The 288,358-nt window shown below is 41.9% G+C and overlaps 3 protein-coding genes and 1 non-coding gene across 10 annotated transcripts in view; 1 reads left to right on the top strand and 3 right to left on the bottom strand.

The window, feature by feature from the left end:
• The first annotated feature begins 13,049 nt into the window (after positions 1-13,049).
• Positions 13,050-100,586, top strand: rell1 (RELT like 1). Of its 7 annotated transcripts, none has more exons than XM_080188988.1 (8): positions 13,050-13,114; positions 43,757-43,963; positions 50,009-50,080; positions 53,431-53,476; positions 74,121-74,351; positions 76,626-76,782; positions 78,761-78,828; positions 96,912-100,586. In XM_080188988.1, exons 1-8 carry the CDS (start codon positions 13,093-13,095, stop codon positions 97,096-97,098), a joined length of 990 nt encoding a protein of 329 aa, XP_080045114.1. In that variant the 5' UTR covers positions 13,050-13,092; the 3' UTR covers positions 97,099-100,586. The 7 variants fall into 7 exon arrangements, with proteins under 7 accessions (XP_080045114.1, XP_080045124.1, XP_080045145.1 ...); XM_080188998.1 differs by having other exon boundaries at positions 96,933-100,586; XM_080189019.1 differs by having other exon boundaries at positions 76,626-76,815; positions 78,783-78,828; positions 96,933-97,024.
• Positions 29,578-29,776, bottom strand: LOC145350987 (U2 spliceosomal RNA). The gene has a single exon (XR_013888288.1). It is a non-coding gene; the product is annotated as a U2 spliceosomal RNA (small nuclear RNA).
• Positions 100,587-105,241: 4,655 nt separating the features above from the next.
• On the bottom strand, positions 105,242-132,229 carry LOC145343132 (uncharacterized). Its single transcript, XM_080189072.1, has 3 exons — positions 131,893-132,229; positions 113,670-113,736; positions 105,242-107,507 (listed from the first exon to the last, which is right to left on the bottom strand). The coding sequence occupies exons 2-3, from the start codon at positions 113,699-113,701 to the stop codon at positions 106,667-106,669; spliced, it is 873 nt and encodes a 290-aa protein (XP_080045198.1). The 5' UTR covers positions 113,702-113,736; positions 131,893-132,229; the 3' UTR covers positions 105,242-106,666.
• A 48,729-nt stretch (positions 132,230-180,958) lies between these two features.
• Positions 180,959-288,358, bottom strand: part of nwd2 (NACHT and WD repeat domain containing 2) — a 124,775-nt gene continuing 17,375 nt past the window's right edge. The window contains exons 2-7 of the mRNA XM_080189059.1: positions 240,469-240,557; positions 229,681-229,797; positions 216,365-216,568; positions 196,988-197,135; positions 192,230-192,819; positions 180,959-185,503 (exon numbers count right to left, since the gene is read on the bottom strand). Of these exons, the coding sequence (XP_080045185.1) occupies positions 181,565-185,503; positions 192,230-192,819; positions 196,988-197,135; positions 216,365-216,568; positions 229,681-229,797; positions 240,469-240,557 (5,087 nt within the window). The 3' untranslated portion in view covers positions 180,959-181,564. The remainder of the gene's footprint in view (positions 185,504-192,229; positions 192,820-196,987; positions 197,136-216,364; positions 216,569-229,680; positions 229,798-240,468; positions 240,558-288,358) is intronic.

Consider the following 288,358-nt stretch of genomic DNA (forward strand, 5'->3'; position numbering starts at 1 on the left):
ATTCCTCTTAGAGGGAAGGGCAATGCTGGCAGAAGTCGGGAACTCTAGATGACTCGGGATATTGAGGCCCTGGTCAAGAAGACAAAAGAGGCACATGACATGCATAGACAGCTGGGATTAAGAGAATCTCTTGAAGAGTATAGGGGGTGAAGGAGTAGAGTTAAGAGAGAAATGAGGTGGGCAAAAAGGGGACACAAAATTGTTTTGGCAGATAAGGCAAAGGAGAATCCAAAGAGCTTCTACAAATACATAAGGAGCAAAAGAGTGACAAGGGAAAGAGTAGGACCTCAAGGATCAACAAGGTCACCTATGTGCGGATCCACAAGAGATGGGTGAGATCCTAAATGAATATTTCTTATCAGTATCTATGGTTGAGAAAAGCATGGATGTTAGGGAACTTGGGGAAATAAATAGTGATGTCCTGAGGAGTATACACATTACAGAGAAGGTGCTGGAAGCCTTAAAGCGTATCAAGGTAGATAAATCCCCAAGACCTGATGAAGTATATCCCAGGATGTTGTGGGATGTTAGGGAGGAAATTGCGGTCCCCTAGCTGAAATATTTGAATCATCAATAGTCACGGCTGAGATGCCTGAAGATGGAGAGTGCAAATGTTGTGTCTTATTTAAAAAGGGCTGAAGGGAAAAGCCTGGGAACTACAGGCCAGTCAGCCTCACATCTGTGGTGGGTAAATTGTTGGAAGGGATTTTGAGAGACAGGGTCTACAGGCATTTAGAGATGCAAGGTCAGTATGGCTTTGTGAGTGGAAAATCATGTCTCACAAATTTGATTGAGTTTCTTGAAGGGGTAACAAAGAAGGCAGATGAGGGCAGTTGATGTTATCTACATGGACTTCAGCAAGGCCTTTGACAAGGTAAGTTGTTGCATAGAGGTAAATTTCACAGGATCCAGGGTGAGGAATCTAAATGGATACAAAATTGGCTTCTTGACAGAAGCCAGAGAGTGGTTGTGAAGAGTTGCTTTTCAAACTGGAAGCCTGTGACCAGCGGTGTGCTACAGGGATCAGTGCTGGGCCCACTGTTATTTGTCATTTATATTAATGATTTGGAAGAGAGTATAGGGGTGCATGGATAGTAAGTTTGCAGATGACACTAAAGTTGGTGGCATACTGGACAGTGAAGAAAGTTATCGCCAATTGCAACAGGATCTGATCAATTGGGCCAGTGGGCTAATGAACGGCAGCTGGAGTTTAATTTAGATAAATGTGAGGTGATGCATTTTGGTAGATTGAACCAGGGCAGGACTTACTCAGTCAATGGTAGGACGTTGGGGAGAGTTACAGAACAAAGAGATCTAGGGGTACATGTTCATACTCCTTGAAAGTGGAGTCACAGGTGGACAGAGTGGTGAAGATAGCATTCGGCATGCTTGGCTTCATTGGTCAGAACACTGAATACAGGAGTTGCGATATCTTGTTGAAAGTGTACAAGACATTGGTAAGGCCACACTTGGAATACTGAGTACAGTTCTGGTCACCCAATTATTGAAAGAATATTATTAAACTAGAAAAAGCGCAGAAAAGATTTACTAGGATGCTACCAGGACTTGATGGATTGAGTTATAAGGAGAGGCTGAATAGACTGGGACTTTTCTCTCTGCAGCGTAGTAAGGGTGACCTTATAGAGCTCTATGAAATAATGAGGGGCACAGACAAGGTAGATAGTCAATATCTTTTCCCAAAGGTAGAGGAGTCTAAAACTAGAGGGTATAGGTTTAAGGTGAGAGGCGAGAGATACAAGTGTCCAGAGGGATAATTTTTTCACACAGAGCGTGGTGAGTTCTGGAACAAGCTGCCAGAGGCAGTAGTAGACAGGGATACAATGCTGTCTTTTAAAAAGCATTTAGATAGTTACATGGGCACGATGGGTATAGAGGGATATGGGCCAAATGTGAGCAATTGGGATTAGCTTTGGGGTTTTAAAAAAATAAGGGTATCATGGACAAAGGGCCTGTTTCTATGCTGTAAACCTCTATGACTCTCTGAGTAGTTGCTGAATAAATATTTTAGGTTGTGAATTGCTTATTTCACAACTTTCACAAATCTACTGTTTGGGGAAGATGAAGCCACCATGGTTAGAAAAAGCATCAAGTCATCATTAACTAGATAAAGGTTTGACACCTTATATGCTAGCTGCAAGATATTCCTTAGAACCCTACATATTTAATATAAGAATTCCTAAAATATTGGGCAATGTGGTCAATTTTACGGTATTTTCTCTTTCTTGGATAGTACTTTGATACAAAGTATAAAAGTTTGTTAGGTGTTAAGTATTTGATACTTTGTTAAGTATCTAAGTTTGTTAGGTGTGTTCAGGAGGGTTTCCTGACACAGCGCGTGGATAAGCCTATGAGAGGAGAGGCTGTACTTGACCTGGTGCTGGCTAATGAACCAGGCCAGGTGTTGGATCTCTCAGTGGGAGAGCATCTCGGGAATGGAGATCATAATTCTATCTCCTTCATGATAGCATTGGAAAGAGATAGGATCAGGCAGGCTAGGAAGGTGTTTATCTGGGGTAAGGGGAAATATGTAGGCAGATAATTGGAGGAGTAAACTGGAAGGAGGTGTTCTTGGAGAAAAGTACTGAAGGAAGGTGGTGGATTTTTAAGGAATGTTTGACTGGAGCTCTGCACGACAATGTTCCGATGAGACAAGGAGGTTTTGGTAGGTCGCGGGAACCGTGGTGCACGAAGGTTGTGATGAACCTAGTCAGGGAGAAAAGAAAGGCGTACAAAAGGTGCAGAGAGCTAGGAGATGTTAAGGATCTAGAGGAGTATAAGGCTTGTAGAAAGGAGCTTAAAAAGGAAATTAGGAGAGCCAGAAGGGGTTGTGAGAAGGCCTTGGCAGGTAAGATTAAGGGGAATCCCAAGGCATTCTACAAATATGTGAAGAGTAAAAGGGTGAGAAAAGAAGGGATAGGACCGATAAAAGGTGAAGGGGGAAAAGTCTGTGTGGAACCGGAAGAGATGGCAAAGGTGCTTAATGAGTAGTTTGCCTTGGTAATCACGATGGAAAGTGATCTGGGAGGTTGTACTACAGGTTTGCGGCAGACTGAAAAGATTGAGTATGTGGACATTAAGAAAGAGGATGTGTTGGAACTTTTAAATTCTATCAAGATAGATAAGTCGCTGGGACCGGATGGGATGTACCCCAGGTTACTGTGGGAGGTGAGGGAAGTGATTGCAGAGCCCCTGACGATGATCTTTGCATCATCGATGGAGATGGGAGAGGTTCCGGAGGATTGGAGGATTGCAGATGTGGTTCCTATTTTCAAGAAAGGGAACAGGGATAGTCTGGGAAATTACCAACCGGTGAGTCTGACCTCAGTGGTTGGTAAGTTGATGGAGGGGATTCTGAGGGACAACATTTATGAGCATTTAGAGAAGTTTAGAATGATCAGAAATAGTCAGCACGGCTTTGTCAAGGGCAGGTCGTGCCTTCCGAGCCTAGTTGAGCTCTTTGAAAATGTGACTGAACACATTGACGAAGGAAGGGCAGTGGACGTGGTTTACATGGACTTCAGCAAGGTGTTTGATAAGGTCTCCCATGCAAGAATTTTTGAGAAGGTGAGAGGGCATGGTATCCAAGGGGCTTTGGCCTTGTGGATCCAGAACTGGCTTGCCTGCAGAAGGCAGAGAGTGGTTGTGGATGGGTCTTTTTCTGCATGGAGGTCGGTCACCCGTGGAGTGCCCCAGGGCACTCTAGGACCCTTGCTGTTTGTCATTTTCATAAATGACCTGGAAGAGGAAGTGGAGGGATGGTTTAGTAAGTTCGCTGACAACATGAAGGTTGGTAGTGTTGTGGATAGTCTGGAGGGATGTCAGAAGTTGCAGCGTGACATAGATAGGATGCAAGACTGGGTGGAAAAGTGGCAGATGGACTTCAATACGGATAAATGTATAGTGGTCCATTTTGGCAGGACCAATGGGACGAAGGAGTACAATATCAAGTCTTAGCAGTGTTGAAGAGCAGAAGGATCTTGGGGTCCAGGTCCATAGGACTCTTAAATCAGTCTCGCAGATGGAGGGTGTGGTCAAGAAGGCGTATGGTGTACTGGCCTTCATTAGTCAAGGGATTGAGTTTAGGAGTCGGGAGGTAATGCTGCAAATTTATAAGACCCTTGTCAGACCCCACTTGGAGTACTGTGTGCAGTTCTGGTCGCCTCATTACAGGAAGGATGTGGAAGTTATTGAGAGGGTGCAGAGGAGATTTACAAGGATGTTGCCTGGATTGGGAGGCATGCCTTATGAAGATAGTTGAGGGAGCTAGGTCTCTTCTCCCTGGAGAGACAAAGGTTGAGAGGCGACCTGATAGAGGTTTATAAAATGTTGAGAGGAATAGATAGGGTGGATTCTCGGAGGCTATTTCCCAGGGCTGAAATGGTCGCTATGAGAGGACACAGGTTTAAAGTGCTGGGAAGCAAGTACAGAGGAGATGTTAGGGGTAAGTTTTTCACTCAGAGGGTGGTGAGTGAGTGGAATCGGCTGCCGTCGGTGGTGGTAGAGGCGAACTCACTGGAGTCTTTTAAAAGACTTCTGGATGAGTATATGGGATTTAATGGGATTGGGAGTTACAGGTAATTCTATGGCTTGGTAGGTATGGATGTGATCGGTGCAACTTGTGGGCCGAAGGGCCTGTTTGTGCTGTAGTGTTCTATGTTCTAAAGCTAGGAATTTGAGGGCTTGGTTTTACCTAGTTACTTATGCCTCAATGGTACTTTTGCTGTTTGCCTAGAGATTATTTAATCGATCATATTTAGCAAATTAAATATTTGATTATTCACTTACCAGTTAGTGGCAATTTAACCAAATCTAATTTTTGCACCTGAAATGTTACATTTTGACCTTTGTGCTTTGGAAGTGACCCATTTTAAGTCACAATGCCTGAAAGTGCATTCTAGAATTAAGTGAATTCTACGGAGTAATACCCGGCATAAATGCATAAAGAAAAAGTGAAAAAATCTTTGGACTGCGGGTAGAAACCAAAGCACCTCGAGGAAACCTTTGCAGACAAGGGGAGGATGTGTAATCTCCAACCAAACCGTCATCTAAGGCCAGAAGCATACCCAGGTCCCTGGTGCTGTGGGGCAGCAGTGCAAGTCGCTTTTGCAGTGCCGACACTAGGGAACATAGGAATTCTGACAACCAATTTATGCACAGCAGAATACTACATGCTGCTGTTAAGAACCCCACTAATTTTAAATGTGAGGGTACACCAAAACCCAAAAGGGTAATTTGCAACACTCGTTATTAGTGGTGTATATTTTCTATTAATGAGACAAGATATGCAAATCAGTGAGGAACAGTCCAGTCATTTTGTGATAATTAATAAAGAATATTGATTAACTTAAAAGAAAAACATATGACAAGGACTATAATACACTACAATAGTACACTTACCTATACTGATGATTATACACACACAATATTACATTAAGTTACCTCTTTATTCCCAACGACCTACATTTCCTGAAATCTGAGATGTCACTTGTTCCCAATCAACATCCAGTATAATATATTTCTGTGAGCTAAATCTAGCAGATAATTACCACACAGGTTCTTTGTCCACATTTGGGGAAAATCATCTTCTGTTTCAGTGAAAAGAAAATCTTGTCTGTTTGAGTTTAGGATCTGCCCATTTAGCAATAACTTGTTTTCGGTAAAATGTTTCTGTAGCTCGGTATGGCTGTGGTCGGAGCTGCTACCTATATCTTTCTCCAACTATTGTGTGATGGATATATCATTCTTCCCCTTTGATGTTAATCACCTTGTGGTCCTGACTTTTAGCGTGCAAGTGTCAATTTCCTTATATATCCACTTTGAAGTTACCTTGTCCACACTCCATTGTTTTCCCCTAATCATATTGGTAAACATTTGCTTTTCTCACTTGCATGCTAATTTGCATATCAAAATACCTTACCAACTCCCCTTTTTTATCCCAATTACATTTTTTAATCTTAATTTTCCCCAGTTCTTAACACTGCAATGAAATAAATGACCAGATAATCCGTTTAGGTATTGATTGAGAGATAATGTTGGCCAAAAATAACCACAACAACCTGAAGCACCTTTGACATAGGAAAACATCTTAGTACTTCACAAGAGTGTTATCAAAACAAATTTGATAATAAGTCACATGAGATCTTAAGTCAAGTAATCAAACGTTTGGTCAAAGAAGTAGGTTTCAAGGAACATTAGAAAGGAGGAAAGTGAGTGAGAGGTGGGAGAGGTTGAAAGTAGAATTCCACATCTTAATAGAAATACAGCTAGCCACACAGCTACAAATGGTGGAGTAATTGAAATCAAGTATGATTAAATGCCAAAATTAGAGGATTGTAGAGATTGCTGAGGATTGTATGGTTGGGGGACAATATAGAGATAGGAAGGAACAAGACCATGGAGAGACTTTCAAATTCAAGGCTCAACCAATGGGCTCAACCAAGGCTCAACCAATGAAGCCAATGGGCTTCAGTGAGCATGGGGTAATAGATGGTGAGATTTCAGACATGGATAGGATGTTGCCATCAGAATTGCTGAGTATTTATTAATCAATGAAGTCCAAAGATGCACAGGTTAGGTGGATTGGCCATGCTAAATTGCCCCTTGGTGTCTCAAGATGTGTCGGTGAGGGGATTAGATGGGTGAATAATGGAGTTACAGTGATAGGGCCGGAGTGAAATGTTCTTTTGGAGAGTCAGTGCAGACTTGGTGGGCTGAATGGCTTCCTTCTGCATTGTAGTGATTCTGTGATTCCATGAATTTGTTCTTAATCTTTTTTCTTAAAGATATTGCTTAATTATGGTTCCAAAGACACCTGCTGCTTCTTCCCCACCATCTGTGATCATCACCCATTGTGAGAGCTGGCTTTTTGCTGCATGGTTGCATCAGAGTTGAGCTCAGCTGATGTTCACATGTGTGGAGAAATGCTTTTGTTATTTTACGTTTTTAGATTTACTTTGATTCCCCAGTATATGGCACAATTTGAAAAAAGGATCCTAATTAAATATAGATTGAGTGTAGAGAAGATGTTGTGCCTATGGAGGCATATGCAACTAGGGCCCATAAATATGATGGTCACTAATAAACTCAGTAGTCAATTTAGGAGAAACATTTTTACTCGGAATGGTGAGCAAAAGGAATTCACTTGTGTTCAACAGCTTGAATGGTTAATATGAAAGCATTAATTCATTTAAAGGGAACAGATAGATACTGGAGAGGTAAGAGGCTGGATAGTAAAGCTTTGAGTTTGGGAAACTTAAATGACTGGGTTAACAGTTCCTGCTGATTTTTAACAGCAAGGTGTTTTTTGTTTCAACTTCTCAATCTTAGCCAGGCTGTGAGGCATACAGTGCTTCAGAACCAGACAGCACTGAGGAGTAGAGCACTGGCAGGGAAGTTTGAGATCTAGGGGTGGGAGGGGAGACATTTTAGGAATCATGCTAAAGATTGCATTGGAAACAATGTATAACTAAGCTAAATATATATTTGTTTGTTAAAAAAGTTGGAACATGGCTTTAGCTTAATTTAGAATACTTAGTGAGCTTGGTACCTGGAAGTGTGGAGGTCCTGTTTGTACACATATAGCTTTAATGAAATTTTACAACCCTTGAAATGAAGAGATTGATGACAAAGGGTTAATAGTTTAGTGAATTTACAAATAAAACTGTGCCCAATGACAGGAGTATAGGGATAGGCAAAGACTGATGGGCAAGGTAGTTGTCTTTTCTAATCTGGAACAAGTCCTATTTCCCTATCGGTGAACAGTAATGAGATAGAGAATCTGGTGAACTGGTGCAACAACAATAATTTCTCCCTTAATGTCAACAAAATGAAAGAGATTGTCATTAACTTCAGGAAGCATAAAGGAGAACATGTCCCTGTCTACATCACTGGGGATGAAGTACAAAGGGTAAAGAGCTTCAAGTTTTTAGGTGTCCAGATCACCAACAACCTGTCCTAGTCCCAGATGTGAACACTACAGTTAAGAAAGCCCACTGATGCCTCTAGTTTCTCAGAAGACTAAGGAAATTTGGCATGTCAGCAACAACTCTCATCAACTTTTACAGATGCACCATAGAAAGCATTCTTTCCAGTTGTATCATAGCTTGGTATGATTCCTGCTCTGCCTAAGACTGCAAGGAACTACCAAAGGTAGTGAATGTAGCCTAATCCATTACGCAAACCAGCCTCTCATAATTGACTCTGTCTACAATTTCCACTGCCTCAGCAAAGCAGCCAGCATAATTAAGGACCCTATGCACCCCGGACATTCTCTCTCCCACCTTCTTCCATTGGGAAAAAGATACAAAAGACTGAGGTCACGTACCCACTGGCTCAAGAACACTTCTTCCCTGCTGCTGTCAGACTTCTAAATGGACTTACCTTGCATTAAGTTGATCTTTCTCTACCCCCTAGCTACGACTGTAACACTACATTCTGCACTCTCTCGTTTCCTTCTCTAGGTACAGTATGCTTTTTAATTAAAATTAAAAGCTGATGCGTTCAAAGTGGCTAAAAATAGTGGGCGATTAGAAGATTAGGAAAGATTTAAAAATCAACAAAGAGTGACTAAGACGGTGATAAAGAAAGGAAAGATAGAGTATGAAGCTAAACTAGCTCTAAATATAAAAAATGATAGTAAAAGTTTTTACAAATATATAAAGAAGAGACTGGCTAGAGTGAATGTTGGACCCTTGGAAGATGAGACGGAGGATTTAGCGGTGGGCGATGAGGAAATGGCTGAGGCTTTAAATAAGTTTTTTTGCCTTGGTCTTCATGGAGGAGGACACGAATAGTTTGCTGGATATTAAAGATAGAAGGATGGTAGGAGATGAGGGCCTTAATGCAATTACTGTCACTAGAGATAGTGCTTGATAGACTAACGGGACTGAAGGTAGACAAGTCCCTGGTTCCGGATGGAATGCATCCCAGGGTTCTGAAAGGAATGGCAGAGGTGACAGCGGATGCCTTAGTAATTATTTATCAAAATTCGCTGGACTCTGGGGAAGTGCCGGAAGATTGGAAAACGGCTAATGTTACACCGCTGTTTAAAAAAGGTAGCAGACAAAAGGCAGGGAATTATAGGCCGGTTAGTTTAACGTCTGTAGTTGGAAAAATTCTAGAATCCGTCATCAAAGAAGAAATAGCGAGGCACCTAGAAAAGAATGGTTTGATCGAGCAGACACAGCACGGATACGTTAAGGGGAAGTCGTGTTTAATGAATTTATTGGATTTCTATGAGGATGTGACTAGTGCGGTAGACAGAGGGGGTCTGGTGGATGTGGTGTTTTTAGATTTTCAAAAGGCGTTTGATAAGGTGCCTCACAAAAGGTTGCTGCAGAAGGTTAGGGTGCATGGAGTTGGGGGTAAGGTGTTAGAGTGGATAGAGGATTGGTTGTTTAATAGGAAGCAGAGAGTTGGTATCAATGGGCGCTATTCTGGTTGGCGGTTGGTGACCAGTGGAGTGCCACAGGGATCGGTGCTGGGGCCTCAACTATTTACCATATACATAGATGACCTGGAGGAGGGTGCTGACTGTAGAGTGACGAAATTTGCTGATGACACGAAGATGAGTGGAAAAGCAAATTGCGTGGAGGGTGTGGAAAGTCTGCAGAGAGATCTGGATAGGCTGAGCGAGTGGGCGAAGACCTGGCAGATGGAGTATAATGTTAGCAAGTGCAAGGTTATTCACTTTGGCAGAAATAATAGTAGGAGGGATTATTATTTAAAAGGCGAAAAGCTGCATCATGCTACGGTGCAGAGGGACTTGGGGGCCCTTGTGCACGAATCGCAAAAACCCAGTCTGCAGGTGCAGCAGGTGATCAAGAAGGCGAATGGAATGTTGGCCTTTATAGCGAGGGGGATAGAATATAAAAGCAGGGAAGTCTTGCTGCAACTGTGCAGGATACTGGTGTGGCCGCAGCTGGAGTACTGTGCGCAGTTTCGGTCGCCGCACTTGCGGAAGGATATTTTGGCCTTGGAGGGAGTGCAGAGGAGGTTCACTAAGCTGATACCGAAGATGAGGGGGTTAGCCTATGAAGAGAGACGAAATAGACTGGGTCTGTACTCGTTGGAGTTTAGAAGGCTGAGGGGGGGGTCCTATAGAGACATATAAGATAATGAAGGGGATAGATAGGGTAGAGGTAGAGAGATTCTTCCCACTTAGAAAGGATAGCAGGACGAGAGGGCACAGCCTCAAGATAAGGGGGGGGGGGCAGTTTAGATCAGAGTTGAGGAGGAGCTTCTTCACTCAAAGGATGGTGAATCTGTGGAATTCTTTGCCCATTGAAATGGTGGAGGCTACCTCGCTGAATATATTTAAGTCACGGGTAGATAGGTTTCTGATAGACAGGGGAATTAAGGGTTATGGGGAGAAAGCGGGAAAGTGGAACTGATCCACTTATGGCGGGGCAGGCTCGAAGGGCTAGATGGCCTACTCCTGCTCCTATTTCTTATCTTCTTATGTCTGCATAGCGTGCAATAAAAAGTACTTTTTACCACATGTTAATACATGTGACAATAATAAATCAAATCAAAATCAAATCTATCACACCGTGTGTGTCTCAGTTAATGCTTCAACTTTAAAAATTCTCATGTTTGTTTTCAAACTTGACTTATTATTGTCACTTGTACTGGTACACAGTGAAAAGTATTGTTTCTTGCACTCTACACTTGGGGAAATAAATAGTGATGTCATGAGGAGAAGGAATATTATAGAGAAGGAAGTGATGGAAGTCTTAAAGCACATCAAGCTAGATAAATCCCTGGGACCTGATGAAGTGTATCCCAGGACATTGTGGCAGGCTAGGGAGAAAACTCGGGTTCCCTAGCCAAGATATTTGAATCGTTGATAGTCATGGATGAGGTGCATGAAGATTGGAGAGTGACAAATGTTTTGCCTTTGTTTAAAAAGGGCTGCAGGGAAAAGCCTGAGAACTACAGCCCAGCGAGCCTCACATCTGTGGTGGGTAAATTGTTGGAAGGTATTTTGAGAGATGGGATCCACAGGCATTTATAGATGTAAAGACTGATTAGGGACAGTCAGCATGGCTTTGTGAGTAAAAACTCATGTCTCACAAATTTGATTGAGTTTTTTGAAGGGGTAACCAAGAAGGCAGATGAGAGCCGTGCAGTTGATATTGTCTGCATGGATTTTAGCAAGGCCTTTGACAAGGTACTGCATAGTAGGTTGTTGAATAAAGTTAAATCTCACGGGATCCCGGGTGAGGTATCTAAATGGATATAAAATTGGCTTCTTCACAGAAGCCAGAGGGTGGTTGTAGAGAGTTGTTTTTCAAACTGGAAGCCTGTGACCAGCGGTGTACCTTAGGGAGCAGTGCTGGGTCCACTGTTATTTATTTTAATGATTTGGATGAGAATACAGGAAGCATGTTTAGTAAGTTTGCAGATGACACTAAAGTTGGTGGCACAGTGGACAGTGAAGAAAGTTATCTCCAACTTCAACGGGATCTTGATCAATCGGGCCAGTGGGCTGACGAATGGCAGATGGAGTTTAATTTAGACAGATGCGAGGTGATGCATTTTGGTATATTGAACCAGGGCAGTACTTGCTCAGTCAATGGTAGGCCACTGGGAAGAGTTACAGAACAAAGAGATCTAGGGATACATGTTCACAGCTCCTTGAAAGTGGAGTCACAGGTGGACAAAGGGTGAAGAAGGCATTCAGCATGCTTGGTTTCATTGGTCAGAACATTGAATACAGGAGTTGGAATGTCTTGTTGAAGTTGTACAAGACATTGGTAAGGCCACACTCGGAGTACTGTGTGCAATTCTGGTCACCCTATTATAGAAAGGATAATATTAAACTGGAAAAAGTGCAGAAAAGATTTACTAGGATCCTATCAGGACTTGATGAATTGAGTTATAAGGGGGAGGTAGTGGAAACAGATACAGTAGTGACTTTTAAGGGGCGTCTTGACAAGTACACAAATAGGATGGAAATAGAGGGATATGGTCCCTGGAAGGGTAGGGGGTTTTAGTTAAGTCGGGCAGCATGGTCGGTGTAAGCTTGAAGGACCAAAGGGCCTGTTCCTGTGCTGTAATTTTCTTTGTTCTTTGAGAGGCTGGATAGACTGGGACTTTTTCCTCTCGTGCATAGGAGCCTTAGGGGAGATTTTATAGAGGACTATAAAATAATGAGGATCATTGATCAGCTAGATAGTCAATACCTTTTCTCAAAGTTAGGGGAGTCTAAGGCTAGAGGGCATAGGTTTAAGGTGAGAGGGGAGAGATACAAAAGGGTCCAGAGGAGCAATTTTTTCATACAAAGGGTGGTGAGTGTCTGGAACAAGCTGCCAGAGGTAGTAGTAGAGACATTTAGATAGTTACACAAGTACAATGAATATAGAGGGATATGGGCTAAATGCGGACAACTGGGATTAGTTTACGGGTTTCAAAAAAGGGGTGACATGGACAAGTTGGGCCAAAGGGCCTGTTTCTATGCTGTAAACCTCTACGACTTTATACAGACAAAGCATATCATTCACAGAATACGTAGAGGAGAAAGGAGATGGCACTGGAGTGTGTTGACTTCTTGTGAGTTATGCCAGCATACCCCCTTTTACTCTTCTTCTATGCTTTTAAAACTCTACTCTATTAAGCTCTCTAACAATGCTCTTCAATCTCTTAAATATTTGGCAATACCCTAACTATGACTGTAACACTACATTCTGCATTCTCTTTTCCTTCTTTATGAACGGTATGCTTTGTATAGTGCAAAAAACAACACTTGTCACTGTATATTAATACAAGTCAAAATATAGTGTTACAGTCACCGTTAGGGTGCGGAGAAAAATCAACCTAATAAAATGTATGAATATCTGCATAGTCTTATGTACAATTCCCGCCAGCACTCCAAAGATATCAACTTCTAATTCCGGTTTCTTGTGCATTCCTAACTTTAATTGACATTTCAGATTGTAAGACTGCCTCCATTTCCCAGTTGCTGATCAGGACAGCTGTCAGCGTGGGGGCGTGGCCAGCTGGAGGGCGCGAGGCGGGGCGGTTGGAGTTTGGAAGGCGAGGGGCTCGTGCAGCCGCGGGGGGAGAGAGAGGATGGCGGCGCCTTCGGAGTTGGGTGAGTGGAGCTGGAGGGGGGAGGGCGTCAATGGAGGGCTCACCTCCCTGGACTGGGGAAGGATCGGGGAGGGTCAGTGCCCAGTCTGCTTTATCCGTCCACTTTAAATTAGTTGCTGCAGGAGTGGTCGGGACGATGCAGGGAGTCCAGTCTGCTGGCAGGATGTTTGGGTGCGACCGAGACCTCTGGCTGTGTGTGTGTGTCCGTGTTGGAAGCGCCTTTGCCGGTAGTGGGTTCGACCAGCTGTGACATGTCCACCGCCAGTGGTGATTAATCCCGAGAGAGCTGCCAAGCGCAAACCCTTTAACTCCAAGCGAAGGGAGGGGAACACCGCAGATTGCTACAAGATTTGATTTTATTCCAGACTTGCCCTTTGGTCCAGCTTCCCAAAAGTAAAACACTTTTTAATAGTACTAATTCTATCGAAACTTTATTACTGATCACCGATCTGGTGTGGAGGAGTAAGGGGATTAGAAACAGAAATGTTAACTTCTTATGAGTACGAGAGAGTATTCTTAGTACAATGCGGATATACATGTGCCGGCAAAGTATATAGTGGGGAAATTTTACTTGCATTCCGTCTAAGTTAAAGGGGAGTGAGTAGTAGGCAAACTGAAAGTTTCTAAATAGGATCATTTTTGTTTACCAAAAAATCTAGCAAACTACTAGGAAAGATAGTAGATGTTCAGATTAATTTTCTGCTTCTGAACATTAAAAAGCTTGTCAAGTTTCCTGGTTGTTGTAAGTTAGCCATTGTCCTTTGTTTGGAATGGGATTTATGGATGTCTGATAGTTTGGCTGTAATGTTCCTTATCTTTCTGCCCTGTAATCCCTACAGTGCAGAAAGATACCTTTGGCCCATCAAGTCTGCACTGACAACAACCCCACCCAGGCCCTGTCCCTGTAACTCCACATATTTACCTGTTTAAACCCCCTGACATTAAGGGACAATTTAGCATGGCCAATCAATACAATGACTGCCAACACTTGCACTTCTGTGAAAATTTAATTAGTTCCACTGAATCTGTAAATTTTTAAAATGGGCAACAGACAAATGTCTGAACCAGGATTTTTAGCTCTGCACATATGTGGATATTCAGGTTAGCTGATTTTATTTTTTGTGTCCAGTCAGTTCCATGCATTATGATCTATACAAAAACATTAAACAGCCATCACTCTGCAGAGCCATTTATCCCTCCCATATGGTTGTCATGCCAATGCATGCCACCTCATGGACCCGTTTCTCTTATCTGTGTTATCCAACATAAGCCCCTCTTTGAAGTCCCATGGCCCTTTATAGCCCCTATGCCAACTTAGTGTCAACTCATGCAGACCCAAGCCCTGCAACAAACACCCTTTGCCCTTGCACTTACAATGCCAACTTAGTATCTGGCATGGACAGATCATTAGACCTATGTTGAGATGAGTTTTTTTAAACGAGTGTCTTTTGAAGGACTCACTATTTCAAAAAAAAACCTCATGCACGGATAAAACTAATTTACAATATTTGAACTCCTTTAATCCCTTATAAAAACAAGCATAGGAATTTACAAAGCCGCTTTCATGCGTCTGTTACCACTTGGAGTTGTCAGTCAAACTTCACTGTAATAATTAAGGCTGTGAAATCAGTCATGCAGCACTAATCTATTAAATATAATCCTGAGGCTTGTGTCAGCAGGCAGAGTGAAATAACACTTTTTTAAAAAAACATTGCAGAATACATAAAGGGCAGGAGTTTTAAATACTTTAACAGTTTTTATCAGTTCTAGTGAGCTTGATGGTTGCAATGAGGTTATGCATTTTCTAAAACCTGCTTAAAAATCTCTCCTAACCATGTCCCAGGGGTTTATCCAAAAGGGTATCTCACTTCTCCACTGTTAGCTGATGAAAATCAACATTACTGGAGGCAGCCACTGTTTTGTGTGTGCAACTTAGTGCCTGCCCCAATCATCACCCATCCCCAACCCCATGTAAATGGTAGTGCTGCTTTTTGGCATGAGTCTTTCAATTCTGATCATCCACAGTCATTTGCACAATGGTGTGACTATCCTAATTTATGTAACTGTAGAAGGAATTCTACAGTGCTAGATTTCATAGAATCAGAGTTCCTGCAGTGTAGGAGGCAGCCGTTCGGCCCACTGAGTGTACGCTGACAACTCCCACCACCACCACCTGTCTTCTCTCTCTTCTTCTTCCCCCCCCAATATTTAACCTGTTGATTTCCCCTGACACAAAGAGTGAATTTTGCATGGCCAAACCTACACATCTTTGAAGTGTGGGAGGAAACTGGAGCACCTGGAGGAAACCCATGCAGACACTGGAAGAAGGTGCAAACTCCACACAGACAGTGACTCAAGGCCAGAATCGAACCCGGGTCCCTGGTGCTGTGTGGCAGCAGTGCTAACAACCACTGTGCCACCGTGCCTTAAAATTTGATATGTACTTCGAAAATAAAAATGCAAGATGAATTTCTAGTTATTGATCTGATTTAGAAATTTTGTGCAACACTGTCTTGCTAGGGCATTGTAAACAGAACATGTACCGTTACAAGCTGAAACAGAGCCATGTAGGGGATTTTTGAAATCTTGCTAATTTTATATCTTTATTGCCTGTTGATGCCTATTTAAGCTTTATAATTAAAGTTGGTGCAAAATTGCTAGCTTAGTACAACCATCAATCTTTCAATTAGAATAGGTAATAACTGCACAACTGGAATAAAAACAAAGCTCTGTAAATCACAAGTCATTTGTAAATGTGAAGAGAAAAGGCAGGTTGTGACATTTTAAAATTGGAATGAAGTATGCCTTAAAGGCTTCATACTCAATGTGGGTAATTTCCTTTTGGATCGTAAGTACTGACTATTCTGTATTAGTTACACATCTTTGTTTTTATTTCCGTTTACTACCAATATCCATGTCTTCTTTCAAGCAAAGTACTCCTGCCTGGTCAGCTGTGATTTTGCCAAGTAGATTGATTGCATTTCACTTGCATATTTATTCATCTCTAATCACACTTCATATAATAGTGCCAACTTGATCCATACTAGAGTCAGGTGAATTAGACGTATACCAGACTAAATATGAAAATTAACTCTATGAATAAAATCTGAATTTGGGTGCCCATTAATACTAGCCACTTGTATGCTTAGTTTTATGATGGTCAGTTAATCTTTGCCCTTTGCTTTAGTTATTGTGGGGAAGGACATGACTAGGAGCTAGAGAGAATTCATTCAATAGGGAATTCAGAAGAAACTTCTTGCTTAGAGTGGTGAGAATGTGAAACTTGCTACAATAGGGAGTATTGAAGCAAATATTACAAATGCATTAAAAGGAAACCTAGACCAGGTTAGTCAAGTCTGGTTTGAAAAAAAAGGACACTTCACTGTGTAGGTGCTACTGAAGCCTTGGTTTTGGCGGGGGGAAGGGGCTGGTGTGGGCTGTTGAGATTGTGGGGAGGGGGGCATGGGAGATTAAATGATAAAAAGACTGTCGGGTCAAGTTTATAAAAATGTTTAAAGGAGCTGCAAATGTGAAAAGCAGAATTACTAACATTACCTGTCCAGAAAAAAGGCAAAGGTTATGTTTTGAAATTGATGAACTCATTATTGAGTTGAGATTAATGTTCATTACATTCTATTGTATTGACTCCACCTCATTTCCTCACTTCCCACTTCTTAGAACTCTATTCTGTTACTCCAGTTTCTTTGTCTCGGGTGACAACGTCACCTTCTCTAAACATTTTTGATGTATCTAACTTCTTCCTGCTGTTATAATCCAAGTCAGAGATTGAGTAGATTGGGCCTATACTCGTTGGAGTTTAGAAGGCTGAGGGGGAATCTTATAGAAACTTACAAGATAATGAAGGGGCTAGATAGGGTGGAGGTAGAGAGATTCTTTCCACTTAAAAAGGAAACCAGAACTAGTGGGAACCGCCCCAAAATAAGGTGGGGGGGGGGGGGGATGCAGTTTAGAACAGAGTTGAGGAACATCTTTTCTCAGAGGCTGGTGAATCTTGAATTCTCTGCCCATTGAAGTGGTGGAGGCTACCTTGTTGAATATATTCAAAGTCACAGGTAGATAGATTTCTGATCGATTAAGGGAATTAAGGGTTATGGGGAGCAGGCGGGTAAATGGAACTGATACACCAGATCAGCCATGATCTTATTGAATGGCGAGGCAGACTCGAAGGGCTAGATGGCCTACTATTTCTCTTATTATTATTATTATTATTATTATTATTATTATTATTATTATGTTATTACTATTATTATACTTCCTCCTGTTTCTTATGTTCTTATGTTGATCTTCTTCGATGGATACACTGGCTCCCGGCACAGTTCTGGTTATCATAACCTGGCAGCAGACTTTTAGGCATTAGACAACAGACGATTACAATTGAAATGAATGTGACCAATCCATGTAATAAATAGGATTTCCAGGACCCCACTAACAGCCATTCTAGCCAGTTACTTCCTTTCTTGGGTCCCTGTCTGAAGCTATCAAATTGTCCCCTGATGTTATTGATGACTTGTGTAATGTTATAAGACTTGTCCATGACATGGGTTATGCATTTATTGCCTAAAATTGTACACACTCCCTCTTGTTGTACTAATTGGTAGTCTACTACATGTTGTGTTTGTTGTGCATATAATCTCAGTTCAGCCATTTCTTGGTTAACAGCCTCCAGTGTTTTTGAAATGCTGTTCCCCAGGACTGGTAGTCCACAAACAATATGTGTCCTAAGGCTTCAAGAAACTCATATCACTGTGAGGATGCCATTGTGCCCGGGGCTTCCCAGTCAGTGCAGAATTCTTTGCTGATAGCCCGGGTTACTATTCCCCTCTGTATGTGCCCCTTCTGAGGGCATGGAACAGTTTCCTATTGTTCCTACTGCAAAACGGTTGGGAGGTTTGGTGTTTCTGTCACGTAAGTACCATTGAAGAGGAACGCATATCCGTTCTTAGCCTGGTAACATTTAGTGTCTTGATTGAGTTTGTTCATATTGCCAGTTGTTCTGTTTACTTGACTCCCCATTTGATCTCACCACTTGCTAAGTGTCAAATGGGTATGTCCATTTGGCTGAGCTTACATGAGTTCCATTGCACTGTTCACAAATGAGCTGTCTTCCTGCAGTTATATTCAGACGTCTGTTCCTCAAGAGTGCAAGTAATCTGTCCCTTATTAACCCGACAATGTTGATGGACACACTGCATCTGCACGCAAGAATCATTCTTGGGGATCAAGGCATAGGCACACCCCCATCCCTGCCCCGTAAAACTAAGTGGATAGCTTGCAGTATCTGAACAAGCTTTTCCTCCCACCTGTGGGAACCCCCTGCACACAGGAACTGTGGAGTTTACAAGTCCCACATATCTCCCTTGTATACCTATTTTATATTTGCTAATATGTCCCTTACATGGTGCATCTGATGTATCTACAGTCATGTAGATGACTATAAGTCATGAGGGGTCCACCCAGGGGTGGCTACAAATAGGCATCTACTGATTGTGCTAATGGGTAACATACAGTTTGATTCACGTATAAATGTATGTGAGCCTTATAAAATAGATGATCCTCTAATCCAGTCAAATTTTACAGTTATGACAACGCAAACTAACAGTTACATATGCGATTACATACATATTTGCAATGATCAAATGTCAAACCTAACACTATAATTTATATAATATCCAAAAGTTATACTATCTATTGACCTGCACGCATCGGTTGTTCTTGCTTGCAGTCTTTGCCTGTGTTGAGGAAAGCAGTTCTGTTAGTTCACTCGTTCATTCATTTCTTTGTATAATTTCAGCTGTGTCCAATGTTTCTATATACCTTTCCCTCTTATGTCAATACAGGCACAGGTGTCTCCACTAATTTTAACTTCATATGGCCCATTCCATTTTGGTGCAAACCCTGGTTTGTCAGGTAATGTTTTTACTAGGACGCGCCTTCCCTCTGGGACGTCAGGGAGCATTTTAAGCTGTCTCTCTGCGTCCCTTTGTTCCTGATTACTACTTGACAGTTTGCGTATCTCTTTGAGTTGGGTGCTTAGTTCCAAAACATATTTTCTGATTTTATCTTTTAGTGGACCTACATTGGTCCCGCCTTTTATGATGCTTTCTGGTAATTGCATCGCCCGTCCTGTTGTTAGTTCATAAGGGTTAGTCTGGTTGTACGGTTTGTGGTAGCTCTGATTAGACCAGATTATGAAGCCTCTTCTCTTTGCCTATTCCTACTCTATCAAAGTACAAAGCCAGGACAGTAAAACTTGAAAGGTTACAGATTCAGACCTAAGAAATGACAAGTCACATTAACCCTTAGAATACTGAACACTGAAGTAAAACTTAATTATAAGATCTTGCTCTTCGCATAATAATTTAAAGAAATATTCCCTAGCTCTGTACAATTCTTGATTAAACCCCCAGTACTTAAATTTGAAGTGGACCACATTTACCAGCGTCAAGGAGAGGGACAGCACACATTCAGCACTCAGAAGACGCGAGAGAGACCGACCGATGACCGCACCCCCCCCCCCCCCCCCCCAGCTCTAATCTTTATACGATGTACTCTTACATTATATGTAATTTGATCATTTGTTTGCGTGCAAGCACCACATTACAGTACTTCACAAAATGTCATTACCCTGCCCACAAAGAAGTGCTTTCAAATGCTTAGCACCAACATTTAGCTATTACAAACTATGGCAAAGAATGGTTAAATGCTTGGAATAAATGGCCCTTTCATGGAGGAAAACAGGAATTGTGTTTCTAGCAATACACAATATATAGTATAAAATTGGTTAAAGGCTTTTCAGGATTTGACTATATTCTTGAGTCTGTATGGCAGTGCTATACTGTAATCAAGTGGCAGTTGTATCACATACCACTTTACACATCATAGCCGTGATATCCAAGCCCTTTTCATTTAAGTTGTTTCTATTCTTAAGCTGAGTTCCAGATTAAAACCCCTGCATTTTAGAAAAATAACAGGTGCCGAATCAAAATCAAAGTAGGTACAATACATACTGGTTAATCAATTAGAAACATTTTGGTTTGATTTGTTTTTAAACTGGCTAGACTTTAAGCTTTACAATGTTTTTATATTTGACAAACCTTGAACAATAGATGGCACATGAAATTCCAACGGCATTACATGATTTTAACCAGTTACAGAATACTAAACTATCAGACATTCGCATATCAATATATTCTGCAGACCTTAATACTGTATCTCACTGACTTAATATACTTTAAACTGGCATATAGACAGTATATTTACCTCATTCTTTTGTTCCTGCTTTTCTACCCTTCCACAAAATTACTTATTTTCTTCTCCTAATTTCTCAACTAACTCTCATAATTTCTACTTCAAAGGAAGGAGCACATGGTTCCCTCCAAGGTTTAAATCCTTTCTTAAAATTTTAATTTACTTTCCAATTTTTATTTAAACTCTGTATCAAACCCACTGTTGTAAAATCACAATTAGGGGAGGAACATTAAAACATTCAAGCAAACAACAACAAAAAATCCACGCAATCGCTCTGGTAAACACACAACGACACACATGGAAGCTTCCAACATTCATTCCACAGCTCTTCTCCTTTTATTCAAACTTAACATTTTGTGACAGCAACCACCTACATTCGACAAGCAACCAGACTACACAAACACACAAATACAAAAACTAAGATCTCTCCTCTCCAGTTGTGCCATGAGCCAATCCTACCAATTCATTGTAATCTTGGGACATAATCATTCCCATTTTTAGGATAGTTTGGTGAGCAGTAGAGAGCCCACCCTTAAAAGCCTGGGTGAACGCTCGATCCCCATGACTTGGGTTTCCCTTTCCTGAGCACTCTTGATATACCTGCAACAATCGTTCCCTGTATTCAGAAGCTCCTTCTCCTTTTAACTGTTTTAACATAAGAACATAAGAAATAGGAGCAGGAGTAGGCCATCTGGCCCTTCGAGCCTGCCCCGCCATTCAATAAGATCATGGCTGATCTGTCGTGGCTCAGTTCCACATTCCCATCCTCTCCCCATAACCCTTAATCCCCTCTCTTATCAAAAACCCATCAACCCGCGTCTTAAAAATACTTAGCGAGGTAGCCTCCACCACTTCAACAGGCAGAGAATTCCAGAGATTCACCACCCTTTGAATGAAGAAGTTCCTCCTCAACTCTGTTCTAAACCGCGCCCCCTTTATCTTGAGGCTGTGCCCCCTAGTCCTACTGTCCTTTCTGAGCGGGAAGAGCCTCTCCACCTCTATCCTATCCATCCCATTCATCATCTTATACGTCTCAATGAGATCTCCTCTCATTCTTCTAAACTCTAACGAGTACAAGCCTAGTCTATCCAGCCTCTCCTCATAGCTCAACCCCCTCAACTCCGGCATCAGCCTAGTAAACCTCCTCTGCACTCCCTCCAAGGCCAAAATATCCTTGCGTAAGTACGGCGCCAAAACTGCACACAGTACTCCAGCTACGGCCTCACCAATGCCCTATACAGCCGCAGTAAGACCTCCCTACTTTTATATTCAATCCCCCTCGCTATGAAGGCCAGCATCCCATTAGCCTTCCTGACCACCTGCTGCACCTGCAAGCTGGGTTTTTGTGACTCATGCACAAGGACCCCGAGGTCCCTCTGCACCGTCGCCTGCTGCAGTTTTTCTCCACGTAAGTAATAATCCTTCCTACCATTATTCCTACCAAAGTGGACCACCTCGCACTTGCCAACATTAAATTCCATTTGCCATTTTCTGGCCCATTCGCCCAGCTTATCTAGATCCTTCTGCAGACTCTCCACACCCTCCGCGCAATTTGCCTTTCCACCAATCTTGGTGTCATCAGCAAATTTCGACACCATACACTCGGTTCCCTCCTCCAGATCATCTATATAAATGGTAAATAGCTGAGGCCCCAGCACCGACCCCGGGGCACTCCACTAGTCACCAACCGCCAATCCGAATAGCACCCATTGACCCCCACTCTCTGCCTCCTATTTGACGACCAGTCCTCTATCCACGCTAACACCCTACCCCCAACTCCATGCCCCCTGACCTTCTGCAATCACCTCTTGTGAGGTACCTTGTCAAACGCCTTCTGACAATCAAGAAAGACCACATCCACTGGCTCTCCTCTATCCACCAGCCTAGACGCATCCTCATAGAACTCCAGTAAATTTGTCAGACACGACTTCCCCTTAACGAAACCGTGCTGCGTCTGCTCTATCAAGCAATTCCCCTCAAGATGCCTCGCTATTTCCTCCTTGATGACGGATTCTAACATTTTACCTACAACAGACGTTAAACTAACCGGCCTATAATTCCCCGCATTTTGCCTGGCACCCTTCTTAAACAACGGCGTAACATTAGCCGCTTTCCAATCTTCCGGCACTTCCCCGGAATCCAGCGACGTCTGGAAAATAACCACCAAGGCATCCACTATCACCTCCGCCATTTCTTTCAGAACCCTCGGATGCATTCCATCCGGTCCTGGGGACTTGTCCACAATCAGCCCCTCCAGTCTGTCGAGCACCGCCTCTCTAGTAACAGTAATGTCATTGAGACCCTCCAGTCCTACCACCTTGCCATCGCTAACACCCGGCAAATTATTCACGTCCTCCTCCGTGAAGACCGAAACAAAAAAGTTATTCAAGACCTCAGCCATTTCCCCATCCCCTACCACTAAGTCCCCCTTCTCGTCCTCTAAGGGTCCAACGCTCACCCTAGCCAGCCTCTTCCTTTTTATAAAACCTCTTGCTATCCTTTTTTATATTAAGCGCTAGCCCAGCTTCATAGTTTCTCCTACCCTTCTTTATCAATTTCTTTGTCAATCTTTGTTGACATTTAAACCTCTCCCAATCCTCTTCTCGCCCACTACTCTTAGCTACTCTAAACGCCTCCGCTTTTAATTTAATGCTTTCCTTCACCTCCTTCATTATCCACGGCTTATTACCTCTCCTCCTACGGTCCTTTTTGACCATCGGAATAAATTTCTGCTGAGCACCAAGAAAGATCTCCTTAAAAATCCTCCACTGCTCCTCAGCAGACCTACCTTCCAACGCGCTCCCCCAGTCCACATTCGCCAATTCCTCTCTCATCCTACCGTACTTCCCTCTGTTGTGGTTATTCTGCTCCAGTTAATGGGGGCATTCCCTAATACCCTCTGAATCTCTGCTTTAAACTGGGTGAAGGGTGCCTGTTGGGCATCTATCTCCGATGTTAGGGTGACTACATGTGCCCACTGTCCCCCTCTATAATCCTGTGCTGGAGGAGCAGTGGGTGGGTCCACCTTCTACCTGCCTCCACTTATCTGCTGGATAGGCTGCCCTGACCAGCTGGTGTGTCTCAGGTGTAATTGGTGCCTTATCCAGATTGTGTTTAATTCTTCCCAGAATTTAGTGTTTGTGCTTCTAGGTTGTAATTTACCCAGGAAATCTATTATCTACTGTCTCTCACCAGGGGTGAAGGGTTTATAATTTGCCTTTGGCTGCGCATCTGTTCCTCCTCGGGTCACTGGCGCAAAGTTGAGTTCTAGCGCTTCCCATTCCTCTGGAGGAGCGGTTGAGCCCTGCTGTGTGTACTCATAAGGAGTTAAAGGAACAGTTTCCCTTCTCCATTGCTTCTCTTCTAATACTTGGTTTTGTTTCTCCAGTTTCCTCACTTGGGATTCTAACTCTTTTTAATCTTTGTTTTATCTTCACTCCACTTCTTAGTAGAGGCAACTACTTGCTCAATTAGACCAGCTAACTGATATGTTAACATTATTCCTGTCTTCTTTGTCTTGTTTCTCTTTTCTTTATCTACCCACTTTCTCTGCTGTAAGGTCTGAGAACCATCCCAGCCATCCTTTTGCATTCTCTTTATTAACTGTTTATTAACTGTTTTAATCTGTCAAGTAAATTTTAACGAAGGAACCTGCAGATTCCCTTTTTAACTTCGTTATCTGCCATTTCGCAGATTTCACTACCCCGGCCATGATTACTCCCTATAAAGTGTGCTCCCTACCGTAGGGATTTCACTACTCTAGCACCATGTTTTACTGTCGTTTGTGTTTCAGTTTATACTCATGGTGTCCACTGTTACCACCTCGGTACTGTGCTTCTCCACCGGAGTCTGGTTTAGGTCAGAGTTGGTCAAGCTCCTTTTCTGCCCTGCTTTCACAACATTGACAGTACAGTTCCTAACTTCACAAACTTTCATGCAATCAGACGGCAACTTGCATTTGTTCACCAATACAGAATTTGATGTTAACTGACCTTTGCCACTTGTGCTTCACAATCCTAAGTGCCCTTGGTGTCTCTTTCTCTACAATAACTGACTATAGCATGGGGGGTTCATGGTCTAAGGTGAGGTTCAGAGACAGGCACTACCTTGTCCTCTTGTTGGTCAGCACAAGTCACAGTTACCTATCACTATCAGCAGTTAGTACTTATCACTATACCATATACAATAATACTGATTACTACACATGCCCCTTAAGTTTACCCCGTGCAAACTGTATTCTTGACCTTGTCCGACTGTCTCAGATTCAGTGATCCCTACCTTGGTTCCGATCGTGGCCAATCGATCTCACCAGTAATAGGATCCTGCCGACTACGCTAATTGTTGTGGAAAATTACCACTTCGGAGTCAGACTGGGGGTGCAACAATACAGTTTATTTAACAAAGCTTTGTGGAGAAAAGGCACTGACACTCTGCAGTGCCGGGCAGCTACCTTCTCTCAATGATATAATAGGAGCGGTCCATCTTTATAACTTTTGCACAATAGATGGACCGGACATCATTAATACATCGTTGTAATCAAATAGGTGAACGATCGTTTAACACATCGTTATAGACAGACACAGACACGAGTATTTCAATATCGCATTGTTCCATGAATGGATACATTTCCTCCTTATCAATGACTGAGTTTTGCTCTATTCATACAGTAATTGGCTTTCCTGCAGTTATGTATTCCTGTTCCCGCTTGTGGCTAATCTCCCTAACAGATCCCATTGTCCCAGGACTATTTTTATCTTTTAAGGCGCCTGTCTTCCTACAGTATTTGTTCCCTGTATGTTTAATTCAAATAACTTTCTGTCCTGTATGTTTAAATTTGCAAGTAGCTGTTTGCATTAAAAGTCAGTGCCTGCTTAATGTCTTGAAGGGTTAACTTCATGTGCCGGGCAGCTATTTTTATGCCAGGTATCTTCTTTATGGTTTTTTCCCACCACAAGGTTGATTGGCCATGCTAAAAATTGCCCTTAGTGTCCTGAGATGCGTAGGTTAGAGGGATTCGTGGGTAAATATGTAGGGATATGGGGGTAGAGCCTGGGTGGGATTGTGATTGGTGCGGACTCGAGGGCCGAATGACCTCTTTTTGTACAGTAGGGGTTCGATAATTTCTGTGATGATTTCGAAGAACGTTGTTCCAACACACACATGTCTACAGTCATGCGTCCCGTTCTAGGCTTAGCACAGAAAGTAAGTATGCTCACGTTTGCTGGATCTTGCAGCTTTGTAACACCTGCTATGAATTCGTCCTTTGGATATGGAATTGAAGCACTGACTTCCCTGTCCCTGTCCAAGGTAGAGATGGTGCCAGTGCTTGCCTCTAACTTCTATCTAGCAAGTTACTGACGACAAGATTTTCGCTCCAGAGAGCCAAGACACTGCTTCCAGTCTGCAGCCCAAATGGCTTCTGCCAAACAAAGTGAAGACCTTTTGATTTTCTCCTGTAAAGAGGAAAAAACTATTCAAAGGTACCACCTGACCTATCGATCAGTCACAAATCAACAATTCCCAAAAGGGTCATAATACTCCAAGACACAATATTAGGCCCAGATTAAAAATAAACAAAGGGCCACTACATGGCTTTAGCAACAATAAAAGGACATTGGCTCAACTTGGTGCAAAATCAAAAAAGGCCAGGCTTGTTCAAAACCTGCAGACAACGTGATTAAAATAGATTTCTTAAAGGCACAGTAGTGTTACACCACATAGACACCATGGTTGGTAGGATCATTGTATACCTCAGCTCCCTCTTTTTGCTGCCAGGCTTAATCCATACTTTTGAAAATATAATTTTAAAAAAAAGCTTTCTTCCCTTTATGAACTTTAAAAGCACAACTGAAAAAATCTCTTATAAAAGCCAGGATAAACTTCTACTTTCTTTCATTTATTTTCACTTTGAAAATTGCTCAAACCAGAGAAAAATAAAATGGCAATTTCCAGAACTATCAAGACAAGTTATGTAGGGTGTTAAAAGGAACCTCTTGTTCCTACAGTTCTTGTATGTATGTTAATCAGAAGTTTCTTGACATTTATTTTCAAAATAATAAAAGACCTAAGATCAAACTTCGATATCTTCAAGCATTATAAGAACTAGTGGCAGGAGTAGGCCATCTGGCCTCTTGGGCCTGCTCTGCCATACAATAAGATCATGGCTGATCTTTTCGTGGACTCAACTCCATTTACCCATCTGCTCACCATTTCTTCACTCTTCAAAAATTTATCTATCCTTGCCTCAAAAACATTCAATAAGGTAGCCTCAATGCTTCACTGGTCAGGGAATTCCACAGATTCATCCCCCTTTGGGTGAAGAAGTTCCTCCTCAACTCAGTCCTAAATCTGCTTCTCCTTACTTTGAGGCCATGCCCCCTAGTTCTAGTTTCACCCACCAGTGGAAACAACTTTCCTGCTTCTATTTTATCTATTACCTTCATAGTCTTATATGTTTATAAGATCTCCCCTAATTCTTCTGAATTTCAGTGAGTATAGCCAGTCTACTCAGTCTCTCCTCATAAACCAATCCTCTCAACTCTGGAATCAACCCAGTGGATCTCCTCTGCACCCTTCACCAGTGTCAGTATATCCTTTCTCAAGTAAGGAGACCAAAACTGGACACAGTACTCACCAGAACCTTATACGGCTGCAACATTGCTGTTTTTAAACTTCATCCCTCTAGCAATGAAAGACAAAATTCCATTTGCTGCCTTAATTACCTGCTGCACCTGCAAACCAACTCCTTGTGATTCATGCACAAGACACCCAGGTCCCTCTGCACAGCAGCATGCTGCTATTTTTTAACCATTTAAATAATAGTCCATTTTGTTGTCATTGCTATCAAAATGGGTGACCTTACATTTAACAATGTTGTACTCCATCTGCTAGACCCTTGCCCACTCACTTAGACTATCTGTATCCCTTTGCACACTTTGCTGTGCCACACATTTAAATGTCATCTGCAAATTTTGGTACACTACACTTGGTCCCCCAATTCCAAATCATCTATGTAAATTATAAACAATAGCAGTCCCAACACTGATCCCTGAGGCACACCGCTGGTCACTGATCGCCAACCAGAAAAACATCCATTTACCCCCCACTGTTTGCTTTCTGTTAGTTAAGTTGTTAAATTTATAATTTAGCTGTTGGGGCAAATTCATTAGATATGTTCAAAAGGGAGCTGGATGTGACCCTTGAGGCTAAACGGATCAAGAAGTATGGAGAGAGAGGAGTGGGTAACTGAAAGTGCATGACCAGCTATGATATTGAATGGTGGTGCATGCTTGAAGAGCCGAATGGTCTAATCCTGCACCTATTTTCCATGTTAATAAAAGCAACTCTGACAAGTTTGGCAAAAATAATCTCAAAGCATTTCCCTTCTATTTGTCCTAAATAGAAGTTGGATGAAATTTGGACATTTCACTGGTTCTCAAATACTTAACAGTGTAAGTATGATTTTACAGTCTATCTAATCCACAATTATTTTCTTAAAATAAGCAATATTTTCTAAATTTTTTGTGTGTTTTGTGATGGGCAAATAATTTTTCTTAGTATTTGGACTATTAAGTTAGATTGAAATTAAGGACTTGGAAAGAGCCACGATCTTAGGATGGCCCAAAGTGTTCTTTAGCCAGTTACTACTTTCGCGGTAGTAACAAAGTATATTGCCAATTTTTGTACAGCAAAAAGCAATAACAAAATAGTTACCAGATAACTTATTTTACTGTTGTTTGTCGAGGAATAAATATTGACCATGAGATTGGGGAAAATTTCACTGACAAGTGCAATGAATTTTATTTTATATTCACCAGAGAGGGTGGATAGGGCCACAATTTAACAAGCCATTTAAAAAGCAGCAGCTTGGTATTATGTTCAAGGCAAGTCTTTAGAGTTAACTTTAACTTTAAAGACTAACCTTTTGACCCAGATATGTGTATGCTGCTGAGGTTAACTAGACTAAGGACTTCATTACAGGATATGAATCCAGTCAAGGAAATTGAAAACAATAGTGTGTTACCAACAGTGTCAAAGCTGGAACATCTTCCAAATGGGATGAAACATAAAGCCTTTCTGAGAAGTGTTTATCTTTCTTCCACTTGCTATTCTTTGCTCCGTGGGCCATGCTTTATTATAGTATCCTTAGAAGCACAGAAGAAATACAGCACAGGAAGTGACCATTTGACCCATCTTGTCCATGACAGCCTGAGAACACCCAGGTGTCCTACCTAATCCCACTTTGTAGCTTACAGTAGTTAAGGTGCAGATCCAGGTACTTTGAGTTGAGGTTTGTGGCTCCATCACAAACTCGGGCAGTGAATTCCGAACACCTACCACCCTTTGAATAGAAAAACGTTCTTCCTCATGTCACCTCTACACCTACTGACACTTACCTTGAACCTATGTCCTCTGGTTCTAGAATTCTCCACCAAAGAAAACAATTATATCCTGTCTATCTTTTCTCCTCATAATTTTGTACACTTCTATCAAGTCACCCCTCAGCCTTCTTTGTTTCAAGGAAATTAAACCCAACCAATCCAATCTGTCCTCATAACCACAGTTTCCAACCCTGGCAACATTCTTGTAAACCTTCTCTCCAGAGCAATTTATGTTTTTTCTGTAATATGGTGGCCAGAACTGCACAGACTACTCCAGTTCTGGCCTCACTAGTGTTTTGTATAATTTCAACATTATATCCTTACTTTTATATTCAATCCTCTGCCGGTGTATTCCATATGTCCCAACTGAATCCTGTGGAACACCACTTGAAACAACTTTCCGTTCACAAGCATTCATCGACCATTATCCTGTTTCCTGTTACCAAGCCAACTTTTGATCTGGTTTGCCACGTTACTCTCTATCCCATGGGTTTTATGTTTTTGACTATGTAGGACCGTATCAAACTCCTTGCTAAATTCCATGTATATAAGATCCACAACTTTCTTCATCAACCCTTCTTGTTGCTTCATAAAGAATTCAATCATGTTTTTGAGGCAAGATCTTCCTTTAACAAGTCCATGCGGGTCATCTCTGACAAGCTCATGTCTTTCGAAGTGACAGTTAATCCTATCCATTCCAACCTTTCTTTTGTTTTTATTCCAATTCAATCAAATTAAGTCCAATTCAGAGTCTCAAGTTGAGGCATTCCCGATCCAAGCCGACTAGACAGGGCTCTCACCTCCTGTCTTGGGCTTGATCTACATGATCCAAACTGATTGGAGTAGGCATAGCTCTTCCTCCAAGGCTTGATCTCATTTGCATCTTAGCCAAAAGGCTGAGATGCTGCTTTTAAAAATTGCTTCAAATGAAGCTAAAATGTAACCTAATGAGTTCAATCAAGTACAGCATTTCGATACTACACTAGATCTTAGCCAAAAGGCAGAGAAGCGATTAATTTGCCCGCCACTGAAGTTAGACTAACTGGCCTATAATTGTTTGGCATTTCCTTTCATCTTTTTAAACAGTGGAATTACATTTGCATTTCTCTAGTCCTCCACTACATCCCTTGTATCTAGTGAGGCAAATCATCCTCAGAGCATCTGCTATCTCCTCCTGAACCACCTTCAGCGTCAAAAACAATAGATGTGCTACTGAAGACTTATCAACTTTCAAGGATTCCAACCCTTCAAGTACTTCCTCTCCCTTTATGTTTATCCTGAAGAATCATAAAATCCCTACAGTATGAAAAGGCTACTTGGCACATCCAGTCTGCACCGACTCTTAATATTAATTTATCCAAGCCCCTGCCCCTTCCCCTTCCCCTTCCCTATCCCTGTAATCCCACACATTTCCCATGGCTAATCCATCTAATTTACACATAGTGGGACACTAAGGGACAAGTTAGCATGGCCAATTCATCTAACCTGCGCATCTTTGGACATCTCTGAAATTGAAAAGAGACACTTAAGTACCCTGCCTGCCCCTCACTACAGATGCAGTGGGAGTTGTGCTGGATCGAATGTCCAAGTAGCTGATTGAAAGCTGAAGAAAGGTTTCTGGCATCTGTTGTGTGGTAAATGGCAGTTGCAGTTCTGTCCCTGTTGAGGCAAAATTCAGACCATTATCTCAGACAGCTTTATTTCCCTCTCATCATTGGTCTTCAGTTCCTGCAAGTAGTTATTCTGATTTGACCAGGTCAATTAAAATTACGTAGGAATTTTGCTTAATTATATATTTATAAATTACAATCCAGCACTCCCTGCCAAAATCACAAATTTTATTTTTAACACAAGCACTGAAATGGATGAAAGTAGTCTCTTTATTGAAGGTGGATCCTTATAGTAATCCAATGTTGGTGTTTGTCAAATTATTAAGTAAATAAGTATGATTTTGTATTTAATCTTGCAAGACTTGATGTTGACTCGTGTCTAAATGTTCCCATTTTCCAGGCTTCGTCTAGCAGCCAGTATAATATTCTGGTATTTGCTTTGAGAAATGGTGCTGACAAAATAAGCTGCACTTTGTTCAAGAACAATGCAGTTGGCACCAAAGCAAACACGAGAGGCACAGGCCATCATTTTCAGCTGTTGTCAAGTTAAGTGCTCAGTTGGTCTTGGAACAAATTTGTAATTCGTTTTAAGAATGAAAGCAATACATAAGATAGCGATCTGAATTTTGTGGTTAGCAGCAACTGAATTTGGCATTCACCACAATTGCAGATGTCGACAGACTTTTTGTAGTCTTTTAAACAACAACTTCATCTCCTTGCATGGATTTCAATATGGAGTCTAGGCTTTTTGGCTGAGATCAGGTGTAATGTCAGCTCTTGTCATATAGGATCTAGTATCTGTTTTGTGGGAATATGAATTGGATTTGATTTGAATTAGTTTTTGGAGCAAGCAAGGAGATGGATTAGGGGCATCCCCTGTCCACTCTGTGCATTGACATTGTAGCACTGAGGAAGGAATAAAATTGTTTTTTAAAAAATTAATATTGAGTCTGAGAGATAGCAGTAGGACAAAGCTTGTGAAGATGTGTGGTAGATCAGGTTTTCATAATCTCTGCATTTCCTTATTAACTGTGTATGTGCAGATGCTGAAAATTTCTGTTACTGTTAACTCCTAATTTTTGCTATTCTGTGACTTCCAGTGAGTATGTAACTTGCAAGTCTTGTAGTGCTTAATTCAGCAGGTTTAGGTGAAATAGGGATTCTGATCCAGATGTAAAGTTCTGGGCCCTGTTTTGCTCTGTGGTCATATTGTTGTAATATACCTTTATGCGATAGGAAGTGTGTCAGGTAATCATAGAACAGAATCCCTACAATGCAGAAGGAGGCCTTTTGGTCCATTGAGTCTGCATCGACAGCTATCCTGGCCACCCTATGTATTTACCCTTCTAATCTCCCTGACACTAAGGGGCAATTTAGCATGGCCAATCAACTTAACTTGCACATCTTTGGACTGTGGGAGGAAACCAGAGTACCCAGAAGAAACCAATGCAGGTACTGGGCGAACGTACAAACGTCACACAGACAGCCACCCGAGGCCAGAATTGAACTTGGATCCCTGGTGCTGTGAGGCAGTAGTGCTTGCCACTATGCCACCCTCAGTTAAGTTTCCAGTCAAGTTTCACTTTTGCTTTTAAACAGAGTACAACACAGACAACTTGATGTGTCTTAAACTTAAATCCATTAATATTTGTTCATGTGGCTAGATTTAATAAATTAACCCACAGCATGTTTACCCAATCCCTTGCTTGGGGTTGGTGCCTTTATATCATTATAATACACGCAAGTGTGAAGGTTTTCCTAAATTGTCCTGTTCGCTATCTTGATTTTGTTCCATGAGGCCTGGCAATCTTCCAGTCATTCATTTAATCATGTGATAAGGATTAATTGTTAGTGGACTTCTCGCACTTTTGGTACAGCTACGCTGAGTTAGCTTCAGGACTGAGTCTGCACCAGATTTTGAATTTTGCCAACTTTCAGGTTGTGCAATTTTGTCAGTGGGGGTTCTCACCAGTATTGATCGGGTAGGGATAAGGCTGCCGTGGATTGCTATTTTACCAAAGGCTTAAAAGGAAAATTATAATTGGACAGACCTTTTCTCCATCAGCACAAGCAGCTCCTCTATCTCTGCTCCCGGCCTTATTACTAGATTTTCTTTCCCCGCCCCCATTCTGTTTCTGTTCTTTCTTTCTGCTCTTTTTCATAAGCTTTCCAGAAGATGTCAAAATTCCACAATTCAAAGCACTGGCCTTGTTAAAATGAATATTGTTCCAGAGTTCTCTCCCTCCCTCTCTTACTGCTCTTCTGATTACAGATTCGGTCTCTGAAGGAGCAGCAAGAGAGGAACCTGTGATTGATTGAAGACTTTGAGCTCCCAGCTCGGAGAGACAAAACCTGAGATTGCTGGAGCAACTCCTCACAGATTCTGTCTCTCACGCTTGCTTACTGCTCCAATCAAACTTTGGATTGCTTTCCTGCTCCCAAGGACACCCAGTTTGACTTTGGAGGAACCGTACTGGGGTGACCTTCCTGAATTTTCTGCTCCCGTTTGATTCTTTGCAGTCAATTTTTGACTTTTTGTGGATTAATTTGCCCACTGTTTGTTTATTTGAATCTGTAACATATAAGTTTTCAGTCATAAGATTCAAAATTCATATATGATTCAGAGTTTGCAACATCGTATTATCAATATCTAATTTATTTAGTCAGATTATTCAAACCTGTGCAAAAACCAAGTGATTCCTTCATCGTCTGGTGGAATTTCATTATAATTTGAATTTTCATATTCAATCAGTTGTCCTATCACTTGCATTGAAAACATCCAGCACTAAATGAGTCTACTTCTTTTATTTATTCTCATCCTCTGACAAAAAAGTGTGCTTGTGTCCCTGCATATAGTAATTGGTAATGGAGCTGATAATACCAGTGGCTACACAGTAGCAGTTGTGGTAAATAAGTAGGGGGCAGAAACTTGTATCTGAGATCTATCCATTAAACTCTGTTGCCAAAACTTTCTTTTTCTTTTAATATAAATCTTTGCGATCGTTTGCAGTTTGCATTTGCCCTGATGAGTGTTATGTTAATTGATGACAAATATTTCTTTTAATCAGTTCGTCACTACCTTCTGGAACAAATTTGTCAAGTACATAAGAATATTAAAAACTAGGAGTAGGAGAAGGCCATCTGGCCTTTTGAGCTCCCTCTGCCATTCAATAAGATCATGGCTGATCTTTCTGTGGACTCAGCTTGATTTACCTGCCCGTTCATCGTAACCCTTAATTCCTTTACTGTTCAAAAATGTATTTATCCTTGCCTTACAAGCATTCAATGAGGTAACCTCAATTGCTTCACTGGGCAGAGAATTCCACAGGTTCACAACCCTTTGTGAAGAAATTCCTCCTCAACTCCTAAATCTGCTTCCCCTTATTTTGAGGCTATGCCCTCTGGTTCTGGTTTCACCTGCCAGTGGAAACAACTTCCCTGTTTCGATCTTATCTATTCCATTCATAATCTTGTATGTTTCTATAAGATCTCCCCTCATTCTTCTGAATTCCAATGTGTATAGCCCCAGTCTATTTGGTCTGTCCTCATAAGCCAACCCTCTCAACCCTGGAATCAACCTAGTGAATCTCCATCGCAACCCCTCCAGTGCCAGTGCATCCTTTCTCTAGTAACAAGGTGTCTGGAAGTATGGAGGTGTTGAGCTGCTTTAAAAAGGAACTTCATATGATCCCAAGAGGATGACGTTTCCAATTAATAGTCATTTCTTTTTGGCAGCATTGGTCTCCTGAAATGTTGCTTGATTGCCTTAGGAAATCTAAGAGAAATTTCCAAGTGTTCCTTCTAAACTGACTTTTTTCTCCTTTTTCATCTCCTGCGATAGGGCCAATAAGAGGGCATGTGAATAACATGTGATGATATGATTGACTTGTTGGCATAGTTTGATTGGGATTTTGTAGTCTCTTTTTCACTAGATTTGGCATATTTGTCCTTGATAATCCCAGGTAATTACTAGAGTTAATGAGCAAGCATTTGAGGAATTGTGGCCCATTTCTCACCATCCAGGCTGTAATTTGGATTTTTCTGCCTGATACTAAGCCACCATAATCCTCACTTCTGTGTAATGTTTACTTTTTGAAATAATAGGAATGTGTGGAGTTATGGAAATTGTTGAGTGTCTCATCAGACCATATCAATGGTTTGAGCGGTTCTGACTTGTGCTCCTTTGATCATTGAGGCCTAAATCCACAGGGAATCACACAAAGCCGGGCGGCCCGGTAGCACAGTGGTTAGCACTGCTGCTTCACAGCTCCAGGGACCTGGGTTCGATTCCTGGCTCAGGTCACTGCCTGTGTGGAGTTTGCGCATTCTTCTCATGTCTGTGTGGGTTTCCTCTGGGTGCTCTGGTTTCCTCCCACAGTCCAAAGGTGTGCGGGTTAGGTTGATTGGCCATGCTAAAATTGCCCCTTAGTGTCCTGAGATGCATAGGTTAGAGAGATTAGCGGGTAAAATATGCATGGATATGGAGGTAGGGCCTGGGTGGGATTGTGTTCGGTGCAGACTCGATGGGCCGAAGGGCTTCTTTCTGCACTGTAGGGTTCTATGATTCTATAAAGCCAAAACTTTCAGCTGTGAACTTCAATGCACACAATTAAGTACATGAGAAATATAACTGCAAATAATAATTGAGCTACAAATTCAGGCAGTCTGAAACTTGAGGTGGGGCTGAGTTGCGTTGGGGGAGGGAGAGAAAATGAGGGACAGTGTGCTTTATCCAAAATTGAAGTTTAATTTGGTGGATGTGGTCAGCCGGTTGTATTGTTTTCAAAATCAAAAATGCCCTAAAGATAGCAATGAATATAAAGTAGTTGTGCGATGTTAGATTGCATGATTCACATGCAGTTGGCTAACAAATAAATATGGTATACGGTATTAAATTTCAGTCTCAACAATGAGCATGGATCAGCCTAACATAGTGATAGGCAATGTAGGCTAATGAGTGATCTGCATGTGTGGCCCTCTTTCATTTCAGTGGGCTGCAAATCAGGCATGTTTACAAACTATGACCCCTGACTAAGATTGAATACATTTTATACACTGAATATTTCATTACAAGTTATGGAAAATGCTTAAATCATTCATATATTAATAGAACTGTCATCAACTTCAAGTTGTAAAAACAAATATTTATACTTGATTGGATGCAGAGGGAGTGCATGGCTCTCATGGTCAATGTTTGTGCTATCAGCATGCACCTCACTTCATTTCCCCTTGTTTTACATGCGCATCGCTTTAGTCATATCAGGAGGGAACAAGTTCCTTGGATGGAAACCAGCAGAATGCAGCAACTCTGTGCATGGGCAACAGTCAACAAAGTGTCTCAGCCCATTCTCAGAACCTGATGGGCTACATGTGGCCTCTGGACCACAGGTTGCCCACCACTGACCTAACGTTTACCACTTTCAAGAGAAAAGATTGCAAATATGATTTTTTTTTTAAAAAATGCATCCTAAACATTTCTATTCTGTTCATTAACAACAATGCTTTTTAGAAAATGAATTGTTTGGTCTGGGCATGCACCTCTTTGACACCACTTAAAATGGCAGAAGGTTGAGTCACTTTTTTTTGTAAACAGCATGAAACCGCTAAAGATGACATTACTTTGCTGTTAAGATGTTTAGTAAGTAGACTGTGATTTGCTGCGGTAATGTTGATTCTTTTATAAGTCAATTTACTTAATTATGTTGTTTATATTTGACACCTTAGATTTGTCTACATGTTTTCATATCCCACATTTCTCATCTGATTACAACAGGAAGTGCAAGTGATACATATGATGATGGCTGTTTTTACTTAGTTATTTTTAATGAATGAAAATATACATGTAGCTTATTTGAGACCTCATTAGTTTGCATTGTGCATTTGGAATGTGAAATTCCCAGAAGGATTTAACCTGGCGTTTTAATACTATTTACTCTATAAAATCTAATTTATAAGTTGAATGCCACATTAATGTTGCTATTTGCCTAAGACTATTGAGTACTGCTGAAAAAACAGACATGCTGTCAAAACTTTTCATCTTGCGCTTATCAGGACAGATTCACAAGAATACAAATTCTAAAGGGAACAACAATTTGTATTGCATGAGAAGAGGGATTGATTGACAAATGGATTGCAGTTGGTGGAGAGATTGCCATAGAGTATGCACCAGGGCACAGTGAACTGCCAAGCTTTTGTTTAAATTCATATCAGGTAGGTCAACTGTAGTCAAGGCAATGCCATGGAGAATTGGGCTGTTTACAGACACTTTGTTTGCAAAGGACAGATTCATGTGTGTCAATATATATGTACCTCCTGATGTGCATAAATGAGCCACAGTGTGAATCGACTGATAGTCATAAATTGTTGTCAAATATGGAACTTGCTATTCCCTGTTTCCCCATGTCCCTGCCTCTACCAGAGTCCACTTTCCAACCATCAGCAACTTCTGGTCATATGAATTGTTGTTCCCTTTAGATTTGATATCGATGCAAATCTGTCCTGGTGAATGCAAGATGAAAGGCTTTGACAAGCTCTCTTTCCAGCAAGAGTGACTACATGACTTGAGTTTAATTACTTTCTTTAGAGTAAATGAAAAGAATTGCATGTAAGACTAAAATCAAATGTACTTTCAATGACTAAACAGTGAAGGGATTGGTTTTGATCAAAGTGAAATCCAATTTATAAAGATGCATGCTACTTAACACTCACCTTTTGTGTTCTGCCAATGTTACTTTTAAAGTAAAAAAAGACACTTGGGCTCTTTCTAATACAAATTAAACTTGGACCCTTTGGACCATGTGTGCAAAGTGTCAAGAATAGTGAGCCACAAGGTGAACATCAAATCCTGTCATGGTTGGGGAGTAAAGACAATGTGGTTAAATGGGAGGAAAATGTAAGGCAGATTTAGGATATTCATAAGACCAGAGTAAAGTTAATGGAATTATCTGTAGTGCATGATGAATTGACATGAGTCTGAATGCTGCTGAGCATGCAATGGGCTCTGCACAAAAAGCAGAGCAATAAAGTAGGTAAATGCTGAAGTAGTTTTTTAAAATCTCTATCTGTTGCCTAAGCTAGCACAAATAAAGCTGTTTGGAACAAAACATACCCTCCCATCTAAACCAAACTGTTTGTCAAAATAGATTTCAAAGCACAAGAATGGCTTTACAAAATCCTCATTCCAGCAGTTCACATACCTTCAAGACCCCCAAGAGCTGTCCATTTAATCCATTTACTGCAATGGGAGTTGAAACCATAAGTGCAAATAATTTGCACAAACCCTTGGACAAATAATATTTGGCTTAATTGCTTACAGACGCCAGACCACAAGTATAGATAATTGCCAAGTTGGTGATCAATATTTCCATCATCTGAGTGGGGCTCTGTTTAATGCATGTCAACATAAGCAGCTAAGTCATCCCTTTTGATGCCAGCATCTGCATCAGATCATGCACCAGAGATATAGCCAGCATAAAAGAATCCTTATGGAATCTAGTTAATCAATTTTAAACTAATAACAACACTGATGTAACAAGTAACTTCCTTATTTATTTTTCAAAGAAATACCATAGAATCTTTTACACCCGCTTGAGCGGGCAGACAGGGACTTGGCTTAACGTCTCACTTGAAAGAAGGCATCTTCGAATGTGCAGCACTGCACTCCAATATCAGTGTGGATTTTGTGCTGAAGTCTTGGAGTGGAACTTGAACCCACAACCATTTGACTCCAAGTCACTGTCAGCTGTAAAGTACCTTCAAGATGAGCAAAATATTAGCGCTGAAACCACTAACAGAATCAGAAATGGCTTGTAAACTAACTTGTTTTTATAGAAAGTAAGAATGCTGCAAAGTTGTGCCTAATTTGAAGTACTTCACCACCACCTTTCTTTGTTCTGCGGTTGTTGGAGGCTGCTCACTTTGGCTCCATGGTATTGCTGTAGAAGTTCTCGTAGTATCCTAGGCCCAAACATCTTCACCTGCTGTGTCAATTACCTTCCTTCATAGGATCAGATATAAGGGAATATATTGTTTAGTGCCATTGTCTGCTCCTTGGATAATGAGCAGTCCGTGTTCACATGCAGCAAAACCTGGACAACATCCAAGCTTGGGGTGATCAGTGACAAGTAGCAGTTGTGCCATATTGGTGCCAAATAATGGCTATCTTCAACAAGAGATATCTAATGATCTTGATAGGTTAACTGCATTTACATTGCTGATTTTTTTTTCCCACAATGAAGATCCTGGGATTACTGTTGAATGGTTTTAAGATTGAACTGCATCATCCACATAAATACTGTGACTACGAGAACAAGTTAAAGGCTAGAAATTCTGCAGTGAATTAGAATCATAGTATCCCTACAGTGCAGAAAAAGACCATTTAGCCCATCAAGTCTGCACCAACATTCTGTCTAGGGTTGAATGCGGGGTCCCTGGTGCTGTGAGGCAGCAGTGCTATCCACTGTGCCACTGTGCAGTCCCAGCATATTACTCGTCTAATGTCATGCCATCTGCAAAATGCATATGGAATATTCCCCACTTGCAGGATGAGTGCAGCTCGAACAACATACTGTTCAAAGTACCCCATTTGATTGACACCTCCATTTACCACCTTAAATATTTACTCCAGCACATCGTTGCAGCACTGTGTACGAAATCACTGCAGTAATGAATGCTCTTTTGACAGCACTTTCCAAACCGATGATCTGTGCAACCTAGAACGGCAGGGGCAATAGGTGCATGCGAATATCACTACCTGCAAGTCCCCATTCAAGTCATACATCATCCTGACTTACAAATATGTCACTGCTTATATCAGCTTTCACTTGGTTAAAATTCAGAAACTCACTCCCTAACAACACTATGGTTATACCAATGTCATGTGGACTGCAGCTGCTCGTGAAGACAGTTCTTAAAGGCAGTTGGGGATGAGCAATAAAAGTGACCTTGCCAATGATGTCCATCTCTTGTAAGTGAATGGAAGAAAAACTAAAGTTCGTTGAGCTTCATCACTGGCTATCAAAGTCTAGAAAACTCCCTTAGATCTTGCTACCGTAAAATTAACTACATTTTACTAGCCTCAAGAGAAAATGGGCCATAACTTCCTTGCTTCCTCTCCAGCATCACATTTGGGGCTACCTCAAAGAGGCACTGGGGAATCCATCTTGGAAGTTTCCTTGTAAGGGTTTAGCTGGCAGTTGTCCAGAAGGGTCAACTTTCTCCAGACATTTTTGCTGGGCTGAGAACCACTCAACAAAGTGATTTAAGTTGTGAATCTGGGACGCTTTTGCTAGTTTTATACTTCTAATTACTCTGAGTTAGAAAAAAAAATTTCTCTCTTCAGAGTAACTATTTTAAACATCCAGACCCAGGCAGGTCAAACAAGTAGTAATCATAGAATTCCTACAGCTCAGAAGGAAATGACTTGGCCCATTTGAGTCTGCACTGACTCTTGACAGAGCATCTTACCCATGCCTTGCCTGTAACCCCATGTATTTAGTCGCTAATTCCCCAAATGTACACATTTTGGGACAATTTAGCATGGCCGATCAAACTAACCCATGGACCTTTGGACTGTGGGAGGGAACCGCAGCACCCGGAGGAGACCCATGCAGACCATGGGAGAACATGTAAATTCACAGTCAGTTGAAGCCAGAACTCTGACGCTGTGAGGCACTAATCACGAATCACTGCCACTGTGCTGCTGTTAAGAAGGCAAATGGCATTTTGGCCTTTATTGCAAAGGGGTTGAAGTTTAAAAAGAGTGAGGTTTTGTAGCAATTGTACAGGGTGTTGGTAAGACATCATCTGGAATACTACATAGAGTTTTGATTCCCTTTCCTTAAAAAAAAGATATAGTAATATTGGAGTCAGTCCAAAGGAGATTCACCAGGCTAATTTCTGGGATGAGTGTTGTCCTGTCAAGAGAGACTAAATAGTTTGGGTCAGTATTCTTTGGAGTTTATAAGAGTGAGGGATGAACTTATTCAAAAATATAAGATCCTGAGGGAGCTTGACAGAATAGATAGTAAATATTTTCACTAGTGGGAGAGTCTCAAACAAGGGGACGTAGTGACAAGATAAGGGACTGGTCATTTAAAACTGAGGTGCTTAGAAATTTATTTTCGGAGAGGGTGGTGAAGCTCTGGAATTCTCTTCCCCAAGGTGCGGTGGAGGTTGGATCATTAAAAGTAATTAAAGTAGAGGTGGATAAATATTTGATAAAGGAATAGAGGGCTTGGGCAAATGGCACAGAAAAGAAGTTGGTGCCAGCATAGATCAGCATATTGAATGGCAGGGCAGGATTGAAGGACTGGGTGGGCCTACTCCTCTTTCTTGTGTTCTTGTGATGCTGAATTGTCCCAAGTGAGACGGGTTAAGCTGAACATTTTTATATAGAATTTTGAGTTTGTATGTGGAGTGGGGGGCTGGCGCGGCAGGGTAAAAGTGACAAAATAAATACATTGGTATTGTATCTCTTGTTGCTGGAAAGTTTGTATTGCAGTATGGAACATTTTGAAATGCAAGTTATTTAGAAATCTACCCAAATGTAGCAACCATTGGCACCAGAAATACGGCCTCCTGCAATCAAAAGTAAGATGAATGGTCAGTTTATTTTTTTTCTGAGGATGTTGGCAAGATAATTAGAATAATTTCTGTTTTTCTTTGAGTAATACTGTGAAATCTTCAGTGTCCACATGAATAGGCAGGCAGGGACTGACAGAATATTGAATAATACACAGCACTGTTTGCCTAGGATCAAGGAAGAGTGGTGTCAAGTGAACTAGTCTTCCAGAGCCAGAACATTCTGATTTGCTTCCAGTTGCTGTATTCTCATGTTTATGCTCTTTTTCTCTGCCCATTCCTTACAATATCTTTACTTTTAAAATTCTTGTCCTTGTTTATCTCCTCCTCCTCTCTCTCATGACTATGACTACTATCCCTGCAGTCACATCCAGTCCCATAGCCCTCCCCAAGATATCTACACACCTGTAGTCCTTGGGAAACCTTTGGGTGCTAAGGTACAATCAGGTGCCATTTTTGATTATTAAAAGTAAACACAGTTGTGTGTAAAAAGTGCATAAACTTACTGGAGTGATCAAGGGATTTAACTCTAACATAATTTAATTTTTTAACAAGTGTAGATTTTGAAAACATTTCACTCTATTGAGCTAAGCCTGAGAGTTACCATTGCAGGAATTCTGCTGCATGACTGATTTTATCATCTAACATTATCACAGTGGATTGTCTGTTAAGTGAACAGTTCAATTGGGAGTTCCAAATGGTTATAGAGTAAATATTTATTTTTCAAAGTGATTAGTTGAAAGAATTTCCATGTGTTGAATACTTAACTTTTTTATTTAAAATAGTGATGTCATCAATAGGCGCGCAATTGTATTTCATGCCAGTAAGGCTCCTGAAGTTTGCCCATGGTGGGTACCCAGGTTAGTTGGCATGGAGTAGTTAAGAGCAAAGATGGTGGAGGCATGGGCTAGTATGAGTTAGTAATAAGTTGATATTGTGGCTTTAAAGAACCTTGGGGGTTATGAGTTGACATAAGAGGGTATGAGGTGTATTGGAATGGGCATAGGGTAGCGTTGGACTTTATGAGAAAAGTGAGTGAGGGATGAGGGCTGGGGGTTTTATTTGTGTTTTTAAAAGAAAATTTTGTTACACTCAACAAGTGCTAGAGTGTAGAGACAAATCTTGCAGCTAGCATGCCTCCATATCTGACAGCCTCTACTCATTTTGGGTGTAGGAAGCCAATTTCTAATGCACCCTCACCCCTCGGAATGATCATTCCAACTTTGTGGCCTTGTTTTCCCAGGTTGGATTGGCACAGCTGGGAAATGTCACTGCTCCTGTTCCAAAAGTGAAAATCCAATTGATAGGTGCATCATTAAAAGCAGTTACCAGATTTGAACCTTGTTCTGCATCATTAATTGATGTATTCTGGATGGGTGGTTTGGTGTTGGTTATTTCAGTTGGGCTAAATTCTGAAGTCAGGGATTATAGACAAAGCACTTCAACAAATTTGAGCTGATTGAAGGCAGCATAGTTTACCTGTCACACACTGTCAATTTGAACTTCTTCAATGATGTTGCAAACATAGTGGATAAGAAAGAATCTGAAATTTTATGTCAGATGACTTCCAGTAGGTGATCAATTACAAGTTCTGTGCAAGGTTTATTAGCAAAAATGAAAATGTATGGGGTTGGAGTCAACCTTGTGACATTAGTTGGGAAATTTAGTTGTTGGAGGTCGGAATAAAGGGTATGTATACATTGGGTGCTGGCATGTGCAGAATGTAACGTGACATTTAGCAAGGAACTGCAGTGAGAGCTCAGCTTTTCATTATGTATTTATAACGATTCAAATGAAGGAGAGATAAATATCGAAGTTTTATGAATGTGCTGAATTGGCAAGCACGGTAGGTAGTGCAGATGGGAATAGGATGTTGCAAAAAGAACACAGATTCTGTGGGAAAGAATTGTTAATTGGAGTACATGTAGGGAAACATGAAGTTATCAACTTTGGATTCAAGGAAGACTAATTGGAGTATTTCTAAATGATGGTAAACCAGGAACAATAGAGAGTGAAGATATTCTGTTTTGGGTTTCTAACCTCTTAAAAGTTATTTTCCCGTTGTAGCAGGTACAGTGCAGACTCACCAAAGTTAAGAGTTAAATTATGAGAATTGTTTGTGCATACGCTTGTTGTAGTGAGAGATTAGCTAATCAAAGTGTTTAGAATGATACAAGAATTGAATGCAGTAGATATAATGAAATCATTTCTTGAGGGAATTTGAAATAAATATGGTCAATCTTCAAATCAGAGCAAGTCATTCAGGATTGGATTGTGGAATCTCTTGATCCATTTCATAGCAATAGAAATCTGGAACTTTTCTTTATTCCCCCTTGCTTTGGATCATGGAACGTTTGATGCTTTGAGTCCTTGGATCACTAGTTTTAATTTCAAATACTGAGGAATGTGGGGTAAATGGGTTTATCCATTAGAGGAGCAGGCTGTAGAGGCTGATTTGCCTATCGCTGGTCTTAAGTATTAACCTAACTCTCTTGAATAGTATCTAGTGGCCCTAACTAGAAAAATGCCTATATCATATTATTAAGTGAGAGCAGCATGATGTTTGGCTGGATCTTCTCTCCTTCCTGTGGCTGAACTGCTTTCAGCACTGGCTGATAATACAGTGGCATGAGAAATGGCCATTTGGAAGAGTACTTGATACCTGCAGAAGCATATCCAGTCCAACTTGGCAAAAAAAAATTGTAGAAGAGAAGAAATTGGGATAGAAAAGAGGAAAATACCAAAATAATTAAACATGCATTTTACTGATACCTGACGCTCTCATTTTTTGTTTTTTCACAGAATCCCATGCCTTCAGTACAGGGCTGAATCAAACTAAAACGAGTAACGCACATCCAGAGTACATCGCATTTGTATTGGTACCTGTCTTTTTTCTCACAGGACTTCTAGGAATATTGATTTGCCGTATTCTGGCAAAAAAAGGTTATCGATGCACAACAGACGCAGAATCAGAATGTGAAGAGAAGGAGGTTGCTGAGGCAGAGATGGGTAAGAGAATCAATTAATGAAGTGACAGCTGAAACAATTTGGACTCTTGTATTGGTGATTAATGGACATTTCATGAAACACTTAATATCTTGTAAGAGATGTGAAGATTATTTCCTTCATCATCTAAATATCATGTTTAGATAGCAACTTGAAGACTGACTCTGGGATGTTCAAATTCTGCACTACCAAACAACTATTCTAATTTTTGTTTTGACTTTATCTACTTTCTAGTTGGATCTTAAATCTCATCATATGGTAGTCACTACTCCAAACTATTTGATTACTCATAACCATGTCTAACAATACCTCTGCCCTTATATGTCTACAAAGCTACCTCTTTGATGTAAAGTCCTTCACACATTTTTGGAATTTCTATTTCCTTATTTACTCATTTTATCCAAATTAATAAGCACAAGCACTAACCATAGTACCTATTTACCTTTCTAACCTAACTGCCTAGAAAGTTAGGCAGAAGGCTAAAGTGCAGGACCTCAAAGATGGTAATTTCTGGACCAGTACTGATGCTACATGCTAGTGAGACTAGGAACAGAAAGATTAGGCAGATAAATGCATGGCTTGAAAGCTGGGGCAGGGATTTAGATTTTTGGATCATTAGGATTGCTTCTGCGGTAGGGCTGACCTGTTCAAGAGGGACAGGTTACACCTGAACTGGAGGCAGGGGGGCTAACATTCTGGCAGGGAGATTTGCTAGAGCCAATCGGGAGGATTTAAACTAGTTTGGTGGTGGGGGGGGGCGGGTTGATGGGAGGGGGATCCAAAGCAGTAGGGAGACAGAAGAGAAGGTTGAGGACAGCACAGAAATTAGAGAGCACATTAAGTGGTAAAGGCAGTGTCAGTGATCCTAATACCAGACAGATCAGACAAAAGCAAGACAAAGCAAGGGAAGTTCAGATTAAACTGCATTTATTTCAATGCAAGAGGCCTGATGGACAAGGCAGATGAACTTGGGGCATGGATGGATATGTGGGGCTGGGATATTATAGCAATTGCTGAAACATGGCTAAGGGAAGGACAGGACCGGCAGCTCAATGTTCCATGGTACAGATGCTATAGGGAAAAAAAGCACAGGAGGTAAGAGAGGAGGGGGAGTTGCACTTGTGATTAGGGAAAACATCACAGCCGTACTGTGAAGGGATATATCTGAGGGTTCGGTCACTGAGTCTATATAGGAGAACTGAGAAATAAGAAGGAGGAAATCATTTTGATAGGGTTGTACTGTAGGCCCCCAAATAGTCGGTGGGAAATTGAAGAGCAAATATGTTAGGAGATTACAGATGGCTCCAAGAAAAATAGGGTGGTAATAGGGGATTTTAATTTTCCCAACATTGACTGGGCCAGCCATAGTTGTAGAGTGTTGGATGGAGAGAAATTTGTCGAGTGTATTCAGGAGGAATTTTGCATTCGGTATGTGGATGGCCTGACGAGAGAGGGGACAAAACTTGACCTCCTCTTGGAAAATAAGGAAGGGCAAGTGACAAGTGTTAGTGAGGGATCACTTTGGGACCAGTGACCATAATTCTGTTGGTTTTCGGATAGCTATGGAAAATGATTGGTCTTTCCCAAAAGGTAAAATTCTAAATTGGAGCAAGGCCAATTTTGATGGTATCAAGCAGGAACTTTCAAAAGTTAATTGGCGGAGTCTGTGGGAAGGCAAAGGGACATGTGGTAAGTGGGAGGCTTTCAAAAGTGTGTTAACCAGGGTTCAGGGTAAATACATTCCTCTTAGAGTGAAGGGCAAGGCTGGTAGAAGTAGGGAACTATTGATGACTCGGACTGTTGAGGCCCTAGTCAAGAAGGAGGAGGAGGAACGTGACATGCATAGGCAGCTGGGATCAAGTGAACTCCTTGAAGAGTATATGGGGTGTGGGAGTACAGTTAGGAGAGAAATCAGGAGGACAAAAAGGGACACAAGATTGTTTTGGCACATAAGGCTAAAGAGAATCCAAAGAGCTTCTATAAATAAAGGGCAAAAGAGTGACAAGGAAGAGAGTAGGGCCTCTTAATGATCAACAAGGTTATTTGTGGGTGAGATCCTAAATGAATATTTCTCATCAGGATTTACTGTTCAGAAAAACATGGATGTGAGGGAACTTGGGGAAATAAATAGTGATGTCTTGAGGAGTATACATGTTACAGAAAAGGTGGTGCTGGAAGTCTTAAAGTGCGTCAAGATCGATAAATCCCCAGACCTGATGATGTATCCCAAGGCATTGTGGGAGGCTGGGGGGAAATTGCAGGTCCCCTAGCCAAGGTATTTGAATCATCGATAGTCATGGGTGGGATGCCTGAAGGTTGGAGGGTGGCAAATGTTGTGCCTTTGTTTAAAAAGGGCTGCAGGGAAAAGCCTGGGGACTACAGGCCAGGTGAGCCTCACATCTGTGGTGAGTAAGTTGTTGGAAGGTATCATGTCAAAGGTCTTGCTGAAGTCCACGTAGACAACATTCACTGCCCTACCCTCATCAGTCGTCGTCGTCATCACTTCCTCAAACTCGATCAAGTTAGTGAGACGCGACTTCCCTTTCACAGAACCATGTTGCGTCTTGCTAATCGTCCGATTGTTTCCAAGTGGGAATAAATTCTGTTTTCGGAGGTCCTCTCCAATAATTTCCCTAGCACTGAAGTAAGGCTCATCGGCCTGTAATTACCTGGATTATTCTCGCTACTCTTCGTAAACAAAGGAACAACATTGGCTATTCTCCAATCCTCTGGGACCACTCCTGTAAAGTAAGAAGCCTCGCAACAAGTTGCATTCCAACCATTTAGTTTCCTACCACTGACCATGATCGCATTCCAGCCGTTACCTTGTAAATTGAGTTTGTGTCTTTATGTGCCATGTTTATGAACACAAGTCTTCACTCACCTGATGAAGGAGCTTGAGACTTCGAAAGCTAGTGCTGCCAAATAAACCTGTTGGATGTTAACCTGGTGTTGTAAGACTTCTTACTGTGCTTACCCCAGTCCAACACGGGCATTTCCACATCATGACCTCCCCTGTAGCCAGTGCGGATACACATACTTTTCTCAAAGCTGCAGGAATTTCTTTCCTTGCCTTTCTCAGTACTCTGGGGTATATCCCATCATGCCCTGGCGACTTGTCTATCTTAATGTTTCTCAAGAACTCCAATACTACCTCCTTTTTGATCTCAACCTGACTCAAACTATCTACACACCCTTTCCCAGAGTCGTCATCCATCAAGTCATTCTCTTTGGTGAAGACTGACGCAAAATACTCATTCAATACCTCGCTCATTTCCTCTGGCTCCAAGGATAGATTCCCTTCCCTATCCTTGAGTGGGCCAACCTTCTCACTGGCTACCTTCTTGCTCTTTACATAATGTATAAATTTCCTTAATCCTGCTGGCCAATGTTTTTCGTGACCCCTTTTAGCTCTCCTTACTCCTTGCTTAAGTTTCTTTCCACATAGTGGATGCCTTGGTGGTTATTTTCCAGATGTCGCTGGATTCCGGGGAAGTGCCGGAAGATTGGAAAGTGGCTAATGTTACGCCGTTGTTTAAGAAGGGTGCCAGGCAAAAGGCAGGGAATTATAGGCCGGTTAGTTTAACGTCTGTTGTAGGTAAAATGTTAGAATCCGTCATCAAGGAGGAAATAGCGAGGCATCTTGAGGGGAATTGCTTGATAGAGCAGACGCAGCACGGTTTCATTAAGGGGAAGTCGTGTCTCACAAATTTGCTGGAGTTCTATGAGGATGTGTCTAGGGCGGTGGATAGAGGAGAGCCGGTGGATGTGGTCTTTCTTGATTTTCAGAAGGCATTTGACAAGGTACCTCAAGAGATTATTGCAGAAGGTTAGGGGACATGGAGTTGGGGGTAGGGTGTTAGCGTGGATGGAGGACTGGTTGTCAAATAGGAGGCAGAGAGTGGGGGTCAATGGGTGCTATTCGGATTGGTGGTTGGTGACTAGTGGAGTGCCCCAGGGGTCGGTGCTGGGGCCTCAGCTATTTACCATTTATATAGATGATCTGGAGGAGGGAACCAAGTGTATGGTGTTGAAATTTGCTGATGACACCAAGATTGGGGAACGGCAAATTGCGCGGAGGGTGTGGAGAGTCTACAGAAGCATCTAGATAGGCTGGGCGAATGGGCCAGGAACTGGCAAATGGAATTTAATGTTGGCAAGTGCGAGGTGGTCCACTTTGGTAGGAATAATGGTAGGAAGGATTATTACTTGCGTGGAGAAAAACTGCAGCAGGCGACGGTGCAGAGGGACCTCGGGGTCCTTGTGCATGAGTCGCAAAAACCCAGCTTGCAGGTGCAGCAGGTGGTCAGGAAGGCGAATGGGATGCTGGCCTTCATAGCGAGGGGGATTGAATATAAAAGTAGGGAGGTCTTGCTGCGGCTGTATAGGGCATTGGTGAGGCCACAGCTGGAGTACTGTGTGCAGTTTTGGGTGCTGTACTTGCGCAAGGATATTTTGGCCTTGGAGGAAGTGCAGAGGAGGTTTACTAGGCTGATGCCGGAGTGGAGGGGGTTGAGCTATGAGGAGAGGCTGAATAAACTAGGCTTGTACTCGTTAGAGTTTAGAAGAATGAGGGGAGATCTCATTGAGACATATAAGATGATGAATGGGATGGATAGGATAGAGGTGGAGAGGCTCTTCCCGCTCAAAGGACAGTAGGACTAGGGGGCACAGCCTCAAGATAGAGGGGGGGCGGTTTAGAACGGAGTTGAGGAAGAATTTCTTCACTCAAAGGGTGGTGAATCTCTGGAATTCTCTGCCCGTTGAAGTGGTGGAGGCTGCCTCGCTAAATATTTTTAAGACGCGGGTTGATGGGTTTTTGATGAGAGGGGATTAAGGGTTATGGGGAGAGGGCGGGAATGTGGAGCTGAGCCACGACAGATCAGCCATGATCTTATTGAATGGGGCAGGCTCGAAGGGCCAGATGGCCTACTCCTGCTCCTATTTCTTATGTTCTTATCTTCCTTGTAATCCACTCTTGCTTTGTTGTGCCTAGCCTTGACAAATGCTTTCTTTTTCTCTTTGACTAGGCTCACAATATCTTTCGTTATCCAAGGTTCCCAAAACTTGCCATATATATCCTTCATCCTTACAGGAATATGCCAGTCCTGAATCACTATCAACTTGTATTTGAAAGCCTCCCACACGCCAGATGTTGATTGCCCTCAAACATCTGCCCCAATCTATATTCAGTTCCTGCCTAATATTGTTGTAATTAGCCCTCCCCCAATTTAGCACCTTAACTTGAGGGACTGCATTTATTTTTATCCAACAGTACCTTAAAGCTTACTGAATTATGCTCACTGTTCCCAAACTGCTCCCCTACTGAGACATTGACAACCTGGCGGGGCTCATAGAGTTCATTTAAAACATATGTGGACGCAGCGAGCCACGAGGACGAACTCCCATTTATATCTCATAGCATGTCCAAAAATCATTTTTTCAGCTTATTTTCAGATGAAGCTGTTCATTTATGTTGTCCACTGGATGGTATGTGTTTTGTTGCTGCCCCCACTCATACTTGTCAAGGATGACAGTGCAAAAATCAGAATATCATATTGGATTAGGATGGAGTTTAGATAAAAACTGAGCTAGTTGAGGTGAGGTAGAAAGGAAATTGATGCACAGGCTGGAATAAGTGTGATGGTTCCAGAGCAACATCTTCAAAAATCTATAGGGTGAACATTATGGCCAGAACTTTCTAGTTGTTCATGCTAGCAGAATCTTCTGTTCTGGTGGCACACACCAGCCGTGAATTTCACGGTGGCAAGGGGCGCATTTAATGCGAAACCCTGTTGACAATGGCAGGACCAGAAGATCCTACCACTGAGAAATACACTGGGTTGTCTGATAGATTCTGCCCTATATATCAGACTAATTATACAAGCATTTTTGGATATTAAATATAATGAAATTAACCCATTTGTCAGATTTGATGCAACTTCTCAGACGCTGCTGGCCTAAGTGTAAATTTAATTGTGATGCCCAACTCTGGTGATCATAGTATTTTACCGTACTTATCTTTATTTTTTGTACATTGTTTCTTAGATTTCCATGACAGTGGTGAGTGCAATGTTGATACAGTTGGACAAATGGTGCACTATATTATGAAAAATCCAGGTAATGCTTCATAAGATTGCAGTTTAGTTGGAACATGTTAACAGGAGCAAACCATTACAATTCAGTGAGATCATGCCTTATCTGTGACCTAACTCCATATACCTTGATACCTTTGGTTAGCAGAAATCTCAGATTCACAATGAACAATTTACCTAACTGCTGCCTAGGGAAGAGCATGTATGAGATGTTGATTCCAAACTTCAATATTCAAAAGAACTTTTTAAAATTTATCTGTCAAAGGATCTGGTTGTTACTGGCAAGGTTAGCATTTGCTGACCATGATCTGAGCAGTTTCCTAGGCCATTTCAAAGAGCCATGCTTTGTGGCCTCCAGTCACGTGTAGACTAGACCACGTAAGATACGTTCACATGAGTGAGCCATATGGATTTTCTCACAATCGATGATCATTTCATGGTCACCATTACTGGGACTAGTTTTTCAGTTCCAGATTTTATGCATTGAATTTAAATTTTATTAGCTGCCATGCTGAGATTTGTCCCCAGAGCCTGGGCCCCTGGATTTCTAGACCAGTGACCAGACCTTTGTGCCACCAGTCCCAATTATAGTCACAATGGTTCGGTTGTCAGCAGTCTTGCCTCTTGAGTTATATAGCTCTAGTTTCAAGTCCTATTCTAAGGCTTCAGCACAAATATCAAAGCTGACACCAGTGCAGTACTGAGGGAGTATTGTCAGAGGTGCTGTTATTTGGATGAGATATTAACTCAAGCACCCACTTATCTGCATGGCTCAATGTAAAGATCCCATAGCACTATTTCAAAGAAGAGCAGAGGACGAATGTCCTGGCCAACAGTCATCCCTTAGTCAACAGCATCGAAACGGATTATCTGGTCATTATTTTGCTATTTGCGAGATTTGGCTGTGCACAAATTGAATTATTTCCTATATTGTAACAATGACTATGCTCAAAGTCTCGTTGTTATTTAAAAGTGCTATATAAATGCAAGTCTTTTTCTCTATAGATTGTGTCCGTTAGTCTAAACTCAACCAAAGGAAATGGGGTCGATAGGAAAAGCTATCTGTTCCTCTTACTATCTTGAAAAATTTGATCAAGTATTCCTCATAATTTTCTAAATTTCAGGGAGTACAATTCTAGTTCATAGACTGAATCTTGGCATTTGATATTATTCCAATAAATCTATGTTGCATTACTTTTAAGGACAAAGCCTTTCTAAAGTGATAAGCTTGTGGAATGCAATTCTATACTGAACAGGACTTTGTGTAGCTCAGGTGTAACTTCTATCTTCTTGTATTCTAGTGATCTTGGTGTAAAGGCCAGCATTTCATTAGTTTTTTTGATCATTTTCTGTATCCTATACATGATGTGTTAAACAACTATGTACGTGGATCTCCACTGTTTCTAGTTTTTCACCATTTAGAAAATCATCTGATTTATCTGTTTATAAGACCTATCACATGGCTGCCTTGAAATCCTTTTCCCAGAACTTTGCCCATTCACTTAATCTATTAATGCCTCTTCTGTAGATAAAAAATATAAAATTACACTGCTAGCAAAGCTGCCTATCTTTGTGTTATTGGCAGCTTACATGTGTGACTTCCTACTTCATCATCTAAGCTGTTAATTAACATGATGAGTTTTGAAGTGCCATTCATGTATTTAGGCACTGATAGGTGGAGCAGACTCCAAATGTGATTTACTTGCAATAAATCAAACTTATCAGATGCCTAGAATTTTGGAAATGGCTTCTTGGAGTTGAATCATAGAATTCCTACAGTGCAGAAAGAGGCCATTTAACCTATGAGTCTGCAATGTAGACAACAATGCCCACCCAAGCCGTGTCCTCATAACCCATGTATTTATCCTGCTTGTCTCCCTGACACTAAGGGGCAATTTAGTAATGGTTTTGTGCCTAGATGGACTGAATGGCATATCTAATCTGTAGCCATCTTGTAAATGAATGCATAGGAAGGGTGTTGATCTGTATCAAGTGGAGGCATATGGTGCTGGTAGAGATAGCGTCTTGTCTTTGATTCTTCAGGGTTAAATGTTAATTAAGCAAACAAAAGAGGATCAAAATCCTGCAGTATTTGAAAATGAAGGTGGAATTCTTATTAGTTTCTCTATTCTACCCAAGTACATTTTAATTAAATAATCCTAATTTTACATTTGAACTTGGGATATTTTAATGTAATCCCATTTTGCCCATTGTCCATGCCCCTAATAATACATTTGTTTTCTGACCAAACAAGGAATGTAATCTCCTGACACATCATGACACCAACTTCCAAATGTTAGCTGTAGTTATGAGCATCAGAGCGTCATGGTGATTAGTATCAGAAGATGTTTATTTGCTGTTTGTTGTACATTTCTTATTTTTTTTGAATTTCTGTATTACAAATAATAATGGCCCAGATTTTACGGTCAACGATGAAGGGACCTCACAGCTGGGCACAAAAATTTGGCAAATACTAAAAAGTTGATTATCCCACCTCTGAAAAGGCAGCAATAAGAATGCTGGCCGAGCCAGCAATACCCATGAGCCATGAAAAGAATTTTAAAAAAAGCTGATCATCTCAGAATTAGGGAACGCAGATTTAAGATTTTGAACGAGAGATGTGAGAAAGAACTATTTCAATCAGTGTGGTAATGATCTGTATTCTGCTGCCTACAAGGATGTAAAAATGTAGATGATCAATGACTTCAAATGGAAATTGATTTTTGAGAGAGATCAAGCTGCAAGGCTCAGGAATAGAAAGGGAGTTAAATCTTGACTGGATTGCTCTGTAGATAGTCAGCATGTGCTCGTTGAGCCAAGTGCTCTCCTGCATTGGCTCTAAAAAGCCGACATTCACATCAAGTCACTGGTTATATATGACTGCATCTGCGATTTTGCAACAGTACACCATGTATTACTTACAGCACCTTTCAGGTTTGCATGTTCAATTGCACCTGTGCTGAGACCCTTCAGTTTTCTTGGTAATAGATGCAAGAACATATAATTTTACTGTTACAACCCCAAATTCAAGGCTATTAAATTCATGCAAATTATATTTTGAGCCAGCAGACACTTAATTTATTTACTACCTTGTTGTCATTGCAAGTTTGGTATTGAACTTATTTAAAGTAAATCGCTTATTATGTATTTCTCTATATGTTGCTGCCTTTTTATCTTATTAATCTTTCATGTAATATTTATTTATTAGGAATTTTTTTAATGTTGACGTTCAATTTATAATATTGATAGCATAGAGTGTAGATTAAATGAAAAACTGTCGACAATAATTAGGTCTGAATTGTAAGGCATTTTACAATTTCAAATATCCACAATTCAGTTTGGAACTAACATTTTTTTTTTCCCCCCTCTTTGCAGCTAATGCTGAAGCATTACATGCTATGTTAGACCAGGGTGCAGAAAGGTAAGATTATCTTTGAGGATTTATTAATAATGCTTGTTCAAATTTCAAAAATGTTTGAGATAATTATATACTAAAAGAAATTCTGACACTGTTGCAAAGTTGTTTAATGGATCGTACTTAGTTTGAAAATACCTCAGAAACCAAATTCTTTCTCAAAACTTAGAAATCTAGACAGTTAGCAATAATCTCTAGAATGTAAAGATGTTGGTGGAAACAGATATTGGGCATGTAACAATAAAACTGTGCCAGTACAATGGTAAGTAACTTGCAAGAGGAAATGGTACCCCGTCCAAGAAACGGAAAGCAAACTCTCCATTTATAATAACTTTTTCAATCTGTGATTATTTCATTTGATTCCCTCCATAGGATTGTATTACTGAAACGTTTAATGTTGTCTGAGTCCTACTGGTTTCAGCATTTGCTTAGAGATTTCTGCATCATTGCTGCTGTTTGGACATTTTGTCCTCATGAAAGGAGATTGTTCAACTAAAGCTTTTGCCTAACATTTTGGAGGAAAATGAGTTTGGAAATAACTCAACATAAATGCTGCAGCAAATTCAAATCTATGAATATCCACTGGACTAATACTGTGCTGACCACCTCCGTCTACCTTCTTTTCCATAAGTAGAACTGGAGCGAGCAGGAGACCTGGTTCTATTGTCTTTATCCAGATAAAACGAATGTTATTTATTATAATTTCTAATCACTTCCTAGAATATCCTTCCCCTTTGAACATCTGGTTATTCATTATTATATGCAGAGTACATATTCTTGTGGGGAAAGAAATTCCAAATACATTTGACCTTCATTGGGAGGTGTTGACTTGATGTTTTTTCTTAACCTTTTGAGCAATGTTTTGAAAAATAATCTATATTTAGATTTTATATGCACTAAACCAACTTTAAAATTTCATACATCCATGTGTTGGAGTAGGATGTGAAACATATTTCTCCTGAAGTGAGAAGTGGTCATGCCCAGGTGGGTAGATGGCTGACGCTATGGTTTCCCAAGGACTCCAAGAACCCAATTTAAAATTTTATTCTGAGCAATCCTTTGTAACTCTATTTTGTCAGTAAATTCTAGTGAGTTTAGCCTCTTAAACATCTGGAAAGAAACCTGATGCTACTTCCTTCTCTATTGAGTCTGTAGATCTGTACTTTTTCCCTTGTTCTCTTGCTCATGGCAAGAATATTTTCATCCTGGCAACTGGATGTTTGGTCACCATTTTGCATAATGTTTTGATTTTCATTCTTGGATTTTGGGGATCGGTTGCCATGTACCACTATTTTCAAATTTCAACACAGCATTTTTTTTGCCCCAAACTAAATAAATTAGCAAGCGCCTCTTACTTTTTCAACACTGGAAAAGCTGCTGATAACATTTTGATACACATACTAGAAATGGAAACCAATACAAAACCATATCAAGTCCATCAGCACTTAAACAACTGATGCTGTTGATTGTTAGTTCTCTTTTGACATACAAGCACATCTGTGCAATTTCAGCGAATACTTATTAAGTTCAGATTCTGTTCTGTCCATATATAAGGAAAAGTGAGTTTTTGTTTTCTCTTGCAATTACTGGTTCTATGATGCAATATTTTACACTCTATACCATTGTTGTTGGGATTTTACTGCCACATTTAATGTTGTCTGAGTCCTGCTGGTTTCAGCATTTGCTTCGAGATTTCTGCATCATTGCTGCTGTTTGAACGTTTTGTCCTCATGAAAGATTGTTCTTCAACTAAAGCTTTTGCCTAACACTTTGGAGGAAAATGAGTTTGAGTTTGCTGAATGTGGAATGTGAAGACCTTCTGCTTAACTTTTGGACTTACTCATTGTGAAATTTGAAGGGATTTTATCTTTTTGTTGTGATCAAGTCTGTTACTTGTAATCTGTTCTGTTCCTCCTGAATATGTGTGTAGGGAAACAAATCTACTCTTAGGTAAAAACACATTGTGATCCTTAGCAATCCTACTATTGCAGCCTGTTTAAATCCTGTGGTTAGCTACATTTGAATGAAACAAATATTTATCTCTGAATCAGTATAAGCATCTAAAATGTAGGAACAGCTGAGCATCCTCCCACTCAACCCTTCCTCTCTTAATTGATTAACCAGTTGCTACTTTAATTGCATAATTGCCAGTTAAAATAAGAGAGTCAAGGAAACCATAGTCTGATGTCCAGTGTCGGGAAAGTACTCGTGATGCCCTGCAAGAATAAATGAAGAACGATGTGAGAGAAATGAGTCAGCATGGCTTTATTTGTGTTAAAATTATTCATTCATATGGATATCGCTGGCAAGGCCAGAAATTATTGCTCATTTTTAATTGTACTTCAGAGAGTGATCCTGGATTTGGGAGATGCTGTCAAGTCATCTTGGCAAGTTGCACAATACATCATGTAGTTGGTTTACACTCCTATCCGTTACAGTGATGATGGAGGGAGTGGATGTTTGCGGTGATGAATGTGTTGCCAGTTTATCCAACTCCTTGGTTCTAAAACCTCATGACTATTATTGCTGCCCAACTCATTCAGTCAGTGGTGAGTATTTCATCACACTCCTGACTTGTGATGGTGACAATCCTTTGGGATTCGGGAGCTGAGTCACTCATCTCAGAATTACAAACTATGAATTTGAATGAATATTTTATGAATGCATAAAAAATATTTATTTATTTATTTTTATGCATTCATGGGATGTGTGTGTCACTGGCAAGGCCTTTACTTATTGCCCAACTCTAATTAAACTGGAAAGTATTTTGAATTGCTGGAGACTGCAGGGGGGAAAATACTCCAACAGTGCTGTTAGGTAACAGATTTCAAGTTTGTGCCCAATCAAAATTAACCTGTGGTAGTATATTTCCAAATCAGGGTGGTGTTTGACTTGAACTGGAATTTGCAGGTTATGCCCAAAGATGTGCGTGTTAGGTAGATAGGCCATACTAAATTGTCTCTTTGTGTCGGGGGAACTAGCTAGGGTAAATGTGTGGGATTATAAGGATAGGACCTGGGTGAGATTGTGGTCGGTGTAGACACAATGGGCCGAATAGCCTCCTTCTGCACGATGATTCTGTGATCTCTGTGGCTCTTGTTCAGAACTGATGGCTCTGACATCCAACATTATGAAGTGCTTTGAAAGGCTAGTTGTGGCACGAATCAACTCCAGCCTCCCAGACTACTTGAATCCACATCAGTTTGCTTATCACGCAACAGGTCCACAGCAGATGCCATCTTCCTGCCCCTGCACTCAACTCTGGAACACGTAGATAACAAGGACACCTTTGCCACACACCTATATATTGACTACAGCTCAGCTTTCAACACCATTATTTCCACAAAACTCATCTACAAACTCCGTGGTCTGGGCCTTGGCACCTCCTTCTGCGACTGGATCCTGAACTTCCGAACTCTCAGACTACAATCAATAAGGATTGGTAAGAACACCACCTCCATGATCATCCTCAACACTGGTGCCCCACAAGGTTGTGTTCTCAGCCTCCTACTATATTCCTTTATACACCTATGACTGTGCAGCCAAATTCCCTTCCAATTTGACTTTCAAGTTTGCTGACGACTGCACTGTAATGGGTTGGATCTCAAACAATGACGAGACAGTACAGGAATAAGATAGAGAATCTGGTGAACAGGTGCGGGTACAATAATCTCTCCCTCAATGCCAACAAAGTGAAGGAGATTGTCATCAACTTCAGGAAGCATAAAGGAGAATGTGCCCCTGCCTACGTCAATGGGGACGAAGTAGAAAGGGTCGAGAGCTTCAAGTTTTTAGATGTCTAGATCACCAACAACTTGTCCTGGTCCCCCCCCATGCCGACACTATAGGTAAGAAAACCCACCAATGCTTCTACCTTCTCAGAAAACTAAGGAAATTTGGTACTTCAGCTACGACTCCCACCAACTTTTATAGATGCAGCATAGAAAGCATTCTTCCTGGTTGTATCACAACTTGGTACGGCTCCTGCTCTGCCCAAGACCACAAGGAACTACAAAAGGTCGTGAATGGAGCCCAATCCATCACGTAAACCATCCATTGACTCTGTCTACACTTCCTGCTGCCTCAGCAAAACAGCCAGTGTAACTAAGGACCCTATGCACCCCGGACATTCTCTCTTCCATCTTCTTCTGTCAAGAAAAAGATACAAAAATCTGAGGTCATGTACCAACCACTCAAGAACAGCTTCTTCCCTGCTGCTGTCAGACTTTTGAATGGAGTTACCTTTCATTAAGTTGATCTTTCTCTACACTCTCTAGCCATGACTGTAACGCTACATTCTGCACTGTCTCGTTTCCTTCTCTATATGCGGTATGCTTTGTCTGTATAGCGTGCAAGAAACAATACTTTTCACTGTTAATACATGTAACAATAATAAATCAAAATCAAGTGTTCTAGGCTGTAGAGGTTAGTTGGAGATAGTTATTGCACTACATCTTGTAGGTATGCATTGTTGCCACTGTGTGCCTTTGATACAAGAATATAAATGGGATGTCATGTTACCAGGATTTGTTGTTGTGTATGGTGTCAGACTTTTTGAGATGTTGGAGTACACTCATTTGGACAATTGAACACTCTTATCTCCTTTGTGCTGTTCAGAAGATGAAGGGTTTGTGTGATGCTGTCTGAGGTGGACAAATTTTGGCAAGTCAGGAGATGAGTTATTCATCACTAAGTACCAAGCTATTGACCTGATGTTGCAACCATGGTATATATTTGCCTGGTCCAGTTATGTTTGAATATTGATAACGCCAGGATATTGATTGGGAGGGATTTAGTAGTGGAAAACCATTTAATTTCAGGGGAAGATGTTTAGGCTCTGACTCATTTCCAGCACTTAACCAGCAAATAATATTTGCATGATTCATTGACTTAAATTGGAAAGTTATCAAGGTCTTGCTACACGGCAAGGAGTTGCAAATGGAATTGAACACTATAATCATTAACAAACATCCACATTTCTGACTTTATAATTAAGGAAGGTTATTTCTTTATTGAAGAGGTTTAAGACAGTTGGGTTTAGAGCTCTGTTTTGAGTAACACCCTGAAGCAATGTCCTTCCACTGAGATTGGCTTCCAATAATTAAAATGTATCTTCATGCTTGGTATGATTCTAATTATTAGAGAGGTTTTCCCATTGACTTCAATTTGGTTAGGTAGATTGATGCCACACTTGGTCAGATGTTACTTTGTCATGTGCAGTCACTTTCATTTCATTTTAATCTGGAATTCAGTTTTTCTTCCTGGTGGAACAAAGGCAATAATGAAACCTAAAGCTAAAGTTTATTTATTAGTATCATAAGCAGGCTTATATCAACATTACTATGAAAACCCTGTAGTTGCCACACTCCGGCACCTATTTAGGTGCACTGAGGGAGAATTTAGCATTGCCAGTGCACCTAACGAGCATGTCCTTTGGACTGTGGGAGGAAACAGGATACCCTAGAGGAAACCCATGCAGACATAGACATAGAACATTACAGCGCAGAACAGGCCCTTCGGCCCACGATGTTGCGCCGACCAGTTTTTTTTTAAAAAAACACTGACCCACTAATCTAAACCAATCCCTTTTTGTCCATAAACCTATCCACAGATCTCTTAAACGCCCCCAAACTAGGCGCATTTACAACCGCAGCAGGCAGGGCATTCCAATCCCTCACCACCCTCTGGGTAAAGAACCTACCCCTGACATCTGTCCCATAACTACCACCCCTTAATTTAAAGCCATGCCCCCTCGTGCTAGCATTCTTCATCCGAGGAAAAAAGCTATCATTATCCACCCTATCTAAACCTCTAATCATCTTATATGTTTCAATAAGATCCCCTCTTAGCCTCCTTCTTTCCAGCAAAAACAACCCCAAATCCCTCAGTCTCTCCTCATAAGACCTCCCCTCCATACCAGGCAACATCCTGGTAAACCTCCTCTGCACCCTCTCCAAAGCCTCCACGTCCTTCCTGTAATGTGGGGACCAGAACTGCACACAGTACTCCAAGTGCGGCCGCACCAGAGTTGTGTACAGTTGCAACATGACACTGCGACTCCTAAATTCAATCCCCCTACCAATAAACGCCAAGACACCGTATGCCTTCTTAACTACCTTTATCTACTTGATTCCCAACTTTCAGGGATCTATGTACACATACACCTAGATCCCTCTGCTCCTCCACACTATTCAAAGTCCTCCCATTAGCCCTATACTGAACACATCTGTTACTCCTACCGAAATGAATTACCTCACACTTCTCCGCATTAAACTCCATCCGCCACCTCGCGGCCCAGCTCTGCAACCTGTCTAAGTCATCCTGCAAACTATGACACCCTTCCTCACAATCTACCACACCACCGACTTTGGTGTCATCAGCAAACTTACTAATCCACCCAACTATACCCTCATCCAGATCATTAATAAAAATTACAAACAGCAGTGGCCCCAAAACAGATCCCTGAGGCACACCGCTCGTAACCGAACTCCATGACGAATATTCACCATCAACCACCACCCTCTGTCTCCTATCTGCCAGCCAATTCCTGATCCAAGTACCTAGATTACCCCCAATCCCATACATCTGCATTTTCTGCAGAAGCCCACCATGGTGAACCTTATCAAACGCCTTACTAAAATTCATATATACCACATCAACTGCCTTACCCCTATCCACCTCTTTGGTCACTTTCTCAAAGAACTCAATAAGGTTAGTAAGGCACGACTTACCTGCTACAAAACCATGCTGACTGTCTCTAATCAATTCATTACTCTCCAAATAACTATAAATCCTATCCCTAATAATTCTTTCTAAAACCTTGCCCACAACAGAAGTAAGACTCACCGGTCTATAATTCCCGGGGAAGTCTCTGTTCCCCTTCTTAAACAATGGGACAACATTCGCTGTCCTCCAATCTTCTGGTACTATACCAGAGACCAACGATGACCTGAAGATCAGAGCCAGAGGCTCTGCAATCACCTCTCTGGCCTCCCAGAGAATCCTAGGGTAAATCCCATCCGGACCAGGGGACTTATCTATTTTCAAGCCCTCTAGAATATCCAGCACATCCCTGGTTTCAACTGCAATACTTTCTATTTTACACCCCTGCACCCCAGTGTCCTCCACAGCTACATTCATGTCCCCCTGCGTGAACACCGAAGAGAAATATTGGTTCAATGCCTCTCCAATCTCTTCCGGTTCCACACACAACTTCCCTCTACTGTCTATAACTGGCCCTAATCTTGCCCTAACCAACCTTCTGTTCTTGACATACCTATAGAACGCCTTAGGATTCACCTTAATCCTATCAGCCAAAGTCATCTCATGTCCTCTTTTAGCCATTCTTAACTCCCTCTTCAACTCCCTCCTAGCCAATCCAAAGCTTTCTAATGCACTACCTGAGCCCTCAAGCCTCATCCGAACATAAGCCTCCTTTTTCTTCCTAACCAACGAATCAACTTTTTTAGTACACCACGGTTCCCTAGCCCTACCAAATCCTCCTTGCCTGACAGGGACATACCTATTGCAGACCCGCAGTAGCTGTTCCCTGAAAAAATTCCACATTTCGGACGTTCCCAGTCCCTGTAATCTCCTAGTCCAACCTATGCTTCCTAATTCTCTCCTAATAGCCTCATAATTACCCTTCCCCCAGCTAAAACTACTGACCCAAGGTTCATGCCTATCCCTATCCATCACTAAGGTGAACGTAACCGAATTGTGGTCACTATCACCAAAATGCACACCAACTTCCAAGTCTAGCACCTGGTCTGGCTCATTACCCAGCACCAAATCCAATATAGCCTCACCTCTAGTTGGCCTATCAACATACTGAGTCAAAAAACCTTCCTGCACATTTTGAACAAAAACTGACCCCTCTAACGAGCTAGAGCTATAGCAATTCCAATCAATATTAGTAAAGTTAAAGTCCCCCATAACAATTACCCTATTACTTTCACTCCTAACCAGGATCGTCTCCGCAATCCTTTCCTCAACCTCTCTAGAACTTTTAGGAGGTCTATAAAAGACTCCCAGCAGGGTGACCTCTCCTCTCCTATTTCTAATCTCCGCCCATACTACCTCAACTGACAAGTCCTCATCAAACTTCCTCTCTGACACTGATACAGTCCTTGACCAATAATGCTACCCCACCCCCCCTTCTACCTCCTTCTCTACTCCGACTAAAGCATTTGTACCCCAGGACCTGCAACATCCATTCCTGACCCTGCTCTATCCATGTCTCTGAAATGGCCACAACATCAAAGTCCCAGGTACTGATCCATGCTGCAAGTTCATCCACTTTATTGCGAATACTCCTCGCATTAAAGTATACGCATTTCAAACCCTGCTCCGCCCCACCCCCACAATGCCGTGCATTGCAGGCCCCATCTATGCCCCCCTCACTTTCACATGAGAATGCAGAGACTCCACACAGGCAGTGAATCGAACCAGGGCACTGGAGCTGTGGGCAACGATATTAACCACTGTGCCCCTGAGGCAGTTCTAATGAAATCCAAACTAAGCATTAATAAATAGCTTATTGCTAAGTTAGTGTCACATGAAGCATTGTGTTTGACACCTTCCCTCACTTTCCTGATGATTGAGTAGTTGGCCAGATTGGATTTGTCCTATTTCTGTGCATACAGTCTACCTGTGTAATTTAACGCATCATCGAATAGATGACCAGTATTGGAGCTGTATAGAAACAACTTGGCTTGCTATGCAGCCACATCTGAAGCACGAGTCTTTGGAACTGGGATATTATAGAAGCCCATGTCCTTTTTCTGTATCCGGTATATGTTTATTAATAGCACATTGAATAAATTGGATTAGCTGAAGATACTATCATTATGATGTGGGCCACAAGATGCAGCTGAGAAGTATCATCTAGTTGGCATTTTGGCTGAAGGTGGTTGCAAGCACTCCAGTTCCTTACACCTTCCTGAGTCTGGAGAGGACTGAAAGATTATGCCAGTGCTCTTGTAATTTCCACTCTTGCTTCCTTCGATATCCTTGGATCCATCTCATCCAGTCCTGGTGCCTTGTCAACAGTCTACCCTGCCACGTCCTCCTCTGTTTTTTTTCTCCCTAGTATAAAGCAGGGGAAGTAATTCAGAGGTTGCTACCTTTTAGGGGTGTCAGATGTTAACTTTCTCCTGAGCTCCTTTAAATTCCTCCATCCTCCCTTTTGTTGCTGGTTCCAATGTTGATCACAAAGCCTGTGTCTTTTTACCCTCCTTTTCCTTTTCATGTGATATCCCTTACCCTGATAGCCTGCAGGTCTTATGTCAACAGTGTAAGGACTGCCTGTCTGTCATCTTGATTATTAAATTCCCTATTAGTATTATTATAATCCAGGTAAGAAACTCTTTACGAAGTCAGCCTAAACCGTAAGTTTTTGCACTTTGAATTTGGCTTGGGTAGGCATAAGATGTTTCACTTGAGGTATGATTCAAATGATCCACTGGGGAGCTTTTATCAAACAAAGTTTAATTAAGGATATAGTAAACATCCAATAAGGCATTTAGCAATAACTTCTACCAATTGCAAACAAGAAAAAAAATTATGATATTGTAAAAACTGTTCTAACCAAACAAACCTCCTTACAAACCTACACCTGTCCTAGGTTTAGCGCAAAAATGCTCATGTGATGCTGGATTTTCTCGTTCTGTAACACCTCTGAATTAGTCCTTTGGATAGTGTTATAATTCAGGTCAGAAACTCAAGTGTTTTCTGAATTCCGCCTGGATCATAGGTTTTGCGATTTGAATTTGACGAGGTTAAGTATAATTCAAATGATCCATTAGGGAGCTTTAATCAAACAAAATTTATTTAAGAATACAGTTAACACGTATTGAAAGAAAATTAACACAAACTTTTACCAGTTATAAACAAAAAAAACGATATTTTATAACCCTTGATAAATGTAAGTAATGTTTCAACCAAACAACCCTTAAACAATACCTTTGCTGCAGGTATAGCTCAGAAAATATAAATGCGCATGTGATGCTGGAACTTAGTCCTTTGGTTGGATACTGCACTTCTCTTGATACACAACAGACAAGCTTGAAGTCAAAACAGCTTCCCAAAACACCAGAGAGACGCTGTAGGTGCTAACTAAGAAACCACCAACAGCAGAGTTTTCACTTCCGAAAGGCAAGAAGCCTTGCTTCCAGCCAACGAGCAGAATTTCCAAAACCAGGTGGGGGGAGAGAGAGAAAACCTGCCTGCCATTTGACAACCAGGACAGCTGCTGATTGTAAAACCTAAACTGAAAATGAATCCCTGCGTTCGTCTGGGGAGGAACCACCTGACTTTGACTTGTCAATTAGTTTTCCTCCTTGCAATGCAAAAGGCTGTAAAATTCCAGAAAATACCTGAGGCCCAGAGTAAAAATAAAACCCCATTTAAAACTGAAGCAGCAATAAAAAGACTTCTAGCAGACAGCTTGGCAAGAATGAAACCAAAAGACCTGTTTACAACTGCAGAGAACTTTTTTTTATAAACCACATTTCTTAAAGGCACACTAACATCACAATAGAGAATTGAAACTCTGACTTCCCAGCCCTATAGGCCCCAGCATCTTGAAATAGCAATAGAGCCACTGTTTGCCTCAAGCTAGCAAGCCATCAATAGCAAAATTTTCACTCCAGGAAGGCAAGAAAAACTGCTTCCAACTAGCCAGTAGAATTTCTAATACCAGGGAGTCCAACAGCTTCTGACAAACTGAATGTGAATCCTTGGACTCCTCTGTGAAGGAACCACATGACCTTGACCTGTCGATCTTCCCATAACAATTCAAAAAAGATTGTAAACTCTGTAGGCCCAAATTAAAAATAAACAAAAAGGCCTGTTATATTCCTTCAACAGATATCGTGGCAATCATACAAAAAAAAAGCAGAGAAACAGGATTAAAAATTAAAGGCACAGTAGTATCATAGTATACTTGCTGTACAATACTTGATGGAACACTCCTGGAGATTTTTTGTACTACCACGTTCCTTCCTACCCTTCTGGGTGCCTTCATCTTTCTACTGAATTCTATCTGACTACGTGACCAGGTCCTATAACATGTGATCCAGACACCCACGTGCCCTTACTTTCTTACTCATTGATGAGATGTAAGCAGTTGCTCATCCCTAATCGCACTGTCACTAAAAGAAGTCCCTAATTGCATTGTTGAAGATGAACCACTGCACTCTGCTAATTTTGTTAAGGAGAGCCTTGCATGTTTTTGACCCAGTGATGGTAAAAGAATGGCACTACATTCTCATTGAAGATGGTCTGTGATTTGAATGGGAACATTGTTCCCGGTGGTTTTCCCATGCACTTGAGGGTGCTGGCTTTTTCTGGCGATGGAGGTTTTAGATTTGGACTGTGCTCCCTTAGGGTTCTTATTGAACAGGCTGCTTTATCCTGGATGTTTCAAAAACTTGTAAATGCTTTTGGAGTTGCAGAAGGTAGAGAGTACTGCAACATATCTTGACTTATGCCTTGTGGATAGTTGAAAGTCTTTGAAGGTTGGGAAGTTAGTCATTTGCTACACAATGCACAGCCTCTCACCTTCTCTTGTAACCACACTTTTTTGACTGATTCTGTAACGTTTCTGGTCACTGGTGGCTGCAGGATGTGATGGGAGATTCAATGAATGTCAAGGATGGAGGTGCCTGCCACTTGTGTGGCGTGCATGTTACTTGTCACCATCAGCCCAAGCCAGAATGAGGGAAGGTTATTGAAGCAACTGAAGATGGTTGGGTCTAGGATATTACGCCGTGGAACTTCCGCAGCAATGTCCTGGGATTGATATGATTGATTTCCAACAACTACGGCCAGCTTTGTGCAATAGGACATCAATTGGACAGTTTTTTTTCCTTGATTTTAACTTTACTAGGGCTCCTTCATTATACATGTCAAATGCTGCTTTGATATCAAGGACAGTCACTTTCGTCTCACCTCTGGAATTCAACCCTGTCCACGTTTGGATAAAGTTAATAACGAGGGCTGGACCTGAGTCATACTGGATGAACCTAAACCAAGCAATGGTGAACAGGTTATTGAGAGTGAATAATGCCTGATCGCAATGCCGTCAATACCTTCTATCAGTTTGCTGATGGGCTGGTAATTGGGCTCTTCTATTTGCCCCAAGTTCTGATAATAGGATGTACTGGAGCAATTTTCTACATTGTTGGGTAGATGCCTGTGTTATAGCTGTACTGGAACAGCTTGGTTAAAAATGAGGGTAGTTCTGGAGATAAGTCTTTTCCAAATTCTGTAGTTGGATTGTTGTTGCAGCCCATACCATTGCTGCACCATGAGTATTTATCACATGGAGTGAATCACATTGGCTAATTCCTTTCTTTGGTGTGGATGTCAGGAGGAGATTGCAATGGATTATCTAACTGTCACTTCTAGCTGAAGATGGCTGCTAAAATTTCAGGATTGTCTTTTGCACTCGCGTATTGAGTTCTGCTATCAGAGGATTGGAATGTTTGTAAAGGCAGCTCCTGTTTAATTCCTTCATTTATGACTAACTGGCGAGACTGATCTGAGCCATTTGTTGTGGGATTGCCTGGTTATTGCTATAGCATGCTGATTCTCCTGTTCATGCATGTAATTTTGTACTGTAGCTTCAGTAGGTTGTCATCTCATTTATAGGTGCATCTGACCTTTTCTATATCGCCCAATGAATCTAGCTGCTGCTCCAAGTTTCAAAGCTCTCGTCTTGCATTGGAACAGCTGGAGGTACCTTTCAAACATGACTCTCCAAGGCACAAGGATAAAGCACATGTATTGGAGGCTGATCACTTGGTTTTAATTAGAAGTTTGTTAATTCAAAAATTGTGGTAGTAAATTATAATTTTCACTAACACGTATTAAAACTGGTTTAAATCATGAAATTAGTGTTATCTTTGTTTGCTTCTCAATGAACCAACCAAATACTAATTACTTATTTAAGCTTAAAAAATGTCGGTGTTGGACTGGGGTGGGCACAATAAGAAGTCTCACAACACCAGATTGAAGTCCAACAGGTTTGTTTGGAATCATGAGCTTTCAGAGCGCTGCTCCTTCAGGTGAGTCATCTAATGGAGCGGCGCTCTGAAAGCTTGTGATTCCAGATAAACCTGTTGGACTTTAAACCTGGTGTTGTGAGATTTCTTACTAAGAATAAAAGGATCATTGAAGTTGGTAAACACAAAGAAACTGAATAGTAAGTGAGTTATTACTTAACCTTGGCATTTGTCTTGGAATTCTCAAGTTCTCTGGCTTCAGTCCTGAGCATTGGGTGTCAGAAACTGCCTTTTTCCCCCCCTCCATGAAACTCCTACATTCATGTTCCAGTCTGTTTGCAATCTGTGTCCAAGTTTAAAGTATTAACCTGATTGTGTAATCCAACTGTATGCAGAAGATAAACTGTTAAAATATGTGATTTATTGATTTTCACAAACTAAAGAAACAGAAACAAAATGTGTATAGTTTACATGTATTTGTATATTTGGTGTCATGTCGCCCTCTGGTGTTAGTTGTAAGTTGTAAGTTTGTTTTCAAAAGGACAGTTTGAAATACTTCATTTGCAGTCTAGCAATGTATTTAATTTTGGAAATTTAATGTTTTTTCATCTACTTAAGATGATGGACAAATTCATATGAGAATGGGATAGTTTCATGTGCTACATTCTATAAAAGAAGAGACCATTCTATAAAAGGCAGTTTCCAGCACAAATTCAGTTTTTTGTAAAACTTTATTTTGAGTGCCTTGCTTTTTTAATCTAAAGACATAAATTACTGATTGTGCACAACAGCTGTGAGATCATAATTTTAAAACAGTTTGCTAAATTGATCCTGTTATCAGATTATGGTTGAGTCACTTTGCTGGTTGCCCTTTCTTTGCCACAGATAAATTTGCCGGTATTAGATTCAGTTTTGCGCCCTGACCCAAATGGTTTTATTTTCAATGACTTAGCTGGTGAAAAACAAAGGAAATAGGTGCGGGAAGAGGCTATTCAGCCATTCAAGCCAGCTCCACCATTCATTATGATCATGGCTGATCATCCAACTCAGTAACCTGATCCCTGTCGCCCCAAGAGCTGTATCTCATTCTGTCTTGAAAACATACAATGTTTTGGCCTCAACTGCTCCCTGTGGTAGCCAATTCCATATGCTCACCATGCTCTGTGAGAAGACATTTCTCCCCATCGCAGTCCTAAAGATTTTACCCTGGCATCCTTAGACTGTGACCACTGGTTCTGGACATCCTCACCATTGGAAACATCCTTCCTGTGTCTGCCCTATCTAGTCATGTTAGAATTTTATGGGTTTCTATTCGATGCTCCACTCATTTTCCAGTGAATATAATCCTAAACTGACTCAGTCTCTCCTTGTATGTAAGCCCTGCCATCCCAGGAGTCAGTCTGGTAAATATTCGCTGCCTTCTCTTTATAGCAAGAACATCCTTCCTCATAAGGAGCCCAAAACTGCACACTATTCCAAATGTGGCCTCAGAGAGGCTCTGTATAATTGCAATAAGACATTCCTGTTCCTGTACTTGAATCCTTTTGCTATGGAGGCTAAAATACCATTTGCCTCTTTTACTGCCTGCCTGTATGCCTACCTTTTTAATATTGGGGTTGGGTCTAAACATGCTGGAAAAGCTTGGCTGCCCACTCGCACCAAGAAATAACCTCCCCCTACCCCACCACAGAGGTCTTGGGGGCCCCAGTCATCAGCAGCACCTTTCCTGCATGACCACTCCCCATTGTTGGCATCTCTTCTCTTACACCGCCCCCACCCCCCCCCAAACTCCCACTCCTTGCCAGCATTTCCTATCCTTTCCATTGAATGCATCCCACCCACACCACCTCCTTACCCCGTCCTCATCCCAGCTACACGTATGGATCCCCACCCACCCCATAAGGCTTTGACTAAAGTTCATCCCAGCACTACCACCTGGCATGGGATGGCAGGTTGGTACAATGTCAAACCATTGTCCCTTTCCCCTGGGGGCTCTAATCAACTTTGTGCCCACAAGAGGATTCCCTGGACAAGTCCATGTCTGACCAGATTTGAAAATTTTGAGGGGGCAGGAATTATGTTGAGGGGGTTGGGGGCTGTTAATTGGATTGAAATCAATTAAAATATGGTTCCCACCCTTTGTGGGTGTGAACCTTGCTCTCCCAATGAGAGACGGGAAAAATCGCAGAATGCAATACCTCTGGAGAGAATCGCTTTTCCTGATTCTCCGAACCTTCAGCCCGTGACGCTATTCCGTCTGACGGTGAACAGGCTGAAAATGACCTCAATTACATTTAGCTCCCTTTCCTAAGTCATTAATACATATTGTGAATAACTGGGGTCATAGCACCGATCCCTGCCGTACCTCAGTAGCCACTGCCTGCCATACAGAAAAAGATCCCTTTGTACTTATTCTATTTGATGTCTGCCAACCAGTTTTTCTACCCATCTCAATACACTATCCTCAATTCCATGCGTTTTAATTTTACGCACCAATCTCTCATGGGAGTTTCTCCTTGTGGAAGGAGAAAGCCTTCTGAAAGTCCAATAAACCACATCCACTGCTTCCGCCCCCACTGCTACCGCCACCTTTTCCACCACTCGTGAAAGAATTCCAGTAGACTTGTCAAGGATGATTCTTTTTATAAACATGTGCTGACTCTGTCCAATTCTACTACTTCAAGTGCTGTGCTATAAAATCTTCTTTAATCGACTCTAGAATTTTTCCTACTATTGACATTAGGCTGGAAGGTTTATAAGTTCCTTGTTTTTTCTCTCCTTCCCTTTTTAAATAGTAACTACCTTCCAATTTATAGGAATAGTTCCAGAATTTATAAAATCTTGGAAAATGAACACCAATGCATCCACTATTTTTACAACTGCCTCCTTAAATACTCTGGGATATAGATTGTCAGGTCCTGAGGATTTACCAACCTTCAATCCCATCAATTTCCCCAGCACCATTTCTCTATTAATACTGATTTCCTTTGATTCAGCCCTCTCATTAAACCCTGAGTTCCCCAGTATTTCTGGTATGTTATTTGTGTCCTCCTTGCATGTATTCAGATGGACAGCCATTTTTGTTCCCTATTATAAATTCCCCTGCTTCTGATTGTAAGGGACCTACATTTGTCTTCACCAATCTTTTTCCATTCACATATCTAGCAACTTTTACAGCTAATTCTCATGTTCCTACAAGCTTACTCTTGTTCTCTCTTTTCCCTTTCTTAGTCAATCCCTTGGTTCTCCTTTGCTGAATTCCAAACTGCTCCCATACCTAGGCTCTGTTATTTTTTTCTGACCAATTTTGTATGCTTCTTTGTTGGACCTAATACTGTCTAATTTCCCTTGAAAGCATGGTTTGGCCAATTTGGGGGTCTATGAGCAATTCCCACTAATGTTTTTTCTGCCCCTTTTGTGTTTCTCAGCTACATCCATACAAATTCCATATCATTGGAGCTAATATCTTGCCTGACTATTGTGTTAATTTTCTCTCCAATCAGCGATGCAACTCCACTGCCTTTTCCTTTTTGCCTGCCTGCCTAAATACTGAATACTTCTGGATGTTCGTTTCTCATCCCTGATCACCCGGCAGCCACGTCTCCGTAATCCTGACTACATTATACCTGTTTACATCTATTTGTGCGATTAATTCATCCATTTTATTGTGAATGCTCCCTGCATTAAGGCACAAAAACTTAAGGTTTGCTCTTTAAACATTTTTCCCTTTCCCACTATTTTCCACTGTGGCCGCCTTTGGTTCTGGTCTTTGATTTCTCTGCCTAACACTCTTCCTATTCCCCTTAGTGCCTTTTGTGCTTGTCCTTGATTACCCCCTCCTCTGACTCCTTCTTTGGGTTTCTATCCCCTTGCCATTTTAGTTTAAACCCTCCCAACCACTCTAGCAAATAGTCCCCTTAGGACATCAGTCCCAGTCCTGCCCAGGTGTAACTTATCCTGTTTGTACTGATCCCACCACCTCCAGAACTGGCCTTTGATTGCATTTATTAAATTAAGATATTCAGCCTTCACTAGTAGATGTTTTGTTAGCTTCCAAAAATATATCTCCACATGCAGACTGTAGAGAAGTAAATGGATAAAAATAAATTCTCTAGTGAACATAATCCTTTAATCGGTCTTGTCTTTTTATATGGTACTCAACAGATGCATTTTCAACACATGTAGCTGTGCTAAAGCCTTTACATGTCAGGGATGGACTTGGCTTCTGCATTTATCCGTAATAGTCTTTGCTTTCCTCTGTTCCTGTACCAAGAAATTAATATTAATTTTCTCCGTACACTCTTGATATACTGGCTCTTTACTCAGAGTTAAAAACAGTTGCTTTTACACTTTGTAGGAGAAATATGAGATATCTAAGAAGAGGTTTTCTAAGAGCGATATCTAAGAAGAAATTTTTGACAGACAAGGGAATTAAGGGTTATGGGGAGAAAGCGGGAAAGTGGAACTGAGCCACTTCAGATCAGCCATGATCTTATTGAATGGCGGGGCAGGCTCAAAGGGCTAGATGGCCTATTTCTTATGTTCTTAGAGACTGGACAAACTAGTATGTTTTCTCTGGACTGGGTGAGAGGAGACCTGATAGAAGTATATAAAATTGAGAGGCATAGATGGGGTTGATAGTCAGAATCTATTTTCTAGAGTTGAAAAGTCTAGGGGGCCATGCACTTAAGATGAGGGGGGAAACGTTCAAAGGAGATCTGAGGAGCAAGTTTTTTACGCAGAGTGGTAGGAACGGTAGCACAGTGGTTAGCACTGTTGTTTCACAGCTCCAGGGACCTGGGTTCGATTGCTGGCTTGGGTCACTGTCTGTATGGAATTTGTACATTATCCTCGTGTCTGCATGGGTTTTCTCCAGATGCTCCAGTTTCCTCCCACAGTCCAAAGATGTGCGGGTTAGGTTGATTGGCCGTGCTAAAATTTCCCCTTAGTGTCCTGCATAGGTTAGAGGGATAAATGGGTAAAGATGTAGGGATATGGGGTTAGGGTCTGGGTGGGATTGTGGTCGGTGCAGACTCAATGGGCTGAATGGCCTCTTTCTGCACTGTAGGCTGTCTCTGATTTCTATGGTAGGTGTCTAGAATGTGCTGCCAGGGGTGGTGGTGCAGGCAGATACGTTAGGGACGTTTAAGGGGCTTTTTAGATAAGCACGTTAATATGCACGGAGTAGAGGGAAACAGACCAAGGGAAAGCAGAAGGAATTTGTTTAATTTGGCGTCATGTCAGCACAACATTGTGGGCCGAAGGGCCTGTTCCTGTACTATACAGTTCTGTGTTCTATACGTTTTTTCCTCGTTCAGTAAGCAGTGATTCATATTGAAGAATTATTCTACAGGTCTCAGCAGCTCTCTTGGGTAGACATGGCATTCTTCATACAAGTGTAGGCAGTGAACATGAGGAGCTTCCATAAGTAAGCACAATGTAGCCCTCATCTGTTGACCATGTGTGCACTTTGTCAGAGATCACTAGTGATCAGAAGTGGAGTTCCTCTTTAACCACTGCTGAGCTATTTTGTATTAGCTAACATGCACAAACTAGGTCTGTTATGAGGGATTTCAACTCTTTGGGTTTTGAAGATTTAGTCCCTGAATTTCCTTGAGAACCACACTGGCCCTGAGCGATAAATGGCTCCCAAGGCTTCTTTAAGTCCTAATTGCCATTAGCACGGAACCATCAACTTTCTTTCATCTTCTAAGCTCCCTTGGACTTCCCCTGAGCCGTAACTTCATTAAACAGCTCCTAGGATTTCTCTGTGAGCTGCAAACCACACAAGGCCCAAACTGCAAGGAACAACCTCTCCCAGCAAGCAAACTTGAAACCAGCGACAACATAGCTTGCTATGGTCTATGCTCAAATTGACCTCTAAACCAATTATCCCCCCTTTACAATTTATCCAGCAAAGGAAGTCCACCTGATATTTTATGGCTGTGTTTCCTCAAATCTGACTTGATGAAACAAACGTGAGTAACCTTCTGAACTATTTTTTAAAAAATTATTCTTGCAGTCTTTGAAGTCCAGCATTTTGATATCCTTGCACTTTACAACTTTAATCTTTCCAGAATTAAAATTATCTCTAAAGTATTAACATGCATGAACTAAATATTTGTAACACTTAATCAATTGTATTATGGGACATTTACTGGCAAATTCCATTCTCAAAATAAAAGCTGTGCAATAGTCTGTGAAAAGTGTACATGTAATGGAATTCGGTGGCATGATGGGATCCTTTTGCTGTCGTAGCATTGTGCAGGGAAATCTTAGAATCTGAGAACTGTGCAGAGGAATTTAAAAGCTGGCAGAAAGTGCGGTAACACTTAGTGAGTCAACATTACAGAGGGGTGGGAAAGAACATGGGCCTGACGAATGTCCGAGGACTCTGGTAACACTGGTTTCTGTGAATGTTATATTTAGTGTTCTTTGGCTTCTGTAAGTGGATCTGTATCTTCCATTTTAACACTTTGTGCTGTCTCCCCAATTGGTCATTATCTGCAAGTGCTTGTATAAGCTTTTAAAATAAATATTACCTGGATAAAGCTTTTGAAATTTATCATCTGGCATGTTTACAAATAGTGTTTAAAACAAACCAATAGATTTTGCTGGACCCATGAGCGAAGCATTGAACTGGTGGGAATGCTGTAAACTAGGTTTGCTCAGACTACAGGATCTGTCTTCTCTGGGCAAACATATCCAATCCAAATGCTCGAGCTTCAAGTACAATTAAGGTATTAAATGTTACAATTATAAATGTTATATTGTAACTACCCTGGCAGTGGGGTCGATGGTATTGTTCATGTGGAAAGGTGGAATTACAACTTGGCCAGTTTAATGGGTACATTCCATTCTAAAATGGTTGTAGAAATTTCTAATTTAAAAAAAATTGAATGTAGACAGTTGCTATAGATTATTGCAGGTATTTGCTACAAGGTGTAATTGGGACAGATAGGTGATGGTCATGGAGCAGAATAGTAAGTTTTTAGTGTAAAAATAATTCAAATTAAATGTAAAACATGATTATAATAAGACACTGACACCAAGTAGACCTTTCAGAAGGTTCATGTTTGCTACTTCATTCCCGTCTAGATTGCTTTTACTGATGTTTCACTACTTAAGAAAAATGTACTGTTTATATTAGTGATGGAGAATGGAACTCCTTCTAGCATCATCTTCAAGAGCTCCCAGGTTCGTTGCAGTTGCAGGCTCCCTCTATTCTCTCCAAATAACATGCATCATTGCCCCCACTTTCATCAGAGCACTTACTGCATCATTTCTAATTTCTCAAAGCCATGGTAGTGCTCACCAGTGGCAATTTTGTCCTAAAAAGGCTATTTCTCCTACTTGGAATTGTGTTAAACTGGCCAAATGGATTTCATATAGGATTCTTAGAAGATAGGACAATGTATTTCTGTTACTGTGCTAGATTTGAACTTGAGTTTGAGAGGTGAAAGGCTGACCCACAGTCAGACTTCAATTTTAAAGATATGTTATTTAAATATATTTATGATAATTTGGTTAAAAGACCATCTGTAAAGTATTAAATTGCTACTGTACAGAAGCTTGTTTGCTGATTATAACATTATATTTATTTGATATATTTATTAATATATATATTTTTTGTCTCTTTAAAGCCCTACAAGTCCCAATGGTCCTCCTAGTCCTGTTACCCCTGAAAGTCCTGCCAGTCCTGTATCTCCAACTGGAAGCCTGACAAATCACTATTCACATGGGCATCATCTACATACTGTTGGTGGAATTGCAGGGAAGAGTACATGTTCACGTTGCAGCCATCGAAAGTCAAAGAGATCAAAGGACTTCAGGAGGAGTCGAGCTGGAGAAGTCACAGTATTTGCTGTGGGAAGGTAAAAAAAAATACAGGAAACTGAAATTATTATATATGCTTTCCATCTCATTTATCCTGTAATATAATTACAATTCTGTACGATCATATTGCAAGTTGTTCTTCAAAATAATTTGCCATCCTATTGTTGGAAACAACTTAATATTTTATGTGCAAATTGTCCGGAGAACTTTAAAGAGTTGGGTGAATTTGCTAAATGGAGTTCCTTACTAAATGGGTAATGGCAGAAAATTGAGAAATTTGGTGCAGGGGAGGAAGGAGATGCTAATTAATTAACATCAAGTGACAACAAAGAAATATATAAATAATCATTAAATTTAAAGGAATCCAAATGCATTAGATAAAGTTCTGTGGTACTTAAATACTAAATGTGAGTAAGGAAATGATGAATTAAAAATACTTGATGAAATTTAATGTGGAGGAATTTGTAGTAACATGGCAAGAAGAATGAAGAGAAGCAATACAAAATTAATAGAATTTTAAAGGGGTCATGAACAGGAATATATTAATACAAATCTACAAAGGCTGTTAAAAAGCACATGGGAATTTGTCTTCATAAACAGAATCATGGAGTAAAAGCCAAGGATGTTATGCTAAGCCTGAAGACTGATTAGACCTTACTATTGTGTTCTGGCCACCAAAGCGTAGAAAGAATGTCAAGGCCTTAATGAGGGTACACAAGAGATTCATTAGATTAATACTAACAGAAGGTTAGCAGGTGAATTGATAGAGGCCCACAATAAGGGAAAGCTCTTTTCCAGTGGCAGGAAGCTCAGTCACCAGAGGATACAAATTTATTATGGAAAAGAACCTAAGGAAACCATTTTATTTTTGCAGTGAGCTGTTGTGATGTGAAATGCATTGCCTGAGAGGTTGATGTAGCGGATTCATCATAACTTTCAAATTGAAAAGAAAAATATTACATAGCTTGTAGGTAAAGAGCAGGGAAGTGGGATTAATTAGAAAGCTTTACCAAAGAGCACGCACACCAGGCTAAAAGGCTTCCTTTTATACTTTATTGTTTTATGATTTTATATGAAGCTATAATGTTTAACAAGTTCCTGGAAATTTCAAATTAATGAAAATGCTAGTAATTTGATACTTGGAAAAGCATGAGCTTTGTTAAAGGATCTCAGCAGGAGTTTATAGGAAAGATGAATAGAGGGGCAGGAAGAAATAACCTCAGCTAAGCTTGAGAGTCTCAAATAGACAACACTGACAGAGTGCACAGGTGAAAAGACCCCTTTCTGCCTCTTGCAGAGTAAATGAGCCTAGTGCCTGGTAATTTGACTTGCCTTGTGTTAATATAACAGGTCAGTTTGAACCACACTCTGCGCTGTTCATGTCCAAATTGTGTTGAGGTGAATTTGTGATGCAATAGACCTGTGTTTCACCTGCCAATGTGTCACCCATCTTTGGAGGCAAAATGTTACATAGCAGTTCATAGTCCCTGCTTTTTCATATCAATGCAGAAATTTCATTATTTGGGATAAATTTACTACCAGGCAAAATATAGGGTCAAATTTAATGACGATATTATGATGAGCATTTGGGGTGTTACAGTTAAACTGTTTCAGAACGACCCTTGTATTAATCACAAAAGCAAAATATTGAGATGCTAAAAATTGGTGGGGGTGGGGAGGGGGGGAAGAAAATGCGAGAAATATTCAAGTTTGGCAATATCTGTGGTGAGAGAAACACAGCTAATGCTTCATCAGACATCTCTTGTAGTTATACTTATGTGGTCAGTCCATGTAAGATTTTGGCCAGTGGTCATCAAGAAGTTTGTGGGGGAGGGGGTTGGCCTTCACTGATGATAGTGCCGTTTTTTTGAGAGGTGGTGAACGTCCAACTTATTGTCAGGCATTCATGCAGAAAAAGCACTTATTTTCATAAAGCCTTTCACGACCTCTGGATGGCCCAAGCAAATTTTGTACTTTTAATTAGTACTTTTGAAGTATACTCATTTGTAATTTAGTAAACACAGACAAACTGTGTGCAGCAAGATCTGTTGTTGTGATGTTGATTTGAGGAACAAATATTGATCAGGATGTTGGAATAAATTCCATGTCATAAGATCATCTTCCACCTTGAAAGAGCAGACAGGGCTTTGGTTTAATATCTCATCTGAAAGATGGCACCTCTGACAGTGCAGAGCTTAGCCAATATATTGGAGTGTCAGCCTAGATTCTTGTGCTCAAGTTCTGGGGGTGTGATTTGAACCCACACCATTTAGTACTTGTATGGGTGATCCATTCATTTTATTTTGTCCTAGGTTTCGGGTTACACATGTTGATCCTAAATCGCATTCCAATGATCAAAAGGTGTTGCTTTCTGCACCTCCAGATGGTGCTAGTACCAAGGCAGATACATGTGCAAACTCGAGCAACCAAGAAGTACCAAATGCACCAGGAAAACTGGAAGTAGAAGAGGTGAGTGAGCTGGAGAACAATTGGCTTAAAATGGTAAGGCATGTTTGTTTTCTGTCATCTAGATAAATAGAGGTATTCCTAAGTTTTTTTGTATTATGCTTTTCAATAATGTGGCATTCTGCAATTTTATTTCCACTTTTGTAACTTAACCTAAATTTGCTGCTGAAACCCTCACCCATATCTTTGTTACCTCTAATTTTGAGTATTTTGACACTCTGGTTGATTTCCCACATTTTACCCTCTGAGAACTTGAGGTTTTCCAGAGCTCTGCTTCTCATACTTTAATTCTCAACAAGTCCTATTCGTATGTCACCCCTGTGCTTACAGACCTACACTGCTGCCACTCAAGTGATGTCTTGATTTTGAAGGTCACATTCTTGTTTTCAGATTGTCGTATGGTTTTACCCCTCCTTGCCTCATTAAGGTCCTCCAGCCTCTCAATTCTCAGAGACATCTGTGCTTATCTAATTCTGATGTCTTGAGCATCCCCAATTGTAATTGCTTCACTGGTGTTGGCTGTCTCTTCAGTTGCTCTTTCCTACACTATTCTTCCTCATTACCTTTCTTTCTTCCTTCAAGACTCTCCTTCAAACATATTTCTTTGATCAAACTTGTAATCATCTGGCCCAAGATCAGCTTAATATGGTTTCATGTCATTTTTTTATAATGCTCCAGTGAACTGTCTTGGGAGGTTTCATTATGTTAAACGCACTGCTAAGTGTATGTTGCCATTGAAAAATTTCCAGTTTTGTTGGAGCATAGTATTAGAACTAATGTGCAACTTTGATAAGAGACCTTTCATTAAAATCATGTAATGTTTTTCTGAACACTTCTTACTGAAAGAAGTTGTGTCAGTGATAAGGCAAAAGAAAAGTGAACTTGAAACTGGTAGATTTGCATAGTTGCTTAAGTTATATTCAACTGATCAGAATGGAATGGAAACGTGCTTCTGTTTTTAGGCATGCATAAGATCAAGTGACACTGGAGCTCTGTGGAGAGAAAGAAACACTTTAACAGGCTAAATTTTACCTGCTTTCTGGGATGGGCTAGGAGGAAGGGGTGACTCTGAACTAGCAAGAAAACGTAGAGGGTGGAGTGCCTGTCATCCTTCTGACTTCATGCCACTCACCTGATGAAGGAGCAGTTCTCCGAAAGCTTGTGAGAATATTATCAAATAAATAGGTTGGACTAAAACCTGGTGTTGTCAGACTTTTTACTGTGTTCATGCTATTTTGGCAGGGAAGATGGTGGATGAATGACTTCTTGCTAAGGCCGATTATGCCACCTTCCCATTGCCACTAGCATTCAGCAGTAGCGTGGGGAGGGTGGGATGGGTGCTTGACAGTAGTGGGAAGGGACTTCAGCTGATGGAAAGACTGTTCAGTGAGCTTGGTGGGAGTGGATACCTTTTGAGCACTTCTGGACCAGAGATAACAGCAGCTATGTTTGCCATACCAACTGAACATCCTTCTTGCTGGGCCTGGCTGACTGGCCCCAGATCCCATTTACTTTTTTGGAAAGGTGACATCCTTTTCAAGGTTGTCTGCTCTTCCAGTTGCAGTCTTAGGAGTGGCTTTGGCTCCTAATACTGTTGCTGCTAGACCTCCAACTGACCTGCAGCTCTTGGGGGCAGCAGCTCCAACAGTAGTCTCTTAACTGCCTGACACCTCCCACACGCGCGTGCACGAGTGCGCGCGCACACACACACACACACACACACACACACACACACACACACAATGTAGCTCCACATTCTGGAGCTGGTCAAGATGTGGTTACCCCTAGCTTTTGGGCCACTTGTCAGGACCCCTGCTATGAGAACAACATTCCAGGTCTGTCATCAGTCAGGAGGCTATTTGCTGAGCTGGTGGTTGATTGTACTCTGGATTGCCAATAGCTAAAAGTACTTTCAAAGATATTTGACATTGTACATATATTCTGCTTGGATATTCTGCTTAAATAATTCTTGTGCTTTCAGACATGCGTTCACTTTTTTTCAGGAAACTTTGCAGGAAGCAAAAGATATGCAGTGAATTTTGCAATTCGGTAAGGTAGTTTCTTATATTTTTAGAAATGTGAAAGTTAATGCATTGTGGCATGCCTTTCATTGTCCTTGTTCTTTTGATTACTTTATCTTCTATGTGCAGAATAAACACTTTGAAAAGATGTACTCACTTAAGACTTTTGCCTCCGGATTCTTTAAAGTTGCATAATTACACATACTATGCTTATTGCAACTTGCATTTATATAGTATGTTTCACGTTTTAAAAAAAAAAGTCCCGAGGCACTTCACAAGTTGGTGCCATGAAAATAGGTAGCAAACCACGGCAGAAAAGATTAGGAGAGATTTTTTTAAGAATGAAGGTGGAATAAAGAGAATTGTTGGCATTGATTGGTCTGTTGGAAGTAAAGGAATTAAGGGAATGGGTGAACAAATACATTAAGCGGGACAACAGAAGCAGCACCAGACAATTTTGATGGATGGCGGGCCAAAGGTAAGGGAATTGGGTAAGTTTTTCCTATGATCATTTAGTGAAAAAAGTGGAATTTGGGGCAACACGTGAAGGATTCAGATCTCTGGAATGAGATTCGAACTCGTGCTAGATTTAATGTAGGTCATTGCAGCAGGAAGCGTAACAGCTGGGCCCACTTCAAGTCTTTTGCTGAAAGCAGAACTTTCCCTTCCACCCCTCCCCCATCAAGTCATTGGGTGGAAAGGGCTGAAACAGGGTTCCCAGCTGGCAGTGGAAGGATGTCAATTGGGTTCATTAATGAGCCAATTGACACCCATTATCCCTGAGCCCACTGCAGTTGAAGAGCAGAATGGTGGCAATGGTTGGCACTGCCACCTTAGTGCCAGGGACCAGGGTTTGATTCCACCCTTGGGTGACTGTGTAGAGTTTGCATGCCCTTCTGGTGCCTGTGTGGGTTTCCTCCCACAGTCCAAAGATGCGCATAGGTGGATTGTTCATGGCAAATTGACTTTTGGTGTGCCAAGATACATGGGTTGGGGTTGATTATGGCATATAGGGCCTGAGTGTGGCGGGCGGGTGGTTGGTTGGTGGTGGGGCGGGAGGGGGAGCGTGCTCGGTGGTGGTGGTGGTTAGTGCAGTGTCGAGGGGCTGAATGAAGAGCCTCCTGCAATGTAGGGATTCTGTGACGAAAATGGTTAGTTGGGAAAGAGTCAAAGATTGCTTGATCAGTAATGGTGATCACTAGATTCGTTTCAGGCCACAAGAAATGACTAGGTTGAGATAATCTCCAAGTTTGTGTAAAAACAATAGGAAAAACTTGCAAAAGGACTCAGTTGAGTTGTTGGTTGAAATTTGCTACTGTTGAAGAGTCATTTCCTTCATAATAATAGGTAATAAGCCGTGGATAACGAAGGAGGTGAAGGAAAGTGTTAAATTAAAAGCGGAGGCGTTTAGAGTAGCTAAGAGTAGTGGGCGAGAAGAGGATTGGGAGAGGTTTAAATGTCAACAAAGATTGACAAAGAAATTGATAAAGAAGGGTAGGAGAAATTATGAAGCTGGGCTAGTGCTTAATATAAAAAAGGATAGCAAGAGTTTTTATAAGTATATAAAAAGGAAGAGGCTGGCTAGGGTGAACGTTGGACCCTTAGAGGATGAGAAGGGGGGCTTAGTGGTAGGGGATGGGGAAATGGCTGAGGTCTTGAATAACTTTTTTGTTTCGGTCTTCACGGAGGAGGACGTGAATAATTTGCCGGGTGTTAGAGATGGAAAGGTGGTAGGACTGGAGGGTCTCAATGACATTACTGTTACTAGAGAGGCGGTGCTCGACAGACTGGAGGGGCCGATTGTGGACAAGTCCCCAGGACCGGATGGAATGCATCTGAGGGTTCTGAAAGAAATGGCGGAGGTGATAGTGGATGCCTTGGTGGTTATTTTCCAAACGTTGCTGGATTCCGGGGAAGTGCCGGAAGATTGAAAAATGGCTAATGTTACCCCATTGTTTAAGAAGGGTGCCAGGCAAAATGCGGGGAATTATAGGCCGGTTAGTTTAACGTCTGTTGTAGGTAAAATGTTAGAATCCGTCATCAAGGAGGAAATAGCGAGGCATCTTGAGGGGAATTGCTTGATAGAGCAGACGCAGCACGGTTTCGTTAAGGGGAAGTCGTGTCTGACAAATTTACTGGAGTTCTATGAGGATGTGTCTAGGGCGGTGGATAGAGGAGAGCAGGTGGATGTGGTCTTTCTTGATTTTCAGAAGGCGTTTGACAAGGTACCTCACAAGAGGTTATTGCAGAAGGTCAGGGGACTTGGAGTTGGGGGTAGGGTGTTAGCGTGGATAGAGGATTGGTTGTCAAATAGGAGGCAGAGAGTGGGGATCAATGGGTGCTATTCGGATTGGCGGTTGGTGACTAGTGGAGTGCCTCAGGGGTCGGTGCTGGGGCCTCAGCTATTTACCATTTATATAGATGATCTGGAGGAGGGAACCGAGTGTATGGTGTCGAAATTTGCTGATTACACCAAGATTGGTGGAACGGCAAATTGCGCGGAGGATGTGGAGAGTCTGCAGAAGGATCTAGATAGGCTGGGCGAATGGGCCAGGAACTGGCAAATGGAATTTAATGTTGGCAAGTGCATGGTGGTCCACTTTGGTAGGAATAATGGTAGGAAGGATTATTACTTGCATGGAGAAAAACTGCAGCAGGCGACAGTGCAGAGGGACCTCAGGGTCCTTGTGCATGAGTCGCAAAAACCCAGCTTGCAGGTGTAGCAGGTGGTCAGGAAGGCTAATGGGATGCTGGCCTTCATAGCGAGGGGGATTGAATATAAAAGTAGGGAGGTCTTGCTGCGGCTGTATAGGGCATTGGTGAGACTGCAGCTGGAGTACTGTGTGCAGTTTTGGGCGCCGTACTTATGCAAGGATATTTTGGCCTTGGAGGGAGTGCAGAGGAGGTTTACTAGGCTGATGCCGGAGTTGAGGGGGTTGAGCTATGAGGAGAGGCTGAATAAACTAGGCTTGTACTCGTTAGAGTTTAGAAGAATGAGGGGAGATCTCATTGAGACATATAAGATGATGAATGGGATGGATAGGATAGAGGTGGAGAGGCTCTTCCCGCTCAGAAAGGACAGTAGGACTAGGGGGCACAGCCTCAAGATAAAGGGGGGGCGGTTTAGAACAGAGTTGAGGAGGAACTTCTTCACTCAAAGGGTGGTGAATCTCTGGAATTCTCTGCCCATTGAGGTGGTGGAGGCTGCCTCGCTAAATATTTTTAAGATGCGGGTTGATGGGTTTTTGATAAGAGAGGGGATTAAGGGTTATGGGGAGAGGGCGGGAATGTGGAACTGAGCCACGACAGATCAGCCATGATCTTATTGAATGGCGGGGCAGGCTCGAAGGGCCAGATGGCCTACTGCTGCTCCTATTTCTTATGTTCAGCCTCTACTTGAAGAGCAATGAGAGGAATCTTGATCTTGAATATACTGTTGTCAAATTTAATATAAAATTTAGTTGTATTAAGGTCACTTTTACCCATGGCATATTTTACTGTGAGATTACTAATTAACCCTGCCTCATTAAATCAAAAATAGTTTTGTAATGCTTTGTTTTAGGAAACTTGTCATCTTCCAGGCTACCTTTGTCAATTTGATTTGTCTCACCTATTTAAGTTTACATCGTCATTATATTCCTTTGTTATCAACTCCAGTTATTTATTGATAAGTGTCTTGTTCAATCGTACATCTACAGTTAGGAGATTGCTGATGTATTTCCACCAGTGTTTTCGACTCATGTTATTTCTGACCTTCTCCCACACTGATTCTACTTCCTGATATTCTGAGCCAAGATCTTAACTTTTCTTATGTCATCCTTTACAATCAAAGTTAATCCTCCCTTTCCATTCTGCCGGTCTTAGAAATATTAAGTATTCTGGGTATATTTATTCCCCAAACTACTTCATCTTGCGACCCATTTATCTCTTTGTGGCACTAGTTTGTCTATCATGTTACAAATCTATTGTGCGTTCAGATAAAGAACTTTTAATTTCACTTTTATCCCTTTTCTTTTCATGTATCAGTGAATGTGCAACTAAACTGTCACCCTGTCCCATTCTATTTAATTATTTATTAGCGTCGCAACTAGGCTTACATTAACACTGCAATTAAGTTACTGTGAAAATCCCCCAGTCCCCACTCTCTGGCACCTGTTCAGGTACACTGAGAAGAATTTTGCATGGTCAACGAGCCTAACCAGCATGTAAGTCGGACTGTGGGAGGAAACAGGAGCACCTGGAGGAAGCCCGCACAGGCACGGGGAGAACATGCAAACTCCACACACTGACCCAAGACGGGAATTGAACCCAGGTCCCTGGCACTGAGACACAGTGCTAACCACTGTTCCACCATGCTGACCATCCCTAATTATCCTGAGTGCATTTAAGAGTCAGCCCACATTGTTCTGGGTCTGGAGTCACATGTAGGCCAAACTAGATTTCCTTCCCTAAATGACGTTAGTGAAACGGTTGGGTTTTTAACCACAATCGGCAATGGTTTCTGTGGTCATCATTAGATTTTTAATTCTAGATTTCTTATAAGGGTCCAGGCATCTCTTCTCAACATTAAACATTACCAGTGAAGAATGTATGAAGTTGGACTCTTGAGTTGGATGCAGAAGGCTATAGGAGACAATAATAAACTTCTTTACGCTTTTTTTTTATTTTCTAAAGTATGTGATTGTTTTGATTACCAAAGAAGTTAATGATCATTCCTGGGGGTAGGGGAAAAGTATAATCTTGTTTCTATCGAGAATTCAAGTCTTATTAATGTTAGTGATATTCAAGACCTCCATCAATAATTTAAAGTAGTGTTTATCTTAAAATCCTGAATTAAAAGCTACTGAATCTTGCAAGATGTCTCTATCCTAGTTAAAAAGAGAATTATCATCACGACACCACTGCAGCTATGCATTTGCTTTGAAAGATGCCGGAATGAATCTAAAAATCCTACTAGGTGGTTCCCATGTTTATACCACAAAAGAACTGCACCACCAGGAAGCATGTTGAACACTCATTCTGTACAACATCAGCTTCAACATCCTACAAGCAAACAGGATGCTGAGAGGTACAGGTAGTGTTCATTGCACTCAGTTTCCAGGACTTAGTTGACAAGTTATTTAGAATCATCCTTAAGTTTACCCATTATCGGTTTGTGGTATTTTATAATTTATTAGTGCCTTTCTGAAATGTGAAGTCCAGTTCCTGTTATTCTCCTGGACTGCATTTTAATAGAGGATAAACAATATCCTATGCTACAGAATTTTTGCGTCCTTGAGTATGCAATTATGCCCAAGCATGTGTTAAAACTTTTAAACCTTTGTCCAGCCAATGAACTCAACTTGAGCTTTTAATCCCTGTCTCATAGAAGAATAATTATTTTAATCCTATAACTCCATATTTATAGTCACATTCCTTCATACTGGTTCCTCAAACTCCCTCCAGAGTTCTACATATGTCTTGGATCGTATGTGGAGCACACCAGCTGGATCTCCTTCCCCCCCCCCCCCCCCCCCCCCCCCAACCAACTCATTGGGAGCAATGCCTGTGGAAGCAAAGCCTGTGGGAGACATTTTACTTGTGGTACTGGGGAGAGTTTAAACTGCCACGAAGGTGGGAACCAGCAGGTAACAATACAGAGGAAAGGCAAGATACACAAGGAATTGGGTGGGGCAGATAAGCAAGAGGATAAGAAATAGTAAGATAATATATAGGACCAGATCAAATGAAATTATATTAAGACCTAAATTGGTTTGCTGTACAGATGTATGAACAAATAGGCTGGTAAATAAAGTTGGTCACTTGAAGCCGTGAATAATCATGCAGCGTATGATGCTGTGACTGTAATGGAGATCTGACCCAACAAGGGCAAGTGAGTATTAAATACTCCTGAATACAAAGTGTTCAACAGAGATAGGGAAAAAAAGAAAGGAGGAGTGCTGTTAGTATTGATTTAAGGGTACTATTACTGAACTGGAAAGAAAGGATGTTGTAGAGGAGTCAAGGATGGAATCTATTTGGTTAGAGTTAAGAAACAATACAAGTACTGGTACACTGCTAGTTGCGTTCTGTAGGCCAACTCATGGAAAAAATACAGATGAACAAATTTTAAAGGAAATTAGAGGTACAAAAACAATATAGTAATTATAGTGGGGGATGTAATTAGTATAGACTGGGACACTGATGCACTCTCCCCTCTCTGCAATGTATTGGGACTGTTTTTAGGAGAATTTTCTATGTCAGTATGTTTCCAATCCAATGAGGTATGTCGCATTGCTGGATCTTGCCCTGGGGAATGAATTCAGCCAAGTGGATCAAACGTACAAACATAGAGAATAGAAGCAGGAGTAGGCCATTCTGTCCATTGAGACTACTCCACGATTCATTTTGATCATGAAAATCAATATCCTGATCCAACTTCCCTCCCATAATCCCTTGATTCCTTTAGCCCCAAGATCTATATCTAATTTCTTCTTGAAATCACAATACTTTGGCCTCAACTACTCGCTGTTAGTGAATTCCACCAATTCACCACTCTGTGTGACTAAATTTCTTCTCACCCCAGTCCTGAAAGGTTTACCCCTTATCTTCAAACTATGACCCTGAGTTCTGGAGTCTCCCCACCAATGGGAACATTCTTTATGAATCTACTGTCCAACCCTGTTAGTATTTTATAAGTTTCTAAGTGATCCCTTTTCTCACTTCTAAACTCTAATGAATACAATCCTAACCAACTTAGCCTCCCCTCGTATGACAGACCTGCTATTTCAGGAATCAGTCTGGTAAACCTTTGCTGCACTCCCTCTATAGTAAGGACATCATTCCTCAGATAAAGGCACCAAAGCTGCACACACTAATCCAGGTGTGGCCCCACTAATGTCCTGTACAATTGTAGTAAAACCTCTCTATTTCTATATTCAAATTCTCTTGCTATGTAGGCCAGTATACCATTTGCCTTCTTGACTGCCTGCTGTACTGGTGTGCTTACTTTTAGTGACTGATGCGCCAGGATACCAAGGTTTTGCTGAGTATCCACCTCTCTTAATAATCTGCCTTCCTATTTTTGCTACTGAAATGGATAATTTCACATTTATCCACATTATACTGCATCTGCCACGTATATGCCTACTCACTTGCCCTGTTGAAATCACGCTGAAGCATCTCTGTATCTTCTTCCATTGGCTGCAGACACTATGGTTGCAAAATCTCAAGAGAGGCGAAAAATGGGATTTTTACTAGCAATATTTTGAAATGTGACCTTCCTGATGATGATAGGTTTACATCCAGTAAGGCTGTGAAACTGATTTGCATCAATTTGAATACAGTGGTTAACGCTGCAACTTCAGCCTTCACTGAATCATCCCATCCCTCAGGCATGACATCATGCGGGTGCAAATGATCACATTTTAAAAATGGGAACCAAGTGCTATGACTTCCAAGAGGGAGGAAGGAGGTAAGTACCATCATCTCCAAATAGAATTAGGGAGTTGAAGGGATCAGAGACTGCTGGCCGGGTTTGGTGGGTTACTAGGATGGGGTCATGATTAGTGTGGATGGTCCTGAGGTCTGTTACCTCTGCTATTTTAACGTCCTTATAGGGCTGCTTTAGGCTGCAGCCTGAGGTACAGGCTGTGGGTCACTTGGGATGAGGTTGGGGTGTACTGAGAGTCAAGGAAACTGGCCTAATGGGCTGGGTGAATGAGACCCTGAAAGGAGGCAAAACAGTGGCCAATCTGGGTGGGGGCATGGGGAGCTGATCAAAACTCTACAATGTCTATCCAGGAGTCTTGAGGCATGACAGCAATGAGATCTTTGAATGATGCACCCTGAGGAAATGTACCTAAAAGCTTTGCCCATCCTTGAAGCAGAAAACAATTCTGCACATGTTTGTCAAGCTAATTGGCATTAGGGGTTAACTCTTAATGCCAGCTGCTCAGCTTCAAACTAAAGAAATGGGATGAATAAGGCTCAAAGCTTGGGTACACGGAATCAAGAGGCACTACTTGCTTATTTGCTGGACCTCAACACTCGGCTGTGACGATCTGTTCACCCCCAACTGGGACATTACCATCCAATTGACCCTTCCCATTAGAGATATATGAGCATATAAACCACCTGTCAGAGCTCTGTGTTATAGAGAAGAAGGGAGGGGAGAACCAGAAGGGAGACCAAAGGCAACTCTGATGGGATGAGGGCATAGGCTGAGGTCAGTCTTGCAATGGAGATAGGAGGGCATTTGAGTTGTGAGTGAGTGTTACCCACCAGGTAACTTGTGGGACTGGCTGCTTCCAGGTCTGGGGACCCAGTGGATTAGGAGAAGAACTGATATGCGGCTGCGACACCAACCTGACTTGTGTCTCCCTCTCTCTCATTCCTCGAGATTTTGGTGTGGAGCCGATTGTTCTTCCCATAACAGAACTGGAGGAGCACAGACTCCAGCAGCAATGAGCAGCAACATCCAGGGAAGACACAGTGACAGAAGACTGGGAAGGGTGCAGGGCAGGCTCAAGGGCTGGAGCTCACACCAGCTGTACAGGGGGTACATCACCGCAGAAGAAGACCGACAGTGTCCTTCGTGCAACTGTCGGACAACAGGTGCTGTAGGAATCTCTGCCTCACCAAGGAAACTGTGCTACCTGTGCCACATCCTTGAAGACTTGGTGCCACATGACAGTAGAGAACACCCACTTCCTATAGCCGTCAAGATCATGGCAGCCCTGAACTTTTATGCAAGGGGATCATTCCAAAGCTCCGTGTGAGACCTGTGCAGCATCTTGCAGGCTTATGTCCATAAGTGCTTCCGTGAGGCAGTGGATGCATTGTCTATAAGAACTTTAGATTTCTTTCATTTTGACCTGGACCAGCTTAGCAAGATGTGAAGGCTATAGGATTTGGCACAATTGTTGGTATGCCACAGATATAGGAGGCAGTCGTCTACACCTATGTCACTCTGCTTCGTGGCATCAGGGAGTGCCCTTCATAAACAAGAAGGGGTTCCACTCTCTCAATGTGCAGCTGGTGTGTGACCACCATTTTTGATTTGATTTTATTGTCATGTATTGATATATAGTAAAAAAAAAATTGTTTCTTGCACACTGCACAAAGCATACTGTTCATAGAGAAGGAAAGGAGAGACTGCAGTGTGTACTGTTAGTCACAGCTAGGGTGTAGAGAAAGATCAACTTAATGCGAGTAGGTCCACTCAAACGTCTGACAGCAGCAGAGAAGAAGCTGTTCTTGAGTCAGTTGGTATGTGTCCTCAGATTTTTAATCTTCCTGATGGAAGAAGGTGGAAGAGAGAATGTGCAGAGTGTGTGGGGTCCTTAATTACACTGACTGCTTTTCCAAGGCAGCGGGAGATGCTGATCATGCATGTGTATGCACGTTTACAAGAAACCGTGCATGACAGTTACATCTTTGGACAGTGGCAGATCCCTGGCATTTTTGAAGGTGACGCCAGGCTGCAGGGAAGGCTTGTAGAGAATAAGGGATATCCCCTGAGGTCTTGGCTGATGCCACTGTGGAGACCATAGATTGCAGGAGAGGCCTGATATGATGAGGCTTACAGTGTGATCAGATCTGTAATAAAGCAATGCATCAGCCTCCAAGATGTGTTTTCACTGCCTCAATAGGCTGGTGGGGATGTTACAGTGCAGCCCCCAGAGGGCCTCCTGCAACATGTTGGTTTGTTGTGCCCTCTTAACCTTGCTGTGCAGCAGGATGATGACCTTCAAGAGGATGACCTCGAGCAACACGTGTCCTCAGCTGACGAGGACCTCCAGAGGCAGGAGGCCAGGTGGGAATGAGGGTGCACATAGGCAAGAAGGCTAGGGAATCCCCTCATTGCCTCCCACTTCATGGACTAGCACCAGCATGTTGTCTGACAGTGCAACACCCCCCACAATATTGTAACCCCTCTGCGACAAAGGGATGAAGGTTGCAGATACCTAACTCATCAGAGTGCTGGAGCCGAGGGATCTGGTAGTGCCTGCTGCCCAGTCATTACAGGAGGATGATGATGATGACTTGCAGTCGGGAATGGTCTGTGACAGTCCTTAGCTATTGATTATGTCTTGTCCCTGTCTGGAGTCAGCATGCTGACTCCCTGGCTTGTGTGTGAGGAGGTTCATTTGTCCATTTTATTCTGTAGAATTTAGGCTGTATTATACCTGTCCTATCACTGCGAATGAAACATTCGCAATGAGTGGGCCAGACTGGTCTTCAGTCAGGCAGACAATGAAAAGAAGTTTGTTCTGGGGAGAAGTGCTCTGCCAGTGCCAAGAGAGTTCATAACTGTAAGGCATTCAGTGACGTGCAGATGTTACAAGTGATAATGACATACAACTATCTGTGTTTGACTTAACCCATGGTCCTAAAACTCATTAGCCTTGTGAACCTTCCCACGACATATAGGTGTGTTCCTCGGCTGCATGTCCGAGGTGGAGGTACAAAGAACAAAGAGAACAAAGAACAACCCAGCACGGGAAACAGGCCCTTCGGCCCAACAAGCCCGCGCCGCCGCATCACCCTACACCTATTCTACCCTGCGTATCTACAAATAGAACCCCTGACTTAGCCAGATTCAGGGGAGAATAGTGTCAACTTGGTAAAACCAATCAGCCTAAGAGCACATCTTTGGGGTGTGGGAGGAAACCGGAGCGCCTGGAGGAAACCCATGCAACCACAGGGAGAATGCACAAACTCCCACAGACACAGGCCCAAATCCATGTATCTGCACAGCTAGCAGTGCTAGTCACCGAGCTGTTGCGGCGCCCGTCTACCGGTCCAGGATCAAGCACACACACCGACACGAAGTACTAGGCCACTCCCGGAACCTCCAGGAGCAGCCCACGCACGACCCACCGTGTGCATGCCCCTCGTTTGACAATGAGGTGGACCTCCACCTGCGGAGTGAAAAGACAAAAACGTTAATCACAAGCCTGCCTTTCCGGTGTCTCCCGAGGTTCTAACCCTTATTCAATAACCCCTACCATAACCCTCCATCCTCGTTTCACTCATGTGCCTATCTAACTGAACCTTAAACGAGTCCAACGTTCCCGCCTCCACCACCCCACTCGGTAGCGCGTTCCATACCCCCACTACTCTCTGCGTAAAGAACCTTCCTCTCATATCCAAATTATACCTCTCCCCCCTCACCCTTAAATCATGTCCTCTTGTATTCGTAACCAATCTAGGGAGCAGTCTCTCACTATTGACCCTGTCTATTCCCTTCAGTATCTTATATACCTCTATCATGTCACCCCTCAATCTCCGTCTTTCCAAAGAGAACAGTCCCAGCTTCTCCAACCTTTCCTCGTAACCCAACCCCTCCATGCCAGGCAACATCCTGGTAAACCTCCTCTGCACCCTTTCCAGAGCCTCCACGTCCTTCCGGTAGTAAGGTGACCAGAACTGGACGCAGTACTCCAAATGCGGTCTAACCAACGTTCTATACAACTGAAGCATTAGACGGCAGCTTTTAAACTCTATACCTCTTCCTATAAAGGCTAGCATTCCGTAAGCCTTCCTGACAACATTCTCCACTTGTGTCACAACCTTCATGGATTTGTGAACCTGCACTCCCAGATCCCTCTGTGTTTCTATACTCCTAATTTGTCTACCTTTAATCACATAGCTCCTCTCTACATTATTCCTTCCAAAATGCATCACCTCGCATTTGTCAGGATTAAATTCCATCTGCCAGGTGGTTTGCTGTCTTCCACATCCTGTTGCCTGAATGCCCTTGGTGGGTGTCCTCTGGAGGGTTGGGACTTGGAGTGTCCTCGCTTAATTTCAGGTGGCACTGGTGTTGTAGCATCACCCTGTTCTGCTTGTTGCGCCTGAGTTGCACTGGCCTTAGGAAGGGGGCATTCAGATTGGCTGGCTGGTTACTCCCAGGACCTACTGGGTGGAAGGCCCTGGGATGTGCTGTTGCAGATCCTTCTCCCTTTGGCTGCTCACGGCCCTAGACTGATTGCACCATGTACCGTGCAGACCCTGGCAGGCTTTGTTTTGGATCTTTCCTATTATAGATCTGACCCCTCGTTTCTATTGCAGGTGCCAACCTTGCAATATTGGCCTAGGTTCCACGCATTGCCAGTAACTTCCGTGACAGAAAGCTTTTGCGTCTCCAGCAGCTGAAGAACAAATGTGTCCAGAGACGTGGCACTTGTCTGGGGCACAGTTGAGTCCTGGGATCTAACAGATCTCTGTCTGATCCCTGGGATGTTCCTACGTCCAACTGACGTGCATCAGAAGCAGTGTGGTGCTCACTAGGTAGCGACCCAGAAGCCTGTCTGTTCGGTTTGCCAACTGAGGTGCATGTCTCTGGTGGACAGTGCAGATGATAGCTATGATATTTCGTCTGTGTCCTTTGAGATCACCTCTGAGGTGTTTTTGAAAGTGGACAGTGGCACACAGCTCATTGATGTTCCACTCTCTCCAGTTGATCCTGCGAGGTAGGAACATGGTTTTAGTACATTACACAGAACTCACTTGAGACTGGTCATCTGGATGAAGGTGCAGTAGCTCCTCACTCTTGCAGGCCAACCTTGCTGTCTGTGCAGGCTTGCTTCTGTTCCCCTCTGTGACCTCCATGGTACTACGCTTGTACATAGTCAGGATCTTCATCTCAAGCATCCCACTGTCCATTTTCTCTCACTTGCTCTGGTTGTGGGCAAGTTCTCCTGCAGGAATACAAATAGAGATAACATGAGCTAGAAGCTTGGTTAGTCAGATTTTGATGACACCTGACATTTGTTGGCACTGCGCTTAAGCAGGATTGTGATGAGTGGTGGAAATTGAGAATGTTGGTGAGAAGCCGGGTGCTGGGGCCCTGTGACGTGACGGAATGTAAGATAAGGTGACGTTCCGGGAGATGATAGAAGGGTGAAGCAAAGAGAAAGGGAGCACTTACCTAGCTGATTCTGTTTTTTTTCTACATTTCATCCTCTTAGTCAAGCTACTGGAACTGACCAGTATTGCTACTGTTTCCCTGGTGGGATTTGATGCCTTGTTGGGGATCCTCCTGTCAGACCAAGGGCATATTGCCAACTTCTCCTCCACAGCAAATAGCTGAGGGTCTCCTCCATAAATCTAGGAGCTGGTTTCCTTGCTGCCAAACTCCTAGCTTGAATGAGCAAGTTCTGTAGCCGTTTAAATGCAATGCTCCCTTCGTTGGATTGCTCATAAGATCCTGGGACAGGCTAATCAGATGATGTGCACCCCAGGCACAGTGACTTTCATGTCAGAGGAGAAAAGGTTTCAAAATGCCTGAAAATTGCTGTGCAGATTGTGCCGCCGGGTCCAATGGAAATCAATCTGATTTTCTCACCAAAAAATGACATTTTGCCACTCTCAGAAAATTCCACCCAAATCTTTCAAGTCCAATGACCTTTCATTAGAACAACATATGCTGGCAAGAATCATTGGAATCTGCCAACAGAATGACTTGTCTCAATCTAATAAAGATGATTAATTTGGTGGCTGGCCCTGTCTTTCAAACAGTTCAGAGACACTTTTCATTCTGATGGTTTAAATATCCACAAGACATTGCCCTTGAATTATAAAAGATGTGTTGATGGTGCATTTAAATCTTAGATATCAAAACCATATTATATCTTAAACCATTCCTTTCCAAGTAGAATAGACAAAAATCCAGAAATGTGACACTCGTGCTCTTATTTGATAAAGTTGTTCTTGTGCTCGTGTTACATAAGCTTTCATATTTAGGGATGTGATTTGTTTGCTGTGATTTGATTTAGTACAGCTATAGTCATTTTCAGGTTGGCAAGCTGTAACTAACAAAGAGATCAATCTTGGGTCTTCAACTGTTTACGATCTATATCAATGATTTGGTTGAAGGTAGCTGAATTTGCTGATGACACAAAGACAGGTAGGAGAGCAAGTTGTAAAGAGGACATACTGAGTCTGCAAAGGTATACAGAAAGGTTAAGTGACTGGGCAAAAATTTGGCAGATGGATTATAGTGTGGGAAAGTGTGAGATTGTACGCATTTAAATGGGAGAGATTGCAGAACTGGTGGTACACAGAGGGATCTGGGTGTCCTGGTACATGAATGACAGTTATTTTGCAGACACACATGTACAAATGGAAATTTGGTGTTTATTGCAAGGGAAAGACAAATTTACTGACAAATTTACTGGAGTTCTATGAGGATGTGTCTAGGGCGGTGGATAGAGGAGAGCCGGTGGATGTGGTCTGTCTTGATTTTCAGAAGGCGTTTGACAAGGTGCCTCAAGAGGTTATTGCAGAAGGTAAGGGGACATGGAGTTGGGGGTAGGGTGTTAGCGTGGATAGAGGACTGGTTGTCAAATAGGAGGCAGAGAGTGGGGGTCAATGGGTGCTATTCGGATTGGCGGTTGGTGACTAGTGGAGTGCTTCGGGTCGGTGCTGGGGCCTCAGCTATTTACCATTTATATAGATGATCTGGAGGAGGGAACCGAGTGTATGGTGTTGAAATTTGCTGATGACACCAAGATTGGTGGAAAGGCAAATTGTGCGGAGGGTGTGGAGAGTCTGCAGAAGGATCTAGATAGGCTGGGCGAATGGGCCAGGATCTGGCAAATGGAATTTAATGTTGGCAAGTGCGTGGTGGTCCACTTTGGTAGGAATAATGGTAGGAAAGATTATTACTTGCATGGAGAAAAACTGCAGCAGGCGACGGTGCAGAGGGACCTCGGGGTCCTTGTGCATGAGTCGCAAAAACCCAGCTTGCAGGTGCAGCAGGTGGTCAGGAAGGCTAATGGGATGCTGGCCTTCATAGCGAGGGGGATTGAATATAAAAGTAGGGAGGTCTTGCTGCGGCTGTATAGGGCATTGGTGAGGCCGCAGCTGGAGTACTGTGTGCAGTTTTGGGCGCCGTACTTACGCAAGGATATTTTGGCCTTGGAGGGAGTGCAGAGGAGGTTTACTAGGCTGATGCCGGAGTTGAGGGGGTTGAGCTATGAGGAGAGGCTGAATAAACTAGGCTTGTACTCGTTAGAGTTTAGAAGAATGAGGGGAGATCTCATTGAGACGTATAAGATGATGAATGGGATGGATAGGATAGAGGTGGAGAGACTCTTCCCGCTCAGAAAGGACAGTAGGACTAGGGGGCACAGCCTCAAGATAAAGGGGGGGGGGCGGTTTAGAACAGAGTTGAGGAAGAACTTCTTCACTCAAAGGGTGGTGAATCTCTGGAATTCTCTGCCCATTGAAGTGGTGGAGGCTACCTCGCTAAATATTTTTAAGAAGCGGGTTGATGGGTTTTTGATAAGCGAGGGGATTAAGGGTTATGGGGAGAGGGTGGGAATGTGGAACTGAGCCACGACAGATCAGCCATGATCTTATTGAATGGCGGGGCAGGCTCGAAGGGCCAGATGGCCTACTCCCTGCTCCTATTTCTTATGTTCTTACGAAAGGAATACGTAAGTAGTGAAGTTTTGCAACAGCTGTATAGGGTGTTAGTGAGACCACATCGAGAATACTGTATATAGTTCTGGTCTCAAAAGATGTAGTTGCATTTAAAACTGTTCAGAGAAGGTTCAGTCAACTGATTCTGGGGTGAAAGGGTTATCTTAAGACAAAAGGTTAGACAGGTTGGGCCTGTATCCATTGAGGATTGGAAGAATGAGAGGTGATAATAAAACATATAAGATCCTGAGGGTTCTTGATTGGGTGGATGCTGGAAGGATGTTTTCCCTTATGGAAGAGACTAAATTTAAGATTGATTTGAGAAGAGTTTCTTTTCTTGAATCATTGGTTTGTGGATTTTTCTTACCCAGGCAGTAGCTTGAGGTACGGTCATTGACTATTTAAGGTTGAGTTAGATAGATTCTGTGACTTCCACTAGTCACCATCCGCCAATCCGAATGGGTGCTATTCGGATTGGCGGATGGTGACTAGTGGAGTGCCCCAGGGGTCGGTGCTGGGGCCTCAGCTATTTACCATTTATATAGATGATCTGGAGGAGGGAACCGAGCGTAGGGTGTCGAAATTTGCTGATGACACCAAAATTGGTGGAAAGGCAAATTGTGCGGAGGGTGGGGAGAGTCTGCAGAAGGATCTAGATAGGCTGGGCGAATGGGCCAGGAAATGGCAAATGGAATTTAATGTTGGCAAGTGTGAGGTGGTCCACTTTGGTAGGGATAATGGTAGGAAGGACTATCACTTACGTGGAGAAAAACTGCATCAGGCGACGGTGCAGAGGGACCTCGGGGTCCTTGTGCATGAGTCGCAAAAACCCAGCTTGCAGGTGCAGCAGGTGGTCAGGACGGCGAATGGGATGCTGGCCTTCATAGCGAGGGGGATTGAATATAAAAGTAGGGAGGTCTTGCTGCAGCTGTATAGGGCATTGGTGAGGCCGCAACTGGAGTACTGTGTGCAGTTTTGGGCGCCACACTTACGCAAGGATATTTTGGCCTTGGAGGAAGTGCAGAGGAGGTTTACTAGGCTGATGCCGGAGTTGAGGGGGTTGAGCTATGAGGAGAGGCTGAATAAATTAGGCTTGTACTCGTTAGAGTTTAGAAGAATGAGGGGAGATCTCATTGAGACGTATAAGATGATGAATGGGATGGATAGGATAGAGGTGGAGAGACTCTTCCCGCTCAGAAAGGATAGTAGGACTAGGGGGCACAGCCTCAAGATAAAAGGGGGGCGTTTTAGAACGGAGTTGAGGAGGAACTTCTTCACTCAAAGGGTGGTGAATCTCTGGAATTCTCTGCCCGTTGAAGTGGTGGAGGCTACCTCGCTAAATATTTTTAAGACACGGGTTGATGGGTTTTTGATAAGCGAGGGGATTAAGGGTTATGGGGAGAGGGCGGGAATGTGGAGCTGAGCCAAGACAGATCAGCCATGATCTTATTGAATGGCGGGGCAGGCTGAAAGGGCTAGTTGGCCTACTCCTGCTCCTATTTCTTATGTTCTTAAGGGAATCAAAAGTAACAGTGTAGACAGGAAAATGGAGTTCAATCTGCTATGATCTTATCAAATGGCAGAGCATGCTGCAGGGATCAAATGGCCTTCTCAATTCATATGTATGTTTGTATGTTGTACCATTAATGTGGAAGGGAAGAAAATCTTTTGGGAGACATATTGCATGTAACTTGAGTCTTTTTCATTAATTGATGTAAAGTAGCTAATTTTTGGGCCTCAATATTACCCCTTGAAAGGGTTAAAATCCTAAAATTAGATTGCTTCTAAGCCCATTGATTCCTGACCGTTGTAACATTTACAGTACAAATTTGATCCTGGAAAAGGCTTTCACTAAAAGCAGGCAGACAGGCACCCTACTTAAGGTTTAAAAGTTGAGGCTCAATGATATTGTCAGTATCATAGTGTAATTTTAAGGTCCTCTCAGAGAACCGTGCTCTCTGCTACTTAGCAGCAGATATATGGAAAGGAAACAGCTATTTGGCCAGGAATGTTTTGGCCTGTTTTTCAACTCCTTGTTTATTGGAAGGAGTAGGAGTGCTCTCTCCAAGTGTCTCGAATTGTCTTGGACCATCAAGAAATCATTGGGCGTCTCTAGTTCCAGAATTCCCACGAATTTTGGTGAATCCTGTGTTGCACCATTCCGACACACCCCAAACCTTAGTAAAGAAAGGAAACCCCACAGACTCCTCCCATGATGATGTGAAGGAACCCTATCCTCCTATTGACTGCTGGGTATCATTCCTAAAGGTCCATGGCAGCGGTGTCATACTACCAGTTGCCCAATCCTGTCAGCTGACCATGTAGTTAACCCAAATGGGTGTTGGGTGGGAATCTGGAAATATTTATTCAAATGCAGTGTGGTCTTAAGACCAACAAGGCCTCTCCTTCCTCAACCTTGCTAAATTCATCATCCAATACAGGCTCTAATTAATATCCTTTCTGTTATTCCCATGCACCTGTTTCAAAAAAAATGGAGGCCTTGGATTTGGCCCAGTGATGGTAATATTGAAGGAATGTGACAATTGATTTTAAACCAATTGATTTATTGTCCTTCTTTTGCTTTAAATGAAATTACATGGAATAATTTTTAAACTGAATGAAACTAGAGTGTTGAATAATGCCTGACTTAATTGTCAATAATAATGAATCTGAATTTCCCTCTTGTTTTTATAACAGTGAACCTTTATATCTTGGCAGTAAAAAACACTTCAGTCCAGAGCAGATGGGAGGAGTGATAGATATTTCCGAATCAAAATCGAAGTCTGGCATTAACATTTGCATGAATGGGCAAAATTTTCCCCACGTGGTCTTCTGTTATATTTTACAATATGTGTTGTATGTGGGTGTCCACATGATAAACTAGCAATGGTCAATTCATATTAATTAGTTTCTTTCTCTCCTTTGAATCTTAAATCTGTACATTTGATTTGAATAGTCAACATCAGCATTGAAAGATTTTCTGCATCCACTGCTGTTTAACTCTTGCCATAACCAGTTTCATAGTGCTTTCCCCTTGAAATTCCTCAAACACTTCTAATTCCTGATGACTTTTTAAAAAAAAAGCTGTTATCTAATTAAAACTAATTCAATGCCTTATGCTTAGGAAGTTTTTACACAAATTATTGAATTCACATGCTCTTGCTGCTTGTGCGTGATGAATTCCATGGGTTGTACTCTTTAGAAATGGGCACCCAATCAGAAAATAGAAACTGATTGGAAAATTGGGAATAAAATTACATTCCTCTTTGTCCCTCCCTCCTTCACTGTTGTGTGCATAAAGCATTCATGGATTGGATATGATAAATATTAGAGGTAAGAAAAGCTGTATTCTTTGCTGTGCTCTAACAGTAGTAATGTGAATGGGGAATTCTAGGTAATGTCTTAATTTCTGTCACAAAATATAACCAACTGACCAAGAATCAGCCTAATGTTACTATAATTCCTTAAGAGTGTACAAGTAGAGCGCAAATAAGTAAACCTATCATTTTTATTTTCTTTACAACAGTAAAATAGAGCAGCTATATATACTGTCATTTAAAAAAAAAGCTTCTTCTGAAATTCTAAAATCGAGAGGGGAAAAGGTGGCCTGAAAGTGAGGATTTGTGGTTTATGTAAGAAAAACTTTGTGTGCCTTGACAATTAAATTTCACTTTCACTTCATCATTTCCAAATGGTTTGAGGACAAAGGTACCAAAATAATCCAATAGATTTTATTATATAATTGATTAACCTAGAACTAAATTGTCGCTTAAGTTTAATTTTAAAAACTGTTTCCTATTTCCCAGTGGGCCCTATATTTGATTCCTGCTCCTAATGCTAGCCAATTGTACATCTCAAGCACTGCCTTAGTTGAGTTATTTAATTTACCGTTGTGTGATAAAGTGGAATAAAAAGTGAGATTCTCGTTCCTGTCCAGCTGGAAAATGGTCTTGGTGAGAACGTTGGACTTGGTTCTATTGCCTTCCATGTTTCTGATGACTTGCTGGATGAGTTTCCACACTGAGAAAAGTCTCGAGTAAAAATGCTGAAAAGCTCTTTCAATAAGAGATGGCACCTTGAGATGAGAAAACTGAAAAAGGTGTAGATAAACTATTGTATTCTATTGTGTCCAATTGATTTACAAAAAATGTGAATTCTTACACCAGAGTGTACGCATTGCTCTCTGGTGGTATTTTGGCCTTATCCTTGAGGAAAATAGCTTACTCAACAGATGCAGATTACAGATGCTTGAATCTAATTTTTTAGTAACTGTTCCATGTAGGGATATTTTTCACATAATCTGGTCAAATTATGCATATATATCCAAAACAAAGATTGGGACATTGGAGCAGTAATTTTCCACAAAAGTTATCAGTTTTAATTCTAAGAATGCAATACGAGATTGGTGTGGTTTAAAGGCAATATATAACAAGCTTGAAATGCCCAATGTGATTGGTTTACTAGCTTCCATGTGAATAAAGTTAATTCATAATTGTCTTTAAATTGACATGCAAACACAAATTAGGAATCAACCTAAATGGATGAGAACACTAATTATTCTCTTAATTTAGTGTCAAACTGATAGGATTGTACACAACTAACCACTGCAAAGTACTAATGGAATCAGTATTTGTAAATGCTGTACCTTCTTTATAAAAGCAAATTATAGATCTGCTTTTGAACAATTATTGTAAAATATAGTGCATTTAAAAAGAAAAATATTAATGCATATTGGCACTGCCAGATGTGCAATTGCATCATAAAATTCAGAAGGTTACAGATTTAATTTGTGCTAACTTCTCAGCCAGGGGACTTTTTCGGTGCTATAACTTACATCATTATCCCTGAGCTGGAGGGAAAGCAACCAAGGTTACCACAATTCATTTGCTATCCACAGTTTCTGCTGGAAAGGGTGTGTGATTGTAGACAGGAGATGGAACCACCACCAAGCCCAGCTAAAGTACACTGCATGGTGAATAAGCTACTGGAAATCACTGTATTCACATGAAAAATTGCCACTTGATTAGGCTGTTGAGGGGAAATGATGTCTCAGAGCTCTATCCTCTTTTTAAAAATAAATGAAACGTTAACCCCAGCCTTGTAAAGGTTATGGAATGTTCCACCAGTTGCCTAACCCTGGAAGAAACACTGATGTGCACCAACCAGCCCCTGGTAATATATCCTTGTAAGACTATAACAATCACCATAAATGTTTAATGTACATTAACCAGAACAATGTTTTTGTAATGTTTACATTGTATTTGTGTGCAATAAAGCTTCTATAATATCTACTTCAATGTTTATACTTGGCAATAAGGCAGCTTTCATTAAGCTGTATGTTGGAATAATTGATGTTCTTGCATGTGCATTTATACCATGTAAAAAAAAAGTTCATGCATACAATGTTTTTGATTGTTCATTGAGTAAGCTTCTGGGAAAATGAAACCGTAAGTTGTATGAGGTTTTTAGTTATGGATTCAGCTGACTTTCGTCCCTCAAATAATATTGCATTTAGTAAGTGCATAATTTTGCTAATTTAACCTTTAAATTGACCCCAGGCTTACTAATACTCTTGAATGCTGTATCAACTCTTCATCTAGGAATCCTAGTTCAAAACAAATATTCTTGGAAGTTGTCCCTCATGAGGGCAATCTTTTGGTACTTGAATAAATATATGTAGTGTTCTGAGCAATTAAAGTTGCCTTATAGAAAATGTTGCAACAGCCTTTTCTGAATAATGTGAAACATAATTATTGAGGCAGCTTTATCCTTGGGCAGTGCACTTTGAAATGCACTAGATATGAATGATATGTGCTCTAGAAATGTTTTGTGCAGTGTTTGTATTTTAAAATCTTCAAGTCTTTGATGTCATGTCAAGTTGTCAATCATAATTTTCTTAATGTAGTTATGCTTTTGGGATTTTATAGTTTTATAAGTTGTATCTGTTATGTTTCTCCTTTACAAATATTATGCCTCTGGATATATGTTTTTTAATCAACCTGCTTCTTTGTGTACATATCTTCAGACTTTGCTGCTTTTATGATCATTGTGACATTTTTTTGAATAATGCTACAAATTGGGAAAATGTTTAATTGAAATTTTGAAAGTTAGTTCACAGGACAGTTTGTATTAGACCTTTTGGAAGCAGTCCAACTACCACTATTTATAGAATGCTGCAAATTTACATTTAAAACTTCAAGTAATGGAATGTTGTTATGATTTAAGTAGAAAAGTGTTTAATATGTATATTGGCCTGTAGTTACTGTAAACTAAATGATATCGTCCTTAAAGTTTTTCAACTAGCATATTAATCTCTATTTACAGATGATGTCAGATTTGTAACTTTTTTTGAATAAAATCTTGAAATATAAACAGTTTTGAATACCTTTGCTTTAGTGGAATCCTACTATGCTACTGTAATGAAAAATGTATGAACAGAAGTATGTAATTGACCTAAATCACTACTGTTCCTGTCCTACAAGGGAGGGAGTTAGAGGAAAATATGCAGTATCAGAATTTGCCAAAAAGAACTGATGTATACTGTTTTTCCAGGTTGCTGAGAAAGGAATACTCTTATGTATGCAATATTGTGGTGCAGAACCAACCACCTTTTGTACCTTCCAGATGTTCGTACAACAAATAATTATTTTGGGTAGGCCATTCTCAGTTGTCTGGCAAGCTGTACCTGTGAGCTTAGTTTGGTTATCAGCCTTAATTCCTTCAGTTCCCAGTTTGACCACTGGGGTATAATTCCAAGATTTCAATAGACCTCAGTGATGGTGTCCATTGACTCAATACCAGCAAGAGTTATGATGTTCATTTTAGGTGTGAGTTTCCTGATAAGTATTTTGGGTGCTAGACATGATATTAATTTAGCTGAGATGTGAAATTCAACACAGCAGGAATTATAGCTGTCTATAAATCTGAAACTCCCTTTCTAACAGCATAATGGGTGCATATACATCACATGGATTGCAGTGCTTCAAGAAGGTAGCTCTCCACTGTCTTCAAGATAATTTGGGAAGAGAAACAAATGCTACCTTTGCCAGTGATGCCTACATCCCATGAAATAATTTTTAAAAGTTTAATGCTGTACTTATCCATCAAACTATTAAAGTTTAAATCATTGTTATAAAATAACTTAAGTGAACATAAAACACTTCCTATCCACAAATGTTGCTCTGCTGGAAAATATTAATTATCATAAACCAGTGGGAATTGGTGAAAACTCTACTGTTGCAAGTCATATTTGGTGCAAAGGAATGCAAAGGTTGTAATGATGATAGTCAGTCATCTCAGCTCCAGGACATCACTGCAGGAATTCTTCAGGGCAGCGTCCTATGCTTCATTAATGACCTTCCTTCCATCAAAAAGTCAGTGTGGATGTTCGTAGATGACTGCGCAACGTTCAGAACCATTCGAAACTCTTCCAATACTGAAGCAGTTCATGTCCAAATGCAGCAAGACCTGGAAAATATCCAGGCTTGGGCTGGCAAGTAATAACTGTGCCATGCAAGTCTCAGGTAATGACAATAAGGCTCAAGCCATCACCCTTGACATTCAATGGCAATATTATCACTGAAACCGCCACTATCAACATCCTGGGCATTATCATTGACCAGAAGCTGAACTGGACTGAGACTAGTGAAATACTGTGGCTAACACAGCAAGTCATGGGCTAGGAATCCTGGGGTGACTAACTCACTTTTATCCCTTCCTGCCCCTAAAGCCTATCTGCCATTCACAAGGCACAAGTCCAGAGTGTCATGGAATACTCTCTGCCTGGGTGAGTGGAAGTCCAACAACACTAGAGCCTTGACACCATCCAGGACAAAGTTGCCTGCTAGATTCCAATCCCTCTACCATTGATGAACACTGACAGACTACCATCTACAAGATGCAATGCAGAAACCCACCAAGATTCCTTAAGCAGCACTTACAAACCCATGACCACTACCATCTAGTACAAAAGAAGTGGATATCTGGGGATACCACCACCTGGAGGTTTCTCTGAGTCAGTCATCATCCTGACTTGGAAATATATTGCTGTTCCTTAAGTGTTGCTGGGTCAAAATCCTGGAACTCTAATAGCACTGTGAATGTACCTACACCTCGGGGACAGCAGTTCAAAAAGGTAGTCCACTATCACCTTCTGAAGGACAACTAGGGATGGGCAATAAATGCTGTTCATGTCAGCAATGGCCACATAATGTAAAAATATTGTTTGTATAGAGTCAATAAATTCATGAACATGTACAAACATTGGCTGTTCAGCTTATTCCATTCATTTATACCCTGACTGATTGAATGCTCTTTTGATTCCTGGGATTAAAAAGTGAGAAGAGGTTAAGTGGAATGGGCCTAAATATTCTGGAGTTTAGAAACATAAAAGGTGATCTGCTCAAAGCAAGATGCTGAGAGATCTTGATAGTGCAGATGCTGAAAGACTCTTTCCCTGACTGAAGATTCTAGAGCTAAGGTATGACATGGGTGGAGGAAATTGGAGTGTCCAACAGCTTTGAGGATTGTAAAGAGGTTATGCAGAACAGTAAGTGTCAATGAAATGTTATTGCAGTCATACATAGTGCAAAGATGTTAATGGGCCTTATAAATTCTTGTATGATTTGAGACCTGCCCAGAGCCTATTCAGTAGCTGATGTCAGTCAGAGCTGGTAGGTGACTTTCTGCAAAGAACAGGACCATGTTTGTTAATATATATGTAGCTTTAAGTAACACAAGTGTACAAGAACAACTGGTAATTTTAAACTGGTGGTCGGTGTCATTCTTAGCACACTGAAGATTATTCAGCAAATATTTTATCTGTTAAACTTGCAGTGTGGTTACATAACATACTGGGTACTGTTCTTTGTGGACAGAAAGAACACGTACACATTATACCTGTTTCAACTCAACAAGATAACTGACAGCTTTTGCAATGGCAATGATCAATCTGGAGTCAAGCTGCCTAGTTTAAATCTCAAATAATGCTGTGTAGTTAACTTTCATCTGCTGCATTTTCCATGGCAAAACCTCAACCAAACAGTCTAATTGCCAACCAATCGGCACTCATACAATATAAATTGAAATTTTCCCCTTATTGGTACTTTACATAGTGTCTTGAGTGTAAGACAAAAAGCCCTGTCATACTTTTGATAGAGGTTATTGGTAAGTGAGTGATGAAGGTGGGGTACATTGAACCCTGTGAGACAGTTGATAAGAATAAGGTATTTGAAGATGCATTCACTAAACTTGGCACTGCGTCCATGTCCTCTGCAATGGATATCTCCCTCCTGTGTTTGGAATATCTGCTCAGAAAGCTTCCTGATGAACAGAGGACTTCTTTTTGCCTATGGCCTGCTGTGAGAAAACCTTGGAGTACACCCCTGTTGTGTTGTACCATTCTTGTTTCCAGGTCAAATTCACTGCCAGAATGAATTCTAGAATACTATATTCAAAATGCACCCATCCTTTCAAAGTTGCATGTTGACTTCTGTAGGCTGTGTGAACTTGTGTTAAACTCTTTCAATTTTGTCCCTGCTCACCCTGGCAGGAAGTCACTTTAATGGGTGTGCTTGGCCCTGGTTGTATACCCCAAGATCAGGGTAGCTATTTTTTAAAAGTCACCTTGGCCTTTGGACTAAGATGCAGTGTTCAAACAAGCCTGGAATGGGATGTAATCCTCATCCTATCATCTTAGATGTTGTTTGATCAAACCCAAGATTGGATGTAACATCTTGGCTTGTCAGCTTGCATCTGGTTGGCCCTTCATTGGGGATCATGATTGGACTTAATTTGCATTGTGTTTTTTGATTCGAATTAAAGTACGGAAAGGTACCAAAAATAATTGTGTGAATGAGGAGACAGCATAAGGTTTGCGGGTTTCTGCATCAGAAATAATGGGCGTGGGTGAATGTGAACCTCGTGATTGTTTTAGGGGTTACCAAATTGTATTCCAGAGCCTATCATTCTTGATCAGCCAGTTGAAACAAAAATCCTAGTAAGGTAATGCCTCAGCTTGTCCCATTACCAAGTAGAAACGAATAAATGGGGAGCGCATTGTAGAGAGGAGATGGGAATATCCTCACATTTACCAGAGGGAAATGTTGTATGCCTTCCATTGATTGTTTATGATGTCCCTGAGTTCATCGAGATTGAACTCGAAGGCGAGTTTGAAACTTGGCTGTATTTGATGTTTACAGTAAATGCCTGAACGCTAAATTGAGCTTGTATTGGAAAATATGACCGAGAAATTCCGAGCGTGACCAAGGAGGAGGTCGAGGTATTCATATCGGCAACCCCATAAATGTTCCTGGAGGAAAATATTGTTGAACTTGCAGTTGCCTGTAAGCAAAATATAAAAAGAGCTTTTTAAAAGTACAGTTTACAATGTAATGGAGGATATGAATTTCTAGCAAATATTTTATTGTAGTCTAAAATGCTCAAATAAAATCATTAGTAATATATTTTAGATTTCCTTTATATAAGTTAATATTTTTCAGAACTAGCAGTTCTAAATAGAAAAGTGACATTTTTCTCTGCAGCTCCAATTAACTAACATTTACTGTATATTAAATTTTACAAAGATTTTCAGTTATAGAAAAGTTTTACAATTTGTATAACAGTTCAACTGCAATTTACAATATTGAATATTCCAGAATGCTGATTCTTCCTCTGGCAATAATGTGATAAATGCTTTCATTCACAGTCGGTACATTGGTCTTTTGCAACATGTACAGTACATTCCATTGCTTCATTCTCTGCATAATCATTTCAACGGCAGTTTTTATGTTATTTTTACTCCTTACCCGGCAGTTCAAAACATACACCTTTAAAATGGGTAATCGCTTTCATCAGACAAATAAAACGATAACCATAAGGTTTTTTTTCTGCATTAACTCCAATTTCAAAGTCACCTACTATTAAACTCTCAGCTACAGGTCCCTCTAGCACATGTTGCAGCTCTATTGCTGGAGGGAAACCATCTCGTTTACTGTGCCCCTTATCTAGAACAATAAAAATCCAGTGTATAAAAACACAAAGGTGTGCCGCCGGGAAGTTTCCAAAAAAAAAATGTAGCACCGCAACTGGAATTATTACCGTGTTAAACCGGCCTTGGCATCAAGCGGGCAAATGTGCACTCGCTATAAGCGGTAGGGACTGTTCTAACTTTCGCTACGCAGCCTCGTGGGAAAGCTACTCGAGCAAGTGTAGTAAACCACTGCCTAAGGCATTTGGAGGTGGGACTGTTCTACAGGTGTGTGTCCCGTTTGTTCGCTGCAATTTAACTGGAGATTCTAATTGATGATATGATGGGCTGAATGGCCTCCTTCTGCTGTAACTGTTCCATGTAGCTGCTGCTGATGTGGATTGATTTACGGGTAAGAATTGGAGTACCTATTAATGCTCTGAGCAGGACAGTGGCAAAAAACTGGATGGATCAAACGAAAATATGCTACAGACTTAATATGCCATTTGGGCTGCTTCTGAATGATCCAGTTGGACTGTGTCTGTGTTGTATCATTCTATGATACAAAATCTTATAAACCAGTGCTGATGACGGCAAACTGAAAAACAGTGGCTCTGAAGGTGCTCAGGCTAGGTGCAAGAGACACAGCATGAGTGAAAAGTTGGAGGTGCCCAGAAAAGTAGCTGGCGAGAGTAGCCATTGTGCCTGGGAAAAGGACAACCTGGTTGGGTGTATTGGCCATGCTACATTCTCCCTCGGTGTACCCGAACAGGTACCAGAGTGTGAAGACTCGGATTTTCATTGTAACTTCATTGCAGTATTAATGTAAGCCTATTTGTGACACTAATAAATAAACTTAAGTCTGCACTTGCCCAATTCAAATTATCTGATATGAGAGGGAAGCAGAGCCAGTGAGATGAGTGTCCCAGAATTCCTGCAGCTTCTGGCCCTTTGCTGCTTATTGATTTGGATTCTAGAAAATAATAATTATCCACGTATTACAATGAAACTGGGACTCATGGCTTCTAAGACCCTGAACATTTGGTTCTAGCATTTTTATTGCCGCTCCCATATCCCCTGCCCACCTTGTAAAGAACCATTAACCATTATTTGCATTCTTTGTGAGCCAGTGCCAACATTTACCCATGCAGACATTATTTCTTCATCTGTTGAAGGCTCCTTCTCCCCCATGCCCAACCCCATATGGCAGTCTACATTGTGCCCATATTGGCATGATCACCCACCAAAAACATCTGCCAGGTGACCTTGTCCTGGCCATGGACATTCTTTTACTTAAGCAGGCCTGAACATTTTCTATATTGTATCTTTTACAATGTTTTCCGTGTACAAATATAACTAGTTTGCAGTAAGTTCATCAGGTATCTTGCAGTCTTGAAATTCAGATAACTTGGGAGTCATTTGAAACTCAAGATTATGTTGCACACTTCAAGTCAGTTGTGATCCTGTAAGATGCACATCATTTAGTCTAGTCCTCCAGGTCGTCATCTTCTCCTGCAGTTGCTGCTTCCAATGCTGCAAGTGCAGCTGCCACCTCTGGATCTTCCCCCTCTATCCTGAGTTTCATTTCATCAAGCAAGTCCTTGGTAAATTTTCCATCAGGAGGAGGAATGTTTTCTAGATCATTTTGCCCATTTAAGGTATTAATTTCTTCATCAGAGGAAGGATGTGATAAACTTTTGATTTCATCCATGTCAATTTCCAAGTTATATTGCGTTATTTCATCATATAGCACATTTGACAATCTAATGTTACCTACAATGTCAATTTCATTATTGTCAATTGCTTTCCCTCCTGCTTGATGGACTTCACACACTTCTTGCATGTTTTCTGCTTTGGTGGAGTGTTGTGTGGATGGTCCATTGACTGTATGACAATCACTTTCTGTTCCTGAGTCATGGTGCTGTATTAGTTCATCTTTAGATGTATCTGTTAAGTTATTGTTTGAGGAATTAGCAGCTTGAACCATTTCACCTTGTTTGGGAACTGTGTTTGATCCTGGGTGTACTATTTTACTTTTCAATATGTGCACTGTATCATTGTCTGTGTTGTCGTTGATATCTTCCAATGTTTTCTCTTGTGCACATGTTATATTCTTTTTTGATAAATGAATTTCCTTTCTTATGATGTCTACATTTTGTTCTTCCAAGTTTATCACTTTGTCCAAATTTGAAGCAATGATATTGTTGGTTTTGACGTTCCTGTTTTGGATTGATACCTCGTGTTTAATTTCGTTGTTTCTGTAATTTTTTTCATTTTTCACACTGTTGGGCGGTAGTTCCCTTATAATTGCTGGTCCAAAGATGTACCTGAAACAACAACAAAAATTGTTGCCTTATGTTTATTTTTGAAAGGATAACATTTTAAATCAGATATTAAGGATGAATGGCATGATGGAAGGCCACTCTGTCCTTTGATTTTGAGAAAGGCTGAAGGGATCAAAGTCTGTTTTAGTTCTGCTGTTAGCTCAGTGGATTAATCCATCAGAAATGTGAGTCATACAGATAAGGTAGATCCCAGGTTCAGTCCCTGATTGGTGCTGAGGTAACTGTGTGAACAGGATAAACTACAATTTGCACTGCTTTTGCAGTAGCCACTGTGGATGTATTGCAGCACAAGGCCCAGCCTCCTCAGCAGGGAAATATTAATGAAGAGGAAGTATTGCATGAAGTAAAAGTGTATTAATGTGATGTGAACTCAGGCCGAGTACATCCCTCTCCAGCAGACAAGCAAAACCTGACAATGTGCAAAGAAACGTCTTTATGCACTTCACAGAGGAAGAATGGAATGGAGAGTGAGCTCTTGGGAGAAAGCTGGGAGATCAGTGAAGTCTTGGTTGAATTTGAGAGTTTTCTGGAAGAGCTTCAAGATAGGGCCTGTAACTTTGGTGGAGTGGCTGTCAGAGTTGGGTTGCCACTCCGCTGCTAGTTTTTTTTCTTGAAATCCACTTGCTCCTCTCTCACCTAACCTTCCCGCCCAGGCTTGGTGAGAACAGTGCATTGCGTTCTCAAGGCTTTGTGTCAAGGGCAGCAGAACTGGAGGAAGGAAGACATATCACCTTTCATAAAATGCCAGCTGGTAAGTTCAAAGATTCAGGCAATTTGAGAAGCCAGGGAGAAAGTTAGTGCTTAAGATAAGTGGGGGAAGATGGGAGGGAGTTTGGAGGGGCAGGTGTCCTCCAGTGTATGTTAAGAATGCCCCCAGAACTCAGAAATTACAGGCCTACAGTTTCTTTGGAGAACATTTTCAGATAGTTGATGACTGAATGTTTTTCCATTTTGGGATATATGAAAAGTGCGGCACTGTGGTTAGCACTGCTGCCTCATAGTGCCAGGGACCTGGGTTCTATTCCCGGCTTGTGTCACTGTGTGGAGTTTGCATGTTCTCCTCGTGTCTGAGTGGGTTTCTTCCGTGTATTCTGGTTTCCTCCCGCAATCTGAAAGATGTGGCGATTAGGTCATGCTAAATTCTCCCTCAGTTTACAGGGCTGGATGTGGCAACCCATGTATCAGATATTTAGGAAGGATAGACAGGAAGAAAAAGGAGGTGGGGTAGCTCTGTTAATAAAGGACCAAAACTGCACACAGTACTCCAGTTGCGGCCTCACCAGTGCCTTGTACAGTTGCAGCAAGAACTCCCTGCTTTTATATTCTATCCCCCTTGCTATAAAGGCCAACATTCCATTCACCTTCTTGGTCACCTCTGTGGTCAGAAGTACTCTTGATCACAGAGGTGATCAAGTACTCTGTTAATGTCAGGGCAGTAGTGAGAGATGATATAGGCGCCAAAGAGCAAAACGTGGAATCGTTGTGGGTGGAGATAAGGAATAGTTAGGGGAGAAAGTCACTCTTGGGTGTGGTCTATAGGCCCCCAAATAATAACTTTGAGGTGGGGCGGGCTATAACAAGCAAATAATTGATGCGTGCAAAGATGGAATGGCAATAATCATGGGGGATTTTAACCTGCATATTGATTGGTTGACTCAAGTCGGATGCGGTGGACTTGAGGAAGAGTTCTTAGAATGCTGTTGGGATAGTTTCCTTGAACAGTATGTTACAGAACCTACGAGGGAGCAAGTTATCTTAGATCTGGTACTGTGTAATGAGGCAGGTAGAATTAGGGATCTTCTTGTGAGGGATCCTCTTGGGACAAGTGATCACAATATAGTTGAGTTTCTGATACAGATGGAGGGTGAGAAAGTAGGGTCCCAAACCAGTGTCCTCTGCTTGAACAAAAGGGAGTATCATAAGATGAAAGCAGAATTAGCTAATGTCGACTGGGGGCGCAGACTGGTTGGTAGGACAGCTGAGGAACAGTGGAGGATTTTTAAGGAGATCTTTTTCAGTACTCAGCAAAAATATATTCCAGTGATAAAGAACAAAGAACAACCCAGCATGGGAAACAGGCCCTTCGGCCCAATGAGCCTGCGCCGCCAAGGACTATAAGAAAAGGGATAACCAGCCACGGATGTCGAAGGAAATAAAGGAGGGTATTAAATTAAAAACCAATGTGTACAGAGTGGCTAAGAATAGTGGGGAATTAGAAGATTGGGAAAGAATTAAAAAAAAACAAAGAATGACTGAGAAAGTGATAAAGAAAGGAAAGATAGAGTATGAAACTAAACTAGCTCTAAATATAAAAAATGATAGTAAAAGTTTTTACAAATATGTAAAGAAGAAGAGAGTGGCTAGAGTGAATGTTGGACTCTTGGAGGATGAGAAGGAGGATTTAATGGTGGGAAACGAGGAAATGGCTGAGATTTTAAGTAAGTTTTTTGTGTTGGTCTTCATGGTGGAGGACACAAATAACTTACCGAATATTAAAGATAGAGGATTGGTAGGAGATGAGGTCCTTAATACAATTACTGTTACTAAAGAAGGTCGAGGGACATGGAGTTGGGGGTAGGGTGTTAGCGTGGATAGAGGATTGGTTGTCAAATAGGAGGCAGAGAGTGGGGGTCAACGGGTGCTATTCGGATTGGCGGATGGTGACTAGTGGAGTGCCCCAGGGGTCGGTGCTGGGGTCTCAGCTTTTTACCATTTATATAGATGATCTGGAGGAGGGAACCGAGTGTAGGGTGTCGAAATTTGCGGATGACACCAAGATTGGGGGAACGGCAAATTGTGCGGAGGGTGTGGAGAGTCTGCAGAAGGATCTAGATAGGCTGGGCGAATGGGCCAGAAACTGGCAAATGGAATTTAATGTTGGCAAGTGCGAGGTGGTCCACTTTGGTAGGAAGAATGGTAGGAAGGACTATTACTTACGGGGCGAAAAACTGCAGCAGGCGACAGTGCAGAGGGACCTCGGGGTCCTTGTGCATGAGTCGCAAAAACCCAGCTTGCAGGTGCAGCAGGTGGTCAGGAAGGCAAATGGGATGCTGGCCTTCATAGCGAAGGGGATTGAATATAAAAATAGGGAGGTTTTGCTGCAGCTGTATAGGGCATTGGTGAGGCCGCAGCTGGAGTACTGTGTGCAGTTTTGGGCGCCGCACCTGTGCAAAGATATTTTGGCCTTGGAGGGAGTGCAGAGGAGGTTTACTAGGCTGATACCGGAGTTGAGGGGGTTGAGCTATGAGGAGAGGCTGAATAAACTAGGCTTGTACTCGTTGGAGTTTAGAAGAATGAGGGGAGATCTCATTGAGACGTATAAGATGATGAATGGGATGGATAGGATAGAGGTGGAGAGACTCTTCCCGCTCAAAAAGGACACTAGGACTAGGGGGCACAGCCTCAAGATAAAGGGGGGGCGTTTTAGAACGGAGTTGAGGAGGAACTTCTTCACTCAAAGGGTGGTGAATCTCTGGAATTCTCTGCCCGTTGAAGTGGTGGAGGCTGCCTTGCTAAATATTTTCAAGATGCGGGTTGATGGGTTTTTGATAAGAGAGGGGATTAAGGGTTATGGGGAGAGGGCGGGAAAGTGGAACTGAGCCACGACAGATCAGCCATGATCTTATTGAATGGCGGGGCAGGCTCGAGGGGCCAGATGGCCTACTCCTGCTCCTATTTCTTATGTTCTTATGTTCTTAAAGCGGTAGTGCTTGGTAGACTAATGGGACTGAAGATAGACAAGTCCCCGGGACCGGATGGAATGCATCCCAGGGTACTGATAGAAATGGCAGAAGTAATAGCAGATGCGTTAGTTGTTATTTATCAAAATTTGCTGGACTCTGGGGAAGTGCTGGCAGATTGGAAAACAGCTAATGTTACACCACTATTTAAAAAAGGTAGCAGACAAAAGGTGGGTAACTACAGGCCGGTTAGCTTAACGTCCTTAGTTGGGAAAATGCTAGAATCCATCATTAAAGAAGAAATAGCAGGATACCTAGAAAAGAACAGTTCGATCAAGCAGATGCAGCATGGATTCATGAAGGGGAAGTCGTGTTTGACAAATTTACTGGATTTTTATGAAGATGTGATTAGTGTGGTAGACAAAGGGGAAGCGGTAGATGTGGTGTTTTTAGATTTCCAGAAGGTGTTCGACAAGGTGCCTCACAAAAGGTTGCTGCAGAAGGTTAGTGTACACGGAGGTGGGGATAAAGTGTTAGCGTGGATTGAGGATTGGCTATCTAACAGGAAGCAGAGAGTTGGAATAAATGGGTGCTTTTCTGGTTGGCAGTTGGTGACTAGTGGCGCACCGCAGGGATCGGTGCTGGGGCCTCAACTGTTTACCATATACATCGATGATCTGGAGGAGGGGGCTGAGTGTAGGGTAACAAAGTTTGCTGAGGACATGAAGATGAGTGGAAAAGTGAATTGTGTGGAGGAAGCAGAAAGTCTGCAGAGAGATTTGGATAGGCTGAGTGAGTGGGCGAGGACCTGGCAGATGGAGTATAACATTGGCAAATGTGAGGTTATCCACTTTGGAAGAAATAATAGTGGGATGGAATATTATTTAAATGGTGAAAAGTTGCAGCATGCTACTGTGCAGAGGGACCTGGGGTTCCTTGTGCACGTATCGCAAAAACACAGTCTGCAGATGCAGCAGGTGATCAAGAAGGCAAATGGAATGCTGGCCTTTATAGCGAGGGGGATTGAATATAAAAGCAGGGAGGTCTTGCTGCAACTGTACAGGGCACTGGTGAGGCCGCAACCGGAGTACTGTTTGCAGTTTTGGTTCCCTTATTTGCGAAAGGATATATTGGCCTTGGAGGGAGTACAGAGAAGGTTCACCAGGCTGATACCGGAGATGAGGGGGCTAGCTTATGAGGAGAGATTGAGTCGATTGGGCCTGTACTCATTGGAGTTTAGAAGGCTGAGGGGGGGATCTTGTAGAGACTTACAATATAATGAAGGGGATAGATAGGGTAGAGGTAGAGAGATTCTTTTCACTTAGAAAGGAATCCAGAACTAGAGGGCACAGCCTCAAAATAAGGGGATGGGGGGCAGTTTAGAACAGAGTAGAGGAAGAACTTCTTCTCTCAGAGGGTGGTGAATCTCTGGAATTCTCTGCCCATTGAAGTGGTGGAGGCACGGGTAGATAGATTTCTGATTGATAAGGGAATTAAGGGTTATAGGGAGCTGGCGGGTAAGTGCAACTGATCCACTTCAGATCAGCCATGATCTTATTAAATGGCAGGGCAGGCTCGAAGGGCTAGATGGCCTACTCCTGCTCCTATTTCTTATGTTCTTATGACCCAAGGATTTTCACAGTAACTTCATTGCAGTGTTAATGTAAGCCAACTTGTGACACTAATAAATGAACTTTATAAACTTTAAACTTAAACTTTAAAATGGGATTACCTGGAAGAATTCTAATGTTGGAACTGAACAATCACAATGACATCTTCTGCCTGAGCAGTTAGATCAGATGCCTCTGTGCCTGTGGGGAATAAGCCTCTCACTACCTTCATCTCTGTGAGTCTTATATTTCTGGCAACAGAGCAGAGACCCTGTGGTTTCAAGTCCAAAGAATCTTGCAATGATGGATAGCAAATAAGGGTTTCAGCAGAGTTGATGTGGGAGAGGCAGTGGCACAGTAGTATTGTTGTTAGACTAGTAATCTAGAGACCCAGGGCAAGATCCCGCCGCGGCAGAGAGTGAAATTTGAATTCTATAAAACAAATCTGGAATTAAGAATCTACTGATGACTGTGAAACTATTGTCAATTGTTGGAAAGACCCAGCTGGTTCACTAATGTCCTTTATGGAAGGAAATCTGCTGTCCCTACCTGGTCTGGCTTACATGTGACTGCAGGCCTACAGCAATGTGGTTGACTCTCAAATGCCATGTAAAATGGAGGGCAGTTAGGGATGGCCAATTAATGCTGACCTAGCCAGTGACGCCCTCAACCCATAAATGAATTTCGGCTAAAGTGTTGGGTGATGTGAGGGTGGAACTAAGTAATCTTGATGGCTGGTATTTGAGGTTTGTGCTCCGGCCAGTGTAAAAACTATGCTAAGACTTCTCTGAGAAAGCAAGTGCATTTAACATCTTCCTGAGTAAGTTCTCATCAAAATTGTACATTTTTCTTACCTTTTTATCATTCTGCAACACCGGCACCCCATCTGAGCAGTTGTAGTTAAATCCCAGGAGAAACAAGCTGTGTAAAATTTTTAAAGATCTGATTACATGGAGTTGGAATGATCACGTGCAAATACAATTGTGATACTTTCGTCTTAGTTCCTATCACACACGTAGGCATCATGTTCAGCCACAGCTCTGTTAGATAACTTTGAAGAGAGAAGAACTGAATGATCTTAAACCAAAATATGATGCTTTAGAAGGAGTGCAATGTAAATGGGAATTGATGAAGGTTGTTTTTCTGTTTGAATATTGTCTTTCTCAGCTGAGTTGCAAAGTATTGCAACTGGAAATGGGCAGTGTGCTCGTTAGAGAAATGTACACTGTAATAACATTGGGCAAGGAAATGATAGGATATTTCGCTGACTGCAACACAGTGAAAATGCATATAGAAGAGGAGAGGGAGTTTTAACAATGATGCCAGGTGAACAGGCACTGTGGCTGACTAGCTTAGGTGGCAAATTTCTCAGCTGCAAACTCAGAACTTTGTTAGTTAAGAGTAAGCAAAATATTTTGAAGGGGTAACCAGTGAGAGTTAGATTCTTTTAGAGTATTAAAGCATTGAGTTTTTGGGCAGGATGAGAATGGTAGGGTGTTCAGCTGGAGGGTGTTTTTGTTTCTTTGCTTTATCTCTGCAACTTTCAAAATCTGCCCTCTATTGTGTAAATTCACAGCTACTTCATGTAATATTACAAATATAACATCAGCTTTTGACTTGTTAGAAACACATCCATGTGTTCATATATAAGTTGTGCCTTCAGTCTTTTAGTGCAATATTAAAATGATCAAAATCATCAGATGATGTTTCTGATCTGCCTCTTTGCTCTTCTGCTGCTTTTAAAATTTTATCAGTTAGTGCATACATGTCCTCCTGCTCCCTCTATTCAAAACTTAAAAAGCAGGGAGTAACAATCGTGCCACACAAGTGCCAGCCAATAATCCTCTCCAACAGGAAAGCATCTAACCATCTCTCCTTTGTGCTAAATGGCATTACCATTGCTGTCACCACCACCATCCTGAGTGTTACAAATGACCAGAAACTGATCATGACCAGCCGTATAAATACTGTGGTGAGTAACTCCTCTTCCCTCCCCAACTCCCCAAAGCCTGTCCACCATCTAAAGCACAAGTCAGGAATATGTCTCCTCTTGCTAGATGAGTGAAACTGCAATAACACTCAAGGAGCACAACACCAACCAGGATAAAGCAGCCTGCCTGATTGACACTCTATTCGCCATCTTAAAGATTCACTCCCTTTAGCATGGGTGCACATTAGCAGTAGTGTGTACCATATAGAAGATACATTGTAGTAACTCACCAAGGTTATTTTGACAGCACCTTCCAAGCTCTCTACTACCTTGGCTAACAAGTGGAGCAGACATTAGGTATGAATACCACAACCTGCGAGTTCCCCTTTAAGTCACTCAACAGGCTGACTTGAAACTATATCACTGTTGTTCACTGTAGCTTGATCAAAATCCTGGAGCTCCCTCCCTAATAGCATGCCATATCTGCACCAAAAGGACTGTAGCAGTTCAAGAAGGCAGCTCACCGCCATCTTCTTATGAGTAATTGGGAATGTATGATAAATGCTGGCCTTGTCAGTGAAATCCCATGAACAAATTAGAAATGATTATTCATGAAATTTAATTTGACATCTTTGTCCAATCTGCTAATGTTTCTGACCTCCTGGAGCCATTTACAGTCCACTTCATAGTTAATCCTAATCATCGATTTGCATCATCAGCAAATGTTGATACCATGACTTCCACACCCTTCTGTAGATCATTTGTGAAGTCTATGGAGGGCAGTAGTCCTAATCCTGATCCTCGAGGCTCACAACTGTTCATATCCTTCCAGACCAAAAACAAAGTCTAGTAACCATTAGACTGTTTTCACTTGGGCCAATTTTCTTTCTGTGCTGCCAGATTATCTTTAATTTTATGTGCTTTCATTAACCAACAAGGTAGTTCTGCAGATCCTTATCAAACTTCTTTTCAAACCCGTACATATAACATTCAAATTATTTCCCTTATCAGCATACACTATTTCCGCAAAGAACTCACTGTTAAGTTTATCAACAAATCTGTGTTGGCAAGAGTCCTTAATTGATTGAAGTCTTTCTAAATGACTTCATTTTATTCTATGTTATTGTTCCTGGAAGCTTACCCATTGCAGATGTTTGGTTGAAAAGCAAATATCACAAATGCTGGAAATCTGAAATAAAGACAGAAAATACTGGAAATACTCAACCTGATTGACTTGTTAATCTAATCCCCTCTCCACAAGTGTTGGATTGGCTGGTTAATGGTTACCTGCTTATACCTTCCTTGCTTCTTGAACATCAAGTGTTACTCAGTCCTCCAGTCTTCTGGCATAACTTCCATAACCCAGGACATTTGCAAGATTATGGGGAGATCTTTTCCCATTTCCGTCTGACTTTCCTCAGGTCCTAACAACCACACCATCTGCGGCTAATTTTGAATTTGGTGGATTATGTAAAAGGGATAGTATCAGATCAACCACCAATTAAAAATCTCTCCTGATTTTTAATGGAAGGGAAAACTTGATGGGTATATAACAATCATCAATCCACCATTGAATTTGCCAACCAGCAAGAAAAGTTAAAATCAATCCCAAATGTCCCAAATTAATCCTCCAATCAGAAATTTCAACTTTGAGGACATGCAAGTAGCGACACATCCTGTACATATCTCAGGCACATTGATAAACAAAGACCTCCCAATTACATAGGTGGTAAATGTCATGGGCGCTAACCCTTCCTTGCCCATTAACTAAATCATCCTCCTTTAGTTTGCTAAATAAAATGCACAATTTAATGATTTTAACCTCCTTTATAGTTTTAAGTCAACTACAGATCAAGGTGGTGCAGGAAGAGAATTGGAATGAACAGACCAAGGCTGAAATCCACTGGTCTCTCACTACTCATACCTCCTTCCCTTGGCCCAGGGAGAGGAAACATGAGCCCAAGTGCTTCTCCTGTTTCCAGATCCCTTATTCCACTGCCCTGTTCCCTCACTCCTTCTCCTTTGCCTTTTAATTCTTGACAGCTTCTGTCGAGCACCATTGTGATGTACTGGATTCTATTGAATAAAATTGTTCAGCGTAGGCAATTGCCATTCAGCTCATTGAGTCAGTGCTAATTCTTTTGAAGAGAAATCCACTCCGTCCTATCACAAGGCCCTTTACCTGTTCTTTCCCTATATTCCTTCTCTCCACATAGTTTCTAATTTTCTTTTGAATGCAAATATAAATCTGTATCCATTACAATATTAGGGAGAGAGTGCATTCCAAATCCTAATCACTCTTCACATAACATTTCCTTGTGTTACCTCTGTTTCTTTTACCAATCAATTTAAATTAAGTTAAATCTGGGCCATCTGATTATCAATTCTTAAGCCATTGGAAATAGTTTTTATTTATTCTTTCTGACCTCTTATTAATTTTATACACCACCACAAAATCCCCTCAGACTTCTTGACTCTGAGGAGAGCAACCCGAGCTTCTCTGCAATCTCTTATCTCTGGAGGCATTCTGAAAAATTTCTCCTTAAACTCTGCAAAGCCCTCACATCATTTGGGTGCCCAGAATTGGAAACCATTGCACAGTGGTAGCTGTGCTGCCTCAGCGTCAGGAACGCGGGTTCAATTCCAACCTCGGATCACTGTCTATGTGGAGCTTATATGTCCACCCCATGTCTGTGTGCGTTTCTTCCAGATGTTCTGGTTTCCTCCCACACTCTCAAGATGTGTGGGTTAGGTTAATTGGCCATAGTACATTGCCCCTTAATCAGGGGAATTAGCAGGTTAAATATGTGGAGTTATGGGGAAAGTGCCTAGTTTGGATTGTTGTAGTTGGCTCAATGGGTCGAATGACTTCATTCTGCACTGTAGGAATTCTATGATTCTATCCATAATGGAGTCAATCTATTTTATACAAGTTCAGAACAACTTCTTGGTTTTTGTACTCTGTCTATTTGTAAAGCCCCCAGAAAGTATAAGTTTCAGCATATAATCATGGCTCTTTCAGGCAATTACACACAACCTGGTCGTCCATGTTATACAACCAACTCTGCTTCTTTGACCCTGGTCATATGCAATATCCAAACAGCAACAACCAAAAGACTTGAACCTGACAAGCACCACAAACAACAATCCCATGTACAAATGGAACTAATGGTGGTGCATTCAATTGGTGCATGACTCTTGGTTTCACGTCCAAATTTAAAAATGGAAAAAAACTTCCAGTTGGTCAGCACCAGCCAATTCATCTACAATAATGTTATTTCTAACCACATGTTGGTTTTTTAAAAAAAAAATTTGTGCAGCTCTCACTGTAACTCAACTGGCACTGAAAAAAAAATGGCCAGTCAGAAAACAGCTAATCACATCACCTAAATCAATTAATGAATCAGTTGAACCAACAAACTGTTAAGGCGCTAAAGAAATAAATTAAATAGTGCTAGAATTTGAGCATCAAAAATGAGGTAAAATAAGTCAAAATACAATTAAAAAAAATGTCTTACTTGCAACATTCACTTTCACCAAGGCTAACTTTTTCCCTGATACCGGCCCCTCATTGTTGAAAACTAGCATTTAATGTTCTAAGATTATGCAATTTTACCATTATTATTAATAACGTAGCATAATACATCATTCCATAGCAAATCCTGTGAACATTCTTACAAACTGCATTGATCTCCAGATCCTGAAATTTTATGTACAAGTTTCTGAGCAATTTGAAAAAGAAACATTTTTTAAATTAATCACATGCCATCGACATTATTAATAATTTCAAAACCATGCTTCAAATTCATTATTTTCATGGAATTTAGAAGTGTTTGTAAGATTAATGTGTACCATAGACCATGTTGCAAAAATAATCACAAAACACTGCTATACGTTGTCCCTTTGTAGCATTTTATTGTAATTATGACTACTGCACGAATGTGCAGGCTAAGTGTTTTGTATGTGTGAGACACTACAAGTTAAAGGAGTGCTGCCACAATATTGGGTTGTCTTTATTCTTTGAACAAACGTTAAATAATAATCTATAAACTATGCAAGTTCCCATGCTACATTTTTTTATGACAACAAATAATTTATTCAGTTCGGTGTAGATGTCTTTTGTCATGGGATGTGAACATCACTGGCAAGGACATTCTGGGGAGGTGATGGCCTAATGGTACTATTGCTAGACTATTAATCCAGAAACTCAGCTAACGTTCTGAGGACCTATGTTTGAATCCCACCGCGGCAGATGGTGGAATTTGAATTCCATAAAAAATATCTGGAATTAAGAATCTACTGCTGACCATGAAACCATTGTCGATTGTCTGAAAAAACCCATCTGGTTCACTCATGTCCTTACCTGGTCAAGACTACAGGTGACTCCAGAGTCACAGCAATGTGGTTGACTGTTCTTAACTAGGAATGGACAATAAATTCTGGCCAGCCAGCGAGGCCCGAGGCCCATGTCCCATGAATGAATTTTTAAAAATTTATTGTCTATCTCTAATCACAGTTGACATGGTGATAATTAGCCTTCTTGAACTGCTGCGGTCCACATAATGCAAGAACAACCATAGTACAGTTAGGAAGTTCCACAGTTTTGCCTTGGAGATATTGAAGGAATAGTGATACGTTTCCAAGTGCGGATGGTGAGAGACTTCGAGGGGATTCTCAGGTTGTGGTGTTTCTGCGTGTCTGTTGCCCTTGTTCATCCAAGTGTTTAGAAGGTACTTTTGAAGGAGCCTTGGTAAGCTGCTTCAGTGCACCTTTTAAATGGTACTTGCTGTGTGCTGGTTTTGGAGAGAATGACTGGCTAAGGTGCTAGATGGTATGCAAATTAACCAGGCTGCATTGTCCTGGATGATGTTGAATCTCATGAATATTGTTGGAGCCACATTCATCTAGGCCAGTGGAGAGTATCCCATCACACTCCTGACTTGCATCTTGTAGATGGTGGACAGGCTTTGGGGACACAACAGGTGAGGAAAGTTCCCAGGCTCTGACCTGCTCTTGTAGCCACAGTATTTGTATGGCTAGTCCAGTTAAATTTCTACAGTGGGTGCCACAAATCCTTAACAGCCAGAGTATCAGTAAAATACATAATAAGGAAAGCTAATAGAATGTTGGTCTTTATCTCAACTGGGCTGGAAATGACAAGATGTTATCTTTTGATTGTACAAAACCTCTAAATCCCCATTTAGAGTATTGGATTCAGTTTAGAGCATCTGATCTCAGGATCCACCTATTGGCCTTGAATAGGGCACAGTGCAGATTTACCAGAGTGATAATCAAGGTTAAAAGAATTATGGGAACAGATTGCATAAAGCTGGCTCATATTTCCATGAATTTAGCGACTTGATGGCTGATCAATTGGAAGTGTTTAAATGATGAAAGGTAAATACTGTAAACCTATTTGATCTGGAGAAGGTTATCCAGAACAAAGGACTGTAATCTTAAAATTGGAGGCAGTGGCGTGAAAATCAGGAACACTCTGTCCCAAACATCTGTGGATGCTGAATGAACTCAAAAATTAAAGATTGAGATTGATAGATGTTTGTTACATAAGGATATCAAAGATTATGGATCATTTTTATTAAGAATGATAAAGTTGAATTACAAATCAATTATGATCTGAATGAATGGTGGAAAAGACTCAAGTGGCTCATTGGCCTAGTTCCAGCATGTCATTGGAGTATTATTGTTGGTCAACATTAGAAGTTCCTCATTGAAAAAACTTTTTATTGGGAGCAGATAGTTTCTTGAGTGGATCAATCAATGGGTTGATCTCAGAATTTATTTCTAGGTACTACTTTCACTCTAATTAGCCTGTTTATTTTCTTTCTTTGTTACCTGGATTCTTGGACTTCTTGGGCCTTTCTTCTTGACTCTAATGTGACTTCAGTGACAGATATGCTTTTGTCATGGATAGGAGAAAGACAACAAACCATAGAATTCCTACTGTGCAAAATGGCCCATCAAGTGGGCCAGGACCGGATGGAATGCATCCGAGGGTTCTGAAAGAAATGGCGGAGGTGATAGTGGATGCCTTGGTGGTTATTTTCCAAACGTCGCTGGATTCCGGGGAAGTGCCGGAAGATTGGAAAATGGCTAATGTTACGCCGTTGTTTAAGAAGGGTGGCAGGCAAAAGGCGGGGAATTATAGGCCGGTTAGTTTAATGTCTGTTGTAGGTACAATGTTAGAATCCGTCATCAAGGAGGAAATAGCGAGGCATCTTGAGGGGAATTGCTTGATAGAGCAGACGCAGCATGGTTTCGTTAAGGGGAAGTCGTGTCTGACAAATTTATTGGAGTTCTATGAGGATGTGTCTAGGGCGGTGGATAGAGGAGAGCAGGTGGATGTGGTCTTTCTTGATTTTCAGAAGGCGTTTGACAAGGTACCTCACAAGAGGTTATTGCAGAAGGTAAGGGGGCATGGAGTTGGGGGTAGGGTGTTAGCGTGGATAGAGGATTGATTGTCAAATAGGAGGCAGAGAGTGGGGGTCAATGGGTGCTATTCGGATTGGCGGTTGGTGACTAGTGGAGTGCCCCAGGGGTCGGTGCTGGGGCCTCAGCTATTTACCATTTATATAGATGATCTGGATGAGGGAACTGAATGTATGGTGTCGAAATTTGCTGATGACACCAAGATTGGTGGAACGGCAAATTGCGCGGAGGGTGTGGAGAGTCTGCAGAAGGATCTAGATAGGCTGGGCGAATGGGCCAGGAACTGGCAAATGGAATTTAATGTTGGCAAGTGTGAGGTGGTCCACTTTGGTAGGGATAATGGTAGAAAGGACTATTACTTACGTGGCGAAAAACTGCAGCAGGTGACAGTGCAGAGGGACCTCGGGGTCCTTGTGCATGAGTCGCAAAAACCCAGCCTGCAGGTACAGCAGGTGGTCAGGAAGGCAAATGGGATGCTGGCCTTCATAGCGAGGGGGATTGAATATAAAAGTAGAGAGGTCTTGCTGCAGCTGTATAGGGCATTGGTGAGGCTGCAGCTGGAGTACTGTGTGCAGTTTTGGTCGCCGCACTTAGGCAAGGATATTTTGGCCTTGGAGGGAGTACAGAGGAGGTTTACTAGGCTGATGCCGGAGTTGAGGGGGTTGAGCTATGAGGAGAGGCTGAATAAACTAGGCTTGTACTCGTTAGAGTTTAGAAGAATGAGGGGAGATCTCATTGAGACATATAAGATGATGAATGGGATGGATAGGATAGAGGTGGAGAGACTCTTCCCGCTCAGAAAGGACAGTAGGACTAGGGGGCACAGCCTCAAGATAAAGGGGGCGCGGTTTAGAACAGAGTTGAGGAGGAACTTCTTCACTAAAAGGGTGGTGAATCTCTGGAATTCTCTGCCCGTTGAAGTGGTGGAGGCTGCCTCGCTAAATATTTTTAAGATGCGGGTTGATGGGTTTTTGATAAGCGAGGGGATTAAGGGTTATGGGGAGAGGGCGGGAATGTGGAACTGAGCCACGACAGATCAGCCATGATCTTATTGAATGGCGGGGCAGGCTCGAAGGGCTAGATGGTCTACTCCTGCTCCTATTTCTTATGTTCTTAAGTGTCTACTGACTCTCTGAAAGAGCATCCCACTCAGGCCCAACCCCGATCCTATATGGTCAATCCACCTAACCAGCACATCTTTGGACTGTGGGGAAAAAAAACGGAGCACCTGGAGGAAATCCACACAGAAACAGGGAGAACATTCAAACTCCACACAGACAGTCATCCAAAGCTGGAATCGAACCTGGGTCCCTGGCATTGTGAGGCAGCAGTACTAACTACTGTGCTACCATGCTGCCCTGCGGTACTTAATTCCTCTCACCACCTGTCTGTAATGTGGTGATGCCAAGTTCCACATTCATGAGGACAGCCTTAATCGGGATCTCAGGTTCATGTTGCGTTATATGTAACCCCACCATACTGTTCTGTGAGGGGAAAAATCCCCCTGACTGCCTGTTTTGACACCAAGCACACCTTGATTACGGGTCATGATTCTCGAACTGAATTAGTTTGCATAGTGTTTAGCACCATCTCACTCTCTGTAATTATCTCTCTGCTTTAAATTATCGGTTCTTATGTTACCCCTTCACTTGTTATACAGCCTGTCGACACTTCACACACACTGATTATACTTAACTGCTTGCGTTTGTCTATTAGCACTCATGATTACATGTAAAGACTTGTTATTCAGCCAGCCTACACTGTCTGTACTTATCCTTTGACACTTTTGATTATCTGTCAGGGTCCGACTATGCATGTGTCCCCAAAAGATCCAATTTTCTAATGTCCCACAGCAACTTGTGTTATGTTTAACTTAAAATTAAATTATTCCACATTCAAAACCTGGAAAGGAGTGTTTGCAACCTTCCACTTTACCCCACACCCATTAAAGTGGGCGAGAGGGACAGAAAGTAGTATTTTACAATTATGGATAGTAACAGCACCAAAACCCCAGAAAGTGAAATGAGGATCTCTTTCACATAGGAAATTAAATTCAACTGACTGAAGTAGTAGAGTTTGCTTTAAAGTTGGTACTGATGAAGGTAGGTACACAGACTGGGTTGGTTCTGCAGGCCATGGTAGAAAATCTTTCAGCAGAGGGCAGGGATAGGCTTTGTGGAGTGGGTTGCTGTCCTGCCTGGAGTTTTGCTTTCTGTGGGGAAGGGGTCCAGCAGTTGGATGTTAAGCAGCAGACTGCCTGTGAGGCTAAAGGTTGAATGATATAACTCTCCAAAATGGTCAATTGACTTGGGTCATGTGACATCATATTGATGATTAATTGCAACTTGATCAGTTTTTGAACTTCTGGCCAGAATTCCGCATTTCTTCTTAGGAGAGAGACACGTGATTATTAGCATCTCTTCTAGTACAATTAGAACCATAGAATATTACAGCACAGAAACAGGCCTTTTGGCCCTTCTTGGCTGTGCTGAACCACTTTTCTGCCTAGTCCCACTGACCTGCAGCTGGTCCATATCCCTCCACACCCCTCTCATCCAAGTATCTGTCCAAGTTTTTCTTAAATGTTAAAAGTGAGCCCACCTTCACCACTTCATCTGGCAGCTCATTCCACAATCCCACCACTCTCTGTGTGAAGAAGCCCCCCTAATATTCCCTTTAAACTTTTCCCCTTTCACCCTTAACCCATGTCCTCTAGTATTTTTCTCCCCTAGCCTCAGTGGGAAAAGCCTGCTTGCCTTCACTCTATCTATACCCATCATAATTTTATACACCTCTATTAAATCTCCCCTCATTCTTCTACGCTCCAGGGAATAAAGTCCTAATCTATTCAACCTTTCTCTGTAACTCAGTTTCTCAAGTCCTGGCAATATTCTTGTAAATCTTCTCTGCACTCTTTCAACCTTATTAATATCCTTCCTGTAATTAGACGACCAAAATTGCACGCAATACTCTAAATTCGGCCTCACCAATGCCTAATACAACCACACCATAACATTCCGTCTCTTATACTCAATAGTCCGATTTATAAAGGCCAATGTACCAAAAGCACTCTTTACGACCCTATCTACCTGTGACACCACTTTTAGGGAATTATGTATCTGTATTTCCAGATCCTTCTGTTCTACTGCACTCTTCAGTGTCCTACCATTTATCTTTAGTTTCAGTTGATCTCTTTTGTGAAAATTCTGGTTGGGGAAACAAATTTGTGTTTGTGTTCTCTGCTTTCGTTGATCAGGATTTCTTTCACATAGGGAATTAAATTCAACTGACTGAAGCTGTCAAATTTGCTTTAAAGTTGGTATGTTGAAGGTAAGCACAGAGACTGGGTTGGTTCTGCAGGCCGTGGTAGAAAATCTTTCAGCAGAGGGCAGGGGCAGACTTTGAGGAATGGGCTTATTGGAGTGAGGTATAGGATTCTACAGGAAGAAGGAAGAATTATTTTGTTCTTGTAACTTCTGGTGCGAGCTCCTAGAACAAAGGACCAATCTATGGTCATGTGACTTGTAACAGCCATTCTTTTTGGTGCAGCAGAAAATTCACTTTTTTTAAATAACATACATATGTTTTGAAAATACAACGTTGGATTTTTTTTATCGTAGGAGCAAAACATTTCCATTCTGAACCTTGATTAATTGAATTTCTTTCAATGCTTTGCCCACAGCAAATAAATATGATTCTTTCTCTGGATCTGTATTTACTTAGCTGTTCACATCTAGTGTCTTCCAGCTTTTCTGAAGGGTCATCAACCTGAAACGTTAACTTTATTTCTCTCTTCAAACATACTACCTGATCTCACTTATTTCCAACATTATCTGTTTCCATTTAAGTTTCTAGCATTGATGCAAAACTTTATTGATCTCTGCCTTGAATATACTTATTTCCAATTCCAAAAATCCACAGCCATTTGAATAAAGAATTTTTCCTCATCACAGTCTTATTTTAAGTCTGCAACCCTAGTTCTAGAGTCCCTAGCTATGCAGGGAAAACATCTTCTCAGCTTCTATCCCATCAAGTCCTTTAAGAATTGTATACATTTGGATGAGGTCACCTCTCATTCTTCTAAATTTAAGGCATATAGGTCGAGTCTACTTAATCTTTTTCCCCATAAGACAATCCCCTCACCCCAGGAATCAGTCTACTGAACCAATGTTGATCTCCCTCCAAGACAACCTATCCTTCCTTAGATAAGAGCACCAAAACTGTACACACTGCTCCAAGTGTGGTCTTACTAAGGCCCTGCATAATTATTAAAGGTGCTATTTCTGGCACTTAAAACTCTTTGTGGTAATTCTTACCAAGCCTTTGGATTAATTCTGTGGCATTTTAGAAGTTTTACTGCAGTCTTATTACACATTGCAAGATCCTGTTTTGTTTGTTCAATATGCACCTTTCTCAGGCTTATCTGCTGTTTGCTGAGGATCATATTACATAAGCTAACTGAAAATTAACTGGCCTGCTGTAAATATTCAAAGTAGCACTACAGGTCAGGATAGTAGCTATCAATAAAAGCTCTGACCTGCCCCACTATCAACTGGCATAATAATTTAGTGAATTCTTACTCATTCTCCATGTTTGCTGTTGAATGACATTTGATATTTCTTTGATCCTTGACATAACGTTGAGAAGACAAGTGGTTACGTTTCCTATTATTCCTGCACCATAAGATCAACGTGGAATTTCTTTCTTTCCACGGTTTATCTGACCTGTAACATTTGTGTATTGACACTGGAGCTGCTACCACACTATCCATTTGCAAGGCTGCAGTCACACAGCTTCTATTAGAGCACAGTTGAACTTCTCTTATGTCCTTTAGCAACTTCTTCAGTATGTTGGTGCTTTACTAAACCAAGTTATGTCTCACTGAGGAGCCTTTCCTCCTCATGTGACTCTTTGAGTTTCACAAATGACCTTACTGCTTATCAAAGCTTTATGTAGTCCCCAAAATTGCGGGTGGTTTCCCAGTTTCAATTAACTGATTAACTTCTCCAAGCTCTTGGTTACTATCAGTGCTCAGAATTCTGATTATTTTTAAGGCTATCTACTCTCGTTAAACATTTGCATTTCCTCTACAAAGTTAGATTCTTCTGAAACTCGAGAACTGTGGAGCCCTGCATATTGGTTGTCCCAAGTATCTGCTAACAACAATAATGTATTAAATTTCATATTTTCATGTATCACCGGTTCTAATACAACAGTTTTCCCTTATATTTCAGACTTTTTATTGGGGACTACCTCTATCTCTTAACAGATTTATTATTTTTTCTAAAGTGTTCTGAATCTGCAAACAACTGCTGGCACTTGTCATCCTTGGTATAAACTTTAAAAGGATATATTAGTATCTTCTGAAGAATTTCTGTGACTCTTCATAGCCAAGAAATGATTTCTAACCATTTGTTCATTTTCAAGCTTCAAGTAAAGCTTCCATTCAGCTACACTAAAGTGATGAACAATATTGGCTCTTTCAATTTCATCCACTTTTCTCTGACCTGTACAGATTGGTTTCACTGCTGACATATCTCGCTTGGCTGCATCATTACATCATTAAGAAGTCATGACCCTGAAATTCAATGGAGGTTTTACTGATCTCCTACCAGAATTTCAGAGAATCTACAGAGCAGAAGGAGGCCACCTGGTCCATCGAGCCTGCACCAACAACAATTCCACTCAGGTCCTATTCTCGTAACTTCATGTATTTACCCTCCTAATCTGCTTGACACTAAGGAGCAACTTAACATGGCCAATTGACTTAACCCACACATCTTTGGACTGTGGGAGGAAAACAGAGCACCCGGAGGAAACCCATGCAGAGACAGGGAGAATGTGCAAACTCTACACAGATAGTTATCTGAAGCCGGAATTGAACCCAGGTCTCTGGTGCTGTGAGGCAACAGTGCTAACTATTGTGCCACGGTGCCACCCATAACCATCCCAGTTATTGTGGGAAATTAGAAAATAACTCAGAATTTTCAGTGTGATGTATTTATTTAAAGCTAAGAATATTCAGCAATAATGACCACAGGTGCTCTTCTGAACCCCTACAAAAACACAGGTCGAAAATCAAAGACACCCCAGAGAAACGGCAGGAAGGGTTTCTATTGTTATGTGTCTGGGATTTTCAATGACCTTCCACCAAAGTTACAGCAGAAGGCCAGAGAACTCTTGTGAAAATTTTGTTTTACAAGGGCCTTCATCCTTGAAACACAGCTCCTTCAATGCTAAGTTCCATTTTGCCACATCTAAGTCAAGATGGCTATTTAGTTTTTACAGCATCTGGTGGTATTCTAGCAATCTACAAGGAAGCCAACTGTTGCCATGTGGCAATCCACCTTTTCAACAGGTTAAAGTTAAAAAAGGAAGTTAAGTAAAAAGAAAATATTTACAGTAGGGCAGTCTCTGCTCAGTTTTTGCATTCTGTGCTGTAGTCAAATCAGGCATGGTAAAATAGTAAATATTGGATACAGTGAGCCTTCAGGTGTGCCTTCGTTCTGTGCCATGCCTAGGGAAAAGCCAGACTGCAGAAAGCTGAGAATAGTCAGTAGAGACCCTGCAGTCCATATACATCACAAGGGATGGAGGTCAGGAAGGACCTCTCAAATTCTTTTTTGCGGGACTCTGGCTGATTATAGCCTGAACAAATTCTATGAACTGTTCCTTTATGTATAAATTTAATATGACTTGAGATTTGAGATGTCCAAAATGGATCAAGTAAACCTGTCATCCTCGCACTTTGATTCAATACTGTGCCTTAAAGCAAACATTGTGGCAAACAATACACTTCATAAATGGGCTAACATTACCAGGGTAAGGGAAGTAATATTTTAAATTAAAAAAGGCAAACAATTATATGTTATAAAATACATGAATTAAATATTGGATTAAGTGGGCATGCGTTTGGATTTACTGTCATTGTCTGAGCACTGAAAATGTTCAGCATCAGATCACAATTACAGGAAGCAGTTCTGCTGGATATTGGCCTCATTATTGTCTTGTGATTAACTGCAAATGATTACTTGGCAAACCTGACTGACGGCATCACAGCTATTAATCCCTCGGTGGTGGATATGTATGCATTATCGACATGGGAAAAGCAGCTAGTATCCAAATAAAAGAGAGCTTGCAGGGAGAAAGCAAACCAAACCACCTCTTGGTTTTCTGTATATAAATGTGTTGAATTTGGTCTGCTTTTCCATTGTCCATGGGATATGTTTTAGATCTGAAAAAGTTGCCATGTTTCCATGGGTACAAAACATTCTGCTTGGTTTACCTTTCCCAGGAGACAGTGCCCAATGGGCAACAAATGCTTAGTGAGATAAATTGGTCCTGTTTTTGTAGAAAACATGGCAAAAACTATTGCTTTCAAACCTCTGAAATATCTGACTGTATTTGTGATCCTTGAATAGGTTAATGGGGAGCCTAATATTTGTATAGGGAAGTTTTATAAAATACATAACTGCATCACTCTGACTTTTTATTGAGAAATAGCCAGCATTTATTGCCTGTCCCTAATTGCCGATCCCTAATTAAAAGGTGGTGTGTGTTCTTGAACCACTGAAGTCCTGTAGAAACACCCACAGTGCAGTTAGGAAGGGAGGTCCAAGGTTTTGACCCAGGAAGGAAGGATGATATATTTCCAAGTTAAGCTGTTGTGTGACTTGATGGAAAACTTGCAGGTGGTGATGATCCCAAGCATCTGCTGCGCTTGTCCTTCTAGGTTGGATTGTGTGGCTGGAAGATGCTGTCAAAGGAGCCTTAGTGAGTTTCTGCATTGCATCTTCTAGATGATAGATACTGTTGCCACTGTGCAACAGTGAAAGAGAGGGTGAATGCTGAAGGTAGTTGATGCGGTGCCAATAAAGTGGGCTGCTTTGTCCTGATGACATCAAGCTTCTTGAGTGTTATTGGAGCTGCACTCATCCTGAAATGCAGAGAGTATTCCATTATATTCCTGACTTGTGTCTTGTAGATGGCGGATAGGCTTTGGGGAATCAGGAGGTGAGTTACTCTTTGCAGAATGCACAGTCTCTGACCTGCTCTTGTAGCCACAGTATTTGTAGGGCAAGTTCAGTTTCTGGTCAATGGTAATTCCCAGGATAATGTGGGTATACTAATTCTTCATCCTTAAAATTCACCGTCTTAGAAGCCAATCCTAACAACATTTTCTCCAAAATCCAGCCACATTTAATTCTATTACTACGCTAACATATACCCATAGAAATAAAATGTCGAACGGAATAAACAATTTAATAAAACATAATTGAATAAAATGAAAGTAGGAAAATCTAACATTAATAATTTAACTTTCATTGGCACTGACCATCGGTCATCTTGGCCACCTTGTACTGCCTTTTTTTCCCTTCCCGTTATTTGTCTTTTGATTTCCAGCTCGTGTGATCTTCCTGTTGCATATCCCTATTGACTCCTTTGAAATGCTGCAAACATTTACAGTACAAATCAATCTTACTAATTCTACTTACAGTGGAGAGGCAACCAGACACCATAGAAAATGGAGCAGGTGCATCACACAAACTCAGCTCACCTGAAACATACTAGTTAGATTTTCCAACTGGTATTAACTTACTGCTGATCCTAAGATCTCAAACTACTGATGATAGCTATTTCCATTCAAACTCGTAAATCTAAAATCATACTTAATTCCCCCCCGTAATATCGCCCTCAGAAAATAAATTGATCAATCAAAACATAGAAACATAGAAGAATGGGAGCAGGAGGAGGCAATTTGACCCTTCGAGCCTGCTCTGCCATTCATTACGATCATGGCTAATCATCCAACTCAATAGCCTAATTCTGCTTTTTCCCCATAACCTTTGATTCCATTTGCTCCAAGTGCTATGTCCAACCATCTCTTGAATTGATTCAATGTTTTGGCATCAACTACTTCCTGTGGTAATGAATTTCACAGGCTCACCACTCTTTGGGTGAAAAATGTCTCCTTACCTCTGTTCTAAATGATCTACCCTACACCTCAGACTGTGACCCCTGGTTCTGGACTCTCCCACCATTGGGAATACCCTCCCTGCGTCTGCCCTGTCTCATCCTGTTAGAATTTTATAAGTTTCTCTGTGATCCCCCGTTATTCGTCTGAACTCCAGCAAAAACAATCCTAACCTAGTCAATCTCTCCTCATACATCAGTCCCACCTCCCCCGGAATCAGTCTGGTAAACCTTCGCTGCACTCTCTCGAGAGCAAGAACATCCTTTCTCAGAAAAGGAGGCCAAAACAGCACACAATATTCTAGGTGTGGCCTCATCAAAACCCTGTATTATTGCAACAACACATCCCTGCTCCTGTACTCAAAATCTCTCACAATAAAGGCTAACATGCCATTTGCCTTCTTTACCGCCTGCTACACCTGCATACTTATCTTCAGTGGTACACCCAGGTCCTGCTGCACACTCCCCTCTCTCAATTTACAGCCATTCATGTAGTATTCTGCCGCCTTGTTGTTTCCAAAATGATAACCTTACATTTGCACTTACAGATTATCATGAAATATTTTGCATAGTATTATACTAATGCATTCTCCTGTCACAACTGTCATTTTATTTCTGCTGATGAGAACAGTATTTTAATATTCAGCACATTTAAAGATTTTTCTTTCATCAACGTGAACATGAAAGATCTAATTAGATGGAGGTAATCGTCACTTGGACAGTGATCTAGTGGAGTGGACCACATGGCTACCCACTGCAAAAACTTTTCATACAGTAGGTGAACCTGCCACTCCAGCAGATATCTACCCTGGTAGTGAAGCTGACAATGATTTCATGTGTGTTACATGTTATAACACACCTGTCATACACTCACATATCCTCCAACTTATTAAATGGCTCAAGACAAAATCTTTCCATTTATTATTAATGTATACTATATAAAATTTCTATTTTCTGCTAGTAATCATTGCAAAACAGTGCATCCTCTGATTCGCCATGAGGCCTTACCACTAAATATACGATTCATAAAAAGATAAAATGAAGTCATTTCTCGGGGTTGAGAAAACCATGCCAAAAAAGTGATCAGTCTACATCTGATGTTTTATAATGTTATCTGAACTCCTTACAATAAAAACAATCTCAGGATGTGTATATAATTATATCAGTTCATTGCTAAGAGCCAAACTAACACAGAATTAAACCTACATTAGTTTCTGGACGTAGCTGCTGGACTTATGAATGTCCAGAGATGGGATTATAACAATGCAGAGTATCCATTGTACTTTCCAATGTGGGCTTCTGAGACAAACTTGCATGAACTTACTGTCCTCATTGGGGTGTGGCCCCAGCACAAATCATACGTCGATTCTTGATAAAACCTGTTACTTGCATGAATTAAGATATGTCATTTTAGTCACTAAGTAAAAATGCTGTTATACTCCACTTTAGGATTGTATGACCTGTCACCTTCCATCTGAATCAGGAATTTGTTTCAATACTAAACAGTGAAACAGGGCAAATTCAAAATGAAGCTAAACTGTGTAATATACATTCAAACATTTCCTTTGCACATTCATGCATTGCTTCTCCCAAAAATGGCTATGTGTAAAGTTCACAAATCAACAGAAAAGGCACGATTACTTTGTGAAAAGTATCTTATTCTCAGTTGCTCGCCAGACTACCCGTTGAACTAACCTTGCCCATTAAACAACGAAGGTGCTACTCACAGGTAAGATGTGCACTTGCTCAGAACAGGTCACTGAAGCAGATCCATTACAAGGGAGGAATTTTTCCATAAAGAGTCAAATCGAGCTGATTATTTGTTCAGTATTAGAGAAGGCGACGACAGCACCATTCATCAAGCAGCTTGCTGTTGTTGGAATGCCACCTTGTTCTAACAGTGTAGTTGTTTAATTGTACTGAAACAAAGGAGCATTTCATCCACCAGTAAAGGTGCTGTATCACGCATTAATTATTAAACCAGCTGAAATTTCTCACTTGATGGCCCAAGTTGTAGGAACAGAATAGATTCTGTACCTGAGGTTCAGTCTTGATCAGTCAAGGAAATGCTGCTCTGATTATAATCTCCCATGGTTCGGTTTCCTACACACCATCTGCATTTGAATTTAAAATATATGTTTCAGGCTGAACAGCATTGGATTTGCATGACCTTTCATAATGCTACATTTAGCTGAAGTCATTGGTTATTAAAGCACCATGTGACTGGAAATCAAAATAAATGCCTGCATTTACATGCTTGCTAATCAGGCAGTCCTTTAACCCCTTACTGGTCTCTTTCTCTGGGGAACTTTTTGAACACAAAACTCTAGTTCAGCAAGTGATTCATTATTATAATTTGGGATCTCACCCAATTTGAATGAATTTGAGTTTACAGCACAAATAATGTTTCCATAAATGGACTACATGAGCTGAAACTTGAAACATTATGCATAACCTGAAAAGCAATAATGTGCCACAGGAATAGCCATTATACTTTTATCAGCATATTCTTCATTTTTCTTAGACAGTTCCTGGGACCAAGGGTGACTCCCCTCCACTCCGGAGTTATGGATCTTGAGGTATCTAAAATATCTAATACTGAATCCATGCATCCTGCTAAAGGTGAGGCAAGTTGTGTTTGAAGAGGCGGATGGGTAGGATTCTTGGCTTTTGGTTACTCCTGCTGCAGTTTGATTTGGCCTCTACCTGGGCCTGTCAGAGATGTTCAAAATGGTTAATACCTTTGTGGTTCTTCTTCAGTTTGGGCGGTTTGAGCAAGAGAATCCTACATATTGGTGGGGATGCTGCAATTTTTCGGGGGCTTTGAGGAAGTCCCTGAGACATTTTCCCTACCCTCCTGGTAACTACTTGCCGTGATGGAGCTCAGAGTAGCGAGCTTGCTTTGGAAGTCTTTTGTCAGTCATGTGGATGATCTGTCTGCCCAACGCAGTTAATTAACTGTAACCAATGCCTCAATACTGGAGATATTGGTCAGAGAGAGGACACTGATATTGGAACCATTGAATTTGTGGGATTTTGCAGAGGCATCAGCAGTGATATTTCCCCAAGGATTTTAGGTGTATGCTGTACCTTGTCCATGTCTCTGATGCATACAGGAGGGCAGGTAGCACTGAAGCTTTGTAGACCTAGGCAACATAGATTACCCATAATGTTCTTCAGATTACTTTTTAGGATGGCTAATAATACCCTATCAAACGAAATAATTCAGACTGAAACTAATCTGGAATTGATTTACAAAGCAGTGGCATATAATAAATAATGAACATGGTGTTTAATTTGTAAGATACTTTAACTGTTCCAAAAGAAAACAAAGGACGAAATTCATTGTCATTCTTTGCAGAATCTTGTAATAGTCTCTGTTGAAATGGTTCATAATCCCGTCTTCACTCCTTCCGTATTGAAATAGGTAGGATGCTGAATTCTTCAAGGAAAATTAATCTCATAGGTTATTTCCACAGAGACAATGTATAAGGTGCATGCTAATGAGCAACATGGTACATGTGACAGTCTCACCAAAACCTAAACTAATACATACTGGAATCTAATATAAACTGGTAGTGCAGCTATGGGTGGAAATGTGTTTGAAGATCTCCAATTCTGTTCTGATACTAAACCAAACAGCGAATTGGGATGCTTCAGAGATTTATGTGCCTAAATGTATTGGAACTTCTGAGATCAGGCAATTAGCATTCCTTTAGCAATTGCCTACATAGAATCATAAAATCATAAGAGTGCAGAAGAGGCCCTTCACGTCTGCACTGATACATTAGGAACACCTGAATTCCCACCTAACCCCATCTACCAGCACTTGGCCCATAGCCCTGAATGTGCAAGTACTCATCCAGATACTTTTTAAAGGATGTGAGGCAGTCCATCTCGACCACTCTCCCAAGCAGCGCATTCCAAACCTTCACCACTTTCTGAGTAAAAACATTTTCCTCACATCCCCCCCAAACCTCTTGCCCTATGTCCCCTGGTGACAGACCCTTTAGCTAAAGGGAACAGCTGCTCCTTATCCATCTCTGCAAGTCCCTCATAATCTTGTACACCTTGATCAGATTGCTCTCTGTTTTCTCTGTTCCAACGAAAACAACTGGGGAAAAAAGTGAGATTGAGATAAACATAGCACAGAATAAGAACAGGCAGAGGGGAGCTGCGGGATTCAGTAGGACTGGAGGTCTGGATCTTCAGTGCAAGAAGTATAATAGGTAAGACAGATGAATTGAGGACCTGAATTACTGCATGGATATATGATGTTATCGCAATTTTGGAGTCATGGTTAAAGGTGGGACAGGACTGGCAGTTTAACATTCTGGAATATCCTTGTTTTAGATGGGATAGAAGGGGAAACAAAAGGGATAGGTTAGTTGCATTGTTGATTAGGAAGCAGATCACAGCTGTGTTGAGGGAGGACATATCGGAAGGATCTGTCCTTACAATGCACTCTGTCTGTGCCTCTCATAATTTTGTAGACCTCTATCAGGTCTTCCCTCAGCCTCTATCTTTCCAGTGAAAACAATCCTAGTTTATTCAACTTCTCCTCATAGTCAACACCCTCGATACTGGGCGACATCCTGATGAATCTCCTTTGCACTCTATACAAAGCTTCCATGTCCTTTTGGTAGTGTGGTGACCAGAACTGTAATACTCCAACTGCGGCCTAACTAAGATTTATACAGCTGCAACATGATTTCCAAACTCTTGTACCCAGTGCCCCAACTGATGAAGGCAAGCATGTCATATGCCTTATTAATCACCTTGGCCACTTGTGTTGTCACTCTTAGGGAGTTGTGAACCTGCACTCCCAAATCCTTCTGGACATTAATGTTCCAAAAGGTTCTGCCATTTACAGTATAGTTCACACCTTAATTGAATGCATCACCTAACATTTGTATGGATTAAACTCCATCTGCTATTTCTGTGCCCAAGTCTCTGATCTATCCCATTGTATCCTTTGACAATCCCTGGCACTATCAGCAACTCTACCAGTCTTCGTGTCATCCGCAAACTTACTAATCAGATCCCTCACATTTTCCTCCAGATCATTTACGTATACTACACACAACAGAGGTTCCAGCACAGATTCCTGCAGAACGCTACTAGCTACAGACCTCTCTTCTGAAAAAACACTCTTCCATCACTACTCTCTATCTTCTATAACCAAGACAGTTCTGTATCCATCTAGCCAGCCCACCCTGAATCCCATGTGATTTTAGCTTTTGAACCAGTATGCCATGTGGGACCTTATAAATGACATTCACAATTCTTCCCTCATCAATTATCTCTGTCACCTCTTCAAAAAACTCAATCAAGTTGGTGAGATATGACTTTCCCCATACAAAACCATGCTGCCTGTCACTAACTAGTCCATTTTCTTCCAAATTTGCATATATCCTGAGCCTCAGTATCTTCTCCAAAAGTTTCTCCAGCGCTGACGTCAGGCTGGCCAGTCTATATATCCTGGATTATCCCTGCTTCCTTTCTTAAACAAGGGAACAACATTGGCTATTCTCCAGTCCTCTGGAACTTCACTTGTAGTCAAAGAAGATGTTAAGGCCCCAGTTATGTCTTCCCTTGCTTCTCACAGTAACCTTGAATAGATCCCATCCAGTCCTGGGGACTTGTCTACTTTGATGCAATTTAGAATACTCAACACTTCCTTCTTCGATATATTGACATTCTCTAGAGTGTTCACACACCTATCCCTGACCTCAACATCTGCCATGTCCTTCTCCTTGATGAATACTGATACAAAGTACTCATTGAGGATCTCGCCCACTTCCTGCGGCTCCACACGTAACTTCCCTCCATTGTCCTTAAGTGGGCTTACTCTTTTTCTTGCTACGCTCTTGCTCCTACTACATGCATAAAATGCCTTGGGATTCTCCTTGACCAGTTTGCTAAAGACATTTCATGGCCACTTTTAGCCGTCCTAATTCCGCTTTTAATTTCCTTCTTACTTTCATTATATACCTCAAGAGCGCCATCAGTTTTTAGACGCTTAGACCTATCAAATGCTTCCTTTTTCCTTTTGACTAAGCTTATGATTTCCCTTCAGAAGTCATCCATTAACTGTAACCAGTGCCTCGCTACTGGAGATACTGATCAGAGAGAGGACACTGATATTGGAACCACGGAATTTGTGGGATTTTGCAGAGGCATCAGCAGTGATAGTCCCCCAAGGATTTTAGATGTCTGCTGTACCTTGTCCATGTTTCTGATGCATACAGGAGGGCAGGGAGCACTGAAGCTTTGTGGACCGAGGCAACATAGATAATCCATAATGTTCTTCAGTTTACTTTTTAGGATGGCTAATAATACACTATGGAACCAAATAATTCAGATTGAAACTAATCTGGAATTGAGTTACAAAACAGGTTGCACATAGTAAATAATGAATATGGTGTTTAATTTGCAAGATACTTTAACTGTTCCCAAAAAAAGAGACCAAATTCATTGTGATTCTTTACAGCATCTTATAACAGTCTCTGTTGAAATGATTCAGGAACAATAACCGCCTTTTCACTCCATGGCTCCTGAATTCTGCAACTTCTATCCTTCATTTTTGTGGGGATACGCCTGCCCTGCACTTCAATCAACTGGCCTTTAAAAGCCCCCCACATGCCCTGAAATAAAAGCTGCAGATCCACACTCCCCAGTTCCTGTCCAATTTGGACATAATTAGCCCTTGTCCAATTAAGCACTCTCACCGGAGGGCCACTCTTGTCCTTATCCATGACTACCAGAAATCTTATGGAATTATGGTCACTAAGCCCAAAAGCTCCTCCACTGGCTCATTCCTCAATACCAAGTCTATTATGGTCCCCTCCCTGGGTTGGAATGTCAACTAACTGTATCAAAAAGCCCTCCTTGACACATTTAACAAATTGCTCTCCATCCGAGCCCCTGGCTGTAAGGGAATCGCAGACAACACGGGGGAAGTTAAAGTTACCCATCACAACTAGCAAGTTTTTTTCTCCCACACCTTTTTAGTGTCTGACTACACAACTGCTCCTCTGTCTCCTGGGGGCTGTTGGGAGGTCTATAATACATTCCCAACATTGTGATTTCACCTTTGCTGTTCCTGAGCTCCCTCCCATGCCTCATTATAAGATCCTTTCCCAGGGCGCAAGTGTCAATTACAAGGGGCACAGCTTCAAACAGGGGGGTAGTTTAAGGAAGATGTGTGGGGACGTTTTTCTTGCAGAGTAATGGGTGCCTATAATGTACTGTCAGAGGAGGTGGTGGAAGCATGTTAGCAACATTTAAGAGGCATCTGGATGGGTACATGAATGGGAAGGGAATAGAGGAATATGGACTGAGTAAGGGCAGAAGGTTTTTTTTAGTTGGGGCATCATGATTGGCACAGGCTTGTTCCTTGTGCTGTACTTTTCTTTGTTCTTTGTTCTTTATCCAATCTCTCTTCATAACTTAAATGTTCCATCCCAGGCAGCATCCTGGTGAAGCTCCTCTGCACTCCCTCCAGTGCAATCACATTCTTCCTATCTTGTGATGATCAGAACTGCGCACAGTACTCTAGCTGTGGCCTCACCAATATTCTACACAACTCGAACATGACTTCCCTGCTTTTGTAATCTATGCCTCGATTGATAAAGGCAAGTGTCCCAAATGCCTTTTTCACCAGCCTACTAGTATGCACTTCTGCCTTCCGAGATCTGTGGACAAACATACCAAGGTCCCTTTGTTCAGAATCTGAGGGAAGGCACTGGGTGGAGAAAGGGCACGGGGGCAGGAATATAGAAATGACAAACTGATCACTTCAAAGCCAATAAGTCTGGATAAAGATTGAGGGAATGTAAAATCATGTGCCACTTTGTAGCTACTGTTTATTTTGCACCAGTCTGTAGGGACATCCCTGTACCCAATTTTACCACTGCAGGTTCTGGAATGCTTACCTGTTAAGAACATGCAGTATGTTGAAGACACCAAAAGTGAGATTTGAAAGAATTCCAGCACATGGCGTTATCCAACTAATCCCACCTCTGATCCTAATGTCAGGGTCTAAGATGCCTAATCCACTCATCAACATGGAAAGCCCAGTTACAAATATCTGAAAAGGGATGGAGGACTGACGTAATTGGGTTCTACTGTTCATCACCACCCACTTTGATAACTCCATCAGTTTACCCACATTGCTGAGGAATTTTGGGATAAAGAGTTTTAACTTCCTTCTCTCCGAGTCTACAAACTTGCAGCCATTCATATTTCAAAAGCATGATCATTGTTGATGCAATGAAATTATAACTAAAGGTAAAGGCCTCTGTCTAGGGAACTGACTCGATGCTCCATAACCTCTCATTTTCTACTCTGTCTTGTATATTATTTTTCTTCCGCGATACCATGAATGGCTCTGTGGAACTGATAACATGGCCCGCATGCAGTAACAAAGCTGCTGGTGATATGCAAATATTGTTCATGCTTATGAGCTCATGTAAACAGTATCAGATTAACCCACCTGCGCATGCTTTTGGAAATGACTCGTGGTGTGTCAAAGGTTATAATTTCAACATCTGTAGTCCATGAAGGCTTGCTGGCTGCTGATTGGTTTCCAGGTGGTTTCTCAGAGTGAAAAGCATCAGGTAGAGGACATGGGAAGCGGCTGGGATATGGCAGAGTGACAATGTATATTTTATAAAGCAGTTTCCCTTTCAGCGCAGATTCCATATGGGAATTGTGGCAGAAATGCTGCTCTGCCTAAATGTAGCAGCCACCTCATTTAAATAAAATTCAGGGTTTAAATAATCTTCACCAACAATATGCTCAGTGTCCCTTTGCTTTTGACAACCATATTAAATATGTCTGGATCCCCAGGCACAATGGACATCATGAGACCTCCTTTTTAAAGCTGGAACATTGGAAATTGTCCTGGAACTCCATTTGCCTATCAGTAAGAAGTCATGTGTTGCATTAATAACTCAAAAACACATGGTAAGATTTGAACCAAACTGGGTGTGGGGCATTTTCTAATTTCAACCTGCATTCCTTTCAAAGATGGACAAACTTGGAACTTTTCACCTGTTGTAACTGGTGATACAGGGTATAGTTTGAGAGCTCTCACCAAGCTTTTAAAGTGATATCATTTCATTTCATTTTCCTTTTGAGTGCAAAGTGGGTGATAATGACTTTTGCCAGCAACTCTTATACCAATATAGTTTAACTTTATTTCTTGTGATAATGGAGATTGTGGCACAGAGGGACAGTGTCTCTGGCTCTGAACCAGAAGGTCCAGGTTTCAAGCCTCACTCCAGGACACGATGGCTAGTCAGGATGCATTCAGAATGCAGCCAACCAGGTTTAATTTCAACCTGCAAATCCTTTCAACTCTAGCTAATGGTAGGTGGTACGAGTTGGAAAGATTCTTGGCCAGTTGTCTGATGGAAAGTACTCACTATACATTACTCCAGCCTACAACATGTGTGCAAAAGTGTACCTTGCCACGGCAGATTGGCCACTCTGTGGGCTCAGTTGGCTGGATGGCTAGTGTGGATCAGATTGGTGTGGATTCAGACTTGCCTCCTGGCTGTCCTCATAGGAGGCTGAGGCACTGTAGATTGAACCTGCCTTCGGGAAGAGAATTGAAGAGAACAGGTCTGAGGCATTCAAGTCAGGTGACATTGACCAATGCAAGAAAGCCACAAATGATTTAAGGAGATCCATCAAAGATGCCAAAAGACAACTCTGAACCAAGCTAGAGTCCCTGGCTAGCCACATGGACCCCTACCAACTCTGGCAAGGTCTGCAAGACATAAAATGCTAAAAGGTGAAGGCATGTAAAATCACCGGCTCCCCTCCTTGATGACCTCAACACATTCTATGCCTGTTTTGAGAAAGAAAGCATGCCCCCTATCCCGGGAGCCCAGGATGAACCTGTATCAGAGGTCACCATTGCAGACATCAGAGCAGCCTTCCTGAAGGTCAACACATGGAAAGCTACTGGCCTGGACAGGATAAACACATTAAGAAGTCTCACAGCACCAGGTTAAAGTCCAATAGGTTTATTTGGTAGCAAAATCCACTAGTGCTGTCCCTTCGTCAGGTGGGTGGGAGTTCTATTCACAAACAGGGCATATAAAGCCACAAACTCAATCTACAAAATAATGATTGAAATGCAAGTCTTTATCAAGTCTTAAAGATACAGAAAATGTGAGTGGAGAGAGCGTTAAGCAAAGGTTAAAGTGATGTGTATTGTCTCCAGACTGGACAGTTAATAAGATTTTGCAAGCCCAGGCAAGTCATTATGGGGTTACAGATAGTGTGACATGAACCCAAGATCCCAGTTGAGGCTGTCCTCATGTGTGCGGAACTTGGCTATCAGTCTTTGCACAGCGACTCTGCCCTGTTGTGCTTTGTGAAGGTTGCTTTGGAGAATGCTTACCCGAAGATCGGAGACTGAATGCCCGTGACCGCTGAAGTGTTGCCCAACAGGTAGAGAACAGTCCTACCTAGTGGTTGTCAAGTGGAGTTCATTCATCTGTTGTCATAGCGTCTGCATAGTCTCCCCAATGTACCATGCCTTGGGACATCCTTTTCTGCAGCACTTCAGTGGTCATGGGCATTCAGTCTCTGATCTTCAGGTAAGCATTCTCCAAGGCGGCCTTCATGACACACGACAGCGCAGAGTCGCTAAGCAGAGACTGATAGCCAAGTTCCACACACATGAGGACGGCCTCAACTGGGATCTTGGGTTCATGTCACACTATCTGTAACCCCCACAACTTGCCTGGGCTTGCAAAATCTCACCAACTGTCCTGTCAGGAGACAATAGATATCTTTTTAACCTGTGCTTAATGCTGTCTCCACTCATTGTCTGTAACTTTAAGACTTGATTAGCTGTAAAGACTCACATTGCAACCATTATTTTGTAATTATTTAGTTTGTGTCTTTACAGGCCCTGTTTGTGAATAGAACTCCCACTCACCTGACTAAGAAGCAGCAAACTTTCCGAAACCTAGAGGCTTTTGCTACGAAATAAACCTGTTGGACTTTAACTTGGTGTTGTGAGACTTCTTACTGTGTTTACCCCAGTCCAACGCTGGCATCTCCACATCATGACTAGAATGTTTAGTGCAGAGAATGATTTAAGGAGGGGAAACAGATAGCGAGGCAAAAAGGTTTAGTCTAGAGCCTGGGGCCTAGGCTCCTGTTGGCACTATCATTAATAGAGGCATGAAGGAAATGAGGGAATCACAAGAGACCAGAATTGGAGGAACACATGGTGGTAGGTCAGGAGGAGGTTAATGAGATGTGTTAGGCCATGGAAGGATTTGACCATGGAGGGACATGAACACCAGGATGCGAATTTTAAATTTGCGGCATTCAGGATTGGAGCCCTATGTAGTCAGTGAGCACATTTGTGATGGATGGCTGGAGCTTGGTATGGATCAGGATTTGGGCAGTAATGTGTCCAATTTGTTTGCATTTCACTCTGGAAATCTTTTGACTAAATCTGCCAAAGCTTGGCAAGGGGTACTGTGGACCAGCACTTATTTGGAATTTATTTGAGATGTCCCATTCTAATTTCAAACATGACCTTTTAGATTGGCCGAAGAGAGGTTTGGAGTGAGTGGATTGGAGTGATATCCAGAGATGAAAGGACAAGGAACTGTTCATTCAGATCTCATTCTGCTTGCTAATCTTTATGATTAACTTAACCTAGTTAGTCAGCATCCACACTTCAAAGTGCCAAGCATAGTTCGAAGCATTTGAAAATGTTACACAAATATGTCCACAGTAACTATCCTCCATTGACATATTAAATACCAACAATATTCAGCTTTATATCGCACAGGCATTGCAATTTTTTTTTTAAGTTTAATCCTTTTGGCATATGCCTATGAATGTAAAGAATTCATCAGAAGAAATTTAGGTAAAATCTTGGAAGTCATTAGTAAAACAAAAGTGCACTGTTATGTCTTGTCTTCAATATGTCTCATTCAACAGCAAAGTAAGAAAGGTAAGACTACATATGTAAATAAAGTGTGGAAATATATTCTTGATTGTAAAAAGGGGAGGGGGGAACTGAAATTTAGATCCTGCAAAAACCTGATTCCATTCTATTTAACATCATGGACCTGCTTATTCGCTGTACCTTATTACAGTGGTCGTGAGACAAACTTCTAGTAGAGGTTATATCCTGAATCCAATCAGTGAGAACCCTGCTGATCAAAATGTGATCCTACTGATTGGTGAATCTTAAAGGTTTGTTGGATTTCATTTTGCATGGATATTACATTTTGCTATTAATTATTTTGCTCGCATAGCAAAACATAAGCTTAACTGGAATTGCAGATCTGAACAATGATCATCGGAGGATTGCCAAAGCCAGAGCTGAACCTGTCACTAAAGTTTATATTAATGTCAAAATAACACTAATTATTATAATGTTCTTTGAAACAAACGCTCCTTGGTATCATACCCCAGAGATGAACCAGGAGACCCACCCCAGAATGCCAATTGTCCAGGAAGTTCAAGCTTCTTTTAGGCAATTGCCTTGCAATTAGAACCATCTGATAATGCAGGTTAAATCTCAAACTTCGGATGGTTCTGATTGTGTTTACAAAAACACATTACCCAAAAAATGTTAGAAGAGTTAAAACCACTTCCAGCTCCTGGGTAGCTATGGTGTAGACCCTAATCCCCACGGGACACCTAACTACCCTTCCTATCCCCCCTTGACTGCTCTCCGCACTCCCTGACTAAATCCCCTCTCTCGACTACACCCCCATCCCCGCTTGCTGTAGACTGCCCTTACATTCCAAAAACCATCCTCCCACAGTTAAACCTTTCCCCCCACAACTCCCCCCACCCCCTTAGCTATCCCTGCGATGCTCAACTATAGTTCTCGCTCACCCTCACTGACTACCCAACATCCTCCACTGACCACTTCATGACTAACTGCCCTAATCCCACCTACTGACCATGTGCCTTCTCCCATTGACTATCTAACCCACTCCACGGCTGACCACATCTTTACTGAGCCCCCCCGAACCTCCACTGACCTCCCCAATTGACAACCTGACTGTTCAATACTATCCACCAGATCCCTTCCACTCACTGATTACCTGATGTACCTACCCTGCATGACCACCATATCCATTCCATCTGACCACCAAACCCCATCCCCGACCAATTCCATCCTGCTGAACACTGGATCCCTCCCACTGATCCACTCCCCAACTGACCACCCTCTTACTAATCACCCAACTCCTCCACTGAGTATCAACGTGATCCCTTCACTGATCACACACCTTCTGCAGTGACCACCACAACCCACCCTATTCCCCCGCCTCCCTGACCGCCCCCTCCCACACACACACACACGCACACACACACACACACACACAACCCTCACTCTCCAATTCCACACATTAACTTCATACGCTAACCTTCTTGTTGGCTTAAATTTTTGTAATGACTGTGCCTTCTTCGGTTGGTCTTGGATCCATCCCATCACCCTGGGCTTCGGCACTGGTAACTCATGCCTCTAATTAAAGTTCCAAGCCTTCTTGCTCCTCAGTTTCTCTGTATTGCACATCCCATCCATTTTATTTTCCTGATTTTATCAAGGTTCTGGAATTTTATTGCTCTTTTCACAGTGAAGTTTCAGTACTTTGAATGCAGATTTAAAACCAAGACTAACAATCAACTGTTCTGATTCATCAGCAATTCCTTTTCCTCACAAGGTATTTTTCATATTATTTATTAGAGATTTCTGATACTTGGAAGTTCATCAAGTTTTAATTGAAGATTTATCTTTGTTGATTTCCAGAAGTTTATCATTTAGACATTTCAAGTCCTCATTCAAGTATTCTACTTCCTGATGCTCCATTGTTCTCAGCAGTTTTTCTTTTTCATTAGCAAACTTAAGTTTCAGAGATGAATGTTGTTCCTCTATACTATCATTTTTGTTCACTGGAACATTTCTTAAACCATGTAACATAAGCTTTACTTTAGCCAGGTTATATGTCTCTCTTTGATATGCTATGAGTAGGATTTTCCAGTCCCACCTGCTGCAGGATATTCCAGTTCCACCAAAGTCAATGGACTTGCCTGGCACGCTGAATCTGGCATGGAGGGACCCATCACTGTGGGACTGGAAAACCCCCATCTAAGTCTCTTTACTTTTCTCTGTTTTTCCACTTCTCTATTTTTTTGTTTCTCTTTTGTTTCTATTTCTCTTTTTATTTCCTTTTCTTTTTTTCCTTTTCCGTTTTTTTCTTTTTTTCCCCTTGCTATCTCCTCTTGCTGGAATCCAAGTTCAAGTTTTCATATTTCTTCTACTTTCTCTTTTTACATTCAAGTTTTTGTTGTTTAATTTTCCTTTCCAAGGCCATGTTTCCTCATTTCTTTTTCTGTCTCAAACTGCTTCATCTACGAATGAGTTCTAGCTGATTCAACTCAATTGGATTAAATTTTCCTCCTTCTGATCTTGGATGTTGTACTATTACTCAATTGATTATGCTTTATTAGCCCCGTAATCAATTTTGGAAATGCATTTCAGAATGTACTATCATAGATCTCAAAGAATCTTCAATGACTTTGTAGCGTTATTTCTGTTTTAGGCATGGGATTTCTGCTTAGTAGACTGCACTTTTGATGTTGAACAACTGAAAGAGATTTGAGAATTTCTCAATCTTTATATTTCAGCTTTTACATGAGCTGCCATTAGCATTTAAATTTGCTCTCCCTGGATCTTTTAATTTAATAGATAAAGGTTGCTTTTTACTTTTGTAATTTGCTTGAGTCATTTGATTGATCTAATAAAGTAGAAACCACTGCTCCTATTTCTAGTTTTAAAATCCTGTGGGGCATCCATTTAATTCTCAAAAACTTGTTTTCAGTATAATTTACCTCCCCCCGGGAAGGTTAGTTCTTTTGCTTGTGGTTTTTCTGCTTCTTGTTTGTGAATCTGTTTTAAAAATTTGTCCCTCATTTTGCACATTGTCAATGTTTTTGAGTGACAAAATATGTTTTGAAATGGCATATTTTTCTACCATTGTGGCACTCTTTCCCCTCACCCACCTTTCATTTTGCTTGGTCCCAAAAGCATCTTGAAGTGGTGGTTGGCACACTTTCCCCATTTTGATAGGTTTAGTCTTTGGCTTTGAATGAATGCCTGCTCTTCGCTTTCTGATTTGGACAGGGGAGGGAGGAAAACCTAACTCCTTTATTTTCTCGCTATCTGTCCTTAGCAGAGGAGTTTTAATTTTTGAAATAGACAATAGCATGTTTCCCAGAACCTTTTGTTTGTGAGTTCTGTTTTTAAAAGTGCCTCGCAGCAAACTATCTCCAGGAGTAATCCAATGTAAAGTTTGTTCACAAATCGAAACACAGTCATAACTTCGCACACAATAAGAAGATAGAAAAGAGGTGTTTTAGAACTACGAATAATTTTAAAGAAAAGGCATCACAAACATTGACAGAAAATGCTGGAAAATCTCAGCAGTTAGTAAACAAGTAAAAAATGGAAAATGTTGCTCAATCTAACATAAAAAAACACATAATTAAATTATTGAGGCATAGATAATTCTTTACTATAACAAAATACTAACAGAAGTAAACTCTATGACTATTGCAGGCAACTGGGGCTAGGTTAGTGGTAAAAACTGGATGGCATGAACAAGTTGGACCATAGGAGCTGTTTCCATGCTGTAAACTTCTATGACTCTATAAAAGAAAAATCAGAATAGGGAGATGCACAAGACTAATTCACAGGTAATGATGTCAAAATGGCAGAAATATTGGATGGGATTCTCTGGCTGCGCTCGCCTGAAAACTGGAGATTCTCATCCTACTTCAATGCAGCTTTATGTAGTCTGCCTCCCGCCCACTAGAATTCCAATGGCGGGTGGGGTGGGAGAATTTGGACCATTGAACCTAACTTTCCCTCTGTATTCACCAGGGTGATTGACAGGCTGGGATTTACAACATAAGAAGGAAGAAGCAATCAGAAAATATATAACAATGTATATGGATAGAAAGAGTGATAATTAATAAACTAATCAAACTTAGAGGCTGAAACCCCTGGTCCAGATGGATTGCACATTTTAAATATAGTGAAGGAAAAGACACTGCTTCAGATTTATAAGATAATTTATCAGGAAAGAGAATAGTATCAGAGAACAGCAAATACTATTCCTAAACCTGAAGAGGAGATAAAACAAGACATCTACCAATTAGCTTAGAATCAGAAAAAAACCATACAATTTTTAATCAAGGGATTTCTCAAAACTGAAAATATAATAAAAGATAATCAGTACAGATTTCAAAAGGGAGGATCATGGCAGACAAATAGTGTTGATTTTATTTCAAGCAGTAATAGAGTTGGGAAGGGCAACGCAGTAAATCTATCAAAATTTGGATATTTATATGATAAGTTACTGCATAGTAAATCCTGACTATCGAGTCATGGATATCAAGCTGGTCAAATAGGAGAAACTGAGGGGAAGGAATTTTAAATAAAAAACACAAAAAATCCTGGAAATACTCAGCAATGCTGGCAACATTTGTGGAGAAAAAAACCACGTTAACATCGCAGGTCTGTGACCTTTTATCAGAAAAGAGTTTGCGTAGTACTGCTTCTAATGGTGCTACGCAGAGTTCAGTTGATTTTCTGTGGGCAGGCTGCTCCAGAAGTCACCATCAGCATAATCCATGCATTGTTATTCATTGATGTGAAGGACATGAGCGGGGTGGGGGAATCGGTGTAGTCTGCATAGTGACACTAGGTGAAGAAAGTTCTCCTCCTCAGAGTTACTCATACTAGCAGAATGTAGAATGTGGTGCTAGGCAGAGGTCAGTGCTGCAACCACTGTTGTTCACAATTTACATTAATGATGTAAATCTGGGAATTGGGAATGCAAAGTTTAACTTTAATATTAGCCAATAACATTACATTGGGAGGTATAGTGAATACCAAGGAGAAATCAGAGAGAGAAAAAAAGACTTTAACAAATTTCCGGAAGAGTGTGCATTTGGCAAATTAAATTCAGAATGAAAAAGTGTGAGATGGTGCAAGTTGATGGAAGGGTAATTAAGGAAGCTAAATGCGGCTTGCATCATAAAACAATCACAAAACAGTGCAACACAGAAGAAGGCCATTTGCTCCATTAAGGCTGCACAAGCTTTTTCAGAGCAATTCAGTTAGTCGCACTCCCTCACTCTTTCCCCGTGTAGTTGAATGACAAAGAGGAGCAAATGGATCTGGGTACAGATAGAAATCACTAAAAATAGTAATACATATTATTAAGACCATTATACAAGCAAACCAAGTCATGGGGGGATAGAATTGAAAGGCTGGGAAATCATACTAAACATATACCAAACATTGATTAAATCAAAGAGATAAATCATCTCAATAAAAAAAACTCTACACCCAGAGGATGGTGAATGTGTGGCAATCACTACTGCAGAATGTAGTTGAGGCCAAGACATTATCTGATTTCAGGAAAAAATTAGATATAACTCTTGGGCTAAAGGGATCAAGGGATTTGAGGGGAAGGGGGTTCAGGATATTGAATTCAATGATCAGCCATGATCAAAATGAATAAAAGAGAAGATTTGAAAGGCTGAATGGCCTACTCCTGCTTCTAATTTCTATGTTTCTATATTTGGAGTGCTTTGTATAATTCTGGTCTCCATATTATAAAGAAGATCTGGACACATTGACAAAGATGCAAGTAAAAGAAACACAAAGATGATAGCAGAGCTAAGAGGATATAATTATCAGGAAAGGTTGAACAGTCTTTGGTTCTTTTCTCCAGGAAAAAGAAGACTGAGACATGACCTGACGGAAGTCTTCAAGACTGTGGACCTGTTCAATTAGGCTGGAAGTAGAGAAAGTGTTTCCTTTTACAGAGGAAACCAGAACTAGGGCCATAAAGAAAGATGATCACTACTAATTCCAAAGAAGCTGTTTCATTATGAGCATGGAGTGTGCTAAAATAAAATGGTGATGTAAAGTAAGCCAGCAGTCTTTCCTTTTAGCACCTTGTGCCTAACATTCTGACTTTGACTTTTGTGACACTCTTATGCAATACACTCCGGAAGCATTGAAGAAGTGTGGATAATGTATAAGGTTGGGTCATTTGGGCAGAAGCACCACATGAGCAGCAGTGCTGCATCTTGATCCACACATTCAATTTTTTTCAAGAACAAAATACTGTGGATGCTGGAAATTTGAAATAAAAACAAAATGTTGGCAATACATAGCAGATCAGGCAACATCTGTGGAGAGAGAAACAGAGTTATTTTAAGTCAATGGTCTTTCATCAGAACCCAGAGATGCTGCCTCACCTACTGAGAATTTACAGCAATTGTGTTCATTTGTTCCATAGCGTCAGCACCTGTTATCACATTGAACTAATTCTGCGGTCACGTTTATCAGTCAGAACTGAGTTGATTGAAGTTGCCCATTGATACTAAATATGAAGAATCATTTTATGAGTGGGTGTTACTAACCTATCATCTTGGGGCACATAGTGAGACACATCCCAAATTTTCCAACTTTATGGTCAGTGAGTGGATCTTCCTATCAGAAATATGGACTCATAAAATGACTCTTGTTATCTATACACACCTTTCTTATCTCAGTGTATAAAATGATTTCATCTACTTTTCATTCCTCTGACGTTTTCCAACAGCTCCAACCTCTTCCAGCCAGTCTTCCATTTTCTCTGACATTCAATTTACTTAAACCTCCTATTTTCTTGAACATCTCAAACTGCTCCTCTATTTCCCTTGCAATCCTTACCCTTTTCTGGATGAACTCCTCTAATTTAGATTCTAAATAATGATCCAAGTCACTCTGATTCCTACCACATCAGAAGTCGGTAAATAGTAGAAAATGGCTGCATCCTGAATCGTTAGTAACTGATTTTAGAAGATGTCAGCTTTGACACAGTTTGGAGAATCAGCAAGCTGTCACTGCAAACGTGATGTTTATTTGTGACACAACTAAACTTCAATGTAGTAATTTCTGCCAAGTGTCACTAAGTGGAATGTGACCTTTAGTCATTGAAATGAATATACTGAGCCGGAGAAGGTATGCATTGAATTTGAACCATTACATGACACTCAAACCCCTACACTCCGAATATAAAGTACAAAATGTATCAATAAAAGCACTGACATTAACCAGAATAAGCATCACTTCATTCAGCTGCTAAATTCTTGCTTGAAAAACATGGCACATGAATTAAGGGTGCTGACTTCCTGGAAAACAATGTTTGGTAAGCCTTCTTTATTTGCTTGTAAACAAGTATTATAGTGACACATCACTGCGTTGCTTGTGTGCATGATCATCTTGATAGGAATGGTATTTGGCTCTTCTCCAGATTAGAAAAGTTTGCCAAACCTCCATTCTTCATGCCTTTAAATATAGAATAGTAGTGACGAATAAATTACATATTCTGTGCATTAGCTGAACCTGAGGTTTAATTGTAGTTTTTAACAGGCTCGAAGATATTTGTAAATTTAAATAGTTTGAAAGCTTTTGTTAGAGACTAAGATTGAGAAATAGTAAAGGAACCTATTTTATTTGAAAAGAAGCATTTATACTATATTCCTTTTTATTTTACTCCTATATCCTTCTTCGGCTCTCTGCCCAAAGAAGCAGAATCATAGGAGACACAATCTGGAAAAAACAATGAAATGTATAGCAATCTTAGAGAGAGTGGCCGTGGTCACAAACTTTTACTTATGACTATTTTTACTATAGGTTAAGCAAGGGGATGTGCTGGGGAATCCTTCTAGCAAGTTCCCATGTAAGGGTTTGTCTGGTAATTGCCCAGAAATGCTGACATCCTCTGGGCAATTGTGCTGGGCTGGGAACCATCTGATAGAAATGACTAACTTCAGATGGTTGTGCCAGTTTTATCCTGACAGTTACTCTGAAAGAGTTAGAAGGAAAAATCCCTTCTAACTCCAGAGTAAGGGCAGCATGGTGGCACAGTGGTCAGCGCTGCTGCATCACAATGCCAGGGACCCAGGCTTGTTTCCCGTGTGTGGGATTTGCACTCTGTGTCTGTGTGGGTTTCCTCCAGGTGCTCCGGTTTCCACCCACAGTCCAAAAGATGTGCTGGTTAGGTGCATGGCCCATGCAAAATTCTTCCTGAGTGTACCTGAACAGATGCAGGAGTGTGGCAACCAGGGGATTATCATATAACTTCATTGCAGTGTTAATGTAAGCCTACTTGTGAGTCTAATAACTCAACTTTAAAACAATTAAACACCCAGACCTAGCCTCCCAAGGGATCTCCTACACAGGGACTCCATGCGCCTCTCCTCCAACTGTCCAAATCCCTCCCAAACCTCCACCCCCTCTCCAAGTCTGTTCTGGGACACTTTTGGTCCTCCCTGTGCCCTTTCCCTCTGATCTCACCCCTCCTGGTCACCCCACCCCCCCATCTCCTCCCCTCCCCCTCCCTACTCCACTTACCTTTGAAACTTACCTTCTTCCTTGTCCGTTTAAATATCCCCTTTACTGCAGCTGCTGCCATAGAAAATGGGGGTGACTTAATCTGCACCCCAGTGACTCCACAATAATGCTGCTGGGGCATGCTTCACTGTTCCTGTCTCATCAAGCCTGGGTAAGGAAGGTTGGACGAGATGGGGGTTGTTCAATTAAAGTTGGGGTTGTTCAACTCAGAGTGGCAATCTGACCGAGAATGCCACTCTTGAGGAAGTTACAGGCCAAAATAAAGGAAGTATTCAAAGAAAGGCAGGCTATCATGCCTGGTGTTCTTGCCAATTTTTGTTCCTCAACCAATTTCACTGAAACAGATTAGCTGATCATTTATCTCAATGCTATTTTTGGGACCTTTCTATATGCAAATCCCTTGTTTCCTATATCACTGCAATGATTACACTTTGAAAATACTTCATTGGCTGTAAAGCCCTTTGGAACATTCTGAGTGATGTAATATCAAAGTCAGATCTTTCTTTCATTTTAGCTATTGCTTTTTGTGTGTCTGACATGAAGTCATATTGGGTTTCATTGTTCATGGAAGAACAAACTGATTGTAGAATGTGACCCCAAAACACTACCAATAATCATGGAAAACCTGCTGCATATAAAGTAACTTAACTGATGCACTGACCCTGGTTGTAAGCTTTGTAAGTTTTCAATTGTATGTCAGGTGCTATATAAATTCAGGTTGCTGTATATTTCTTTTCATGCTGCCAACTGTTATGAAACTGTTTCTCATTTATGTGGTTCGTAGAGGGGTGGCACAGTGGCATAGTGGTTAGCACTACTGCCTCACAGTACCAAGGACTCGGGTTCAATTCTGGCCTTGGATGACAGTCAGTGTAGAGTTTGTACATTCTCCCTGTGTCTGTGTGGGTTTCCCCTGGGGCTCCAGTTTCTTCCCATGCTCCAAAGGGTCTGCTGGTTAGGTTGATTGACCACGCTAAATTGGCCCTTTAGTGAGGGGGGGTTAGCAAGGGTAAATATGAGAGAGGCTATGGGGATAGGGCCTGGGTGGGATTGTGATCGGTGCAGGCTCAGTGAGCCGAATGGCCTCCTCCTGCACTATCGGGATTCCGTGATGATTTTATGTTGTAGCTACTTTCAGCATTGTAGCCTGCAGAATGTTTGGTTTGACGTCACCAGATCTCATCCTCTAACGAGAAGGAGTTGAATGTTTTTTCTCATACAGAATTTTGTTGTGGCTGATTGTATGTTTTTCTTTGTTCAGCCTGTTGATACATTACATTGACCTGGTGATAATGAGTAGAATAGGAATATTCAAACAGGGAAAACCTCATTCTTTAAACAGTTCATATCTTCTGCCACACAATGGGAAGTAGAAAGTTTCTCATTAGTAATATTTGATATGAAGTGTGTATCCAAGTGTTCCAAGTGAAGCAGCATTTCAAGTTTATTTTAGTAATGGTTTTTGCGTTATAAATGTTTTCAGAAAACCTTTTGGAATATGACAGTATCTGTCAAAGATCTTGATTACTGAATGAAGTTTAATGATTCTAATGGAACACTTTCGAAGCAGAACTTGCACCAAAACCATTTTATTTTTGTAATAGATCTCATCTAACAATCATTCCATGAAAAATTACCCATTCACTTCAACATGTTAAAAATGAGTTTTTCTAAGTAAATTGTTTTCTTGACTCTGAGAAATATTTAGAAATTGGGCTGGTTTTGCTCCAATCTTTAAGTTGAGAGAGAAAGTGTGGATCTTGGGTATCATGTTTAATTTCAAACTTGCTTCTTCCCTCCACATCCTGAACCATTTGCTTCAGCCCCTGCCAGTTGGTCCTTTTCTGTCTCTAGCTCTTCCTTCCTGCTGTTGAAACCCTAGTTGATGCACCACCACAAGTTTGATCTTGCTAGCATAGTTCTAACTGGCATCACCCCTTCATGATCCTCAACATCCAATACTGACTAATATACTCCACTGTACTGGGTCTCCCCCCCTCCACCATCCACTGCCCTTTCCTAATTCCAATGGATCCCTGTCGATTTCCAAATTTTTGTCTTGTTTTCACATCCTCCATTGGACTTCCTTGTGTTTTCCCTTATCAATATCTTGCTTTTCGTTCTTGCATGACTTTGTTGTTGGCTGTCTCTCTATTTGAGGATGACACTTGTTCTGAGATGTGTGTTTTTCTCATATTCGTCTTCCTGTCGCTGAGCAGGCTGATTCTTGATCCACAGAGTTATGGGCATCTTTTGGGTCCCTACCGCTAATCGAAAAGACATCTCCTTGGCCTGTGTGTCTCCTGGTTCAGTACTTGAACTATTTATTCAACTATGTTGTTCCTGTTGGTGAGGCTTTTCTAACCAGTTGCCCCTCCACTTGCAAACTCTTTTCTATAACCTGTCTCTTTAATTTGCTTTTGGTTTTCCATTCTAGCTTCTCTCTTGCCTTCCTGTTATGATTTGCTCAGCTGGCCATCATATCACTTTCCTCCTTATTTTAAAGCGTTCTGTGACATTGCCCTTTGGGTACATATAATCATAGAATCCCCACAGTACAGAAAGAGGCCCCTCAGTTCACCGAGTCTGCACTGACCACAATCTCACGCAGGCCCTATTCCCGTAATCCCACATATTTATCCTGCTGATCTCCAGACACCAGAGTTAGCATGACCAATCAACCTAATTTGCATATCTTTCAACTAAGGGACGAAACCAGAATACCCAGAGGAAACCACGCAGACACGGGTAGAATGTGCAAACTCCACACAGACAAAGACTCGAGGCCGGAATTGAACCCAGGTCTCTGGCATTGTGAGGTAGCGGTGCTAACCATTGTGCCATCATGCTGCCTGTTGGGTGCAGGATGTGATATAAATGAAACTTGTTAGTGATCTGTTGTACAGTTCATCATTCCCTTGTCTTACATGAGGGACCAGAGTGTTTTCTGTTTCCCTAGCTGTAAATAAATGTGCTCCAAGGCATTCTTACAAACTATCCAATGATAGGACATGACTTTCAACTGAAAGATTTGTAAAACTAGAAGTTGAAGTTCAGTCTGTTCTGTCATGAAAGAAATAATTCAAAGCTAATCAGAATTGGAACCCTGACCTTTCTGCGTAAGAAAATGCAGTCCAGGTTAGCAGGTCCACATATTTATGGAGTCGGATTCCACCCCGAATACGGTTGATAAAATAAACATGAATTTTACAAAACTCTCTTGACATTGGCAGGGACGGTTGTTACCGCTGGTGGGAGGGTCTGTAAAATTCTTCACAATGACTCAAACCCTCAAGACCAAGTTCCTTAAGTAATTGCTCATGCTTTGTACACCATGTGGTGCATGACTGCCACTACCCAGAGATACCATACCCTGCCCAAGATTGGGACCAAGACATGTGGGACATGCAAAGTTCCCTGGGACTACACAGTCCCAGATCAGTCTCTTCCATATGCTCCTGACAATGTGACCTCAGCTTCAGGATGGTCTCTGACTCCTTCTTGGACAGTCTTATAACGCCTGCCCCAGACTAGTCTTTCAATATTCCATTCTGTGCCTTGACCTAATCTCCCAGTCCTATTTCAGTTTCTCCTCCCGTGTTCCACACCCAAACCCCCCCAGTCCTGTCTCCATCTTCCCACTTTCCTTCTGTGTCCCAAACTCAAACTCCCTTGTTTCCCCATGTGGAAAATTTTGGACCAGAAGGCATAATCTCAGAGTAAGGGATCACCCATGTAAGACAAAGAGGAGGAGGAATTTCTTTTTTTGAGGGTAGTGAATCTGTGGAATTTTTTTACCACAGACGGCTGCAGAGTCTTTAACTCTCATGAAGACAAATGGTCAGATGTGAATGTAAAGACAAATGGTCAGATATGAATATAGATGATCAGATGTGAATATACAGAGAAATGGTCAGGTGTCAATGTTATTTTGCAGACATTGCAAACCTTGCCTGTTTATGTTAATTGAGCATCGTTAAACAGCTGCTGTTGGGAAGCCATAATCAAACAAGTAACTTCAAAGACAGAGATGCTGCAGCAGTCGCAGGCATTGTAATTGAAGAAGGACGATGAAAGATTTTGCCTGGAATTGGAAGTTTATGTCATACTTGTTATTAAGACTCATGTTGTATAAATACCCGCTTGTATTTGTGTTCCATGAGAAGTCTGGCAGTCCATTTTTAGGAACCAGTTCTCCCAAAGCTCCGGAATAAAAGCCAGATCTATGAAATAAAGGTCACTGTATTTTGACTAGCTGACAATCTCAGAAGTATTATTTTACCTACAACAGTTATCTTCATTTGCAAGTGGGACACTTGATTTGGAAGGGGAACATAATTTTGGCAAGTTGGCTTTTTAACGAGTATTTCTGAGATGCAAATAAATATGATTCCCAGCATCGATCAGCAGGTATTTCAAACCCGCCTTTAACCCTCCATCAACATCAGGAAAAACAAATTCCATAGCTAATTTCCCACTAGTGGTAAACTGACTTTATTCATTCATAAATTTAGTGCCCCCACCCACCATGAATCTTGCTGCTGGCAGGAGCTGAAATTTCTGCCCAAATGCTTCAATTGTGGAGAAACCACACCAGCAAACTTCCTCAGAGCATTCAGACATTTGCAGTCTGTGCACAGAGTGCTGACTGAAGCAGGAAATCCAATCTGTAGCTCTCCAGCTGCACTGCCAAGTTTTCTCTCTAGATTCTCTGGCATTCTTTGCGCAAAAAGCCTGAAGATGTGGTCTTCACAGTCACGATGGTGGGGCTGGGCCTGATAGAACCAGCAATGCCTGCTTTAGATACGCCATCTCACCGTCTCCCCAAGGATAAGGGATTCCCCCCTCCCCCTTTCCAACATGCACCGAGGTAACTCCTCCACACACAAGGGAAACCCCCAGCAACGCTGGGGGCATGTCCCTCTTACTCCTGGGGCAATACTTTCCTGTTTACCCCCAGTGGGTCCCCCTCCACTGCCTTTAAATACCAATTGAATTCTTAATGTGGGGGCAACATATGGCAGGGAAGCCTGCTATTTATATTAAAACGCATTTAAATGCAAAACCTCATTGAGTCACTGTTGAGGGGCGGGGAAGGTCAGAAAATAAGATCTTGCCAATGAAATTTTGCGCCCACGTCACCATTTGCTCACGGCTAACATGGGAACGAAATCACCCCCCCTGGTATCTTGACACTCTTAGTCACTGTGTAACAATCAGGTGCGGATGGCTACCTGAGGCAGAACTCATTGTTAAAATGTGTCTGATGAACTGGATTTGACCCTTGAGTGAATCTGTGGAATTTTTTGCCCCAGAGGGCTGCAGACGCTGGATCGTTAATCATGTTCAAGGCTGATATGGACAGATATTTAAACAGTAAGGGAATCATAGGTTATGAGAATAAGACAGGAAAGTGAAATTGAATCAGATCAGTCATGATTGTATTGAATGGTGGTGCATTGTTCCTCCCTTAAGGGCAAACATTGATAGACTGGAAATGCTGCAAGGAGCATCTCAATCCACAACTCCTGTTTTATGAATGCCTTATCTAAAAGTCTGGAGAAAGAAATAGCTTTCCACTACCGCACATGCATGGGCTCATCCTTGCTCCTAACAGCATCAAAGTGAGATGGACTTCAGCATGTGGTCATTAGTGCCATTACTTCTTTCTGTAAACAGTCTTATTGGGGGCATTAACATACAAAAACAGACTGAAACATTCTTTGCAATAGATGTATGTAAATACAAATGGTTAATTGTAATATTAACAAAATGATCCCATCAATGATCAAGGTGACATGGCAGCCTGCACTCACGAACACTCCTATGTAGTGCTCCACTTTCCCAAGGGCCGAGCTCCTCATCTATACTTGCCAAAACCACATTTGGTAAAACTGCCCAGAATTTCCAGATATTACTCTGGGAGGAGTTGGGGTGTGCAGATGGACTCAGGCCCGACCATCAATCCCAAAAGAAATATAGGCAGGGAGGTGGGCACTGTGGCAGCAGTGGTTCTCATTTAACAGTGTAATTTAAAGGGGGTCTTCCCGTCTCCCATCCCCCAAGTATTGGTTTGAAAGCAGTAATTTTGTGGCGAATCAAATTCAGAGAGATGTATTTCCAATGGATCAGAGTGCGGCAATATGTCACAGTACTGAGGTCTAGTTGTATGGAATTACAGCAATAAGGGTGAGCTTTAATCCTACATCATCACCAAACTTGTATTAAAAAGATACCAAGCTAAAAACAAAATACTATAGATACTGGAATCCGAAACAAAAACAGAAAAGGGGGGAAAATCTTAGCAGGTCTGACAGTATCTTTGCAGGGAGAGAATCAAGTCAACATTTCGAGTTGAAACGTTGGCTCTATTCTCTTTCCACAGTTACTGTCAGACCTGATGAGATTTCCTACATTTTCTGTTTTTGATTAAAAAAATATAATTTCCCTCATTGTTGTCATGGAGATAAAACCCTATGGTAGGTATGTGGTTATATTGGGATAAAAAGGCCCCATGAATTGGATCCTTCACCCCTCACTGCACAAGGTGTGGCAAATTTCCAAGTTAACAGAAGAATTGTTGAGGTAGTGAGTAAGGAAAAGGCAAATGTAAAGTAACGTGAAAATAATGGTAAACTGGTATTTACCCTTTCAAAATCCAATATGGGTTGGCCAACACAATTATCCTTCTGCCCAGTAACCTGTGGCAAGTGTGTCATTCCAGATTCTGAACTAGCAAATTTCACAATAATGTGAACCTGTGATGTAGACATGTTTAACCCTCCAGCCTATAGACAGCTTACCTTTCGTGCCACAGCTTTAACACTTTGCAGGAAATGACAAATGTTTAATTTAACAATGAAATGGGTATGGAGCCTTTAATTGTTATCAGCAAATCTGGAGTAAAACATGAAAGTTGTAACCTTGAATTTTTGCTGATTGTGGTGCAGAAATGTTGCCTCAGTGCTCCAGAGAAATTAAAATCAGCATTAATGGCTGGTTCACGTTATAGCAATTGTTTTGTGATCATCATTAACCTTTTAATTGCAGATTTTTATTGAACTCAAACTTCACCATCTTCACTGGCATTCAAACCCTGGTCCCCAGAACATTACCCTGGGTGTCTGGATTACTAGTCCAGTGACAATACCACTATGCCATAGAAAATCATAGAAACCCTACAGTGCAGAAAGAGACCATTTGGCCCATTGAGTCTGCACTGACTACAATCCCACCCATTCCCTACCCCATACCCTTACATATTGACTCACTAATCCCTCTAACCTACACATCTCAGAACACTAAGGGGCAATTTTAGCATGGCCAATCAACCTAACCCGCACACCTTTAGACTGTGGGAGGAAACCGGAGCAGACACAAGGAGAATGTGCAAACTCCACGCAGACAGTGACCCAAGCCAGGAACTGAACCCAGGTCTCTGGAGAGGTGAAGCAGCAGTGCTAACCACTGTGCTACTGTGCCGCCCATCTCCCCAGTTGGCACAGTGAGGGAAGTGTAAAATTCAGGTCCATAATTTTGTGGTGATATGAAGTTCCTTAAAGAGACTGAGGGGGGGTGGGGGGGGGGACTCGATAGAAGTTTAAAAAATTATAAGGGGTTTAGATTGAGTGAACAGTTGGAAGCTTTTTCCCGGGGCAAAAATGGCAATTACAAGGGGGCACATGTTCAAGGTAAGGGGGGAACGTTCAGTGGAGATGTGCAGGAGAGCTTTTTTACAGAGAGGGTGGTGGGGGCCTGGAATGCACTGCCAAGTGAGATGGTTGAGGCAAATAAGTTAGCCGCATTTAAGACTTATCTTGATAAACATATGAGCAGATGGGGAATAGAGGGATACAGGCGGTTGGTCTAGATAAAACAATATGATTGGCACAGGCTTGAAGGGCTGAAGGGCCTGCTCCTGTGCTGTACTCTTCTTTGTTCTTTAAAGCTACCACACTTCTTTCCAGTTAGTTTATTATTACTAACAATGAAGAGTTGTTTTACATTTTGTCTGTCCTTTATTCCCTTAGTTTGCATTATCAGTCTCACTGTGTCCCAGTGCAAAACAAGTGATTGGCTGAAAAGTTTAATCCCCAACTGTTTGTATATTGTATCATTTACAATTCCAATAGCTGCTGAAAGCTTTTTGCTTGCAGCGTGGTCCGACAGCCTTTACTAAATGGCAGCCTTCAAGCAGTTAAACATTAGGCTAGGTCCAAAAGGCTGCCAGTGTATTCAATATTCAAATTAGACAAGTGTTGTTTAACTCATGATGTACAGGCGCTGGTTTTTCCAGTTTTTAAGCAAATGTGGGCTCTGAGAATAACAAACATTTACACTCTTTTTTTATTTTGTAAATTACATTCTAAAAGGCATCAGATCTCAAGCAAAAGGTGTATTTTCATATTGTCTTAGCTACACCATGGCCCAAATCATCCAATACGGGGGTAACGCAAATGACTCAACAGAAACTGCTTGTGCACCTTGGGACCCTGAAAGTTTAAAAGATGGAAAGTTTAAATTTCTGATTGCTGTTCTTATGCTACCCGGATTGTTCCTCTCACCTAACCCACTCACCTTCTGGAAACCCTGGTTCCTGATTGTCTGATGTTGGAAGAGTCAGCATGGTTGGGGAATGTGAGGGCGCAAAGCAGGTGAGCTGTGGTGAGGATTTTGGAAAGTGTGCTTGAGCTTGTTGAGGTGAGGGAAGAGGTGAGAATTGTCAAGTGGTGAGGGAAGGGGAGAACATTATTGAGGGGGTAAGGGGGAGGGTGAGCATTGTCGAAGAGGTGAGGGAGGAGTGAGCATTGTCGAGGAAGTGAGAGAGTGTGAGCACTGTCAAGTGGCTAAGTACTTCATACAATAAGGAATCCATGCTCCCTGAACATTATCTCTTCCACCTTCTTCTTTTGGGAAAAAGATACAAAACTGAGGACACATACCAACTGACTCAAGAACTGTTTCTTCCCTGCTGCTGTCAGACATTTGAATGGACTTATCTTGCATTGAGTTGATCTTTCTCTAACCCTAGCTATGATTGTAACACTACATTTTGCACTCTCTCATTTCCTTCTCTATGATCAGTATGTTTTGTATAGCGCGCAAGAAACAATTTTTTTCACTGTATGTTAATATATGTGACAATAATAAATCAAATTAATTCCAGTGATCACATTTTTGGCAGAGGGTTCAGAGCAGATTTTGCAGAATGGCTCCAGTAAAAAGGGATTTTAGCTACAGTGTTTGTTTAGAGAAGCTGGGGTTGTGCTTCTTGGAGCAAAGGAGATTGAGGCAAGATGTGATAGAGGCGTACAAGGCTATGATGGTGTTAGATAAGTCGGCAAAGAAAACTCTTCCCATTACTTGGTGGTACAAGTACAAAGGATATAGATCAAAGGTTTGAGGAAAGAGGTGCCTGGTGTTTGAAGAAGAACGTTTTTATTTAGTGAATGATAATGACCTGGAATACTCTGCCTACAGAATGGTGGAAGTGGTGATGATGAATGATTCCAAATGGAAATTAGGTGGGCACATAAGGGAAAGAAATTTCCAGAGCGACCGGGATGGAGTAGGCAATGGGACTGATTGGATTGTTACACAGGGAGCACAAGTGGACTAGATGGGCCAAATGTCCTCCCTCTGTGCTGTCCATAATGACTGACTGCCTAGGTCCTCAGGTTCCTTAAAGTTCTGCACCTCTCTGCTTTGCTGTCCTCTTTAAAACTTCTTAAAACCTTCATCCTTGAGCAAGCATTTGGTCTACCCTCGTAATATCTTCTTCAATTCTTTGGCACCATAACAAATACCCTGGAATGTTACACTACACTGAATTTGATTTGATTTATTATTGTCACATGTATTAGCATTCAGTGAAAAGTATTGCTTCCTGCATGCTATACAGACAAAGCAAACCATTCATAGAGAATAAAAGGAGAGAGTGCAGAATGTAGTGTTACAGTCAGAGCTAGGGTGTAGAGAAAGATCAGCTTAACATCAGGTAGGTCCATTCAAAAGTCTAATGACAGCAGGGAAGAAGCTGTTTTTTGTGTCCTTTCCCCGATGGAAGAAAATGAAAAAATTCATGTTGTAGTTTTCCTTTGGAGAAACCCTAGAATTCCTGGGAATGTATATAGGGAGTGGAAAGCTGGGACTGCATTATGCGCAGACATCGTGCCGTCGGAGCCAAAAGCAGGAGATAATCCTGTTTTGGCAGCGTACCTGAACAGGTGCTGGAGTGCTGGGATGAGGGTATTTTCACAGTAACTTCACTGCAGTGTTAATGTAAGTCTACTTGTGACATTAATAAACAAACTTTAAACTTTAAGATAGATCCTGGGAATCATAGTCCCAAAGGTGACCAGTTATGTTTTCGCCATTACAGTTGCCATCCCAGTTAAGCACTGTGGCCTTCCTCAAGAGTTACCGGCCCAGTAGAAGGAAGGCAGCTTAGCAGCCTTAGCGGGGGCCAACATAGAGAGTGGCCATTGCTGACACAGCAGCTGAAAGGAATGGGTGCCTAAATGGCCGGAGCAACTTCAGAGGGTTAAGGTGGAGTTGGTTTGTGTACATCAGGGCCAGGCAGGCCCTAGCGTTCAGGATGGGAGAAATGTGGTGCACAAGTGGCATCATTGCCACTGGGGGCCTTGGAGTGTCTGAGGAGGCTCCCCACCAATGCCCATTGGGAGGCCATCAACTTTTAATGGGTGGTTTTTCCATCTGGCAACATCCCCTGTGCGGGGCAAGAATTTCCCCTTAAATGCCCCCTTATGTAACAGAATTATAAAGTTATTATAATAGGGTCTGTAATTATGTTAATCCTGACTGGAACAGTAATAATGTAAAGGGCAGAGAGAGGCATGAGTTCTTAGAATTCAGGAGAATTCTTTACACCAGTATGTTTCTAATTTAATGAGAAAGGAGGCATTGCTGGAGCTGGCCTAGAGAATAAGGTCAGTGAAGTGCTTCAAGTGTCAGTAGGGAAACATTTAGAAGACAGTGATCATAGTATCATATAGTTTATGATAGTTGTGGAAAAGGGTAAGGAGCAATGTGGAATAAAAATATTTAATTGGGGAGTGCCAATTTTATGGGGTGAGATCCCTTGGAATCAAAGATTGGCAGGCAAAACTGTAGTGGAACAATGGACTGGAGATAGTCCCAGTCCAATTGAGGTACAGTCCCTTGAGGGGGATTGGCAGGGCAGAGACATCAGAGCCCCTTGGATGGGGAAAATGCTAGAGCGAAAGATGAGATAGAAAAGGATACAGCTGTCAGGTGGACAATACACCTGAGAACCAGATTGTATAAAGAAGTTCAGATGGGAAGTGAAAAAGCAAATAAGAGAAGAAAATAGAGAGTATGAAAAGAGACTGGCAACTAGCATCCAAGGGATTTGAATTTCAGCATATAAATGGTAAAGCGATGGCAAAGGGAGGCATGGTCTCGATTATAGAGTTGAAAGGGGATGTATACATGAAGGCAAGGGCATGCCTGAGATATAAAATTAGTACTTTGCATTTGTCTTTACCAAGGAAGAAGATAAAGAAAATCATAGTGAAAGAAAAAGTAGCCAAGACACTTGATAGGCTAAAAATTGATTTTAAAAAAGTCTAAGAAAGGCTCACTATACTTCAAATTGATAAGTCACCAAAGCTGGTTGAGATGCATACAAGGATACTGATGTAAGTGAGGGCGAAAATTGCGGAGGCACTGACCATAATTTTTCGATTTCCTTAGATATAGAGGACTGCAAAATAAGAAATGTGTAAGGATAAACTCAGCAATTACAGGCCTGCTATCTTGACCTGGCTGGTGGGGAAGCTTTTAGAAATGATAATTTGGAATAAAAGTAACAGTCACTGGGGCAAAAGCAAATAAATTAACAAAAACCAGCATGGATTTATTAGGAGAAAATCATTTCCATGTAGATCAACCAGGTAAGGACAGCAGATTTTCTTCCCTAAAGGGCATTGGTGAACCATCCACAACGGTTTTATGGTCATCAGTAGATTCTTAATTCCAGATTTTTTTTTATTGAATTCAAATTCTACCATCTGCCATGGTGGGATTTGAACCCAGGTCCCCAGAACTTTAGCTGAGTTTCTGGATTAATAGCCTAGTGATAATACCACTAGGCTATTGCCTCCCCTTCCCTCATTGCCACTGCGTCAAATTCCTGGAACTCCATCCCTAACAGCACTGCAGCAGTACCTACGAGTTCATAGGGTTCAAGAAGGTGGCTTTCAGCCAACTTCTGAAAGACAATCAGGGATGGGCAACATATACTGGCCGTGACAACAATGCTCACATCCCATGAACAAATAAAAGAATGAAGTCTGTTTTGAAATGTAGTCACTGTTATTATGTAAATAACTCAGCAGCCAAATTGCACACAGCAAAGTCCACAAACAGCGATGAGGTAAATGACCAAACCATTTGTTTTCATGATGTTGTTTGAGGGATAAATGTTGGTTAGGACTCCAGGAAAACTAATTGGTCTTCTTCCTGCAACGTTTTTGTGTAATGTATTTTACATCCACCTGAGAGGGCAGATCATCCTCTGTATGTACTATATCTCTGAGTATGATTACATTTCATAAAACAGCCATAATTTCCTTTCTCTTTATTCGGGTGGCTGCCATCCTTATTAATTGTTTCTTTTTATTGATTGAGGTTACGCTATCAGGCCTCGTTGTTCCCAAGGAAGGAGTGGGCCTTGCGATCCAATAGTAATGACCCAGAGATGATTAGGTGGAGAAATATTACATAAAAAAACAGTGAAATGTCATGGAAGATAACACAACAAACAACTGATTAATATGGGAACAATTTCTATTGCTGTGTTCCCTTGCTTGTGAAATAATGCAGCAGGATCTAGTTATTGATTGAGTCTGTAGCGGAAGTCATTATTATATTAAAGTGACGATTATAGGCATCTTTCCATGTGCTTCATTCTGAGTCACACTTTACTCAGCCTATAGACCACAGCTTTAAAGATTAGCAGGTAATACCAGCTGCTCCTCAGATTCCTTTATTAATTGTTTCTACTTAGTGACACCTTTAATAGAAGAAAGATAAAGCAGCAGAGAACAGCATTATTGAGTAGCTGAGCTGTACAAACTGAACTTTAACCGAGTGATTGGAAAGAACTCTTAAGATTTCCGATTTGATTATCCAATTGGCTGTTCGTTTGCTAAGATTTAAAATTTATTTATTAGTGTCACAAGTAGGCTTACATTAACATTGCAATGAAGTTACTGTGAAAACCCCCTAGTCACCACACTCCGGCTCCTGTTGGGTAAACTGGGGGAGAATTTAGCATGGCCAGTACACTGAACCAGCACAGTCTTGGACTGTGGAAGGCAACCAAGCACCTGGAGGAAACCCACACAGACACGGAGAGAACATGTAGAGTCCGCACAGATAGTGACCCAAGCTGATTGAGATAACATGAATAATTTTCCAAGTATTTACAGGAAATTGTGTGCCTGCCGGCATGGGCATCCCCAACTTTAGGACATGGCCAGCCAGTCGATGAGGTTTTCTGTCACCAGTGCTGGAGGAGAGAATGACCTCAGTGTCCCATTGGTGCTGGAACAACAGTTTGCTTGGGGTACATTTTAAAAATATATAGCTTCTGGCCTGTTAGAGATGTCTGTACTTGATTGCTCCCATTTTCGTTAAAGGGAAGTTGTGTCTGACAAATTTACTGGAGTTCTATGAGGATGTGTCTAGGGCGGTGGATAGAGGAGAGCCGGTGGATATGGTCTTTCTTGATTTTCAGAAGGCGTTTGACAAGGTACCTCACAAGAGGTTATTACAGAAGGTCAGGGGACATGGAGTTGGGGGTAGGGTGTTAGCGTGGATAGAGGATTGGTTGTCAAATAGGAGGCAGAGAGTGGGGGTCAATGGGTGCTATTCGGATTGGCGGATGGTGACTAGTGGAGTGCCCCAGGGGTCGGTGCTGGGGCCTCAGCTTTTTACCATTTATATAGATGATCTGGAGGAGGGAACCGAGTGTATGGTGTCGAAATTTGCTGATGACACCAAGATTGGTGGAACGGCAAATTGCGCGGAGGGTGTGGAGAGTCAACAGAAGGATCTAGATAGGCTGGGCGAATGGGCCAGGAACTGGCAAATGGAATTTAATGTTGGCAAGTGTGAGGTGGTCCACTTTGGTAGGAAGAATGGTAGGAAGGATTATTACTTACGTGGAGAAAAACTGCAGCAGGCGACGGTGCAGAGGGACCTCGGGGTCCTTGTGCATGAGTCGCAAAAACCCAGCTTGCAGGTGCAGCAGGTGGTGAGGAAGGTGAATGGGATGCTGGCCTTCATAGCGAGGGGGATTGAATATAAAAGTAGGGAGGTCTTGCTGCGGCTGTATAGGGCATTGGTGAGGCCGCAGCTGGAGTACTGTGTGCAGTTTTGGGCGCCATACTTACGCAAGGATATTTTGGCCTTGGAGGGAGTGCAGAGGAGGTTTACTAGGCTGATGCCGGAGTTGAGGGGATTGAACTATGAGGAGAGGCTGAATAAACTAGGCTTGTACTCGTTAGAGTTTAGAAGAATGAGGGGAGATCTCATTGAAATGTACAAGATGATGAATGGGATGGATAGGATAGAGGTGGAGAGACTCTTCCCGCTCAGGAAGGATAGTAGGACTAGGGGGCACAGCCTCAAGATAAAGGGGGGGTGGTTTAGGACGGAGTTGAGGAGGAACTTCTTCACTCAAAGGGTGGTGAATCTCTGGAATTCTCTGCCCGTTGAAGTGGTGGAGGCTGCCTCGCTAAATATTTTTAAGACGCGGGTTGATGGGTTTTTGATAAGAGAGGGGATTAAGGGTTATGGGGAGAGGGTGGGAATGTGGAACTGAGCCACGACAGATCAGCCATGATCTTATTGAATGGCAGGGCAGGCTCGAAGGGCTAGATGGCCTACTTCTGCTCCTATTTCTTATGTTCTTATGTTCTTATAACCACACAACAGTGTCAGGCTTCAACAATTAACCTTCAAAATTTAGGGGCCTGGGTATTGCTTAGGGTCATAGACAAAGAGTTAGAGTCCAGATAAAGGGTGGTGATTCAGTCAATGCTGTGCTGAGATTTTAAGGCCTATCCAAGGGAAATGTATTTTGATCAGTGCTTGCAGGTACAGTGGCGAAAGCTCTTCTGGTTTCCGATCTCATTTCCCCTCTTCCACCCAAGCACAGGGCACCTGGAACAGATGGTGCTGTGTGTGACCTGTCCCTTCACCTCCACTGATTGGAGGGCGCTGGGCCAGGGTATTTGTAGGTAGGGTTCCTATTTCATTTTCATGTATCTGACTTGACAATTTAAATTTCAACTGGAATATCTTGATCACCATCAGCAGCCCAAAGGTCAGAGGCCTGTAGCTTTTTTGAATTATCCTCATCCTTTTGGCAGCGCTGTAGGATCCGAAAATGCTACATCTACAAGAGACTCTGCTGATCTGAGAAAAGAACATTCCAGATACTTAATCACAACAGAGGAGATATTTACTGTCAACAAGGTAGCTGCTTTGTGTTGTGGAGCTGAAGGTTATAGTCTGCTCAGTCCAATTACAACGGGAACCTGTTTTTATCCTGAGTTTTATTGTACCGATTTCCCTCCAACTTCTCCTTTATGAATACAATGTTCGACAAATGGATTTCAAAAGCTGCGGAATTAATCTTGGGCACTTGCTGTCAGCATCGATGTCCTCCAGATAGTACAGCAAACCCTTCCTTTAATCTATCTAAACAGCTCAAGTCTGTGAAGAGCACTCCCTGGTGCACCAGCGTAAATCCTCCCATTTGCTTTACCTGGCATTCTGATCCTTCTGAATGAGATTGCCAATTAGTGCTGAAATAAAAGTGTTATTGTGTTATTGGCCCATGGCCATTTGGAGGTGGAATGGATTGCCCAAATTGATTTTCTGCAGCACAACTACTGTCAGGTTACTCTGTTTTAGTTCATTATATGGAAACAGGGAGGAAGGATTAGGACAAAATCTGTAGGCTTGTAAGCTTAGGCATTGCAAGTAGCATGTCACAAAACACTAGCAGATTTCAAAGTAACCTACCGTACGAACGATTTAGATGTGATAAGGCAGTGTATAAATATAAGTATTACGATCGATATTTGAAAGCTTACCTTGATTATTAACATTCAAGGACCCGAGAAATTGTTCCATACCGAATTTTATTAATACAAACAATGCATCCACAACTCATTTTATTGCTCATCACATTTTCAATATTATTCTCTCTAATAAATTGCAACTTTGTAACAAAACCCTTAAATAAATAGAACATTTATGAAAAATATAAATCTCTGCAAAGCATATAGGGTGATTACTCTCAACAGTACAAATCATTACATTAAAAAACATTCTGTATGTCTAGGGCCACAATCAAAAAAGCTGTTCATTACCTGACATATCACTAACTACGTTGATACTTGAAAGGCAAACATTTCCATAACAATTTATAACCTTAAATTAATTTGCTTTTAAGAATTTTGACTTGTAAATAATATGACACAACTATAAAACTGTTCATGAAGTCTGTGGAAATTATGTTTAAGATTTCTGTAGTGCCCCTTTCTGTAGTTATGGTATCTTACTACAACACACTTTGGTTGGATATTGGTTTTCCACATGCAAGCATTCCAGTCAAGAGGGACCAGTTTCAAGATATGGGGCTGAATTTTCCCATCTCGCTTGCCATGGGAATCATAGCGGGCGGGGCAAGGCGGGGTGGGGAGGTGCACCATGCAAAGATCTGTTGACCTCAGGTGGGATTTTCCAGTCTTGGGGTGAGTGTAGCTAGAATATCCCATCCTCGGTGTCCCACTCCTGATCTGTGCCTGTGTTATGGACACCATTACGTCGGGGATGTTCCCGGAGTAAAGGGATTTGTGGGGTAAATATGTGGGGTTTCAGGTTTAGGGCTTGGGTGGGATGCTCTGTTGGAGAGTCAGTGCAAAGGTGATGGGCTGAATGGCCTCCTTCTGCACAGTAGGGATTCTATGGCTGGCTAAAACAAGCGTTAAGCCCCCTAACAGCAGTTTTAATGGAAATGCACTGCTGATGAGTGGAACAGGAGCTGGCATGCTCCATTTAGAAATCCTCAGCATCCCAGCAATGTTCATTTCAAAAAATGATTGGATTTTGTTAAGGAGCCAGGAAGAACAGGAATGTTATCCTGACTCTGCACTCCCCACCTATTGTCAAATCACTATCCTCCCAAAACTTATCTTCTGCATTAAGACAATCCTAGGAGAATTGAGTGAACTGCATGCGGAGGAGGAACCTGCGAGGCAGTTCACTCAGATAATATACGTAAGACCTTTATGGGCCCAATTTTAGGTCAGTCATCCAGTGTTCCCAGTTTGGAAAGGCACTGCAAGCATAGTTTTGATGCCAAATGTGGGCCTGCACAAGCTTCCACCTCACCGGCATTTATCTCGCAGACACAATTCAGAAGTCTGTCCCAAAAAAGCTCTCCAGTGTTCCCTCAGGTTAATGCACTTTGGCTTTTCTTTATTACAATAGCCTGATTATCCTTTGTTGTAGCATTTCCTCAAAGACACTTTGACAGATCACAATCTCTGACAGAGCAGATGCTGTTTGTGGATCCCTTAGTGAAACAATCCTTCGCCATAACATTAAGATAAAACAAATTACTCTGAATGCTGGAATCTGAAACAAAAACATAAAATGCTGGAAAATCTCAGCAGGTCAGAGGGCATATGTGGGAGAGAACAGAGTCAATGTTTTGAGTCTGTTTGCTCTGTTCTCTCTCCACAGATGCTGTCAAACCTGCTGTGGTTTTCCAGCATTTTGCTTCACCATGACATAATCTTTTGTATGGGTTCCAAAGATAGTGGTGGGCTTTGAGGCAGGGTGGTGGGAAGCATGAAATGGAAGAGACAGGATTCCTACCCGCCCCAACCACTTGGCAATTTTACCTTGGCGCAGGCAAGGCCTCAGAAGGAAGGCCCACCCTTGACCCTGCTGAGGGTCTTAATCCCATAAGGGCCATTTTCCGCCCAGCCTCAATTTTTAGACAGACAGTAAGATTGAACTAGCACGGTGGAAGGTTGAAAATCAAAACAGTTACATGTTGGGCAGGAAGAGCCTCCATTAGAAGCACCCTTCCATTGCGGTGGCATCAGACCTGCCTCCCCTCTAGCCCTGGCCTCTCCCCTGCAACCCCGTTGTCCTTTTCGTATCCGTCTCGGCCTTCCCTAGCCTACCCGTCTTGGAATCTCTTCAGCTTAACTGGGTCACTGGTGTCTGGACTTTGCCTCCCATGTTGTCCGGCATTTCTACTTCTGTCCACTGCAGCAGGGACTGGAGAGTTGACGCCCAAACAGATTGTTTGGCTGCCCTCTAAGACAGGACTTCTGAGTGAAGGGCAGAAATCTCACCTGCAGCTACTTCATGCTTACCCCAGTGTGGAATTGGTGTGGGATACGCAAAATCAATGGGGATCTATTCCTCACTGATTCTTTGGATGGTGGGAAGTGAGACCCAACCATCTGACACATTGAGGAGGAGTTCTGGAGAAGTGTTTTTCTTTGAATGTGCCCCTAATGTAAACAGCTAGCTGCAGACTCAGGAAATGTGATAGAAATTTAATAATTTTTTTTATGGGCTAATGAAAGATCACCAATTATATTCTTGAGAAAAAGTGCTGCAGCCATATTTGAACTCAGCATTGTGACCAAAATAATGGACAATTGTTTTTCCTGACTTGCAGAAAGCGGGTCTGGAAGAAACATCTGGGGAATCTGCAATTCAGGATTTACCCCACAAGATGGAGAGTTATCTCTGCAACTTATTAAATATGTCACTGATTGGTTCCCCACCTGGAGGCCTGGCAAGATTTACGGAAGTTGTGGTGGTTTGGGTTGGGGGAGGAGGGGTCGTCATTGATCAGTTGATTTCAGGGGGCATGGATCATGAGTTCAGGGGCCTTTGAGCATGTTTAAAATATTGTTCACCACTTTTGATGTCACTGGCTAGGCCAGCATTTATTGACCATCCCTAACTGCCCTTGGAGGGCAGTTGAGAGCCAACCACACTGCTGTGGCTCTGGAGTCACATGTAGGCCAGACTAGGAAAGGATGGCAGATTTCCTTCCCTAATGAACATTAGTGAACCAGATGGATTTTTCCTGACAATGATTTCATGGGCATCAGCAAATTATTAATTCTAGATATTTTTAATTGAAAGTTCCACCATCTGCCTTGATAGGATTTAATCCCAAGTCCTCAGAACATTAGCTGAGTTTCTGGATTAATAGTCTAGCAATTATATCATTAGGTCATCGCCTCGTTCGCTTCTTGAACCACTGAAGTCCATGAAAGGTAGGTATATCAACCAAGCTGTTAGGAAGTGAATTCCAGGATTTTGATTCAATGACAGTGAATGAATGAATCTATTTTCAAGTCAGTATCGTGTAAGGCTTGGAGGGAAATTTGCAGGTGGTGGCATTCCCATGTGTCTGCTGCCCTTGGCCTTCCAGTGGTAGAGGTTGTGGGTTTGGAAGATGCTATTGAAAGAGCCTTGTTGAGTTGCTGTAGTGCATCTTGTAGAATGATACACAGTACTGCAACTGTGCATCAATGATGGAGGGAGTGAATACTTAGGATGGTGGATGGAGTGCCAATCAAGCAGGCTGCTTTGTCCTGGAGGTTCCTTGCAGGAAATTACAGACTGGAAAGAGAATGGGGGATTGGAGAGGTGAGGGCAGGATCAGGATTTCATGGGATGATCTGGACTGGAGGGAGTGGTCAGAGGCCTTGTAGGAGCTGGGCCTTAATCTTGAATCCTTCTCAGACAGATATCTCGATCCACAGGATAGAGTTGAAGGGAATGATCCCTAAAATCACCAAGCTCTCACCTTGAGGAAGCTGCTGGATTTCCTAATGCATTGGAAATCTATCTGACAACAATAAAAGTAATCAAAGGCTGCCACGTTGTTATCATATTTAAAGTTGCAACACGTCTCCTTGCATTGGGCTGGTTATCCACTTCACCCTTTCCAGATTCAGTTATTTTTGAGACTTAAATATTCTCACCCAATCATTTTTTTTAAAGTTGATTTTCAGCCCAATCCACCAACTGGCAGTTAAGTGATCTTTGGTTTGTTTATTTTGTGACGTGGATTGGTACAGCCCATAGTCAAGTCTATTACATCTTGAACTCTATGTTGGCCTTGAGCTAAGGCATGCAGTTAGATGTAGGCCAATGAGTATCAAAAAAATGTGCAGCGACTGCTATACCCCTCAGCTACGAAGTTCCCTCTGATTTCATTGGATGCCTTTGAAGATCAGCATTTTAAACATTCTGCTTTAAACATCCTGTTCTGCATTTCTGTTTATACTATGTAAATACTGGAAAGCACCATCTCTTCTAAACTTTAAAAGTGTTTACATGGTATGATTATTTCCCTGAGCTTCTCTGAGCTTGACAACCAAAGACAGAGGGTGGCTATAGAGGGTTGTTTTTCAAACTCGAGGCCTGTGACCATCGATGTGCCTCAGAGATTGGTGCTGGGTCCACTGTTATTTGTCATTTATATTAATGATTTGGATGAGAATTTAGGAGGCATGGTTAGTGAGTTTGCAGATGACACCAAGATTTGTGGCATGGTGGATAGTGAAGAAGGTTATCGAGGATTGCAATGTGATCTTGATCAATTGGGCCAGTGAGCTGATGAATGGCAGACGGAGTTTAAGTTAGATACATGCAAGATGATGCATATTGGTAGATCGAACCAGGGCAGGACTTATTCAGCTAATGGTAGGGCATTTGGGAGAGTTTTAGGACAAACGAGATCTAGGGGTACAGGTATATAGCTCCTTAAAAGTGGAGTTACAGATGGACAGGGTGGTGAAGAAGACATTTGTCATGCTTGGTTTTATTGGTCAGAACATTGAATACAGGAGTTGGGGTGTCTTGTTGAAGTTGACAAGACATTGGTAAGACCACACTTGGAATATTGTGCACCATTATTGTCACCCTATTATAGAAAGGATATTATTAAACTAGAAAGAGTGTAGAAAATATTCACCATGATGCTACCAGGACTTGATGGTTTGAGTTATAAGGAGCAGTTGGATAGATTGGGACGCTTTTCCCTGGAGCATAGGAGACTTAGGGTTGATCTTATAGAGGTCGATTAAGATAATGAGGAGCATAGATAAGGTATATAATCAACATCTTTTCTCAAAGGTAGGGGAGTCTAAAACTAGAGGGTATAGGTTTAAGATGAGAGGCGAGAGATACAAAGTATCCAGGAGGCAATTTTTTCTCACAGAGGGAGGCAGATACAATTTTGTCTTTCAAAAAGCATTCGGACAGTTACATGGTGAGATGGATATACAGGGATATGGGTCAAATGCAGGCAATTGGGACTAGCTTAATGGTAAAAACTGGGCGGCATAGACTAGTTGGGCCAAAGGGCCTGTTTTCATGCTGTAAACCTCTATGACGCTGTGACTCTACAACTTGCTGACAGTACTGTTCAGTAATGTGTGCATAACCGTGATATGCTACCAATGAAAATTAGTTGGAGGAATAGTTGCCAGCATTGCTTATTTAATTTTTTTTTGTATTTTGGTGCTACTTCTACAGCACAGACAGAAGAGATTCAGCACAGGGAGAAATCAAGAAGTCATGGTTTTATTTGGAATGAAAAGTACCCCTTTGTTTCCAGCTTCAAGTCCCCATGATAAAAATATTTCAAGGACACTTATAAGTTCCTCAGTGGCTAAAAGCAGTGCCACCAGTTACGTGACGCCAAATTGACTGTGAAGAAACCAGGTTGACAGAGTTAGGTCACCTCAAACAATCATAGCCAGTGTTCCCGTTGCTGACCCCAATGACCCCTGCTATGTGTGAACATTACAGTTTTGATGCCCCTTGAGTTATAAGGAGAGGTTGGATAGACTGGGACGTTTTTCCCTGAAGCATAGGAGACTTAGGGTTGATCTTACAGAGGTTGATTAAAATAATGATAAGCATAGATACGGTAGATAATAAACATCTTTTCTCAAAGGTAGGGGAGTCTAAAGCTAGAGGGTCTAGGTTTAAGATGAGAGGCGAGAGATACAAAAGTATCCAGAGGGGGAATTTTCTCACAGAGGGAGACAGTCAAGTTGTCTGCTGGTGCCTGCCCTTAAAGAACATTAGATCTGGCCATCTAACCTGAGCCTCAGGTTGAATCAGTGGCTTCAGGAGAAGTGGGCATAAAATTTGGAGATTGGGGTCAGGGATGGGAAAGAAACTGAAGGAAGATTCTCTGAGCAGAAATCTAAGGGGATGAATGCAATGCTGAAGAATTTCTTAAGCTGTAGTGCAATTTGAGATTTTTATCAGACTAAATTAAAGTTGAGAAGCTTTCCATAATATAAATCAGAAAAAGAAACTATTTTCTTACTTCAACTACATACCACTCTGACTTGGAAATATAGTGGTGTTCCTCCACCACGGCTGGGTCAAAATCTGAGAACTCCCTGTTTAAGAGCACTGTGGATGTATCTACACCACATGGACTACAGTCATTCAAACAGGTGGCTCAATGCCACCTTTTCAAGGAAACTAGGGAAGGGCAATAAATGCTGGCCAGCCAGCCACATTCACATCCCACAAAACAGAAAAATGCTGGAAAATCTCAGCAGGTCTGACAGTATCTGTGGAGACTGAACAGAGCCAATGTTTAGGGTCTAGATGACTCTGTGTCAGAGCTGAGAGGAAAGAGAGTCAGCTGAAATTTACACTAAGGGTAGGAAGGGGTGGTAGAATTGGACAAGGGAATGTAAATGAGCATGCAGAGGGCTGAGAACTGTTGATAATGTCCATTAAGTGATCAGAATGCGTGACTGGGAAAGAAAAGGTACAGCTTGGTAAAGGACTGCCCGAGAAATGTGGCAGTTGGCCTGAAGAAGTTGGGGTGAGGTGGGTGTTGGGGGCAGGTGGAAAAGAGAGCAATAAAATGGAGAATGAAATAAATAGAAATGGGATGGAGGGGAATGTTCATGCTCTGAAGTTGTTGAACTCAATGTTCAGCCTGGAAGGCTGTAAAGTGCCTCACCGGAACATGAGGTGCTGTTCCTCCAGTTTGTGTTGGGGTTCTCTAGAACATGGCTAAAGGCCAAGAACAGACTTGTGGACAGGAAAGCAGGATGGTGCGTTGAAGTGGCAAGTGACAGGAAAGTCTGGGTCCTGCTTTCAGACAGACCGAAGGTGTTCAGCAAAGGGCTCACCTAGTCTCTCCAATATAGACCGCATTGGAAGCAGCAAATGCAATAGAAAAGAATCTGGCCCAGTCAGATAAACAGTATAAAAATATATAGACAGGAACAATCTGCTCATTCAGGAAAGGGATAAATGCTTTAAGTCTGAGTGCACCAATTCAAAATATTTTAGTAAACTTATGTGTGACGAGTGCGAGATCCAAAGTGCAAAATTAGAACAAATGACTACCTTATAATAAGAGCAAAGTGGTAATAGCTTTCAAAAAAATGCTCTCTTTGTGCCACATGCAAGATGTTTTATTTCTCTATAAACTTCTATAGTTATAACTGAATCATGTGATGTAAGCTCATAATAAACATTATCGGATCATCCTAACCGTGGCGAACTGGCAGCTAAATTACAAGCTCTCAATACAGCCTTTGAGAGACAGAGAGGAGCCTTTCATCAAAAGGCAATATTCAAAAGAATAAAAATGACTGGGACTATGTTCAGGGTGGTAACAGATCCCTCGGGTCTGGATAATATCTGCAAAGGATTTAATACAATATACACAGAGTACTTTATCTCTTATACTTTGGAAAATGTAATTATGGAGCATAAAATCAGTCAGAGGAGAAACACAAAGTTGTCGATAGTCCCCAAGTTGCTTTTGAATTGGTCTGTGTATCAGTATCAAAGCCATAAACGCTACCAATCCCAAACTAATAAGGAACACCCTTCCATCTTCCCCTGAAAATGTGACTACAGACTGTATTTGCAAACTGTTACTCTATACATGAGATCAGAAATTGTAGGACTCTGTTCCCAAATTATAAGTATCAAACATTTTATCTACATTGCTGTAACATTGGGCTGTATTTTCTGGGTGGATGAACTTGAAGGTACAAGGGGAAGAATATTGGGATGAAAGCCCAACATCTTCACATTGTAATGGAAATTTCGAGGAACTGCTGGCATGGCGGGAAAGCCTTGCGCTACAACATGGCACACAGTTAATTAAACCAATTGATGACAAATTGAATGGGGAACACAAGGCTCAAGCCTCAACAGGTATGAGGAGGTGGCAAGCAATTGAAAACTCAGTACTGGCTTCAGTCAGCAGCCATGGTTCTGTGAACTGGCACTTACGTTGATTGAACAGTGATACGGCTGGGGTTAGCGGGGCTGGGGGGTAGCGGGGTGGTTGCTGGAGAAGGCATAACAGACCTGCCATGTGTCTCATTCAGTCAGAATTAACTCTACTGAGCAGGGGCAGCGGAGAGGGAGAGAGGTGCAGCTCTAGACAATGGAACAGCAGCAACTTCTGGGCAAACTGGCCCAGCAGCCTTGGGTTGGGGGCATGAAGAGGATTGTGTATTCTGAGAGGTTTAGTTACCTTTGACTGATCATGAGGCAGTGTTGTCAAAGACAGAGGCTCGCTGGGGAAGCCATCACTGATTTGTGAATCCATGAGGGGGGATGAGCTGAGCCCCAGTGGCATTGGTGGCCGCCTGATGCCAGTAGTGTGGAAGGTCAATGTGGCACTGATCTTCTACACCTCTGCCTCTGGACCTTTCCAGCAATCTGCTGCAGATATGTGTGGTACCTCACCATCTGTGTGGTTCATTGATGCATTAAGTTTATAGCTGGTAGCCTGTTCAAGAAGGCCAGTTTTTGCACCTATCTAGACAATCAGGCTAAATGATTTCCTGGCCATCACTGAATGTTCCTGGTGCAGGCTATCACTGACATCATGCCATTAAGGCTCCCACAGACCTGCCAGTGACTTTTGTCAACAGAAAGGACTTCCATTTGCACAATGTACAACTGGTTTGTGACCACTGTGGCAGGATCCTTCAGGTTTATGCATGGTTTCTGGAAAGCAACTACTGTGCCTGTATACAGAGACATTCTTGGGTGCTTTAGGTTCTCTGGCTCATGTGCATTCAGAAATGGATAGAGAGAGATGAAGATTACTCATTGTAGACATGGCGATTCATACTTCTGGCACAGTCTTGCTTAGCTGCTTATGTGCATCTGGGATGTGGTTGCCAAGTTGTGACCTTGAATGTGTGTGAATGCATACCCACTAATGAGAGGCTATCTGAATTGGTGGGTTGGGTTGGGGAATGATGTGATGGTGCATGCTCTGAGAATCCCCCCTGTTCCTGCTCTGAGGTGGATGGCTATCCCCCGGACACTTCTGCACTCTCTGGCTGGCATGAGGTGAAGGTGAAAGATAGATTAAAGGGCACTGTCCATCACATCCTTCCACCTACATCTAATGTGAAGCTCCATCTGTCCAGTGATGGACACACAAGCATTATGCCTTGTTTCCCTAACCATTAGACCTCTTATCAGCAGTTCTAACTTGCCACCTGCAATGGAGTGCTCCCACCCCCATCAGTCCTTCAGATACAGTTCTGCCAGTTCCTGTGCTGCCTCCTCCATGGGTTCAGCATAGCTAGGAAGGCAACCCTGCCACTGATCTTGGTTCTTTTACACTGGGGGCTGGCTTCTCCTGCAGCTACAAATATGAACAATGTTAGCTTCCTTACAAAGGTGAGTACAACGTATAAGCTGGCAGCAGCCTAGCTGACAATGATGGATCCTACATGTGGCCATACTGCAGCAATCTTGTCAGACTCAACACTGACCATTGACCAAGATGCACCTAAGTATATAATGTATAAATATATAAAACCTTGGTTAGGCCACATTTGGAGTATTGCATGCAGTTCTGGTCACCATACTATCAGAAGGGCGTGGAAGCTTTAGAGAGAGTGCAAAAAAGGTTCACCAGGATGTTGCCTGCTCTCCAGGGTGTTGGCGATGAGGAACAGTTAAATAAAATAGGATTGTTTTCACTGGAAAGACAGAGGCTGAGGGGAGACTTGATAGAGGTCTACAAAATTATGAGGGACATAGACAGGCTGGATGGTTAGAGGTTTTTTCCCAGGGTGGTAGTGTCAATTACAAGGGGGCACAGGTTCAAGAGGGAGGAAGTTTAAGGGAGATATGTGGGGAAATTTTGCATGCAGAGAGCGCAGGGTGTCTGGAATGCTGCCAGAGGAGGTGATAGAAGCAGGCATATTGGCAATATTTAAGAGGCATCTGGATGGATACATGAATAGGGAATAGCGGGATACGGACCGAGTAAGGGCAGAAGGTTTTTTTAGTTTAGTTACGGCATCATGATTGGCATGCGCTTGGAGGGCTGAAAGGCTTGTTCTTGGGCTGTACTTTTCCTTTTTCTTTGTTTGTTCGTTGTCTCAGAAGCATCTGCTGCTGCCCGACCCCTTTATCACAGACTGGGTGAGCGTTCCCTCTCTACCAACCTCACCCTCTCACTCTAGCACATGTAAGCCTCTCAGAAAGATCAAGTGTGGAGTGCTCACCTTGGCTGAATGAGCAAGGTTATTCGCCTACTTGTGACACTGTCGCCAGCTCCTAGTGATGACCTATGGTTGTTGATGTCCTCTGCAATCTCTGACCAGGTGTGCTTGGTGGTCAGTCTCCACTAAGGCAGACAGCCTGTTGCCTTGCCTGAGCAGCCTGGAATGCAGCATGGCTGCATCACAGAGCCACCCTAGGATCTTACTTCTACCATTGTTTTGTCAATTTCTCCCTTCAACTCTGCAGGGCAACATCGCACTGCTACTAGCACCTTGCTGCCCACTGCCTCAGTAACCAGCAACCCCCCCTGCCAGCTGTTAATTGGTGGGCTGCTGGAAAATTGACAACAGGACAATTCAGTCCACTACCTCCAATTTGTGTTCAAATGTAGTTCAAATGGACTGTCCTATTTTATACAATGTACACACATAATAAATATATAAAAGATACTTCTCTTCTAATCTGATAGTTATAGTTTCCAGTTTGTAAGTGACTGGGGTGGCCCAGGGCTGTTGGACCCTGACCCGCAGTTGTCTCCCACCGACCCTACAAGTTTTGTTCGTCACCACCACAGAAACTTGCTGACAGGCTTTTTACAGAAAGTTCTGCAGTTTTAATCTCCAGCATCTGAATTTCTGTTGCTCCAGCACCAAAAGACATGTTCCCAAGTGCGGGAATCTAAGGCAGAAGATTTCTGCACTGTCATACAGTGATGGCATCAACGGGTTTAACTGAGGTCTGAGATGTCACAGTTCAGACAGTGCATCCCCTGTAGTGTTTGAGAATAAAGGAGAGTGTGAATGATTCCTATGTTGCCACTACATCTCCATATTTGTTTTCGCAGGCTGCCTTCAAAATGGGTTCCCTTTAGGGACTCAAATTTGCGATACCACTTTAAGAGATGACCCCTTCAATTGTGTACTTTCCCCTTAAATTTTGGGCCCACTACTTCTGAGATCTGAATTTCCTGCCCAAGGTACCATTCTTCAGAGTGTCAGTTCAGCAAGTTTTTTTATATGGAGAAAATATCTCCAGGATCGATTCAATGCCTCGCGAAGTTGAAAGGACTCTCACATGGAGCCAAGAAAGCCACATATAATTCACCAGCTTTCACTGGGTGGGTTACTGAAAGCATGAGATTCATGTGTGAGTTTTACTAAATTGGGGAGACAGGATCAAATTGCATTTAAATTATATGCAAGTGGACAGTCAAGCATATCAGTGAGCTTTTTGCTGATAACAGATGATTTCATGTTTTGTTACCTTCCCGCCACTGACTTAATCACTTAGTTTTCCCAGAACCAGGAGTCAAATGCACGGCTTCCTGCATAAATCTCTGTGCCCGCTCAACTGCCCCATCTTGCCCATTCTAGCAGATTTCACATAACCCAGGCTTTTATTTCTGAGCTAACGAGTCATCATGCACCTGGCCCCATTTTACATCTCTTTCAATTTTTATTTCTATAGAAGTCAACGGAAATAAAAATACGAGATATAAATTGGGCTGTTGACTCAGTATTACCTATCTAATACTGACGTACAAGGTCAAGATCTAACCCAATAAGTGCAATGCTACAATGTCCTATAGCCCCTCCTGTTACTTTTTAGACAGACAAGATTTGTTTGCAGTATTTTACTTGGATAATGTGGAGATGTGTCTGCCATGTAAGGAATTGCTGATGGTGCTACTGTGCCCTCTGTTCAAAACCACGGCATCATTCTGCACTTGTACACAAGTGAACTTCTCTAAACTTTAGAAAACTTCTCTAAATGCGTTTTAACAGCTTTTCAAAATTTGGCTGTTTTTTTAAAAAAAATCCAGCTATTATTATAGAAAATCTCCACATTTTCTTTCTCACACTTTCAGAATGGTCCCTGATCCAGAAATTGTAAGTTTTGATTTTACGAACATCTTTTTTTTAAAAAAAGAACTACCTATTCAAGGAGCAATGATCTTCCTTAAGTCGGTGAAGAATGCAATCCTTCACCACGTGTTTGAATGCAGCTAGGCTAGTGAAGCATTGCAATTTTTAACACTAATTTTTCACCACCAGATACATTTCATTTCAGTTTTCTGGGGTAAAGTCATGTCCCTGTGATTGGCGAATATTTTGTGCATGTCTTAGGTGCACTGAGATATCCAGCTGCTAACAGTCTCTATTTGTTGCTTACAGAGATCTAATGATAGTATTACAAATTTGTGAGTGAGAGAAGTCCCACACATGGACAATATTTACAAAGTTTACGGCTTTCACTGAAGTAATCATCCTTTCTTAAGCTGTTTATTCTTTGACAGATTGGCAACTTACTTAAATTCATGCTGAAGGAGCTGTGAACACACAGGAGAGACTCTTTGCAGCTCAATCGAAGATACCACAATGACTGGCTGGGACGAATTTGCGCTGCAAAATTCAGCCATGTGACCACATATGGTAGTGTTTTGCACATTTATAATCTTCATTTTTCCTTTATATTTAGAAAGTTCAGCTTATTGACAGCTTTGATGCATCATACTGCGGATAGCCAGAGAAAACATTGGAAAGTGCCTCTCTGAAATGTAAATTGTCTCGAACAGTCAAAGTATATGGGGAATCATGCCAGACTGCAGCTGAATCTGTGAATTACTGAACTGTGACTTCCAGTACAGCTTCCCCACAGTTTTTGCTAATTAAATAATTGTTTTATTTCTGAGGCCAAATTTCTGTGGAGCAGTACACAGCACAAACTACCCACAATAGTATCTTATCTTGAATGCATTTTTAAGCAGAAGAAGTTGATGTTATGCATTGGATTTTCTTTTCACAGCAACACATCATTCACAGCACTTGACAGATGACTGTGCTTGTGTGTAAAAATGGGCTGAATTTTCGAGGGGGGTAGGGGTGAATTCCCCAACTGATCCATGTTAAACATGGTTACCCTGTGTAGGTGCCATTAATGAGTTCAGAGTGGGACCTTCACACCCACCCACCCCTCCTCCCTACCCGCCACCCCCACCCTGCTCAATGGGATAAGGTGCCACTCTTAAGTGGGAGGAAGTCCCATCCTTGAAAGCTGTTGGCCAATATGATTGCTAGGCAACTCCAGCAGGGCCCGAGTAGTGCGAGCTGTCGGAATGTCAAGTAAAGCCCAGGATGAAGACAAGCATGGCCTCCGCCCACAAAATATGCCGAAATTTGAATGGGGAGGGGTCAGGGAGCCAAAGATGGGGGTGGGGTGGGTGATGTCATATGTTTTGGAGGTCAGAATGGGAGGAAAAAGTGGAGGGGTAGAGGGGAGTATAATCCTGGGGAGAGTGCCCCCGATGAGCAGAGGGAAGTCTCATAAGGATGTACACTCACCACCCCCCTTCCTGCCTTTGAGGCAGTTTGCTTAAAAAAAAAGCCTCCCCACTCTCTCCTGCCTGCCCATGCTAGCAGTCTGCCATGGGGAGCATATTAGTCAGGTCAATTGGTCTGATAACAAAGCTCAACTGACAGGTAATTATTTATCTAAAAATGACAGGTGAGCTGCGGGTTTCAGCACCCTGTAACCTACCATATTTATGGGCAATAGCTTGGGGGTGGGCAGGAAGGTGGTGGGTTTGCTGCCCCTGGCATTTTACACGTCCCCCTCTGAAGTCACACTAGGCTGGGTGAGGGGAGGGGAGGTTGTAAAATCCAGCTCTCTGTGTCATTTCTCTGCTAAAAAGGAATGGCACCCCAGGAGTAAAATCATCAGTCTCATTAAATTGCTTATCACTCTTTTCACCTAATACTTGATCAGATATGAATATGCTCTTTCATTTATATTATCCAGGTCTGATTGCATTTCTTTCCTGCTAAGAATTTGGGTAAATGATGAGTTGCGGTATCCAGTTAAAGCCCATCTAAAACAAGCCATATCAGTTATCGGAGTGAGGTTCATACCATGGGGAAAAGAATGTTTCTAAAGGAAATCTGAAGGTGCAATAGCATCATTTATTCAAAATTCCTTTAGGGGTGAAACATTATGATAAGTAACTTAATGTAAATAAGTGAGCACATTATGCTACAACTAGAGGAATTAAGCAAAACTGGGATTGTCACAGTAAACTAAATGGAAATAAGTATGTGGAACAGAACAAATTACTTTACCCCTGAGATATTAGTCCCCTTGAAATAGTGAAGATCTTTTTTAAAGTGACAAAATGGTATAATTCTTCAGAAGCGTAAAAGAAATATCCTTGAGTGACTTTGAAAATGGCACTCCACATATTAAAATATTTTTCTGTATTTTTGCACACACAAAAACATGGCTTAGCTTTCTGTTGTGAAATGTTGACATTTATAGTCTATTTGTAATGTTGAACCTGCTTTCTCGGAGCAGTAAGGTTGTTTTTTGGTAGGTGCTGTCTCCTGCGTGTCACTTGAATCAGAGACTGTAATGGGGCTATCCCTGGCAAAAACCTCAGAAGACTCTCTCCATATGCAGTCTGCTGTGTATTTGCATGTAAAATTGGCACGCTTTGGCCTGATTTGCTGAGATGTGTTGCTGAAAATCTGGCGACTGTTTGAAGTGGCAATTTTAATTTTTAAGGCAGCATCGACTCGATCTACCACGGTGTAGGTCCCGATGCTGCCATCATCAAAGCCCACAATAATGTTCAGGTGCCGTGGTGATAGACTAAGAAAAGCTGGAGTCTTGTAAAGTGAGCATGCTCCAATGTTTTTGCCATCAGCCAGCCTGACCACTATCAGACTAGACACAGCCCCATTGTCGTTTTCTTCATTGTTGTTTCTAAAGCAAATGTACACTAGGTAACGCCCATCCCGTGATAATTTCTGACGCCAGATGATCCCGGTGGCAGGAACGAGGCGTAGCTTTCCATTCTGCAGATCCATGATGTTAATGTTGTCATCGCCTCGGGACAAAATTCCCAGTTTCCCATTGGGGGATATTTGGAAATCCTCCAGGTTTTTCAGGAAATTATTAGGGAGCTGCACACGCCGACATACTGCTTCCTCGGTCACACTCCAAACAAACAATGTTTCGGTAGAAGTAATGAAAACCACATAGTCTGGAGAATCAGGGATAAGCTTGAAATTTACAATGACTGTGCCGTCGTCACAGCAGAACTTTTTTGTTACACTCCCTGTCCACAAGCTAACAGCCAGCAGCTTGTTTTTTGAAACACCAATGACGAATGTATTGGGATATGTGATAAACGCATTCTGCATGGGAACCAAAATGTTGCAGACCTTGTGACCAGTGGACAGTCGCCACACCCTGGAGACACCTTGGTTACAGAGTGAGACTACAAACTGATCATTGTGTGTTATCAGTAGTTGGGACACCCGCTGCCCATTGATGCGAAAAATGTTGTCCCCGGTAGTGGTGTTCCAGATGTATTGGATGCCTTTGTCATCAGAAGTGACCATCAGCTCTCCTGAATATGTGAGAACACAGTTTTCCACAATGCCATCATGTTTGAATATAGCTTCAATATACCCTGTGCTGAAGCTCCATTTATGAACTGATTCAGAACCATCCAAAGTATAGATCAGTTCACCTCTGCCTGGCTGGATCAGACTTTGAATTGCTTTTCCTGTTTTGTCAATGTTTGAGATTGCAGTTATGATGTCTATATCCCAAACAGAAAGAACACCATTTGTTGTCAAAGACAGTAGCAAGTTGTGTTGATTTGATTTGATCAACTTTACAATGGCCCCTGAGATTTCCTGTAAACTTGCCATACATTGTCCAGTGTCTCTCCGCCACACAAATATTGATGACATATGCTCCATTGAAGCAATAATTGAGTCACCAGTTTTGGAGAGGACTGCTGATATGAAGCGTTCATTGCGTTTGGCTTTGAACTTTTCAGCCACTTTCCAGATGCTGGTATCCAACACTTCAATGCTGAACGTCTTACATATGAGGATTACACTTTGGTCTTCTGACAACTCTAAACTCACAACTTCATTATCCTTTCCCCTGCAGTCAAAGTCCTCAATAAGTTGAGGGTTAGTAATCTCATCTATATTCCAGACAGACAGACTGCCTTCATTATCAATCATTACCATTTCTTGAGCTGCAGCCAGGATGAGAAGTGATTTCACATACCCGCCTGAAAACTCGGACGTCACTGTAGAGAGCTTCTCGCCACTCCCCAAGAGGAAAATGGTGGTTGTGTTCAGGTATTGTCCACAGAATGCATACACTCCATCCGGAGAACATTGGACACAAGTAACTTCATACCAGCAATGGAACTGGTAGAGTGGCCAGCCGTAAATTAAATCGATCACATGCACATCTTTACTCCCCTGCAACCATGCAAGGGCGTGGTTAATCGATAATGTGAAGCCATAAATAAAACAGTTGCCTCCACCTGCAATGCAATGCTTGGAGCCCTTGACTTCTACCTCCGATAATAGGCATGAATTATGATTGTCATATATCAACAATGTATTTTTTGTTGTTGATACAACCAGGTATTTCTCGTCGTGAGTAAGTTTCATCCCAAGCACGGCCGAGTTTGCAGTTGTAATTTGGCGCAGAATTTGCCGTGTCTCCACATCCCAGGTGGTAATGGAACCATTTTCCAATGCAGCAATGATGACATTGGGGCTGGATGTAGGCAGCACCTCGATGACGTGGATGTAGCTGGCAGTCAGCGGAAGTCTTTCCGGGTTGTACGTCACATCCAAGGAGGAATGCAAAGGCACTATAGAACAATACTTTGGGCCGTCTTTGTCGCACTCTAACAGAAGGTGCCTCAGCTTTGGTAAGGAGCTAACAACTGGCAGAAGCCTTTGTTGTAGCTCAGCAGACAAGGAACTCGGGTTCTTCGAAACTTTCAACTTGATGCCTCGCAGAGTCCTTGCCAGAAATTTCAGTTCTTTCTCCTGTGAATAATTGTAAGCAAGATCAATGTCAGAAAGGACTTTGTCGAGGTGACCGATTTTGATCATAGTATACAGCCAACTGAAATTCATAATGACACTGTACATCAGATCGTCTGTCCTCCCGCTTCTAGTCAAATGATGCAGTAGTTCTGTACTTTTCCTATGATTTACAAAAAAGATGTCTGGCTCCAGTGAGTTGCACTGGAAGACCCATGGCTGCTCAGGGACCTGCCTGTCAAAGGTTTTGTCGCCAAGTTGTTTTTCATCAGTCATGCTTTTATTATTAACGTCGAGAGGTTGGGTATGGCTTTGCTCAGGATGAAACAACCTTGGTCTCCCACCAGACCACACTCCTAAAAAGTAATCTGCCAAGATACTGTGCATTTCGTGCATTTCTTCCTCATTCTGCAGGTACAGTTTCTGAGCAATCAGATAAAGATGGCGATTGGCCCATACGAGAAGTGTGACGCTCCTCACCTGCCTCTCCACTAAGTAACCGCGTAGCTCTTCCTTCAGTTTTGCGATGAAATAATACGGTATCCGCAATGGATTCTGAAGCTCAGAGTTTGCTGTGATTTCATTCAGAACATAATTATCAAGTGAAATGACATCTTCCAGTTCCATTTCACTCAGTCCAGTTTTGGCCATTGTGATGAAGCCAAGGGCTCTTGAGACCAGCCGAGAACCACAATTACTTTCAAGGGACCAAAAAAGGTGCTCAATACTTTCATGTACTGTCACACAAAGGGAAGTGTCATCAACATCTTTGTGTGATCGCCACTGCTTGACCTCATGATAAATCAGATTAACAAACATCGGCAGAGTACATTTTGAGAGTGCTTCATTGACATAGATTTGCTGGCCTGAAGTGACCTTTCTTTTCACCTGTAGAAGCTGATGTTTAAGAAGTTGGCTGCACATCTTCCTGTCACGATGAGGCAGCTCGATGTAATTCTCATTATCCTGTATCAAGCATCTCAGTTTTTGTAGAATGCCATGCTTGTTCGGTAGAGTTGACAATATTACACGTACTGAGCGAGGAAGATGAATGGGGAGCCACCACAATTTGCGTGCCTCATCAGCATCTGAGAGCTGCTCAAGAGCATCAAAAATTAACACCAGTGGTCGATGAAATGAAGACTCGTTCAGAAGACTGATGAATAATTCCCTCAGCTCATGTATTTTTTGAGGGTAATTGTGTATGAGGCATCGATAGTTAATGGCTAATTGCTCACAGAGGCTTTGCAGCAGTGTTTTGAGCTCTGTACTTAACTCTGTTGTTCCCAAAAATCTCACAGTTACAACTGGTTCAGAATCGGGGCCCAGTTCCTTCTGAAGCCAAGAATAGGCCTGAAATGTAAAGTAATGTTACAAAATTTGAACTGACATTTGGTGACACATAAAATGTTTGAATGATCAGTGTCATTATTTAAATGTGATGCTACTGAAGGAAGTGCATTAAATTTGACTGAATTGCTGGGTACGGACAGAAGCCCATTAACTTTAGTGACAAACAGAATAGCAGTTGTCATTGATTCTTCAGATTCGAGAAGATTCCATTCTGACTAGCGTATAGAGACAAAACAGGAGGTTACTGTCCTTTGTTCGCCTCTTCTTCAAAGATATTTTCCTGGCATGTACCACATTCAATCTTAGAATAATTCTTAGAAATAGCTTTTGAAATTTTGAACAATGTACAAATTTTATGTTTTGTAAAAATGCATAAAGTTCTATAATAGATTTAAATTAGCATTTGTAATGCAGAGGGAGGGAGAGCAGGGAATTATGGACTAGTTAGCCTAAAATATTTTGTTGGGAAATTGTACACATCTGTAAGTAGGAAGAGGGTGACTGAATACCATCATAATTTTTAGCTGTCAGGGGCAAGGAGTTGCAAAGGATTGATCATACCTAGTAAGCTTCATTAAATTTTCTTAAGTGGTGACTAAAGTAGAGGATTAGGGGAATGCCTGTATTATTTATATGGACTTCCAGAAGGCAATTGCTCAAGTCCCTCATAAGGGATTGTGAATTAAATAATAAACTCATGGAATTTAAGCAAATTATTGATGTATAATTGGACATTAGTTGAGCAGCAGGTGATAAATATTTGGGATAATTGATAGCTACTCTAATTGGCAAAGATGACACTGGTAGTATGCTGGAAGGATTTATGTTGGGACTTCAGCTATTTATTATTGACTTACATAATGCAGTACAAAGTCATTTATGCAAAATGACAGAACAATAGATGGCAGTATGTGATGTAGATCGGCCATGAACCTATTGAATGGTGTGACAACATGTTTAAGGGGTTAATTGGACAACTACCATTTCTACATCCTGGATGGAAGCACAAAATTACTAATATATCAATAAAATGTATAAACAGTGGAGATCCAATTAGATTTGGTGGTCCAGGTGCATAGAAATACCATAACAGTTACAGAGAATAATCCAAAGGGCGAATGTGTTTCTGGCTTTTCTTCTCTCGAAGACTGAAACAAAAGGGGTAGAAGTCATATTTTAAGTATACAAATTCCTGGTCAGAGCGCACTTGGAATACTGTGAGCAGTTCTAGGCACCACATCCTTGGAAAGATATAATGGCTTTAGGGGGAGTTTAGTATAGATTTACTTGGATTAAATTATCAGATGAAATTATTCAAACTACTTTGAATTCCCTGCCATTTTGGAAGGGTAAGTAATTGCTTCATTGAAGGTTATGAGATATTCTGGGAAATGAATAGTGTTTTTCTTCTTGATTCTCTTCTCACGCCTGGAGACGCTTGGGGCAGATGAATTACACGTTCATATCTGTTTCCGTAGCTAGCTCTTCCTGGAACAGGTCGTTAGCCTGTTACTGGAGGCTTTAACTTGAGGGGCATCACTCCACATCAAGCATGGCTGACCAGGAGATTCTCCCACTCTTACCATCTACCATAAGCATAATGGAAGCATTTACGGATTGATACTCAACCTGTTTGGCCATGTTATGATGCACCTTTTGTGGCCATCAAGTCCTGGACTCAAAACCTGTAGCTTCTGGTTCAGAGGTTACCTACTGCATCACAAAAACCTCCACAGATAGGCTTTGATAGAGAGAAATCATTTCCACTGTTTACAGAATAGGAGACATAGGCTAAACATTTGAGCCAGAGGTTTCGAAGGTGAAATTAGAAAATTGATTATTTTTTGGAAAATTATTAATGGATATGGGGCAAAGTATATGGAGTTCAGACATACAAATTAGGAGCAGGAGTCCTGCTTAATAAGATCATGGCTGAGCGATTTGTGTTACAAAGTCCACTTTCCCGTCTGCCCCTGCTCATCTTTGATTCTCTTGCCTAACGAGAGTCTATCTACCTCTACCTTAAAAATATTCAGTGACCCTACCCCAACTAACTGCCTTCTGAGGCAGAGAGATCCAAAATCGTACAACCATCAGAGAAAGAAATAAATTCTCCTTTTTTTCTGTCCAAAAAGGACAACTCCTATTTTTTAAACCATGCTCCTTAGTTCTAAACTCATCCACAAGATGAAACATCCAGTTCGCATCCACCTTGTCAAGACTGTTCGGGTCTTACATACTTAAACCAAGTCATCCCTTACTCTTCTAGACTCCAGTGTAAGCAAACCAGTCTGCCCAACCTCTTCTCATAAGACAACCCATTCAGTCAATCCAGTGAACTCCCTCTGAACTGCCTCCAATGTATTTACAAATTTCCTTAAATAAGGAAAAAAACTGCACTCTGTATCTGAGGTGTGGTCTCACCAATGCCCCGTATAACTGAAGCATAACATTCTTACTTTTATGTTCAGTTCCTCTCATAATAAAGAATAGCACTGCATTAGTCCTAATTACTTACTGTATCTGCATACCAGCTTTTTGTGACTTATGTGCTAGAAGACCTAGATCCATTTGTATCTCAGAATCCTGCAGTTGTTCTCCATTTAAGCAATATTCTGCTTTTTTTGTTCTTCACGCCAAAGTGGACAAGTTCACATTTTCCCACATTGTACTCCGCTCACTCAACTTATCTGTATCCATTTGCGACCTCTTTATTGCTCTTCACAACAGACTTTCTTACCTATCTCTGTATCATATGCAAATGTAGCTACCATGCTTTCGCTCCCTTAATCTAAGTTTTTGATATAAATTGTAAAAAGCCAAGGCTCCTGTGAGACTCCACTTGTCACATCCTACCAGTCAAAATACAAAGGGTCACTTCTCTAAAATAAGGGGTCACTCATTTAAGACAGAGATGAGGAGAATTTTTTTCTCTCAGCGAGTCATGAGTTATTGAACTCTCTTCCTCAATAGGCAGCAGAAGCGGCCTTTGAATATTTTTAAGGCAGAGCTGGATAGATTCTTGATTAACAAGGTTGGGGGGGGAGGTGTGAAAGGTTATCAGGGTAGGCAGGAATGTGGGGTTGAAGTTACAATCAGATCAGACATCTTCTTGAATGGTGGAGCAGGTTTGAGGGACTGAATGGTCTACTTGTGTTTCTAACTCGTATGTTTATACGAACTATTTAGGCATACTCTCTTTTTTGTCAGCCAGCCAATCTTCTATTCATGTTAGTATGCTATCCCATAGTTCCTACTTTGTGCAATGACCTTTTATGTGGCACCTTGTCAAATGCTTTCTGGTGAACTATGTACAGTATGTTTACAGACTCCCTTTTAACCACAGCACATGTTACCCCTTCAAAAAAACTCCAATAAATTGGTTAATGTGATTTCCCTTTCACAAAACCATGTTGACTCTCTCCGGTTACCTTTAGTTTTTCTAAGTGCCCAGCTATAACCTCCTAAAGGATTGAATCTAACACCTTTCCCAAGGCAGATTCAAACTAAGTGGCCTATGGTTTCCTGTTTTCTGCCTCCGTCCCTTCTTGAATAGAGGGGTTATATTTGCTACTTTCCAGTTTGATGGAACCTTTCCAGAATCTAGCAAATTTTGGAAAATTAACATCAATGCACCTACTACCTCATTGGAGATTAGCCATGATTTCATTTTGGCCAAACAGGTTCAGGGAACTAACTGGCCTGTTGTTGTGTTCCAGGGTCCCTGTTCCTAAAAATCTTGAGTTACAAGGGGGAAAAAAAGCAATTGAAAGAAAAGATTGATTGAATCTTGAAACATTGGATTAATTGTTTTACCAATTGATGTATGTAGAAGTTTGATGGGATGGATAGGTACCAAACAAAATTAGTAGCATTTTGAAAAATTGGTGATTCTATCCAATATCCTTAGGGACTTTTAATGTTTGGAAAACAACCCAATCCACAAAGTGATATCACTTGTATTCCTTCAATTTTTAAACATTGATAATTGGGATACTGGTAGTAGGTGTCTGCTTTTAAATACAGGTGGGTTTCCTCCGGTTTCTTCCCACATTCCAAAAGATGTGCAGATTAGGTGCATTGGCTATGCTAAATTCTCAGAGAATCATAGAATCACTACAGTGCAGAGGAGGCCATTCAGCCCATTGAGCCTGCATTCAACAACAATTCCACCCAAGCTCTATCCCTGTAACCCTATGTGGTTACCCTGCTAATCCCCCTGCCTCCAAGAGGCAATTTTAGCATAGCCAATCAGCCTAACCTCCCTCAGTGCACTTGAACTGGTACCAGAGTTTGGCGACTAGGGGATTTTCACAGTAACTTAATTGCAGTGTTAATGTAAGCCTACATGTGACACTGATAAATGAAGTTTTAAAGTTTAAACTGGATTCATGGTATAGGAGCAAATACCCAAGCTACTAATGAAACCAACTGACTGGGCACAAAGGTCCCTGCAACATGTACAGTATGATTAGAAAACCTATTGTCATTTGGTACCCCCACCAATCACCCAGCTCTAATGTTCCCTAGCTACTGTTTGTTTAATATTTATAATGATATGATGTGGCTTGTCCTCCAATATAGCTGAAAGACAGCTTAAGGGTTGGACTAAATATAGCTGTGCTAATCAGTCTCCGATATTTATTAAAAAAATCTTAAGAATGCCTCATGATTGTTGTCAGCAAAACAAGAAGTGCTATGGGCAAAACAACTGGTATCTATAGTTACTAAAACATAACTTAAAGTGGAAAATGTTGGAAAAATCCAGTAGGTCTATCAGCATTAGTAGAGAGAGAAAGAATCAGGTCAAAGATTATTCATCATGATTGCAAAATGGTTAAGAGATGAAACAGATTTTAAGCAAGTACAAAGGCAGAGAAAGGGAAGAGTGTTTGGAAAGGGGAAGAGGGAAAGACTGTGTTAGGGTGGAGGGCAAGATAAGCTAAATGACTAAAGGGATGATGGTTTAAGGCAAGGGGATATGTTATAAGGGGTAGGTACGGAAACAAAAACTGGGTTGAGTGGGAGTGTCCATTTGAAAATCCAACTGAAAACAATAAACAAACAAAGGACAGAAATCATAACTTGAAAAGTCAGTACTGAATCCAAAAGGTTGCAAAGTGTCTAACTGAAAGATGGCGTACTGTTCCTCAAGCTTACATTGAGTTTCATTGGAGCACTGTAGAGATCCCTCCCATTCCCTACCTTTTGTATTTATTTAAAACCTGTTACATCTTTAACTCTTTCCAATTCTGATGAAAGGTCAATGATCTGAAATATTTTTCCCTTCATCTTTTACAAACTTAACATAAGAACATAAGAAGTAGGAGCAGGAGTAGGCCATCTAGCCCTTTGAGCCTGCCCCGCCATTCAATAGGATCATGGCTGATCTGAAGTGGCTCAGTTCCACTTTCCCGCTTTCTCCCCATAACCCTTAATTCCCTCGTCTACCAAAAACCTATCTACCCGTGTCTTAAATATATTTAGCAAGGTAGCCTCCACCACTTCAACGGGCAGAGAATTCCAGAGATTCACCACCCTTTGAGTGAATAAGTTCCTCCTCAACTCCGTTCTAAACCGCTCCCCCCTTATCTTGAAGCTATGCCCTCTAGTCCTGCTGTCCTTTCTGAGCGGGAAGAATCTCTCTACCTCTACCCTATCCATTCCTTTCATTATCTTATACGTCTCTATAAGATCCCCCCTCATCCTTCTAAACTCCAATGAGTACAGACCCAGTCTATTTAGTCTGTCTTCATAGTCCAACCCCCTCATCTCCGGTATCAGCCTAGTGAACCTCCTCTGCACTCCCTCCAAGGCCAAAATATCCTTGCGCAAGTGCGGCGACCAAAACTGCACACAGTACTCCAGCTGTGGCCTCACCAATGCCCTGTACAGTTGGAGCAAGACCTCCCCGCTTTTATATTCTATCCCCCTCGCTATAAAGGCCAGCATCCCCTTCACCTTCTTGATCATCTGCTGCACCTGCAGACTGGGTTTTTGCAACTCATACACAAGGACCCCCAGGTCCCTCTGCACCATAGCATGCTGCAGCTTTTCGCCCTTTAAATCGTAATCCCTCCTACTATTATTCCTGCCAAACCTCACACTTGCTAACATTGTACTCCATCTGCCAGGTCTTCGCCCTCTCGCTCAACCTATCTAGATCCCTTTGCAGACTTTCCACACCCTCCGCACAATTTGCTTTTCCACTCATCTTTGTGTCATCAGCAAATTTCGTCACCCGACACTCAGCCCCCTCCTCCAGATCATCTATATAAATGGTAAATAGCTGAGGCCCCAGCACCGAAATCTGCGGCACTCCACTAGTCACCAACCGCCAATCAGAATAGCACCCATTGATACCAAACTTAACTAAAACCTTAAGAATTGTGCATTTTTAAAAGGAAATACAATTTAAATCTATCTGTACAAGACTAAAATCTGGAAGAAATACAAGAAGGCTAGTCTTTGTTAGAATTACTGTACCTGATCTAACAAGTTGAAGAAAGCATAGACAAGTGATAGAGATTTAAACTAGACTGCATCTACTAGTCTGACACAAATCCAATTTTATGGTATTTGTTGGTGGAACCTTTTATGCTGACATTTCAGACTATTTCACTGTTTATTTCACTCAAATCAACATGGATTTAGAATGATAATGTAAATGGACTTTGATTCAATAAAACCATCAGATATTAAAGCACATTGATAAACTGCTTTTACCTGTTCTGCCACTTTTGCCAGTAGAAGTGTTTTGCCTGTGCATGGTCCACCATAGACAACAAGCGGACTCATGTGTCCTGCTTTACAAGGCAGTACGTACTTCTGTATGAGGTTCAGAGCCTCACATTGGTATTGGTAGAGAGTGGAGTACATTTTACAAAGGGACAAATGCTGCAGAACCTCATCGTAAAGTGCGTCTGTTTCAATGTCAAAGTTTTGTTGAACAGTAGACTGGATAATATCAATCATGTCATCATAGAACTGTTTACAAAGACCTTCCACATAGTGGTTCTCCACATCTTCTGAATATCCAAGCTTCATATTACAGTGGGTAATGGATGTGTACACTCTTAAGTTGGAAGAGGCAACAATTGTGGGAATAAACTCATCCCTGAGCTTCTCAAGCTTTTCGTTTGCTACTGGGTCTCGCACAAGCTTTCCGTTGACCTCTATGACATCTGTGTACCGTCCCATATCCGGGTTCTTCACATGGCGGTCAATGTGAGCAATTTTCCTGATGTAACACACGCACTTTCTTAGAAATGCTGGTGTTTGGTTTCCTAGGGCAAACTCAAACTCATCCTCGATTGCTTTAAGGAAAGAAAACCAATATCAGTGTCTTTTGGATATAGGTTAACAGCAAGCCAATACATTTGTCAAGGATGAACTTTACCAATATAATTAAGAGACTCTTGCCTATTTACATTGTTGGGAGCTTGCAGGAAGATTTTGAGCTGTTTGTTATGAATGGAAGCTTAAGTGGAAAAATCTTTGCTAATGTAAAATTACATCACAATATTGTCAGACTTTCCACACTGATGTGAGACTGTGGATAATTAAGTAAAGAAGGAAATAATTGATTGCACAAATATGAGAAATAAGATTGAAATATTCTTGTCAAGAGTTAACCATGTTGTTCATTAACAGATCACAATTAACATAATGTCAGTTCAATCTTAACAAGTTTAATTTAACTAAATGAACACAGTGGCTCAATGTGAAACAATCCCTAACGGGTGGAATTTTCCCGAATATTGACAAAGGCCAATGGTGGGCAGGAAATGCGGCATTGAAATTGTTGGCACCAATGGCAGCTTTCTTTGGCATAGAGAGATCAGGGGTAAAGGCTGCCCAAGTGGACAAAAGTTAAACAGGGACAACCTCCCCCGCCGCCCCCAACGACATTGCCTGGACACTAACCCCTGGCACGTTCCAGGCACTGCCCTGTCTGGGTAGTGCCGGGGGCATTGCCAGCAGACAGTGCCCAGGCTCTCTTCCCCCCTGAGCAATGCATTCACCTGAGCTCCTTTGGGAGGTCTGCTCACCAGGTGTACACCTTATGAGACCAGTCGTGATTCACGCAAGTCTGCTCTCACGCCTTTGGGGATGAGGGCGGAGGGTGGGAGGCCGGATAATGAGAGATTAATGTATGGCAATGCTGTTTTCGACGTTGGATGTCAGGAAATTCATTAGGTGACTGCCAGGGGTGGGGGACAATGACTTCACGTTTTTATGTCAGAGCGAAATTTGGCCCTCTCACAAAATTTTCTGCTCACTTTGCTGAACCCACCTGCAAAACATAGCAGTGGAAAATCCTGGCTGTTTACATTGAAAGTCTTGGATATTGCACAATTTCATTAATATAGGTTTCCTCTGTCCTGAGTTAAAATTCAGCCTGCAGTCTGTGTGTTCCCCTACAATATCATATAGCTCTTGGCTTTCGGAGATGGATGTAAATATTGGTATGAGCAGCAAATGTAAAAATAAGTAGAGCTGGAATGACCTAAACCATTTTGTTTTCACTATCCACATGTGAAGATATCATCCTTGTTAAAATCGACAAGGCAACGTTTTGCTTACATTTCCTTGAAAGAGTGGTAAATATTTAAAAAGGTCTAGTCTGGGAATTAATAAGCATAATATCATTCAAAAACTTACCAGCTTTCCCAACTATTTTAATAGCAACATTAGAATAAACACATTAACATAATATTAAATAAAAACAGTAGTGGAAAAGAAACTTAGACCAGATATTCATGGCGTAGAATCATTATAGATGGAACTAAGTAATAACACAGGGTAGAAAAGACTGGTGGGATTAGTTTCAGGCCTCCAGCTGGTAATTATTGATTTGGACAACGTATAAAGCATGAAATTAGAGATGTATGCAACCAGAGGAATGCAGTGATCATGGGAGACTTTAGTATTCATATAGACTTGACAAATCAGAGTGGCAAAGTCAGCTTGCAGCCAAGTTTGTGGAATGAAAGTTCTTTTGAACCATAGGTTGGAAATTAATGTGCAAATGTGCTGTGACGGGGGTGGCCTGAGAATGCACTGGAAACCTGGAAAAATGTGAAGTGTGCCGACTAGGTTACTAACCCAGCCACTTCCTTAATGTCTGATTTTTAGGTTTCCCATCCAATTCACGTCAGCAGATGTGATGATGACTGGAGCTCAACTCCAGTATTTAAAGGATGCTCCAAACATGCAAGTTGAAGCAGTTTATATTGGAAGGCAAGTGAAAATACTGCCATGGAAGGTAGATAGTCAGGGTCTCACTTGACAAATCCTCCTGTCTACTCTCACACATCACTCCTCACGCCAATGCAGGTCTATCCATTCCTCTCATTTATCCACTTCCTAATATGGGTGGCACTGTGGTTAATACTGCTGCCTCACAGTTCCAGGACCTGGGTTCGACTCCAGCCTTGAGTGACTGTGTGGAGTTTGAACATTTGCCCCTTGTTTGTGTTGGTTTCCTCTGCATGTTCCAGTTTCCTTCCACACCCAAAGATGTGCAGGTTAGGTGGATTAGCCATGGTAAATGCTTAGACATTAATTCATTCATTTTACATAAGTTTCTGGTTGACTTAGGAGCTGAAACTGTGTGCTTAAGGTGCATTTCTCCTTCTCCTGTTTCCATAGGTTTTAAGAAAATATGTATGTCTTAAAAATGACTTTTGTGGATACTGCATCACCTTCCCTATTTATCACTGTCACTAGCTCAGTAATGACAACTTATATTTACATAGTGCCTGTAATAAAATAAAATATTGAAAGGAGCTTTAAAAAATAGAATTTGACACTGAGCACTGAAGGAGAAATGAGGACTGTTGGTCAAAGAGGTAGATTTATAGGAGCCTCTTAAAGGATAAATGTGAGGTAAAGAAGGTTTAAGGAGCAACTTCCAAAACTTAGCTTAGGCCGCTGAAGGAATGGCCACCAATGATGGAACAACTAATTGCAAGTGACCTAAAACAGATATTAGAGGTAGAAGTGAAGATGACAAAAGAATGGGGGGGAGGGGGGGCGGGGGGTGGCGTGGCTGGTGGTGGTAGGCCTGAAAATTGGGTTGGCATTGTGACTGATGACTAATACCAGTAGCTGCCATGGTCTCCTCTGCTGGGAGCTGTTGAGTTCAAAAGCTGCTAGCTTATGATTGGCTAGCAGCTCTAGGCATGCAGGATATCGTATCCTCAATCGGGAAGAAGGTCTTAGTGAAATAGAAACTGTGCACACTGTTCATCACTCAGGTTAGGGCAGGAGAATCCCTCTGAGGCCTTGGATGGATGCTAAGTGCTAAGGGCACATTTTCTTTCTTCCTCCCCTTCCTCCTCTGAGTGACTTGTCCTCCTCTGTGTCACCTCTGTTCATTCTGCCTGTCATGCTACATGTTCAATTGTGCAAAGTTAAGAGAAGGCATTAACTAGAATATTCAGGTCGAAAAAGGCACCACTGGAGTTGTATCAGCAGTACGTGTTGAGTAATTTCATGATCTGCCTATTGACGTATTTCTAGCATCTGCCTCCAGCATCAGCGCTTACAACCTCAATAAAATGGATTGGTGCGATCTGCACTATAAGTGTCAGCATGTGTCACACCATTTTGACCTGAAGTGGCTCCAATATATCAAAGTAGGAGCAGTACCCAGCCTGTGTTTTGCAGCATATAAAAATATAAAGTGAGAAAAGAACCATTTCACTCCCAAGGTAAAAAACTGTTTGCTGACTAAATCTATAACCTATTTTTTGGTCATCTGGGGAAGCACAAGTTTAAGGAGTTGCTCACAGTACAAGCTAACTTTACCTTGTCCTTCAGAAATACATTCAAATTGATCTTCAAAAATATTTCTATATTTTAATATCAATTTTTGGGACAGAATACGACTTCAGAAATTGCATAGTCAATTATTAAAATGCTTGCTGAATGCGTTGGTTGAGATGGGATTGAGTGTTGTTTGGTAGCTTGAGAAAAATGTCACTTCATTTATTTCTGTGACAGTCAATTGGTAAATGTTCAAGTACTTCAGTTAAGTTTCTCTGACATTGCTGATACAAGTTTGTTTATTTATTAGTGTCACAAGTAGGCTTACATTAACACTGCAATGAAGTTACTCTGCAAATCTCCTAGTTGCCACACTCTGGCGCCTGTTTGGGTACACTGAGGGAGAATTTAGTATGGTCAATGCATCTAACCAGCACATTTTTCAGACTATGTTGGAGGAAACCAGAGCACCCGGAGGAAACCACACAGACACAGAGAGAACGTGCAAACTCCACACAGACAGTGGCTCAAACTGGGAATTGAACCTGGATCCCTGGTGCTGTGAGGCAGCAGTGCTAGTCATTGTGTCACTGTGCTGCCCCACCATGATATTCTTCAAAGTATGCTCTTGGTCAGAATAAAATTGACTTTGTTTTACCTTTGAACAGTTTTGTTTTATAGTAATAATGAAAAACAAACCAAAGTTCTTACCCGAGCAGAGATATTTTTTGGCTCTGCTACTATCCATTGTTCCTCGTTGCTGCAATAAAGTTACAGCAGTTTTGAAAACATTCTTGATCTCCTCTGATATTTTCATCCACTTCTTCTTCATATTAGGAGAATTTACAGTTGTATCCATCTACATAACATAAAATGAAATATATCTTAATTTTTAAAAATGTTTATGGGATTTATTGTGTTCAAATATTGTATTTATTACCCATTCCCAATTTATCCCTGAGAAGCTGAGCCACCTTCTTGAGCCACTGAATTTCTTATGGTAAGGTATTCCCTTGCAGAATTCCAGGATTTTGAGTCAGGAACAATAAAAGAATGGTGATAGATTTTCAAGCCAGGATGAATCTGTGACTCAGGGAAAACTACTAGATTTTCCTGCATGTTATCCTTGTCCACCTAGAGGTAGAGTTCAGTGGTTAACAGTACTGCTGAAGAAGCCTTGGTGAGTTGTTGCAATGCATGTCGTAGATACCATGATGGTGATAGTGTGTGTGTTTTAAGGTGGCTGATCCAGTGTAAAATTGCCATTAATTCCTGTATTACCTATACTGCATTGGTTGATGTGTGATGTGTGGATGCATAATATTGCTCAACACAAGTGAAATTAAATTGTAGGGCAATATAGATTTAATGGCATCATTCTAAAGAGTGTGCAGAGACATAGGGACCTGAAGTTCAATATGCATAGACATTTGAAGGTGAATGACATTTCAAGAAAGCGGTCAGCAAATTATATGGGATCTCGGGCTTCATAAACAGAGGCATTGAATACAAAAATGGGAATGTTATGCAAGGAAAGCGCATTTTACGCAGTGAATGGTGATGATCTGGAGCTTGATGCTGATGAGAATGCTGGAAGCAGATATGAGCAACGATTTCAGAAGGAAATTGGCTGGGCATTTGAAGGAATTAATTTCCAGGGCTATGGGGATAGAGTGGGAAATGGGACTGATTGGCTTGCTCCATGGAGAGCAGGCATAGACTGGCCACTTTCAGTGCTGTAAATGACTCCTAGACAAACTGTACCTCAGGATTTATAAAACGTAATACAACCTGGGTATGTAGCTACTAATTGGTGTGGTGTTACTAATCTGGCTGCTGATCCATTACTAGAATTTCTAATATGTAAAGAAAACGGATTGAGAGATTAGAAACCCAAATGAAATTGAATACCAGCTTTGGGAGAAGTGTTCAAAATTACTTTTGAGTGATTTAATAGTTGGGTATGTGGAAAAGCTTGGCTTGTTAGAGGGGCTTTAGGAGAGGGAATCAATGTTTAACTAATATGCTGGTGTATTTCTGAAATATTACTGAAATAGTGGATAGGACAAATGTGGTTGACATTTTTACTTGGATCATCAAGGAGATTTTGACAAGGTTCCACACTGCTGATTGATGGCAAAGGTAAAATGTACTGGAATATGATTGGCATATATGTTGGGTAGTACGTTGCAAGGGATTGGACAGTGATATATGTGGGGTTAGAGACACAAAGCAGGCAACCAAATCAAATCAAAATTTGTTGATGAACACATGTGAAGGCAGCTAGCTAAGTTATAGATCATAGAACCCTACAGTGCAGAAAGAGGCCCTTCGGCCCATTGAGTCTGCACCGAACACAATCCCACCCAGGTCCTACCCCCATATTCCTACATATTATACCCATTAATCCCCTCTAACCTATGCATCCCTGAACACTAAGGGGCAATTTCTTAGCATGGCCAATCAACCTAACCCACACATCTTTGGACTGTGGGAGGAAACCAGAGTACCCAGAGGAAACCCACGCAGACACAAGGAGAATGTGCAAACTCCACACAGGCAGTGACCCAAGCCGGGAATCAAACCCAGGACCCTGGAGCTGTGAAGCAGCAGTGCTAACCACTGTGCTACCGTGCCACCCAAGTTCATGGTTATATGGGGGAAAAAGGGTTAAGTTACTGAGAAAAGTTCTCATACAATCTGTAGTCAGGTTCCAAAGTTTTTAAAAAGATTTTAAAGTTTATTTATTAGTCACAAGTTGGCTTACATTAACATTGCAATGAAGTTACTGTGAAAATCCCCTAGTCACCACACTCTGGCACCTTTTTGGGTACACTGAAGGAGAATTTAGCATGGCCAACGCACCCAACCAGCATCTTTCAGACTGTGGGAAGAAACTGGAGCATCCAGAGGAAACCCACACAGATGCAGGGAGAAAGTGCAGGCGATGCACAGACAATGATCCAAGACAAGAATTTAAACTCGGGTACCTGGCGCTATGAGGCAGCAGTGCTCATCACCGTGCCACCGTCTTGGGTCATTGTCTGGTCCTGGTAGTAATCCACAAAACACACAACAAATTGCATGGAGCAAATAATCCACACAGAAATCCAATGTCCTCCTCGCTTTCAAACTAAGGTTTCTTATCCATTACTATTACTTGGTGATTTACTTACATAGTCTAAGTATTTGCAGCTGAAAATTGACATGGAAAATTGACCTTCCTGGGAAGGTCACCATTTCCTTCTAGGATTGCTAGTAGCTGTAGAGACATAAAAAAAGTAGGAGAAAGCCATTCAGCCCTTTGAGTCTGCGCTACCATTCATTATGTTCAATATTGTGACTCCCACCACTGGGAGGCCTGGCTGCACTCATCAGTCATGAAGAGTGGGGGAATGGACATGATCTAGAAAATGGAGGAGTGAATATCAAAAGTATCACCCCTCCAGCGCCTGGCCCCTCGTGATTTCACAATAGATACTTCGCTTGGAAATAAAAAGACCCTATAATTGAGATTCCCTTAGACTGAAGACGATCGCTGAATATTACATAATTCCACATAATTCACATTGTGAGAGATTACACAACCCCCATTTGTGGAGATTTTGGATCTTTTAGAATCAGACCAGTGAGGGGCAGCTACAATTCAATATGAACATCAATGCAAAAATTAGATCAGATTAAAGAATCAAAAGATGTTGTATTTGTCAAGTAGAGCAATATATACCAAGGTGTTCAGCAAGTAGGCCTCAGGGGCTACAGAGAATAAATAATGACTGCAAGTGGATAGAGATGTGTAGATTCGTAGAATAATGCAGCCCAGAAAGAGGGCATTTGATCCGTTGTGCCTCAGCTGCCTCTTGGAAAAAGCTGTCCAATTATTCCAGCTCTTTCCACATAAATGTTTCCTCATTGAGTATTGTTCAATTCCCTTTTGTAAACGTCTGTTAAATCTTTGTTAAGCACCCTTTAGGCAGTGCAATCCAGATCATAACAACTCCAAAAATGTGCAGACATAATGCTTTATGATCACGTACAGATAGGCATTTGGGGATCATTTACTTTTACCATCTATTGGATAGGTTCCAAAATGGGCAGGAAATCTGCTTTGCCAACACTTCCTATGTAGCTCCCTTTCATTATTTAAAAGAAAATGTTACAGGAAAGGCTCGACGTAATTGAGGCTGTCACACCAGATTTAATGACCCTGACTATTGAATGTGCTTGTGTGGCAGATGTGGGAAAATAGGCACCACATTCTGATGTTCTGATGTGCGCAGGTGCTCATTATCTAGGTTCAAATATGAAGAACGGCACCTATGTAAGGAAAGAAGGAGAAGAAGCAAAGAAGAATCTAAAAGGATCTGGATAAGTTACATTAGACTGGATTTTACGGCAGCAAATCAGGTGTGTTGCCTGCCCCACACAAATGTAAAATAGGGCGTGATGAGACCAGATCGGCAACACGCCGTCATCATGCCAGCCACCGATACAATGAAACACGGGTGGGCTTGGAACTCAGCATTCTACCTACATTTGTAAATGTCTTGATAATGACCTGCTATCTGCAATTTTTTGTTTGCCTGCTACATTTTTTGGTCTTTGAATACGAAAATGTTTGGGTGTGTTTTATGGCACCTGTAATTAGATGAAAAGAGGAGGGAAGAAAATTCGCAGTACTGAGTCCATGGCCAAAGATCCTGCTCGTTTCTTAATTTTTTTTGATCCTTCACTAAAAAAAATTCAGAGAACAGGGCCTTAAACTTGTAGCCAAAACCAACCTTCTGTTAACTGTTACCAATCTGCCACATGACATCTTGGACTGACTGTCCCAATGGGCCTGGAGCTCCCCCACTTTTGCACCTGTAATTGGCCTCATTTCTGCTGAACAGTCACTAACTGGTCATCCGATGCTTGATTTGATGAGCTGAGATGGGGGGGAGCTGGAGCGAACCGCTATGGTTCTCAGAAGTGATGTGATGTGGCAGAAATGCAGCACTGCCCTGAACCCAAATTTTAGCTGATAGCTAACTGTAAATAAATGTTGCTGCACATATTTTAAGTGCATTAGGCTTACATTAACACTACAATTAAATTACTGTGAAAATTTCCTGTTGTTCCTCCACAGAAATGTAATTTTATATTTCTGCGTCTTCTTTCAACTATATATTTTATGAGATAGTGTCTTCATCCTTGCAAACTTCCTAAAGCAATACAAAGCAGGAAAGAATTAGCCTCCATATTTATAATTGTTTATCTTCTGGGCAATAGAGGTTGATTAGCCACCATTAGCAATTAACACATGGTTAAAAAGGAAGCTGTTAATTATTATACTTGGCTTTCTGTGGCAAGATTAATAGCCATGAATGAGCAAATGCTTAATTTCATGACAATCATAGGGAGGTTAAAAGGCAGTTAAGATGCTAACTAATGGTGGAATGGCACAAATCAGTCAGCATTTTGCAATTCAAGGGCTACCTCTTCATTGCTCCAAGCTAATAGGTAATTTGTACATTAAAAACCAAGCATGTCATTTAGATGCCAATACTTTTTCAGCTAAATCTGACCTATAAAAAAAACTGAGATAAGGGACACACTTGGTGGGAGGAGCAGGTAAGGGGCCATAACTGGCCATCGTATGTACTTAGTAACAGGAGGATTCTAGAGACCATTTACACTAAATTATTTGACATCTATTGAACAGGAAACATGTGGACTATCAAGTAGTGGTTCCCTCTTACAAAACTTCCAACTCCACAACATTGTCCTGTGTTGAAATTCATCTCAATGCAATTTATTTAAGAGGCTCTCCAGAGCTTCCCTGTAATCCTGGAGAAATAGAGTAAACATCATTTATACCAGACACAAAAACAGAAAATGATGGAAAATCTCAGCAGGTCTGACAGCATCTGTGTGGAGAGAATAGAGCCAATGTTTTGAGTCTGGATGATCTTTCATCAGTTTTTTTTTGGGTGGCACCGCTGCCTCATGGTGCTAGGGACCCGGGTTCAATTCTGCCTCAGGGGACTGTGTGGAGTTTGCATGTTCTCCCTGTGGCATGGGTTTCTGCCAGGTGCTCTGGTTTTCTCCCACACTCCAAAGACGTGCAGGTTAGTTTGATTATCCATGGTAAATTGCCCCATAGTCTCAGGGGGACTAGCATGGTAAATACACAGGGTTAAGGGAATAGGGCCTAGGCGGGATTGTGGTCAGTGTAGACTCGATGGGCTGAATGTAATCCTTCTGCACTATAGTGATTCCATGAAACTACAAAAAGTTATGACTGTAGCCCAGTCCATCACGCAAACCAGTTTATAAATCCATTGACTTTGTCTACACTTCCTGCTGCCTCGGGAAAGTAGCCAGCATAATCAAGGACCCGATGCTCCCCAGACATACTCTCTTCCACCTTCTTCAGTCAAGAAAAAGTCTGAGGACATGTACAACCGACTCAAGAAGTTTCTTCCCTGCTGCCATCAGACTTTTGCTACCATATATTAAACTGATCTTTCTGTAACTGCAACAGTATATTCTACACCCTCTTCTTGCCTTCTCCCCTACATACTCTATGAATGGTATGTTTGATCTGTATAGCCAGCAAGAAACAATACTGTTCACTGTATACTAACACGTGACAATAATAAATAAATTTTTCCCTCAAAAGCTTATCAAAATCACCTTTGAAACCCTGACTGAATCTGTTCCCACTGTCCTGTCAGGCAGTGTAGTCGAGATCATAATCACTTGCTATGTAAAAAGATTTTTATCTTATGCTGCTTTTAGTTATTTTGCCAATCACCTTGTCAGTGTTTTCTAGTTCTAGATCTTTGCTCCAATATTAGCAGCTTCTTTGTATCTCCTAGATCTGGACTCCTAGGGTAGAATTTTCTGTACTACTCTCCATGGGAATCGTAGCATTCAGGAGCGGACCATGCAAAGGTCCATTGCCCTTGGGTGGGATTTTCCAGTCTTGGGGCAAGTGCGCTGGAAAATCCATAACTTTAAAATTCTTTATCAAATTTCCTCTCGACCTTCTCTATTATAAACAAAATAACCCCAGCTTCTAACTTCTATCCATGTAACTCAATCCCTAATCCCAGGAATGATTATTTTCTGCACCCTTTCCAATACCTTCCCCATCCTTTCTAAAGTACAGGATGCAGAATTGGAGACATTAGTGGTTGAACACATTTTTATAATGTTCCCTATACTGTCCTTGTTTTTGAATTGTAGGCCTCTATTTATAAAGCCCAGGATCTCGTTTTTTTTAAAATGCTTTCCTCAATTACACTTCAATGACTTGTACACAAGTATCTACAGTCTCTCTATTTCTGCACCCCCTGTAGCGTTTATATTGCCGTCCTCTCTTTTTCCCACCAATATATATAATTTTGTTTCTTTGCATTCCATGTCACAGATCCACCCTCTCCTCCGTCTTGTCTATGTCCTCTTGAAGTTTATCACTATTCTCACAACTGGGTATGGCTCCTGCTCTAAGATGGCAAGAAACTACAAAGGATTGTAAATGTAGCCCAGTCCATCACACAAACAGGAAGGCACAGTGATTAGCACTACTGTATCACAGCACCAGGGATCTGGATTCAATTCCGGCCTCAGGTCACTGTCTGTGTGGAATTTGCACATTCTCCCCTTATCTCTGTGGGTTTCCTCTGGGTGCTCCGGTTTCCTCCCACAGTCCAAAAATGTGCAAGTTAGGTTATTGGCTATGCTAAATTGAGACTAGTGACAAGGAGATTAACAGGGTAAATATGTATGGTTATGGGAATATGGCCTGAGTGGGATTGTGATTGGTGCAGACTCAATGGGTTGAATGGCCTCCTTTGCATTGTAGGAATTTGATGAGTTCAGAATATTGCCAAGTTTTATGTCATCTGAAACTTTGAAATTGGTGAACCCCACTGTATACATTCAACTGTACTGAAAGATAATTGTCTACCATTACTCTCTGTTTCCTGTCCTTTAACCAATTTTATATCCACTGACCTTTTATTCCATGGGTTTCAACTTTGCTGACAAGTCTGTTATGCGATTCTTTAACAAATGCCTTTTGGAAACTCATACGCACCACATCAACCACATTGCAGTGTTAATGCAAGTCTACTTGTAACATTAATAAATAAATCAACCCTTTGTGTTACCTTATCATAACACTCAATCAAATCATAATACAATTTGCCTTTTGGCTTTCCTTAATAAATCCAGACTTGTCCATGTAATTCTTAACCTTGCCCCAGATAGTTTCCAAAAGCATCCCCCCTACTAGGGTTAAACTGTTGGGTTGATAGTTGTTGGATTTATCCTCAGACCTATTTTGGAATGTGGGTAGAAATATTTGCAATTTTCCAGTCCTCTGGCACTACTGCAGTATCTGAGGAGGACTGGCATATTATGATCACTATCTCCACAATTTCCACCCCTCAGGATATCACTCTGCCACCTTGTCTATCTTTCCTCTAGGGTTTCTACTGAAGTTAAGTAAAATATTAACTTTCCATGGAGGTCTCAATGGAAACGCTATTCTGTTTTGTTAAAAAAGAATGTAAAATTTAGTGTGAGTCTAATAAATTAGGGATGAAATTGGCCTTTAGTGAAAATGGGTACAATGGATTGGCATCCTATTGTACCTAAAATCAGACAGCATATAAAATCCGTTGCTTTTTTGTGACAATCTCTTTTGTGATTGCGAATTAATTGAAGATTGAAGGTGTCACTGATCGCAGCTCCAGAAGTTGCTGCCAGTTTCAAAGGAACATTGGCAATTTTGCTATCATTACTACTCCAAAATCCAGGCCAATGTATATTAAACAATATACTGTTGCTAGCTTTGGCAGCTAAGCACAGACTTAGTTGGTGGTCACAAAAAAACCGACTTTGTGCCTCAAGTATTATGTATGAAAATAAGTATCAACTTTGGCTGCACCCTTATCTTTAAGACAGCAGATCATAGCTTCAAAATCCGCTTCAGTGTATAAACTAGGTTGACAGTGCCACACGACTAAAGACTTTTCAGTAGGCAGTTGTTGAAGCTTTCAGCATTCATCATTATCATGATGAAGCTGACAGTCCATGGTCACCCATGCATAGTTAAATGTGGAAATCCAGATGTCGCTGTCAGTGATACCCACTCTGCCACAGCATGTGCTTTTAAATCCTCAAGTTGTTAAGGAATCATTGAATAATAAGGCATGAAAATGCAATTGTGTTTTGCTGCATGGTCGACCTGAGGATTATTGTGCATCTGAAGACATTGAATATGTGATGTCAGTAACACAATTGGGCTGATGCAGTGCCAGAATACCAAATATAGTTAACACATCAGTGTCTTTGTATTCACTCCTGAAGCAACAAGTGTTATGAAGAAATCTGGGCCATATTCTGGGGCTAATTAAAGGTTCCTGGATTGGTTACCTACTTCCCAATGTGGGCAGTTTATCGGCATAATTAATAGAGCCCATTTTATGATATCAGTGGCAATTTGCTGATAGCAGTGCGTACTCCATCTCTGCAGCCCCTGGATGGAGTGGTTGGTAGCTTCACAGATGTGGAGATGCCGGCGTTGGGTAAGATCATGAGCTTCGCAGAGAACACAAGAACATAAGAAATAGGAGCAGGAGTAGGCCAACTAGCCCCTCGAGCCTGCCCCGCCATTCAATAAGATCATGGCTGATCTGTCTTGGCTCAGTTCCACATGCCCGCCCTCTCCCCATAACCCTTAATCCCCTCGCTTATCAAAAACCCATCAACCCGCGTCTTAAAAATATTTAGCGAGGTAGCCTCCACCACTTCAACGGGCAGAGAATTCCAGAGATTCACCACCCTTTGAGTGAAGAAGTTCCTCCTCAACTCCGTTCTAAACCGCCCCCCCTTTATCTTGAGGCTGTGCCCCCTAGTCCTACTATCCTTTCTGAGCGGGAAGAGTCTCTCCACCTCTATCCTATCCATCCCATTCATCATCTTATACGTCTCAATGAGATCTCCCCTCATTCTTCTAAACTCTAACGAGTACAAGCCTAATTTATTCAGCCTCTCCTCATAGCTCAACCCCCTCAGCTCTGGCATCAGCCTAGTAAACATCCTCTGCACTCCCTCCAAGGCCAAAATATCCTTGCGTAAGTACGGCGCCCAAAACTGCACACAGTACTCCAGCTGCAGCCTCACCAATGCCCTATACAGCCGCAGCAAGACCTCCCTACTTTTATATTCAATCCCCCTCGCGATGAAGGCCAGCATCCCATTCGCCTTCCTGACCACCTGCTGCACCTCTTGTTGTGGGAAAAGAGCCAGAGACTCCATGGCTCAAAGAGTGGTCAAGGCTTCTCAGGCTCCAACAATCCTCCGGAGATGATTGAACGCTGAACAGCGTGGCCTGTCACCCTCAGCCATCATCAATTTCATTTTATATTTACCTGGTTGAGGGCACCTCCATTTTGAAGCAACAACCACCTTTCTCAGTAGGACTGCTGATGCTTCAGAGCTGCCATCATCCTTACTGAATGGTGGGTGGATCACAGGTCAAATCACTGTCAGCAAGTGGGGTTTTCATGCCCTGCCATTGGGTCCTGAAGCCTATGGTAAAACTCAACCCCTGTTTCCCTGTAGGTTGACGTTACATTGTGCTTTATAAATTTTTTGTGAAGCCCCTTAGGAAGTTTTATTATGTTAAAGGTGCTACATGAAGATGTTATTCTTGTTGTGGGAAAAGCCCGCTTCCTGTTCCCTAACTGCACATTAATATCAGATTTCCCATCATAAAATCCTCTTGGCTCAAATCACTCAATAAAGGCCAACAGCAAAACGTTTAACTCAGTAACTGAAAATGAGCAGCCAGTTACTATTTTCTCTTTTTTGGCGAGTGGAAACACAATGGGCTGAATGGCCTCTTTCTGCACCCGCAACTTTTCTATGGTTCAGTGTTCAGAGCCACACCTCTGGCCCAGCTGTTCCAATGCAATGCAATACCAGGATCTAGATGGTGAATTGGAAAATTGCCCATGTGTCTCTTCTCTCCAATACACCACACTGTCCAGCAATACACCAAGAATACAATAAAATCCTAATCACCCATGTGCATCCACTTTGAGTCTGTGCTCTACTGCACTTACCTGTTTTATGCTCTTACACAGTCTTAAGCAGCACCTCAGCATCAAGAGTAAATTGCTTCAACTCCAATAAGATGGGTTCAGAGGTGACGGATAGGTCCAATGTGCAATCTGCGGATTGTGTCACACGTGGGCAGGACAGATTTGAAGGGTTGGGTTGATGAGTTATTTGGAGATTTGTCTGCTCTTTTTGACAATTCAGCATTGTCTCTATATGTCCCTGGGAAAATGTCTTCTTGAATGAATCTTGTCCGTTTTAGTTAGTCACAAGCCAGGAACTCCCATTGGTTGGTGAGGATGTTTGACCTCTTCAGGGATGATTTGATGGCTTCCCTGAAGCATTTCTGTTGTCCTCCTCCGAGAGTTCTGCTGCAAGCGAGTTCTGAGTAGAGCAATTGCTCCCAGGAAAGCATCAATGAAATTGACTGCCCTTTCCAAGGCAAGTGTGACATCTGCCTTCTCTTTCAAAGCTCCACACCTGCAGTGCATTGTTGCAGTCTCCATTTTTACAGAGACTGCACCTTTACAAAGAGAAAGATGCTGGAATTAAGCATGTGATTTTTTTCAGATTATTCAGCCCTAGATGTGTGCAAATATTGTTGGAAGGATTACAGAAGTCCATTCAGCGCAGGAACCATCGGCAAGATCAGACAGACTTATTTCCCTTGACTGGTCAATCACCAAGAAGCACAAAGTTAAGATGATTGATGGAAGGATTAGAGGGAACATGAAGAAAAATCTTTCCACCCAGAGAGTGAGGATGTCTGGAATTTAAAGTTGGTAGTTGAGACTGATATGCTTAATGCATTTCAAAGGTATCTGGATCTGCACCTGAAGTGCTGTAAAATGGGATGAAAATGAGCAGCCAGTTACTTTTTTCCTCTTTTTTTGGCTAGTGGAAACACAATGGGCTGAATGGCCTCTTTCTGCACCCTCAACTTTTCTGTGGTTCAGTACTCAGAGCCACACCTTCAGCCCAGCTGTTCCAATGCAATACAGTACCAGAATCTAGATGGTGAATTGGAAAATTGCCATGTGTCTCTTCTTTCCAAAAAGCAGGACAAATCCAATCCAACAGTTCACTCTCAATCATCAACAAGGTGATGGAAGATGTTGTTGAAAGTTCTATTAAAGGGCACTTGTTCACCATCAACCTGCCCAATGATGTTGAGTTTGGGTTCTGTCAGGACCATTCAGGTTGAGAATTCATCACAACCTTGTCAGAAACATGGACAAGAGAATGGAATTTAAGTGATGAGGTGACAATGGCTTTACTTGATGTCAACACAACATTTGTCAAGTGTGATGTCAAAATGTTGAATAAAATTGAAATCAGTTGGACTCTGCTGGTTGGAGTAATACTAAGCACAAAAGCAGATGGCGGTCGGGAGGCCAATCATCTCAGCCCCAGGACATCACCAGCAGGAGTTCCTCAGAAAGTGTCCTACTCCCAATCAACTTCAGTTGCTTCGTCAATGACTTTGCCACCATTATCAGTCAGGAATGGGAATGTTCATTGATGCTTGCACAGTGTTCAATTACATTTGCAAGTCCTCAGTTAATGATGTAGTCTATGTCCACATACAGCAACATCCAGGCTTGGGCTGGTTCATGGCAATGACGGGGAGGCTGCTTGCTCAAGAAAGGTACTTCCACTAGTACTAGCTATCAAAGGTTACATTGGGGTGAAACCTTTGTAGATTTTGCTGGGATATCACTTTCATTGATTTTCCAATTGCAGGTGATTGATAACTTTCCCAAAGATAGATAAAATGAGTCAAGAAACCCAGGCTTATGCCACATAATGTCACGTAGAACTGTCTCAAATAGAAACAATTGTTCTTTGGCTGCTGAGGCAGTGGCATCTGTTCAGTTGACTCCAAGGCAGAAATGGTAACAGAAACAGCCATTGGTGAGCAAGTCCAGATATATGTATCAGTTGAAAAATTGTGAATTGCAACTTTAATTTACAGTGTCAAACTTCCCCGGTGGTATGTACAAGCCAGCAATGAGAAAATTGCGTCAGTGGCAGAAGCTAACATAAGATGTGGAAAATAAACTGCTTTTGTGGTGCTGTCTCATTTATTATACAGTGAATGATGCTGGGTTCTTCACCTTACAATTGTTGCCATAAGGCAAGTACAACTGACAATAGTTCTACCACAGTCAATATTAATCAAATTAACAGAAGTTTGCAAGCACCACTAATCTACACAAAGATGTGTAGGTTAGGCGGATTGGCCAAGTTAAATTGTCCCTTAGTGTTCAAAGATGTGTAGGTTAGGGGGATTAGCAATGATAAATATGTGGGGTTAAGGGAATAGGGTTTGGGTAAGATGCTCTTTCGGAGAGTTGGTGCAGAGTTGATGGGCCAAATAGGCTCCTTTTGCACTGTAGGGATTCTATGAATTGTATTTGGAGAAATGAAACGTTTTGAATGAAATCTCTTGCAATGATGTTTCAATCTTGCCTGTCATAAAAGACAAATAACAAAAAAAAAACCAAATCAAAGATGCAGGAGTTCTGAAAGATTGAACATTTATCAAGGACACAATGAAGAGAAATGCTTTTGAGATGAATGCATTAATAATGCAATGGGAACGCATTAATAAATTCTTTTTTGTTCTGTTTTAGTGCAAGCTTGCAGATGATTGATGTTGACAACTACTGGATACAATTAGGTGTTTCCCCAGCCTGAAGATTACATGGACTGTGTGAAATTGAGCTGTAAAGTCACAGCGCCTCCAACTGGTACAAAAAGGAATATTACACAATGATGTGTTTTGGTGAGTTGGCAACATGAGATACAAAATCAAAACTACAATAACTTTAGAATATTTAATTGCCACTTCAATTAATTCTGTGTTCCTCAAAGGTACGGAGTCTCGAGGGCTACGAACAATATACATTTTTTAAAATCCAATTCAATCAAATTAAGTCCAATTCAGAATCTTGACAAGTTGAGACATTCCCAATCCATGCTGACAGGACAGCGCTCTCGCCTCTTGTCTTGGGCGTGATCTACATGAGTCATAGTGGTTTACAGCATGGAAACAGGCCCTTCGGCCCAACTTGTCCATGTCACCCTTATTTTTTAAAAACCCGACACTATTCCCAATTGCCTGCATTTGGCCCATATCCCTCTATACCCATCGTACCCATGTAACTATCTAAATGCTTTTTAAAAGATAAAATTGTACCTGCCTCTACTACTGCCTCTGGCAGCTTGTTCCAGACACTCATCACTCTCTGTGTGAAAAAATTGCCCCTCTGGTCAATTTTGTATCTCTCCTCTCTCACCTTAAACTTATGCCCTTTAGTTTTGGACTCCCCTACCTTTGGGAAAAGATAGATTCTCCATGTCAACTCACCCACTACCCTTTACATTCTATGCCAACTCACCCGGTATCCACCATAAGCTGACCTCAGGAGCCTTGTTGCGATAAAATGAAATGGAACCTATTATACGCTTCACTATATTAAAACAACACTTAGTTGATAAAAGACCATTTAATATATTTAAATAAAATCAAGTATTTATCCGTATAAAAAGACATATATTTGGAATCCCACATCAATGACATCTATTTATAACGATTTGGAGCTATCAATCAAACTGAACTTACAGGCCCCCCACTGTGATTGTAGAAGCAGTACCAATAAGATAACAATAAGTTTCAAGTTTGTGTCATCAAACGTTTATTTAAATTGCAGGCACCTTTTTTTAAAAAAGCTGAGACACAGGGCAGGCTGATTTCCTTGTTCATCGTTTATACATGTTCATGTCTACATTTAACAAGCATGCCCGACCTTTCCAGCAGGGTGCCCGACCTTTCCAACAGGGTGCCTGACCTTTCCAAAGAACTCCAGTTGGATTAGGTTTAGATTAAATTTGTAAAGCCCACAAGCTATGTTTCAGAAATCTGGATGATGGAAGATATTTCTGAGAAAAGGCAGTTGCACTTTTAGAAGTGCTGCTGCCTTCTTGAAAAAGGATGTGCGAAATAATTCTCGCCTTTTCTCCTCATACCCATCCCCCCTACCCCCCTCCCACATTAAAATGGTTGATGCTGAATATGGGAGCGGGACTTCTGGATTCAGGCACCCGGTGCGTTTTGGCTAAGGTGCGGATCCCATCTGTCTCCATGAAACTTTGGGCCTCTGTATTATATGTTCCTAGGATTCAACGTTATAGAATACCATCATCTCCATGTTATCCTCCAAGTAACATGGATTCTTGACTTGATGCATACACCACTGTTTGCTCAATGTCACTGGCTCAGAACTTTAGAATTCACTACTTTATCCCATCATCATCAAAGAGGAGGTCCATCAGTACTTTCTCAGGGCAACTAGTGATTGCCTATATATACAATCTTTCCAGCATTTCTACACTTCCATTGACTGACTGAAGATGGATGAACTGAAGATACTTCAGCTTTACAATTTCTGGTTCAAGGAGTCAATAGCTCTCTCTTGCGTAGATTTAAATTTCAGATATCCCTTTGTCTGCCACAAAAATATTGCAGGGAAGGAGCACACCAATGGTCCCAACATTTTTTTCTTACTAACATACAAGTTGCATTTGGCAATGCATATCACAGTGGAGTATGCAACTTTCACTTTCACTTCTGATTGTAAATCCTAGGATTGGCCCAAGGAAATGAAAGAATGGAATACTGTCCAATTTTTCTGCTTCCAGATGTCATGCTGAGAAACTGGTACGAGTCTAGTGGAAAATCTTAGCTTTTATGTTTTAATATTGATAATGTGTTGGATTTAAAGAAAATGTTTAACATGATGTATTAATTTCACCTATATGTGGATTTTCATTCTCTGTCCATTGAAGCAGCTTGAAACCAATCTACAGTATACTGTAGATTAGGATCACATGTTTACATTTTGTGCCTTCTGGGTAAAGTCTATCTACAGTTCAGGAATATTCGATATTATTAAACTATTCCTCCTGCCTCATTTTTGGTTTTCTTGCCAGGCATAATTGTGGTGATGACAGTTACTGGTGTATAGACGGTGTAAACAGAATTTGGAAGGACATGGGGACCATCATGTCAATCTCAATGATGATCTATCTACATCAGGCACTTTGAAGAATGTAGAATGAAATGGAGAGTGAATTTGTTGTAGGATTCAGATGCTCAGGGAAGCTCCACATTACATGGTTTTAACCAGAAATAAAATAGCTGCTGATGAACACAGCTCACAGAAGCACATTTTGTGAGGCTGAATATTCAACCAATCACTTTTAAATTTGCCAAAGCAAGGTAGTTTTGCAACACCATTAATAAAGTCTTTTTCAGATTGCATCTTAAAGATTTACCATCATAAGTGTGATCGTAATTTTGCTGTGTGTCTGGTAATGAGATTCAATGTAAACGGCACATTATTTTGAGATGGTGGGCGTAATTAAAAGTGGGAAACATCAATTATGTGAATAATACAAATGTTGTGCTCTGCTGAAAGTTCAATCTTGCAGATCAATGATACAGACATAGGAAAATAAATACAAGTGCGTTGAAATGATCTCTGTCTTACAGTTTGTTGAACAATTGCACACACTGGCCTTGTGAGCCTGAAAGTTTGCAGGTCGTTTATAGGGGGTGAATAGTGGGTGGGCTAGATTACCTGCTTACCCACTAGCCATATACCTGACCACTGTCCGGGGTAGGGACACTCTGTAAATTGGGAAGGCAGTCAAATCATTTGATGGGAAGTTCAGCAGGGGGTGTGCAGTGGATGGGGAGGGAGTAAAACTAGATGTTCAACCATGACACAGCCTAAAAACGTTGGGAGTGAAGATCCCAATTAAGGATATCTTGCCCACAGCAATGGATTGTGATTGGTTGTTGCAAGGAAACCAGGCTTCTAAATAGCCACATGTCTGTTGGTTTTGAGTGTTGCAAGCATGTACATTGCAACCAAGAGTGACTGGTGTGAATATTGGCAAATGATAACATTTAGGCAGTCCTGGCTCTTTTAAAGGTTTAAAAAGAAGGGAAATATAATTTGGTTCTCCCCAGATCTGACAACACTTACCAGATAGAGGGAATTTGATATCCTTGGTTTGTGGAATTTCAGCCCTAATAACTACTTCAGAAAGCATAAATAAATTAATCAATAAACTATATCAAAAACCAATTTAGATTCCCTGATGTGAGAGTTGGCATATCCACTCTACTAACTGAGTTGTATCAGACAAGACAGTGTCAGATATAAACCAAAATTGGTGAAGGAAATGATGAACACGAGAACTCTGGTCCTGATTATCATTCAGTGATCCTTCTGACAAACACACCTATGAGTAGAGAGAGAGGCTCGGAGGTCTGCCTTATGGCAGCATTGCATTACACCCGTGACACTGGGCAGCATATGCTGAGCCCCCTTGAAGCAAAGTCAGCATGGCGCTGACCCCCTCTATGCCAGCTACTCCTGCACCATAATGTGCCACAGATGGGCTAAATAGAGGCAGTGTGGGTTACCACCTCTCACTGGGGAGGAATTCCTGCCCTCAGGATCTACTGGCTGATCCGATGGGCAGGCAGCTCCTTCAGTCCTGGCAGTGCCAAAAGCACGCCAATGAGAACTACTGGGTTTCCACCAAGAACAAAAAGGATAAAGAATTGTAGCAATGAGGATAGATTGGAGAGGATGGGATGGTTGGCCTTGGAGAAAAAAAAAGGCTGAGAGGAGACTTGATAGAAGTATTCAAGATCTTAAAGGGGATGGAGAGGGTAAGTATGAGAAATGGCTTACTCAAGGGAGCATCACGATCTAGAAGGCACAGAATCAAAATAATTGGCAAAACAGTAAAAGTGATGTGAGAAAAAATATTTTCAGCCAGAGGGTGGCTGGAGTCTGGAACAAACTTCCTGAGAGAGTGGTGGATCAAGATATTCAAAAGGGAATTGAGTTGCTATCTGAAAAGAAAGAACGTCCAAGGTTACAGGGATAAGGGCAGGGGAGTGGGACGAGGTAAAATACTCTTTCAGAGAGTCAGTGCAGACTTAACAGGCTGAATGGTCTCCTTCTGCACTATAAAAGTTATGGGAGTGATTCTCCCATTCTGCTGCGCCTGATTCGTGCTATCCATGCTGGGTGTCCGGACACAGTATGTCTCCCAGCTCTGAATATCTGGTGCTGTCAGCTCAGTGCCAGAAATCGGCACGGAGCTGCATGATGTATGCAGCCACTAATTTACATATCATCTCCATGCCATTAGTGGGACTGGAACTGAAATCTCCAGGCCCAGTAATACCTCCCCAGTGCCAGGAGCATTTCACTCCAGTGGGATTAACAGTAGTTGGTTATTGCAGGGAACTGGTGGCCCGATCCTGCTGGAGTGAAGGCGGGGTGCAATCAAGGCCTCCCCAGAGGGTCAGGCGCTGGGGTCTGCAACTTGGCATTGGCACCTTGGCAGTGCCAATCTTGGTCCCCAACACTGCCCAAGGAGCAAAGTGCCAATGCCCAAGGGGAACCTTGGCACTGCCCACCAGGCATGGGCTGGTAGCTGATGGGGGGGCAGGGTTTCCTGTGCCCACTCAGGATTGATGGGGGAAGGAAGGCAGAAAAAGTTGGGTCGGGAAGGTTGTTGTGGGGGGGGGGGGGGGGGGGGGGCGGTTGGTGCCGGGGACAGGGCGGAGGGGGGTGGTGGTGGTGGTGGTGTTGTGGAGGTGGGGTGGCAGGGATGGAGGATGGGGGGGGCAGCCAAGGCTGGGCCCAGGCATATTTGGGGGGGCCAGTGATTGGAGACCGGCAGACAGGGGCCACTGCGCAGGCATCGGTCTCGGCGCTGACAGATTGGTGCTTGTGCAGTGGTTTGCTCAGTACTATGCTGCTGACTCTCCAGTGGGAATAGGCCCCGCTCACTGGTTTTCAACAGGATTTACCCTGAGGTATTCTGCAGTGCACAGAGTGTAGGAGATTTATTTTAAACTCCCACTGAAAATAAAAGCAGGATTTACTTTAGTTTTTATGCGAATTCGACACTTAGAATTTTTTTGGGAGAATTCCACCTCATATGTGGTTCCGTGAGGCAGGAGCTAACGGATCCCAAAGTCGGGTGAGTCCAGAGTCTGTGGTAGGGATAGTTTGGTGGGGGCGGGGGGAGGTAGTGGGTGTGGCTTGATGTGTTTTCTATCGCGGGGATAAGCAGAAAGTGGGATACTATGTCAGGGGAGCAGTGCCCTGATGTGAAAAGATCTTCCTGCACCTGAAGATAAGGTGCTGCCTGGCCTGCCCACTCCTGCCTCACTGCCCATATCAACTGTTTTTTGGCTACCAATTTTAATGCCCACCCACTCTGAGGTCACACCCATAATACAAGGTGGTGGGGTTGGCTCCTGCCCTATTTTACACATCCCACTTGCCAAAAACACAGCGGGCCAGCTGAGTCACTGCTGAGATACAGAGGCAGATTTGAAAGCCACAGATGGCAACTTCATAGATTCGTAACTCCTATTTGATCATATATCTCCTATCCAGGGTTGAATCACCTTTCACCTTGAAAATAAATCTATTTGACTTGAAATGATTTGTACTTCAGTTTAGATAATGGGCAAAGAAAAGATGTTCGGAAGCTGTAGAGGAATTGTTTTTAGAATCTGGCAGTTCCCAAAAATGATCCAAATGACTTTAATCATTTATACAAAGACAAAGCCAAATACAAAGGTGGCAGAAAACAAAGACTATACTTCACTATAAGTCAGGGTCTCACTGGGGGGGGGCAGAGCTCACTGTTATGGACAATCTAACACTTTGTCAACATAGTTTTTGAATAGCTATTTCCATTGCAGCATATTTTAAACAGTAAACTGCACTTAAATAAGGAACTGAAGAATTTTGACAAGAAAAGTAAAAAGGGATTCAAAAATTACAACAAATATTCACAGGGGACTGAGACAAGGAAATAAACCAATGTACTGAAAAGATTGGGAATGTTTTAAAACTGTACCACATTCTGGTAATTTTTCAGCATTTCAGACTTCGGTCTGAGGTAGTATGTTGGTGGGACAGAGTTTTCATCTCTACAGTACCACTCCTCCAAGACTTTTGTGTCCAGCTGCGCTTCCACAGCAGCATCCAGAATCATTTCAAACTCTGATGTCTCGACCTCCCCAGGTAAGCGTATGCTGCCATATTTTTCACCAAACAGTCCCTGTGAAACAACAGAGACATCAGTGTGTTAACATCGTCACTTGTCATGTCTAGACTACCAAAGCTGATTAGAAGTCAGGTCTGAACTCATTGCTCACTCTTTGCATTCCTGATAGATTTGCTATCATGGTACTGAAGGAATTTAATCAGCCCTTTAGAGTGAATGTTCAAAGTTATTCTGTCCATTTGGGTAAAAGATAACTGAATGTATTATAAAAGGGTAAAGGGCAGTATCATTCGGTCACTGTGCTTTGGCCTTCCTGCAGAGAGTTATGTGGTAACCTTTGGAGGTAAGGATACTCTCAAAAAAGAAGCCACCATGAATGCAGGTGAGTGGATTTCTTGTGGCCAGCAAATGGGAGTAGGAACAAAGCCATTCACCGGATTACATAAGTTTGCCAAGGCAAATGGGCTTATACATGCACTGTAGATTTACAATTTCATTTTACAATTTCATTTTAAATGTGGTGCGTTCTCATCTTCTGTACTTTGACAGTTATGCACCTTTCTTGTTACAAGCATGTTCATGCTGTTCCTGGATCTGGTATTGTTACATCAATGTGCTGATGTGGTGGCTCATTCAGTAGAACAAGTAGGTTGGTTGAAAATACAAGGAACATCAATGCTGCAATTTCCCACACACTCAAAACAGATGCTGTCCTGGGTATTTGGGTACTGGTGACTTCTGTCATATTCATCAACATGTGTCCCCTTTTATGTTTTCTTGCACAAAAACACTGCACATACCAAGAATCAGTATATGCAGATATGGGAATGTGACGGTTAGCAGGAGAGCTGCAAGCTTTGATTGATAAGGGTAAATGTAAATTCTGGCCATGGATGACATGGAATTGGAACGGTGGGGATTGGGGGAGAATGAAGTCACTGGTCTCCTGTGGCCATCATTTGCTTTTCATTCCTCCTTATTCACTGAATCGTCTGAACAATGAATTGAAAATGAGCTTCGAATAGCTCGGTCACACTGAACACTTTAATTATAAATTCAAATAGGGCTAAAAATTAAATAATGCATTAATCTAGGTTTACACTCGCTGTGGTGAGTCAAAATCTAGATTCCCCACAAGAAAAATGTAATTTTCTGAAGTAAACCCACAGAACATAAAAAATAGGAACAGGGGTAGACCGTTGGATTTGCATAGATTTAATTACCATTCCTGTACTTGACTGTCCTACTCAGATTCAGATACATTGAAGCACATTTCCTCACCAGCTGAGTAGTAATCAGTGAGTTTGGATTGTGTAATCCTGATAGAATCGGTCTGGTATTCATTCCAATTATATTAATGGGATCAGCAACCCCAACTTACAGTGCAAGTGCTGTGGACAAAGATTTATCTCAACAGTGTTACAAAACCTGTAGCGACTGATATCTTTTAAAAAAGAAATAGAAACTTCTGTTAGCTGAAAGGATGACAGAACTATATTTCACATTTTATGACCATTAATGTAACAGTCAGATTAAAAGCAGTATTGACCAAACACTGATGGGACTTTTCAATCTGCTGAAATCAACGGACTTTTGAACTGCTCGTCACATTTTCTGCCCCCATCGTAATAGGGCCATAAAATTAGACTCTAATTTTGCAGGCAAGTTATACTTTAAAGCACTGAACAGAATTGTCCCCCTTTACTTTCAACACAACTGAAATACCCACTTCACAGGCATACTCTACACTGTTCTTTAAACAGCCATTCAATTCTTCCACTCAGCCATCTATGTGGGGATCTGCACTGAATGATGAAGGATTTTGTATGGATCTGATAGGAGAGAGAGAGAGAGAGACACACACACAGAGAGTACAGTAGCTAGCTGTAAGTATGGGGTCTTTTCCAGGTTTTGGTATGGTGATGACTTTTGTTGTCTGCCAATTCTTTGGAATGGTCTTGGAATTTATGACCATCATGTAAAACCAGACTCAGCCAGACAAGAGCTCAGGGCCTCAGATGTCAGCATTCAGACTGAACAATGACGGTGAACCGCTTATAGAACCTGCATCCAGAAATGATCTATACATGACCCCAAAGAGTGAGGAGCATTCCATTCAGCCAGATAGCATAGGAATTACTTGCCTGATTTGTGCTGGTTCAGTTCTCTGAATGGGACCCCTGCCCCTGCACAAAGCCTTGTCTTAGATGGCTTCCACACAGCTAACACCATGCTCTACTTGTTCACATAGTCTTATGTGTTCCAGTGTTCAACAGCTACTAGGAAATGCGATAGTATTTCCAGATACCAACTTGACAAAATACAATGAAACCTTGGAATGCAGCATCTCAACAATCCCACTACAAAACATCACTGTAGAGCAAACCATACGACAATTTCTGCGGTGCCATCGACAAGCAGTCTGCATGGCAATTTCCTAAGGCTACCAATCTATCCACATACTTAGATGAAAAGAATGCTGCCCTCCTAAAGGCATACAAGGCATCAGGGGACCCAGAGATAGGAGACCCTCTGATTGAGTTACTCAATGCTGCGCACTGCATTGAGTGGGAGCAGCCCAAAAGCCACTTGCTCAAAATCTCTGTTCAGTTACTCACAACCATATCTCCAGCTTGCTATTGCTAAGGCCCCCCCAGACAAAAATACCAAAAAAAATATTTGGGGTAAATTAAAGCAATACCATCAGCAACATGAGAAGACATTCCACCGCCCCCCACTTTGAAGGTGCAGAACTTAAGTAGGCCTTACAGTGCTTGAAATGTGGCAAGGCAATAGGACTTGACAAAATTTTGCAAAAATTTATGAAAGACCTGGGGGCCATGAGCTCTTGGCTGGTTGACCTGGTTTTACATGGTGGTTATAAATTCCAGCACCATTCTAAAGAATTGATTGACAGCAAAAGTCATCACTGTACCAAAACCTGGAAACGACCCCATACTTGCAGCTAGTTACTATATTCTCTCTCTCCTGTCGGTCCCATACAAAACCCTTCATCATTCAGTGCAAATCCCCAATCAAGGAAGAAGCCCTTAGCATTGAGCAAGCTGGTTTCTGCAAAGAGAACAGCACAGGGGAATGGGTATTGGCCCTTACCACTTACACTGAAAACAGCTTTCAGAAATCTTTGAAGATGGGTGCTGTGTTCCTCGGCCTCTCAGCCACCTACAACACAGTTTGACATACTGGCCTCTCCCTGAAGCTGTCCCAGGCCTTCCCCCACCCAAGTGACTAAAAGCACTGATGAACAATCAAAGGTTCAGAGTTCATACTGGACAGGCAAAAGGTACATGAAACAGATAAACCAATGGATTCCCCCAAGAGTCAGTATTGGCTCCAACCCAAATTGCACACAATTCATTTTCCAAGAATTGCCTCCCAAAAATTCATATATGCCAATGACACCTGCCTCAGAAATCAAGCCCCCAATTTTTAGATACCATGGACCAGACCCTAAATGAGAGCTTGATAACACTTGAAAAATACTACAACATGTGGCAACTCAAACCAAGCCCTGCAATGTCGTATGCAAAAACCAGTAAAGAAGTTCAGCACCCAATGGAATGCCTACGAGTTAAAGCACCACTCAACTCCAACATATTTTGGAATGAGGTGCTTCCACCACCACTCTCCAAACCTCAGCACTCGCATTCTCATACACATGTACGTGCACACAGAGTTAATATCCAGCTGAACACTACGCTCAACACTATTTCCTTGGCTCTCTGTCCTAGCAAACCTCACTCCTCCACATATCCACTGACACGCAACATAAAACAACACAAAAAGGAACGTAATGCCCCTCCCAAATAAACCTCCCATCAAGGTGCATGGTCTGGAAAAGCCCTTTTACACAAAACTTCAATGCAAATTCCACCTGGACAAATAAATGGGGATCAATGAACAGAATAGACAAGTATCTGGTCTCAAACCCAACCCAACCAACAGTTGCCTGGTTTCAACCTTCCCAGGAAAGAGTGGCCCATCCTCAACAGGTTCAGGACTGGCCTTGGCCCTTGCTTGATCATCCTTCACAGATGGAGCATTTGTGCCAGCACCTTGTGCCTATGGGAGAGAGCAAACTATGCACCATATCATGGAAGACTGTCAATCCACGGATCCAGCAGAGGAATAAACCTAAGTCAGAGGCTCTAGTAACAAATCTTCAAGCCACTCCAACACAGGAAGCCATTTGGCCCCTCAAGTTCAGGCCAGCTTTCTGTAGAGCAATCCAGTCAATTGCATTCACCTGCTCTACCCTCATTGCCCTTATTTCCCTCACATGCCTATCCAATTCTTTGTGAAAGCATTGATCATCTCCACATTCACCACCCTCAAAGGTTGCGAGTTCCAGACCATTACCACTTGCTGCATGAAAAGGTATAACCTCACATTCCAAAGATATGAAGGTTAGATGGATTAGCTATAGTAAATAGTCAGGGTGACAGTGATAGGGCAGAGGAAAGAGCCTAGGTAGGATGCTGTTTCGGAGATTCAGTGCAGACTTGATGGGCCGAATGACCTCTTTCCGCACTGTAGAGGTTCTATGGTTTTATGGCCTCTATGTATCTCTCTCCTGAAACTTTATATCTTTGTCCCACGTCCTTTTATCATCAACTAATGGGAACAGAGTTTTTATGTCTACCTCATCAAACCTAACATAACCTTGTTTTATCCAGAAAATCTTTCCTCAATCTTGTTTGCTCTAAAAAGCAAAACCAGCTTCTCCAACCTCATCTTGGTGATAAAATCCCTCATCCCTAGAGCCATTTAGGTCGATGACCACTGTCCTCTTTCAAGGAACCTCATATCCTTCCTGAAGTGTGGTGACCAAAACTGGATGCAATACTCTTGCTGTGGCCTAACCAGAGCTTTATAATAAAGGCAAATTACTGTGAATGCTGGAATCTGAAACAAAACCAGAAATACTGGAAAAACTCAGTAGGTCTGACAGCATCTGTAAGACAGAATAAATGTGGAGATGCCATCTTCTTGGAGATCCTCTCCACTTGGAGCCAACAGTTTGCGGTGTCAATGGTCGCCATGATGTGGAGATGCCATAAAGCCAATGCTTCGAGTCAGGACAGTTACCAGACTTGAAACATTGGCTCCATTCTTTCTCTGATGCTGTCAGCCCTGAGCTTCCCCAGCATTTTCTGTTTCAGAGCTTTATGATGTTCTATTTGCTTTGCTCTCTCTCTCTCGCTGTGTCTGGTTACTTTCAATGATCTGGGGATAGCAAAAGAATCACTTTCCCTCCACTTCCTGCAGTCAACTTGGAGCCAAGGAAGATCCAGTTATCTGAACTAACACAGTCAGCCCAATACACTTATTTACAATTATTTTCATTGTACTAAGTACTACCTTCCAAGCTGAATGAAAATAATTCTGTCCAGGATTGCGTAAAAATCAGTAAGCAATTATCTAAATGATGGAAGTTTCTCAAGTTCTTCAAGTATGTGGCACCTTATTGTATCTTGAGCATAGTATTTATTGCTAACTGATACCCATTGAGTGGGGTCACTAATTCATGGCAACTCAATATTCAAGTTCAATTATTGTGTGGAATTAGGGATTTAAAAAAAAATCTGGGTGATTGCATTGTATGATTCAGACATAACAAGGCCCACTTGTTTCAGTGGCTTAATAATTCAAAACCTGTTTCTATTATGCAAAGGATTATGGGATATTCTGGGATTTGTTTTCAACATCAGATTCTGCAAATCCAATGTTTATGGAAAACTACAATCCATGAATTGGCCTGATCTGTAATAAAGCACTGCATTCTATAAGCATTCCACTGGATGGCAGTCTAACCAGACCTGATGCACTGCATCTGACCGAACCAATGCCATTTTCTGCTGCAATGTGAAAACTGTAGATTGAAGTGCCTGCAGAGGCTGGTGAAATGCAATTATTTATGTAGAGTGTAATGAGAATCTCCAGGAGCTAGAGAGCACCATCCATCAAACTAGATGTACAAAGCAGGGATCAATGAAGGCCAATTGTTCAGTCAGGGAAGTCCAATGTGATTATTTATGATCTTTGTTCTGTTTGGTGAAATTCCAGTAAAGATTAAATAGTTTAAGATATATCAGCCAGAATGCCTGAAATTGTTCAAATGTCTAACAAACCTAAGCAAGCCAAATTGTAGCATTGGATGCTATATGACGGTAGTGCTGATCTTGGACGGGGAGAAACTCAGACTGTGACATCTTACCATCTTTCATCATGCATGAAGTGAAATCTTGTGTAGAAACTGAAATTTGGCTTGAAGGGATGGCCTAAATCTCAGCCCTAATTCAAAATCAAAGATATATAATCACTCATAGGCTTTTAAGAATCTTTTCTTTAAACAGTCGGGTTGACTGTTCTTCTGTGCTGCAGATCCTGAGCTTCATGTTCACCAGGAGGCATTGAAGGTGAAAGTTATCCCTGTCATGTTCCAATAATAATCTGATTCAGCAGACCAGCCACTGAGGAGTTGTGTCCACTGACGCAAGATGTAATTAATGCTGTGAGGTTTAATATTGACTTAGGAAGAGGTCTGGAGGCTTGTATGGTTGTATAATAGCTGTTTATCAATAACACATAACTATAGACATATAAACAGTTCTGACCGGGTACTATCATGATGCTATCTACTACCAGATTCACCAGTACAATCTACTACTCTCATATGACTATCTACAGCATGTGGACGGTACAATTTTCCCAGTCCCACATTAACCCTTACAGTGCTGAACGCCCTAACAATATAATTAACGCAGAGGGAGTGTCCATGTAAACACTATTACATTACCATAGCTGAGAAAAGTGAGGTAGGGAAATAAGCAGGAGCAATGTATGGGGACTTTGACAGTAACTTAACAGTGGGATCTTGATCAGTTGGGCCAGTGGGCTGACGAATGGCAGAGTTTAATTTAGATAAATGCGAGGTGATGCATTTTGGTAGACTGAATCGGGGCAGGACTTACTCAGTCAATGGTAGGGTGTTGGAGAGAGGTACAGAACAAAGAAATCTAGGAGTACATGTTCATAACTCCTTGAAAGTGGAGTCACAGGTGGACAGAGTGGTGAAGAAGGTTTGGAAACCATGCTTGGTTTCATTGGTCAGAACATTGAATACAGGAGTTGGGATGTCTTATTGAAGTTGTACAAGACATTGGTGAGGCCACACTTGGAATATTGTGTACAGTTCTGGTCACCCTATTATAGAAAGGATATTATTAAACTAGAAAGAATGCAGAAAAGATTTATAAGGATGCTACTGAGACTTGTTGGATTAAATTATAAGGATAAGCTGGAAAGACTGGGACTTTTTTCTTTGGAGCATAGAAGCCTGAGGTGTGATCTTATAGAAGTCTATAAATTAATGTGGAGCATAGATCAGCTAGATAGGCAATATCTTTTCCCAAAGGTAGGGGAGTCTAAAACTAGAAGGCATAGGTTTAAGTTGAGAGGGGAGAGAGACAAAGTGTCCAGAGGAGCAATTTTTTCACACAGAGGGTGGTGAGTGTCTCGAACAAGCTGCCAGAGGGAGTAGTAGAGGCGGGTACAATTTTGTCTTTAAAAAGCATTTAGATAGTTACATGGTAAGATGGGTATCGAGGGATATGGGCCAAATGTGGGCAATTGGGACTAGCTTCAGGGTTTAAAAAGAAGGGCAGCATGGACAAGTTGGGCTGAAGGGCCTGTTTCCATGCTGTAAACCTCTATGACTCTATAACTTCATTGCAACGTCAATGTAAGCCTATTTGTGACACTAATGAATAAACTTAAACTTAAGGAAGCTTCTCAGATTATTCCCGTTTTTCTTAGACGGGAAAGAAACTATATTAATGACAGTTTTCATATAAACACCTCTTCTGGGCACTAATCACTACAATGCTATTCTATTCAAAACATTACAGAACTGCCTCCATTTTGGATTAAATGATAAATGATGGGTGTGGAAGTGCCAAAGTTTGGCATTGGGGCATGATGGTGTAGGGCAGAGCATAGCTTGGGGGCATGAGAGGATATGGGAGGTGGCATGGAGTGTGTTTGTAGGGTGGAGGAGACTTTAGGGGTGGTGGAGGAGACTTTCGGGATGCTCTTACCAAAAAATTCTAAGTGCCAAACAAGCATGAAAACATAACAGAATTGCGTCCATTTTTTGGCCGAGCTTCCAGACGCAGTTGTATGGCACTTAGGATAAAAAAGAGCCCAAGTGTGCAGGCGCCCTGATCTCCCAGTGCACTGTGCACAAGTGAGAGATCTATCACTTCCACCCACTCCACCTCCCCTGCACTATACATCACCCCCTCCATTCCCCCCACTGATGCCCCCACCGCAGACTTCACCTCTCAGTGACCCCCCCGAACTCCACCCCCACCCCCCTCAATTACCGCCACGACTGGTCCCCACCATCCCAATGGCCATCCTGGCTGATCCCCACATCCCCATTTGGTACTCCGGCTAACACCGCCTCCAACCTTTGGGTGGCACGGTAGCACAGTGGTTAGCACTGCTGCTTCACAGCTCCAGGGACCTAGGTTTGATTCCTGGCTCAGGTCACTGTCTGTGTGGAGTCTGTACATTCTACCGTGTGGGTTTCCTCTGGGTACTCCGGTTTCCTCCCACAGTCTAAAGATGTGCGAGTTAGGTTGATTGGCCATGCTAAAATTGCCCCTTAGTGTCCTGGGTTGCGTAGGTTAGAGGGATTAGTGGGTAAAATATGTAGGGATAGGGGGGTAGGGCCCAGGTGGGATTGTGTTTGGTGCAGACTCGATGGGCCGAAGGGCCTCTTTCTGCACTGTAAAGTTATATGATTCTATGAACCCTCCTCCGATCGCCATCATCCTGGTCCCTCTGCTGCAGAGTACCTCCCATTTCCTCCCTACACATATCTCCCCCGCCTTGCTGTCAGTGGGGCCATATATGATCCATCCCAATGAGGACCTCGACCGTTGAACAGGTCAGTGCAAGTGAGCCTGGGCAAGTGAGTCTGGGACTCACCAATTATATTTAACTGACTTCAAGGGTCAGTTAAAGCCTATTTCACTGGCAAAACTGGGCCAGTAACATCGCGATCGGCAAGAAACCGGATGCGAGGCCAATGTTGCACCTCTCGCCTGACCTTACTGGCTCATCTCGCTGATTGACCAGCAGAATGAGCTGGTAAGATTGCCCTCTTTGGCGTTTTCATTTTCACTGTCCCATGCCATTGAGACGGTCCTTTTAATCAGCCCACCTTGGCACTCAGCATTCCCTGAGACAGCCTCTGCGCATCTATAGAAACATACGTAAGCAGGAGTGGGCCATTCGGCCCTTCGAGTTTGTTCCACCATTTATTATGATCAAATTCAATACCCTGATCCTGCCTTCCCCTCATATCCCTTGATCCTTTTAGCCCCAAGAGCTATATCTAATTTATTCATGAAATCAGGCAACATTTTGGCCTCAGCTACTTTCAGTGGTCATGAATTCCACACATTCACCATTCCCAGTCATAACAAGTTTACCCTTTATCCTGAAACAATGACTCCTAGTTCTGGACACCCCCGCCATTGGGAACATTCCCTCTGAATTAATCATGTCTAGTCCTGTTCAAATTTTATAAGTTTCTATGAGATCCACTTCCACTTTTCTAAACTCCAATTAATCTAATCCTAACTGACTTAGCCTCTCCTCATATGACAAACCTACCACCCCAGGAATCAGCCTGGTAAACTTTCGCTGTTCTCCCTCTATAGCAAGGGCATCCTTCCTCAGATAAAGACACCAAAACTGCACACAATACTCCAGGTGCGGCCTCACCAATGCCCTATACAATTGCAGTAAAACATCCCTATCCCTATACTCAAATCCTCTCGCTATGAAGGCCAACTTACTTTACTGCCTGCTGTGGCTGCGTGCTTACTTTCAGCGACTGATGCATAAGGACACCAAGATCTTGCTGAGTACCCACCTCTCTCAATTTATACTGATTCAAATAGTAACCTGCCTTCCTATTTTTGGTACTGAGTTGGAAAACCTCCCATTTATCCATATTATTCTGCATCTGCCCACTTACTCCAGCTGTCCAAATCACACTGAAACATCTCTGCATCCTCCTCACAGTCATCCTCCCAACCAACTTTGTGTCATCTTCAAATTTGGAGATCATACATTTTTGTTCCCTTTTCCAAATCATTAATAAGAAGTCTCACAACACCAGGTTAAAGTCCAACGGGTTTATTTAGACTCATGGACTTTCAGAGCGCTGTTCCTTCATCAGGTGAGTCAAGCTTCGTCAGCTCTGACGCAGGGTCATCTAGACTCGAAACATTGGCTTTATTTTCTCTCCATAGATGCTGTCAGACCTGCTGAGAGTTTCCAGCACTTTCTGTGTCAGATTCCAGCATTGGCAGTGTTTTGCTTTTATCTTAGACTCACTGGCCTTTAGTTCCCTGCTTTCTCCTTACCTCCCTTTTTGAATAACAGAATTATATGAGCTAATCTCTTGTCTGTAGGACCATTCCAGAGTCCAAAGAATTTTGGAAAATGATCACCAATGGATCTATTATTTCCAGGGCTACTTCCTTAAGTACTCGAGGATAAAGATGATTAGGCCCTGGAGATCATCCATCTCCAATCCCATCAATTTCCCTAAAACTATTTCTCTATGAAAGCTGATTTCCTTCAGTTGTTCAGTAAAACTTGTTTCTCTCAGAACTTTGGGTACATTATTCATGTATTCTTTGTGAAGACAGAAGCAAAGTTCAAATTTAGTTCCTCAGCCATTTCTTTGTTCCTCTTATGAATTCACTGTTTCTGACTATAAGGGACCTACATTAGTTTCTGTCAATTTTTTTCTCTCTACATTTCTGTAGAAACTTCTACAGTCAGTTTTTATGTTCCCTGCTAGCTGACTTCCATGCACTATTTTCTTAATCAATCTTAATCAATCCTTGGTTCATCTTTGCTGAATTTTTAACTGCTCCCAATACTCGGTCCATTGCCTTGTCTTGCCAGTTTGTATGCTTCTTCTTTGAATCTGATACTATCTCTAATTTCCCTTGTAAGCCATGATTTGGCCACAGTTCCCTTACCACTCTTGTGTCAAACAGGAATGAACAACTTCTGGAGTTCATCTATTCATTCCTTGAATGTCTGCCATTGCCTGTCCATTGTCTTTCTTTTCAATAATGTTTCCCAGTCCATCATAGCCAACTGACGTATCATACCATCATAGCTACCTTTACTCAAATTCAGGACTCTAGTCTCAGAATCAACTACCTCATTATCCATCTTGATAAAGAATTCTATCATATTAATGTCACTCATCCCCAAGGGTCCTCTCAACTAGATTGCCAACTAATCCTTTCTCATTCCACAACACCCAGTCCAAGATGGCCTGCTCCCTTGTTGGTTCCTCAATCTATTGGTTCAGAAAACCATCCCATATACACTCCAGAAATTCAACCTCTGTTGTACTGTGATTAATTTGATTCATCCAATCTTTATAAAGATTGAAGTCACCCATCATCACAGATGTTCATTTATCACAATCTCTGATTTTCTTTCTAATGCTATTCCGAACATTACCACAACAGTTTGGTCGTCTGTATACCACCCCCACAAATGATTTTTGCCTCTTTGTGTTTCTTAACTCAACCCATGAATTGAACCATACAGATTCCACATCATGTGCTCATATCTTTCCTCAATATTGTACCAATATCTTCTTTAACCAACAATGCAACTCTACCATCTTTTTCTTTCTGTCTTTCTTTCCTAAACACTGAATAACCCTCAATACTTGGTTCCCATCCTTGGTCACCTTGGACCATGTCTCCATAATCCCAACTATATTATACTCCTTTACATCTATTTGTGCAACTAATTCATCCATTTTATTTTGAATGTTTCTTCCCAGGTTGGCTGATTAGACTCAGTTGCACCCAGCCGCCTGCAATGAAGATCCCGTCTTTGTGAGGACTTTCCCGAAGGTGGGCGGGCAGAGCCTGGAATTTTCCTGACTCTGTGACACACCTTGAGGAGGAAAATCTAGGACTCCATCTGTTCATTCCAAGCTGAAATTTTCCCAATACCAGCCATTCTGCCACTGAAAATACCAACTTAATAAGGAAAAAAAACGGTGAGCAAAAATATTCGATTCCAGGGAGTCCGATCATTTTAGGGCAAGTGCAATAATATTTGTAAGCTACAGTGATGGTGTGTCACTGATCAGACCTCGATGAATACAACAAACTAGCACTGGAATCCAACATGCAATAAGTGGCTTCCTGGAAACTCATAGGCGCACAACCCATGGGTTTTCCTTGTCTGTCAATCCACTAACAAATTTCCAGCAAACCCTCCACTATATGGGAGGCCTTGTGGTTCACCCAAGGTACAAGACCTTGCCTTCAGCTTGAGCGTCCAAATTAATGTTTAGAACAGAATGTCTGCTGTTAGATGCCATTCTGTGTTTGGGCAACATTTATTAATAGTTAAAACAACAACCAACTTAAGGTAATTAGTTGAGCTTGTAATGTGGCTACTTTATGGTTGCAAGAAGTGACACGTTCAAACACAAGGATCCGTTCTCTGCAAAGAAAATTGCTCAACATTGTTGAATTACCCAGGGGTTTGGCAAGCCTATTGTTCCCAGATGATTTCTCCTTAGCATTGCCTTAGCCAATCAAGTTGACTTGTCAACCAATCTGCACCCTTTTCTTCTGTAATATAAATTGGGCAGTTGGTCAGCTCAGTTGGCTGCTCAGTGATACAGAGTGACGCCAACTGTGTGGGTTCAATTCCTGTACTAGCTGAGATTATTCATGTAGGCCCTGCCTTCTCAACCTTGCTCCTCACCTGAGGTGTGGTGATCCTCAGGTTAAATTACCACCAGTCAGCTCTCTCTCAAAGGGAGAGCAGATTATCATTATCTGGGACTATGGTGACTTTTCCTTTACCTAAAAGTGATCATTTGAAATTTGTTTTTTTTGTGTTTGCCAGATGAGTGCAAGATGAAAACTTTCAAATTGTCTCTCTTTTGGAGATAATGTTGTACATCAAAGTGGAGATAGAAGATTAAGCATATCATCACTGAAAATAATTCCAGGCCGTGAAGCGCACACAGAATTTCTAGGGCTCTAAGTAAATAGTTATATACCCACAACAAAACATGGACCAGCAGATGTTTTCAGGCAATCTTCTAAAAGGCTCATCCGAATTCTGTGCAGCTCTGGGCTATCCCATTCTTCTGGATCCAGTCCCCAGTAAACATCTATCACCTGTAATTTAAGTGTACAAATAGCAGTTATCACATTTGTTTAAAAGACCTAAAATATGTGGTAGCTCAGTGAAGCAAAATCAATTCAGTGAGGAAAGATATCTGGGAGCTTGGTGATTATAAGAAGACAAAGAGAATTGGTATTGAAAAAATTGGAAAAACCTGAAGTCCATAGCCTAATGCATACTTCAACAATTCTGGTTGTGCAAATAATGGTTTGCGTCTAATTTCAATTCTAAATGCAGAAGTATAAAGTAACATAGTGGTGAATTTTACAGTTCCCCGCTAGCCTATTTGAAGCTGGGATGGCCTGGCTACTGCCTCTCGCCCACTCTGATGTCACTCATATTATGGTGGGTTGTAAAGTATCAGACAACCTACCTGCCCTGGGGTCTTTTGGGGCCCATAAGTAGCAAATTAGTGGCCAATTGAGGGCCTCATTCTACCTTTGCTGCTGTAATAATTGCAGCAGAGGAAGGCAAAAGCATGGCACACTTTCACTGCAGGAGTTGCTGCCTGGTACGGGGGTAACCCCTGTACCCATCAGAGGCCTCCACCCTCCAAGGATTGTGTATCCCTCCTAAGTCTCCCCACTGGCCTCTAAAACACAGCCTCCCACTCCACTGGAGTGTGCCAGGCAGATCCATCCCATATCCTAAAACTCAGTTGAAGTCCAGCATTCCATGACACATGTTCACTGATGGCTGTAAGTAGTCCAGCCATGACCATTACTCAATCGTGGCACTGCAGGGTCCATCAGGCTGCCAGCCAGTCTGACTGGCAACTCTCCAGAGTGGGACTTCCTTCCAGATAGGGCAGAAACGAAGGCTGCCTCCATTGTGTTTTTGGTTGTGGCTGGGGTTTGGGGGTCTGTGGTGGTATGGGTAATCCTATAAAATCCACCTGATGCAACTGGAGAGGGAGAAAGCTGGTATGGTGATAATTCATCAGTTATTATTTTTACAAAAATTATGGATGCTGGCCTTCAGCTGAGTTTAAGGATATGGGATGGATCTGCCTGGCACACTCCAGTGAGTGGGGAGGCTATATTTTAGAGGCCAGTCGGGAGGCTTGATGTGGTACATTAAGGTTGCACAAAATTCTTAATTATCTTCACATTTGACTGGAACGATGACATGATTTCACTGTTTAATTATATTTGTATAAAAATTATGTTTGTCTTCAGCTATAGGAAATGTCTCAGGAAACTGAGACATTTAGCAGGATATAGATCAGTTAGAGTCTTGGGAGGAGAGATGGCAGATGGAATTTAATCCGGACAAATGTGAAGCAATGGATTTTGGAATATCTAATACAGATCGGAAATATATAGTAAATGGCAGAATCCTTCAGACTATTGATAGGCAAAGGGATCTGGGAGTACAGGTATATAGGTCATTGAAAGTGGAGTTGGAGAAGGTAGCCAAGAAGGCATACAGCATGCTTGCCTTCATCAGTTGAGGCGTTGAGTTTAAAAATTGGCAAGTCATGTTGCAGCTTTATAGAACATTAGTTAGGCCGCACTTGGAATATAGTGTTCAATTCTGGTTGCCACACTACCAGAAGGATGTAGAGGTTCTGGAGAGAGTACAGAAAAGATTTACCTGGGTGTTGCCTAGTATGGAGGGCATTAGCTATGAGGAGAGATTGGAGAAACTTGGTTTGTTCTCATTGGAGCAATGGAGGTTGAGGGGAGACCTGATAGAAGTCTATAAGATTATGAGAGGCATGGACAGAGTGGATAGTCAGAAGCTTTTTGCCAAGGTAGAAGAGTCAATTACTAGGGGCCATAGGTTTAAGGTGCTAGGGGCAAGGTTTAAAGGAGATGTACGTGGCAGATGTTTTACAAAGAGAGCAGTGGGTGCTAGGACCCGTTGCCAGGGGAGGTAGTAGAAGCGGATACAGTAGTGACTTTTAAAGGGTGTCTTGACAAGTACATGAATAGGATAGGAATAGAGAGATCTGGTCCCCAGAAGGGTAGGGGGTTTTAGGTAAGTCAGGCAGCATGGTCGGTGCAGGCTTGGAGGGCCGAAAGGCCTGTTCCTATGCTGTAATGCTCTTTGTTCTTTGAAAAGGTTTTGGATTCTGCAGGGTGAGGTGAATGGAGTTAATGGGAGATCCATGGACCAATTACAATAAATATCAGAAGTGCGCTTCGATAGAGTTATATATTGGTTGCACATTCTTGAAAAGCTGATCAGATGATTTGATGGTGATGTCATTAGGGTGTTGCACATGCAGCTGTTTTACTTTCAGTTTGTACTCTGTACAGGCAAGAGCTCCTAGAATAAATCTGTTTTTATTGGTTTGAGTCTACATGTGCAAACCACATTTTTTCTTTTGTTAAAATCCACAACCCCAAACATAATTAGGGCATTACATTATATACACGGAATAACATTTCTGCCTTCCCTTTCACAAATTGTTCCATTCCATAAAACCTTCCTCTCAACATTAACAATGATCACCGTTTGTCTGAAGCTCTGAGACATTTCCACGTGATATGATGCAAAATAAATACAATTCATTTCTTTAATTCTCCTCTATGAACTACAAATGTCCTCTCAAACATCTTTTCTGCCAGTGTTCAACAACAAACTGTTTGCCCAGACCAATGCGCTGTGTTAGGGACCATTTGCTCAGTAGTAAAATCCACTGTCAAAAGTTAGCTGATTGGTTGTGATGGAGGAGTTTTAATTTCTGATGTTCACAATAACTGAGCACAATCACACTATTTCATACAGCTAAATGAGTGTGCGGTTATCTCCAAGTGAGAATTATTGAGGTGAATAACACCTTTGTGTTGGGATAGTGCTGAAGCAGCTGGCCACACCACACTTGGAACTGCAAGGTCTCTGTGTGCTGAACTTGAGACTCGGTGGGGTTAAATCTGAACCTGGTGAGTCTGGCATACCAGAAGTAATATTAAAATCTCACATTCTGGTACTTGGCCTAAATATCTGTTGTTGCTGCCAAATGACAAGGAACTGTGAAAGGCTGCGAAACAGCAAAGATTAAATAAGGAGGATCTTGAACTGTTGATGATTGCAGCAAGTGTGATTATATCCTGCTCATTACACAATTCGCAAACACCCTAAAGCCCATCCTTCTGCTGTTCAATTGCCAACCTTGACCTCCAAGGGGCCATATTAAAGACCTTGAAACCTGCAGGCGGTGAATGCAATAACTTGGAGTCAGCAGCACTGAAGGGCTGCTTAGTGAACTGAATGGAATAGCAACACAGTGCATGGTGCTCCAGTTCAATGTGCCCAAGATACTGTGAAATTCAAACCCCACTTCACACATCATTATGGAAGCACACATTTCATGACAGTATCAGTTTAATAAGAAAACACACTGTGATGAAAATTGTTTTTCCACACTGATGCCCAATTTGCTTTTCTGCACCAACGCACATTAACTGATATAATGAAAAGAAGCTGTTTAGTTCAGGTCCCCTGTATAGATAGCAGTTCCCAACATTCTTGATTGAGGGTAAGTCATTGGCTGCAGGTGGCTAAAGGATATGTTTAAAGTTAATAGGAGCCCAAGGACAAGTCACTCTTAGCTTGGATTAACATGTTCCCACAACCCCATCTCGAGAGCCACACGAGTGGGTATTCATTTTGCCTCAGCATTCCTGCTGAGACAAGGCTCAAAGCAAACCTACAATTAGATGGACTGAAAAAACGGGATAATTTATGAGGGAAAAGTGAAGCACTTGGATAATTGCCCCAAAAATGGGCGGGCAATCTACTCTGACAGGTCAGCACCCAGTCACTGAAGGTGAAAGCTTACACCATCAGATACCAATATGAAGACATTAACCATTTAATAAATTTAAGATGATGTTGAATTTTTCAACATCACAATTTGAGACTTCTGTGCACTTATTTGTCCTATTTATTTCCTGATGGAAAAATGCATTAGCCATCATTTCACACAGAATCAACAATAGCATGGTATAGGCTGAAAATGTTACACTGCACCCAGATTTGTTCACAGTTGGATCCCAAAACAATTTAGAACAGGCAACAAAGATGAATAAACAATAGTGCAAATGCATCCACTGATCTGTGCTGAATTTCACCAATTGATTATAAAAGAACTTGTGCATTTACAATGGCACAACAGCCAAGGTTTAAATGAGGATGAACTTTTTGCTGGTATCCCTCATTTTTTTCTGCCTCAGGTCCTTTTGTCACTCAGTGTCACACTTTATTTTATAATACTTCTGTGAAGCACCTTGCGATTTTCATTATGTCAAAAGTGCTATATAAACATAAATTGTTGTTGAATACTCCATTATCACCAAAGATTTAGAACATCAAACATAGAACATTACAGTGCAGTACAGGCCCTTCGGCCATCGATGTTGCGCCGACCTGTGAAAACCAATATAAAACCCATCTAACCTACACTATTCCAATATCATCCATATGTTTATCCAATGACCATTTAAATGCCCTTAATGTTGGCGAGTCCACGACTGTTGCAGGCAGGGCATTCCTTGCCCTTACTACTCTCTGAGTAAAGAACCTACCTCTGATATCTGTTGTCTATCTATCACTCCTCAATTTAAAGCTATGACCCCTCATGCTAGCCATCTCCATCCAAGGAAATAGGCTCTCACTGTCCACCCTATCTAATCCTCTGATCATCTTATACGCCTCTATTAAGCCACCTCTTCACCTTCTTTTCTCTAATGAAAACAGCTTCAAGTCCCTCAGCCTTTCCTCATAAGACCTTCCCACCATACCAGGCAACATCCTGGTAAATTGCCTCTGCACTCTTTCCAATGCTTCCACATTCTTCCTCTAATGCGGCAACGAGAACTGTATGCAATATTCCAAGTGTGGCCGCATCAGAGTTTTGTACGTCAGTAACATGACCTCATGGCTCCTATACTCAATCCCTCTACCAATAAAAGCTAACATGCCGTGCGCCTTCTTAACAGCCCTATCAACCTGGGTGCCAACTTTCAGGGATCTATGCACATGGACACTGAGATCCCTCTGCTCATCCACACTACCAAGTAACTGACCATTAGCCCAGCACTCTGTATTCCTCTTACTCCTTCCAAAGTGAAACACTTCACACTTTTCCGCATTAGACTCCATTTGCCACCTCTCAGCCCAGCTCTGCAGCTTATCTATGTCCCTCTGTAAGCTGCAACATCCTTCCACACTGTCTGTAACTCCACTGACTTTAGTGTCATCCACAAATTTACTAACCCATCCTTCTATGCCGTCATCTAGGTCATTTATAAAAATGACAAACAGCAGTGGCCCCAAAACAGATCCTTGTGGTACACCACTAGTAACTGAATTCCAGGATGAACAATTCCCATCAACCCCCACCCTCTGTCTTCTTGCAGCTAGCCAATTTCTGATCCAAACCGCTAAATCACCCTCAATCCCATGCCTCCATATTTTCTGCAATAAGTTACCGTGGGGAACCTTATCAAACACTTTACTGAAATCCATGTACTTCACATTAACTGCTTTACCCTTATCCACCTCTTTGGTCACCTTCTCAAAGAACTCAATAAGGTTTGTGAGGCACGACCTACCCTTCACAAAACCATGTGACTATCCCTAATCAAATTATTTCTTTCTAGATGATCATAAATCCTATCTTTTATAATCCTTTCCAAGAAGTAAGGCTCACTAGTCTATAATTACTAGGGTTGTCTATACTCCCCTTCTTGAACAAGGGGACAACATTTTCTATCCTCCAATCTTCTGGCATTATTCCTGTAGACAATGACGACCTTAAGATCAAGACCAAAGGCTCTGCAATCTCCTCCCTAGCCTCCCAGAGAATCCTAGGGTAAATCCCATCCAGCCCAGGGGACTTATCTATTTTCATACTTTCCAGAATTGCTAACACCTCTTCCTTATGAACCTCAATCCTGTCTAGTCTAATAGCCTGTATCTCAGTATTTACCTCAACAACATTGTCTTTTTCCTGTGTGAATACTGACAAAAAATATTCATTTAGCGCCTCTCCTATCTCTTTGGACTCCACGCACAACTTCCCACTATTGTCCTTGACTGGCCCTAATCTTACCCTAGTCATTCTTTTATTCCTGACATATCTATAGGGTTTTCCATAATCCTACTTGCCAAAGACATCTCATGTTCCTCTTGGCTCTTCTTAGCTCTCTCTTTACGTCCTTTTGGCTAACTTGTAACTCTCAAGTGCCCTAACTGAGCCTTCACGTCTCATCTTTACATACATCTCCTTCTTCCTCTTCACAAGCGATTTAACTTCTTTAGTAAACCACAGATCCCCCACTCAGCCACTTCCTCCCTGCCTGATAGGTACATACTTATCAAGGACACGCTGTAGCTGTTCCTTGAACAAGCTCCATATTTCAACTGTGCCCATCCCCTGCAGTTTCCTTCCACATCCTAAGCATCCTAAATCTCACCTAATTGCATCATAATTCCCTTTCCCCCAGGTATAACTCTTGTCCTGCTGTATATATCTATCCCTTTCCATCGCTAATGTAAATGTAACTGAACTGTGGTCACTATCATCAAAGTGTTCACCTACCTCCAAATCTAACACCTGGCCTGGTTGATTACCCAGTACCAAATCCAACACGGCCTCGCCTCTTGTTGGCCTATCTACATACTGCACACATTGGACAAAAACTGACCCATGTAAAGTACTCAAACTATAGCTTTTCCAGTCAATATTTGTAAAGTTAAAATCCTTCACAACAACTATCCTGTTACTTTTGCTACTATCCAGAATTATCTTTGCAATCCTTTCCTTTACATCTCTGGAACTTTTTGGAGGCCTACAGAAAACTTCCAACAGGGTGACCTCTCCTTTCCTGTTTCTAACCTCAGCCTACACTAGCTCAGTAGACGAGTCCTCATCAAACATCCTTTCTGCCACCATAATACTGTCCCTGACTAACAATGCCACACCTCCCCCTCTGTTACCACCTTCCCTGATCTTACTGAAACATCTAAACTCCAGAACCTGCAATAACCATTCCTGCCCCTGCTCTATCCATGTCTCCAAAATGGCCACAATATTGAAGTCCCAGCTACCAACTTTCCCCCAGGTATAACTCTTGTCCTGCTGTATATATCTATCCCTTTCCATCGCTAATGTAAATGTAACTGAACTGTGGTCACTATCATCAAAGTGTTCACCAATCTCCAAATCTAACACCTGGCCTGGTTGATTACCCAGTACCAAATCCAACACGGCAAGTTCACCACCTTATTCCGGATGCTCCTGGCTTTGAAGTAGACACACTTCAAATCACCTTCCTGCCTGCCGGTACACTCCTGCGACCTTGAAACCTTATTCATGACCTCACCACTCTCAACCTCCTGTACACTGGAGCTACAATTCAGGTTCCCATCCCCCTGCTGAATTAGTTTAAACCCTCCCGAAGAGCATTATCAAATTTCCCCCCCAGGATATTGGTACCCCTCTGGTTCAGGTATAGACCATCCCATTTGTAAAGGTCCCACCCACCCCAGAATGAGCCCCAATTATCCAGGTATCTGAATCCCTCCCTTCTGCACCATCCCTGTAGCCACATGTTCAACTGTTCTCTCTCCCTATTCCTTTCCTTGCTAGCACATGGCATGGATAACAAACCAGAGATAATAACTCTGTTTGTTCTAGCTCTAAGCTTCTACCCTAACTCCCTGAATTTCTGCCTTATATCCTTTTCCTACCGATGTCTTTGGTGCCTAAGTGGACCACGACTTGGGGCTGGTCCCCCTCCCCCTTAAGGATCCTGAAAATACGATCCAAGACATCATGGACCCCGGCACCTGGGAGGCAACAAACCAACTGCAATTCTCTCTTGTTCCCACAGAATCTCCTATCTGTGTTCCCCAACCATTTGGCATGACAGAAACATATGAGTCACAGCTAAACACAAGACCAAGTTCAAATGTCCCTGCTGGGTTCAGGTTTCCCATTTAAGTGGACCACATCTTGCCCCCTTTTCCCCTACTGGAAAAAATAGAATCTGTTGGAAACGGAGGGGGCTGGGGAGGGTGATGAGGGTGTGACTTCTGGATCTGGGGCTACCTTGGCTATGGAGCAGAGGGAGTCTCCATGTTTCAATGAAATCTAGGCCTTTTATTTCTTTCTTTATGATAGAAGACATGGAAAGCATCCCAGGAATAAAAATAAATCAAGGGGCAAAAGGAATTTAAAAAAAATTGCTATCACTTAAAAAAAGTACAAGGAAAACTAATGGAACTCAACACTGAAAAATGCTCAGGATCTGAAGGCCTGACTTCAAGGGCCTTAAATGAAGTGGCTGCGAAGATATTGAATACATTAGCTGCAACCTTCCAAAATAACCATTCCTGCCCCTGCTCTATCCATGTCTCCAAAATGGCCACAGTATTGAAGTCCCAGCTATCAACTGATGCTGCAAGTTCACCACCTTATTCTGGATGCTCCTGGCTTTGAAGTAGACACACTTCAAATCACCTTCCTGCCTGCCGGTACACTCCTGCGACCTTGAAACCTTATTCATGACCTCACCACTCTCAACCTCCTGTACACTGGAGCTACAATTCAGGTTCCCACCCCCCTGCTGAATTAGTTTAAACCCTCCCGAAGAGCATTATCAAATTTCCCCCCCTGGATATTGGTACCCCTCTGGTTCAGGTGTAGACCATCCCATTTGTAGAGGTCCCACCCACCCCAGAATGACCCCTAATTATCCAGGTATCTGAATCCCTCCCTTCTGCACCATCCCTGTAGCCCTGTTGATTTTGGAAAGATCCCACGCAGTGATTGGATTTAATGTGTCTATTTACGAAAGGAGAGAGGCAGTAAGTAGGAAAATTTGGGTAGGATTTTCTGGCTGTTCCCGCCAGCGGGATTTTCCGGTGCCGCCAATGATGATCCCCCTCTGTGGGTTTCCCAGCGGTGGAGGGTGCAAATAATGGGAAACCCTGTTGACAGCAGTGGGAATGGAAGATTGCACCACTGGCCAATGGCGCACCACATACACTACCACAAAACATGCAGTGGGATGGGTGAAGTGTGGAAAACTCCATCCTATAGATCTGTTTCTCTAACATCTCATTAGGAAAATGTTAGAATCCATTATTAAAGAAGTAGTAGAGGGACATTTAGGAACTCCCAACAGAGTCAACATGGCTTTAAAGGGAAATTGCATTTGATAAATTTGTGAGAGTTCTTGGTGTATGTAGCAAGCAATTTGGATAAAGGGAGCCAGGAGATGTAATGCACTTGGATTTCCAAAAGACATCTGATAAAAAGTGCTACATTAAAGTATACTACACAAGACAAAGTGATTATGGTGTTGGGGACTGTATATTATCATAGAAAGAGGATTGGGTAGCTAACAGGAAACAGAAAGTTGGAATCAATGGAACATTTTCCAGTTGTCAAGTTGCAACTAGAGGGATGCTACACAGTCAGTGCTGGGGCCTCAATAACATATGATCAATATTAATGACTTGGCTGAAGTGACTGACTGTATTCTAGCTAAATTTGCTGATGGTACAAAGATAGACAGAAAAGCAAGTTCAGAGAAGGGCTCAATGGGCTGCATTTTTTGCAGTCCTTTGTGTACCATGGTCTCCAACCACCCCACTCACACCAGCCAGAACATTGCGGGTTGCTCATCCATGATCCTGATGGCTACCCCATATCCTGCCCTTATATCAGGGAAAGGTCCCACCTTACAAAATTGCCAATCAGATGGCTGGCAGCTCTGTAGTTCTAGCAGCACCTGCCAGAAATGGTGGAGTACTGCTGGGTACACCCTCAATCCCATCACACCAAGGAGCTCAGGCATATCCAGAGTCAAGAGTCTCCGCAACAGGGGCGAGGTGGTTCAGGTTCAAGGGGAGTAAAAGGATGGGAGACAACCTTGGTGAGGGGCAGGTGGGCAGTGGTGGAGGAAGACATCTTTAACAGGCCTCGGTGTCCAAATAAGGAGGTTCGTCTCTGTTGTCCAACACCAGTTAAAGCTCCTGGATTTCCTGTATAGCAGTGGTTTCCCCTCACCGTGGGTAAGATACAGTGGGGCAGGATGAAGCATTTATTTTATCGACTTCTATAAGATCACTCCTCAGTCTTCTATGCTCCAGAGAAGAAAGTCCCAGTTAAAGGCTGTTAACTGGAGAAAGTGGGAGAGAATCCCTGTTGGAATTGTAGCTATACTAGATCCCAATCTAGTTGGAATCAGTCAGGTGCAGTACTGAGTGGGACTGCAGCAGAAATCCTATTTTGCGGGTTAAGGGGTTGGGGAGTTTCAGCTGATGGAGCAGCTGGAAAATTGATGGTATCTGATTGGCTACTCATCATGCACCCTCCCCAGGACTGCATGTTGGGGGCGGCACAGTGGTTATTACTGCTGCCTCACAGTGCCAGGGACCCAGGTTCGATTCCCAGCTTGGGTCACTATGTGGAGTTAGCACATTCTCCCCATACCTGAGTGGGTTTCCGCCGGGTGCACCAGTTTCCTCCCACAATCCAAAGATGTGCAGGTTAGGTGGATTGGCCATACTACATCCTCCCTCAGTGTACCCGAACAGGTGTCGGAGTGTGGCGACTAGGGGGTTTTCACAGTAACTTAATTACAGTGTGAATGTAAGCCCACCTGTGACTAACAAACAAACTTTAACTTTGTGTCCTTTACCTGGAATTCAAGCCCATAGTTTTCCCTGCAGAACTCCCGCAATTTGGGGTACACGTGCTCCTTCAGTGATTTCCTTTCTGCCTCTGTATCTGCGAGGAAAGAAGCAGCAACATGTCACGAGTTATCCCATATCAAAAAGAGACACCTCTCCTGAAAAACATTGTGTACATCTTGGTCACTGACAGCATGCATCTTTACAGGAAAAACCCTCATTCAGCAACGTCAGACACAGTGTAAACTGGATCACTGCTGTATTCATAAATTTGACAAATATGAATCCGTGAAAACAAAACTGCAGGGAATTTGAAATCTTATACACTTGTTTTCATTTGTAAAATAACGCAACAACGAATTCATAAATGCTGCCAGGGAGTTTGTCACTTTTGAATTATGCCATCAACTCATCTGTGTGACCAGTTTTCCACTTGGAGCAAGTCATAGATCCCTACTGGACTAACATATTGTAGATGCCAGACATCAGGACTGGAACAGCTCATTCATATTCTCTAGTTTCCATTGCTTCCAAAGTTATTTTGCTTAAAATAAACACAATATACACTCTCCCCAAAGTTTCCAAAACATCTTCCCATTATCAAAGCTGTCATGTTGTTTGCTTTGCTGTTGGAATGAGATCTGATGAGTTTTCCATATTTTTGCACCAACAAGAGGCATCAATTGTTTCTCAGTCAAAACTATCACATTCTATTATCATCATCTCACTCTTACAAGAACCTAATCTCCTTGTTAGAAGGCAAGTGAGAAAGGATATATTTAACAAACAATAAAAATATCTTGAGAAATGTGTTGCTTATTTGTTTGTGTGCTTGACTCGGTTCTGTGGTGTAAATTACTGTATTATGCCTTTATAATAGAAGCAGCGTCCATTGCTCCATAGAAGTAGTTTAGATGTTTTCTTTAAATGATAGACTATCACAATAAGGTGTGCATCCAGAATATACATATACTTCTGGCAGATCACAGGCAGCACGGTGACACAGTGGTTAGCACTGCTGCCTCACAGTGCCAGGGACCCGGGATCAATTCCAGTCTCAAGTGACTGCGTGGAGTTTGCACGTTCTCTGCAAATTTCCAAAGTTATTTTGCTTAAAATGAATTTCCTCCAGGTGCTCCTGTTTCCTCCTACAGTCCAAAGATATGCAGGTTAGGTGGATTGGCCGTGCTAAATTAACCCTAGTATGTAGGTTAGGCGGATTAGCTGTGATGAATGTGCTGCGTTGAGGAGATGGGGCAGGAGAATGGGCCTGAGTAAGATGCTCTGTTGGAGAGTTGGTGCAGACTCGATGGGCCGAACAGCCTCCTTCTGCACTGTAGGGATACTATGATTAACCTCCAAAGTCAGATATACAAATTCACAATGTTGCCCCTTTATATGCTCTAAATATTTCTATTATTGCTAATACAGTATTGAAAAGCAGACAATAGTTAAACAATAACAGCTCAATGTTTATCCAGCAGTCTGCTTACAAATTGAAAATAATTTGCAGCCTGCATGCTCACACCAATGTACTTCAGGCTTTCCTGATTCCAGTTTGATTTTAACTTGTTTCAAAAAAAACAAATGAAAGTTCAAAACTTAAGTGACAGGGAAAACAAGACTAGATTCAGAGAAAATTAAACCATGTTCTTGATTTATACAATACCAATTTATAAAAGTTCTGCATCATCCACCCAACTGCCTTCTTACTTGTTACTACTACTGCATAGCAGAAAGAAATAAGTAAGATCCGCACAACACATTCAATAACAAACATGTGGCAGTGAATTTAAGACACTAACTGGTTGGAAGTTTTGCTGATATTTCAATTGCTCCTGCTTCAGGCTAGTGATTGATGTGGTTTGTACTGTTTGATCCAATTACAGCCTTGAATCTGGCTGCCAGCTATTTATTATCCAATACTTATGGCAGGACAGGCATTGTGAGCTGCTCAACAGCAATCACTTAGGAGAAGTGGTTGTGGAGCTTTCTTCATCGTATTCTTGGCAGTATGGAAGTTTAGCGATAAATTCAAATATTTTATCACATTTATCCTATTAGCTACTGAGAACACCAAAAACACTTTTGATTTGCACTGAGATGGATACAGGCAACGAGTTTTGGCATGGGTATGTCAGACTGAATGACCATGTTCTGTGCTGTAACCCTTCTATGACTCTATTGGCCCTTTCTGCAATTGCTGTGGAATGGATTCAATCATTTGCTTTTCCTTTTAGCAACACACACAATGTTTTGAAATACACACACATAATATGTGGAATTTAACCATCACAGCACTGGGCCTGTCTACCAACTGGAGAGCCAGTGGCAGCTCCGCTGTGGTCATTTCCAGGAACCCTGTCAGGATTAAATTCCAATTAGGAAGCACACTGGCTGTTGTCAGTGTTCCCATCTTTCCCCAGGAGCAATTTACCATTGCACTTTCTGGGATGAGGCAGATGTTCTACCTGCAAGAGCCATCAGCCAGTCAGAGGCTATCAGTGCCAGCAGGAGTAGTGGGCACCGCAAGTATTATAGGAGACCGCAGGATGAAAATCTTTGCTGGAAGCCCCAGATGCAGATGGGTGTGACAGGCTCGTGAAGGCCAGACAGAGAGGCCCCAAAACAGGTATCATTATGAAGGACAGGGGGTGTCTTCCTGAGTGCCTCTCCCTTGCTACTGGCAGATCCCTCCAGTTAGCCCAAGATGTGCGAGAGGGAGGGATCACCAACCCTCGCACCAGGTTGCAGAATATCCACCTGGTGGCTTGCATTGCATCCATGGCATGGCTCCCTATTGCTGCTGGTTGAAATGAATGGCTGTGGACTGAGAGGCTGTCCTCGACCTCCCCATTCTGGACTTTATTGCAGGGATGGAGCTCGCAAGATGATGAGATCTCTACTTTGCACTTTCCTGCCCCATTATACAGCGCTTCTGCCTCCCAGCCCGCTCTAATGGAGGGAGGTGGCGAGGAGGAAGAGAGGAACATTAAAATCCACGCAGTGAAACAAATTCTGGGTTCTGTTTGGAAATGGTTCTCTTATTCAGTGAAACTTTGGGCTGATGTTCTGATCTGACAGCTGAAATGATAATGTTCAATTGTGGCTGCAATATCTTTGTTTCTAGCTGACTGGCTTAACCTTGCATGATACTTCTCCAGTCAGCAACATGCTGTACTTACCCATCTGCCTGCACAAGAACAGTGAATAGCAACAAAGGCCGTCAGTCCTGCCCCACTGTTCTGATCTATGGTCAGGACTTTATCAGACCATTTTTATTTCCTTCTTTCGAAGGGCTTTCGAAGGGCTAGATGGCCTACTCCTGCTCCTACTTCTTATGTTCTTATGTTCTGGCTTCGCACAAACCTTTCTTTAATCGATCAAGAAGGATCCTTTACCAAATCAAGTCTATCTCCGTACTCCTGAGATTTGGCTGCTGTCTCTGACATCTGCTTTCACCACCATGCCTCCTACCTTGTTGTACTCAGATTTTCATTTCTCCCAGAGCTACTTCCCAATATTCTGTTCCCAGATAATGTTTACAGCACTTCCCACTCACCTTTTCCATTCCATCTGTTTATTCAGTCTTTGTTCTTGGAACATTCTGATGCCGATGGCCTGATAGTTCCTGTGTTGTTACACATCTCATTCATTTTTAAAAGAATAAACACCTTCCCCCTCTTTGGCTGCTGCTGAACTAATCTCCTTAACACTTCTTTCTCTTTAAAATCCCTTTTCTTTTCTGTCTGTTTGCCTGCCTATTGCTACACACAACTACTCTAAACTGCATTATTTGACAGTGCGGTGTCCATTAAAGTTGCATTTCAAAAACAGGAGAATCACTTATACTGAGGCTGTAATGAGTTTTTGTGCAACAATAGGTTAAAAAGAAATCACAAAAATATAAATTGTAATGATCAGAGTTAAATAACTCTGCATAGTAGTGTCTATTAAAATATTATTATTGGGTTATTATTACCCAGTGATTCCTACCAGGTAAGATATTTCAGGTCTTCTTTACTTTCTGTACATTTTAACATTTTATATCTGTATGTTATTCCGAGCTGGACTAAGTTGACATTTGTTTCCGACGAAGTATCTTGCCAGAACTGAGAGTACTGATCTAGCCAGGAAGTGCAGCTCATGGGGAACGCAAGCTGGAGAATTGATAACACAGCATTGTAGCTTGCTCTCTCTCTCCAGACTGCACTCCTTCCAAGTGCGAGGTTATGGAAAGCACCTTTCAAACTGGGAGCATTCAACAGGAAGATGAGAATTCTGATCAAAAACAGCACGACTGGTTGCAAATTCACTTAATCTTATGGAAATCATTACCACTTGGAGTAAAGTGTTGACTGGATAGAGCATGAAAGAAACAAATGGAGCTGGGCTCAATTAAGGGCAGTAAAAGAAGATCGGCTGTACCTCCTGTTAATATGCTTGTTGGTACATACACCACAGGCTAGGATTTCCCATCCCTCCATCCGATGTGGGGAACATATCCTCAATGATATTAGCCACCCTGCAGTTGTTTAATACCATAAACAGTATTAATTGGCTGGAGCCAAAATGTATGCCCTCACTCAGGAGCAAATCTTGCCGCAGTGAATTACAGCCCATCGATGCATTTGCCATGCTAAATTGGGTGGCATGGTGACACAGTGGTTAGCACTGCTGCCTCACAGCGCCAGGGACCTCGTCACTGTCTGTGTGGAGTCTGCATATTCTCCCCATGTGTTTCCTCCGGGTTCTCCAGTTTCCTCCCACAGTCTGAAAGATGTGCTAGTTAAGTGCATTGGCCATGCTAAATTCTTCCTCCATGTACGTGAACAGGAGTGTGGCAACTAGGGGATTTTCACAGTAACTTTGTTGCAGTGTTAATGTAAACCTACTCGTGACACCAATAAACAAACTTTAGACTTTATCTGTAGTCTCAACAGTGACAGAAGCAGTAGTGGCTACTGCAAGGAAGGACTACAAGCAGTTCTTAGAGTCTAAGTCACAGAGCCCAGGACCAGGCAGGGAGGGGAGATGAAGCCTGGATGTTCAGGTGGTGTGATAGTAGACCTGTTGATGCTGAGACCTAGGGAAGCAGGAACACTCACAAGGGAGAGAACATTTAGCTTCCCCCTGCTGCCAACCACGCCCCTCCCCGCCCAACCTGAGGTCTGAGCAAGGTCATTTTCCAGATTCCTCCCACTAGCCTGAAAATTGAGGTGAAGTTCGAAATGGCCCTTAAAGACTTCCACTCGTGCATGAGTGGGTGGGCCAGTCTCGTCCCACTGTAAAATGGCTGAGAAGTTGGGCAGGCAGGAGGGTGCTGAGAAAGCCATCAGGGTAATTTTACAGACATCAGGGGGCCATAGAATTCAGCCCATAGTCTCCAGATACACCTGAAGCAAGATTTGAACCTTTCCACTTGATAAATGGAAATATGGTAAAAATACTGCATTTAATTTTGTAATTCAGACAGATTAAGGAATGCGTTTGGATACATAAAATCTGCTGATCACCTTTTGAAGGACAGACGCTCAATAAAGTTAACGTGGAACCCTAACCATGCTCATCATGAAATACGTTTCTTTGCAAATTACTTGGTATTTTTCCTCTTTAAGATCCCTCGGTCTGGTGGCGAGAGTCTGTCCTCAGGCCTTCAGCAGCGTTAATCTGTAGCCATACAGAATAGTTGTGTCCTGGCCTGGCAATCAGCCACTACGTTTCATTCTCTCTGAAAAGAGCACCTAACTTTTGCTGGATGACTCCAAACAGCAGGGCTAAATCAGGGATGGTGTGAAATCCATCACTCTGTAGCACCGTATGTAGAGGTTTCAATGAGTTGCCACGTCATCTCACTGAAAGTTGAGACTTTTGACATTTTGTGACAGATTTTTAATTGAATGTCCAATGGAAAAACTGCGTCCATGAGCCAAGTTGACACAAATTTTACTATTTGAAGAGGTTTTAGAATTTTCTCCTCTTAATTTGTTTTTGGAAAATACTTTGAGTCACGGCACCTCAGCAAATGATTTCGTTTTACGTCAAAATGGTGGATTTCATAGGGATGGGCAATAAATGCTGGCCAGCCAGAGACGCCATGTCCCACGAACGAATATAAAAAAAATTTCTATGACCACACTCCAGACATGCATTAGGAAATGTTGGCTGTGATAAAGACTCAGAAAATCAACCTTAATAAGTTTACACCTTAATTAGAACAGACAAAAAAAACAAAATAGCAAACACATAAAATGGCTACGAGTGAGTATTAATCCTGAGCGTGTTTGAAAATAAGGCAGACATTTATCACAGAAAAAAAACTTGAGTAATATTTTGCAAATAGCTCTAGTGATAGGTCACCTGTTGAATTGTATTAATCTTAGTGACCAAAATACTTTGTGGTGTATAAGTATGAAATTATGCATGAATGTTGCCCAGAATCCATTCACTAAGCTACAACAGCATCCCATCCATGTGCATTGTTATAAGCACTTACATTTGTTCACATTTAAAGCAGAATTTTTTTAATGAGCAAGAGCTTAAACTAATGAGAAATTCCCAGAATTAATTGATGTGCATGGAATTTGCTGAAATGAGCTTGGGCAGCAATAAAGACATTCAATGTGAGCTCTCTCCTTTGAGCCATGCCGTAAAAATCTGACGGTCCTTTACAAATCCATCTCCAATTTTATTACACGGATTCATGTAGAAAATCCTTCCAGGGCAACAGCAGGATTTGAGGGGGTTTGTGGTGATCCTTACAAAGTGAAGTGGTATGCCAATGATCACTGCTTTACTTCACCCTGTCCCACTGAAACAAAACTGCAGAATAAGCCACCAGATTCAACATAGCACCAGAGAAAAGAAGAAACAATGTGGAGAGGAAGATTTGTTTAAAGCATGCAACAGATTTCCATAGACTGAGGGAAAGGAAGAGAGGGATGTGGTGAGATGAAATGAGTAGAGTAGAAATAAGTAACACTGGAAAAGGATCTTCGTGTAGTGCAGACTTACAGCGGACTGAAAAGCTTGAATATGTGGACATTAAGAAAGAGGAAGTGTTGGAACTTTTGAAAAGCATCAAGTTAGATAAGTGGCCAGGATGGGATGTACCTCAGGTTACTGTGGGAGGTGAGGGAAGAGATTACTGAGCCTCTGGCGATGATCTTTGCATCATCAATGGAGACGATTGTGGATGTGGTTCCTATATTCAAGAAAGGGAGAAGAGATAGCCCAGGAAATTATAGACCAGTGAGTCTAACCTCAGCGGTTGGTAAGTTGATGGAGAAGATCCTGAGAGACAGGATTTATGAACATTTAGAGAAGTATAGGATGATCAAGAATAGTCAGCACGGTTTTGTCAAAGGCAGATCATGCCTTACGAGCTTGATTGAATTTTTTGAGAATGTGTCTAAACACATTGACGAAGGAAGAGCAATAGATGTGGTTTATATGGATTTTAGCAAAGTGCTTGATAAGGTGCCCCATGCAAGGCTTATTGAGAAAGTGAGGGGGCATGGGATCCAAGGGGACATTGATCTGTAGATTTACAACTGGTTGCCCACAGAAGGCAAAGAGTGGTTGTAGATGGGTCTTTTTCTACATGGAGGTCGGTCACCAGTGGAGTACCCCAGAGACCTGTTCTGGGACCCTTGCTCTTTGTGATTTTTATAAATGACCTGGATGAGGGAGAGGAGGGATGGGTTGGTATGTTTGCTGATGACACAAAGGTTGGCGGTGTTGTGGATAGTGTGGAGGGATGTCAGAAGTTGCAGTGAGACATTGATAAGATGCAAGACTGGGTGGAGAAGTGGCAGATGGACTTCAACCCAGATAAGTGTGTGGTGAATCATTTAGGCAGGTTAAATAGGATGACAGATTATAATATTAAGGGTAAGACTCTTGGCAGTGTGGAAGATCAGAAGGATCTTGGGGTCCGGGTTCATAGGACACTCAAACCAGCTTCGCAGGTAGAGGCTGTGGTTAAGAAGGCATATGATGTACTGGCATTCATCAATCGAGGAATTGAGTTTAGGAGTTGAAAGATAATGCTACAGCTGTATAAGACACTGAATAGACCCCACTTGGAGTACTATGCTCAGTTCTGGTCGCCTCATTATAGGAAGGATGTGGAAGCCATAGAAAGGGTGCAGAGGAAATTTACAAGGATGTTGCCTGGATTGGGTGTCCTGCCTTATGAGGATAGGTTGAGAGAGCTCAGTCTTTTCTCCTTGGAGAGACGAAGGATGAGAGGTGACCTGATAAAGGTGTATAAGATGTTGAAAGGTATTGATCGAGTGGATTCTCAGATGCTTTTTCCCAGGGCTGAAATGGTTGCCACAAGAGGTTTAGAGTGTTGGGGAGTAGGTACAGAGGAGATGTCAGGGGTTAGTTTTTCACTCAGAGGGTGGTGGGTGCTTGGAATCAGCTGCCAACAGTGGTGGTGGAGGTGGATTCGATAGGGTCTTTTAAGAGACTTTTGGATAAATACATGGAACTTAGTAAGATAGAGGGTTATAGGTAAGCCTAGTAGGTAGGGACATGTTTGACGCAACTTGTGGGCCGAAGGGCCTGTTTGTGCTATAGTTTATTTATGTTTCTACTGACAGATGAGTTGGTCAAAAGCCCATGCTGTAAATATTTGGTAGGGAGTCTGAGAATCAATTCTTGCGATCCAGAAAATGATGCAGCAGCCACATTGTCGGAAATCATGGATGAGTGGCCTACGACCTTCCACCTATTGAAATGATGGGCTGCGCACCTAGAATTTCTCTGCCAGCAATCAAGGCTCCCTGCTGGGAGAACAGGACCTGACCTTTAACTCACCTTTATGATTTGCTGCTGGTTTTATGACTGGCACTAATGACTGATTGAAGTCGGCAACGATTTTATTTATGCTCTATTCTATTTTAGCCTGTTTATCTTGCATTTCTTGTCTGGAAATAGAAATCAAATTGCAAATAGTCAGAGGCAAATCACAAGATCCAGGTAAAAGTGTCCCCGTGTTATAAGGGCCAGATTCTGGATATCCCTTTAGCCAGGTAGCTTGAGTCAGGAAGTCTCCCAACTTGATGGATCTGCTTTGGTAATACCTGCCTGAATCACAGGATTTTCACTCCAGACAGAAGGAGGTGCACATACTAGTTGAAGTTGGGCCCACTTAACCTGGAAGTAGATGCTAAGAGGTCAATGCAGACTGGTTCAAAAGACTGTATCAGTTTTCTGGGATTTGAACCTAATTGTTTTAGAAGATTTTAGGCCCTTTAGCACTGACCACTTATGAGCCCTCACTTCTGCACCAATCTCCGTTGGCCCATAGCCTGTGCTAACTGACCTATGGAAAGACATCAGAACCATGTGGAGATGAAACAAAAACTTCTAAAAATCTAATACAGCTTTCATTATACAGACTCGATTATGAAAAGAAAAATCATTCATGGATGTAAAGGTTTTAAATCTCAAGTGGTTGATCTCTTATAAAAACAAGTAAAAATAAATACAAAACAAATTCTGTTCTTGTCACTAATCCTTTAATAAGCTCTTTAAACTATCAATCAGACTGTGAAATCTAGAGCCTGCTGTTGAGATATTAGTACTTTTCAAATTCAGCCAAACATTTATAATAAATAGCTCTTAAGGTATCGACAGAGAACTCTATTGAAACTGCTCAAATGTATGCTAAACCAGCTGGCCTGTCTATCAAAGTAGTCCAGTAGAGTATTTTTAAAATAAATCACAGGGCTACAGCCAATTTTTAAAGAGTAGGAGATATAAAAAAACACTTCTGATCATGACAGTTAGCAGACTTTTTTCACCCTCCAAGAGTATTTGCATCTATTCTATAAATTTACAACTACCACACTTCAAATTAAAACCCCTGCAACAGCCAAAATGGTATGTTTGAACTCAGCATTAACTTGAGATGGACATACTGCGTTCAGGTTTCCCTCCTGTGGAAATCATACCTAGCTCTCTTCGCCCTGCTGATAAAAATAGGAATTGTCTGAAATGGAGGTGGTACTTCTGCATCTTTGCTGCACCTACCATTCTTAAAGGTTTGCAGAGACTTCCTAACTCCACAAATATCAGGTCCAGGTGGCAGCACTGATGAGCACTGCTGCATCAGAGAGGGTTATAGTCAGCAGTCATTACTATGACAAAGAAAACAATCTTGTATCTGAAATACCATAAGGTAAATTACATCTTGCCACTGTAGTATGGGGGTGGAGACATTTAGTATTATTGCACCATTTTCATGGCATAAAATGAATGTCGGAGACCAATTCTAGGTATGTTTCACACAGAGTAAATTAAACAAATCTGCAAATCCATACCAGTCATAAACGAAACAGAGTTTTTATATTTTCAGACACTATCCAGGCTACCCCTGTATTCGTCTGTTTAATAAACTTAACAGAATCTTGTAAAATGAATTTATGATCAAAACTCCAAAGCTAGTTTATTTAACTTTACTGGATTGTAATCTTTCACAGATTTTTAAATTGAACTCAGTGGTTACCAAACACGCATGTAGGATTGTTCCGTAATGAAGGTGATTATATTTAAAGTCCCAACTCCCTCTCAGCTGTTTTGCCATAGCACATTTAGTATGAAAACCCCAGTAGAACATAGGAGAACAAATTTACACAAAATCCAAAAGAGGCTGAGGCTATCACATTGTTGTTACGAATCTGCATAAAGAGTAAAGGAAAACTGGTTACTAGATCAATCTATTCTGTCATGGTGTCTGCGCAACAGGGAATACTCCATGTGGGTTCATGTGCATTATATAACAATTGCTGTCTTCATTCATATGCAGTGAAGCCACAAACCATCTGTTTTCAGATGTAATTCACACAAGCGACTAGATACTCACAAATTAATTTCACCTTAAGTGCTAAACAGCTGTTTTTACATTATTCCAGGCACCTTTATTGTTGCCAAGATGGAATCCTTATTTAACATGATGTAACAGTTACATGAGGCAAGGGCTGATCACTTGTTTGAACAATGCTTACTAATTATTGACCTTTTATGCCAGCCATATTTCTTTTTATTAAAATAGAAGTCATAATTTGAGAGCGTACAAAATAATTTCCAGACACATTTCTTTTGAATTCTTGAGATTTAGCGATAGCTAGAAGATCTCAGAGTTCAGCCCACTACAGGTAATGACTGTGTGTGACATAACTATCAGCAAGCTCAGCAGAGCTTCAGTGAGTGTCTGAGTGAACAGTCTAGGCAAGTGGGAAGAAGAGAGGTTAAGGAATAACTCACTGACACAGAACAAACACAATTCAAAGGCTTGTCAATAGAACAGGCTTAGATGTACCATGACAATTGGCAAGAAAAAGAATTAAAGGTTATCTCAATGACACAAGTGAAATATGAACAAAGAGAACAAAGAAAAGGGTCGGCACAGGAACAGGTCCTTTGGCCCACCAAGCCTGTGCCAATCATGATGCGCTAACTAAACTAAAAAAAAACCTTCTGCCCTTACTCTGACCGTATCCCTCTATTCATACACCCATCCAGATGCCGTGTTACTGCACTATTTCACAAAATTAAACACAAGTATGAGTTGAATAATTAGTGAAAACTGCATTTGATACATACGCACTGTTACTGCTCTTCAGTCACAAATTAATGCCTCTTTTTTAGTTAGTTTTAAATAATTATAGAAAACATTTATAATTCTGCTGTCAAATGCAGCTTTCACTAATTACTAAACACATATTTAACTCGTGCTGAATTGAGTGAAATAGTGCAGCCCAGTAATGTCACAGCCACAGATGCAAATTTTATCCTTCTACCATTATTTGGGGTTTGCCGTAATTCTATTTGTCAAACCAAAATTAATTAACCCAACAAGGGTTCCAGATATTTTAAATGCCTAAAAATAAAGTAGATGTTAGACTCTAACACAACTGTAGAATAAATGGATTACTGTTTTTATTAGCTAGAGGAATTTCTGAAGCAATCATCCATTATTCTTGCCAATAGCAATTCTCAGCCTTGTTGAGTTTTTGACCCTGGACCTGCACTGAAAATCACACTGCAATCATTCTAAACACACAAAGATATGATTTTCAGGAACAGGCACAGGATATCAATTTCAGGTAAACTGGAGTTTATAATCTATTGTAGTCTTACCATTTCTCATTTCTCCATTGATACTGACCTTTTCAATAACATTGATATTGGTTCTTTCCCTGGTTACAGTGTGGAAAGAAAATGATTTCCTGCAGGCACTTGGAAACTAGGTTATAGTTTACTAAAATAAAAGCAGGAAATGCTGGAAACACTCAGCAAGTCTTGCAAGCATCTGTGGGGAGTTGTGTTTCAAATTGGGTGGCAAGTATAGGGTGACACAGTGGTTAGGGCAACATGGTGGCACAGTGGTTAGTACTGCTGCCTCACAGCGCCAGGGACCTGGGTTCGATTCCCAGCATAGGTCATAGTCTGTGTAGAGTTTGCACATTCTCCCTGTGTCTGCGTGGGTTTCCTCTGGGTGCGCCAGTTTCCTTGCACAATCCAAAGCTGTGTGGGTTAGGTGGATTAGCCATGGTAAACTGACCCTAGTGTCAGGGGGACTGTCTGGGATTATGGTTGATGCAGACCTGATGGGCTGAATGGCCTCCTTCTGCACTGTAGGATTCTATGATTATAAGTCCAATATGACTCGAAATGCTAACTCTTCAGAGATGTGCCAGACCTACTGGGTGTTTCCAGCAATTTATTCTTTTATTTCTGAGTTCCAGTATCCACGGTATTTTGCTTCTATTGTAGTTTGCTGCAATGTACCACAACTGATGTACAAATAGCTTGATGGTTGCCTTCCAAAATCCCATTGTAGCAAGGTCCTAAATCTGGGAATCTCAGTGCAAGTGAACAAATGCAGCAACTGATATGCTCAATTAATGCATTCATATCAGCAAACAAGCTGTTTCTGTCAAAATATGGCAGCAACCATTCCTGAAGGAAACAAATCATTACATAATACCTAGGGCCTAGGAAGTCAACATGAATTTGATTTGATTTGTTATTGTCACATGTATTGGTATACAGTGAAAAGTATTGTTTCTTGCGTGCTACAGGAAAAACAGACAGTTCATAGAGTACCTAGGAGAGAAGGAATGGAGAGGGTGCAGAATATATTGTTACAGTCAAACCTAGAGTGCAAAGAAAGATCACTTAATATATGGTAGGTCCATTCAAAAGTCTGATGGCAGCAAGCAAGAAGATATTCTTGAGTCAGTTGGTATGTGATCTCAAACTTTAATATCTTTTTCCCTATGGAAGAAATATAGAAGAAACTAGAAGCAGGGGTAGGCCATTTGGCCCTGTGAGCCTGCTCTGCCATTCATTATGATCATGGCTGACCATCAAATTCAATATCCTGATCTTCCCTTCCTCCTATATCCCTTAATTCCTTTAGCCCCTAGAGCAATATCTAATTCCCTCTTGAAATCAGACAACGTTTTGGCCTCAACTACATTCTGTGGTAGTGAATTCTACACATCACCACCATCTGGGTGAAGAAATTTCTCATCACAGTTCTAAAAGATTTACTCCTTATCCTCAAACTATAACCCCTAGTTCTGGACTCCCCCACCATTGGGAACATTCTTTCTGAAACTATCCTATTTCACCCTATTAGAATTTTATAAGTTTCTATGAGATCCCCTGTCACTCTTCTAAACTCCAGTAAATATAATCCTAACTGACTAAATCTCTCCTCATGTGACAGACCTGCCATCCCAGGAATCAGCCTGGTAAACTTTGCTACACTCCTCTATAGCAAGGACATAGTTCCTCAGATAAGGATGCCAAAACTGCACACAATATTCCAGGTGTGGCCTACTATCGCCCTATACAATTGCAGCAAAACATCCCTATCATTATACTCAAAACCCCTCGCTATGAAGGCCAAAATACTATTTGCCTTCTTTACTACCCACTGTACCTGCGTGCTTACTTCCAGTGACTGATGCACGAGGACACCAAGGTCTCGCTAAGTATCCACTTCTCTCAATTTACACCCATTTAAGTAATAATCTGTCTTCTTATTATTGCTGCTAAAGTGATTAACCTCACATTTACCCACATTTTCCTGCATCTGCCATACATATGTCCACATGGACCGCCTGTCGAAATCACACTGAAGCATCTCTGCATCCTCTTCATAGTTCACCCTCCTACCCATCTGCAAATTTGGAGATAATACATTCAGTTGCCTCTTCCAAATCATTAATATATAATGTGAACAGTTGGGGTCCCAGCACAGAGCCCTGAGGAACCCCACTAGTCACTGACTGCTAATCAGAAAAAGATCCATTTATGCCAATTCTTTGCTTCCTATCTGCTAACCAGCTCTTTATTCACCTCAAGACATTACCTGCAATCACATATGATTTAATTTTACATAGTAGTCTGTTATGTGAGACCTTGTCGCAAGCCTTCTGAAAGTCTATATAAACCACGTCCACCAGTTCTCCCCTGTCAACTCTACTAGTTACATCCTCAAAGAATCCAATAGATTCTCCTTTCATAGATCCATGCTGACTTTGATTATACCACTGCCTTCCAAATGCTGAGTTATGAAATCCTTAATAATGGACTCTTAGCAACTTCCCCAGTACTGACATTAGGCTTATTGGTCTATAGTTCTCTGTTTTCTCTCTATTTCCCTCTCTGAACAGTGGGTTTACATTTGCTACCCTCCAATCTGTAGGAACCATTCCAGGGTCCAAAGAATTTTGGAAAATAACCACCAATGAATCTATTATTTCCAGGGCCAATTCCTTAAGAAGCTGGAAGAGAGTATGCCTGGATGTGTGGGGTCCTTGATTATGCTGGGTGCTTTTCCGAGGCTTTGGAAAGTGTACATCAATGGATGGAAGACTGGTTTGCATGCTGGACTGGCTATAGAATGCTCAGTAAGAAGTCTCACAATACCTGGTGAGAATGCTCACCCATGGCCCATCTAGCCATTCCCAGGAGTATAAAGGGGCTGTAGCAGGTAACTTCTGTTGTAGGTAGCACTGGTCACACAGTTTCACAATCTTTTCGATGTCAGCATCTGTGCCAGGGCACCATACATTGCTTCCAGCTAGCATTTACACTTTGACAGGCCCAGATGGGCATTATGTAATTCCTTAAGTTCCAGACACAGGGACAACCACTCTCGCTTCCCACAGACTGACACCATCCCCACAGCAAAGTTAACCTTTTCTCGACTGATTAAGTCTTCATTTGTTCCGTAGCTCTTTCAAGCCACCAACCATACAGTATCATGTTTTTGATCCTTGATAATAGTGGGTCTCGACTAGTCCAGAACTTTATGTGTTATGCCATCACAGATAATGTATCTAAAATGTTTAAGGCCATTACAATCTCTTGAGGTACTGGAGGGGATGGTGTACTTTCTGGTATTTGGAGCGTCTGCATGGGCTGTGTTGAACTGTGTTCTCATAAGCCATCAATGTCAATGTCTATCATTGTATTCTAGCAGACACAATTGGGGAATTGCTTCACCTTCCTTAAAAAAAGTCCTTAATGGAGTCTTATGGTCAGTTATGACAGTGAAATGTCTCCTATAGACATATTGATGAAACTTCTTAATACTGTAAATCATGGCTGCGCTTTTCTTCTTAATCTGAGAATACCTTTTTTCTACATCTGAAGGGGTTCTTGATACATATCCAATGAGTCTCTCTGACCCATCATTCAATGAGATAACATATCTCCCACCCCATACAGGGATGCACCACTAATGAGAACAAACTTTTTAGGAGGGTCAAAATGTACTGACAAGTGTGATGATTGAAGTGATTGTTGTACTTTGTTGAAAGACCCGTTTCGTGGTGTTTTCCAGTGACATCTCTGTTGTTTCTTCAATAGTCCATGCAAAAGTGCCAGCAATGTTGATAGATTTGGGAGGGAACCGCCTGTCGTAGTTAACTAGCTCAAGGAAGGATTTGCGTTCTGAGGTGTTCCTAGGAGCTGGCGTTTCCCTGATGACTCTCACTTTGTTCTCCATAGGCTGTAATCTCTGTGCATCCATTCTGTAACCTAGATAAGCCACCCTATTCATTTGGAAGGTGCACTTTTCTCTGTTCAGGTGTACACCTTTGGAGATCTCTTCAAGACTTTGTCTAGATTGGTTAAAAGCCCTTCCTCAATGGATCCGGTTATCAAAACATTGTCTAGGTAAACAACAACTCTGGGTAAATCCTACGGCAAACTCTCCATTGTGCATTGAAAAATGGCACAAGCTGATGAGACCCCAAATAGCAGATGTATTTTCTGATATATCACTTGTGTGTGTTGATAGTGATGTATTCTCTTGGTGTTTGTCCAGCTTCAGTTGTTGGTAAGCATGGCTCATGTCCAGCTTGGTATACATTAAACCTTTTGGGCTTAATGATTCCCAAATCTTCTAAATGTTTAAGCTCAGTTTCAACCTTTTGAAGTTATGGGTAGGGCACAGATCTCATCCTATAAAATCTGGGGTCACTTCAGGGTCAACATGAATCTTCGTCCTTCAATCTTTGATCTTCCCCAAATCTTGTCAAAATGCAGTTTCTGAAGACTTCATGCAAGCCCCCCTCATTTATTTAAAAAAATCCCAGCCAGTTTAACTTAATTCCTGGATGCAGTCACGTCCCATAGAATTCAGTCAATGGTAGCTGAGCAGACTGCTGTCATGGACTGCTTACAGGAGTCAGGGTGGTTTCTTCAATTTGAATAGCTTCACAGCGTATGTGGCTAGTTAGGCTGTGGTGTTCTTCAACCTCAGGGTTGAACCCCTCCTTGGTATGTTTGTTCTCCAACGTCCCTGGCCAAGGCCCCCATGTCCAGTACCATCTTTGGTGGGTTGTCATTCACCAATAATATCACTGTAATTGGGGCTACCTTGCCCACCATTATGTTATTCACCGAACCAATGTTTGGTTCATCTTCTGGATGATTCTCCATGTCATGTACTGGAGCTGGATGATTTACCCTGCTTGTGCTGGGCAGGCCTTCTACACTTGTATCTTACATTCCCCCTTGTCCCACACGTGATGCATTCTGCTTCTCTGAATCGGCATTTCCCTTAGGAGTGACTCCCTCTACATTGTAGCACTCTGCATTACTCCTAGGTTGTTGACTGTACTTCCTATGCTTTTGAATTCTTCTAACTTCAATGCTTCCTTTTTTAACTTAAACCAGTGCCCTCGCTCTTGACTACTACTGTTGCTAGCAGCTTCTCACTAAACCTCATGGACCTTACCACTCTGCATGCTTTGCAGCTGTAAGACCCCCTTCTCTATGCTTTCCATTGCTAGGGCCACTCCCAGCACCTTTTCTAAGGTTATTTCCGATTCTGCCAATAGCATTTTCTGTATTGTCATATTTTCACTGCATACTAAACAATCCCTCAACATGTCATTGAAAGCTGAACCAGACTCTCAGTGCTCCACTATTTGCCTTACCAATATTATAATGGTTGCAATGGTCTTCCTGGGTTCTCCCCTTGAATTAAATTTGTACCTTTACAATATTACTGAAGGTTCAGGATGGTAATACCTTTTCACTAGTTCTCTAAGCTCTGCAAAAGCTTTGATTATCAGGAGCATCCAGAGAAGTTAAACTTCTGATCAAAACACGTCTGGGTCCCACATGCAGTAAGCAACATAGCTTTCTTCTTATCCATCCATGCACCTCTCCCCACCACCCAATTCCGTGAGCCTGGAAAATATATTACAATGCTCCATATTCTGTACCCAGTCTTCAGAATTTGCGACAAATAGTTTTAACTTGCCAAAAATAGGCACATTGCTGATTCCCTTTCTGCAGGTTGGACCTGAGTGAATTTATGTTGGACCAATTCAAACATGATCTCCTTCACACTTTTACTGTGCTTTCAGGCATATCCATTTTCCTCGTCGCCAATTTTAATGATTGGCATCTGACAGGTTAACTACAACAAAAACAATCTATTAGTTAACTTAAATTATGTACAGAATGCTTCAATATGTGTCTTCTCCATTCAACTCCAAGATCAAATCTAATGGTAAAAGCCCACACTCGGTCCTAGGACGTGACGTTCCAGCCTCATTGGGCATTTGGGTCACTCACCCCTTATATTGGTTTGCTACTACAGTGTGAAAATGACACTTCCTGAGATAAGTTCATCCCCAGGGGTAGAATTCATTTAACACATTACCACAAAGTTAGATAGCTCATGGCTAAATTGATACATTTACATTTTCACAAATTTCAGAGTTTTTAAAAAATGTTCCATTAAATTGGCACAACTATATTTCCTATGAGTAATTTTTGCTTGGACTCCTATAGTTGACCATTTACCTTGTCATATCTGCCGTAGTATGGATCTTTGCTTTAATAAAGATAAAAAATAAAATTCATGACAGCAATTTCAGTTAGTGACACAATCGTGGCATTGCAATACCAATCATATAATGACACTTGTTATTTGTTTTGACTTTGACAGCCTTGCTTCTGACTGATGTTTGACTAAGCAAAGACATGCTTTCCATATTTTAACACTTAGTAAGTTTAATACAAAGAGATACAGTTGCCATCTTTACTGTTCTAATATATTTGATTATTTTTTCAAGAATGGCCCTCATGACTCAGACTATATCTCCCTTTCAACATATTCCATCTCAGTTTAAAATCAGTCATTTAAAGACTTTAATCTAATAGTTTTTATTTAATTACTCCTGCCAGTCTTTGTATAGCCTTTGTTATCTGCTGGTACAGGGATTCCCATAATCAGAATCAATTTGTAAATTTCATAGCAATACTAACACCAGTGACAGCTACAATCAGAGGTTTTTTAAGTGAGTTTTAACTTGCCAAAAATAGGCACATTGCTGATTTCCTTTCTGCAGGTTGGACCTGAGTGAATTTATGTTGGACCAATTCAAACATGATCTCCTTCACACTTTTACTGTGCTTTCAGGCATATCCATTTTCCTCATCGCCAAAAGTTTCATGCTTACGTTAAATGTCAGTTACAAAAGTACTCATTAACTTTGTGATCCCTCTGGGTAAGGGATGATAATATTGGGAAACAAGACTTTTCCACTGTTGGTACTCTCATCATATTTTGAACTTTAGAATGATTAAGAACAAGAGGTAACGGTTTGACCTATGGTGCCTGTGCTGGCTTCCTGAAAGAGATATCTAATGGGCACATTTCCTTGTTGTCCCCCCATTGTCCTTTTCGACTGCCTTTTGCAAGTTAACGTTGCGCTTTGTACAAAAAATGTGTTCAGACAGGAAGCCTGATGCAGTTGAAATAGTTGACTAACACTGATGCAATTACCTAATAATCATAGGGTAGAAATTACTTGGCAATTTTATTGTCTAAAACCTTAGCACACGATAAAATAAATTAAATTGGATAACAGTGCAATTAAAATAAATGGGTCAATCTTTCTATTAAAGGAGAAGAATTCTGGAAAGTTCATTAAGCATTTGCAATGTTTCCTTGCTAAAACCCTTATCATTTCTGCTGCTATTAGTTAATCAGCCTTACCTCTTTAAGCCTCTTCTAATAATGCCCTAAATATTAAAACTGAAACAAAATAGTACATGAACTTGTCACCTTACACATCTTGAATCACACTTATCTGTTACACTTAAGAATGTGCAACATTTCTTTCAAAAAAGCCAAGTAATGTCACTACTTACTGAGCCCTGAAGGACATATCTGCCATCTTGTGCTTGTCATGATGTGAAGGTGCCAGTGTTGGACTGGGGTAAACATTAGGCTCACCTGATGAAGGAACAGCACTCCGAAAGCTAGTGGCGTTTGCTATCAAATAAACCTGTTGGACTTTAACCTGGTGTTGTGAGACTTCTTATTATCTTGTGCTTGTGCCAGTGGCAAGAGGAGCATAATGAAAGAATCTAACTGTTGTTATTGCCTCCAATCATGGATGTATCAGTCGGAGTGATCACTGCACAGGCCCTGTGGAGACAGTCACACACTCTTACCTTTGCACTAAAGATACCCTTTGTTACATTATGAGGCACTACTACCTTGCTAAATGGGGTAGATTTAGAACAGAACTAGTCACCCTTGATAAAGTAGATGAACAGGCTGAACAAATCTCTATGCAAGGTCTCACAAAGGCATCAGTCAACTGCACACACATCTCTTTAATCCTATTCAATTCCTCTTGCAGTTAAGACTAACTTGCTCACTGTCTCCTTACATCCAGCCCTGATTTGCATGTTAGCTCAAAATGACACATACCAAGGATGGCCATTAATGATGGCCATCTTTCTCCAAACACGTCGGGAAGTCTCTGGTTTTCTACTGTTAAGAAGATGTAAACCTTCACTCTTTCAATCCTCAAACTGCATTTGCAGTGTTCCTTGCCACTCAAATAGGATATTTAACTCCCCTTCAGTACGTCCTGCATCCACTCACATCTCATATAATGTCAACAGCAGCAGAAGGTGCAATGATCTCACAGGCTGCACATTCACAAGTGATGTCTATTGTTTAATCGTCCAAATGTGATATTACTGAGTAATCTATGTTGATAATGTGAAAGACCTGAATTTATGGGAGTTCATTATTGAATTCTGGTGGAGGCCCAAATTTCAGGTCCTTAAATTCCCATGACCTTTGAGATAACTGGAAGCTAGATGGAATTCAGAAAAGTTCCAAACTCTGCAAATGAGCACATTTATAAGTGCCAAGAGTAATAGAATAGTTGTACAATGATTTAGGGCAGCACAGTGGCAGAGTGGTTAGCACTGCTGTCTCACAGCACCAGGGACCTGGGTTCAATTCCAGCCTTAGGTCACTGTCTGTGTGGAGTTTGCACATTCTCCCCATGTCTGCATGGGCTTCCTCCAGGTACTCCGGTTTCCTCCCACAGTCCAAAGATATGTGAGTTAGGTTGATTGGCCGTGCTAAATTGACTCTAGTGTCAGGGATATTTGCAGGGTAGATATCTGGGGTTGTGGAGGTGGGGCCTGGATGGGATTGTGCTCAGTGCGGACTCGATGGGCTGAATGGCCTCCTTCTGCATTGTAGAGATTCTATGATTCTATTCGATGAACAGTATGACTTCAAAACTTCCTTATCTTTATTCTTCTATTACTATGTCTAGGTGCAGCCCTGATATCCACAGCTGAGGGGGAGACAGCAGCTGACTATGATGTTTTGTTGACTGATGATTTTGTTGCACATCCCCTGGTGGCCAAAAGCCAAGAAGACCCTGGCCAAAGGGTCTCCTGTTCAGGTGGATATGCACTCTCCTTGGCCAGACCTGTTAGAGCTGATGGGAGATGGAGTGGTAGGGCAGCCCTGGAGCATCATGGAAATAAACTCCTGGAGTGCCCGGCTGGTGCTCCTCTTCCCTGTGGGTGCCAATTGCATGTCCCAGATTCCTCAAAGAGAAGGGGCACCTAGAAGCAAGCTGAAGTACCCCACCCCTTCTTGCCTAGCCATCACCCATGGCAAGAGTGATGGGAGTGCTGGTCTGAATGCTCATCTGACAGTCAGTTTGTGTTCTGCTGGACCTAGGTCGCCAATGCGGCTGTCACCCTTTCCATAGAGGCAGCCAAATGCTCGCATGTCAGGGCCATGACAGCACAGATTTAAAGTGATTTGTAGAAGAAATAAATGTGATCTGAGGGACAGCTTTTTCACATAGCTCCTGAGCTCTCCCCAGTTATAATTAACAAGCAGGATGATGAACATTGAAAGCATTAAGTGGATGCCACACATGCTGTGTACATGTCCCATCTGCTGCTGAGTCCTTCAACCCACCTTCCTGTCCGACACCTGTACATTTACACTGCCTGATGCCTTTATGAGTATCACTTTGTAGTGAGTAGATGTGGCAGAGCACAGCAGATTGTTGATCCTTTTTCTGCAGTACATGGGATCCTCCTGTGGGATCCTCCACTATGACCTCTGCCCAGAATGCCATGGTCAAACAAGAGGGCTTCCTCTTGTTACCACTAGGAATCAGTTCCTCCTGCATTTTCAGAATGGCCTGGCAGAGAACCCATAGGAAGACTTCCCTAAACCGTGGGGCCATGGTTTGTCTGCTCTGCGACATTTTGGTCAATGCAGGATCTGGAGCTCCTGCCTTGCAGTGATTGAATGGCTATCCAGGTGCCCTTTAATTTTGGTGTCCAGACCTTTGACCCCATGAGGTAATGGTGGCGATGGTGACTTCCTGTCAATCTCCACTGCAAGAAACAATGAGCGCCTCATGGATGCATATGTAATCAGCTGAACAGGGCTAAATAATGTGTGGTCAGTTACCCATTCCCCCAGCGGGAATCACTCCCACTTCTGCACCTGCCACCAAACTTAGGACTCCAGAACAGAAAGTTCTGGTCTTTTTGCAGAATAGGATGCCAGTTCCAGAGTTCTGAATGAATTGAAAGGAGGATAGTGGAAAGTATTAGAAACACCAAGCCTGGGTGTGATGCAAGTGTGGTTGATCATTTCAGTGGTGAGGTGGGTGAGGTAAGTGGATATTTTGAGGGTGGAACTAGGCAGTCTTGATGACTAGGTTGAAACTCCATGTGGAATATTGTGCACATTCATCTGTAATCTGAATAAGCAAAGGGATGAAGTTGAATTCAGTAAAGAAAACAAGAACTTATATATATAGTGCATGTCTCAGAAATGTCCCAAAAACAAGTTGCATGGTGCTTTACTATTCTTGTGTGTCTATGTGGCAGCCATTTTATAAGCAATAAAATGGAACAATCAGTTAATCTGCTTTTGGTAGTCTTGATTTTGAGTGATAGCTGAGAGGGGGTAGCTTCAGTATCACCCATATTGAGGAAAGTCCTGGCTCATCTACAGCTTGATATCAGAAAGGCATTTAGACATGACTGACCTTTTAAAGACAGAATTCCCAGCAATTTTTAAAATCATTAGCTGTGCAGTACAAATAAGATGTGCTTCCCTCACAGATTTGCATTTAAGCTAATTTAAATAGATCAATTAAAACAATTCTAAATTTGCAGCAAGATGTGCAATCAAAGCTAATTTAAATTCATGTGAGGTACTCATGGAAACGATGCTGTTTAGCCCGGGCAGATCAAGGGTCCAGATTTGAATCAAATTAGCTGCTTCTATTAATTTCAAACAAATTGGGACCTTTATTTCATTAAATGAGAAACTGATAACATGGCAGCCAGTGTGAAGGTTTGGAATCCACACATGCACTGGCTGGAAACCAGGTCATTCTATTACACATTTATTAACATTGCCGTCTGCTCGTTCACAGGATCACAGAATTGTTACAGGGCAGAATTAAGCCAATTGACCCATCATGTCAACACTGGCTTTCCAAATGAGAACATCCTTAGTCCACACTCCTGCCTTTTTCCCCCATACCTTTGCGCATTGTCTCTATTCAAATTATCATCTAATAAGCTCTTGAATGCTTTGACTGAACCTGCCATCACCACACTTCTAAGCAGTGCATTCCAGACCCAAACAACTTGCTATGTGAAAAAGTTTTTCTCATATCACATTTAGTTGCTTTGCAAATCACTTTAAATCTGTGCCTCTCATTCTTGATTCTTTTACGAGTGGGAACAGTTTTGTCCCACCTACTCTGTCCAGCCCCCTTGTGATATTGTTTCCTTGCTGAATTGCAACCTGGGCTGTAAATAGTTACAGTTACATTCCTATTGTGTATCTCTCTAAATTAAGACCAATAATCTGTAGAATATTTATGAAATGCATGTTAATATTTTTGTTGAGGACATGTTGGGAAAAGAAACGTTCTCACCGCTGTGTTTGCATTTCCAAAAGTAATTCTACACTTGGGCCTTACATGCCCCCTTATCCTGCATGTGATGCATCCTGCTTCTCTGAATCAGCATTTCTCTTAGGATTGACTCCCCCTACGTCAGTAGCACTCTGCATTACTCTGGGATTATACAGAGCACATGTTTAGTCAACAAAGCAATTACAGAACTATCAGTTGCGCAGAAAATATGTAACACTTCTGAAAATTTCCCCAAACTTATAAGTAGCCTAAATTCATTTTATTAGCACTGTAACTAATAGATTTATATCAGAAAGCCTCACAAAGCCATGGTTGACAAAGAGTAAATCTGAAACTTTATTACTGGGTAAGCAATATCCAAATCAATTTGCCCTTTCTATTTTCTCCACTCTTGTACCTATTACTTGATGAAGCAATGCCTAAAAGAAAATGTGAATTTGAATGCCACTTGAACTGTACTTTGCTATCCTGATAAAGGTACTGTATCATAATACAGCCACAATGTCCCAAACATTGTAATTGTCCTCTTCAGCTACATGAGGACACTTCATAGAATTCATTTATGTCCCATGATACTGGAAGAGAAATAAAAACAATTACCAGTTTAAAATAAAGTAAAACCTATTTGCTATTACATTTTCCATTGAGGCCAAGACCATGGCCTGGATTTATGCCAAAACAAAGAGCTTCCTATTGTGGTGAAAATGGCAGAACAGGTTAGAATGCGGAAGTGATATCCTCATATGCAGCATCTACCATTTTCACGAGGATGGGAATGGGCCCAGGTCGGGGTTTGCTGAGGAAACTGCTCGTAGAAATCAGCAGCCACTCCCATCACGTGCGATTCTGGTATGACAGATGTGTAGAATAAACCTGGTAGGAGCAGGTTTGAACCATGTGGATTTATTTGAATAGTAAGGCAACATTTTGGAAGGAAAGATGCCTTTGTGGGAATGGTGCAGTCATGTGGAGGTCAGGTGCCTTTTGAGGAGGTCAGGTGCCCTTTGGATTTCAAGAAGTAAGCAAGAATGTGTGCAAAAAATGTATAAACTCATTAGAACTGTGAACTACTGGAACTATCAAAAGTGTCAAGATGACCTATTAAAGGAAGCTGTCAAGGCATTTAATACCCCTGCTCTTAACTCTTTGAAATAACTGTGGAGTGTTAAAAGTGATTGCTTGCTATTTCACACTGTCTGTTGATATAGAATTACCATTACTAGGTTAGTGTTACATGACTAATTTCACAGCAGTCTATTATCACAGCAGACTGCCTGCCATTTAAGAACATAAGAACATAAGAACATAAGAAATAGGAGCAGGAGTAGGCCATCTAGCCCTTCGAGCCTGCCCCGCCATTCAATAAAATCACGGCTGATCTGTTGTGGCTCAGTTCCACTTTCCCGCCCTCTCCCCATAACCCTTAATCCCCTCTCTTATCAAGAACCCATCAACCCGCTTCTTAAAAATATTTAGCGAGGCAGCCTCCACCACTTCAACGGGCAGAGAATTCCAGAGATTCACCACCCTTTGAGTGAAACTGTTTGATTGACAGTTTGATTTAACTGTTTGATAGGCAGTTCTAATTAGTTATGGAATATTTGGAGTGGGATTGTACAGCACGGCACAGTAACGCGGTGGTTAGCACTACTGCTTCACAGCTCCAATGACTTGGGTTCAATTCCTAGCTTGGGTCACTGTCTGTGTGGAGTTTGCATATTCTCCTCGTGTCTGCGTGGGTTTCCTCCGGGTGCTCCGGTTTCCTCTCACAGTCCAAAGATGTGTGGGTTAGGTTGATTGGCTATGCTAAAATTGCCCCTTAGCGTCCTGGGGTACATAGGTTAGAAGGATTAGCAGGATATGGGGGTAGGGCCTAGGTGGGATTATGGTTGGTGCAGACTCAATGGGCCGAAGGGCCTCTTTCTGCACTGTAGAGTTCTATGATTCTATGACTGTAATTCCAATGTTTTTCGTTAAATCAGGAATTATTCAATTAAATGGAATGTTTGTTTATATAAGCGATAATGTAGTTGAAGGAGTGTAAAAAAGTAAATGGATTTGAATGAATGTATGTGCCTTTTTGAAATAAAGTTTGCAAAAGACGCTTAGAACTTTTATTTAGTTTCAGCATGGGTCCAAAGGCCAACCCAATACGTACACTGATTGAGTCTGCATGGTACGTATAATGGCAAAGGGTGGTGGACACAGGATGGCACTAAGTTGGCATAGGGTCTATAAAGGGATTTGGAGGGTATGGGGGCATGGAGGTGTGCAGAGGGGGCATAGATTAGTATGGAGGGTGAGCATAAGGTTGCATGAATGGGGATTGGGGCATGTGAGGAGTGGAAAGGTGAGGGCTGTTTTATGCTTTTCCTGTTGTTTAAATTTCAACAGTACCGGAGCACTATATCATATTAACCCAATCCGCCACCTCACCTGGCAGCTTCCACACTCATTCCACAGTCATCAAAGGAAACCCTGGAAAGAAAATCCAGCTAGAATGGAAATCCGGTCTCCGGGACACTTTTCCCTGGGTCAGGTTTGTGGAACTGGGATAGGATCAGAAACTAATTGAGCATCTAATTGGGCACTACAGGCATTAGGACACTTTTTTCACCTGGGAGATGGGTTTCAATTTGGTGCTGATTTTTGAGTTCTCATCTGCAAAGGGAGTACTGAACCTAAGGGCTAGAGTATTAGGTGCATTATTCAAACATACAGTTTTCAGCCAATTCTATTCACTCCATGTGATATTAAGATACATCTGAAGGAACTGAATACTGCAAAAGGCATGGGCCTTTCTAGCAATAGTACTGAAGTGATGTGCTTCAGAACTACCCACACTCCTGCCAAGCTATTCCACATACAGCTACTCCCCACTTCCTAGTTAAATTTAAAAAGGATGTTGTGCGTTAGTATAAATAAAATAATAAACATTTATAATTACAGATTTATTTTGCATAAGAAAAGAGAATATTGTGATAATGACTGTACTTTCTGATTGTTCTATACTTTTCACAGAGTATATATATACTTGAAGAAATGCACTTTATAATGGGCCATAACTTCTGGGTTCCCCATTGCCAGATTTGGGGAATTCCCTCTCAAAACTTCTCAAGTAAGAATTTCTATGGCAATTGCCCAGAAGCATTATTTTCCCTGGACAACTGGCTGTTCTGGGTACCTCTGAAAATGTATTTAATCATTAACTATAAATGGTTTGCCCACGGTTACAACTGTAATGTAACAAAAGTTAGAAAAATTAAACCCTCTTTCAGCTTCAACTCTTAGACTAATCATCCCGCATAACTCCACCCATCCCCCCCACTAACCTCAGAAAGAACATGCTCCACCCTCCCCAGGAAGAAAACACCCCAGGGAACTGTGCTGATAATTGTAGACTACAGGGACAGTAATTGGCCGGGCTGGAGTTGTCCTGCTTTTAGCTGATAGAAATACCAGGGAAATTTCACATTGCTGGGTAGATGCCAGTGTTGTAGGTGTATGGTGACAGCTTGGCTAGGGGTGTGGATAGTTCTGAAGCACATCACTTCAGTACTATTGCTAGAATAATGTCAAGGCCCATAACCTTTGCAGTACTCAGTGCCTTCAGATGACACCAGCAATTTATGGAAACACAATTTGTGTTTAACAGATTCATACCACTTTTTTAAATTCAGTATGATGGTTAATTTTGCCCAGGATTTATTTTTTGTTATTTGTTGATGGGATGTAGGCCAGCGATTTTTGCCCATCCTGAGGACATTTAAGAATCAACCACATTGTGGTGAATTTGGAGTCACATATGGTCACGCCAGGTAAGGAGGGTAGATTTCCTTCTCTAAAGGACATTAGTGATCCAGATGGGTTTTCACGATAATCAGCAATGATTTCATGGTTGTCATTGAACTTTTCATTCCAGAATTTTATTGAATTCAAATTTCACCATCTGCATGGTGGGATTTGAACCCTGGTTCCCAGAGCACCACCCTGGGTCTCTGGATTACCTGTCATTTCGAAAAGCTTTTCCATCGTCAAGGTTAAATTAACTGACTGTATCTGTTGGATTTATCCCTATACCCTTTTGTTGAAAATGGGTTTAACATTTCCAATTCTCCAGTCCTTAGCCACTATCTCTATTGGCTCAGTTTTATGGGATGCTATTGTCCCCATCCTCTCCAGCTAAAAAGGTCAAAGGGCAGACTGCCCACAATCCCAACTGCAAACCGGGATATTAAGGTGAGACTTCTGCTACTTTCTCAGGAAGAAGTCCCATCCTAAGAGAACCCATTAATTAAAATAGTTTGCAGTTCTGTAGTTCCCACTGCGACAGTCGAGATTGGCAGCCATGACTGATACAACAAGCAATCCCTAATACTGAGGAGCTCGGACTTACAGCAAGTCAGAAATGTCTTGGCAAGAAGTGTATGTCGAGGGGAGTGTTGAGGGGGACTGGTTTCAAGAGTCCACAGTAAAAAGTCTCACAACACCAGGTTAAAGTCCAACATGTTTATTTGGTAGCAAACGCCACTAGCTTTCGGATCGCTGTTCCTTCGTCAGGTGAGTGGGAGTTCTGATCACAAACAGAGCATAAAGACACAAACTCAATTTACATGAATAATGATTGGACTGCGAGTCTTTACAACTAATCAATGTCACTGGAGAGAACTTTAAGCACAGGTTAAAGAGATGTGTATTGTCTCTAGACAGGACAGTAAATAAGATTTTGCAAGTCCAGGCAAGTCGTGGAGGTTACAGATAGTGTGACATGAACCCAAGATCTCAGTTGAGGCTGTCCTCATGTGTGTGGAACTTAGCTATCAGTCTTTGCTCAGCGACTCTGTGTTGTCGTGAGTCACGAAGGCCACCTTGGAGAACCCTTGGAGAACAGAACGGATTACTGCAAAGAAGTGTACCGTCCACTGAACAATGAAGAACACTACAGAGAGTTACCCGCAGATCTGATCAAAGAACACACCCGTCAACTCAACACTCTGATCAAGACCTTTGATCCGGACCTTCAGAACACCCTCCGTGCTCTCATCCCACGTACTCCCCGCGTTGGAGATTTCTACTGCCTCCCGAAGATACACAAGGCAAACACACCTGGTCGTCCCATTGTATCGGGTAAAGGGACCCTGTGCGAGAACCTCTCCGGCTATGTCGAGGGCATCCTGAAACCCTTTGTACAAAGAACCCCCAGCTTTTTTCGCAACACTACAGACTTCCTACAGAAACTCAGCACACATGGAGCAGTTGAACCACGAGCACTCCTCGTCACAATGGATGTCTCAGGACTTTATGCCAGCAGCCCCCACCACGATGGCATTGCTGTAACTGCCTCAGTACTCAACGCAGACAACTGCCAGTTTCCAGTTGCAATTTTACAACTCATCCGCTTTATCCTGGACCACAATGTCCTCACCTTCAACAACCAGTTCTTCATCCAACACACGGAATGCCAAAGGGACCAAATTCGCATCTCAAAATGCCAACAGCTTCATGCACTGGTTGCAACAAGACTTCTTCACCACACAGGACCTACAACCGATGCTATACACTAGATACATCGATGACATTTTCTTCTTTGGACTCATGGTGAACAATCACTGAAACAACTATATGATGACATCAACAAATTCCATCCCACCATCAGACTCACCATGGACTATTCTCCGGAATCAGCTGCATTCTTGGACACACGCATCTCCATCAAGGATGGTCATCTCAGCACTTCACTGAACTGCAAACCCATGGATAACCTCACAATGCTCCACTTCTCCAGCTTCCACCCTTAACACGTTAAAGAAGCCATCCCCTATGGACAAGCCCTCCGTATACACAGGATCTGCTCAGATGAGGAGGATTGCGACAGACATGTCCAGACTCTGAAAGATGCCCTCATAAGAACAGGATATGGTGCTTGACTCATCGATCGACAGTTCCGATGCGCCACAGTGAAAAAGTGCACCGACCTCCTCAGAAGACAAACACAGGACATGGTGAACAGAGTACCCTTCATCATCCAGTACTTCCCTGGAGTGGAGAAGCTACGACATCTTCTCCGGAGCCTTCAACATGTCATCGATGAAGACAAACATCTCGCCAAGGCCATCCCCACACCCCATTTCTTGCCTTCAAACAACTGCACAACCTCAAACAGATCATTGTCTGCAGCAAACTACCCAGCCTTCAGGAGAACAGTGACCACAACACCACACAACCCTGCCACAGCAACCTCTGCAGGACATGCCGGATCATCGACCCAGATACCATCATCTCACGTCAGAACACCATCCACCAGGTACATGGTACCTAGTCTTGCAACTCGGCCAATGTTGTCTACCTAATACGCTGCAGGAAAGGATGTCCCGAGGCATGGTACATTGGGGAGACCACGACAATGAATGAATGAACACCGCTCGACAATCACCAGGCAAGAGTGTTCTCTTCCTGTTGGGGAACACTTTAGCAGTCACAGGCATTCGGCCTCTGATCTTTGGGTAAGCGTTCTCCAAGGAAGCCTTCATTACACATGACAGTGCAGAGTCGCTGAGCAGAGACTGATAGCCAAGTTCCGCACACATGAGGATGGCCTCAACTGGGATCTTGCGTTCATGTCACACTATCTGTAACTCCCACGACTTGCCTGGACTTGCAAAATCTCACAAACTGTCCTGTCTGAAGACAATACACATCCCCTTAACCTGTGCTTAACCCTCTCTCCACTCCCATTGTCTGTACCTTTAAGACTTGATTAGCTGTAAAAACTTGCATTCCAATCATTATTCATGTAAATTGAGTTTGTGTCTTTATATGCTCTGTTTGTGATCAGGACTCCCAGTCACCTGACGAAGGAGTAGCGCTCCGAAAGCTAGTGGCGTTTGCTACCAAATAAACATGTCGGACTTTAACCTGGTGTTGTGAGACTTTTTACTGTGTTTACACCAGTCCAACGCCGGCAACGCCACTTCAAGAGTCCACATCAGGGAGAGGGGGAGGAAATGACTTGGGATTCAGAGGGGTTTCCTCTTCTGGGCCCAGGGAATCCCCACAGGAGGGACAATCCACTGGCCCAAGCCAAACATGTGGTTAAAACTGGTGGGCTTCCTGCCGCTGGTATTTTTACCCATGGTGGTGGGATGAAGCTCTTATTTAGGCATTAATTGGTCACTTAAGGGCCCAATTGGCCCAAGGTTATGATGGCTTTCCAGCTCCTTATATAATGTCAGACAGGTGGGCAGGCAGGTGATGGATAGACCGCCCAGTGGATTTTCCATGCATCCTGTCTATATATCTCAGAAGGATTGAAAGATAATGCACAATACCTCTGCAATTTCAACTGTTACTTTCTTCAGTATCCTTGAATGCATTCCATCCAACTGTTCCTGGTGACCAGACTCGATTTTCTGGTCACTGTTTGAGACGGTGCATTCGATGCTGTCTCTGATTTAATCTGCCCACTTACTCGGCACACTTTAACAAACCAAGTGGAATCAGAGGCCTCTTCCCATATCAGAAGAATTTAAGTACAGCCAACTTTTCCTTTTGTATATCAAATTTTAAACCATCTCAAATAGCCTTTCTTTCTCACTTTGGCAGCATCTCCTTCCTTGGTAAAGACATATGCAAACTTCTTTTTAAATACATCAGCCATGCGCTCTGCCAATACATGCATCTATCATCTCTAACCCTATCCGCACTAGCTTTTTACTATTTAAACATCTACGGAAGATTTCTGGATTCCTCTTTATGTTTATCACCAGATTCTTCAATTTTAGACTGTAACCTTTCTGCTCCATCTTAACCTTTTTTATATCTCATACATTTTTGACTCAATGCAAAAACATTCCTTCTTCATCCTCTACGCCCCCGCAGCTTGTCAAGTATCTCTAATTCTTAAGATTGCTGCACTTTTGGTGCAATCTCTTCCAGCTGCAGCATAATATCTAACAGATTTTTTCTCAGTTCTGATGAAGGTCCAAATGGACTCTGAACGTTAACTCCGTTCTTTCTTGCTACAGATACTCCCAGACCTGCTGAACTTTTCCAGCATTCTCCTGTTTGTTTCTCCTCATACTCTCTTTGGCTCTCTAGCACATTGAGTAATGTTGCTTGACCAATTTATGGGATAGCTCACTCAATGTTGGTGCAAGTTTCCCAAAGGAGAGCATTTCAGGGCGTGCCTTGTCCTTTCTGAGCCCGGAGATGCTCCGTGATCCATCTGGTTTCTCATCCATATTTAACTTTGGTGGTTTGTTGCAACCGAGTGGTTTGCTGGACAATTCAGTGATCAGCACGACCGTTGTAGAAGTGCTGAGTTCCAATAACTGGTGACCTATCATTAGACTAATAACCAAAACAGAAAATGCTGGAAAATCTCAGCAGGTCTGACAGCATCTGTGGGGAGAGAGTAGAACCAATGTTTTGAGTTTAGATGATCCTTCATCAGAGCTCTTTGTTGGAGAGAAGAGCAGTACTTCTTCAGGGAATTATTCCTAGAGGTGAAGTGGCAGTGAGTTAAACACTAAGATCAAAGCAAAATACTGTGGATGCTGGAATCTGGAACAAAAACAGAAAATGCTGGAAAATCTCAGCAGGTCTGACAGCACCTGTGGAGAGAGAACACAGCCAATGTTTTGAGTCTAGATGACCTTTCTCAGAATGATAGTTTATTCACCAGTCTGAGCAGGTCTACATGCTCCCGTGCTCCTGTCTGCTGACACTTTGTAGCCATGTCATAACGTGATCACTCGGTCTACAAGTGTGACTAGCATCTTAATTTCAGATATATTTAATTAACTGAATTTAAATCCCCCTAGATATCGTGGTGGGATTTGATCCAGTCTCTGGTACATTAGTTCTGGTTTTGGATTACTGGACCAGTAACATTACTGCCATGCTAATGTTTAATCAGACACTAAGTGATTAGCTGTTAAAACTCTCTGAAAATGCTTCACATCAATTCTCTTCTTCAAATACTTTACTCTCTTGCAACCAATGTGTGATATTCCCGTACTAGTAACTAACGTTTGCCATCAGAATGTGTAAAGTACTTCTAATCCTATTATTTTTCAATGGCTTCTAATACGTATCGCTGTGAAAAACTTGGGCATTATGCAACCCCACTAATCTCAGATCCTGAACCAGATGGTTGTGGAAAAGTTTCAAATCCAATTCAGCAAGTGTGAATTACATAGAGATTCATCAAAACAGTGGTAGTTAGAAGACTGAGGCCAACTAACATTCCCAAATGTCAAGAATAGATTACCTATTGCTTTACCTGGCAAGGTGAAAAGGTATGAAGTGGCAGCTATTACTATAAATAGTTAAAACAGCAAATGGGACATCAAAGAGTGAATATGTTAAATGGTGTTTAGACAGTTCAAATTGCATAACATTTCTAAGTCCACGTTGTAAACCCTACCATCTGTTAACACTGCTCGTACATCAATATTTTAAATATTGTGCAAGTAATAAAGCTGTATTTTGTACAAAATGTCTCACAATGTCAGGATGCCCTGAAGCACTTCAATGAATTACTTTTAAAAAATACTCACTGTTGTATTCTATGGAAATGTGGCATGTAAATTTCCAAGCAGCAAATGATCAGATAAAGGCCTAAAGTTTCAGGCACTACAACAAGAGCTGCAGGGTTCATTTCTTCATCTGAATGGTGAAACCCAAGAATCATCAATATCAGTCCCTGGGCCTTATTCTCATCAAGCTGATGAGACGTGAAGAACTTGTTGCTCTCAGGGCAAACCAATCTTACTTATAATGGGGGTTTCAAACAGGCGCTCGGCCCCTTCACAGGGGATGACAGCCAAAAGGTCTGCACCTCACTTTTCAGAAGGAGCCCTGACCAGAGTTCTCGATGGAGTGCATCAGAGGTGGGGTACATTCTATCCTCACTCCAGGAGGAGGCCTCCCAGCAAAGTCACCACTCCGCCTGGGTGCACTGGCAGCACTTGTAAGTGTCAGCTCACTGCAAGAGAGGATTGGACAGCAGTGTAAGATTTAGATGAACGATCTTCTTCGCTTAGTCAAGTTGGGTGAACCACTACCAGTCTCTCTCTGCACCTCCTTGCACACCCATCGCACCTTCAACTCCAACTTTCACTCAGCCACCTCAGGGATTGCCAATGCCAGGCACACCTGTCCACTCCCACAATCACCATATTCCCCCCAGTGGCTCCCTCAATCACCATGTTTCCCCAGAAGCTGCTATGCTCCTCACACTTCAGCTCCCACTCAAGCCTGATGCCTGCAAAACCTCATCACCATCTTCAATCTCACCACCCCAGCTTACACTCTCCCTATCTGTGTCATTGCAGGACAAACTCAACCACAACAAGTGTGAGTGGGCGCAGCCACCAACTGTTACACCAGAGCTCAGAACCTGCACAACATTTGGGGAGAGAGCCCTCAAGCTGAAGAGGAAGAAAGAGTGCACCTTGTGCTGACAGTGGAGTGGGGGCAGCAGACAAACATGAGAATCCTTAAGACACACTGTCATTCCTCAAGTCTCAAGTGAATAATCAAAGTTCCCTCTGTGTCCCCTTTGATGCACTAATGCCATTTCCCTTCTCTTGCAGGCAAAGCAGTTGAACAGGCCGCATCATCCTGGTGGCCCCTGGACCCTTTGGGCAGAAGTAGCTCCATTGGAGACTTCTCAGACTCCGCTGTTGAAGATATGTCACAGCTGTCAGCAGCGCAGATAGTCACATCTCAGTGAGTCCAATAAGTAGGTTGGCTTCTGGGTTACTACTTGGACATCTCACAACTGAAGATCCACAGCAGACGGAGGCAGGGACATCGCAGGAAACAAGCACTTGGAGGCATGGTGGAACCCAGGACTCTGCCAAGCCCTGGGCCAATGATGTGCCAATGGGTCTGGTCATTCCAGAGCCTATACAGCTGCAAAGGCGGAGGCAGGAGCCAGTTATCTATCGTCATGTGCAGGTCAGCAGAGGTACCTCCATGTTGTGACACCTTTGTGCTCTCTGACCTGCCTTGGCAATGCTCACCTCTCCCATAACAGAACGGTGAGTGCATTCTCAAGGCCTCCATTTGACATCAGGGTGCAAAAGCTTGTGGCTAAATGCAGCCCATAACATCTGGTTCATTTCACTTCTGACAATCTGTCTTGACAGTAAGCAGCTGGAGATCACAAAGGCTTTTAGATAAAGGCTCTTGTATAAAGAATGGCCACAATTTTTAATACAGTGGGAGGCAATTGACACACATGGAAATGCACATCAGAGGGAAAATCAAATCTTAGATTTCTCACTTGGAACTTATTGCAAAAAACTCTTTCCTGATCATGAAACTTCAACAATTATCAAAGAGCACAGGCTGGAAATGCTGCCGAAATTTCTGCTGCTGTAATTCTACATGAATTCTGATAATCCAGCTGCAGATTTCTCAGCATAGGATCATTCCTGATGAGCAAAGTAATTTAAGGTTTCTATGGCACCAATTTCTCTGGCTTCGATCGTGCTGAAGACAGACAAATCTTTCTGTTGCTATTTTTCTTTCCTTCGTACAGCAGTTAATCAAGATCATGAATTTAAAAGGAAGAGCAACACCGTGCACTTTCTAAAACAAAAATGACCATTAGAATCTGTGCTTCTGATTCACAGAGTCTTACAAAGAATCATAGAATCCCCACAGTGCAGAAGGAGGCCATTTGGCCCATACCAACAACAATGCCACCCAGGCCCTATCCTTGTAACCCCATGTATTTATCCTAGATAATCCCCCTGACACTTAGGGGCAATTTAACATGGCCAATCAATCTAACCTGTACATCATAGGAGTGTAGGAGGAAACCTGAGCACATGGAGGAAACCCACGCAGACATGGGGAGAACGTGCAATCTCTGCACAGACAGTGACCCGAGGCCAGAATTGAACCTGTGTCCCTGGCACTGAGAGGCTGCAGTGCTAACCACTGTGTCACCACATTAAGATCATTTCAGTACAAAAATAACAAAGAGCTCTGTAACCCTGATGCAGCCTCTCCTGGAGTTACTCCAGGCATTCTGATGGACATACATTAGTATTTTGATTCTTCATTCCCTGAAGTGACATTTTTCACAGTTGAAAACTGAGCCTGAATAAATATGAAATGTTAGCTAAGAATCCACATCACAAGTTTCATTTCTACAGACGTTTAAGCCATAATGTAACACGAGAAGATTCCATCTGTCACCCACCTGGCGAAGTTAATTTTCACCTTTAGTCAACTGAAAAACAAAGTGCTTTGCAAACCGGCAGTCAATCTCTTGAGAAATTAAGAAGCACAGTGCTGAACCTCTGAGACAAGAAAGCTCCATAAATAAATTTTCTGCAGTTCCCAAAGTTTATCTTCAGAAGATCAATTCAACTGTATGCCTGACTATATAACTGATTGTCTCATCTTGGCTAGATGATGAAAGAACTGGCAGAATCACCACACCAACCAAGAAGGCAACTTGGTGCTCCAAATTAGGTAACTATTTTTCATGTATTAGGTTTTCACTTGCAACCATTGCATTTTCCGACTTTGAGCTAAAAACTGGTTGAATGTTTGTGTACAATGCACACCAAAGTTTTCAGTATGTATTTTTGGCACGCAAGGCCATCTGTCAAAACTACTGGAGGTAGGTTGGAGTTTCGTTTTTGATTTATGAAATCTTAAAGCCAACAGTCTCTCAAATCACTCCCCAGCAACCGCACTCCTCCAACCCCATCCCCAACAGCAGCTGTACATGCTGCCAGGGATTAAAATTCTTCTGATTTATTTAGGTAATCTGTGGCCCAGTAGATGGAAACTAAAAGAGGCCCTACAAGTAGCTAGATTGCTCTGGAAACATAATAAGTAATATAGGAAATAGGAGCAGGAATTGGCCATTTGGCCCATCAAGGCTGCTCCCCCATTCAAACAGATCATGGCTGATCATCGATCTGTATGCCCTTTTCCCCACTGTCTCCATATCCATTGATTTCATTAATATCCTGTAATCTATTGATTTCTGCTTGCAGATGCTCAGTGATCGAGTTTCCACAGCTCTGTGGGGTAGAGAATTCCAACGATTCACCACCCTCAAAAATCCTCTGTGTCTTGGTCTTCATTCCTATTTCAGACTGTGTCCCCTGGTTTTAGACTCCAGCCAGAGGAGCATCCCATCTATGTCCACCCTGTCATATGCTGTCAGAACTTGAGAGAATACAGACCCTGTTTCCTCAATCTCTGCTTATAAGACAATCTCACCATCCTAGGGATGAGTCTAGCGAACCTCCTTTGCATTAACTCTATGGCAAGTATATCCTTCCTTAGATAAGGAGACCAAAACTGTACACAATACTCCAGGTGAGGTCTCATTAAGGGTCTATACAATAGCAGCAAGACATCTTTACTCCTCAACTCAAATCCATTTGTGAAGGTGGCCAAAATATCATTTGCCTTCCTTACTGTACTTGCAGGGTAGCTTTTAGTGATTCATGAAACCAACTGGTTCACTAATGTTCTTCGTGTTACCTTTACCTGATTTGCCGAGTTTGGAGCAAATGCAGATGGCATGCTACCTAGACATGTAGCTGCTGTGCTTGTGATGTCAAAGCCAGTGATGTCCTAGGCAACTGCAGTGTAATCAAATTTTGCCAAAACAAAGAGAGAAAGGGTGGGACGGAGGACAATGAGTGATTGCCATGTTCATGTCCGCTGTCTTATTATTATTGTCTTATTGGAAAAGTAGAGTGGCAATCGCAATTGTTGGGTCCTCTTAGGGAACATCTGTGAATGGAAGAGTACTGGTCAGGGAATAGGAAATTTGAGAGAGAGGCAGGAAGCACTCAGGAAAGGCATAAACAAGATGTGGAGGAAGCAGAGAAATAGAAGAAATGATGGCTCCCTGAACGGCAGACAGTAAGGGTGATAATGTCACCATGTGCAGGCACAAATTCATACAGGTGCCAGTAAACGGGCACACATCAATTTCATCAGTGGTGCAAAAACTACACAAACTGCTTGCGAATGTGTGCATGCACAGAAGTTCCTGGCTGACCTGTGCCAGGAGTTAATGTACCTGATCAAGTCTACATGTAATTCCGGTCACATTACTTTTAGAAAATATTAGGAGCCAAGCAGATAATCTACAAAGTAATTATGCAATCATTTGCTATGAAGCAATAGAGCTATAGTGCTTCAAGTAAGAAGTTCATGACCACCATTTCAGAAAAATTAGGATAGGCAATAAATATCTCCTGCTATCGCCCAAACAAAGTTCCAAAAATTAGTTGCACTTTACTCAATTTTCAGACCATTTTTAAATGTTACCATTAGTAATATTCCATGTAATAGACTCATGACTACTGGCAGAACATGTGGAATCAAAACATGGAATAGAGTTGACCTGGTTATGAAGTGTCTGGGTAGATGTAGAGATAATTACATTTTATGGAGAGAACTAGGGGCAATAAACAATATCGTCACTAATAAATTCAACAGAGAATTTAAGAGAACCTTCTTTATTCAGAGTGCGGTTGGAATGAGGAACTCTCCACCACAAGGATTGGTTTTGATTTGATTTATCACTGTCCCATGTATTAGTATACAGTGGAAAGTATTATTTCTTGTGCACTATACGGACAAAGCATACAATACAGAGAGAAGGAAAGGAGAGAATGAAGAGTCATAATTGTTATAGTCATAGCTAGGGTGTAGAGAAAGGTAATGCGAGATAGGTCCATTCAAAAGTCTGATGACAGCAGAGAAGAAGCTGCTCTGGAGTTGGTGTCCTCAGACTTTTGTATCTTTTTCCCGATGGAAGAAAGTGGAACAGTGTATGTTTGGGATGCGTGGGGTCCTTGATTCTTCTGGCTGTTTTTTTGAGGCAGCGGGAAGTGTAGATAGTGCCAATGGGTGGGAGGCTGGTTTGCTTGATGGATTGGGCTACATTCATGACCTTTTGTAGTTTTTTGTGGTATTGGGCAAAGCAGGAGCCATACCAAACTGCGATACAACCAGAAAAAATGCTTTCTATGGTGCATCTCTAAAGGTTGGTGACAGTCATGGTGGACATGCCAAATTTCCTTCAGCTTCTGAGAAAGTAGAGGTTGGTGGGCTTTCTTAACGATAGCATCAGCATGGAGGGACTAGGACAGGTTGTTGGTGATCTGGACACCAAGAAACTTGAAGCACTCAACCATTTCCCCTTTGTCCCCGTTGATGTAGACAGGGGCATGTCCTCCACTACGCTTCCTGAAGTCGATGACAATGCCTATGTTTTGTTGACATTGAGAGAGAGGTTACTGTCGTCGCACCAGTTTCTCTATCTCATTCCTGTACTCCGTCTAGTCATTGTTTGAGATTCAACACACGATGGGTCATCAACAAACTTGAAAATCGAATTGGAGGGGAATTTGGCCACAAAGTCACAGATGCATAAGGAATATAATAAGGGACTGAGGACACAGCCTCGTGGGTTACCAGTGTTTAGGAAAATCGTGGAGAAGGTCCTGTTGCCTATCTTTACTGACTGCGGTCTGTGGGTTAGGAAGTCTAGGATCTGGTAACAGAAGGAGAAGCCAAGCCCCAGGCCATGGAATTTGGAGATGAGTTTTGTAGGAATAATGGTGTTGAAGGCTGATATAGGAGTCTGACATGTTGTCTTTATTATCATAGAATCCCTACAGTGCAGAAGGAGGCCATTCAGCCCATCAAATCTGCACCAACCACAATCCCACCCAGGCCCTTTCATCACAACCCCATGCATTTATCCCAGCTAAAGGGACAATTTACATGGCCAATCCACCTAACCTGCACACCTTTCGACTGTGGGAGGAAACAGGAGGAAACCCACACAGACATGGGGAGAATGTGCAAATTCCACACAGTGACCCAACCTGGGAATCGAACCTGAGTCCCTGGTGCTGTGAGGCAGCAGTGCTAACCATTATGCCACTGTTATCCAGGTCTTCCATTATTAAGTGTAGGGCCAGGATGTTGACATCTACTATGGACCTCTTGCAGCGATAGGTGAACTGTCATCAGTCCAGGCAATCTCGAAGGCTGGAATTGTTTTGTGCCATGACTAACCTTTAAAAGCAATTCGTAATGATGGCTGTCAGAGCCACTGGATAACTGTCATTAAGGCACGCTGCCTAGCTTTTCTTTGGTACAGGAATGATGGTGATCTTTTTGAAGCAGCTATGGACCTCAGGTTATTGTAAAGAGAGGTTGAAGATTCCTGTGAGTATCCTGACCAGTTGATCTGTGCAGGATTTGAGTGCTCATCCAGGTACCCCACTTGGGCCACTTGCTTTCTGTGGGTTAACTTTCGAGAGGGTGCTCTGACATCTGTGATGCTGACCTCGGATACAGGTCTTGCTGAGGCTTCCAGGGCTGAAAACGGGCATAAAATGCATTTGCTCATCAGGGAGGGGTGCATTGGTGCAAGTGGTTCTACATGCCTTCATTTTGTAGCCTGTTATGTTTTGCAGAATTTGCCATAGTTGGTGGAAGCCTGTGTGGCTAGCCTGGACTCTGGCTTGGTCCAGTATTGCCTTTTGATATCTTTGATAATTCTCTGTAGGTTATATCTGGATTTTGTTGTAAAGGTCAGGGTTGCCTGACTTGAATGCCTCCGACCTGGACTTGAGCAGGCAGTGGATTTATGTTTTTCCTGTTGGGAAACACATCGATTTGCTTCTTTGTCACACAGTCTTCTACACACTTACTAATGAAGCCAGTTACTGTAGTGGCAGACTCGTTCAGGTTGGCTGCTGACTTTTTAAATACTGACCAGTTTACTGACACGAAGCAGTCCCGTAGGAGATCATCCGATTCCTCAGACCAACAGCGCATGACATTTTTTAATGCAAAGAAAGTGAATCGTAGAATCATAGAACCTGACAGTGCAGAAAGAGGCCCTTTGGCCCATCGAGTCTGCACCAAACACAATCACACCCAGGCCCTATCCCCATATCCCTACATATTGTACCCACTAATCCCTCTAACCTACACATTCCTGGACACTAAGGGGCAATTTCTTAGCATGGCCAAACACCCTAACCTGCACATCTTTGGACAAGAGAGTGACGAAAGAAAGTTGATGTGAGGAGCAATTATGCATGTAAGGGGGAGCTAGATAAGCGCATGAGGGAAGATGAAATAGAAGGACATGGTAGTGGAGTTAAAAAAAGGAAAGACTTACATTTATATTGACTGTTTCATGCCCTTACTTGGATGTAGTAGTGTGGGAGGAGGCTGATGGGGACAATAAATATCCGTGTGGATCTGTTGGTGTGATTGACTTGTTTCTGGGTTGAAAATATGATGTAACTATGTCATAATGATCAGAAAGCCACCGGCGCAACTCGTAGGAATTGGAGGCTTTCCAGTGGCAATGCAGACTTTTAGAATGAGCCCATAACATTACTCAGAAATGGAGTGTTGGCGAGAATGGAAACACAAATGAATAGGGGTCATTTCTGATTTTACACTCATAGCAGAGGACCTCAAACAATACGGGAGCTCATTGGAAAACTGATCTTCTGACAATTTAAATTAGTGTTTCGAAGTTTGCGCACAGTAGATATTGAATTTCCCATATCTGCTCATGGTGGAAATGTAAACATGGACAACTTTTCCTTAAGTTTCTTCAAGTAAAAAAAGTCAAAAATCAACTTTACTGGTGAAAAATTAGACAGTTTATCTATTCTTGAGACCTAGTAACAAGTAATCACAGAATCTATCAGATGTTATTCTGAAAGTATTGATTTTAGCAAGTCTCATCATATTGGTTAAAAAAGTCAAATTGTAAAATTTAAACCACAATCTTATTTTGATCTCTAGCAGACTTTTAAACTTTGTCATATCTTACATGCCCTTTTATTTTTGATACAATTCATTGAATCTATGGTCAGAATCTTACCACCATTCAGTCTGGTGGAATTCTCCCATCCTGCCACAGTGAATGGAGATTTAGCTGGCCGCCAAATTCTCCAATCTCGCTGCAGCGGGAGCGTGCCATGAAGGGCTGGTAAGATCTTAGTATCTGTGGCATAAAACACCCTCAATGACAGTGTTGGCACCAGATATGATTTTCTTGGAACTGAATGATAAGATTGTGATGAAATTCCTCAGTTTCAGGAGTTAGAACTGACCGTACAACACTAAAGAAGACTTTAAAGAAGAGCATTTTCACTGCCATAAACAAAAAAATAGTTTTCAGTATTGCTTAGTATTGGAATAAAATCACATTAGCTGATGGTTGGGGTGGAGGAGTGTAATGCCTTTTTAAAGGTTCAAACCCAATACTTTATAATTATTAAATATGATTCTTCTGAAGAGCAGCCATAAGGACTCAGAATGTTAACTCTGTTTCTTTCTCCGTAGATGCTGCCAAACCAGCTGAGTTTATGTAGCATTTTCTGTTTATATTTTAGATTTTCAGCATCCATAGTATTTTGCCTTCATTCTGCAACTTGTTTATTTTATAGAACTCTGCACAGCTGCACAAAGGCAAACCTAACTCTGACAGCATTTCTGAATAGTTTGCTGAACAAACCTTCTGCAAATTGCTAAATCTGTTAAAGATACAACTTTCCCATGCCTGCTGGAAAATGAAATGTTAAAGGCAGCCTAATAGGATGACACTGAGAAATTGATACAGTCCTTCAGAAGTTGCAGGTTAAAATCCCTCAGAGGTTTGGCACTGAAATTCGCCAGCTTAAATTGGCATCAGTTCTATAATTTTCCTGAAGGAAGCTAGGCAATAAGGAGATCTTCTGGGTTGCTGCCCTGCTTGCCACCTGTTCCAATAACAGGTTTGAAGAAGTACTTGCAGCTGTCTTGAACTGGCATGAAGTCTGGAATAACTTAACTGCATCCACCTAAGTATAAAGAAGGGCATCTACACCAAGAAAAATAGACTAAAATCAATATTGGTCTGTTGGCATTGTAACTGTCAGATGCAGCCAGCTTACTGGTTGCCACCAGGGTGGTTATCTACATTAAGAATGGTCACCTGCCCCAACTACTTTGAGCCAATAAGAGTCAGCAACTTCAAATGGTTCTGCAACTGGAAACAGAGGATACAACGGACCCTCACACCTAGATAGATGGTGTCTGTGGGTACCAGAGCTCTTGTGAATAGGGGGATTGGGTGGGTTTGTAAAGGCAAGTATTGCTGTGTTACCATGGTGACATCCATTAAAATCAGGGGACCTCCATGGACCAAAGTGAACAATCTTTTAATGCACTCTATTCCACCAGCTGATAGAGTAGGGAAGTGATAATTACATATTAATTATTTGACTCAGGTTTCCCCACAGAGAAATGCCTTGTCCCCATTTTGTGCGAGCTTAGTAGTCCAGTTATAATGAGAGTAATCGCCGTGCAAAATCCTTGATCCAATCCCATCTGCTACAATTCCATTATGTTGATGGATCAAAGGGCACGTGACAACACTGCTCGACGTAGCAGATAAAATCACAGAAACCTGACAGTGCAGAAGGAGGCCATTCGGCCCATTGAGTCTGCACTGACAACAATCCCACCCTAGAACCTACCCCACAACCCCCACACATTTACCACATTAATCCCCCTAACCTACTCATCCCGGGACACTATGGGCAATTTAGCATGGCCAATCAACCTAACCCGCACATCTTCGGACTGTGGGAGGAAACCGGAGCATCCGGAGAAAATCAATGTAGACATGGGGAGGACGCGCAAACTCCACACAGACAGTGACCCAAGACCATAATCGAACCCAGGTTCCCTGGAGCTGCAAGGCAACAATGCTAACCACTGTGCCACTGTGCCGCCCAAACAAGTTACTGAAAGATGCAAGAACTATTGTCGCGCAAAAATGGAACATCAATTATTCCTGTGGAGATTAGGATAATAACAGTGTTATTAAGATCAAAGCGGAAAAGGAATTTTTGAAATCTGTTTTCACAGTATGTTCCCTACCCAACAAAAGAATCTAGTTTGGGGTAATGAAGATTGAGAACAATTGCACCAGATTTTAAAATAGTTACATGAAAAGGATAAAGAATAATCCAATGTGAGGAGGAATAATTTTAAAGAGTTGAAAAGTGACCTGTTTCAGGTGGGTAGGAATCAAAAGCAGCAGGCAAAAATGGTAATTAGCAATGAAGGCCTTAATAGGTATATGTGTATGAGGGAGAAAAGAAAGTATAGCTCCCTGGATGACTAAAATACGGAGGTTAATATGAGAGAGAGAAAAAAGGATGTGTATGGCAAATGTGTAATGACTCAGGAAGACTAACTCCGGTAATGAGATCCAACTGGGCAGGCCACTGCCTGTTACCATGGAAACTCATTCAATGACCTCCACAGGAAGATCAGAGATTACTCCTCCCACCTTCCCCCATCCCAGTTCCAAGGGTTCCCTCTTGCTCCCTCCTCTGTCTCCACGTCGGAGCCAGAACCTTATTTGTTCAGATGGCTGGCTCTTGAGATTCTTAGCGAGTGGAGTTTCCTCATCCACAGCCAGGTGTGAAGGGCATTGATAGTAGCATGTCCTTAGAAACAATTGCCTCATGGGACAGTTCCCTGTGATGGAGGTGATCCACGTGCTTATGCAAGGTCTTCTCCCTAGTTTCTACTTTGTAAGATACCAGTCTTGTTTTCATGAGAATATTTTTAGAATCCACAGAGAACCATCCCCAAAGTTTCTCATGCAGATGTATTTCCCGGTTTGAAGTCTCTATCTAGTCTCTGGCCATCATGGCCACTTTTCTGGGCTTCTTGTTTTAACTTGACATTACAAATTTGGGAATGTCAAGCAAAGCCTGGTCCTAAAACATCGGTGCATCAATAGTTCCACCGGTGCTATTCCCATAGTCCCATATTTAAAAAGGAAATGTGCAAGTTTTGTTTCCAGGTAACCTGTCTCAACTGCCTGCTCAGGCAGGCTACTTGAGGGTGAATGATGTGGTGCCTTGCAGACCGTCATACTCATGAAGGTCTGAAACTGCCCTACTGGAAAACAGGGTCCTTATTCAGTTTTGTATTCATGCTGCCACAGGTAATTCCAAGGGCTTTAATTTTGTTCACAGCTCTATTATTGTCACCAGAGTATTCATGGTGACATACTTCCTGGATGACATCTCAAGCTCCAGCTGGAGGTAGACATGGCTCATGTCTAATTTAGAAAATGTATGACCCTCAGCCAGATTTGCATACAAGTCTTCTACGCATGGCATTGGATATCTTTAAGCAGGAGGCTCTGTTGACCGTCAACTTCTAATCCCCACAGAGATAGACATAAATGTCAGGTTTTAAAACTGGGACTACTAGCACGTCACAGTCAGCAAATTGTATTGGGTGTATAATACTAAATTCCACTTGACAGTCTAACTTGGCCTCTACTTTGGCATATAAGGGACCGGTCATGCCTTGAAGTCTTTAGGTCAGGCCTTTTGATCTACATAGATCTTGGTCCTGGCACCTTTAATCTTTGTGAGGCTTTCTTGCAACACTTCGGGATGCTTGTCATGACTTTGTCTAAATTGCCAGTACCCATTTTAAAGATGTGTTGCCAGTCCAGATGGATTTTCTGTAGCCATTCCATTCCCAAAAGACCGGGCATTTGTCCTTGCACCATTATTGGGAGGAGTCGGACTGTCTGTTGCCTGTGCGTAACTGGGATTTAGTAGTCCCAACAATACACAAGGCTTCTCCAGTGTATGTGATTAGTCTAGTCTTCATATCCCACAGGCTTAAAGGCAAAATGCCCAATTGGAGTTTCCTAAAGGTTTGCTCCCCAAAATAGATACAACAATCCCTATGTCTACCTCCATATCTAGGGAAAGGCCACTTACCTGGAGCCACTTTGGACATGGCGACGCAATTTAGTTGAATCAATTCCTTATCTCGAGCTGGTTTATTTGTGAAGTCCGGTCCAAGATGGTTTCATCCTTCAGTCTGGGCAGTGCATGTTTTGCCTGTTTCAGTAGCCTTGCTTGAAGCAGACCCTATCACTACTTGTACCTCATGAATGTGCCTGCTCTTCACTGTATTGTGGATTCAGAGAATGGTTCCCCAGGGAACCTTTTTAACCATGTTAAACCTGCAGCATTATAGTGTAACAGAGATGGTCCAATATTCATATCTACCAATTCGTCAAAAGATTTTGAATAAAATTTGTAATGTCAAGTTAAAACAAGAAGCCCAGAAAAGTGGATAGAGACTTCAAACTAGGAAATACATCTACATGAGAAACTTCGGGGACGGTTCTCTGTGGATTCTAGAAATTATTCTCATGAAAACAAGACTGGGCAGATTAGAATTTTTATGATGCTGAAAGGCAATTTCCCACAATATATTTACTTCCACCTTAAAAATATTCAATGACCCTACCTCTACTGTCTTCTGAGGCGGAGAGTTCCAAAGAGGATATTGACATCACAGAATGAGGGGTAAAGGAAAATAAGAATAGATTCGTGTTTGAAATAAAATGAAACCTAAAAGTCTCTGATAAATATTAAAATGGCAGTCAAAGAAAGGGTGGATGAGGGACTGAAAAGGTAATCTTCTTGTGGAGTCAGAGGCCATGGTTGAGGTGTTAAATGAAGACTTAAGGGGATTCTGCCAGCGTACCAGCAAAGGAAAAGGCAAATAGAAGATGGGATGAAAATAGATAAAGTAGAAAGTTTACTTGATTCAGATGAAATGCAGGCTGGGTTGAGGGAGGTAGAGGCTGTGGCCACAACTTTTCACTCTTCTTTGGACCTGGGGATGGTGCCATGGGTGTGGAGGGTAGAGTTGGAGACAGATAAACCTAACTGCAAACCAGTCAGCCAAATAATTTGGAACATAACCAACTGACATTGGAAAATTATGGGCTAAAAAATGAAAGTCAATGTGAATCTGTGAATCTTTGATTAACTTTGTCAGATCCTTCAGTTAAGGAATGGAAAGTGTCAATAAGGGTAATATGGTTGACATGTGTGTGGACTTTCTAAAAGGTGTTTGGCAAAGTACCACAATAATAGAGCTGTGAACAAAATTAAAGCCCTTGGGATTAAAGGAACAGTTCCAGCATGAATACAAAATGGACTAAGGGACAGAATCAAAGAGTAATGATGAATTGTTGTTTTACAGATGGGAAAGGGTATAATGTGGTTTGCCCTAGAGACATTTGGATCACTATTCTTTTGGAAATACATTAATGATCTGGACTTTGATATACAGGGCACAATTCAGAGTTTGCAGATGATACTTCCATGCGTGGCAAACAACGAGGAAAATAGGAACTGATTTCAGAAGGACAAAGACTGATAAAATGAGCAGATGCATGACTGATGGAACTTAATGCATGTAAGTGTGAAATAATGCAATTTGGTAGAAAGAATGGGGAGAGACCACATAAAATAAAGGGTAAAATTGTAAAGTGAGTGCAGAGCAAGTGGTGCAGTGGTTAGCACTGCTGCCACACAGTGCCAGCAACCTGGGTTCGATTCCTGGCTTGGGTCACTCTGTGTGGAATTTGCGCGTTCTCCCTGTGTCTGCGTGGGTTTCCACCGGGTGCTCCGGTTTCCTCACACAGTTCAAAATATGTGCTGGTTGGATGCGTTGGCCATGTTAAATTCTTCCTCAGTGTACCTGAACAGGTGCCAGAGTGTGGCGACTAGGAGATTTTCAGTAACTTTGGCTGCGATTCTCCCATCGCCACCCGCAACTTTTCTGTCGCGTTGAGGTGGGGGGATGCACGTCGCCAGCCTTGTACTGGGATTTGCGCATGCACCGGGAACACATGCACACCTCCCAGAGCTGGTGAACAGTGGCTGGTCAGACCACGCTGGAAACTGGCAGGGAAGGCAGGTAAGTAATTTGAATTCTTTTTAAAATGTATTTTAAATATGTTTATCAGTTCATTATCTGGAACTTCTGGGTCCCAATTGAATCTTCTATCCTGCCAGGAGTACTTTATTCCGGCAAGGATTATGCTAGCTCCACACGTTCGGGGAACTAGCCCGAATTGAAGTGGGGGCAATTGGGGCCTCCCAGGGGGTTGGGTGGTGGGGGGGTGATGCCTTTAGCCTGTACCTCCTGGCATTGCCCAAGAGGCAAAGTG

This window comes from Carcharhinus amblyrhynchos, chromosome 1, assembly GCF_965287045.1.
Source record: "Carcharhinus amblyrhynchos chromosome 1, sCarAmb.v2.hapA, whole genome shotgun sequence".
Classification (NCBI taxonomy): domain Eukaryota; kingdom Metazoa; phylum Chordata; class Chondrichthyes; order Carcharhiniformes; family Carcharhinidae; genus Carcharhinus; species Carcharhinus amblyrhynchos.

Bases quoted from the DNA above. Each gene is read 5' to 3' on its own strand.
- rell1 (XM_080188988.1), top strand. From the start codon at position 13,093: ATGGCGGCGCCTTCGGAGTTGG. The intron at 43,964-50,008 runs GTAAGAGAATCA...ATTGTTTCTTAG, and splicing joins GGTTGCTGAGGCAGAGATGG to ATTTCCATGACAGTGGTGAG. The intron at 50,081-53,430 runs GTAATGCTTCAT...CCCTCTTTGCAG, and splicing joins CTATATTATGAAAAATCCAG to CTAATGCTGAAGCATTACAT.
- LOC145343132 (XM_080189072.1), bottom strand. From the start codon at position 113,701: ATGGGGTGCCGGTGTTGCAGAATGATAAAAAG. The intron at 107,508-113,669 runs GTAAGAAAAATG...TTGTTGTTTCAG, and splicing joins TGTTGCAGAATGATAAAAAG to GTACATCTTTGGACCAGCAA.